Source organism: Paroedura picta, chromosome 2, assembly GCF_049243985.1.
Source record: "Paroedura picta isolate Pp20150507F chromosome 2, Ppicta_v3.0, whole genome shotgun sequence".
NCBI lineage: Eukaryota > Metazoa > Chordata > Lepidosauria > Squamata > Gekkonidae > Paroedura > Paroedura picta.
Window position 1 is genome coordinate 94,612,018 of NC_135370.1, and position 288,358 is coordinate 94,900,375.

Here is a 288,358-nt window from a genome sequence, read left to right on the forward strand (position 1 = left end):
AGGTCTGAGTTGTGTGAACCCTGGATCAGACCCAGAAGCTAATGGCTAGAATAAGCACTGTAAGTGCAATAGGTTCTTTCTATCAAAGTCCCCTTTTGTTTTCCTGCTTAGCTACAACATTCTTTGCATTGTGCAGTTTGCCAGGAACTCTGACTCAGTTGTTTTCTGTAACTGTTGACAGCGGAATCGACAATTTGACCAGCAGAGGGGGCCTTAAACATACTCCAGGCAGCAGTACGTTCAGTTCACAATTACATGGCTGAGAACAAACTTGGATGCTCTTCAAATTGGGATGCCTCAGCTGGAGGACAGTTCCAGTTCTAATGATAAGTGGAGGGGAGGGGCCAGGCAACAAGTTGGCAAGCAACTACATAAAGTTGTTTTGATTTTGCAGCTTCATTGGGAGGAAATGCTCATTACCTGGAAAAGGGAAGTCATGAGACCCATTTCAATCTTCAGGAGGACTGTTTCTTTCTATTAAATGATTGAGATTAATATATTTAGAGATTTTCTGCTGCAGTTTGCTATTGCATCCTATTGTGTTGTGTTCACAGAAACGAATGTGCCACACTTCAGGGCACCATCTTTTAAGGCTATTTTTGAATGTTTCTAGATTATCACTTGTGATACCCTTCAAATAGCCACTCAGGATCAGGTGCTGTTGATGCAAACACAGGTATGGGTAAACCTAAAGGAAGGTGAACTAACCAAACAAACGTTTCAACATCCAGCAGCATTTTAAAACATTTTTTTAAAGAATTGTATTCACACCGGAACATGTTAGGCATTGTTAGTGAGATAAATATAGAACTGTGTACAGCATTTTTAGAACTTGCTAATGCACCAGTTTAAAGATATAAAAAAATACAATTAGACACATAAAATATTTTTAAAGAGTGATAAAGAACAAAAGAATGTGACTTTTCACCAGAGCCAGTAAAGGAATGGTTGAGAAAGAAAAGGAATGTAGCTTTCCTATCACATAATAGATAGGCAGCCTTGCAGATCTCATTAAGAATTCCTCCCCCTCCCCAGCCAATGCTGCTGTTACATTTTAAGATAAAGCAATTTTGTCTTGTTAGTCATGATTTTTTTTTCATTTCAGCATAATAGACATTTTGTATTCAGAGAATTTGGAGGATAATGAAAATGACCATGTTAAAGTCTGAAAATACAGTTTTTACAGGTGAAATATGAACTGTAGTGTGTATTGAGCAGATGACCTCACATTACTGTCATAAAACTGTGAAAACTTGAACTCCTGATGAAGGTTAAAACAGAAATCTCAATGCAAGATTACAGCTGAACATCAAGAGGGCAAAAGTAATGATTGCTATGGAATTACATAGAGCTGGATTGACTGAATCAAGAAAACCATAATCCTCAGGTTGCAAGACTTGAACAAGACTGTTAACAATAGGATGTTTGGGAGGTCATTAATTCATAGGATTCCGATATGTTGGCAGTTACCTGACAGCACTTAACAAACATACACATATGTTTTCACACTTCTACAGTGCCATCTCAGGACCCTGGAGATTTGTCAGCAGTCCATGAGTATGTATTATCTAGAATTTCAATTTTCTCTATCAAAAATAAAATATAACCATTATAAATAATGTCTTTTAATTAATGTACCTTTTAATATATAACCAACCAGCAGAGGAGGTGAATTCGTGGAATTGAACTTTTCCCTCCTGATGCCATGTTTGTACTCTCTGAATTGTTGTCCCCGGGTTCTAGAGACTCAGAAATAGTGCTGAGCAAGATGGAAGTCAGTGAACATTACCTATATGCTCAGCCATTGGAAATACCTTTAAGCTTCTGGAAAAGGACTGCTGTATACTATCCGTTGTTCCTTCTAGTATATAGAGGTTTGTGGTCCTCACATTGTATGTTATTGCCATGGAAAGTACCTGTGTATAGAATGGAGATATGCATGTAATTTCCCCTCCCAGTTAATAACATTGATACCTTGGAGGAGAAAATCACATACATACCTTCATTCTATACATCAAGTCCAATGAAGGTATTACATAATTGTTTAATTCTATGTGTCCTTTGACACTTCAGTGTTTTCAGTTTGTCCAGAAAGTCACTTCAGTGTTTTCCGTTTGTCTAGAAAGTCACTGGGTAGCAAAAATGGATTATATATTGGGTACACCAAGAAAAAAATAATTTATTTAGAAGAGAGGTGCCATACAGTGGATTATGGATTCTATTCCAATCATGCTTTCTTTCCACCTCCTGTATTCTTAGATTTACCTATTCTTTGGCACCGTCAAAACCCAAGGAGAGCAGAAATTGTTGGGGTAGACCATAAAATCCTAACTTCCTGTTGATCGCCTGTACCGATGGAGCAATAAAGGTAAAGGTAAAGGTAAAGGTATCCCCTGTGCAAGCACCGAGTCATGTCTGACCCTTGGGGTGACGCCCTCTAGCGTTTTCATGGCAGACTCAATATGGGGTGGTTTGCCAGTGCCTTCCCCAGTCATTACCATTTACCCCCCAGCAAGCTGGGTACTCATTTTACCGACCTCGGAAGGATGGAAGGCTGAGTCAACCTTGAGCCGGCTGCTGGGATTGAACTCCCAGCCTTATGGGCAAAGCTTTCAGACGGCTGCTTACCACTCTGCGCCACAAGAGGCTCTAATGGAGCAATAAACCAGTCAAATAATGTTAAATAGGATAGAACCCTGAGAAAGCTGATAAGCCTCAGCCAATACAATATAGCAGCTGGCCATAAACCTGCCCCTACCATGGTCAAACCTGACTCCATACGCGGTGCAGTATTAGAGACCTGTAGAAACAATTGTGTGGAGCTGCAGAAGATTTCTCAAAAATTTGGTTTGCACTCTTTCCAAGTGAATTGTATTGGTGGTGATTGTCAGTGGTCCCCCATATAACATTTGCACCAGGGGCTTAGGCTTGTATATTTTAAGAGCTGCTGGGACATTCCTACCATCTTTGTTCCTTATCATTCTAATATAGATAACTCTGTATTTAGAAGAGCATTCACATTATTGTGCTACAATGCTCTACATTCAGCATGGGTAGAGGGAAAATATAATAAGCTTCCACTCCAGGAATGTACTTGCATATGCCAGGTTGGTAACATTGAGAACACCGAATATGTGATTTTTTATTGCTGTATTTACAACCAATTGTGTCAGGAACTGCTGCATTCCATCTTCACTGACTTAAGGGCTTCTTCAAGACAAGCCAAATTAAAGGAACTCCTTTGGGATAAAAATAAGAATTTATCCTCTACTATTGCCAAATATGCAAGACTAGATTAATAGCCCGTTGTAGTCCGAAATACAACGGGCGCTAGCATTGGGGGAGGTCAAAGAAATGAGTGAAAGAAAGGAAAGTAGATAAGAGAAAAAGGAAGCAAGAATGGGAGGAAAAAGGAGAAAGACAGGAGAGAGAGTGAAATATGGGGAGAAAGAGAGGGGGAGAAAGGCAGGGAGAGAATGACATGGAAAGAGAGAAATGGAGAGAGAGCAATGCCCCCCACCCCCAGTGACCCAAGCAGGGGCAGGGAGAGTTGGAGAGGAGGTGGCATGTTTTCTTCGAGCAGGGGTGAGGGTTGGCATTTGTTGGAGGGAGGGTAGTCCCTGCAGGCAGTTCCTAGTGGCAGGAGAAGGCGTGGCTCGCCATCTCCAAGCCTCCCTTCCCTGCATGACTTGCCCTCTCCATAGGCTGCTTGTCTTTGAGCAAAGTGGAAGCAAATTTCTCCTCCCATGTCTGGTGGTCTGTCTGTGTACCTGTCTTGTCCTGTGTGAGGTTTGTGTCTTTCTCTCTCTGTTGAACTCAGCTGTGCCTCTGTAGCTGGATGAAAATCCCTGGGCAGCCCTCTCTTTCTCCTGCCCCCACTCCTGTCCCCTGGGTCTTAAAGCCCCGCGAGTTCTGCAGTTGGTGTAAATATGTCCTGCTCTCTCGCTTTCTGCGTGCAGCTCAGCCTTGTGCCTCTGAAGCAGGGTGAGTGTGTCATGCTGTGGATCTCTGGGCACGCATCTCTGCCTCGAGGGGGGGGGAATTCTAGCAGCCCTGCCTGTCTGGGAAGTCGGACAGCAGGGGCTGGGCGTGGCTTTCCAGGAGAGTATCCCCCCCTCCGTCTCCTGGGTCTGACAGGCCATCCTCGGCAGGCATGGGGCCACGTGCTTTCTGTCGCTGCACACCTCAGGCTGGAGCCTGTGAAGCAGGGGAAATAAACGGGTATGAAAAGGGCCCTCCCTCGGCACGGAGCACACCTAGGGAGGGGGAGGTTGTGCTGAGGGAGCATGGGGAAGCTATCCCCGGGACTCTCCCCCCCCCCGGGAAGCAGCGTCGTGTCTCTCGCCGCCTCAGAGCACCGGGCAGGGAACCCCCGCCAGCTGCGCTCTGCGTGGCTGCCGGGGACTCCGTTGCCGGCGGCCTGACGCCTTGGGATGCGCTTTGCGCCTCCCGAGGCGTCAGGCCACCGGCTAAGGCTAAGGAGCAACTGCTAAGGAGCAACGGCTAAGGAGCAACTGTGAGCCGCGCTGCGCGCAGCTTGCAGTTGCTCTGGCAGGGAATCGGAAGGACCAATCGGCAGGCGCAAAGTCTGTCCGGAGGAAGGGGCCAATCGGCACCCTTCATCATCCCGGACACAGCCCGCCTTCCAAGGGCTTACTGTTTTATTTAGTCCGCGGTGCCCGTGGCGCCGCGGGCTTGTGTTAAGATTAGCAATTAAATGTAAAAGTCCCTGGCTGAATATGTACAAGGGTTAGGCTTGATCATATGAATATATGAAGTATTTTGGAATTTTTAATCTTATATTGTATTCTACTGTTTTGTATTTTGTGCTGGTCACTGTATCTGTATCTATCTGTATGTATCTGTATCTATCTGTACGTCAAGCAGATAAAAAACCTCCAACTCAGCCTGTGTTTTAAAAAAACAAACAGAAGAACAGCAATGTTCAAATATTTATTGTTTATACTTGTATACCACACGTCCTTGATGGCTCAGTTCATATCAGTTGAACACAATAAATTAAAACATCACAGCTTGGTGATCCCCGGTCCATGTGAGGTACGCCTGGTCTTGACTGGGGCCAGGGCCTTTTCAGTCCTGGCCCCTATCTGCTGTAATGAGCTCCTGGAAGAGACGAGGTCCCTGATGGGGCAATCACAGTTCTGTATGGACTGCAAGACAGAGCTCTTCTGCCAGGGGTTTGGTTGAGGCCAAGGCAGGAGGATCTTTATGTGTGCTGATGGGAACGCAGCCCAAAACTCTGGACCAGCTGGACAAGGGGGCAAAGGCAGGTGTTAACATAGGAGATAGAATAGTTCCCTGCAGGACCTTGTATACCAGTGCCTGTCTGGAAGGTTCTCTCCCCTAACACCATCCTCTGTTCCTGACCTTAAAGGAAAGATTACAACCATTTGAAGGCTGCACCTTGAATCCTCACACTGGCTAGGCATTGGGCATTGGGCTAACAGCCCATGACTGACCATATTGAATATGGCTGTCAAGTCTAGAAAGAACAGCAATGCTAACCCGCTTAGATCCAGCTGTCTCCAGCGATTGTCTGTCAGGGTGACCAGAGCTGTCTTCACCCCATGGCCAGATTGGCAGCTGGACTGGAATGGATCAAGAGGTGATGTTTCTTTCAGGAAATGTTGTAGTTCTGTGACTGCACACTTAGATGTGAAACTGGGCAGTAGCTGGCTGAGTCAAATGGCTCCAGGCCTGTCCCCCCCCCCAAAAAAAAATGTCCTAAGCATAGTTTCCTTTAATCTCTCCAGTAAAGTCTCTGTAGCTAGGGGCAGGTTAATAATATCCTGGATCTTGACACCACCAGCTTTTGCCAGCCATGAGGGACATGGATCAAGGAGGCAAGTAGTTGGTCAAACAGCTGTCAGAGTCCTGTCCACATTGGCTAAGGAGAGCAGACTGAAGTGGTCCAAAATAGGACCTTGAGATGGCCAAGGGGCTTCCAATCCCCCTCAATACCATTGAGCAGGCTTAGGACGGGAGCAGAGAGGGTGTCAAGGAACTCAGAGAGATGGCTATGCTAGTCTTCTATCAGCACATCTTTTGAGTTGCTGGAAGGCATTGGTTCCTGCAGAGCATTACAGAAATCTTGTTCCAGCAGAGAACATCCATGAGCCCTCTAAGCATGGTTCCGCTGTTTTGAGATAATTATGATAAAAATAAAATTGTGGTTAATTTCCAAGTATTCATGCCTGCAGTACTCATTATTACATTCCTTTAGTGCTTGTGAAAGACACAGTCCAGTTTGAGAAACAATTATGGCTTCATTAGCATACAATAAAGTGTTGTTGTGTTTTTTGTTAGCTCATTCATGACTTGGGCCCAGGTCACAAGATGTGGTTGCAAGGCCTATGATACCCAGGCCTGATGAGACTCCTTGAGGGTCTCTGTGCACGCTGCCCTTGAGTTCTATGAGGCAGTAAAAATGTAGGCAAAGCGTGAATCTTGGGCACCAGCATAAAGCTAGATACACATGTGATTTTTAAGCCTTTAAATCTGAAAAGATGTCACTGAGTTCTGAGTCAAGAAGGACCCTTGGGGGCTGCTCAGCAGTGTGTAGCACTCCGGAGCCTGAAAGAAACACAGGAATGATTTAATTGTTTGACATGCAGCAGCTGAAAATAATAACAGTGTATGTCAGATGGATCATGAGCAAACATAAAGGCACTATTCCTTCAGCATTAGAAACACAGAAGTACTATTTATTACTCTACTAAGAAAATTGGTTGTGATTGGTTTGGAGCTCATGCCACGATGATTGTTAAGTTCTGTTAAATCTGATATTTTTAGTTAAAATAGTTTTCGTGGACAAACCAATGTGAATCGTGTTGCAGTGACCTGTTTGTATTCCCCCAGCAATCCTACCTACAGCATTTCGGAGAAAACGAAGGAGAAAAATAAAGGTCATGGTGACAAGTTTAAACAGAAATGAGGATGTTTGTGTAAAAGAGGACCTCCAGCTCAACATTTCAAAAACGAGATCTTTTTTCTTTCCCAACATGTTCAGGAAGGATAATCAGTTCCTTGGAAATCAGTGTAAGAAGTGCTACTCTTGGTTAGTTTCCTTGCTAGACCTTTCTTGAAAGTGCTCTCTGGGGAATGTGGAGCATTATAAGGAAAACAGTTCAGATTAACATCTGTGGGATCCTAAACTATCCCGAAGGAGTTAAAAATCATACCAGTTCCTCTCCTCTCCTTGCAAGCAATAAAGTGCCTGAAAGCACTGAGCAAATGGGATGATAGAACACTGATGTCTCCATTAGCAGATCCAAATTGCACTGCCGTTGCTGAGCAGGGGTTACTGTCATTGTGGGGGGGGGGGGAGTTAATAGGAACTGTTTGCATTGGTTGTTTACCAAATCTCAGTGCAGATATTTGAGACTTCGGTAATGTGCATCTCATCTGTATTATTCACACTAAAAGCACTTGAGAATTGATATTGGCACAGTGCTGCTGTGCTGAAAATTGTTTTGATGCAAGGATGGGTAGATGTTCATACTTCTATTTAACATACAACAGAAATGAACGAGAGAGAGAGAGAGTTTACAGCTATTCTTTCCTTAGGGCAACAAACTTAATCTGAACCTGGGTTTAGTAGATTTAATGGCCAAACCAATTTTCAGTGCCATGGACCCTTGGGACAAGTGAGGGAGTAACCAAGGAAATGGCTGATATGTATGGGTCAGTGGCACAGCCTATTAGGCCATTGTGGTAGCTTCTCAAATGTATGCTTTCATAAATAGGTTACTGTTTTAAATATGCCACTGATGATTTAAGGGTTTTATTAGATAATACAATAAACACTAGTTGAGAGAGGACAAATTTCGGCTACAATTGGCTGATATTTTCTGGAAGCCCTGTACTTTTGGGATAATAGCAAGTGCTTTTCAGTACTTGTGTATTCCATAACCAGCTCTTCACAATACAAATGGAGGTTACTGAATGGCTCAATTGTATTAAGTGCACCTTTTTCAATTTCAACAAGCAAGAATTGATCACAAATGAAAAGACTGGCATCATGTATTGTCACAAGCAATGTTGTGACTACATTTTTTTCATGCAGCATTGACAACAAGCAACATTTTAGCTTTGACACATCAAAAATATGTATGCTTATCTCAGAATACAAAAAGTTTAAGGATAGTATTTTATCTAGCTACTTGAAAATGCCAACAATGACATTTTGTACAGAAAGCTAAATTCAGATTCAAATTCAAAAAACCTTTAATGGTATATAAAACATCATGAGAACAAGGGTAATTCATAATTATAATTAATTGATAAAATTACATAGTCTAGATAAACAAATAAAATAAAATAAGCAGTAACCAACAGTAGATTCCTCCAGAAAGCTAATTTTTAAACCTATTCTAAGAAGACATTTAAGGATCTAATGAAGAGAATGCATTACCATTGAAAATAGACTATAGTTTGGTATTTATTTTATTTTCCTTCAACTCTGTGAGGTGGGCTATGCTGAGCGTGTTTGACTGATCTGAGAACACCTACCAAGCCTTCATGGCAACGTAGGGATTTAGCCTGAGTCTCCCAGATCCTAGTCCAATACTCCAAATACTACATTACAATGGCTTCCAATCTGGTATAGTAGTTAGGAGTAAGACTCAGCTAGGCCCTGGCTTGGTGGAATGTTCTGCTGAAAGTGATCAGGGCCTCAGGGAACCTTAACAAGTTCCACAGGGCCTGCAAAACAGAGCTGTTCCACCAGGCCTATGATTGAGGCCCAAACAGAACATCAACACTGCTGAAATAGAGGGAACATTTGCCCTACAAAGAGCTGAACCCTCCCCCCTCCACAACTGATACAACTCATACAAATGTTTTAATGGTTTATATTCTGATTTTATTCTATGATTGAATGTTTTAAACCATGTCATCTGCCCTGTCCTATCCAGATATCTGTGATAGTTGGGGAGGAGTATGAACAAGTAGAGTTTAAGCTCCAGATCTTCAGGAAACTTGTTGGCCACTGACAATGATTATGCATGGGGTGGGTTGTCCGGGGTGGCGATAGAGGGCAGCGGAGCTAATCCCTGATTATGCATGACACTGCCACCATCCCTGCTCTGGCCCGGCACAGAGCCCCGGATGGCCTGCAGTATATGAATGTAGAAACTCCTGCATTCCCCGCGATACCGTGGATGCCATCTGTGGCCCTCCTGGGCCAGCCCTGTGTACAATGGAAGTGACGGGTCCAAATATACAATGTCCTTGCAGGGACACCGCATGTCCCTGTCAGCTCTGTGGAGCCACAGAGCTGGATGGTGCGTCCCGCCACCCCCACCTTGGTGGGAGAGTGGCATGCTGCTCCCCTGCCTATGTGTGTTGGGGGCACCATGCCCCCTACCTCCCCTGCTGTTGCTGCCACCATGCAGTGCACCGGGCTCTCCCAGCCCCAGAATGTGTATGCTTATGCTGGGGCAGTTCATGTATGCCAGGGGATTCCCTCCCCTTTGCGTACGTGGAAAGCGGTGGGGCATGCCACCCCACTGTAAGGACCCAGCAGCCCAGCATGGATGCTGCCATGCATAATCGGTCTACATGAGAAAGGATGCTAGACTGGACCGCTGGTCTGATACAGCAGGGCTCTTCTTATGTTCTTATCCATGTGTTTTTACTCTCACTTTTTCAACTCACAGCCCATGTGCCCAAAGAGAGTATCAAACGTTTTGTAATTTTTGTAGACATCCGAGACTTTCCCTCCATGTCAGTTGAAGTATAATAAGAATGTCCTGCCCTTTAATGATACATAAAAATCTGTTGTCTGTGGTAGCTACATTTTGTTCTATACAGAAGGATGTGATTTCTCCTTGTTATGAATAATGTTGTAAATTTATTGAAAGTAAAGTTTGCTAGGTACAGACTGCATACATTTAGACTTGATCTGATATTCTCTTTGCACAACATTTACATTTTTTGTGCAAACCTCGGCATGTGCTATTGAATAGGGACAACCCTATGCACACTTTCTCAGTCTGTTTTGCAGATAATTTGTGACCATATTACAAAGCTCTGTGTAGTTTCCAAACACCCATGGAATGCCTGTTTGCACACTGACTCATACACCCATTAGAGCTGTCAGATGTGCTCAGCCACATGAGCAGAGCAACAATCCTGATGTGAATCTTATATATAACTTTAGAAGCACTCACCACTGGAAAAGAAGTTCATACATGGATAACAAATTTCAGTTTGGTGGAAGCAATAGCCTACTTCAGAAGGTATTTATAAGTATGTGTTCAGAAGTGAGAAAGAACAGATTTGTCACTGAGTACCTCTGAGCTAGTACATTAGATACCTATTTCTTGTTCTTATATAACCATTCCCTTTTAGCAAACATAATGCTGAGATTTTTTTGCTGTGCCTTGAGTGCAGAATCCATTGTGCTGAAAATGTCAGGGACAAAACCAACTGTTGCTTTTATCAACTTTTGAGTGTTTTTATCATTTACAAAAAATGTGGTGAAATCAGAAATGGAGTTTTGCGCCTGAGAGGCCAAGAATCTACATGCTAACTGAAAAGACCCAGAGAATAAAATATTAGTACTACGGGCATTACAAATGCCTTAATTTTTATTTTGTTAATATATGTATGTGAAATTTTCATAGAAACAATAGGAGACTCAAGATTAATGCTGGAGAACATTGGCAGATATGTAGAATTGTGACAGTGGAACTGATTTGGAATATTGTCTCTTTTTAAAGAACCATAATTGGAGGTTTTTTTAAAAAAATGAGATTTAAAAACATAATCACATCTTTTCTGTCTCATATTCATATAACTGTGGCTGATTCTTGACATATGAATTATGTTTTACAATGTTTAGATTCTAAAATCTACCTAATAAAAGGCCTACTGCCCTCCTGCATGGTGCAAAATGATCTTTCCCCTGTACCTTTTATTTGAACTCAGTTTTCCAGTTAGAAAGGGTTATTAGGGGAAACACTTCTGCCTACTATTGCTTTGGGATGAAAGCTCCCTTAAGGCTGCCTAGCTACCCTGCATTTATTGTTTTACTTCAGTTTCCCAACAGCCTCCATATAAGGAAGGAAGAAGACTGCGGCCAGATAGTCAACAGCTTCTGACTTGGCCTTGAATCAAAATTCATTTATTATATATATATGAAGGTAGATTGTTTTACAAAATAAAGTGATAAAAAGAAAATATAGAAAAATGATCACATATCATAATTATCTATATCAAAAGATGATAATAAATAACAAAATGCATTACATTGAAAGGTTTTTGAGTCACTGTTTACAAAATACTATAAAACTTCTGTTGGGATACACACATATTCAACAACAAATTCCAAATTTTGTAATGAATCTGTTTTATTTGAATTATTAACTTTACTGTTTCTGCATACTCAATACTATGTATTTTTATGTATTATTATTTTGGCAGATAGGTAATATAATAAAAATACAGAAGTATTCTTATAGTACAAAAATATTTATCTTCAAAACCTACTCCCTTATACAAATTTATATTCAATATGCTACATTTAGAAATGATTTTTATTCTTTATTGAAACACAATTATATACCCTATTTTAGTCTCTTCCCCATTCTAAATTTGACTCCTGTTTGCGAAGTACACACTCTATGTCTCCTCAAATTTATCTGATCTATTTCTCAAATAAGTTGTTAATTTTGCTATCATTGCATATTTTTCCATTCTTCTCAGCATGGACAAATCTCTACTTTCCATTTTGCTGTATGGATAATTCAAGATACCGTCAACATGTATTTGAATACCTCTTCAAAAATTTCTGGCAAATTACTAGCAGTATACTCTTCGCTTCCATGGGAAATTTAAAGTTTAATATAATCTGCATTTCTCCATGTATTTCCTTCCAATGTCATTTTGAATTTTTACATATCCATCACAGATGGATAACAGTTCCATCTATGTCTTGATATTTCCAACATTTTCCTTTGTAATTTTTATTTGCTTTCTCAAGGACAAGTGGGTAGTTAAGACAGAGACACTCATTCATGCCAAAGAAAGGGGATAAATCTAGTGATGGGAGAATTTCCTTACCTGGTCAAACAGGGAGTTAGCTCTGAAGAGTGCAGAGATCTCTGGTCTGGTGTGGTTAGAAATTGCCTTTGGAGATTTCCCATTGATGCACAGATATCTTTTAAAGGTTCTGCATCCATTTAATCATGCATTTTTTCATTTGTTTTTCTTCTGTTTCCAGCTAGTAGTAAATGCTCTTTTCCTTTAATAATCAATTGTTCAAAATCATTCTAATCTCTTAGAGATTAGAATACCTTCAGTATTATTTATCTTCTTTAGACTTGAAACTGATTGTTCTCTCTAGCCCCTGCTGGTTCAACACACATAGAATCATAGAATCTTAGAATCATAGAATTCGAAGGAGCCATACAGGCCATCTAGTCCAACCCCCTGCTCAACGCATCCTAAAGCATCCAAGAAAAGTGTGTATCCAACCTTTGCTTGAAGACTGCCAGTGAGGGGGAGCTCACCACCTCCTTAGGCAGCCTATTCCACTGCTGAACTACTCTGACTGTGAAATTTTTTCCCTGATATCTAGCCTATATCGTTGTACTTGAAGTTTAAACCCATTACTGTGTGTCCTCTCCTCTGCAGCCAACAGAAACAGCATCCTGCCCTCCTCCAAGTGACAACCGTTCAAATACTTAAAGAGGGCTATCATGTCCCCTCTCAACCTCCTTTTCTCCAGGCTGAACATTCCCAAGTCCCTCAACCTATCTTCATAGGGCTTGGTCCCTTGGCCCCAGATCATCTTCGTCACTCTCCTCTGTACCCTTTCAATTTTATCTACATCCTTCTTGAAGTGAGGCCTCCAGAACTGCACACAGTACTCCAGGTGTGGTCTGACCAGTGCCGTATACAATGGGACTATGACATCTTGTGATTTTGATGTGATGCCCCTGTTGATACAGCCCAAAATGGCATTTGCCTTTTTTACCGCTGCATCACACTGCCTGCTCATGTTTAGTTTACAATCCACAAGTACCTCAAGGTCTCATTCACATACAGTGTTACCTAGAAGCGTATCCCCCATCCAGTAGGCATGCTTTTCATTTTTCTGACCCAGATGCAGAACTTTACACTTATCTTTATTAAATTGCATCTTGTTCTCGTTTGCCCATTTTTCCATTGTGTTCAGATCTCGTTGAACTCTGTCTCTATCTTCCGGAGTATTTGCCAGTTCTCCCAATTTGGTGTCATCTGCAAACTTGATTAGTCCCTCCACCCCCTCATCTAGATCATTAATAAATATGTTAAAAAGTTCCGGGCTGAGCACCGAGCCCTGAGGTACCCCGCTACTCACCTCTCTCCAGTCTGATGAAACACCATTGACAACAACACCTTAGGAAGCACTGCTGCTGAGTGAGTCCATGGCATCTTAATGGCATCTTACCTTACCTTACTTTGTTGTTGTTTTTTTCCTGCAAAATATTTTTCTTTGAATTATATCCTACTGACTTCAAGAAAGTATGACATATTAATCTTGTAATTTGTGAAGTTGATTATGCTATGAGGTAATTGGTTGGCTTACATGAATCTGTTTTGCTTACAGGGAAGCCTTCTTCTGTTGCAATGAGACTTCTTCTTATGGGAAACTCTTCCAGTGGAGCCTTCTGACAGACAATTTTTCCACAATTAAGATAATGGATTTATAGGATATAACCTAATGATTTGTCCAAAACTGCTAAGGCTGGAGGTTCTGTTGCATGTTCAGACCAATACTTGGTGAGGACTTGCTCTTAGTGGCACAAATATTGGTTCATCACTTTCAAAAATGTTTTCCAGTGGCCAAAAATAGTCATGCATATTTCTTCTGTGGTTGGTAGTATCCCTAAAAGCTGTACTAATAACACAATCATTTTTAAATTCTGGTTAATTATAAACATATTTGGAAAATATGGCTCACAGGAAAGGAAACAGCAATCATCTGCAAAAAAATATGTCCACACTATGAAGCAGGAGGCACTTGCCTTTACTGAAATGCATTCATGCTTTGGGAAACAAAAGGGGGCTGCAGGGTGTTAAACAGGCAAGGGGTTTCTGTTGATTTTGAGAAATAAAATCTCCATTTTGGTTTGGATCTGATTTCACTGAGTTCCAACTGCTTTGCATTACTCATTTAGCAGCTTAGTTCTTTTAGCCTTGGATATTCATCTTAACAGTATTAGAAGTGTTCTGCTAATGAAAACCCCAGAGTGATCCTTATCAAGGTAAACCACTGAACAAGTGTATTGGGGTTTGAGGTTTGTTTCAGCTGTACACCGAGGACCTCATTATTATGGCACGTCTGTCTGAAGGTAGTGTTTGAAAGAGCTAGGGATTACGCTATTGGCCAGAGAAAAGTGATGTAAAAAGATGGAGCTGTATCTGTGGAAACAAGAATAAATAACAAAGAAACTGCTGTAGCAGGAGACGCATCCTTCAAATATATGTAGCACATTCCTAGAATGGCTTTAAAGCATGGTAGCATCCCCCTGTTCTTTGCCATCTGTCTCTAGCTTTCCCCAAACAAACAGCTGAAATTATATTCCAAATATTAGTAAAGAAAATATGAATCACAGTATGGGAAGAGACCCCTGCTCTTGAACAGAGAGTGGTACATTCCTTCAATTGTAAACCTCTGCTAAATTGGCTGTTGTGTATTTAATCCCAGTCCTACCTTTCAGTGCTTGCCTTTATCACTAAGCACCTTTCCAACTGATTAGGCTTTCACAGACAGGTGTCTCTGCTTTTTTAATTTTTTTAAAGACTCTTCCAGCTGTCCTCTCATTAGACATTCGGGGAGGCTGCAGGGAGTAGAAGTGCTGAGCTGCAGAGGATGGATGGTGTCGGTGGCAACAGGACGATGTCTTACAGTCGATGGAGTTACGACAGGTATCGTGCATCACAACTGTTAACATTTCCCCTTCCTTATTTGATTGGTGAATAATGCAAGGCAGTGCTACCTGCTTAATAGCAATACTCTGTACCTTTGGCTTTAGGAAAACAGACAGGCGCTTTTCTTCATTCTTTGGTGTTAGCTTGAAGTGACATTTTGTTTGTTTACCTCTCAGTTCCCAATGACAGCCAGCTGTTCTCACCAGTCAGCTGTTACGTTGGAAGTGGGAAAGTTCCTAGAAATGTGCTTATTTTTTGGTCTTTGAATCCACAGTGTCAGTTTCCTCAGGCCAAAGTGTCAGGAAATGCTGCATGCTTGAGTTCAGCTTGTATGTGATGCTGTGAAGTTCAATGAGAAATTCAGCATTTGATAATCCATAGACAATTTGGGGGGGAGGTATTGTCTTTTCTTCTGAAAATTGCAAAATAAATAAAATGCCCATGAAGCACAGGGATGAAAAAGGCAGGCAGTGAGGCTGCTTTGAGTTGTCATTATACTACATCTGATCATTTCACTCATCCCTGCCTCCCACAACAGGAACATTGTTTTGTTACAACAACATGGGTGAACCTGGAGCTGCACAATTAGCTGCAGGGGAATCTTTATTAAGTTTTAGGATCTCTTTAAAGAAGTGCTTTGCATTTACATTCTTTTGCTAACATTATTGTTGCAAAATAACAATCTTTTAACAAATCAACTGGGGGGAAAAATGAAAAGCTAAGGACTAATTAGCACAGGTGACACAAATCCCTCTTAAGTGGTGAGCCGCAAAATAAGCCTGGTAAAGTGAAGTGAATGTCAATCACTCTGCTGCCAAAAGAAAACACCCAGCTAACATTTTACACTTTTCAGAAAAAGTCTATGACATTGGGGTTTTCCCTATGTTAGCACATCTGTCTGTGATCTTGTTCCCTTATGCCTTGTCCTATGATGTTCTTGTTGCCTTTTGATAGATGGCAAGTTTGCAACAGTTGCAATGAACTGGTGACACGGAAAAGTGACTGAAATCTTGACAATGGTTTTTTTCCAGCAACAGTGTTGAATTGGATTGGATTCATTTGTCCAGTTTCCTAACACAATAGTGCCTGATGAAAAAGAATTTATTAGTAAGGAATGCTGTGACATGGTCAGCATCTTGTGTCCTTTTGCATTCAGCAGCTGTTAGGAGTTATTTCTCAGATTCTTCTTGTTCTTTTATATTTTAGTAGGTAGCAGAAAGTATATTAAACCATGTGTGATCTCATCTCCCTAATGGTTGCTACTGCAAGGTTGAGAAATGGTGCAGAGTTGTTTCTTGCTTACTGAAACTGTCCTCCTACATACATCCTATAACCAGTGCAGTTCTAAAATAGATTGATTCTCTGTAATATTGGAAGCTTCTTTCTGCTAGCGGTTCTAACTGTAAGGGGCTCAGAACACATTTTGTTTTATGCCTTATTATTATAAGTATTATTATAAGTATTATTATGCTAATAATCAGATTGAAGCTATTTAGCTGTTCAAGTCCGCCTAAATTGATCAATCTTACAGGAATGGTCAGTTAGCAGCCAATGGACCAGATGCATGTTTCCAAATCAATTCTGTTTAGTTTCAGATGGCCTACCAAAAATATGTTCTAATGCTAGGAAACAGTGATTCTACATGTTAATATTACACAGATTTTGAATGTAGTATGTAAAAGTACTTGTTTGTATGTCACATTATGTCCAAGTGAAGGTCCTTTATAACCACAAAGCCCTCACAGCTGTAAGAGGACTCCTTTATTACAGAACCCGACCACTCCTCCCTCTTGGAGAAGACGGAGCCTATCCCCCAAGCAACAAAACAAGTTGAAGACCCTTGATCGGGATCTTAAATAGGGCTGTGCCAGACATTCTCTAATCTTGATGTTCACTTCAAAGGAGCACATTCAATGCAGCCAGACTACGGAAGAAAAACACACACTCAGGTCACCAAATATTTATGTTGTTTCTGAGCAATGGAACACTCCTCTGTTCTTGCTTCATTGCCCTTTTATTACCTGTTTCTATTAAGCTTATTATTCACTTTTCAATTACATATATTATTCACCTTGCATGACATACCCACCAGCTGAAACAGAAAAAATATTAAAAGAACTTAGGTTCTGCCTTTTCTCTCTCACCTAACTCTCCTTCACACTCCTCCCCCCCCCAATTGTAGTATTGTGTTGCTTGCATAAGCTATCCCATTAACACACCTAGCGAGCTAATATTAAGTTAGAAGAGAGGAAGAAAGAAAATGGTAGCCAGAAGAAAAACATCAAAACAACTTAAATGTATTTGTAACAAGCAGTAACAAATGCATTTGGACCATTCGTAATCCCTAATTCGGGTTTTGGCATACTTTAATTACTCTGCTGGTCTTCTCCTCAGGTCTTCTAAAAACTTTCCCATAAATATGAAGTAAAATGCCACCGAGAAAGCAGTTTAGGTTCTGCTCTCTAGTTAAATAATGCCCAGGCTATATACTGCACAGGATACACCATTTGTGATAGAACAACATTCACCTAGTCTCACATTTTTATTGTATTCAGAAAATTACCTTAGGCAGCTCAGCAGAGTGTGGTGTTGACCAATGGTGGTAAAGATACTAAAGTTGAAAAAGATGCAAATAACCAAATAACTAAGAAAACCTTTGAGGACACAAATTGTACCTCTCCAAAGGATGTTTGGGACCCAATGCAATTATCATACAGGGCCCAAAAGATCCAGTCAACAGCACTATCAGTAGAAACAATAGGGTCGTACTTCCCCATATATCTCTATCAGATATTTTACTACAAGGCCATCAAAACAATTTCAGTCCTAGATCAGGTCAGGCACTCTAATATTAACCTCCCTGAGCATCATAGGAAGGGCAGGGTAGAAAGCTGTTTAATAATAATGATAATAATGATAATAATGATAATCTTTAAGCCCTGCCTGCAGTGCGGCACACCGCGGACTAAATAATTGACTAAGGGCTGTGTGGGAGGAGTTAGGGCGGGCCCCGTCCGGGATAAAAACTCGGAGGGGCCAATCAGGAGCAGCAAAGCGGCTCCTGATTGGCCCCTCCGAGTGTCCATCTCGCTCCAAGCAGCCAACGGGGAGCCGCACAAAGCGAGGCTCCCCATTGCCTGCTTTGCCCGGCCACGGAATCACCACATCGACTGACTGGCAGCCGATGCGGTAAGTCCTCTGCGGGGCTGTGCTGCCTTCTCCCAGCCGCTGGAGCGGCCTCACCACGTCGAAGATGCGGCCATGCCGCTCCAGCGGCCGGGAGAAGCCTCCGAAAGACCTGCCGGTGGGGGGGGGGTACCTAGGTCCGCCTTCTCCCGTCCGCCCTAGCGCCCATTTTATTCCCCTTTAAAATGGGCTTTATTCCTAGTAATGATAATAATAATAGATCATGGAGTTAGAAGGGACCACCATGGTAATCTAGTCACCCCCCTGCACAATGCAAGAACTCACAACTACCTGCCTACCCATAGTGACCCCAATTTCATGTCCACCCCACCATAATTTCCTAATTCAGGAAATCCTGGTGCTGAGTTACAGTCACATGCTTTTATCATCTAGTGTAAAAATATTACTAGATCTAATGAGGTTTTATTTAACAATTGCCCCCACAAAATATAGGCAGTTTCATTTGCTATGAGATAAATAACGAGATAGGACAAGTTCAGAATACATGATTATGCTAATCTCTCTCTGTGTACCTTTTTTCTGTAATTTGGTAAGAAATGAAATAGAATCCAATGACATAGCCAGGTTAGGCTTTGCATTTGATGTGGCATCCAAAGAAAAATAATTCTTATCTACAAAGTACATAGTAAATGTGTCAGACGAGGCTACAGAAGCATCAGTCACAGGAGGGACTCCCCCACATGCAGCCAGCTGGGTGGCCTTGGGCTCACCATGGCACTGATAAAACTGTTCTGACCGAGCAGTGACATCAGGGTTCTCTCAGCCTCACCCACCTCACAGGGTGTCTGTTGTGGGGAGAGGAAAGGGAAGGCGACTGTAAGCCGCTTTGAGACTCCTTTGGGTAGAGAAAAGCGGCCTATAAGAACCAACTCTTCTTCTTCTTTTTCTCCTTCTTCCTCTTCCTCCCTAGGCTCCTGCTCCTAAGCAGATAGCACATGGCGGCTAACAACATTCATTAAATACAAGTGCATCACAACTGCCAAGCACATCTTTTCCGGTTCCAGGGGTTGTCATTGAGCAGGGGGTTGTGCTGCCCCTCGAGTTGTAGGCCATTCTCAAAACATATTAAAAGGAGGCAAGCCAAAGAGAAACAGATTGTTTTGTGAATACGCAGTCATTTCCTGAAACAATGTTCCCTTCTGGTAAGGTACAGAGGCTGCCAAAGCCAGGCACAGAAAGTAGCTGCTGTACTGCAATTGCTCTTAATTTTCTATTCCAGTAGAATTCATTCTTCAACACATACATTAAATTTGAATGGTCTAGAAGCATTTTTCACAGGTGTTTTTCTAGTGTTTGTCTGCATTGTTTAAACCAGTAACCATCAGTTTTACCTTTGATTAAATGCAGCAATTGTAACGTTATACTTGTCAATTTTGGCTGAATCTCAGTAGCAGAAAACAGTGAATGAAGACAATAGTGGCCTACACAACAGGCTCCCCATCAAGCTGAGTTCCCCACAGTCATGTACTGCAGCTGTCAAGTACTAGACACCTACACATATCATTTTTGCAGTTCCCAGCAAGATCCAAAACAGGGAATTTACTGAACTCATGATGGATAACATTTATCTTAGTGTTGTGAGGTTCGTGTCCTTAAGCTCTTCCATCTCCCACTGGAGGTACACTGTCTCATGCTCGTGGATCCTGTGGGAACACCATGTGCTCATCATATGTGGGGTATGCATACTAGTTGTAGTTCTTCTGTCACAGCCTCACCCATGGATTCATGTTGGCTCTCTGCCTTGAAGTATCCCCTCCTTCCAAGATGGGCTGCTCACTATCAACATGGTGGTCTCCAGGCAGGTGCCCATAGTTCCCTGGCTCCCCTTGTTCTTAGGCACTACCATCTCACCCTGGTCTCCGCCTGGAGTCCTTGGAGCTGTCCTTGGTGTCCATCCCTGTCACTGGAGTCAGACATGGTGATGTGAACTGTGATGACTCAAGGATCATAGATGAAGGAATCTGTGATGTCCTATTGATTACTCCCAATAAGCAGACTTCATTTGTGGAAAATCTTTTTATTGAAAGAACAGCAAATTCATCATCATGGGGTCTTTGCCAAGACTGAAAATCCTAACTAAGCTATCCCTTATCTATCCCTTGCCCAATGTCCCTCCCAGTGCCAAATGGTTTGGGTGTGAAGACTCCTTGTCTTTGCCTGGAGTTTTGCCAGTGCCCAAGGTTCCTGGGAAAGATAATATCAGGGCTCTCTCAGCCTCATCTACCTCAGAGGGTGTCTGTTGTGAGGAGAGGAAAGGGAAGGCGAATGAAAGTGCTTTGAGACTCCTTTGGGCAGAGAAAAGTGGGACATAAGAACCAACTCTTCTACTAAGGGGGAAGACGTTCTAACAGCAATGAAGTGCCTCTGGTCTCCATACACTTTATCTCTGCAAGGAGGGGCACATAGATTATGGTTTGGGATGAAGACCTTAGTGGGCGAACTGGACAATATGGAAATTATGCCAGCTCCAAGCTGCTCACCGTGCAATCCTAAACAGAGTTGCATCCTTTTGAACCAAATGACTTCAGTGGATTTAAACTGTTTTAATTCTGCTAAATATGGCATTGCTAGGCCATCACTTTGAATTGTGCCTCTAAACATGGATGACCAGTGCAGAATTTTCAGGGAGCAAATTGGTGCACAGTATTGGAATTGGGAATGAATTTACTTCTATCTATCTCACTTCTGGATGTCCACCAAGATATTCTATCTACTGTGTCAGGTAGATTACTTTTTCTTTTAATGATGGTGTAAGTACTCTTTTTAATTATTAATGTTACATTGATGGCCCCCAGTCTACCATAGGAACTTCTTAAAAGGCTGTTTTCCAACACTGCAGCCAGGCAAAACAATGTGTTCCATAATAGTGCACAACACTGGAAGCAAACTGAAGGGTAGTTTCTCTAATTGGCATAATTAGTTCAGTCTGTCTGTTTAGTCTGTCTGTGCAGGATATATGAACGCGTTATCTAAATGTTCACTGGCTAAATGCAATTCATCTGATGCTTGAATAGCATGAATGACCTTTAATTCACATATACATCGCCATCAGAGATTGGTAAGTTGTTAAGTATCACTTGAATTCACAGTATTTTGGGCTTCTCTGGATCGTGTCCAGTTCTGTCACTATATGCTTATTGAAGCACAGGTAGCTCTGGTGTTTGAATCCCTTGATAGCCTATGGCAAATAGGAATCACTTCCTGTTGACCTGGAGGGGAAGGTTGTTTATTGCCCTATGGAAAATTGCAGGAGAAGCATGAGATGAAGAAAATGACCAGTTATTCAGGTAAAAACCTCTTTTTCTGACACTCTGGCACATATTGAAAAGCGACACCATTCATTGAGTCCACATCAATACATAGTTAGATTTTGGCCAGCCATGGTTCCAAAACAATCATCTACCACTGAATTTATCTGTGTAGACAAAACAATTCCATAGCAAATGACTGCAGCAGCATCATGATAGTACAATATCCAGAGATGGAAGGGTACACATCTATTATTTTCCCTTATTCCTGGAAATCTCTCCTTGCCTTTTTCCTTCTGCTGCACTGAACGATCATATTATTTCCTTCTGTGTACAGTGCCCAAACATAATGTGAATAGAGGATCTGGTTAGTAGCCATTAAAAAGGCTGACAGCCTAGACTCCAGGATGCAATAGTCTTGCAACTTCCCATTCAAAGATAAATAACATGATGCCCACTTGTCTTGGATAGCAAGGGGGAGGAGGAAACAGATTTACAGCAATGGATCTTTGATCTTTGCTTCTATCGAAGAATGAAACAAAAATAGGCCCCAAGTGTACTGTGTATGAACAAAATGAATACTTTAAAAAGAAAATAGTGAAATATTATGGAATAAGGCATTGCTATGGATGCCTGTTTTTAAATGATTATATTTAATTTCGGGGGGTTTACAGATATGACCTTTAATGGACATTGCAGAAGGGGCTACTGTGTTTACTTAAACACAATAATAAATAAATTAATGGTCCAACTTGCATCCACATTTAAGTTAGAGTTATGACCCATAATGTTTTTGTCTGTAACTTGGCTGGAAGAGACTTTCAATCAGGGTAATTTTCCTTTCAAGTAAATACAGTAACACCGACTGTTACAAGGCTTTCAGTCATACCAGTATAAAGAAATAATCTTCAGGCCATTCGATACCTCTGTCACAATCACATCCCAGTAGAGTTATCTTTTAATGAGGACTTTGTCTTTTGGGCCCCTAGAGTACAATCAGGCAAACACCATTTCTTTTTTCAGTTTTTCCTCTGTTACATAATCTCCCAAGAACATTTCTTTAATTTAAATAGGTATTGATTCATTACGGGAATTATTTGTCCTTCTTTGGCAAAATTTTTGGAACCCTCTTGAACCTTCCTGTCAATAGATCTACTTTAAGATAAATCATTATTTTTGATCGAGAAACAGAGATCATAGTGAAAATCTGTGCCTGTTTCTATAACCCAGTGAAGTAAATAGAACCTTGACTATTACCAGGGGGATTTAGCTGCTGCCTTAATTTATACCACAAAACTCTCTTTCTGTATGAATTAACTTGCTAGAAAAAATGTCTTCCCCATCAGCACCTCCAAGCATGCTGATGAAATAACTTCTGTTAGCTGATGGGATCCCCTCTCCTAGCCTGTGTGTCTGCATCCCCAATGGCCTCTTCCTTGTCTTTTTTTATTCTACAAACCAAACAAAAGTGGACAGGTGTGTGTGTGTAGTGGGGGGGGGGGGGGGCAAAAGCATTTTATTTGAATGTCACCAGCAAAGAAAACTTGAGAACTATTAAGTTTGCTTTTCACGACTTAATCATTTCAAATGTGCAAGAGTAAAACTCCAGAACACATCAACAGACTATTTATGCATAGTGTGAAAAGGAAAAATTTGTGTTAAAAGCACAAATAAATCTTATGAGAGTAACTACTCTAGGGTTGAAACCCCTGGATTCCTGGAGATTTGGGAAATTCCTGGAGATTTGCAGACACAGCCAGGGGAGGGTGCAGAGCCGGATTTTCCTATAGGCTAACTAGGCTTCAGCCTAGGGCCTCAAGATCAAGAGGGGCCTATATTCCACATTTTTTATAAAGGTTAGTACCAATCACAACATGTTTCATTTAACATCTTTACACCGCTCCAGCAGCGCGGTATAAATAAAAGGCTAAGGGCTAAGTGGGAGGAGAGTGGGCGGGAACTGTCCATGATAAAAACTCGGAGGAACTAATCGCGGCTCCTGATTGGCTCCTCCAAGTGGACCTCCAGGGCCGAGTGGCCCTCCAGGGCCAAGTGGCCAATGGGGAGGTGCGTAAAGCGTGTCTCCCCATTGGCTACTTAGCCCATCCTACGAACAGTGAGCTGCCGACTCCCCAGTCATCCCAGGCAGCCGTCCTCACTGCTGCGGCCTCCGACTGGTGAGTTGTCTCCGCCGGGAAAAGAGCAGGGATGCCGCGTCGATGGACTTCGGCCGGGGATGGGGATGGCCACCAGGGAGGAGGGTTGCCCCATGCCGCTGCACCCAGGGAAAGCAGCAGGCGCACCTGCTTTCCAACCCCCCCCAGAAGAAAGCGTTCCCAGGGGCCGGGGAGTGGGAGCGGCGGCTCTGCGAGCCGGCAACCACACTCCCCGGGCCCTGGGAAGGCTTCCCCCCCCCACAATGGCTGTTTTTGAGCCAGCCAATTACATTATGCAGTTAAAATGATGTTGGTGATATTTTTTGTTACAGTATATTTGTGAGGTTTCTTGCTGATAAAATTCCCATCATTTATTCAGACTTGAGGTCAAATTTAGAAAAGGCTGTGATCAGCATTTGCCAATGTGATGCATATTACTATCATTATAACATAACTACTTTGGAAGACCAACCACTGATGAAGATAGACAGAAAGCTGGTTATTTAACCCAGGGTCCCGTTTTGATTGACTCTTTACGATTGTCTCTTTATTTGGATTTTTACTAATAATACAGAGAGGATTACTACATTATTTTGCTTTGTTATACCGTTTTTTTCTGAGTTCAAATTTAGAGGAAACCTGGTACTTGAGATTTCAGAAGTATCTATGTCCTTTTGTTATAGCTAGTTTTAGATTTATCTTACCAATGGATGTAGATATAGCATTTGGCAGTGTTACCCCCCACCCCCCACAACTTTTGGCATATGTTCATCATGCCTTCTAAAATTATGCCCAGAACAGGTATTGGATGCATTCATTGAAATTGTTAATTGCAGGTAACCAGATTCTACCATGGAGTCCATGGAATTTATTCAACTGGGCCAAATTTCAAGTCAGGGAATTGTTCATCACTTTCTGTTATTCCACTACTGCTTCTTAACATACACACAATGAGTTTCTGCTGTCACGAGCAGGCTGCAAATTAGAGACATACTTGTCTAGTAATCTGCAACCCAGCCACTTTGTTTCCTGTCTCTTAAGATAGCGATCCCCAACCTGTGGGCCGCGGACCACATGTGGTCCTTCGACTAATTGGAGGTGGGCCCTGAAGGACGCCTTCTTCCCCCCCTTTACTTCATCACCCCAGCCCTTTACAACACACTTCATTGTTGTGGCATGTCTGTATCTTATTTTGAAGGGATGTTTAAACATTACCATAGCGATCAGAGAGCGTTAGGGCAGTGGTTGAGAGTAGAGGAGTAAACTACCCCCCCCCACCGGGCCTCAGTAAAAGGCATTGAGTGGTCCCCAGTGAGTGGTCCCCGGCGTTGAGTGGTCCCCGGTGATAAAAAGGTTGGAGACCACTGTCTTAAGACACTTTCCTTCAACTTAAGAATCACCCTTTAATTTCTATGAATGTAGGGGAAACCCTGTAAATCTCATTAGAGTATTTCAGGCAGGTATCCTCCTAATTTCTCTTTTTAGCTAGGCAAGTGTGAGCTGAGGCTTTTCTATGGGTCCACCATGGCACCAATTCAGAAAAGGGAAAATATCTTTACTTTTATTTCAGAGGTTATGAAAAATACATAATTGAGCAAAAAATCAACTAACAATGTTTGAGCAAAGAAAAATAAATTAGTAGTACTCTTGTCCTCACATCCTTGGTCTAAAATTTACCCTATTTTGATGGTGAATGAGGATGTATGCAGAGTGCCCAAATATTTTGGATTTCTGTTCAGGCTCTGTTCATGTGTCCATCTTCTCCACCATTTTATCAACCTCCTTGAAGTATGATTCACTTCTATCTTCTTTTTCTCACTAAAAAGACAGATCTACCTAGATAGCCTGCAAGACCCTTCCCATCCACCCCAGAAGAAAATTACCAGCCACTTCCTAGAATGTTCCATAAAATCTACAGCTTTTTGGGCCTCAGGGAAGGATATTTTGTTCTTCTAGCTAACCCTATCAGTGTAAGAATTGACATCCTGCCACCCTGGAGCCTATAAACTAGATGGAAAAACTTGTTCTGCAACCTGTTGCTTCACTAGATTTAGTTTAACTTTTGAGCAATCACTGAAGGCAATTTTACTATTTACCTTGCAACCTGTATAGATTTTTATCTTGTAAACTCTGGGGGGGGGGGTTGTTTCACCATAGTGATGTCTTTGGCAGGCTGGATTATAATCCATTTTTGTAGTTGACATCATCATCATTTCTATCCTCTGTGGTGCACAAGGGAATGATGTAGTTGGCATAGCATCCAACCTTTGTTTTCATCAGCCCATTGAATCAGTCTTTCAGTGTGAGACTTGGTGACACTCACACCCACGGCCTGCTGTTATGCATTTAGGAAGTCTAACCCAAGAGTCTCTGAAGTCAGCATCTGTCATTTTTCTAACCTTGAATACTACTTTTTAGATTTAAACAACCTTACGTGTTCAGCCAGCCTAAGTATATACAGTCACACAGAAAAATGTACACGATCCGTGATTTAATTGTGGCCCATGATATACTAGCTATTTTTGCACATGTGTGATATTTATTTTGGTCACTCAAGCAGAGTGAGTGACTGAAAAGCAATGAGATCACAGTTATATAGGATTTTTCCTGGGGGCAGGGTACGGTTCCCAGGAAACCAGGAATTAGGTCACACACTAGATATTTAATTTAGAGCACGGTGGAGTGAGGTGACTGGTGCTGCTGGTGCTACTATTGCATTTGCTGGCAGTGAGGAGAGTTGGATTGCTTTGGACTTTATTGCACAAGAGTTCACTTCTGATATTTTAAATGAACTATAAATCGCCAGTGAAGCATTACTATGGCATGGAAAAAAACTGAAATAAGTTAAAAGGTGACTTGTTCCTAATATGTATGAATTTTGATCAAGGCAGTAGTATGAACCACGCATCCATCTCCAACATATAATTATACTTTTATTAGAAGCTGCTGTATCAAGATGTTATTGATGCATATTCACCTGAAGACTCTTAAGGTCAATGTGCAATCTTAAAATTTCACTGTTGAACAGTATCAGTACTCTGCATGTAGACTATAAAGTGAATCCAGGTTAAACTAAATGCACGCGTTGTACCTTCTGAAAATCTAGAAGATAATTTAGTCTCTTCCTTTTTCCCAAGATATTTCAGGAATGCAGTGAAAGTAAACTAGGTCAGCTATTCTAAGATTTGGATTACATTAGATCATAGTTTTAGATGTAAAAACATGCTAGCATCTTTTTAAACGGCTAAAATACACCTGTGGTTTCTGTTTTTTTGGCAGGTTTTGGATTCCAATATAATTTTAAGGCAGGCATAATTTATATATTTCCAGCATTTTGTTAATTAGCTTCCAGAAGAGGAGAGTTTGGAATGATCCTATAATGTAACCTATTTATTGCCTCAATGTATGTGCTCTGAAGCGCCACTCCAGGATTGAACTCTGGCTTGACTCTTTATCAATATTTTACAGCAAACGTGTCCTAACTGTGGCTCTCCAGATGTCCATGCAGGCACTCATGGTAACTGTGGTCCATGGACATCTGGAGAGCCACAGTTGGGCCAACCTTGCTTTATGGTTTCTCTATAGAAGGAGAGCCTCTTGTGGCGCAGAGTGGTAAGGCAGCCGTCTGAAAGCTTTGCCCATGAGGCTGGGAGTTCGATCCCAGCAGCCGGCTCAAGGTTGACTCAGCCTTCCAGCCTTCCGAGGTCGATAAAATGAGTACCCAGCTTGCTGGGGGGTAAACGGTAATGACTGGGGAAGGCACTGGCAAACCACCCCGTATTGAGTCTGCCATGAAAACGCTAGAGGGCGTCACCCCAAGGGTCAGACATGACTCGGTGCTTGCACAGGGGATACCTTTACCTTTATAGAAGGAGGGGTGGCTGGTAAGGACAGGAACAAACCAGCTCCTGAGCTAAAATTTGGGCTGAACTTGGGCCAGTTAGGGGCTCAGGACATGCTGTTCAGGATGGCTAGAGCAGAGCCACCTGAAACTCAACTCCTCCAAGGTGGAGGCCCTGTGGCTGCGAAGGAAGGAGGCTGACCAGGAAGTGAACTTGCCTGACTTGGCCAGGATGCAACTCAACATCTTGCCCCATGCCAGGAATCTGGGTATGATCCTTGATTCCTCTCTTTCAATGGAGGCACAGGTCTTGAGAGTAGCCTGCCTGGCATTTTTCTTTGCCAGGTAAGGCTACTAGCACCCTATCTATCCTCGGATCACCTGGTCCTGGTGATCCCTGCAACGGTTACCTCCAGGATTGAAAGTGAAACCAGAGGGTTAAATGAAGTCCCTTGCTGGGAAATCCACCTTTATTATGTTGCATCGTAAGCTTGCTAGACATGTTTGGTTTGGTCCGTATGAGGCCACCGCACAACACAAAGCAAACTGATTTGCCTTTTTTCCAATCTATGCCCATCCCCAGTGGCTGGTATCAAACTCTTAGTTCTAATGGTCTCTTTGCAGAATGACACTAAGGGTGCAGAATGACACTAAGGTATCAACACTCTGATGCACCAGGGAACTGTGTAACATGGTAACTGGAGAGATGATTTGTTTGGGGTGATGGGCAGGGAAACATGGGAGTGCTTCACTGCCCTTTATCACCTTTGTCCCATCCTGCAAAATGTGAATGGAAGGCTTTCAATGTTGTCTCCACTTAGATCTTGGTGATATGCTATACTAGCAATGTTAGAAACAATGCTGCATGACTGTGTGGATGAAAACTGTGGATGAAAATGAGACAGTCTGCTTGTCTCAACAAGTCGTATGGAGAAATGGAGGGTGATAGGAGGAGGATTGCCATTGTTACCTTTGAGTCTTTCTTCTTCTGTAAATCACCAGTGAAAATTATTGCACTGATTGTGTGTTTTCTGCACCAGGCTATAAAAAAGATTATTTATTTGGGAGCTCTGAAGCCCTCTTGATACTCCTCAAAATCATCATGTTACAAAGAGTGTTTTGGAACTTTTAAAGGGCAAATGCTGCCACCACACATATACTGTTTACCACTTGTACCACACTCTCAGTTTGAGAGATTGGTTCACCTATGTCTTTGATTTATGGCACACTCTTTAGAATCTAAAAATTCAGCTTTAGTCCACTCAAGGTGAGGGGCAACTTAAAGGAGTTCTTACCTGATTTTACAATGAGCAAAACTCTGCAAACATAGAGACAGCTGCTATCAGGACCAAACACCTATATGCAATAGTGAGTCCTCCAAGCAATGTGTGAAACTCATTTTTGAGGCAACTGGGAAAGGATAATTCAAGTTGGAATCACAGTGATCAGAGAAAGAGTTGAGTTGTTTCTCAGTGCCATCTTTCTGACCTGAAATAGTCCCAGGCAAAGAAAGGTACCTTAGGGTTCTATTAGCTCAGGAACAAGGTGTGCAGGGGAGGGGGCTTAAATCCCCTCTGCTCCCCATTTCCACCTGGAAAGATTGCAGCCCTGCCTTACCAAGAAATGTCAGCTACTTGGTGTGCCCTGAGAATATTCAGCACCCTATGGATGGTCCAGTAATAGTGTCCAAGGTGTGTGTGTGGAGGGGGCCCAGGAGGACCTTCTGTGCTCTCACCTGGCTAGCAGGCATTGTGACAGCAGCCCACAGCAGTGAAGGTAAAGGTAAGAGGGGAAAAGAGGTAACACACACACAAAAAATTGATTAGGCTTTTCTACCTCATTTTTTCATTTAATCAAATAGATGGTATGCTGGAGCAGTTTTAGCAGAGAACTTTAATTGATGTATTCTGTCACTTTCTCTGCTAGGCTTGTCTATATTAGGCAGCTTCTGAATACCGATCTGGCCTTTTAAATCTATTTAGTAATTTCATTGGGTATTGTCATTTTAAGACTGCCTGATGCCAGTCTTCCAGGCATGATTCCAGGGAAATGAAACATCTTTAACCGCACCTGTGGTTAAATAAAGCCCTAAGAGCTATTGGGGAGGAGTTAGGGTGGGCTCTGTCCATAATAAAAACTCGGAGGGGCGAATCAGGAGCCCCTCCAAGTGCCACTCAATGGCCAAGCAGCCAATGGGGAGATGCGCGAAGCGCCTTTCCATTGGCCCCTCACCAGGACAGACCAAAATTCCATTCACCCAGCCCAGTCTGGCTGCCAGTCTGCTCCTGACCACCGCAGGGAGAGGAGGTCAGCAGGGCTGCCAAGGGGGATGAGAACAGAGGCTGTGCCAGCCCTTTTTGCCCCAAGGCTGTCCTAACTGTCATGTCCAACTGCAAATTGCCTCAGAACCCTGACAGAGCTGGCGGGAGGCTGCAGAGTGCTCCCCCCCCCTTCAGGCCTGCTGTGAAGGAACCTCTGACAGGCCCTGACTGAGGGGAGGGAGGCAATTTCCTTCACAGAGCAAGGGGGAGCCTGAGGGCCTTCCTTTTGAGGGGGGGGACTTTCCCCTTCTGCCAAACAGTTGCCTGACAGGGAGGCCACAGAAAAGCCCCTTCTCACTTAAAATACTGCTCTGCCCGGAGGTTAGACACAGCCAAGCCATGTGTCTTTCTTCTTTGCAACTCTGCAGAAGAATAATTCTCTACCACAACCCTGGCCAAAGTAGCCCTTTCTGCCTGGGGAGCTGATCTTTATACTCTGCAGGTGAGCTGTAATTCCAGGAGCTCTCCAGGCCCCACCTGGAGGTTAGATACCCCTGGGTTGGAAATATTCCTGGAGGTTTGGAGGTGGGACTTCAAAATCGTACAATGCCCCAGAGTCCAGCCTTCAAAGGAGCCATTTTTGCCTGCAGTTGGTAGGGAGTGGTGCAGGGGTGTCCCTCCTGGCCTAAGGATTATGGTCAGCCTTTACCAGCAACTGTTTGTATTCTGGGGCGCAGATAGGCAGACCAGCATCAGTCCTGTGAGTCTGGAAAGTGCAGGAAGATCTAAGTAATATTTACAGCCTAAAACTGTAAATAGAGAACAAGTAAATGTCTGGAGACACATGGGAACTAAAATTACTTATTGGCCTAGCAAATAACCTTGGCCTGGCAAATTAAAAAAAAACAGTATAAAAAAACCTTACTAAGGTCAAGACTGCTGTGCACAGACAGTCTTCCTCTTAGGGTTGCCAGCTTCCCTGTGAGTCTCGCTACCCCACCTCCCTCATGTGGAGTCTGCTATGGGGAGAGAAAGGGAAGACGATTGGAAAATGCTTTGAGACACCTGAGGCCTGCTGGGTCACTGCGGCCCATTCCCAGTTCTCTCAGATCTCTCACAACCCCACATACCTCACAGGTTGACTATTGTGGAGAGACAAATGGAAAAGGTGTTTGTAAACCGCTTAGAGACTCCTTTGGGTAGTAAGCAATAGGGTACAAAAATCCATTATTCTAAGGAACAACCATGAAAGAAGCATGTGGGCACATAACATTTTATCAACAGTGAAAAAATGGAAAAGAAGGAACAGGGTGGACACCTTTGTACTGTGACTACCCCATGTGTATTAGGGCAGAGGGGCATTTCAGTGAATGTGGCCTAATTTACACAAGAAGGGAAATGATGCAGAACTGGGAAGAATTGGTTGCCATGTAATCTTCCCCTAAGAAGAGTCTCCAATCTGATTTTCCCTTCACATATCTGAGGACATGGCTCTGGAAAGCTCAGCTATAACCACTATGCCAAAATTCCCAAAAGTCAGTCCTCTCCCACACTCAACGAACATTCCAAACCACAGGTTCTTGACACCCATATCTCCATACCCATACCCTCATTTTCCACCATGCCACCACAACCTCCCACACAACACACACATTCAACCCCATGCCCTTACAGATTGGACAACTCCTCCTCTTCCTCTTCCCACTGGCAAGCTCTAGCGCCCGTTGTATTCTTGGATACAACGGGATTTGCCCCTAGTTTATATTCATAAATTAGGAACTGTACAAGCCATTAATACAAGTGAAAAATCTGTCTCTGAGAGAGCTCTCTGCTGAAAATCTCAAGCATTTTAGAGATACCTTTGTAATTTTAAAAAATGAAATGTTTTAATTGCTTTCTCTAATTGTGCTGATGGGGCACCCAAGAAAGCCTTTTTGCAGTGATGAACAATTTACACCTTTATGTGCAACCCAAAATCTGAAGGCCAAGTAAGAGTTCCTGGCAATTACTTCACAGTTTAAGTTGTGGCTAAGGAGGAATCATGCCTGATTAATGCTGACGAAGGAGTGTTTGAGTCTAATAGATTGGAAAATTGGTCACCACCCTTTCCTTCATATATAATGATTATCCAGGCAATGCTGACATGGCTCCCATCTTCTCAGGTTATCTGCTAAACACATACTGGAGCTGTGGGCTTACAAGTGCTCCGAACAAAAGCACTGACTTAGAGGTCAAACCTAATCAGAGTCATAGTCTTCTAAGGCCACTGATTTCAAAGGACTGGGAAAGATGTATGTCACTGCAAATGTATCTGAATTTAAAGGTTTGAAGAAATGAAAAGTATATCTAGGAGAAGATTTAGGTGGGTAGACGTGTTGGTCTGAAGTAGCAAAACAGAACTTGAGTCCAACAAAATTTTATTCAAAATGCACATACACACTATTGTAAGAATAAAAGAACCCTTTTCATGAGCAAGTTAAAACTGCTACAGTATGAATTAATTAATTAGTCACATAGTTGCTTTTCCTGGGCTGATTCTGCACTTACTTTTTCCCCCCTTTGTCGATCCAGCTGAATTCAGATCGATTTGAACCTGGGTCTTCCTCCCCCTCCCCCCAAATTTAAACAGAGAGTATTCTGCACTGGATTGGGAAAGCTCAGAAGCATAGCAGGAGGCTCTTTCTTTTCCTGAACCGGGGGGGGGGGGGGGTGAAGACAGCAGCCTCACAGTGAACAAGGAGGGAGAAATAAATCCAAGAGGCAAATCTCTGCTTCTGGAGTGCTGTCACTTTAAAACAGGGCAAAAATAAGAGGGAAAACTTGCAACCAGGAACCTGGAAGCCTTGGCTGTGCAGATTTTTTAAATGGTGCTTTGGTAGCAGCTACCAGGTGGTACAAGGATCCATACTTTGTTACTCACATTAAGCTGTGAAAATAAGTTTGTGGCTGCGTCCACCAACTGTGGCAGCCATTTTGTGACAGCCATTTTGTTGTTGTGCCCATGTCAGAATTCTCAATGTGCCTGCAGGCTCAAAAGGTTTGCAGAGCCATCAGTGACATTTTCAGTTTCTCAATAAGATAACCTGACATTTGCAAGCATTTCCAGAATATATTAAGGATCTTTTTCAGGCATCAGTTTAAATCCTGCACTGGTTTAAGGAAAGTTTAGAAAGTGGAAGGAGAAATATAGCCTTTGATGTTAATAAAGCTGCAAAATTGCATTTTAATTGGGAATCTCTGGGCTTGCTACAGGTTTCAAGATATATTGCCCTCTAGTGGCATACAGGCATGCTGCCTGTTGATGTGGTTCTGCTTTATCTCTGCTTGATAAAGAAATGTACTTTGCTGCCTTCAGCACTTCAACCAGTTTTCATCCCTGCTTCTCCTGTTTGCTTTAATAGTGTTAGTCCAAATGATGATGTATGGATTTGAGGAAGGGGAAAAATTGAAAGTAGAGGGGAAAATGTGATTTTAAAGATTTCATATATTAAAATAGTGTAATGGATATTAATTTGATGTATAAGATTAGGCGTCTTTCTAAAATTCCTTATTTTTCTCTCATTAAAATAATTTTATTGCATTTTTAAATGGGTTGGAAATATTCCTGGAGGTTTGGAGGTGGGACTTCAAAATCGTACAATGCCTCAGAGTCCAGCCGTCAAAGGAGCCATTTTTGCCTGCAGTTGTGCAGATGTGTCCCTCCTGGGCTATGGGTTATGGCCAGCCCTTACCAGGAATTGTTTGTATTCTGGGGTGCAGACAGGCAGTCCTGTGAGCCTGGAAAGTGCAGGAAGTTCTAAATAAATATTTATAGCCTGAAACTGTAAATGGTGAAAATGTAAATGGCTGGAGAGACATGGGAACTGAAGTGACTTTTTTTAACCTTGGCCTGGCAAATAAAGAAACAGTATAAAAACCTTACTAAGGTGAAGACTGCTGTGCACAGAGAGACTTCCTCTTAGGGTTGCCAGCTTCCATGTGTGGCTCTCTACCCCACCTCCCTCATAGAGAGTCTGCTATGGGGAGAGGAAGGGCAAACGATTAGAAAATGCTTTGAGACACCTGAGGCCTGCTGGGTCACTGCAGCCCATTCCCAGTTCCTTCAGACCTCTCACAGCCCCACAAATTCCCACAGGTTGTCTATTGTGGGGAGACGAATGGAAAAGGTATTTGTAAACCACTTTGAGACTCCCTGGGTAGTAAACAACAGGGTACAAAAATCCAATTCTTCTTCCAAGGAGCAACCATGAAAAAAGCATGTGGGCACGTAACATTTTATCAACTGTGAAAAAATGGAGACAGAAGGTGCAGGGTGGACACCTGTATACTTTGACTACCCCATGTGTATTAGGGCAGGGAGACATTTCAGTGTCTGTGGCCTAATTCACACAAGAAGGGAAATGATGCAGAAATGAAAGGAATTGGTTGCCATGTAATCTCCCACTAACAAGAGTCTCCAGTCTGATTTTCCCTTCACATATCTGAAGACATGGCTCTGGAAAACTCATCTGTCACCACTATGCCAAAATTCCCAAAGGTCAGTCCTCTCTCACCCTCCCTGGAGAGAAGGGGGGAAGGAAGCCTTCCCCATGGGCCCAAAAGTACACCCACAGCCTCGAGGAGGCCGCGGGTTTGCTTTTGGGCCCGGGAGGAGACCCCAAAAGCACACCCAGTGCCCGTTGTATTTACAAGTACAACGGGCTTTAAATCTAGTGTAGAATCTAAAACAGAAGGCCATCAGTGACATTTTCAGTTTCTCAAGATTGAAAACATTGACATTTGTTTCAAAATAGTATTCTGTTCAAAAACTGCTAATTTACCAGTGAACTGTTATAGATTTATAAAGAGCCCCCTTAAACCTTTACTCTGACTTTTTTCTTTACATCTCTAATAATACTGCTATTATCATCCTCTATCCAATTGGTTTCTTTTCCATTATTCCAGAAAGCCACAAGTCATCAACTCATTTTTTTTCACTTTCCTGCAAAAAGTCAGTAAAGAGTTTTCAATTAGCAATAAATGAACTTAAAGTCTTTTTTTTAATCAAAGAGATAAGCTTAGCCATTCTGCAGATTCCACCATTTTCATCATCCTGTAGGTATTTTTAAATTTTCCAGTTTTGGACATATAATAGGCTTGTTGCCACTACCATGCATAAAAAAAGAGTTTAATGACTATTTTCAGCTTGCTTATATATAAAATTGTCTTTAAGGTGACAAGTTTTTGTGTGTTTTTTTTTCTGCAGTGGCCTAACATGGCTACTCTACTGGAATTTACATATGATATCAGCATACATTTTGTCCTCTCAAGACCAGCTAGAAAAATCCTAAGTAGGTTGGTTCTTTCACAGCTATTCTGAAATGTAAGCTTTCACCAGCTTAGTATTCTGGGAATGCAACTGTGCCTTCCCTGAATGGAAGAATCCTCTAAAACAGACTGGCTTGGCCCTATCTATTATCTCTACATACCACTTTTTGGTATGACTGGCCAGTCAAGGCTGTTTGTAATAAAAATAATTGAACCTCTCAGCTCAGTGAGCTTGATTTCTTTTAATTTATCAACACTAAATGCACAATACCATACAAATGCATACAATTTATTTTTTCACAGATTGACCACTTGAAATTATATAAAGCATGGTGAAAAAGAGGATTTAGACTTGTCCTCCTGACTTTGTAGCTATGTTCAGTGTTGAGAAAGTGACCTGCTCTAAGTGATGCTTTTGAGAGAGGAGTATAGACTACTTACCATGTGAAGAAAGGGATATTGCTATTCTATAACTTAGGCCAGTGGTCCCCAACCTTTTTATCACTGGGGACCAGTCAATGCTTGACAATTTTACTGGGGCCGGGGGGGGGATAGTCTTTTTCCGAGGGATGCCGCCGCCGCCTGAGCCCCGGCTCCCCTTGCTTTCCCGCCGGTGTCCCTGACTTCCCGCCACCCGCTGGGGGGCACTGCCAGCAGCAGATGTGCAGTGCCACACTGAGGGGGAGCCCCAGCCATGGCACCCGCTGGAGAACATCAAAGGTGAACTGGCAGCAGAGTAGCAGGGCAGCTCCCAAGTCAGCAGCCAGGGAGGAGGACAAAGAAGAGCTGCGGCCTGGTACTAACTGATCCAAGGACCAGTACCAGTCCCCGGATCAGGGGTTGGGGACCACTGACTTAGCTTACTAGGGACCAGTTTCTCCTCACACAAGCTGATTGGCTATGAAATAGTATGATGTCCTCACACAAGATTTCTGTGATCGCACAAGTGAAAGGGAACACAATGGAGTAACAGAAAGAGGATTGCCATTCAATGAAAAAATCAAGTAAGTTTAATGGTTCAGTGAGGGAAGCTTGCACTTTTAAAAATCTGCTTGCCCTGCTGCGGAGAGCCGTCCGCCTCGGGAGCAGAGTGCAGCCGGAAGAGGGCCGCCTCTCACCCATAGTGCACTGCACGGTCTTGGGGAACCCGGTGCTAAATCATTTGTAGACTACCTGATTCTGGGTCAGGGTTTCATACGTAGCAGAGCAGCTCTCTAGCTGCGAAATATTGAAAGTCAGCCCTCGACACATGCTTTGTTAAAAAAGAAAAGAAAAAAGAATCTGCTTATTTCCCCCCTACCCTGACTTTACACTATAAAACAAATGAAATTTAATCGATGCAGCCTTAAAAATAATTTTAAAAAATAGAGCAGCAGAAAATTTCATCATATATCCAGCATCTGTTTACTAATGCTTTCCTGAATATAAGATTTTAAGGAGATACCATTATTATCAGGAAGTATTTTAAACAAATCTTACTTGGTAGATGTTTCTAGAAAGTAGGTACAAGTTCTGTAAATAAATATTACAACAATAGAGGCTGTATTCTCCTCTTAGGGATGATTCACACAACGACCTATTGTGTCGAAAATGTTTGTTTTAAAATATTTCCAATTTCATGCATAGAAAATAAAATCACTGGTGATTTTCAGTTGAATGCTAGAAGTTCAGGTCCCGTGTAAGCTTCTGTTTCTTTGGCCATCACTAAAAGTCTTTGCTGGCCTCCTTCCATCTTTTTTCATTTGACCTGTATCTAGGATTTATTAGTCACCGAGGAGTACAAATCTCTTTAAACCATGGAGTGAGAACATGGGTCAGAATCTTTTGAACTGTGGAGCTATAGATTGTGAGACTTGACCTTGTAGGCCATGTACAGATAATACAGCAATTTTACTTAAACTTGCTTTAATAATACCCCTAATGGAGTTCTCCCTATAACATTTTGCATGTTCAAGAGGCTTATTGCTCATCTTGTGACATACAGTTTGAATATGGGCTACCTATGGCAAAGGAGAGGAAGGCTTGGTACTCTACAAAAATTTGAAATCAAGATGGGAGTCCGTGGGTTGCTAAAGTCTGAGAATGATTGACAAATGTAATCTTCACTGTCCGAACAGGGTTACTGTTTTTCAGCATATCTTATGTCACGGGGTTGAGGTAAGGATATATATTGCAAGGGGTGGAAATTCTAAAATTTTAGTTATTCATGGCTTAACAATTGTCAGAATATATGTGCATTTCTTTAAAGGTCTCAGTCAATAAGTCACATGTGCTTGCTTGCCACTATATTTTTAAGACAAAAACAATAGAAGCATAAAAATATTATAATTCTCTTTATGAACACATGCTGTTGTTATGATAAAACTAGGGCATTGTCTTCTGCACATATTTCCCTTAATATGTTACCATGGGAACATCCTGCTGCAATCATGCAGACCTCTGTATTTCCATGGAAACTAGAACCGTGGTGCCACCGAGTGGAACTGTTATGTCTTTGCAAGAGCTGCAATTATCATTTGAACTTCTAAGGAGCTGAGAAGCAGTAGGCTAAACTAAATTGACAATATTGATATGGATGGCCTGTCATTTATATGAAAGACTTGGCTCTTTCCTGAAGTCACAAATTCCTAATTATTTCTGCTTTATACTCTTTGTTCATAAAGAATGTACATACCGAATCACTGCTGCTTGTTCAGGCTAAAGTAAAAAAATATTTGTTATTTCTTAGATTAGGGGTTTCTATCTCCTGTAAAGAATTACTGCTACAGTATTAGTAGGCTGAAATCAAATGGCTGAATTACACAAAGTTAATCACCTTCTATTTTTTTATTAACCTCTATCTGTATTTCTTAAGTCATGAGAATCCGTAAAGCAGTTTTATTGATTTGGGGGCACTGTTTTACATTATGTATCTTTGTAACATATTGTAATTGAGGGGTACTATTAAAGAGATTAATGGTCCTTGTGTAGGACAATTACTTTGATGGTTTATGCCTGGAGTGAAGACCCAGATGTACCACCACATGGATTATAGTTAGAAAGACTGCTGTGATCACAAAACATACAATGCAAAACCATACCAAAAAGGGAACAGAAACCCAACCTGGACAAAGTCAGGAACTCAAAAGCTGAGCTGCAAAACAATGTTGAAACAATATTAAAATTATTACAAATATTTATTAAAGTGCACCAATAATATATTAAAAACAAAGTAAAAACAATACATGTCTAACTGCAAGTTAAGAACAGACCAAATGTATAACAACCCACAGGGGTCTTCCTCAGTGGCCAATATATACTGTGCAATGCTCTTTTGTCTAAAAACAAATTCTAAAGTTTTGCTGGGTGGTCAAGAGAAATCCTGGAAAAATGAATGTTAAAGACATGTTAGAATGAGCATATATTATTTTTACAAGGAAGTCTAATTTATTTTATATGTTTGCTGTTCATAAGGATGGTGGTGACTTACTATTTGGTGTATCCCCAACCAATGTGGTCACAAGCCAGATATAGTTGTAGTGTCATACAGAGACAATGTTGCCGTAGTAGCATTTTAACATATTATTTCACATTCTCTGCTTTCAGGGTATTTTATTTATTCCTTGATTTCTAGCCTGCCACTCCCGAAATCGGCTTGTGGTGGGTAACAACATTGTCAGTTTCCCTGTATGGAAAGAGTTCTGTAGTCTGGTAATATTTGTGTCTTTAGAAATATACAAATTGAGAAGGGGGAGCACACAGATGGTGCCATGCTTAAACCTGCATCATTTCCTCTCCATCCAACCACATCCTACTGGCCAATTCTTTAAAACCAGCTCCAAAATCTAAATTTTCCAAGAGAGATTTGAATTGGAACCTCCCAACATTATCTGTTCCTTTTAGCATTCCTTGAAACACTGGTTTTAGCCAACATCCTTGCAGGACAGCATTACATGCATTCTAGTTTCTAGGAATATCAGCAATACCTATAAAACAAGTTTAGCTGGCAATATTGGTCATGTCTTTGTTTTTCACAACTGAGCAGGATAGCTGTGGCAATATCATTCCAAACAGAATCCATAGTCATGGTTCAGATATATATAGTATGTATCCAATATTTTGTTACCAGACCACTGACCACTAGAATCTGCCGCAGTAACATGTTCATTCCCAGGGTACAAACATTCCCCCTTCAGCTGCTGGTTCTGCTTCCTGCACTAGGAGTCCACAATGAACATGGCCTACTAGGAATCCCACTAGGGTGAAAATGGGGTCTATAAAGTAGCTTTGCCACAGATTTTCTGCTTGATGGAAGACTGAGATAATGATGGTGTTGGAGACGAATGCTGTGAATACCATGGACAGCCAAAGTTACCAACAAGGTAGTTTTAGAGAGGAGAAGACCAACTATGTCATTAGAAGGGAAGATATTATGATTAAAGCTCACTTACTTTGGACACATCATGCGATCAGACTCATTAGAAAAATCATTAATGCTCAACGTGGTCAGTGGCAAAAGGAAACGTGGTCGCCAAAGGATCCACTGGCTCGACACTATCAAAGCTGATACAGGGATGACCATGAACCAACTGAAAGAAGCGCTCATTGACAGAAACGAATGGCGAAAACTTTCCTATAGAATCGCTGAGGGTCAGACACAGCTGAATGGATAACATCATCATCATCAACAAAAAAGTTGCTATATGGGAAGCCATAATGGTGCATGGTGGCTTGATATGGTGGACGGCATGCTTGATACAACAATAGTTTGATGATAATTAGAAGTACTAACCTTACTCATTGGAAAAGGGTTCACTAGCTTTGCTGAGCAGAAGAAAAACCACTTGCATCAGGTTCCCCCCCCCCCAGTGTGACTCTGATAAGAGAAATTGGCTTACCAACATCTCTCCTCACATGGATAACTTTGAAATATTTACCTTCAGACTAGTAATCATATGTTGGCCTTGAATCAGTTAGATGCAATTGCTTGAAGAGGTAAAATAAGAACAACCACATACTCAGTGAACATGCAGCTTATTTTGATACAGCCTCTTGTAAAATGTTGAAGAAGCATTGGGTGGCCATCTAGTGCTTGGTGATTCAAGCTGGCTTCTGGATGCAGTACATGCTGGGCTGTAATAATTTTGCCCTGTTACCAGTCTTGCTTCTGACTGACATTATCAAACAAACAGAAATCAAACTTAAAGCAGCATATTAGCATGTCTATCTAATTATTTGATGATTTAAAAAAACTAGTTGGAATGTCATTATAAAATTTTATTTTCAATGTCAATCTGACAGAATGATGTGGGGATTCATGTTATCTTAGTAAAGATTTCATGAGGTTTAGTAACATATCCTAATTTGCAGTTTTAGGATTATTTTTCAAGTATTTGTGGTGCAGCTTCCTTATAAATAAATTCTATAATTGGCAGTTTTCAAATAAACTGACCTTAATCTTGCACAGTGATTCATTTTCTAAGATTTGTGCGTTTTCTACCAGCCCAAGTTATTCTTGATTGCTAAGGCATCCTGTATGCAATTAAATAGTGCCTAAGTATGCCATAAACAGGAGAAAGACATTTTAAAGAAAACAATGAATCTGTAATAGTTTCTTAGTCACAGAGATCATCTATTGCCAGTGAAAATTCTCCTCCTATTGTGCATTCCACCAAGTCTAGACCATTTGTAGGAATACTGTGAACAGACTAGAGCATTGCACTTAATTTTATAAGAATAAATCCAGCATCCTGTATCACATAGTAGCCAACCAGTTCCTCTGGAAGACAATAACAGGGCACAGAGGGTGTGACCTTCCCTGATATTGCCTCCTAACACTGATTCAAAGGTCTGATATTTGTCCAATCCCCCTTTTAATCTATCTATGACTGTGACCATCATCACATCCTTTGTCCACATTTTAAACCCCCACATTTTAAACCCCCACTATATGAAGAAATATTTCATTTTGCTTGTCATAAGCCCACTAAGCCCTACTTCATAGGCCTAAACAGGATTCTGATTAGATTTAGGATTGCAAGTGATCTATACATAACTCTGTTGAACCATGAAGGTCACTGAGTAACCTTGGTCACTCTCTGTCAGCTTCATCTACTTGCTGGTTATGAGAAAAAATTGGAGGTGTATGCTTCCTTTCTTCAAGGAGCTCATGTAAATAATAAAAGCAAGGAAGTGTAGTAGATTAATAAAACAACTAGTGGCAGTTCAACTCAGTCATCATCTTTTTCTCCCTTTAGTTCTGATTTTTCTTTGCAGGCAAAACTACTAGAAAAAACAGTGGAAATACATATTAGAATAAAGTTGTAGTTGACCATCTTTTCCCTCTTAATAAAACAGTAAGGGGAGTTGGGGTGGGTTCAGTCCGTGATGGGGAGGGCCAACAATTGGTCCCATGGCCCTGGACTGACAAGCGGAGGGGCCAATCGGAAGGCCTGAAGAGCCTTCCTATTGGCCCCTTACCAGGACAGACCAAAATTCCATTCAGCCAGGGGCAATCTGGAGAAATGGCTGCCAGTCTGCTCCTGACTACCAATGGGAGAGGAGGTCAGCAGGGCTGCCGAGGGGGATGAGAACAGAGGCTTGGACAGGCTGTGCCAGCCCTTTTCACCCCAAGGCTGACCTAACTGTCAAGTCCAACTGTAAATTGCCTCGGAACCCTGACAGAGCTGGCAGGAGGCTGCAGAGTGCTCCCCCTCCCCCCTCCCTTCAGGCCTGCTGGGAAGGAGCCTCTGACAGGCCCTGACTGAGGGGAGGGAGGACTTTCTAAGAGCAACGCAGGGGAGCTTGAGGGCATTCCCTTTGAGGGGGGGGACTTTCCCCTTCTGCTAAACAGTTGCCTGACAGGGAGGCCACAAAAAAGCCACTACTCACTTAAAATTCTGCTCTGGCCGGGGGTTAGACACAGCCAATCCATGTGTCTTTCTTCTTTGCAACTTTCTGCAGATTTGAGGCCACTGCACAGCGTTATTCTGCAGATGAAACTGTTTTTTTGTCTCCTGTTTCATCTGCACAACAACCCTGTGTAGTAGACCTCAAGTCTTTCAATTCAACAACAACAACCTGTGTGGGAGGCCTTATATGTTTCTTCTCTACCACAACCCCTCTTCAAAGTAGCCCTTTCTGCCTGGGGAGCTAATCTTTATACTCTGCAGGTGAGCTGTAATTCCAGGAACTCTCTAGGATCCACCTGGAGGTTAGCTACCCCTGGGTTGGAAATATTCCTGGCTAACAAAAATTGAACAAAAATTAGTCTCCATTGGCATCAATCTGAAATCCCTACTACCTCTGGAAGAAAAATGTATCTTCCGGATTATTAAACATACTAGACCATGAGCAGCAGGAACTCATACCTACCCAGCCTCGAGTCTGCTCACCAGCATTCTTTGGCATCACTATGCAGAGAAATATGTCTACATATTTGCATCTTCTTGATGTCCCACCCCTGAGAAGAGCTTTTCTCCTGGCATGAATGAATGCTTTCCCCTCAAAGGTCTTAGAGGGAAGATTCCACCAAATCCCATTCCATGTGAGACTCTGTCCATGTGGTTCTGGCTGCCCTGACTCTGTCTCACACATTTTGTTAGATTGCCCCTTATATGAGCAGTGACGGGATGACAGCTTTGTTGCTTTGCTGGGAAACAAGCCTTCTGTAAGTAAATCTATGACCTTGCAATTTTTGCTCTCTGACAAAGACCCAGAGGTAACCATTTTAGTTGGCAGAGTTTTAACTAAGATGCTTTTATAATATGCTGCCTACCTTGTATTTTATCTTTTATAGTTTATTTAATCATTTAAAGATCTGTTTTGTTATGTAACACCATGGCCTATTTTATTATTTTGTTGAAATTTTAAACCCTATTTTTATATGTCTTATGCATATTTTATGCCAATAAAAGGTTACTGACTGACTGACAAATATTCCTGGAGGTTTGGAGGTGGGAATTCAAAATCGTACAATGCCTCAGAGTCCAGCTTTCAAAGGAGCTATTTTTGCCTGCAGTTTGGAGGGAGTGGTGCAGGTGTGTCCCTCCTGGGCTATGGGCTATGGCCAGCCCTTACCAGCAACTGTTGGTATTCTGGGGCGCAGACAGGCAGACCAGCATCAGTCCTGTGAGTCTGGAAAGTGCAGGAAGATATAAATAAATACTTTCAGCCTGAAACTGTAAATAGTGAGAGGGAGAGGAAGGGAAGATGATTGGAAAATGCTTTGAGACACCTTAGGCCTGCTGGGTCACTGTGGCCTATTCCAAGTTCTCTCAGACCTCTCACAGCCCCACATACCTCACAGGTTGACTATTGTGGGGAGATGAACGGAAAAGGTATTTGTAAACTGCTTTGAGACTCCTTTGGGCAGTAAACAACAGGGTACAAAAATCCGTTCTTCTAAGGATCAACCATGAAAGAAGCATGTGGGCACATAATATTTCATCAACAGTGAAAAAAATGGAGAAGAAGGAACAAGGTGGACACCTATGTACTGTGACTACTCCATGTGTATTAGGGCAGAGGGGCATTTCGGTGTCTGTGGCCTAATTCCCACAAGAAGGGAAATGACGCAGAACTGGGGGAAATTAGTTGCCATGTAATCTTCCCCTAAGATGAGTCTCCAGTCTGATTTTCCCTTCATATATCTGAAGCCATGGCTCTGGAAAGCTCATCTGTAACCACTATGCCACAATTCCCAAAGGTCAGTCCTTTCCCACACTCAACGAACATTCCACACCACAGGTTCTTGACACCCATATCTCCACCCCCATGACCTCATTTGCCACTATGCCACCACAACCTCCCACACAACACACACATTCAACCCCATGCCCTTACAGACTGGACAACTCCTCCCCTTCCTCTTCCCACTGCCAAGCTCTAGCGCCCGTTGTATTCTTGGAGACAACGGGCTTTGCCCCTAGTTCCTCATAATTCTACTGCTTGGCAGTGGGTAGTTACGGTTAGCTGATGTTTCTAGAGTTGGGAGGAAGATTTCTGCTCTCTGGTTATTGCAACTAAAAGGACTCGAATGAGCAAGGATAGTTGGTGGTTATTTTAGGATATACTCCACTTGCTCAAAATGAGAGCTCATGCGCAAACTCTTGTAATAATGGAGTCAGTGAAGAAGACAGCTTTGAATTTGCAGCTAAGTGGAAAGAAGACTTATATAGTATTTGCTTTAGGTGAGAATATATGCAGCTTGAAAGACTAGTGCTGTGTTTCTGGGTGCCTGTCTGCTTCTTCTCCATCAATACAGATATTTGTAGAGAAAAATGCTACAAACTTCTAGTACTCTCCTCTTCCAAGAATACATATACTCTCGTGCTGCTTTAGAAAACAGGAGAACAGGAAAGAATTCTCCAGGCTCTTGGAGAATCAGAGAAGGTCACATATAGAAAGCAACTGATACAGGAAAATTCCAGAGATTGGAAGGAATGTGTGCATCCATATTATTACCACCGTTGCAGAATATAAACTTCACTTTGGCAACCAAAGGAAAAGCACTGAGGTCCTAGCTTGTCATTTTGCCTTGAATCCCAGCACAAAATAGCTGTTTACATTTTGCCCCTAGAGCAGTAGAAAGGTGTTATCATCTCTCCATAAAAGAAAACACAAACTCCTTGAATAACATTTTCAGGTACCAATGACGGAAAAGTGTACCAGATATTTCTTTATCAATCTTCCCTTAATGTACTGCTTGACACTTTTCCTTAAAATATAGTGTTTTATTTTTTCTAGCTTAATTAGGTGTTGCTAAAATTATCAATTGCTTTATTTACTGAACTGTATCGCAAATATCCCACTCACCCCCCCCCCCCCAGTTACCTTCCCAACCATAAATAGAGTGTTACAAATGTGCTGTTTTTGCCAAAGTGCTTCCAAAAGCACTTAACAAATAAAACCCTCTGACAGCATTTCCATCTCTGAGAGCTTGGTCTAACAGATTTCCAGTCAATTGGAAGATGCAGTTTAAAGGAGCTATAGACTGTTTTATGGGACAGCATGACGTAAATATCATTGATTAGTGACAACAATAGCTGTAGCTGTTTTCACCTACGCCTCTTACTAGCTAATCTTGATGTCTATAGTATCCTCTTGGGTCTGGGATTTAGGAGTAAGCTGACCTATCCAGACAGTAAGTTCTTAGTAAAATCTGGCAGAATTGAGAATAGGCTTTTTAATTGCTTCCACCTGGGAAAACACACACAATGGGGAAAATACAACTACAACCAACTTACACTGAACTAGACCTAAGTGAGGTTCCTGCCATACAACCCTTGAGGAACAAATAGAACCTAGTTTGTAAGGGATTATTTATAGGCACACATGTATATATATTGACTAGAGGCAAAGCCTGTTGTACCCAGCAATACAATGGGCACTAGGATGCACACCTGCACTGTGGTCTTCCAAGGGCAGGCTACATGGCAAAAGCTCCTGCCTACCCGTGGACTCTTGAGGCCCCACCTCCAAACCTCAAGGAACACTCCTGACCAACCTCTAGCTGGAAATCTCCTGGAACTGAACTATAGAGATCAAATCCCAAGGGGAAAATGGCTGTTTTGGAGGGGGGACTCTACAATGACATCTCCTCCAGGCTACTGGAGATGAAAGGGCTAGCTTGGGAGGGCAGAACTCTGTGGTAGAGAGGTTGCAGCATGGCAGAGGTTCGGACCTGGGGATTTGCTGGAATTGCAGGTCATTTCCAGGCTGCAGAGATCAGTCCCCCTGGAGAAAAGGGCTACTTGGGATGGGAAACTCTCTGGTTTTGGATCCCATGAAAGTTCAGGGCTGTCAGGCTCCAGGTGGAAAACAAAGAGAAATGCTATGTGGCAGAAATCGCTAATAACATTCTATAATTTAGGATAGATAGAAGACTATTTCCCCAACTCTGTGAGGCAGGCAGGGTTGAGAAATGTCCAGGAACCTTTATAGCTGAGCAGGGATTCTGTCACCCCAACCCAAGGCCAAAGATAGCCATTGTAGTATATAATAATGGATAAAGGTTTTCAAAAACAAAAAGAAAGACATCAATTAGGACATGTGTAAACAATCAGATCAGCCAGACCTCCTATAATGGAACACCATTTTTCATGTATTTCATTGCATCCTCTTTGGTGGACAATCAGGCACCAGTTCCTGTGCTGAGCCAAAATAATTATACTGAGATGTAATAATTTCATTGTCTTGTTATTCTGTTACCTCTTAAACATTGATAGTACAACTTGAAGAAACATTAGTTTAAAAACTATAGTAAGTGAGCAGTATTTGTTCTTTTAAAAGCCAAAGGCAAAACCTGAAATAAAAATCCATGCTGCATGCTTTTACAGTGTTATTATACCATTGTAAAATATATTTTAACATTTTGCTGTTTATTCCTCCTTAAGCCTGTCACTCTGAATTGATTTAAAAGAGGAGCTTCTTTAAATAAACTGTTTCTTACATATCACCTTGTCACCTTGGAATTTGACTTGTGGGAGTTAGATAGTGTTTGTCATTCTAAAATTTGTTTGCCTTTTTTGTAGAAAAGATAAGATGGAAACTGAGATTAGATTCCTCTTATCAGACAGCCCAGAGAATTAATTTTGGGATAAGTTCATAGCATCTCAACGAATGTGACTAAAATAAAAAATCTGTTTTGAAAATGCAGTAAAATTGCAGGCAGAAACGTATCTTAGAAAGTAGTAATTGGGGCAGATGATATATTTTTTCTCAACAATGTCTCTTTAGCACATTTATTTATTTAATATTATATATAAACACACACAGTGATTTAGACAACCAATAGATGCTGTAAGGTAAAAAAAAACTACAGTCCTTCTATTTTCTTGGTAGTCCATTCATCTTCTCTAAGGACTTCAGCCCCAAAATTAATGTCCATAATTCCCATAATACTGTTTCAATTTGAACAAGTACCTATGGAAACTAACTGATCAATAAGATTGTCAACTGATCTGAATGTAATGTGCCACATTGAAGGGTCGGGCCTGGCACTCTAATTTGAGAGATGACAACACCCAAGGAGAAGTGAGCACACTTCATTCTCAGAACCCAAATACCAAGACTAAGAAGAGATAAAGCTAACTTTCAGTTTGTGCCAAATGTATTTCTTTTGCTGTCTCTGACTCAGCTGATCTTGAAAACTATCTGGCCCAGTGAAGTTTAATTATCTCTTAGCAAAACCCAATATAATTACAAATTCAATTTTGAAGAAACTGGTGTCTAGACACTGTTCTACTGGTATCAGCAAAGTGAAATGTCATCTGCCCTGTCTATAAGGAGTGGACAGTTAGTGAGATAGTGAAGTACTTGCATTTTAAAATTATCATAGCATTGATGTCCTTCACGGAGGTCCTCTTCTTAGCAGTAATGAGTTGTCTTCAGTCAGCAGCTTCTAGGAAATCATTAATCTTCAGAATCCACACATAGTTCATTATTGCTTAATTTTAAATACTTTAAAAACATTCACTGGACAGAGCAGTGAAAACTGGCATATGATTGAACTTCAAACTCAGTATTACATAAAAATTGGCAGACCAAATACATTAAATTGGAAAAGAAAATCTAATGCTAAAATGGAATATTTTGATCACCGAAAATTCCATTTCACATTTGTAATAAACATGTTTAAGTTTTCTAAGTATCAAAAAGAGAACAACTTAATGGTTCTACTAAAATTGCAAATAACCAGGGCAGAGTCTCACCAAAATGGAAATCACATACAGCTATCCAGTTGAAATCAGTGGATCTGAAAAACACTTCACTGATTATAGCTGAAAGTATCTATGGAATCAGTTAATCAGTTAATTATTATGGTGGTAGTCCAGTATAAATGATCAGATTCTATCAGTATATAATATAAATTAGTCCCATGTATAAAATTTAGTGGGACCATTTCTGCACTAGGGATAAAGTTCTGATTTGCATTTTTAAAGGGTCAAGTTTTTTTCTGACTCTGCACTGAAATTCACGTTTTTGGGTGCAAGCCTGAATTATTCTCTCACTTGCTCTGCAGGAAAGAATCCCCAGAAATCTAGTTTTCACTTTTTGAAGCAAGGTCTAATGGGGTCTAAATTGGGGTTGGCCAATGCAGAAACATAGCTTTTGGGCTTTTCCAGTCTGTGGCCACCATTGTTCCCCACCTCCCTGTAGCATCACTTCTATCTCTCGCACCTGGTTTGCCATTTTCCTGAAAAATAAGCTATAAAGCATTACTGTGCTATTTTGCCTCCAAAAGGTACTCGTTCCAAAGGGACTGCATCTTCTATAGAAGCAATTTATTTATTAAAGCATTTGAATCCCATTTTTTGTTTGACAAATTCCCCACAATCTACATATTTTAATCAAATAATAGCCAATACCAACAAAAAAGTTTAAATGTAAACATAAAAATATATAAAATGTCTGCCACCTGGACATCCAAGAACAAGATCAAGTGCAGGAGGACACTGAAGCTGCATATCTTCTACAAACCCATCCAACACAGTTTGAACCAACTTCAGGAGCATGGGCATCACTTAGAGATATCATTACAAGCATCAGTCTTCTCTGGATTAAATGGCAGTTTGCTCACCCTCAGCCAGACCTTCATTACTTGCAGTCATCATATCCACAGTTTCTTTAGGACCTGATGAAACAGACAGCTACATTGCCATCATGAACACATTAACTCAGAAAGGTAAAACTATACTTAGGATGGCATGGTTGGAGTTGGAGTTGCATTCTATTGACAATACACTTCAAACTTCCAGATGATCTCTTCAAAGACATCCATGTGGATGTTATAGTGTATTAGGTGGAACTTCTTGGAACCCCAAGACCTGAGATTAGAGAGAGGAGCAGCACTCTCCAAGCATAATTTTATAGATACCTCATTGTAGGAAGAAATGGAGCCACTACAACATGGTATTTCTCAGTCCAGCTATGGTCGGTGACTTGCATACAAACCTGATGAGAAGTCCAAGAGAATTAACAGGGATGTACTCTCCTTGTTTGTTTGTAACCATAGATCCTTTACTAAAGTAACCAATGTAGTTTTAGTGCCCAAACTGAAATTCAGATTAATATGAACCAACATATCTAGACTAGCTTAGCATTTTGTTTCATACATATCATAATGGTACTCTTTAGAGCCAAAATGAATATTTGCAAATATATCTATTTTGAAAGGACTTCAGTGAAACTATCTTACTCTGGATTGTGAATGTCCTCTTAGAGGAAATGATATGTGAATGGTTCCAGTTTAGAGACTGAAAGAGAAGGGAAGAATAACTAAGCTGAAATAAATTGGTGCTTAAAACTTTCCTTTTTTCCAAAAACATCTGAGTCCTTTAAAAAAACAATGGTTGTCATGATTAACTCTGGGAAAACTTGTTGTGGTTGTTAGGTGTGAAGTCGTATCTGACCCATTGCAACCCCATGAACAATGATCCTCCAGGCCTTCCTGTCCTCTACCATTCCCCGGAGTCCATTTAAGTTTGCACCTACTGCTTCAGTGGCTCCATCCAGCCACCTCATTCTCTGTCGTCCCCTTCTTCTTTTGCCCTCGATCGCTCCCAGCATTAGGCTCTTCTCCAGGGAGTCCTTCCTTCTCATGAGGTGGCCAAAGTATTTGAGTTTCATTTTCAGGATCTGGTCTTCTAAGGAGCAGTCAGGTCTGATCTCCTCTAGGACTGCCCGGTTTGTTCGCCTTGCAGTCCAGGGGACTCGCAAGAGTCTTCTCCAGCACCAGAGTTCAAAAGAGTTCTTTGACACTCGGCCTTCCTTATGGTCCAACTTTCACAGCCATACATTGCAACTGTGAAAACTAGAAGGGAACAAAAACCCAACTTGAAACATCAAGTTAGGAACACAAGGGTTCAGCAAAAAAGAAATTAAAATAAAACACAATTATTTGTTATCTAATGCACATAAATAATAAAAACACAATTAAATACAAATTTTCATTTACAACAACCTATAAACTGTTGCAAGTACAATTTCCCATATTAGTATCAATGGTTACACAAGATATGACTGATAACCAGATGCACACATATATTAATATACTTTAGGCCACTGATTTCAACAGGGATTCTGTGCAATACATTTAGAAAACATTGATTCTCCCCAAAGAAGACTAGAAATTTGTCATCATTCCACAGGCATAGTATGACTTTTGTACTAAAAGTCTTCTTGAATTTGTGACAAAAGAATGTTCAAGTTCTAGAAACCTCAGTTCTAGAAACATGGTTGTCCTCGTGATGGTCATATCACAGCTAAAATGAAGCAGACATCTGAATGATACATTATAAAGACTTCCCATGTATTCAACTTTATTCTTCAGTCAACGAAGATATCATGAGACAAAGCTATGTTCTTGGCAAGCCTTATGAAAGTCCTCAAATTCAGCACTTGCACAGACATGACTTTTAAAAGATCCTGGCTCCTTTAAGTTTAAAAGAACAGAAAACCCTCTGACTTGCACCATCTCCAGACATTACTGTGGATTTCTTCCATGTGGCTCTCACTATAGAATGCTCAGTGTTTACACATATGGTTGTTTTCCAGTGCTTCTTTTGCCAAAAACAATCTATTAACTGAATTATCACATTGATTTCATTCCTTAGCCAGTTTTCTTTTTAAAAAAACAAGCCCATTATGAATGGTCTGCCTAAATATATAGCAAGGCTTAGATAGTTTACCAACTGGAGGAAGGGAGATAGGCTTGAAACAAAATTAAATGGATGAGGAATGAATAGGAAATACAGAATGGCTGGATCAAGCACTATTTGGATTATGGCCAGATATGAGTCTGAACTCCTTCAAGGATTGCTGTCTAGTTGTGGTGAAGGAGCTATGCCGTGCAGGGCCTTCCAAGACGGACAGGTCATAGCAGAGAGCTCTGATAAAAGGTGATCCACTGGAGAAGGAACTGGCAAACCACTCCAGTATCTTTGCCATGAAAACTCTATGGACAGTTCCAAAAGGCAAAACGATATGACACCATAAGATGAGCCCCTCAGGTCGGAAGGTGTCCAATATGCTACTGGGGATGAGCAGAAGGCTAGTATAAGTAGCACCAGAATGAATGAAGCAACTGGGCCAAAGCCAAAAGGACACTCAGTTGTGGATAGAACTGGAGGTGAAAAGACAGTCCGATACTGTAAAGACTTATAGTCCATAGGAACCTAAAACGTCAGATCCATGAATCAAGGCAAGCTGGACATGGTCAGACAAGTTGTCATTTCTATTCTGGCTGGTCGTGGTTGTTTTAAGTTATTCATTTGATTATTTTATTTTCTGAATTGTTTTTATTTATTAGTTGTTTTATGGAATAGAATTGATGGCAGCCATGGGACCAACCTGTGGCCACAGGAATATTTTAAAGGACAATTTAGACAATTTAAAATCGTTATGAGGATTTGATTCTAATTGGGCCTATGGCATAGCAGCAACAAGAAATCTTTTTGCCCTCCTCTGTGCCCTTTAACTTTCTCCTAGATGTTTTAGCATTTTAAAAGGCAGAAGCAGCAAGGACACATGTTACTGCTATAATAAAATCAGAGTCCAGTAGCACCTTTAAGACCAACAAAGATTTATTCAGGGTGTGAGCTTACGAGTACAAGCACTCTTCGTCAGACTATGATCTCCTTACATGACAGGGAATATGTTACTGCTGTGATGTGATGTGAGCCCAATCAGGATCAGGTCTTCATGGCAATTTTTAAATAGCTAAATCTCCTCTAAAATAGCACTGGTAGCCATGGGTTGTCCGTATGGTTACCATCGTGTCTAGTTTGTCCCAAAGTCTGTGCATCTTTCAATCCACTAATTTATCCTTGCATCACAAAATTGTGTTAATTCCAGTTGGCACATTTTGCATATGGTTGATCTTCATGCCTTGCTGCTTATGGATTTGCTTTGTAATGGGTGGGGGGGGGGGAGACTTGTTAGAATAGTAAGTCAAGATTCTTTCTGATTGCTTGAGCATATTGAGCTGTTTGAAAGTATAATTATAGCTATTATAGCTGTTGGGTACCATTTTAAATTATTTCCTTTTGAATCATATGCAAGCATTGTCAGTTTCTCATTCAGGCAAGTTTTTAAAATGCCATCATCATTAAATTAATTTTCTTGAATGTATAAATATAAAGTCACTGGAATCAAATTAAGAGTGTGACATTCCAGAACAGTTGCTTGTACAATTTTATTGGTCCAAGATACAACAAATGCTTGATCCAAAAACCTATGAATGGGATATATAGACCATGCTACAAAAAAAAAAAAGTGTTTTGGTCATGTCCTTTCCCATTCTTTTAAGGCTTCAATTCTTACCATCAGAAGGAATTTTTTACAAGTTCAGGGGGGTTTTGGTAGATAATTCATGGTTCCACACTGCATAGCATGATAGGATCAGGTCTTCTACAATTCATCACATTGTTTAAAACAGCATTGAACATTCTGCAGAATGCATTTTAATGACTTAGTGATTTGATTGGTTAAGCAAACAATGCAGTTCATTTCCAGGAAATATTAAGTTCTCATACTGTAAGGTGTTTTTTATGGGCATGGTACCAGCTGATGAACGTGTGATTGACATCTAACTGTAACTGAGTGGATAAACCATTAAATATACATAAACCTGCCATATGTCTGAGTTCTAAATGCAAAAAAGAAGAAAAAGGTGAAAGAAGAAGAAAAAAGAAGAAAAAGGTGAAATAAAATGGCACAAATACCTCTATTTTATGCTGTACTGGCACAAAGTAGGTGGTTAGTGGGAAAATTGCAAGTAGTACTGGTTAATGACAAGACGATTCCAGGAAGAAACAAACTCTTGTTTTTTTCTGGAACATAAAAAGCAAATAACCTTCCCTCTGAAAGTGTCTACTTATTTAGACATATTTTCAGCAAATTATACAGTCCTATCAGAATCCAGAGAAAGATTTGAAAATGCTATTATCAATTATTTGAAATGTTCACCTGTTTTCATAAAGAGCCTAAATAAGAATATATCTTCAATTTGTACTCCAAGTGCTAAATTTATTGTAATGTGCTGATATTTGTGTTATTTTTATCTATGATTAGATGATGCAACAAATAGAAATACAGAAGGCAAATCAATGGCCACTGTTTCTGCCAGTCAGAATGTATATATGAAGGATTCTGTGGTCCTAGTGCTGTTTTAATTTCAGAATGCAGTTTTGGTTTGGGGAAACTGGTGTCATGTAGCCCTTAGCTCTTTCCCTTTACAAAACTCCCAGAAACCCTTTGGGGTCTCTGACCTATAGTTGCCCTGTCTTCCTCTCCCTTCCCTTTTCTCAGGATCTGGAGCCATCTGGCCTGCTATTGTGCACATAGTTGTGTCTAATTCTCTGGGCCCTGAGGTGTCAAGTTGTAAAGTGTACTGCCTTTGAAGATAAAGACTGTTCTTTGTGATCCTGTACAAATGGTGCCAAAAGGAGGGGCTGTTTTACTGTATATCAGTTCTAAGTGTCTGCATATACCCAGCTTCAGCAACATAGAAACTTTGTGTACTGTATGAAGTTCTCCTGAATAACCCCCTAAGTTCTGAATCTGGACTTCGAGTTTGTATTTCTGGGGGAAATGTCATGACAGCTGGTGACTCCATGAGTGAACTTGTGAGCACACCACCTTCAACATCACCCAGTGCTGCACTTCTGCCATAGTTCTTAGAGATATTTTGGTGCAGGAAGATTCAAAATGGCAGTGATGAGATTGGTGGGACAATTTGTACCAATCCAACTGCGTAGGTCCTGCTACTTCTTTTTTATCTCATTTTAATTTGGGGAAGAGATTTTCACTCCAGTTTCCCCACACAGATGAAGAGAGGATGCCGGCACAAAGTTCAGGAACAGTGGCACATTGACCTTCGGGAAAACCAAATGCTCAACTGTCCAGGGGTGCCGATGTGAGAGATGTGAGCTGACTATGTCAGGAGGAAGAAACCCACTCACTTTGCAAGCTCATTAGAGGGCACGAGAGGAGTCTCTGTGCCATGACAGAGAGCTTTGGCCAGACCATCTGCTTCAGGGCCCAGTAGTTCAATGGCTGGTGGCTTGTGACTAATGGGACTTCACAAGTTACTCCCGCACTATTGCAGCTGCCATGTCCTCCTGTCCTATGTAACTACTGCTCCCAGAGGGGCCTAGTATCTGCCCGATGAGTGTCATCTCAGAGGTCATCATGGTCGTAGCTGTGAGTGGGAGTGAGGTCTAGCAGGCAAGATGCGGGATGAACAGCAGTGGAGCTCTTTTCACCCCCCTTCCTCAGCTTGTACCAATGTCTCCCTCTTGGCCTGCATGCGCTGAACTTGTTGGAAGAGCTTGCCAGCAAATAAGTTCTTCAACCTGCTTGGTGATCCTGCCCTTGATGTGCAGGTCATACATGATCACTTTCTGCCATGTGAGAGCCTTTTCAACAGCATGTACATTACTGGAACCATGTCTTCATGTCCTGTAGCTGGCTCCACAAAGGAGGCCAAGTTCTCACAAGCCATTTCGATCATAGAAGCACAGAATAATAGAGTTGTCCAACCCCCTGCATAATATAGGAACTCACAACTACCTACCCATCCACAGTGAATCCAAATTCATGCCCAAGTGATCCCTCCACCAAAAATCTCCAGAATCCAGCTTGGCCTGGAGGAAATTCACCTACCATCCCATAGCGGCAATCAGCAATTCCCTGGGTATGCAAGGAAGGGCCACTAGAGACAAACACTGGCACATCCCTTCCTGCCCATCCACTCACAATCTGCCTAAGTTCATAAAATCAGCATTTCTGTGAAATGACTATCTAGGATCTTCTTAAAGACTTCCAAAGAAGGAGAACTCCCCACCTCCCGAGGAATCTTCAAGCAAAGGTTGGATACACACTTTTCTTGGTTGCTTTAGGATGCTTAGGGCTGATCCTGCATTGAGCAGGGGGTTGGACTAGATGGCCTGTATGGCCCCTTCCAACTCTATGATTCTATGATTCTATAATCCTGTTCCACTGAGGAACCACTCTAACTGTCAGGAACTTCTTCCACATATTTAGCTGAAAATTCTTTTGAATTAATTTCAGCCCATTGGTTCTGGTCTGACCCTCTGGAGCAACAGAAAACAACTCTGCTCCATCTTCTATATGACATGGGGATGGCCAGATCCAGGGTTGCCAGTAAAGTATTTTGGGGTTATTTTTCAGCCCAGATACACACCCCGATGTAATACTATATTTTCAGTGTTCTAGTGATGCTTCATTTAAGTAGTGTTGTATCAGGAATGCAAAGCATTTTCCTTACCAAATAGCTCAGTGAAGAAAAGTTTGAATTCAGTTTTCTTTTCCTTCTAGACAAGAACCCATTAAAGTGAAGAGTTTTGCTGGCCTAAAAACACACACTTATTTACACAAGTGATTGATATTGTAGTTTAAGTGGAGGCCACTTTAATTCTTCTTGAATAGAACATTTGGGGAGAAAAAAAGTACTGCAGAAAGTTTTACTGAGTTTCATTTAGTTTTATGAACTACTTTCTCCAGCCGATGATAAAGCTATTTATCTCAACATAAGCTAGACAGTTATCAAGAAAAGATACTGTACAGTGCCATTTTTATTCAGAGAAGCTGCCATACGGATACCATCAGTTACAAGATGGAAATATGACAAAAACAGCATAAAATTGCATCATTGCTTAAACAACATCCATTGTAGATAATTGCTACACTAAAACTGAGAAATTTATAAACTTTATAAATTCCATTTATTGAAATAATGGGAGTGGGGCACAGATGCCTTTATGCAGTTGTCCCCAAACTTTTTATCACTGGGGACCGGTCAGTGCTTGATGATTTTACTGAGGCCCGGGGGCGGTGGTAGTCTTTTGCCGAGGGACGTCGCCACTGCTGCCTGAGCCCCTGCTCCGCTTGCTTTCCTACTGGCACACCTGACTTCCTGCCACCCGCTGGGGGGTGCTGCTAGCAGCAGCTGTGCAGTGCCATGCCGAGGGGGGGGGCAGCCATGGCAGCCATTGGAGAGCACCAAAGTTGAGCTGGCGGCAGGGCAGCCCCCCAGGCAGCAGCCGGGGAGGAAGATGAGGAGGAGCCGCGGCCCAGTACCGACTGATCAACGGACCGGTCCCGGTCTCTGGACAAGGGGTTGGGAACCACTGCCTTTATGGTTTGGTTGCTTTACCTGGAATACATCAAAGTTCATGCTTATCCCAGTGCCCAGTAATTATTCCTCATTTTACATTTACTAAGGAATTAGAAATGTTTTTGGATTAATTCTAATCAGTATAGATGTTAGTACTGTTTAATGGTTTAATCTCACATTGGTGCAGGAGGAAAGGGTATTAGAGGATTGTTAAGTGCTCTTGTTAATTGTATGAATTATCTTAATAGAAATAAATGTGTTTGAAGTGGAAAGTAGGAGATAAACAGGAGACTGGAGAGATCTCAGCAAGAATAACTTCATATTTCAGCAGACCTGCCCTCAGTCCATTTGGCCATCTGTGTGGACCTAACACATGTACAATTCTGTGGAGATTAGAAAGTAAAAGCTAAGGATTTATCTGCATGATTGGAAAATCTGGCAAGTCAACTGTACAACTATAGGTATGTGAGCGTCACTCAGAGGTTCAACTAAATGTACCCTCTTCTGAGTAGATTCACTGACTCTATCTAAATAGATCATCTGACCAGAATTTGTACACTGCCAAGTAAGCAAAAGAGAGGACACAGTAAGAAAACTAGAAGATGTGCGCAAGTAGGGCATTAGCCTCCTGCTAAATACAATAAATGCCTTTCACTATTGATGTATGAAAGAAAACTATGAACCCTCCAGGATGGAACCCTGAGGTTACTTCGGAATAGATGGAGCATGACAGTGACTCTCATTATTGTAAAGTACCAAGGATGGTTATTACCACACCAGGTCAGGCTCTAATCAGAAGATTTATTTATTCATTTATTTATTTATTTATTTATTATATTTTTATACCGCCCTCCCCAGAGGCTCAGGGTGGTTTACATTGAACTTATGATGTGATCCTGCAAGTATTAATAAGAGTTTGGTATCATAGTAGTATCAGAACAATTTCTTTATAAGGGTAAGCTATGAAATTAATATTTGAAATAATTTGAGAGAATGACCTACTTGACTTTGCCTGATGATGTGATCTTTAAATTATGCTATTAATTTCGATCCAAAATTTGACTTTAAATTAGTTGTTTCTATTGTTTGTCTATTGGTCTGTAGACTGTAGTGATATATTTTATTAATTTTTCATATTTTATGTTGCAGAAATAACATCTAAAATAAGAAACAACTAAACAAGACACGTAATAATATTGACAAACATAAAATACATACAATAATACATAAAATAATTGATCCTTTCTTGCTGTGTCTTCTGACCTTCTAGGATGTTTTGGGGGGTGAAAGTCGAAAGCAGGAATGCAATGAGTGGACATACACTAGTATAGTCTGAAAAATGTCCAGCAGCCTTGTGTGTGTGTAAAGTGCTGTCAAGTGTCAGCCCACTAATGGTGACCCCATAGGATTTTGAAGGCACGTGACTAAGCAGAGATTTGTCATTGCCTTCCTATGTAGAGTCTTCCTGGGTGGTCTCCCATCAAAGATCTGACAAGATCAAGCTATACTATACCATTCCATCCCCCAGTGTTCTAACTTTCAAGCTTCCCCCCAATGTTATGACTTTCCATATATCAATATTCTTTCAACAGCTTGTTCCAGCTTGCAAAATAATTTACAGCAATGAATCTAATTCATTCTTTAGGATGCTTTGGGCTGATCCTGTGTTGAGCAGGGGGTTGGACTAGATGGCCTGTATGGCCCCTTCCAACTCTATGATTCTATGATTCTATGATTGTCATATATGCACTGCAGGTCAAGTCATCCACATTCTTATTTTGCTGTCAGGAAACAGAAATGAAGTGAAGTCTTCCACAGTCTTCTTCATGGTTGGTTAGGAACTTGTACTCAATGATTTCTCCAGTTCAAATGTAATAATCTTTCAGCTAAACTAAGCTTTTCCAGGTGCATGGATACTTGACCTTTGTTTAGAACACATGTAGAATTCCATGTTTGCACAATACTTTCTTCTACTGAAGTGCATGCAGAAGACTCTGTGCTTATGGGGTCACACATGCCTTCTAGAGCCCTACAGAGCTTTCTGCTGGAACTATTATGTAGTTCTAATAACATTAATCTTGCCTAAGAGTCTAGCCATCTCAATTGCAATCACAGGTTTACAGTTTGAGTAATGTAGACAGTGGCATTAAGCCATTTGTTTTGTATAGATGCTGATCACATGGTATCAGAAACATAAGAATGTCTTGTCATCTTGTTGCTGTAAATTATCACAGCATTATGTTTCCACAACGAAAAAACATAATGTGGGCTCTAAGCACGTGTTGATCTTAATTTGCATTAGCATCCCTTCAACAGGAGACAGTTCCGATTTTTTAATATAAAGTACAAAACTTTCCCAGACAAACTTTGTAACTGTAAACCCAGAGACTATTAAGATGATCTATTACTCTACAAGATAAGATCAAAAAAAGCAGCATGTCACTATATTGCTAGTAAACTGCCTTGTTGGAAAGAGCTTGAAATACAAGTTTGTTTTTCAGGTTCTGTTTTTGAAGTTCTACAACATAGAGCTAAGTGACTTAGGAGTAGCATTTGAACAGCCGAGAGAAAAATAACCACACTGGCATAATGGCTAAAAAGGTAAAGGTATCCCCTGTGCAAGCACCGGGTCATGTCTGACTCTTGGGGTGACACCCTCTAGCGTTTTCGTGGCAGATTCAATACGGGGTGGTTTGCCAGTGCCTTCCCCAGTCATTACCGTTTACTCCCCAGCAAGCTGGGTACTCATTTTACCGACCTCGGAAGGATGGAAGGCTGAGTCAACCTTGAGCCGGCTGCTGGGATTGAATTCCCAGCCTCATGGGCTGCATGTCTGCTGCCTTACCACTCTGCACCACAAGAGGCTCTAGGCATAATGGCTAGAAAGTATAAAAAGATAAATGCACAGAGGAGAGTAATTGAGGACCACACCAATACAGTGTAGTGACAGAAACATAAAGAACACAGAGAGGGGCTTTCCGCACAAGGACCAATTTTGCTGAATGTTTGCAGTATCCAGAAACGCTAGATTTAATAGTGGAATTTTGTCATTCCGCATACCTTTAATTCTAGTGGAATATTGAAGCCCCAGTACCATTGTATTCAGGTCTCGCTGGAATTGCAACAAAGGAAGTGATATTTTTCCATGCTTCTTCCCGCCCCTGGCCATCAATCAAACAGAACAGCCAATGAACTGTTTTGTTCGTGCTTCCGAAAAGCCCCTTTCCCTATAAGAACTGTTTTTTAAAAAGCTGAAAACATCAGTAGCAACGAATATGTGTTCATTCATTGTCTCAGAAAGACCTTTTTTGCTGGTGTATTAGCTGACACTTGCAGTAGGGAGCTTTGTTTTACTCTTAAGCACTTCTGTGGACAGACTTTAGCCAGAGAAGCCTCGCTTGTTCGTTGATTACCCCAGTCTAAGGGGAAAAAATGGTGATCGCTTCTCTGGAAGTTCGGGGGCGAGAGAGGGGAGGGACATTCTTTCTACCGCTACATTGAGAACGTACACGTCTTTTGCTGATGTGTTGCAGCTTGTGCTCAGAAGTGTAGCGGTTATTTTAGGGGGAATCCACTTTTCCCGATTTCCCGAAAAGCGCTACAATGAAGCGATTATTGCGGGAGTGTTGCAGGAGTGTTGAAGATTGTATATGATGCCATGTGGAACTTTGAATTAGTAACGTTTACCAAAGGTAAGACTTCTGCTTCATTTTAGTCATGCGGAATGGCCCAGAGAATTTTTCATGCACAATAGTTCTGAAATAAAAGGGCCCTTTGCAAGTCTACACATGCTCCTTCCTTTTAATCAGCATGAACCCCCAACCCACATCCCTTTCACTGGGTTCAAATGGAAGAGATCACTGCCTTGTCCTTGCCTCTGGCTACTCACTTGCACACTCTTGAGTGGCTGAGACCAACCACCCAAAGGAAGAAGGCAAGGGACGGAAATACAGCAACTGCAACTTCCAAGAGGATAAGGGATCAAGGAACAGTAGCCACCTACTTAATAACATATATAGGGTGGAGTAACTATGCAGGTACTGTTTGCTGCTGCTGGCCACCCACTCACTCAGCCTCTGGTATTTCTCTCAACAGCAAAAGAAGATGGCCCCAGAATTCTAGGTCAGTTTGCCAGACCTTGCTGGGTGAGACCTTTGCAATATGAAGTGGTGTGCAGCTCTTTTTCATACGTGAAGCTGGTAACCTGCCATATGGTAACCTGCCATCACTAGCAACTAGTGAAAGGTTTAGGGGACTGGAACATGCAAATGGAGGAATGGCCATGGCTCAGTGGAAGAGGGTCTGATTAACATGCAAAGGATCCCAGGTTCAGTACCAAGCAACTCCATTGAAAAAGGTCAGATAGGAAGAGGTGATATTGAAGACCTCCACCAGGAATCCTAGAGTCATGGGCAGTTAGAGTAGTCAGTACTAACCTTGATGGACCAAGGGTCTGACTCATTATAAGGCAGCTTCATGGCTCGACACGATCAAAGCCAATCCAGGGATGACCATGAACTAATTGAAAGAAGCGGTCATTGAAAAAGACGAATAGAGAAAACGTTCCTATAGAATCGCTGAGGGATGGACATGACTGAATGTATAACATCCTCATCATCATCATGTGTGTTCATGTCACTTTACAGCAAAACCCCAGAAATGAAGCCATTGTGTTGGGGTAACACTCTAGCACTCCCATCTGCAAAAAAATTACCACAAACTTTGTGTGAGTCCTAGAATCTAGACATAATGATGTAATTTCTGAGGCTGAAATGAAAGTAATGTTGCTGCATTGGAATGGTGCCTATTTTCCCCTGCTGCCTATTTCCCCCCATTTTGAGTTGTTTGCGAATGCCCCTTTTCTCATTGCCATTTTCCCTCCCACCTCCCTCCATTAAAAAAAAAATCTGCCTTTTTAGATCATCTCCTCACTACCCCCCAAATTGTTTGGAATGTAATTGGAAAAAAAAAACCCTGAGCTATAACGTTATAACATCATAACACTGCTGTGTAAGACTGCAAAGCTGCTTAAAAAAAAACCCTTAGAAACAGTGTTGTAACATAATTACTCTTTTAAAAATAACGTTAGAACAAAGAGGTTTTTTAAAAATTACATTCAGGGCACTTTGGGGGAAAGGGGGAGGCAATCAACAGCGCAGAATGGTGGGATTAAGGCGTGCAACAAAAACAAAGATTCAAACAGGCACCATTTTGCATAAAACATAGTTTTGGAAAAGGAGAAGGGAGCAAAGCATGATAGGAGGCTGCCTCCATTGGACTCTGTGGGGAAAGCATGTTGCGAATTTCGGCTTGGGAAATGAGGGGAGGAAAGCCCAAATGCAGAAAGGTTGGGGCCAACTTGCAGCATTCAAAGGAATTGCAAAGCAAAGCTAAAACAGGGTACATCTCCTAATGCAGAAATGGTCCCAGAGTATATCCAGGACAGTGAGAAATTTGGTAGCCCTAGGCCAAAAAGAACACATAAGTGTCACATGGCAGAGCCTCTCTTGGTGCCACTTAATTCAGGAAATGATTGCTTGTACATTTCCTGGACACAGAAATGCAATGCAATGTCACCAGGGTTTGAAGGGTGATGTCCCATATTTTTGCCAGAAAAGTGCTAGGAGGAGCAGAGTGCAAACATTTTAGCCCTTCCAGTACTGATGAGAAATGGAAAGATGTCATGCATCAGTCCTCCCTATGGGAGGGAGGCACTTGGGACTATTAATTCATAGGGAGTAGCCACTTGAGGGCATCCTCCAAAATGTGGAGATGCTACTGTCTAGGAGGAAACAGTTGAAAGTGAAGCATCCTCTTGCCTTGGTGAAAGGAAGCCAAGGAGTTGTTAATGTGCAGTTGAACTGTAAATGCTAAAAAGAGAAGAGCAGAAATTACTTAAGTGATAAAGAAAAGGAAAGGGAGAAAATTTAACTCCGAGAAACATCAATAGCCCCTTTAATCACAGGACAGCCTGGCACTAATCCTGAATTATAAATTTTTGAAGTCATCACAATTCAGTTCTTTGAACAAGATGGGAAAACAACATGAAAAACAATGGGATAACAAGGGGGAGTATAACCTAGATTGCCTCTTTATAGTGTGTAAACCAGTAATGGTCATCCCAGATGCAGTGGCTAGCATGGGGCCACATTAAGAAAGAACACTAACCTGTGAATAGCACCCCTGAGGAAGATGGGGTGGGAGGGAGAAAAAGAAGAGTCTGAAACTATCAGGCGTATTAAATGTAGATTTAACTTACAGATGGGAGACTTGGAAAGAGCAGTTCAATCTGAATGTGGGCATTGCAATGTCAGATAAAGAGGAGGCTGTGGAAATGAAATGGTTTTTGTACTTGACTGGAAAAAGAGAGAGATAAGTGAGGCATTGTGTGAAAACATTCCCCCCACACAGCATAGCCTGGCTTCAATTACAGGCTGTTTTAATGGGCAGCAACCCCAGAATGAATGAAACAGTGGAAAGATCTATTTTTCACCCAAGATCAAGTAACAGGGGAAGCAGTTGATGAGTAATGCATCCATTTAAAGCTGCCAGCAGCCAGTGGCAATTTTGAAGATATTAAAGATTAATTGATAAGGGACTAGATAGTGTGTAGAATCCAAGACATGAGAGTACAGAAGAGGTTGCTCAGGAAAGGGGGTGACAGTAGAAAAAAACTTGATTTCCCAGGGCAGCTGTGTTGTCCAAAGACAGTATTAAAACTCTGGAAAGACAGATAGTAGAGCTCACCCACAGGAAACCAGTGAAAGCACAAAGAATTCTACAAAGTACTGGGGGAGGGAAATGTGTTCTCAGTCTATGGAAAAATGCACAATGGTGACAGATTTAAACATTTTTCATACAAATGAAAAAGCAGGAAATAGCAAGAGTGTGCACTGTGATTATGGAGAGCAACAGTGAATAGGAAGACATTCTTTAGGTAGCAAGTCAAACAAACTTCGCAACCTCAAAGTGGTGCGTGGAGATCTCCCAGAATTACGACTGATCTGCAGGCTACAGATGTCAGTTCTCCTGATCATGACTACTCTGAAGAACAGTCTATGGTGTTATAACCTGGTGAGATTCCTCTCCTCCCCAGATTCCATCAACCCCATCTCCACCCCCACATTTCTAGAAATTTCCATACCTGGAGTTGGCAAATCTAGACAGAAACAAGGCTGTGAAAGCAAAAGCCTGATTGGTGGAGAGACTTTTGCTTTTCTCACATGCTTGCTACAATTGGTTACTTTTTCTTCCTCTGCCCCAATCCCCCCCCCCCCCAGTTATCTGTTTCCTTGCACTTTTAGATAACACAGAAGTGCTCCATCCACTCAACTTTCACTGTTTACTTTTTTTGCCTGGCTCCCTTACTTTCCTCACACACAAAGATAGAATTGTTCTATGCACAGGCAAGTCTTTTTTAAAAAAAAAACACTTAATGAAGGCAAAATATATAAGACCTGCCTATGTCTTGATATCCAGCACCTCTTTACTATGTTTATTTTTCATGGCTAGAGTGAGTTTGGTGGGAAACTCAGAATGAAGCCTAAAGAACATTTTATAAGAGGCATATGAATGCTTACGAGATGGCAGCAAAGGCCATACAATGCAGCCTCTACTGCCTTTATGAACTCATGCCTGGCTCAATTTTTCCAAACAATTTGATCTCTGACATCCTTATTTAAACCACTGTCCAAAGTACCCAATTGGATATTAGCTGTGAGACCTTAGCGAGCTTCTTTGTGGAGAAAATCTTGATGGTCTGCCAGAACCTTCCTGCCAGGTATGATGCAGATAGTGAACTCGAGATCCCCTGGCGGTCCATATTGGACCATATTAATTTGCCCTTCTTGACCAATGTGGACAAGGACCTAGCATCTGTCTAGCCAGCCACACATCTTCTTAACCCATGTCCCTCATGGCTGTTGAAAGCCGATGGTGAGGAGATCTGGGTGCCTCTCCAGGAAATTATCAACTTGTTCCTAGCATCAGGGACATTCCCAGAGAAACTAAAAGAGGCCATGATCAGGCTACTTCTGAAAAAACAAGGACTGGGTCTTTTCATACTGGCCAATGACTACCCAGTATTCCTAGGTAAGGTTGCAGGAAAATTGCAACAGGCAGTTGCAGGAAAATTGCAAAATTTCTTGGAAGGCACATCAGCACTTGACCTGTTCCAATCTGGCCTCCAGCCTGGCCTCCATCCTAGCCATGGGGTAGAGATGGAGGAAAAGAAAGGAGGCACGGGGTTTTAGGAATATTTACAAGGAAGAAAAGAGAAGCCTGAAAGCCTGAGACACTTGGCACGTTTAGATCTCATATGGGAGGGGGCAAAGGAACATAATAAAATATTCCAATGGCTAAAGGAAATGATTGCAAATGTCCTATTTTTAAGTAGCACAACCAAAAAGAACCATTATATCAGAAATAAGACATAAAAGCTGTTTAAAAAAGGTAAACAGTTACATTTGCAATCACAGTCTTGCCTGAAACGCCCCCCCCCCCAAAAAAGATACTTTCTGTAATACTAGCTGAAATGAACAAATTTCATCAGCACATAACTGGGCACAGAGCAGATGTGCAAATGGGAGTATGTGGGGAAAGACAGGACTCGGGTCCTCAAAATGTATACAGTAGAATAGCAAAATGTAGAATACACATATCAACATTGTCTAAGCAGGAACCTAGTGTTACTGGGCAACCTAAGCCCAGAATACCTGACATGCAGAAGTGTCAGCAGAAGATAAAGTTGAGCCACCACTATGGTACCTTGATAAAAACTCGGCTGAGACTTACCTCGGCCGAACATTGATGAAGCTTGCTGGGAGAAGGAGGCGACTACCCAGTGGCCCTCTAGCGTGCGTGCTGCCGGAATGCAGCACGCACAGCGTCAAGGGCAAGGCAGGACCCGTGGCGGCTATTTAAGTCGCCACGTGTGTGGGTCTTGTCCTCTTCGCCAGGAACACCGCGGGAGCATCCAAGAGATGCAGGGGAAGTTTTATGCCCAGCTGGAATGGAAGTAGTTCTGGGAGGGTTGGTGGGAACGAGGTCTGTTTGGCCTCGTTCGGTGGCAGGTTTGCATGGGATGGAGCCTGTTGGCAGGGAGTCCGGTGTGCGATCGGACTCCCTGGGGTTTGGGGCCTCTCTACGAGGTGGCGCGTATACGGCTTACCCAGCTGGGAGGCCAGAGGCTCGTTTGCCAGGTGGCCTGGGGACAGCCAAATGAGGTGGACGCCCGTTGGATCCCCCACATAGGTCACTTCCCTTAGTGGTGGACTTCAGTAGGCAAGGGGATCTGCTTTCCCGGCTGGGAATGGTGCGGGTCCCCAGGGCGCCTCTGGACTCCGTGGGTTGTTGGTGCAGTCTGCTGACTGCAAGGTCAGGCTCCCTCTCCCATGCTGTGCCAACCCTCCTGTGGGGAGGTAATAAAGCTGTGGCCTTCTTCATCCCAGCATTGGTGTCGTGTCTTATTCCAGCACATAATGCCTTCCTGCAAGTCAATGTGTTTATCCCTATCAGAGGAAAAGGAGAGACAGACACACACAGATGTCATTTTCAAGCTGGCTTTGCATTTCATTTTAGTAATTAGTGGCTAATGGATTTTTTCCTATCATTTCAGACTGGCCTCTTTTAGTGACTGGCGGCTAGCAGAATTTATTTACCTATTCATACAAACGCATTTCCATTAGGTTAGCAAAGCGTGGTTGAACAGTGTTTTGAGGGAAACTGCTTTCTTCCATTTCCCAGTCCTTCATTGCACTTCTGAATCATTGTGGTGTGCTGTTTAAAATGTACACAGTGTTTCCTACAGTGCTGCTACCCCCCCCACCCCCCCCCCCGCACACACAGCTTTTCACTGCACAGTCTTCTGTGGACACTGAGTCAATCTAGAACATTTACAACAACTTTATTAATACGGACATTGACCAGTAAGATTGCAGCAAATCATTGGGGGGGGGGGAATTAGCAAATTAAAATTATGTTATGACACCCCTCTTCTAAATAAATTCCATGCACAACATCATATATCTAAAAACTACATACCTAGAACATTTTTTTAAAAATCTCCAAGGAAGATCACGAGACAAAAAAGGGTGGGAAAACAAAAGCGACAGTGTTTGAAATGATAATTTCACTTCAGACACAGCTCATTAACAGATGATAATTTGCTGTATGAAACCCCTGGGCCTGTACAGCTTTACTCAAAATTGGGCAAACAATGAACAACATCCAGTTTAGAACAGTAATGTGAAAATCTTCAGAGAGATTCAGCAGGGAATAGATCAAGAAAACATTTTCTAGAGACTAAAACTTTTAATATTACTGGCCAGAATGAAAGAAAATCCCCAAAGAAATAGCACAGATGAGAGCTGTATGCATCATATCCCAGGGGTACTGAAAGCTCAGTGAATATGCAAAGTATGCTTGTCGTATCTGGAAACTAAAGGATGCCTACAATGAACCAGGGAATGCAATGTTTGGCAGGGAGCAAATGAGCAGTTAAAGACATTCATGGAGAAGTGTACCCTTTGGAGGAAAATTGCCATCCCAAAGAAACAGTGTTCAAGCAAGCCATTCAAGAGGGAGTGTGTCAAAAGAGGTGTGTATTTGTTTACCTCAGCAAACAATTATGCAATTATTGCAGATTATTTCTCCAATATTAGAGAAATAGTTTATATACCAGATACTTCAGTAAGGATCTTACCATAGATGAGTGGAAATAATTGTGTACTCATGGGTTGTCTCTCCCACCCCCCTCCCATCCTCCAACAAGCCCCTATGTGCCTCCAATGATGTGGATTTGGAAACCTTCCTGACAAAATAAAGCATGCGACAAAGGGGGAAAGACTTATCCTGAACTCTGTTCTTTACTGCAGCCTGTCATACCATGCTGTCCAGCAAGGTCATCTGAGTTTAAGCATCTGCTTTTTAGGAGTTACCAGAGGAAAAGGAAGGCAAGGAAGCTACTCCCAAAAAGTCCTTGTGTCTGTGAATGCTGGGATTCAACCTGGAGCTCTTGGATAATGGCCACCAGTTTTTCAGGGGATATTCATTGCCAGACAACCACAAAGTTATAACAAGGCAGAATGAACAGTAGAAATGGCCAAGAAATTATTGGAACCCCCCCCCCCGAAAGGCTACAGCTGCAGTTCCAAATCTAGTACTACAAGATGACTGAAATGTTCTATCCCAAGGCAAAAACTTGAGAGTTTTTCAAATGCTTATGAGCCACTGAATTAATATGTTTTTTTAATCAACAGCTGGGAGGTTAGTGGTGACACTGTTCACATGGGTATTCTTCAATGAACAAAGGGAGGAATGGAGATAGGCCCTGTATTATTTATTTAAAAATATATATTAAAAAACCCTGCTTCTTGACTGTAACTACTAAGGCAACTGACAGGAATTAATTATACCAATAAAATGAATTAATCAATATAACATTAAATAACAAGTATCATCAATAAAAATGGTAGCCTAGGAAGAAAAAATAGGTTAATTAGTAATGGAGTAAGAAGAAAAAGAAAAAAAAACCCACATTAATCACTCATATTCAACAAACAAACCAAACACCTGGTGAATGAGAATGTTTTAATTTGGTTAACTCCTCGAGCTCCTGCCAGATAAATAGCTGTAAGTTTAGATGAAGAGGAGAGGTTCTCTGTAGGTTTGGTGTATAGATTGAGGTGGGCAAATGTCCCCATCTTCAAGAAGTGGAAAGAGGAGGGTCTAGGTAACTACCGACCTATCAGTGTCATGTCTGTAGTTGGCAAAATTTTAGAACAAATAATCAAATAGTTGGTCTTTGAGCAGCTAGATTGGATGGCTGTAATTACTAAGAGTCAGCACAGTTTTCTCAAGAACTCATCATTCAGAAATTACATCCTGTGGGTAAGTCTTGAAAAATATATAATGACACCAGGAGACCTGCAGAAAAAGAATCTACTTAAGCAAGTACTGTTCTCTTTGGCAATCAGACACTTTGAAGAAGATTACTTAAGACAAAATCTTGGGTTTTCTTTGCAGAAAGTTTACTTTGAAGGGAAAGAGTCACAGGATTTGAACATATGCAGGAAATGTGTGAAATGTTACCTTAAGTGGTAATGGTAAAGGAAATATGTATGTTTGTCTGCTCCACCCGATAAGGTTAGGTGAGTCTGTAAACCGTACTGTTGATGGATACTGCTAGAGTAAAGTCACCATTTTATGCCAGTATCTGAACACTGTCCATTGTCCTGAAGGATGATTTATTATTGTGACTGTTGTGTATGTGGATCTGCTGAGAGCAGAGGCAGGATCCAAGCAGATGTGAAACTAGCCAATGTGCTGCAGGGGTCCCCACTGCAGGATTCAATCCATTTAAATCAATCACTGTCAAGCTAGCCAATTCCATGCAGCTGTGGGAGTTTCTTTTGTTTGTCTAATGTATATAAGTTGGAGTTTTCTCGGGGGTTGTCAGTCTTGTTGTCACCTGCTACAACATGTACTCACTGGTGAGATCACTAGTAAAGAGCTCTTCATTGCCCAGTAGCCTGGCATTCTTCCTACGAACCCACATATTTTACAGTGACTTTTCTAGAAAGCTGGTAAAATTATTTGCATTGACAGTTTATATGTAGGGTGTTGATTTATTTCTACACCCCCCACTGACTTCTATCATTATCAATATCTTAAGCATTAATTTAGCTAATTATTTTTTCTGCCAGCTTTGTTATTTCTTTGTCCTGCCTATGTATCTGTATATACTCATTTTTGTAAGTGGTTTCTTTTGAGGCCTGTGAAGAAGATGAGTCTTATTGTTCTCTGTGCCTCTTGTAGGAATGAGATTGGCATACATGCTGAGAAGCGTAAAAAGGAATCACACTATGCTTGAACAGATGGAGTGTGCTGCCAGCCTCCTTTTCAGCTTCATTTTCTAATACTGTGTTCAAACAATTATGGCATTTTAGAGCACACAACAGACCTGACAGTGGGAAAGTATGGCAATGATTGCAGGCATTAGAGGAAGAACGGTGAGGAAGCACAGAGCCAGCCTACGGGTTCTTGCCCAAGGGTGTTTCTGGGAAGGAGAAACATGTGCATGAGGCAGAAGCATGAGATACACAGTAAGCATCTGGTAGAAGAAATTGGATATAAAGAAATTGGGCAAGCTAGAATTGTTTCAATGTCATTAACTCCTCAATGGCATTGAAATAATTCTGCTTTGCCCAACTTCTTTCCTCAAGGAAATACTAAATCATCTGTTCCATATAACATAGTTCTGATAAGACCTTGGAGGAGGAACTGGTCTCATGGCTTAAGTGCCACTCAGTGCTTAGCACCCACCCACTGTACTGAAGAAATAGCCTTTTCTCAAATATCCACTGACTCACCAGACTCTGAAAGCAGAGATATCCAAGAAGGGCTTCAAAGGAAGCTTTGTTGCTTAAATTATATACCTTGAATATCTCCCACTTTTTATACACATTTATAGAAGAAATGGGACCAAAATGGTAGGGACCTCACAGAAGCAGAAGAGATTAAACAAAGGTGGCAAAATTATACAGAACAACTATACAAGAGAGAGCTTAACATCCCTGATGACCACAGTGGGGTAGTTACTGACCTGGAGCCAGACATCCTGGAATGTGAAGTCAAATGGGCCTTAGGAAGTCTGAGCAACAATAAAGCTAGTGGTGGTGACAGCATTCCAGTTGAACTATTCAAAATCTTAAAAGACGATGCAGTAAAAGTGCTACACTCAATATGCCAGCAAATTTGGAAAACTCAACAATGGCCACAGGATTGGAAAAGGTTAGTTTACATTCCAATCCCAAAGAAGGGCAATGCCAAAGAATGTTCAAACTACCGCACCATTGCACTAATTTCTCATGCTAGCAAAGTTATGCTCAAAATCCTACAAGCTAGGCTCCAGCAATATGTGGACCGAGAACTTCCAGAAGTACAGGCAGGATTTCGAAGAGGCAGAGGAACTAGAGATCAAATTGCCAACATACGCTGGATCATGGAGAAAGCTAGGGAGTACCAGAAGAACGTCTACTTCTGCTTCATTGACTATGCTAAAGCCTTTGATTGTGTGGAGCACAACAAATTGTGGCAAGTTCTTAAAGAGATGGGAATACCAGAGCATCTTATTTGTCTCTTGAGAAATTTATATGCAGGTCAAGAAGCAACAGTGAGAACTGAACATGGAATCACTGACTGGTTCAAAATTGAGAAAGGAGTTCGGCAAGGCTGTATACTGTCGCCTTGCCTATTTAACTTGTATGCAGAGCACATCATGAGAAATGCGGGATTAGAGGAGTCACAAATTGGGATCAAGATTGCAGGGAGAAATATCAACAACCTCAGATATGCAGATGATACCACTCTAATGGCAGAAAGTGAAGAGGAACTAAAGAGCCTGTTGATGCGGGTGAAGGAGGAGAGTGCAAAAGTTGGCTTGAAACTCAACATCAAGAAAACAAAGATCATGGCATCTGGCCCTCTCAATTCCTGGCAAATAGATGGGGAAGAAATGGAGATAGTGACAGATTTTATTTTCCTGGGCTCCAAGATCACTGCAGATGGGGACTGCAGCAAAGAAATTAAAAGACGCTTGCTCATGGGGAGGAAAGCTATGGCAAATCTAGACAGCATCCTAAAAAGCAGAGACATCACCCTGCCAACAAAAGTGCGTTTAGTCAAGGCTATGGTATTCCCAGTTGCAATGTATGGCTGCGAAAGTTGGACCATAAGGAAGGCCGAGCGTCAAAGAATTGAAGCTTTTGAACTCTGGTGCTGGAGAAGACTCTTGCGAGTCCCTTGGACTGCAAGGCGAACAAACCAGTCAGTCCTAGAGGAGATCAGCCCTGCCTGCTTCTTAGAAGGCCAGATCCTGAAGATGAAACTCAAATACTTTGGCCACCTCATGAGAAGGAAGGACTCCCTGGAGAAGAGCCTAATGCTGGGAGCGATCGAGGGCAAAAGAAGAAGGGGACGACAGAGAATGAGGTGGCTGGATGGAGTCACTGAAGCAGTAGGTGCAAACTTAAATGGACTCCAGGGAATGGTAGAGGGCAGGAAGGCCTGGAGGATCATTGTCCATGGGGTCGCGATGGGTCAGACACAACTTCGCACATAACAACAACAACATAGAAGAAATGAGATACAGCTCTACATTATATATTGCGTGTATGTATAGAACCTGGAGGTGTGCTGAGGCAGCTGCATTGGTTGCCTATTGCTGCCCAGATCCGGTTCAAGGTTTTGGTTTTAACCTTCAAGGCTTTATGCAGTTTGGGACTCACATATCTGAGGGACCACCTATTGCCCTATGCCCCCTGCAGAGCTTTCTGCTCTGTGGATGAGAATCTACTGGTCATTCCCGGCCCTAGGGAAGCACACCTAGCCTCAACCAGGGCCAGGGCCTTCTTGGTCCTGGCCCCACCTGGTGGAATGAGATCCTGGGTGAGCTGCGGGCCGTGTGGGATCTTCCAGTTCTCTGCAGGGCCTGCAAAACGGAGCTCTCCCACCAGGTCTGTGGTTGAGGCTGGGGTCGGCGAGGTACATCTCCTCCCCCCCTGGGCTTTTGGTGTGGACATCATTGGACCTCCTTCTCCACCCCCCCCCATAGTAATAGGGGGTAGGAAGGGGATTTTCCCACCATGTTGGGATGGCTTTTAAGTCTTTTAATGGGAGTTTTAATGGGGTTTTAAGACATTGTGACCCACCACGAGTCATTTAGGGAGTGGCGGGAAATAAATCAAATAAATTAGTATGGTCATAAAGAACTGGCCTGTATAATCCAAATTCCGGTAGAAAGCCATGATCATTTCATGATGGCATGAACATGGAGTTGCTGTGCAGATTTGCATTTACTGTAGGAACTTTTTAGTTGGATTGCTGAAGTTTTAGAAATACTAGAAATACTAGAACCCTGCTTCAACAGAGTTCTGAAATGTTTAATAATATCATTTTGAGCCATCCTCCTTAGACGGCTGAGATGGATTATATTTCGCATCTATTACTGGAATAACCCTTTGTTAAGAGTTGGGGAACAGCTGTCATACAAGTAGTCCATGATTGGAACAGGAATCCAAGGTTCACTGGTTCACATCCAGCATAGGCAATTTTGTTATGGAAGCTGAAAAAAGGATCCAGAGAACTGTAAGCAGAGCATGGAATGGATTTCCCCCCCTCTCTCTCCCTCCCACCTTCAGTTGCCTGAGCCCCTTGAAATGCAGTTCCTGAGGGCAGGGGGCCTGTAGGGAATACTGTGGGAAACTGCACCTCAAGGAGGAAATCATGCTTCACTTGCCACCATACAGGCAAAAATACCTCTATTTGAGGATACCCCATACTTTTAAAGAAAAAAAGAGGTGGAGTAGTTATTTCCCTTTTCAAAAATATTAGGATAAAGTGTTGACTGTTTAAACAGTTGCTTTAAGTGAAATTTACATCCCTAATTTTAAACTGGAAATTGACAATGGTTTTCTGCCTGTGATGCATGGCTTCCTTCCCTCTCCCCCACCCCCTTGGGGTGGCAGCACCATTTTGAAAAGGCAAGTAAGTCACACTGCATTGATGGAAATCCTTCCATCTGTGGAAACACTCCAGAGGATAAAAGCCTATGGCTGCACTCTGCTACTATTTCCTACTGAACTCTCCACTATTTCTGAGCTCCAAGAGGTTCTTATGGAGAAACACACCTTTTTCCAGATTCATATCCAAACTGTTTGGGTACCACTTGTGAACCAGAACTTCTTTGCCTCTTATCTGTTTGGGTTCCCCTTCCATTATATGCAGTACATCTTTTAACATATAACAATAGAGCCCAGCACATTATCTGCTCAGCTAAATTGCTGATGAAAGAAGAGTGTCAAGAACCTAGGCCAACTCTAGGAACATTCTGGAACCTGGCACTGCCACTTAGACCCACCTGTCTCTGTCATAGAATCATAGAGTTGGAAGGGGCCATACAGGCCATCTAGTCCAACCCCCTGCTCAACGCAGGATCAGCCCAAAGCACCCTAAAGCATCCAAGAAAAGTGTGTATCCAGCCTTTGCTTGAAGACTGCCAGTGAGGGGGAGCTCACCACCTCCTTAGGCAGCCTATTCCACTGCTGAACTACTCTATGAAAAATTTTTTCCTGATATAAGCCCATATCGTTGTACTTGTAGTTTAACCCCATTACTGCGCGTCCTTTCCTCTGCAGCCAACGGAAACAGCATCCTGCCCTCCTCCAAGTGACAACCTTTCAAATACTTAAAGAGGGCTATCATGTCCCCTCTCAGCCTCCTTTTCTCCAGGCTGAACATTCCCAAGTCCCTCAACCTATCTTCATAGGGCTTGGTCCCTAGGCCCCAGATCATCTTCATCACTCTCCTCTGTACCCTTTCAATTTTATCTACATCCTTCTTGAAGTGAGGCCTCCAGAACTGCACACAGTACTCCAGGTGTGGTCTGACCAGTGCCGTATACAATGGGACTATGACATCTTGTGATTTTGATGTGATGCCCCTGTTGATAGAGGCCAAAATGGCATTTGCCTTTTTTACCGCTGCATCACACTGCCTACTCATGTGTAGCTTACAATCCACAAGTACCCCAAGGTCTCATTCACACACAGTGTTACCTAGAAGCGTATCCCCTATCCAGTAGAAATGCTTTTCATTTTTCTGACCCAGATGCAGAACTTTACACTTATCTTTATTAAATTGCATCTTGTTCTCATTTGCCCATTTTTCCATTGTGTTCAGATCTCATTGAACTCTGTCTCTATCTTCTGGAGTATTTGCCAGTCCTCCCAATTTGGTGTCATCTGCAAACTTGATGAGTAGCCCCTCCACCCCCTCATCTAGATCATTAATAAATATGTTAAAAAGTACCGGACCAAGCACCGAGCCCTGAGTTACCCCGCTACTCACCTCCCTCCAGTCTGAAGAAACACCATTGACAACAACTCATTGAGTGCGGTTCTCTAACCAATTCCTTATCCACCTAACTATCTGAAAATCCAGATTGCAGTCCTTCAATTTATCCATCAGAAAATCCACAGTTTATCGGCAGCCATCCTACTCTGAGAACAGAAGGAGAAACAGCAAGGCTCTTTTAATGCCCTACTGTGGCCAGCTGGAATTGTCTTATTTTTCTTGTTGTCCTCATTTCCTCCCCCCTTCAAATGTGAGAAGAATAAATATAAAATAAAGTAGGAAGGATGCATAGTTGGCACAGTTATGTGGCAGACTCGAGAACAATCAGTCAAAAGTATTTCAGATTTCAAATTGGTGATTTTATTATTTCAGCTTCCAAAGAAACTGAAAAGGGAGAAATAAAGTCCTGGGAAGATGAATGCTGCCTATGGTTTTCTTAAATCCATCCATCCATCCATTTATAGTTAAATTTATAACCCACCCCTATCAGCCCTGCTATATGCGGGCGGTTCACAAGAGTCAGTAGGTACAAATAATAATTTTTAAAAATTCAACAGTTAAAAACAGCCAAACAATAGGTGACATAAGACTTCCAGTTTCTGGCTCAGAATAAGATGGGGAGTTGTCTGACTTGCTACCTGGGGAGGTTCTTCAGTTGGTATGTTCAATTGTTCAAGCTATAGGCCTGGTGAAAGAACTCTGTCTTGCAGGCCCTATGGAACTTTGACAGTTCTGTTAGGGCTCTGTTGTTCTCAGAGAGCTCATTCCACCAGACTGGGGCCAGGGCCAAAAAAGCCCTGGCCCTGGTCGAGGCCAGTCAGACTTCTCTGTGGCCAGGGTCTATTAGACCATTTGCAAATGCTGAATGAAGCATCCTCCATGTATGTATTCAGATAGGCTGGGCCCAGACTACATATGGCCATGAAGTGAACCTGGAACTCCACTGGGAGCCAATGTAGCTGCCGCAAGACTGGTGTAATATGAGCCCTCCACAGTGTCTTAGTGAGAATCTGCATGGCAGCATTTTGGAGCAGTTGTAATTTTCAGATTAGGGTCAGGAGCAGTTCTGCATAGAGCGAGTTACAGTACTCTAGTCTTGAGGTCACTGTCATGTGGATCACTGTGGCCAGCTGTTCAGGGGCCAGATAGGGTGCTAGTAGCTTGGCCTGGCAAAGGTAGAAAAATGCCTTCCTAGTTGGTGTAGAGCCAGCTTGGTGTAGTGGTTAGGAGCGTGGAGTTCTAATCTGGCGAGCTGGGTTTGATTCCCCACTCCTCCACATGCAGCAAGCCGGGTGACTTTGGGCAGTGATATCATGACTTTCTCAGCCTCACAGGGTTGCCTTGTGGGGAGAGGAAAAGCAAGGCAATTATAAACTGCTTTGAGACTCCACTGGTAGAGAAAAGTAGCAAACAACAAACAACAAACCAACAACAAACAACAAACCAACAACAAACAAACAACAACAAGCAACCAGCAAACAAACAACCAGCAAACAAACAACCAAGAACCAAGAACCAACAACCAACAAAAAACAACCACCACCACCACAACAACCACCACCACCACAACAACAACCACCACCACAACAACTTCTCCTCCTCCTCCTCCTCCTCCTCCTCCTCCTCCTCCTCCTCCTCCTCCTGTAATGTGAGCTTCCATTGATAAGGAGACATAAAAACCAAGCCCAAGTTCCTGGTGGTATGTGCAGTTGACAGTTGCACTCCATCCAGTTGTGCTTCCTGATCTGGACCTTTCCTACTCATAGGACTTCCATCTCTGAGGGATTCAGCTTCAAGTGACTACCCTTGAGCCATTCCACCACCACCTCAAAATTCCTGGACAATGAGTCTGGATGGGCATCTGGCCCACCATCCATAAGGAGATAGAGCTGGTGTCATCTGCAAATTGGTGACACCTAAGCCCATAGCTCTAGCTCAGTCTGGCAAGTGGACACATAAAGATGTTAAATAATGTCGGGGAGAGAACCGCCCCCTGTGGAACACCACACTGGAGCTGGCAGAGGTCACTGATTGCAACCCTTTACCCTTGAGCTCAGAGAAAAGAGGTAACCCACTGATGAGGAGGTCACCCACATGGACGAGGCAGCAAGCAAGAAGCTCATGGTCTACCATGTCAAACGCTGCTGCAAGATCTAATGATACAAGCAGTGCTGACTTGTCTCGGTCCAGCCATCTCCAGAGATCATCTGCCAGAGCAACTAGTGCCATCTCTACCCCATGGCCTGGGCAGACTGGAATTACATTTGTCTTGTTTTAAAAAGCAGCTTACCATTGTCCTTAATTACCTGTTTTGTCAACAAGGTATTAGTATTACTTCTAGGGAGCCAAATATTAATTCTTTTGATGTAATAAACCATATCTGATATACAGTGGGTTCAGCAATAAAAAAGGATACCTGGGTTTAATTGTTTGAAAAGCAAATTTAGTGAAGCACCCATAACCGTGTCATGGCCTGCCTCACTGTATCTATGAGTTAAATTGCTGTCCATTCTAGGTAAAATTCACATTTCCCAGTAGACTTAGCATTGCTTATTCTACAACTACTTTGCACAGTCAGCACAATATCGCCATCCTATTAGAACCCAAAGTAATTAATTACTGTACTCTGCTTTGACATGAAAACTGTATACCCATCTAATCATTTTTGATATACAGAATACATTTAATGTGGGAACGGATTAAAAATAATAAGAAGGGAGTGCATTTATCAATTGAAATCAGCTCACACCGTAAAAAATCTCATTAACTTGCTGCAATGTGGGGTGAAAGGTTGAGGAAGATCCCCCCCCCCCCCCGGGCTCAGGTCTATTATTCAGAGGTCAGTAGCTTCAAACTATGCCTACACAGACCAGGTTTATCATCTGTAAGACACTGTGATAGGTTGCCACAGGCAACAAAAAAATTGGGAATGAAGCAAGGTGAGAAGCTTGTATAACATAATACACCTACTGATCCTATGACAGATCCAAACCATACATGTATAGTAAAACACATTCTTCTGACTAAGGAAAAAGTTTGGGTGTTCCTGACTGTCACATACCTGCTGTAATACCACCCTTAAACTCAAATATGATGCTGCAGTATGGAGAAGGAAGGTTTGTAAAATGTGGAGTTCTGCAGAATGGGGCTTGGCGATAATGGAATGTGGAATGCTGTTAATTTCTGTGGACTCCACTGACTTTCTTGGGCTCATTCTTGCAGACACATGAATCAACTATATATCTCACAAGGCCCAGGAAATGTTGCAGTTGTTTCTTGCGCTATGGAAATTCACTTTGCTCCAATGATGCCACCTATTATGGGAGGGGTTTTTAGTTGGCTGTTGCCCATGATGAACCCCAAGTAGTAGAGGTCAAGGAATCTGATGGTCTTTGGTTGTGTTGAATTTCATCCCTATCTCATTCACTGACCATTTGTTCACCTAAGCAGAGGACAGCATTGGATGGTAGAATTTTGAACCAAGGCAGGTCTCTGGAGCTGAAGTTTAATTGTTCCTCTATGGCAGCTCATTTGAGATAGCTAATATAATACCTCTTATGATCTCTGGGTTGAGATCTGCTTTTGATTTTGTAACTAAGAGTATGTGAAATGTGGCAGCATTCCACACCCTCTTCCAGCTTAGAATGGCAATGCAAGAGGACATTGTCCCCTGGTGACAAAGAGCATCCTTGCAGGCTCCCCCCTCCTCAGTTACACTGTGCCTTCTGTCTCACTTATAGAGGTACTGGGTGACTTCATCCGAAAATCTGGATAGCTGGGCTTATAGCTGTCACGTGTACTCCAAGGGAGGCAAGTTTCACCCACTGTTATTCAACAAGATCTGGAATCCCCCAAGCTTCTCAACGTAGCTGAGTTAAAGAGGGCAAGTGATGTTAAGGATCGGGGAGTCTCTGACACTGCATAAAAGAGGAGATCATCATACAGGTCATATTTGGAAGGCCAATCATGGGCATAACATTGTTTTGAGAGAGTAATTGAATTTTCCACCAACCCACATTTCTGTGGGTGACAAATGAAAGTAAAAAGCTGTTGTATGCCCAAGGTGCTGCAATGCTTCTTGCCCTAGTCAATAAAGATATCATCTTCAGGAAGGCTTCAACTATGCCCAGGTTCCACATCATGCACATTTAGATAGCCAGTTGCTCTGGATAACCAGTTGCATAAACTGTCAGCACTTCCATGGGAAGTAGGAGACTGACAAAATCCATTGGGATTCTGTCAAATGGGATAATTAAGAAGGGGGAGAGAGGTGCGTTGGATGGAATGCAAGAGGATGTCCATTGAAAGATGGGGCAGAAACTTTTGTCATCCTGGGCCAATTAAGGTCTGTACTAAAACAGCCCCCTCTGACCAGCAGGCCCTTCTGAGGCATCAGGGCAACAGTGGCATTCTAACGTCTCCCCATTGCATATGCTTCCTGGCTTTGCCAACACCTTGAGGACTTTTCTCTTCTGTCCGTTCATCCACTGCCACCACCTGGCCATTTTAGGAACTTCCAGCTGGAGAACCAGGGCTGAATCTGCACAGAGCTTTTATTCCAATCCCATGTTGATTCAGTCCCTGCTGTCTCCATGAATGCGATTTCCATTTTGATTTTGTCTCTGCAACAAGCATGATTGATCTGGAATTGAACTTTCCCCAGCAATATCCTAGAGTGTTTATAACCCTCAATATTTGAAAAATCGACATGAGAAAGCATGCAGATCTCTGTCTGTTCCGAACTTCCTGCTGAGCCTCCGTGGCAGAGAATCCCTGATTGGCCAAGGCTTCAGTTCAAAGGCTTCCTTGTTCCCAGGTTGCAAGCTTGCCTTAAAGGGGCTTCCCCTAACTTCTCTCGGCAGAAGCCCCAGAAGCCCTAACTTCTCTCGGTAGAGATTTGCCTCTTGGTTTTTTCCCTCCTCCTCTGCTGTCTCCAATCTTCTCTCCCCCTTTCAAGAAAAGAAAGAAAGAGTCTCCTGCTGGGCTTGGCTCCCCCCCTCTAAGCTTCCCTAACTACATGCAGAACACTTTTCTGTTTCACTGGGGAGGAAGACCTGAGTTCAAATCGACCTGGATTCAGCAGGATCCACAATGGAATAAACAAAGTAAGTGCAGATTCAGCCTAGGGCTCCCAGCTTCTTTTCCCTGTACTGCCATTCTAAAGCCTTTCTTCATGCCTGTGTCTCCTGCTAACAAGGATCTGGTTATCACAAGGACATTTTACTACACTTGCATTCCACTGGGGGATTGCCACTTGCCAATTGACTGCCCTCCTCTTCTCCTGGCCTTTCTTTTAAGATAGTGTGGTCAAAATGATGGGGGTAAACTGCTACAAGCATTAAAATTATAAAGCATTTCTTGAAAAGAAAATACCTACACATATACAGTCAGCACAACATGAGATTGAACACGGGATCCAAAGGAAAAATGTAAAACACAGTTCCTCTGACCTGCCTTCTGTACATACTGCTGGCATCTCCACAAGCTTCTGGGAGGTTACTGCTCCTTTCTTCCTTGAGGATGTGGCCTTCAGCCTTTACACTGGCTTGGATCATGACTTTAGGTGTTGGACCACGTAAATCCAGATGTATGTGTATGAGAAGTCCTGGACATTGTATTTGCATTTCTCACACTTTGCAATAGTAGGAAAAATGCCTTAAATTACTTTAAGTGATATTTGATTAGTTTAGTTTCCTCTATTTATTGGCAGTTGTAATTTTTTTAATTCACGGGTTTTTAAAATGTATTTACATATTTTTATATTTTTCTGGCTTTTAATGTATTTATGCATCATTATGCTTTTTGTTTATATTATAAGCCACCTTGAGTTCCATTAGGTAGAAAGGCAGTTTAGAAATGTCAACAACAACAGTAATAAAAGACTGCAGATCTTGATGCAGCTGTTGGTCAAACATCTCACAACATCAAATTATTACTTGAAAATGGCATGGGGCCTGTAGAATCCTCATAAACTACATGCATTAACAATGGAAATTTTTATGTAGCCATTTTCTTCCAACTCCAGCTATAATGAATCTTCTGCAACAGCAGTAGGGAAGCTATCAACCATAGTGATTGTCCTGTGCTTGACCTCCCTATCTTTGAGAGGGTTTTTTTGTACATTAGTAGTTCACCCTGAAAGCTCCCATGCAGAAATAGTTTAATAGGCTGTAATGTGACCAGTTAGAGATACTGTCGATTTCCTATGCATAATATGAAATTAACCAGAAGAAAAAATCTCTGATAAGCAGTAGGAAATGTAGCAACATACAGGTTAATGGAAGGAAGATTCAGTGTATATCCAAAATATAATTTGGATAATTTGGGTTGTATTTTATGATCTCAGTCTACTAAAATTCAGAACTGAAATTGAAGATAATGATTAGTGAACATGAAATAGGAATGTGAATTGGGTAAAGCTCTAATTAGCAGAGGATAGAAAGTACATAGAAAATCCTTCGAACTACTTTGATTACATGGTTCACCCAATTCTTGGCAGACAAGTTGTATACAATGATATTCATGTCAGCTTTAAAGTTATAAAGCAAAAAAATATATAGTAAGAAAAATAATTCAAAGGCATACAAATTAGTATATGCTTAAAATACTTTGATTTCCAAGTATCGGGCATTATTTATTGTATATCAAGATTATACTAGTAATTCTGTATTAAAGGACTAAGCTATTTAATTTGTAATTAAAGCAAACCAGTATAAATTATTTCCGTTAAATCAAGTCTAGATTATTCTGACAGCAAAGATTGTCTTCTAATGTTTTCACGTTCATTAGTGTCTCTATGCTGACAGGCAGAAGGTTTGGTTTTAATATGTGCAGGTGTTTTGAACAACTAGATAGACATATATTGTATTATTCATCATATTATCAAAAAAAAGGAAAGTATTCTTTAAATAGACGACATTTTAGAATGAATACTTAAGAAAACCAGTTCATATCCTAGTTGACTGTCTTTGTCTTTGAAGAAAAAACAGCTTTCAATATCTGAAAATTAAAGTATTAACTGTAAGTGTCCCCCACCAGTACAGTAACAATGAACTGTATCCTTAATTTAAAAAAGAAAGAAAGAAAGAAAAATACAATTTATTTCAGAAGCAGTAAGCATGCTAAAATAAGTTTGGGAATTAAACTGGTCTACATAGCTGTTTGCAGTACATTTATTCTATACTCAAATCATCTGCCTTTATTTTCTCAACACCCACCAGCTTTTTTCCTACAAATATGAAACTAATGTTACCCAAAGAGGCAGTCTCCTTATTAGTTTGGGGAAATTAGCTTTAAAGAGACAGAGCAAGAGTGGGTAGCTGGGATTCTCTGCTTTTGTAGACCAGGATTTTTCCCTTAAGAGAACTCAAATAAACTAGGCAGATGTTTAACTGGAAAGGTTTTTATTAAAAGAAAATAGAAATGAGCAGAAATACATGTACACACAATAAAAACACATTCAGGGAGGAAAGAGGGAAAGCTTTTTAAGGGAAGAGTGATAATTACCACGCTTGAAGAAGTCTGCAGAAGGAGCAAGTTGAAGAGTGAAATGGTCAGTATTTTGGTCTATGCAGGAAAGAAAAAGAAACCATCACAAAGAAGCACACACAAATCCCTATGCCTGGGAAGCAGAGTGCTTCTGATACAGGGTGAAACATGTCTTCTGGTGGGTATGACACAATTGCCAGAAAAACTATAACTGCAAATGCCTATCAGGAGGGATTATGATTTAGATTATTACAATTAAGCATTGCTTAGTTAAGGTAAATTGGTGCAAGAAAGTGAGGCTGGGTGTTGATGGGATTAGTCCAAGGGTGAGTCAATAGGGTTTGGGGAGACTCATTATCTTAAATTATGCACCATTATGGGGCATGGAGGGGGCAGTAGGCATTAGCCCTCTTATACTTCATGTCCAGGCTTGTTTCTGACAGGAATCAATTTTATGAGAGCCAGCTTGGTGTGGTGGTTAGGAGAGTGGAGCCAGGTTTGATTCCTCACTTCCCCACATGCAGCAAGCTGGGTGACCTTGGGCTCACCACAGCACTGATAAAGCTGTTCTGAAAGAGTAGTAATATCAGAACTCTCTCACCTACCTCACATAGTGTCTGTCGTGGGGAGAGAAAAGGGAAGGTGATTGTAAGCCGCTTTGGCATATAAGAACCAACTCTTCTTCATTGTGGGCCAGGCATTATGGTTTTTGAGACACAATCCTCAAAGATGGGCCAAATCTCCTTCTTGCCTTCAGCATTACTTCATTCAGTCCCACAAAAGTTTCTGCACAATCAGAGATTTGCATGAGTCATATATTAGTTATTGACTCTGAGTGTATGAGAGTTCTATTGAAGCTGCATGTTCAAGGTGTTTGACATAGCTCTCAATAAAGCCTACCACTGAATTTAAGCTTGTACCTATAGTTGTTATAGTTTGGGTGGGAAATTCCTGGGGATTTGGGATGCAGAGCTTGGGGAGGGGAGAGAGCTCAGCAGGCAATGTGATATCATAGAGTCTACCCTCTGAAGCCATTTTCTCCAGGTCTGGAGATCAGCTGTATTTCCAGAAGTCCAGGCCTACATGGAGGCCAGCAACCCTAGATGAAGCTGCTAAACACTGATGTTCTGCATGTCTCTTCTCATAAAGCAAGCATTTCAAACCTCAATTATTTGTGTGAGGAAGCGCATCAGAAGATTCAATACCTGTGGATCCTCTGGTGCAGGAGATCACAATAATAAGGAGATGGTCATGTGAAGAATGAGTCTTATTGCAGCTTATGAGAAAGTGAATATAGTAGAGAAAAGCAGAGAAAAAGTCAGAATGCCTGCCTTATTTCCTACAAGTAAGCAAGGAAAAACTCAGCCATCTGATCACAGTGAAATGACTAAGAGATCCAGGCTAACCCAGACTGGTAAGAAAAGTGAGACTTTGCCAAGGATAGGGTAGCCTTGAGAAGGAGGTGCTGAGTCTGTCTGAGGAGGAATGGAAGGAGAAGAGCACAAGGGGAAGGATAAAAATGATGCTAGGTGATGAGAAACTATAAGTAGATACACAATAATCATGGTAAATGCACAATAAATGGTAAGAATTACAAAAGTATATTTTCCTCATGGAACAAACCTGAGGAGGAGGAGCAGGTTAAATGTCCCAAGTCTCTACTCCTCCAAGCCAATTAGCAACTTCTTCCCCAGCTGCATTCATTTTAAAGGGGGAAAGTGTGATTAATAATGAATCTCCTCGCATAAGATGAAGCATGTCCTTAAAAGAACAAGGATCAGAAGGGGAAACGTAGGCAGAAGAAGGGGGGGGGGGAGAGAATGGGAGAAGTGTAAAATCCATAATGCCCGTAAGAGGAAGAAACTGTCAATGCTTCTCTCTCTCCTCATATCATCTACTTTGTTCTAGTATTACTTTTGATTTTTGTCCCTCCGAATGTAAAACTGTGTGCTGCCAATCTTCTGTGGGAGAGCTGTTCCAAATTCTCAGTTTGAAAAGCTACTTGTTCTGCACATTTTGTAAATAAAAGAGCCTCCTGCTATTAAAACAATGCAAACACTTCTACTGATTCAAAGAGCCCAAAGGTTCAGAGAGGCTGTTCTAGTGTTTGCATGTGCATTCATCAAGCAGGCTTTGGCACTTCACATTCCTCTGATATAATCACAAATCCTGAAAGTCTCTGCCTCCAAATACCTCAAGTCATTCTTCCAAAGAGGCAAGGTAAAACAGTCAGTGCAGTGCAGGCATTTATGTTAGCCTGCTGCTGAAGTATGTTAAGAAGAAAATACTTTTCTGGTGGCATTATGGCTATAGTTTGTAAGAACAGGGGAAAAGGCAGGCTTTATCAGAGCTGGTGTCAGAAGTCAGCATTGCTGGGCAGCCGCTGAAGCCTTGGGAAAGCTTGCAGTTGGGCTGCAACAGCAGGAATTGTGGCTGCCAATCCTCTCTGGTTGCTTCCACATGTTTTGCACTCACCTGCAAAATAGGAGGCGGGGTGGGAAAGGGTTGGGCTTCCACTGGACATCTTTGCACAACTGTCCACCTTTTAGGATTTCCCTGGCACCATTTAGAAATTTTCCAAACCTGCTTTAATACAATCACTTTGTACCATTTTTGGTACTATCAAAGCAAGTTCGGTGGTAGTGTGGAATGGGAAAGTGTGCATTTATGCCCCTCCCCACCATTTCCTACCTATTTCCCCTTGCACTTGCCAACCCTGTGCAACTGGTGGGCTTGTTGACTTTGAAAAATATCAGTAATAGGTATATCAGTAGAATGTTTTTTGAGTAAAAACACTAGAGCCCTATAGATATTATTGGTGGAGGTATTGGACAAGTGCTATATTGTTTGTAGCTGTAATGAGAGCAAAACAGGGAAACATCACTGGGTGAGATGATTATTTTGGGGCCACAGCAGTCGTGACACGGGACACCCTCCCTAGAAGAATTGGGCCTATCCACTCCTCTCCCTTCCTTTGGCCTACACAATGTCCTCCACTAGGTAGTGAGACAATAGCTTGGCCACAGACCCCACAAGGCATGCCAACCTCCAGGTGATAGCTGGAGATCTCCTGAGATCACTACTGATCTCCAGGTGACAGATCAGTGCACCTGGAGAAAATGGCTGCTTTGGAAAGTGGGCTCTGTGGCATTCAACCCCATTGAAGTCCCTTCCCTCCCCAAACCCTGCCCACTTTAGGCTTCATCCCCCCAAATCTCCAGGTGATTTCAACCAGGAGTTGGCAACCCCGGAGCTCATACTTGCAAGCACTGATAGCAAGTGACCACTCCTAGTGACCACTCCTTTTCAGGTGAGCAGCCACCAACGTTGGGGAAAGCAGCTGTCATCCACTTGCTGCCTTCTTCTGATTGGCAGCTGCTTCCCCCAGCATTGGTGGCTGCTGACCTGAGAAGCCACGGCTACTAGGAGCTGCAGCGGTGGCTCATTTACCTACCTTCTTGGTTGCAGCCATGCCCGGGAAGAAGGTCCATGGGCCAGCCTCTGGGCCTAAAAAATTGTTTCTGATGCAGTTCTTTGGCTGAATACACACTAGTGTTTTGCACAGAACAGTCATCATGAAGTGAGAAATCCAGAACAGACTGCTCATTTTAGTTGAAGCTTTTGTGTGTACACATACTTCTTCGAGAAATTCTTCAGTGGAGGAAAAAATTAATGTTCCTTATTTCCTTACCACAATTCTGACTTTATAAAAAAAAGAAAAAGAAAAAAGTCATTTAAAAATCTAACATGTAGTTGAACTTTGAGAAGCAGGCTTTGGTCAGGAACCAATTGCCAGCTGACATCCTTAAAAGCATCCTTAAAAGCATCCTTTGACATCCTTTGCCCAGAGATCTACCATAGCCATCCCATACTCTAACACAGGAGTTGCCACTGTGGTGCCCATGTTTGCCACTGTATCTTTCTTGGTGCCCACCAAACATTTTTTCAGAGTGGGGGAGGTTAGGTGGGGCTCTTGCTCAGTAAAGTCTCTGATTGTCTGTACAGCTCCCAAGGATGTCATTTAGGCAGCTGCTGCCACCATGGTTCTTATTCTTCCTCATTCCTCTTTCCCATTGTACTTTTTAAAATTACCTCCTTCTCTCCTGCACTTGGGTTTCATTCTGTGGTTCCGCCCGTGTGCCAGCCATTTTGTGGGTGTGCCCAACACCTGGTGCCAGAATCCCAAAGGTGTCTGCAAACTCAAGAAGTTTGGGGACCCTGCCCTAATATAAAATATCTACAGGATGGATTCAAGTGGGTAGCCATGTTGAACTGAAGCAGGAGAACAAAGTTAGAGTCCAGTGGCACCTTTAAGACCAACAGAGTGGGTGTGACAGCTCATACCTTGAATAAAATTTGTTGGTCTTAAGGGTGCCACTGGACTCTAAATTTATCTACAGGATGATTAAAGAACAGCTGAAAAGTGCCTCTTTGTCTATATCCCTGCTTTGCAAATTCTGAGGCTGAGCCTGGCTTTGAAAATTCATCTTGGCCCCAGGATCATGCCCTTTCACTTTAGAAGCTAAGCATTGCCACATGGAGAACGAATACAGGTTGGGGATAAGCTCACTGCTCTAGAGGAATAGCCTTGTACAGCAGCCAATTCAACCAAGAGCCTTAAGTAAACAGGAACTTTGTGACACCTTAGTGATTTAGTGAAATACTGCTGGTCTTTAGGGCTCCACCAGACACTTGGGGCCATTTCGCACGGCTTCAAAATAGCACAATGGTTGCTAATTGAAAACGCTACTAATTTGCCTTAACGCACGACGTCGCAGACAATCTGCAACACTCCTGAAACCAATCAGCAAAAAGCGCTTCGTTGTAGCGCTTTTAGGGGAATCCAGAAAAGTGGATTCACCCTCCAGATAGCGATACACTCCTGCAACCAATCTGCAACACTAGCGCTAAAGACCTGTGCGTTACCATTGTTGCGGGTTCTTCGAAGTCCCTCCTCCTGAGCCTGTCCTCCAAACTTCCGGCGAAGCGATCGCCATTTTTTTTTCTCCGAGCGAGCGGGGATAAACGCACCAGCGAGCCTCTTTCTGTTTAGAGGCTTCCCTGGCTTCAGTCCTTCACCTTTAGTCACTAAGCACAAACCACATAAAAGCCCGTTTGCTGAAATAAAGTCCCTTTATTTTTTACACATTAATTCAGCCGAAAATCGGGCCCGTGAGAGGGGGGGGGGATTTTTTTTTTTCACTCGAGGCAGCGTGGCAACGATCATACGATCAAACGACAGCTCACATTAGGCAGCTGGATGGGTCTCTCCGTTGCAACGAATCTACCTAGATTCGTTGCTATGGGTCTGTTTTTTTTTTTTAAAAAAAACCTTTCTTAAAGGGAAAGGGGCTGTTTGGGAGCATGCTAACGGCTGCCCATTGGCTGCTTGACGGCCAGGGGCGGGACGAGCTTGGCAATAGCGCTTCCTTTCTAGCGATTTCTGCCGAGACCGGAAGCCTGTGGGAAACACTAAAAAACGCAACTGATTCCACTACAAAGGCAGGTATGCATAACGACGAATTCCACTATTTTAAATGGCGATTTTTCATTCCGCAAACAATTTGCAACAAAGATCCCCGTGCGTAAAGGCCCTTGGTTTGGTTGAGATCAACTGTGAAACAAGTATAACTAATAACATCTGCTGGGCCACTCTTCTGGAGGAGTTGGCCCTCCACTGACCCTACACCTTACCCCCACCCCAACCGCCTCTCATGTGCTTATTCCAACCATCCTCCTATAAGGAGCTGCTTTGGGGCACAGCTGTCCCCTCCTTTCTTCTATTTTCATTTCAGGCCGAGTCGTCCCGGTCCTCCCCCCCTCCCGCCTGCAAGCGCCCAGAGCAGCGACAGCACCACATTTTGCTAGGAGGCGAGCCTGGACGCCCAGGCAGGCGAGGGAGGGAGCGAATGACCGTGCGCTGGGCATGAATCATTCATAACTGCGCTGACGGCCGGGAGGGCTGCGGAGATTGGCGGCCGAAGGGCGGGCGGCTGGCCTGGCCTGGCCTGGCCGGCGATTGAGGAACGGGCTCTGGAGCGGACCGCCTGTGGCGGCGCAGCAGCGCAGTGCAGTGCCAGCGCCTGGCCGCTACTGAGGCAACGGCGTCGCTTTTGCTCTGCTGTATACAACAAGCCGAGCTGACCCTGATTGGCTGAGGCGTCGGGCTGAGAAAGATAGCAGCAAAGAAACTGGCTGAAGGGCAACAGCGGCGGCGGCCGCACCACCGTCCTCCTTTGGCGGGAGCTGCTTCGCGTGCCGTCTTCAAGCCACCTGCCCGGCCTCCCAGCCCGCTGCAGCTGGCAAGGCCAGCGGCGGGGTGCGCCTCCGGCTCCCTTCTCCCCCCATGCCGCCGCGTGACCCTCCCAGGGACGATGCCTCCGCCGCCGTTAGTTGCACTGCTTGGATAAGCCCTCCCCATGCTGTTGCCGCCGCTGCCGTCGCCGTTTCTGAGGCCGGATAGAGGATGCTGCCCTGGCCAGTGGGGGGCTGTGACCAGGGGCTCGGCAGCCGCTTTCTTCCCTCCCCCGCTGGCCGCGGGGGCTCCCCCTGCCCTAGCTGCTAGTCCCTTGGGCCAGCGATGACTTCGAAGCACCAGGCGGACTGGATCCCTTACAGGTATGCCCGGCGGGGAGCTCCCCCTCCTCGTGGTGGCTTCCAGCGGGGCAAATAAGGCTCCGCAGAAGGCGGGGCTGACGACGGGCGGCTTGCCGGCAAAGTTTTTGGCGGGGGGGACGGGACTTAGTCAGTGCCTACTTTAATTTTTTGAGCAGGAGGCGAAAAGTGTAACGGTTCCTTAGAAGAAAGACACCGATTTTTAGGCAGAAGGTTCATGAATGAGACTGAAAGAGGCTTGGAGCCATTTACGTTTTCTTGATTTGGATGGGTTGCATGGTTTAGCAATCCTAAACAGAATCCAGTCTAGTAAATCGGGTTTACTCCCGGGAAATTGTTATTCGGATGGACCTGTTAGTGTTGCATTTTAAAGATGTAAAACATGGATAATGTTGTTTTCTTTTTAAATTAAGAGGGAGCTGCCCGAGGGCAGCTGTGCACTCTGGCCATAGCTTTGGAGACTGTCAAGAACCTTCTTCGGTTCGAAGCACGGTCAGATGGATCACTTGCTCTTTTTGACTGAGGGGAAAATTTCCCATAAACCACTCAAATCCTATGGTGGATTTCTTTTCATCTTGTTATTACCCCAGTTTCTTCGGAGTTATTAATGTGGAGTGAATGTATGCTGGGGCTGGATGAGGTCTGAGAACTTTCCTGCATGATACTATTTTGACTTCAGTCTGGACATATTGCTGTCCTATAGTTACTGCCTTGCTCTGTCTTCACATCCCCATTAGTGTGACAGCTGTTCTTCATTTCTTTATTTTTGTACATTCTCCAATTTGCAAGCTTATCTGGAGCACGTGGAGCATTTACAGCCGTTGGGAAGAAAGCATTTTAGGGGGCAGTCTTGAGGTGAATGCAAGATTCTTGATCTCTGTTGTTCCCAGTGACATGCAGTTGCCAGCTGCTCCTCTCCCCCTGGCCCTTACTACTCTACAGGGATATTTCATACAAAATTAATTATGACACTTATGTACAAGGAATTGCATGAAGCCTGTATACAACGTATTACAAGAGATGAATGCCTCTGTGTCTATTACGGCTTTCTGTTGTGTGAATAGAAAATACGCTTGGCAGTGGCTTCTTGCCAAGTGTTCCCATAACAAAATTACAAGTGTGCATCCATCATACATGACAAATTGTACACAGTTTTCAGAGCAAATATGAAGTGATGTGAGAGTTGCAATTAGTCTTGGTGAATCATTCCTGGGAAGATATTGCTACACGTATCTCTCCAGATGCAGGGCAAGAATTAATACTGTAAGCTACCCCTGCTAACAACTGACAGCAGGGATCTATTTGTTGTCATTTAAGTGGCCTTTATTGAATGAGGAAACCTTGACTCTGAGAAAGAAAAATGGATAGGTGGAGAATTAGAATGCTTTGCACAAATACAAGCACCTGGACCTTTACATCTGTTTTTTTGTTGTTGTTAAGGATTCAAATTTTTGTAACCGAGACCTTGATGAATAAATTGCTGTGGAGAAGGATGCTATAGGCTGTTGCATAAGGTACCCATTATTCCCTATAGAACAGACACGTTGTGGACCATGCAGCAGCTTGGCAATCAATGTTAACTGCTCTCCCAGATCCTGCTGCTGCCGCTTAGCTGCCATGGAGAAAGCAGAGATTGCCATGGCAGCACGGATTGCTGTTGTCTGTCATTGGCTCCTTGGTTGCCATAAGCTACCGAAGCCTCTGCTAGTTCTCTTTCGGGGGAAGTGTGTACGTCAAAAGTGTTGTCAATCTGAGCTGGATCCTCTTGTGCATCTCTGCTTACTGATGAAGCAGAGCAAGTAATAGGATGACATAAGCTGGATTGCATTGTAAATGCAGGATAGCTTGGGTGGAGGAGGAACATGTTGAGGGATGTAGATCCTTGGTTACGCAATGAATTCCGTGATAGTTAGATGGTGTAAAAGTTTGGGAGTATAGTTTTTGATTGATACAGACTAGTGATGACAGATCGATTTCTAGAAAGCTATGCATGTTTTTACCTTCTCAATTTAGAAAACTAATTTATTCTCAAATGAGATTTTTAAAAGGTATTAGAATGCTTTGGTTACAGAGGAATCATAATTTTTTAATGTTAAGATTTGCTTTTGTTAGTTAATAAAGGCCATACTAGATAGCACCTCTGTAAATTATAGGATATTTATTTTATTTTTAAAATACATATAGACTACTTCCCCCACCCTTATGTTTATATAGTGCTCAATTTTAAATTGTAAACAATTACAGTCTAAGCTATAATATTTTGAATGGTTTTAAGACAGTAGTAGCAACAGAAATGCAGTGCTAGAGACAAAATGGTTAATTCTTGAAAACAGAGTTTGCACAGGGCTGTCCTTGTTTGTTTGCAGAATGCTGACAGGGAAGCAGATAAGCAGACCACTGCTAATTAAAAGTTATAATTAAAATTAATTAATTAAAATATCTCTATATCCCTTTGGGTGAAAGTATCCCTTTTTAGGGGGAAAAGTCATTTTGGAGTTGTACAGCTGCTTATAGTATTTATTTTAGATTTTTTTAAAAGATAATTTTGAGTTGGGTCATAGAACTGTCACTGCACAGCCTATTCTGCATATGAGAAGTGAATGAGCATCACTTTTGTGCTCTGTGGAGCCTTGGGTGAATGTTACCTTGTGATATTAATCTATTTGAAGAATTTGTTTTTGGCTTTTTCTTCTGCTCTGTACATGATTTTAAAGAGTATTCAGTACTGAATAATAACATTCAAGAATCTTGGTTATGTATAGTATTTCAATTACTCATCTGTTTGCATACTGTCTTAGAGAAAGATCTTTTCTTCTGCTATATTATTTTATTTTATGTGCAACATTAAACATATGAACACATGAAGCTGACATCACAGTCAGTGTTGTGTCTGCTCAGACTCTAAGATCTCAGGCTGAGGTCTTTCACATAACCTGCTGCCTGACCCTTTTAAAACTAGAAATACTAGGATCGAACCTGGGACCTTCTGCATGCCAAGCAGATGCCTTACCACTGAGACATGAATTCACAGCCCCTCATCTTTCGAACTATTTTAGTTTATCTCCCACAGATAGAGGATGGGTTTCATATGCAAGGTGGATAAACTGACTGCCAGCATGTAGGGAAAAATAAACAATGTATCATGAAAGCAGAGATTGAAACATGCTTGGAAATTAATTCTTCTTTTATATGTCACCTTGAGATCATTTTAAATTGAAAATCTAACAAATGTGTAAAATAAATGTTGGTAATAGTCTGGTGTGTATAATACTGCTATGGTACAGATCTGGTCAGTGCCTGGTTGAAAGACTACATTATACTCCTGTATGTGCTACCTTGGGTTTTTCCTAGAGGACAAACACATATTCTTGTAAATCGGTAAGAAGATTTGCTATGGAATGTTTAAGAACGCGATATCATCACTGACTTGAATGTCTAATATTATCTTCTGTGAACTACTTTGTCAGAAAACAAAGAGTTTCCATCTTTTCTTCCTTTGTGATTCTGATGCTGTGCTGGAGAGTGACAATGGTGGTGAGGAAGGGAATAACAGTTGGGTCACACCCTTGGCAACTTCTCTCCTGATGCAAAGACTTTGTAGATGGTGTGTTAGTTATATTGCAGAGATGACAATGTTCATTTTTAAATTTTCTCTTGAAAGTGGATCTTTTGTCTTCTCTGTGCTGTTCGCATCAAAGGAATTGAGCCTTAATGATGCTTGTTACCTCTTGCTTCCCTTTGATCTCTATCACTGTCTCTCCCTATTTGAAACATATGTGCCTTCCACAATGTTATTTTGCACTTGGGGAAGAAAAAAACCCTAGTCCAATTGCTTTTCTGAGAGCTTAAGAATTATGCTAATTATAATTTCAGTGCAAATCTTTTTTCATGCAACATGAATCCCTTTTCCATTCCATTCGGTTAAAAGCTAATTTCTGAAAATAGTTCACAACTGCATCTGAAAAGGTGGTGATTGGGAGCCCAAGAAATACGCAATTAGCCTCTCTATGCTCAGAGTAGTGTTGGTTGGGCTCCTAATACCTGAATTCCCCCCCTGATATATTTTCCTTCAAACTGCATGGCAAAACTAGGCATTTTTGAACAGGACTTTATGATGGTGTAGTGGTTAGGAGTGCCAACTTCTAATCTGATGAGTTACCTGGTTGGCCTTGGGCTCGCCACAGCACTGATAAAGCAGTAATATCAGGACTCTCTCAGCCTCACCTACCTTGCAGGGTGTGGAAGAGGAAAGAGAAGGCGACTGTAAGCCACTTTGAGACCCCTTCTGGTAGCAAAAAGTGGCACATAAGAACCAACTCTTCTTGGAAATGTCCCTTTATTTCGAACAGCGGACCTCCCATCATTTCTGAACAGCAGCCCCTCCCCCCAACATAATGGTGTTTGTGGATGAGTGTTAGCCTGCTGTTCAAAAGGGGGGGGGGAAAGAAAGATCCACCAGGCTAGCCTTATCTTGTCAGACCTGAGAACTAAGCAGGATTGGCCCTGGCTCTTATTTGGATGGGAGATGCTCCATTAGCAAAAGCAGAAAGTTAGTTGTAGAAGCCGGTAGCCTTCATGGATGAACTGTTTCTTTTTGTCATGCAGATGGCAGTGACCCACATGCACATGTTTCCAGTAGACTCTGGACACTGGACTGGAATACTGCCCCTAAGTTAATACAATCTTCAAAATTAGTGTTTTACAACTGAGCTCCATGTTGAAATAAGAACAACCTAGCATAGCAGGAAGCTTGCATTTAACAGCATTTCCAAGGATCATTTTATTCTCATTGATTGATTGATTGATTGATTGATTCATTCAATAAACAAACAAACAAAAAAATAAACAAATGCTACCCTTTAGTGTGACATCTCTGCATAAACTGAATTGTAGTCTCTGTTCTTTGTACTTTGCACATCAGGTTTGTTTTTAACAAACATGCTTTGAATGAAATATCACCACTGCAGTGCCAACTGTATAGAACTCTTGCTACAAGAGTACTGAAGAGATCATTCTCTCTTTGATGCTAGAATGGCTCAACAGGTTCAGGACTTTGGATTATTTGTACTCAGAACATTTATCTCAGAATACAGCACTGAAGATAGTGCTGTTTCTCTTAACAGCAGCAGAGATGTAGCACAGCAACTTCTTAGCATGTGTGCTGAGCATGGGGAAAAGTTATATCATTGACTTAAGCATTCTCAACAAGCCCTGTGCAATCTGATTAGCAGCAGCAGGTAGTGGTGTGTGAAGCGGCATGCATATGCAGCACAGAAACTTCTTATGATGAGAGTAGATGATGCAAAGTTTAAATGTCTTAAGTTATAGTACAGTGATTCCAAACCTGTCTGCTGTTGTGACCCACAAATCCAGATTTACTTTGTATAATGGGTAGCCCAAGGCTTTTTGGTGCCATAGGTGAACTATGACTATGGCACCCATATATTCCAGCACTCCATTTTCTATATTGCCAAGCAGGTGTTTTTGAGAAACCAACAAATATACAAAGTGTGCAGTTGCCCCCACTGTAAATCTCAAGCTGGGCCAGAGGAAGAATTTGAGTATAAGAATTAGAGGAGATATGTGAAGATGGCAGATGGTGATGGAGTGGGTGACAAGGGGCTCAGTGCAGCACCGACAGAGACCCCCTGTTCACGCCTCATTCTCCTACTCTCTGTCTTTACATGGGATGCTGAACAACTCCTACCTGCTCTCCTACCTTCCTTCCCTTCTTTCAGCTACTTCTGTGAAGTTACTAATTGCCAGATGACTTTGTTTCCTTCATTATTGTCACAAAGAGGGAGAAGAAAGATGAAAATGTGAGAAGCTGGTGAGGAGCAAAGGAAGAGAAGGATGCAAAGGGCAAGAACTGCCATTAAGGAAGGCTGACCTGTGACCCACAGGCTGGGAAACAGCACCAAAGTAGACTTATTGGCTTCATCAGGATTCCTCAACACAGAGATCATAGCATACAGACAAATAGCAAATTCTCTGAAGAAGCAGCACATAAATGTTCTTGATAAATAAAAAGTAATATGGCGCTTCTTGGATTTTTGTGACATCATTAACATTGTATCTGAATTGACAACAAATACTGTCTCACGTTATTTTTGTAAAGATAAAATGGAGAAGAATATGCTGCACTGAGTTCCTTGAAGGATGAACTGATAAAGGTGTGTTAGATAGAGACCATTCTTCTACAATATTTCTGCATTAATTGAATCAAGTTTCTCTCTCTCTTGATTTAATGTGTTTATGGGATCTTAAAGTTGTAGGTAGATTCCTAAAACATTTACTTTAGAAAGAAATCTGTAATTTATAAATAGGTGTATTTGGTTGATCTTATAAAGCATAGTGGTTATTAGGAAATCTTGGAAAAAATCCGTAAAATAGCCATTTTCCATGCTACAAAACAATTGATGACTAAATATCCCAATTGATTGGGTTCACTGAGGAGAAAGAATTTGCCTGAACTAGGAGGGAGAAAAATCAGAAACACTACATATAAGTCTTCCATGTTCCTTTAAATGTTAGAACCAGTAGGATTTTTACATTTATGAGGCAACCTGAACGTTTTCTTAAATGGGGAAAACAGCAGTTTCAGGAGGCTGTTTAAAGTTGAGAAATTGTATGCATCTGTGAGGAAAGAAAAGGCTAACCCTTCCATATTGCAGCCCTAACTGAAGTCTGAGGAACAATGTGGCTGCTGTTTACCAAATTAAAAATCAGAGATCCATTCACAGATCTCTGAAAACTGTCTAGTTTGGTCAAGAAAATAACTGAATTGAAAGGGTACACATTAGACAGGAAAAAACAATGAATTAAAAGGAAAAACAGTGACTTACTGCCAAAGTAGAAAGCAGACTGAAGGGAATGTGGCATGGTATTTCCCAGTCTTAGCAGATCTCAAAAGCTGGGCAGGGGCAGTAGTTGAATGGAAGACCACCGAGGAAGATTCTGCTGAGGAAGGCAATGACAAACTACCTCTGTTTCTCACTTGCTTTGAAAGTCCCTTGCTGAGGTTTCTGTAAGTTGGTTGTGATTTTACTGTCCTTGTGTACATAAAAGGCTGAGGTCCTAAATTCAGTTGTGGGATGTACAGCATAACATAAACAGAGATACACTTTTATAAATCTATCTCTATATGACTGCAGAAGGGTTTTGCCTATTGCCCTAACAAGGTACTTTCATTCCCCACTCAGGCTCAAGCAAATAACAGAGATGCACCCCTGCTGGGTGGCTGCAACAGATGTCATTCTTTTGATGAGGGAAATCCACTCATCTCCCCAGCCCTCTGTAAAGTGGGATTCAGCATCTTTCCTTCAGTAGCCTGCATCACCTCCTGTTACCTGCCCTCAGTCAGGAGGAGTTGCCAAAACAGGGTAGGGCAGCCACAACGCTAGAGTAAATTTTACAGACTAAGAAAAGCAATGTAAAAGGTTGCTCACCTACTTGAGGTGTACAAATTTTGGGGCATCTGGTCTTTCTACTGGAGATTCAAATGACTGTATGTGTCAAGAGAATGCTACATCACACAAGCATGCACACACTCATGCACATATAGAAGGGTCAGCTCCTTTTCAAGTTTCATCCCTTCACATGTGTCAAAAAGCCCGTAACAGATCCAGGCCTTAAGTTCTGTAACATGAAGCCTACCGGAACCTGCTTAGCCATCCATAGAGATCTATTAACATGTCAGATAATTGCCATGTTTTCTCTCCTGGCTGTAAAACCAAGCCTCTCTGGACAGATTAGATAATTTTTTTCCAGCCTTGGTGTCCAAAGCTGGTTCATTTTCAGAAACTGTCCTGTTCCATCTGCCCAGTAACTCTCCTTAGCCTATCTCCTGGTAGTCGTTCTTTGATATGTTTCTTACTCTGATTTTTCTGCAAAATGATTCATGCCTGTTACAAATGTCTTTCAATGAACAGATACCCTCCTTTCCTCATTCATTTTTGTCTGTAACGTCTTCTTCTATCATGCCTCAGTAACTGCTGATGTGCTTTATTTTCCATTATTTTCTGTTCTGCCCTCCACTTTACTCATGCACCATCAATTTACATTTCTCCAAATAGTATCTTATCTAGTTCCAGTTTCAGTGTTTTGAATACAGTTTGTATACTGCCCTCTCTGCCCTGTTCTCCTGTCTTTCCAATCTTCCTTCGTGCAAAATTCTGAAACTAAGTACTAAAAGACAGTGATTGAATTGATTTCTAGGCACATTGCATTTTGCTATATAAAAAGCTATTCCAGCTGCAAGCTATTAGAGCATCAGAGGAGGTGGTGCAGTGGCCTGAACAGAAAGAAGGGGTTGGGGAAAATGTATGCATTAATGAATGAATGAGCAGGGATCCCCTGTGACTTTCTGTATATTCAAGTACATACAGAAAACCACAACCAATCCAGAAAGGCCCTTGTTCAGTGGCATTTTATATGCAAAAGGACCCAAATTCCAGCCCCAGCATTCCCAGTTGGAAACAATAGCATGTTTTTGGGTAAGGTGTTTTCCTGAGTCCTTCTGCTGTCCAAGTAGACAGAAATGAAAGGATATGATAAACTCACAGAAAGAATCCTTAGGTGTGCAGCATCCTGGGAACAAGCACTGCTGAGAAAACTGGAATAGAATTCCAAGTAGACCTGTTTAGGATTGCTCTGTAAGTCAGAAATCACACACGGGCATGATGGTTGAGAATAAATCAGATTTTTTGCATGCTTTCCAGTCAATTCAGACGTCCTGCACAAGTCCACTTAACAATTCCTGTTTCTCACATGACAGAAAGATGCTTGCACATTTAGAAATCCTTTCTGTTTTTCATGCCAGCTGTGGGAAAAGAGCTGAAATGTACAATTAGTGTGTATGAATTTAGTCTAAGGGTCTGACATGAGTCTTAACAAGAATTGACACGCTGTCATGAGTTGTTGTCTCCCAAGAGTTTTTTTCTTTTTTAAAAACTGAAGATAGTAAGTTTAAGTGTAGAAAATAAAGAAGAGAAGAAGAACTGTTTTCTGTACCCTGCTTATCACTGCCCAAAGGAGTCTCAATGTGGCTTACAATCCCTTCCCTTTCTCTTCCCACAACAGACATCCTCTGAGATAGTAAGGTAGAGAGAGCTCTGATAGAACTGTAACAAATCCAAGGTCACCCAGCTGGCTGCACATGGAAGAGGAGGAAGTCAAACCTGGATCTTGCCTTTAACCACTGCACCATGCTAAATGAACTTGCTTCATGCTGTTTGCTTTGCTTATTTTTCAAGATCCCATTCTCCAGCTCTATTGATCCAGCAGTATTTCCCCCATGCAGTCAGAAAAACAGTTTGGGGACAATTCTAAATGAAAATGCAGCCAGTGAGGAAGGATTAAGCAATCGCCCCATACTCAGCTGTTCTGTCAACTATGTTTACAGCAATCCAAGGCTACTTTTTAAAATGTTGAATAAAAGATCCATTTAATGGCATGGCATGTCGAGTCTGGCCCTAATTAGATAGTCAGCTTCAGATCTGTCTGTTCATAAGGCACTTCAGAAGGGAAGTGGCTGCAGAGTACACAATCAGCAGCTCTGATTTGAAATGATTATGCAGATTTCACGTAATATGTTAAGTCATTAAAAACCCACTAATTCAGTGGATCAACAATTCAGCCTTTCTTATTCTCTAGTGATCGATTTACATTTTTACATAGCTCATCAGCTTGCATTCAAAAAGGCGAGGAGACACTCTTTTACAATTGTATGAGTAGCTAAACTGATTGTAATTTTTATCTGGGAATGTTATGTAACAGAATCTTGTTTTGCTTTGGTAGAGAGAATTTCTAAATATTTCTGCTGTCTCTGGGAAGATCGTTTCTGCTAGATATTTTTTTTCAGTGTCAGACACATGAGCCGTCTTTCCTTATGTGTAATTTATAGTTTTTGATTAAAAGTGAACAAGCTAGATGTCCATTTATTTATTGATTTATCTGTTGAAATTCATAACATAACCAATTCTTTCTTCGGCATTCATTTTATCTTTTATGAATTTTAGGTTATAAAAATTATTATCAATCCATGATTTTCAGTTTACTCTACAGAAGAGGTTTGTTGCAATATAGGTAGATGACTGCTATAAAAGCCACCTGAATGTGCTAGGTTGTGCCATTTTAATATCCATGACCGAACTACATTGGGTATCATGTATCATTTCTTAAGATTTTGAGGAATATACAGACACACACACACACACACACACATATTAAGATGATGAAAAGACACCGTCCACAGATATTTATGGGAAAGGAGCGGGCTTGTAGCTTAGAGATGATGCTGGACCTGGGCCTCTTATTGGATAAACAAGTGGCAGCAGTGGCTAGGTGTGCTTTTCACCAGTTTTGGATGGGTGGGAAATATCTTTGCCATTGTTATGAATGCCCTGGTAATGTCTCGATTAGATTACTGCAATATGTGCTACTAGATTTAAAGCCCATTTTATCTTTAAATAAAATGGGCGCTAGAGGTTCCCTCCCCCGGGGCTGAGTTCCAAAAGCTTCTGCGCACCCAGGGCCGGCGTGGGTCGCAAAAGCAGGCATCCTCGTCCCCGGGGTGTAGTGCGGAAGGCTTCCGGCGGGCCGGGCTTCTGGTGGTCTTGCGGCCTACCTGTGTTCTGCGGTGAAGGCTCGATAGCAATCAGCGAGGCGTGGGGACGCTGGGTCGGCGGCTGCTCGGAGGCGTGCACACGGCGCCTTTGCCACGGCTCGCAGCGTGCCGGGGGAGAAGGGGCTGGTCTCCGAGGGGGTAAGGTCTTGTCTGAGTGTGTGTGGGTGGGTGGCCGGGCTCAGGGTGGTGTGTGGGGGGGTAGGGTTTAGGGGGGAAGCATGGGGGAGTTGGCGAAGGGGGAGATGTTGGGGGGGGGTAGTGAGGGAAGGGAGGGGGGTATCACCGGCGAGCGGTGTTGAGAGCGGGCGGTGGGCGAGCTTCTTCCTCGTTCGGCGGCAGGGTCCTGGAGGTTGGCGGCGGGTAGGTGGGAGGCGGAAGACGTCCTGGGACTGTGGCATAGCTGTCCGGCTCCCCGTCAAAGTGTTGAGTGCGTGCGGCTGGAAAGGAGCAGAGCCGCCATGTCTTGGTCCAGGATTGACACTCGGAGGGTGCCCCTCCGAGTTTTTATCCCGGACAAAGTCCGCCCTAACTCCTCCCAACTTGCCCTTACTCTTTTATTTATAACCGCGGAGTGGTTTACAGATGTGGAGCTGACATTGAAGGCAGTACAGAAGCTATGGTTAGCAAAGAATCCTGCGGACAGAATACTGCCTGGAGTGAGTCATAGGAACCATATGCTCCGCCTGCCAAGTCTAACCTAGCAGCCTTTCCACCATCTGGCCCTGAGCCCTAGACCTCAGAACTAGAAGCAGAGAAGTTACTCCACTTTGCTCCTTTCTTCCCCAGGCAGCAGCTCTTTCAGCCTCAAGCTGAGCATGCTTCTCTGCCATGAGAACCTATCACCCCTCTGTGTGCATGGACATGCATCTGGCCACTCCAGAGGCCTCTCCTCTTAGCCTGGGCAGAGACTGACAGACCTGCTGCGGGCCCAGCCATGACACCCGAACCCCACTATGTTATATGGAGATGCCATTTACTCTGTATGGACTCCCCCCACAACGAGGACTGGACCCTCCCAGGACATGCCCCTATTTGGGTGTTGCTGGAATTGACAGGGTGGTCTGCTTGCTAGTACGGATTGAACACAGTGCCCCAGGATGCTAGTCTGTTTCTGGAACCTGGCTCCCAATGAGCAGCAATGGCATTTACTGTCATAGTTACAGTGCTGTTGGAGGGCCACCTGAAAGGACAGTGTGCGTATACTTTGTGGGGGCTATTGCTAATGCTGGAGGCGGCTGATGTTGCTCAGTTGCTGCTATTGTTTGCCATTTGAGCCTCTTATTTACATACCCAAATATTCTCTTGAGAGACCTGGATCTGACTGGCTCTAGTAAGGCCTTCTGAAATTTACCATATCCATTTTGTAGTGCTTTTAGCTATCAGACAAACCTCATAGTGCTGGCAGGGCTTTATATCAATGGTTTTGCTCCAACAACAGGCCCAACACTCCTCATTGGGCCATGCCTGCCCACTGGGGCTAGCCACCTCTTTTAGGACTAATCCAGAACCCTGCCATCCCCCTTCCTCCAGAAGGTGAATTGGCCAACCCAGCAATTATACCTGTGAGCTGCTTTGGAATAGAAGCCAGTGTCCTTGCCATATCCTCTTGCCTGTGTCTGTTTCCTCCTGGCTGCAGTCTTGCCAGGATGAGGCCCCCACCCCTGTTGTGTTTACCAGGTCCTTGTTGCTTCCTCAGCACTCTCCTGCTGTTCCCTCCCCCATGGGTCTCCAACAGACACCACCACCTCAGGCAGGTGTAATGATTCAACTTTATTAAAGGGATCCAGGACCAATGAAGCGGTTCTTGTGGGATAGTGGCCCCTGTGCCCAATAGCCTGCTTGGTCCCTTGCTGCTAGGGGCACCTCCTCATTGGCAGTGGGAGGGAATGGTCCAAATGCTGGATGTGTCTGGGTGCATACAAGCTTGTGCTGCGGTGTGAGCGCTTGAAGATGTTTTGGCCGTGCAGTTGTGGTGTCACCTGCCAGAATAGGGGGGTGTGCTGATTGGGTGTGCTCTCAGGTGGTGTCGAGCTGCTCGCTGTCCTGTGGATGTGCCTCCAGCTTTGTGTATGGGGAGTGAATTTGAAGTTACTAAGACTGACATTGGGCTACGCCACCATTTTTGCTAGTGCAACTTTACACCTGCTTGGTGCGTGAGGGATTCCCATGCTGAAAACACTTTGGAAACCGCCTAACTGCTGCCATGTCCTCTGGAACTCCCACATCTATGCCGGCAGTAGAGTTGGTGCTATTATTTAGCTGGTATGTGCCTGCGGCATTCCTGCACTGGTGGTTCTCAGCAGTGCAGCACTTTTGGTGCCCTGCGTGTATGCAGGCATAACTCTGACATGTAGGGGTCAGCCAGGTCCCTAATGCAACGTCACTGCCTCCCCCGCCCCCCCAGGATTGCTCTGTTAGTCATGCATGCCTTTGCTGTATTCCTGTAGACATATGGGAATTAGCAGCAGTGTGTAATCATTTGCAAATCATAGCCAAACAATTAGGCCACAGATTTCAATTATGAATAACAGGAAATCTTATTTTGGCTACATAAACAGTACAATTTGGGAAATAAACATAACATTGAGAAATAGCTTCCCATTGCAAGTAACAGTGTAATTTTGACTGGTAGTATTACAATAATGTGAAATGTATCTCTTCCAGCTCTAACAAAAAATACACACAGTTATTTCAAGGAAGGTACTGAGTGTCATTTAGTGGCTTGAGATTATGCCTCAGAGTTTCTTTAGTTGGCTCTGTGCTTGCTAAAGATGATCACATTTCACCTCTCTATCCATTTTTGTTCCAAAGTTTGTTTTACACATTGCAAAGGATAGGATTGCCATTCTCCAAGTGGTGGCTAGAGATTTGGGATTACAAATGGTCTTGAGCTGATAGACATATGTTCACCTGGAGAAAATTGCCGCTTGGGTGATTGGACTCCGTATTCCATTTAAGTCCCTCCTGACCCCAAGCCCCACCCTCCTCTGGCTCCATCTTCAGAATCTGGTCTTTCCCAACCTGGAGCTGGTAACCTAGCAAAGGAAGAAGATCTCCATTATCGTTCCATTACAAAAAGAACTACTACAAGCATATCCAGTACCTGAGAAGGAGTTGCAAACTGGTTCTCCCTATGCTACCGTACATCATGAAAGACAATTTTGCCTCCTGAGAGACAGAACAAATGAAATTTGAAAGTAAAAGATAAAATTCTGAAATAACAAGAGAAAATGTTATTTTGACAGAAATAGTCTCATACAGTCATAATAGGTAGGACTAGGTAATTAACTAGGTCCTGGATTTTGAACAAAAATATTATTTTATTTTTCATTGTGAGATATATAATAGACTTTCTTTTAAACTTGAGTACATTAAAAGCTGTAGCTAATTTGCAGAAATGACAAAATATATAACATATAGTAATAATGAAATTAATATGGTTGTAAAATAATAAAATTTAATTTAAAATGCTTGAAGTATAGACTATTATATTTTATGGAAAATGTCTTAAAATTATAATGGAGGAGATGTTGGGGAGAAATATTTTCTATTCCAAACACCCAGTAATAATATAATTTCTGATTGATATAATTTTTCTTCTGTATCCTTTTAATATTATTATCTTGTTTCTAAAAATGAAATATAAAAAACAAGAGGTAGGACTATTAGCATGTTTGGATATTCAGTTAAACTTTATAGTTTTGAAACCACTAAGCTATTAAAAACAGACACCCTGTGAGATAGGTGAGGCTGAGTGAGTTCTGAGAGAACTGTGACTGGCCCAAGGTCACGTAGCTGTCTGCATGTGGAGGAGTGGGGAATCAAACCCAGTTCTCCAGATTAGAGGCTACTGCTTTAACCACTACACCAAGGGCCATTCCGCATTCGTCCAAAATAGCACAATGGTTACTAATTGAAATCGCTACAGTTTTGCCATTATGCACAACGTCGTTGACAATCTGCAACACTCCTGAAACCGATCTGCAAAAAGCGCTTCATTGTAGCGCTTTCAGGGAAATCCCAAAAAGTGGATTCACCCTCCGGAAAGTGCTACACTCCTGCAACCAATCTGCAACACTAGCGGGAAAGTTCTGTGCGTTACCATTGTTGTGGTTTCTGCAAAGTCCCTCCCCCTGGCTCTCTCCCCTGATCTTCCGGCGAAGCGATCGCCATTTTTTTTTCTCGGAGTGAGCGGAGATCAACGCACCAGCGAGCCTTCGTTATTTATTTACTTACTTACTTACTTACTTACTTACTTACTTACTTACTTGCCACTCTTGGCAAAGCTGGCTCATGGCAGGTTACAAGATAAAATGAGTAAATACAAATCCTTTAAGAACCCCCCCCCCCAAAAAAAACACAGCAATTAACAAAATACAAAACCAGCAACAAACATGATGGTAAAACAACCCCTCACCTACCCCTGATGGGAACTAGGGGGAAACTGCTGACCACCACTGTCAGAATGTCTTGGAATACCATCCTTCCTTTGTTCCTCCTGGGGGGGCCACAGATCTTCTCTTTGCCCTGGCCTCAACCATAGACCTGGTGGAAGAGCTCCATCTTACAGGCCCCGTGAAAAGCCAAAAGCTCCTGCAGGGCCCGTAGCTCCTCTGGAGTGATATGCTTTTTCAGCAACGTTTTTCTCATTCAAAATATTTCATAGGAGCTTTTTGTCAGTGCTCTCCTAAATTTCCCATTTTTGCACTGGAAAAATGTGAAACATTTCATGCTGTAAAATTTGAGAGAAAATAAGCATTTGACTCATTGTAAAGGAGAAAATATTTCATAGTCCCCCCCCTCCCAGCAACCCCCCAGATGTCTCAATTTACAGTTGGAAAAATTCAAAGTCAGTTCTCAGAGGAAAAAAAATCTTGCCCCCCAAATTGTCCCATTCTCCCCCCCCCCCAGGGTGGGGTGGGGGCGCTTCACAACATGCATGAGTATGGCTAGAAAACTGTCCAAAATTACAATCATAAGCATACTCTGGAGTAAATTCCATTGAATTCCATCAATGGGATTTACTTCAAAAGAAATGTGTTTAATAATTGAGAATTGGTCCTTTTGTTCTTTCCTACCATAATCAGTGTTATCCAGAAATGCAGAATGATATTCCATTAGTGCACGTTAGATATAATACCAAACCTTGATTTGGCCCCACGTGAATGAGCCCCATGCTTATGCCCTTCCTTGTTTGTTTCTCTCCTGTTGAAGTCATTGAGTGACTTCTAAATTAGCCCCTGCCACAATTTGCCATTACATCCCAATATCTAAAATTTTAGTTGGATCCTGTGATCTGTGGTCTTTTCTGCTTTCTCCTCCCCACAATAGTCCATTCTGAGCTCAAGAAAGTTGATCCCTAGGGTCATGGGTCATAATAACAAGATGAGTTGGAAGGGCTGCAGTTGGTTGGGAAGGAGTCCTCTACGAGCATCCCCTCTATTGATGCAGGAAGCAGGACTGATTTCACACCTTTGTCTTTTTTCACTTCACCTTTGTCTTTTTTCACTTTGTCTCTTAGTCTTTCCAGGGTCAGCAAGGGCTGTTGGGGAAAGGATATAGCAAAGATCTGTGACCTTTATCATCTTCCACTGACAGATTACCAGATCCAACTGTGTGAGTCTGCTTTCCATTCAAAGAGGAAATGGCAGAAGAATGATGCTGTACAGCAGTGGTCCCCAACCTTTTTATCACCGGGGACCACCAACGCCTTTTACTGAGGCCCGGTGGGGGGGGGGTAGTTTACTCCTCTACTCTCAACCACTGCCCTAGCGCTCTCTGATCGCTATGGTAATGTTTAAACATCCCTTCAAAATAAGATACAGACACACCACAACAATGAAGTGTGTTGTAAAGGGCTGGGGGGGATGAAGTAAAGGGCCGGGAAGGGGGGGGGAGAAGGCGTCCTTCGGGGCCCACCTCCAATTAGTCGAAGGACCACATGTGGTCTGCGGCCTACAGGTTGGGGATCACTACTGTACAGGGTTGCAGATGCCCCAGGAATGGGGAGGAGGGGCATCCTGCAACTACCAAAGATCAGCTGTACTATGGATTGCCAAGTACCTTTTGTTTATTTTGCTTTGTGCATCTAGATCTTGTTCTTTTTGCAGTACCCTGAGCTTGTGCCTTGTAAAAATAAAGTTTATTTAACACAAGAGAGTCTGCACAAGCCCTTACCTACCTGCTGCTGGATATCCCACAGAACAATACCCCTATGAAGTTGACCTTGGGACAACCCACCAGATAAAGAGGGGCTGGATTTTACCCTGAGGCGACAGCATTGACAATGAAAAGAGGGGCAAACAGAGATTAGTCATGCCCCACTCTGTGACAAAGATCACAACAGATATTTGAAGCTTTTAAAAAGGATTGGATTCAGTCTCTGTAAGAGACCTTGATCAGTTTATATACACATTCAGTCAAACCTGGAGGATAAAATCTGCAGAATTACATTTTATAGAATTTGATGCATTTATTAGTGCATCTGAAGACAACAGATCATAGGTCATTAACAGAATGGGCTGTATGCCATATAGTTACTGCTCAGTACTTCCCATATGTGGCATTTTTGCATACAGTTATTTCAACAGATTCATGTAATGGATTTATTCTAATGCAAGGTACCTTTCCCTCCTTCTCCTCCATGAAATCAGCAGACCAATATATATTTATTTCGCTATTTCCGTACTGTGACTGAAAATGTTCCTTATGAATGAATCAGCAGGCTGAGAAGTGTGTTTATACTAGGAACATATGTACAGTGTTGGTTCCTTATGAGGAATTTTTTTGTCCTGTGGAAATTCAAATGGCATTTGTACAAATAGATTAATAAAACATAGCCTACTCCTCTCCAAATTGCCACACTCCTTGTGCAAGCCTCCCCCTCCCCCTTCCCCCTCCCCACGCACGAGCGCGACCGACCAAAGGCAGGCACCCAGGTGCTGTGTGGGCATGCGCGTGAAAAATGACACGCTTCTCCTCCTCCTCTTCCCTCCTCCTCCTCCTCCTCCTGGACTCCAGTACCTGACTCCAGTGGTCACCGCCCCACACACCCCTTCCCCTGCAGGGGGGGGGGGAAGGACAAATTCGCGCACAGCCACCTCCACTCCCGGCTGCTGCCGCCACTGCTCCAGAAGCGGAAGCATACAGAGGTTGCTACTGCGCCTGTGCTGGGGAAAATCCTTGAAGTTCTCACCACCACCATCATGGAAGGGGGCAAAAAAGGCGATGTTGCCAACATGGGATTTTTGAAGGACGCCCCGGGATACATAGATATGGATGGGGCCAGGAGACGGATAAAAGGAAGGGGGGAAAGATGCTGGGGGTCGGGTCATTGGAGAACTCACTGTGGTGAAAAGAATAAGTCTCCGGCGGGTGGGTGCACGCGCGGGGGGGAGAGGCCAGAGAAGGCGAGACATTTAAAAAATGCCTTGGAACGCAGCAAAAAATCCTTTAAAGTCGGGACAGTCCCGCCAAAGACGGAATATCTGGTCACATTAGTTCTGACAGCAGTAATATCAGGGCTCTCTCAGCCTCACCCACCTCACAGGGTGTCTGTTGTTGGGAGACAAAAGGGAAGGAAATTGTAAGCCGCTTTGAGACTCTTTCTGGTAGAAAAAAGTGGCATATAAGAAGCAGCTCTTCTTGCAGTGTGCCCTGTTTGTGATGTCAGCTGCTTGTGATGTCAGGGGCATTGTGAAATACTGAGTGATCTATGTGGTATCTTGTCTGCATTCCCACACTAGACCAAGGAGTATGTGGGAGAAAGTGGTTTAGAATTCATATAGTTTTTCTAATTCAAAATACTTGTAGAATAACCAGAAAAACTATGACCAGCATGAAGCTTATAATGATTCTTTCAAATCACAAAAGTAGAGTAAGAAAGGTAGTGGTAATAAATATGATAAGTTTTACAAAATTAAGCTGTGGTATGTTTTGATTTTTTTTTGCCACATTAAAAAAGGCATTAAAACTGATATCAAAGCCACATAAACATGGACTGGTTTCGATTAATTGTGATTTATAAATGGCAAAGTGCAATTAAAAGCAAATTGCAGACTTAATTAAGATTTACACAGTGTTCATCCTAGCAATGGCTAGAGTGTGAGTAGAGCTTATAATGATTAGTGGTATGTATCACTTGCATGTAATTAGGGAACTTAACTAAGATTCTACGGTGCAACAGGCTACTCTTGCCAATTTGGAACGTAGATATTTGCCTGTGTAGCTTGTATAATGGTCAACATGGACCAATTTTACCTAATAATACAGAGCCATCAGATTTGTAATTTAAAATGACATAAAAGAAATTCTAAAATAACAATAAAATATTAAATATATAATAATATTTAACTTTCCCCCATGGTGGTATTTTACCAACTGGAGCTATTTTCTTCCTACTGCTAGCCTGTGTTTCCCCCTCATTGCTCACATGGCTGCAATTATCCTTAGTAGGGGGGAAATAACCTGTGTTAAATGGTCTTCTTTCATTGTTGGAGCTATTTGCTGCCAACCAATATGTGGTTTCAATCAGGAAAGTAATATGATGTCGGGTAAAGAATAACCACACCTTTTGCTGCCCAGTATTTATCTCCATCCTAATATAGTGGTTTTTCTGGGGTAAAAATTATGTTGGAGATTTGATTACATATCAGCAGTATAACACTAAGAATTTGAGCTTTCCTCATTTGTTTGAATAAAGTTATATTTGAATGTGAGGATTTGGAAGAAAATAAAAATCCATGGCCCAAGCAGTGTTCCACTTTATCAGCATTACGGTTTATTCCCTTTCTGAAGCAGATTTCAAACTAAGCTGATTTAGTACTCATGTGTGAAAACATCCTGAACTAGTTTGTGTGAGGATGGTTCAGTGTATGAAACCAGTGTACTTCAAAAGTTCTTTACAGGCTGCCTTTTAGAAACTGGAGTACAATCTTCAAGATTCTGTAGATATTTAATATTTGAGAGAAGGTGAGATGTTCATGGGTTTAATAGGTACAACACATAGGAATATTAAAAGTTTTAGAGGCACACAAAAGGGACTCTGAACATGTTTGGAGGCCCTTTTTAATTATATGAACAATTTGCTAGCTCTATTCAGTAGTAAAAATCTATAAAGGTAAGGTTTGCATAGCTGTCCAATTACAATACTTTAATCTAGTGTTAAATAGCAACAGCTCTTCCTTTTGAAGCTGTATTCTAAAAGGGACTTTAAAAAGCTTAATAAAAGCCAGTGATGTATTGCATTACAAATGTGTTGTGGTGCTGCTCTAGTTCTTGCCATCCTTTCATTCTGCTTTGATCATTTTAAGTAGGCTGAATACAGCTGTAGCTTTGCTGTTTCAGTAAATAAGGAAATTATGCTGTCGTATCCCTTGCAACAATTGAGTTTGATATATCGCTCCTCTACGTTTCATGTAAACAGCCCTGAGCCTCAGGGGAGGGCGGTATCTAAATGTAATAAATAAACAAACATTTTGAGGAAAAGTTGAGCATAAAAAAAGAAGTTCTGATACAGCATGATAGAATTTGCTATGTCATAGGAAATTGTGGTGGCAGTTGTGCCATAGGATCACCAATAGTCGGAATCGACTGAATGGCTAACATCATTATCATGCCACTGGAATTGCTCTTCCTTTCTGTGTATCCAGTTTGCGGGTGGCCAGGAAGGTCTATACTGTTCAAAATACAGGCATGTTCATAGAAAGGTGGCCAGTTCCCTTTTCTGTGCATCATCTTACACTTACCTACTTTCAACTTCATTTGCCGTATTGTAACCCACTCACCCAATTTATAGCAATCCTATTGGAGCACTTTACAATCGTCCTTGGTTTTCACCAAGCTGAATAATTTTGTGTCATCTGCAGATTTGGCCACACTACTCACCCCTAGTTCCATCATCTTAACACAGCCCGCCACGGGCGCCACGGACTAAATAAAAGGGTAACGGCTTGGGAGGCGGGATGTGTCCGTGATGAGGAAGGGTGCCGATTGGCCCCTTCCTCTGGACAGAGTACTGGAGGGATCAATCGGCAGGCGCGAAGCGCCTGACGATTGGTCCCTCTGAGTCCCCACCGGAGCAACTGCTAGCTGTGCGCAGCGCGGCTCGCAGTCGCTCCTTTCCCGGCGGCCTGACGCGGCGAGAGGCGCAAAGCGCCTCTCGCCGCATCAGGCCGCTGCCCAAGGGAGCCCCCGGCAGTCATGCTCTGCACGACTGCCGAGGGCTCCCATGCCTAGTGCCCGCTGTATTTATTTTACAGCGGGCTTGAATATTAGTTTATGAATAAATTAAATAGTAACAGCCCCAATATGGTTCCTTGTGGGGCCCTACTGCCTAGTTCCCTCCACTGTGAGAACTGTCCCTTGATTCCTACTCTTTGCTTCCTAGCATTTAACATTTCTAATCCATAAGAGAACCTGTTTTCTTACACTGTGACTGCTCAGTTTACTCAGAAGACTTTAGTGAGGTACCTTGAGAAAAGTTTTTTGAAAGTCTATCAGGTTATCATTATCTACATGGTTGTTAACTTTCTCAAATTACTCCAAAAGGTTGGTGAGGAGGATTTTCCTTTGCAGGAGCCATGCTGATTTCCCCTCAGCAGCTTTGTTCCTTTCTGTGCCTAATAATTCTCTTTGCACCTAATAGTGTCCCAACTATTGTTGGGATCCTAACTATCTGAGGGTATCGCAGGTATGGGATTAGGAAGAGACTGGACAAGAGAAGAGGTGGGAGATGTAATTTGCCAAACAATGGTCACCTAGAAATAGTTATATCAGGAGATCTACAGGTGCCACATGGAGGTTGGCAACCCTAATCTATCTACCTTAGTCTCATTATACTCACTAGGAAAGAGGCAACCTCAGGAGAGAAACTGACCTCTCCTTTGTACTTTATTCCAGATAGGAGCTCCTAGTAATGTTTAGAAGAAGCAACGTTGACTTTTCACTATCTAAAGGCATCTCAAATTGCCCTCCTTTTCTCTCCTCACCAGACACAAAGCATTTGCTGTATTAACATTCCAGCTAGTGAACACCAATGCTCACATTGAAATTCTTGACAAAAAGTTTTCCATTCTTACTGACCCCAGTACTAATCAGTTAGAATCTCAGTGAGGTAATTAAAATGTCTTCCAAATTACCCTCTCCCCTATCATATTTGGAAACATTATCTGAATCTTGGGATTTCCTATTTTTTGTCTGTTAACAATCAAAGTGGCTAGTTCACTGGATTCCCCTTCCAAGCCCAGGCAATTGTTTTTAAAGTCCCAAGCACTATAACTAAAATCAGAACCTGATTTCAAACTGCCTTCTATTGGTGTCACTCTTATTTGACTAGATTCTTGCTTGGGTCACTATCCTGGATACTGGTGGAGTCTATGTCTGACTGGTTTCAGAGTGCTCTGGTGTGTGTATGTACTTGACAGGTCTTTGCTATTCTTCTCTCTACATGGCTATTTAGACATTGTGGAACCCCTGCCTGAGGGTTTGAATTGGTTTGGAACCTGCTAAGATATGTAGCTATAAGCCTTTGCTTCATCCACTTGCTGTATATAAGCCACTTGCTTCTTTGTTTGCCTTCTCCTTCTTGAGTATGCATGTTGTACAGTGACTGTATTTTTAATATTTGCATCTTAACTTGGGAAGTCTGGGTTTTGCTGTTGTTGTTGAATGCCTGATAATATCATGATTTCTTGCATCAATAACGTAATCTCTGATTGCATAATAGAGATTCATTTCTTTATCAAAATGTAACATAAGGAACTTTGTCAAACTATGTCTTGGTTCATATTTGTGTTGATATTTGTCCAGATTGGGCACATTCCTTTAAGCCAGCTGTAAAATCAAAATCAACAGCTGTTCAGATCAGAGACCGCAGAATTTTTTCCTTCCTAGTGTGAAGTTGGGACCAAATTTGAAAATTTACATGGATGTACTATTTACATGGATGTACCTGCAAGGAATATTAAGAAAAGACAGCATGCCGACATTTCAATTTTGTTTGCTGCATGGCTCCTTGAATGGAGTGCTGCTAAAGGCAATGATTGTTCCTTGTTCAAATAATAACATTGGGAGTACTGAAAGAGGAGAGAGAGTCATTCCTTCCCCACTGTGCTGTATCTGATTTAGAACTGCAAGATCTTCTATACTCATCCCTATTAACAAATACTGGAATTTCAGGTGCATATTTGTTATTTACAGAATACATCATAGCTATTCAAGAAACAATCCCTGCACTTGGTATTTCAAGTGGCAAATTAATGAGATTGCTGACAGCTCATTCGCTTTGTTTTTAAGGGTTTTTGTTTCTTCTTGTGAAAGTAGATCTCTGTTGAATAAACTCCCTTTCACTCTGTGTACAAATGGCTCTGTTTTGTTAAGCTGCAATACCTTCAGGAAGCTAGCATTAATTATAGTGCGTCTTTGGATCAAACCTCATAAGACATGGAAGATCTCAGATCAGAACACCTAGCATTTTGATTGTTGTGTTATCAAAGCTCCATTGGCCTGGAGTGATGGGTGTAGAAGGGTTAACCCTTTTCCCAGATTTGACTCACCTTCTTGAAGCTCCTGCCAGCCTGGTGGAGAAAAAAATAATGGATCCCTTTTCCCTTTGGGGCTAATAGTTTTCTAAAGTTTGTATTCTTGTTTCCTTTAAATGCATGTTATTCTGTTCCTAGTTCATAAATAGTTACTTTCTAAAACCACTTGGTGGGTACCAGGAAAAGTGCTAGTGGGTGCTGTGGTGCCCACGGGCATGCATTGGGGACCACTGTTCCAACTACTCTGCCCTGTCCTGGTTCCCCGATGGTTGCCTCATGTGCATTAGAATCCAAAATGGAATTGACTGTGCCTCTAAATGGATTTGTTTTCAGTTCCAAGCAGTCTCTAACACAACTGTCCTCTAAATTCCAGTCTGTCTTCATACTACTTGCTCTGGCAGATAATTTTCAATCTTTCTATAAAAATCCCATGATTCCATAATTACTTTTGCTTAATTATGAAGCGACATGTCTGAAGAAGCTTCAGCCTTCTAATCACGGTGGCTAGATTTGTTTACCCCTGGGTGGTACAGACAGGAATGGAAGCATTGTAAGTTCAATAAATAAAACATTTGTCATATGGAGGAAGGAGATGTTAAGAAATGATCAGACCTAGGTGTCGAATATGCGAGTGAGACAACTCCCCTACCTGATGGCATCTGGTCTTACTGCAGAGGTGGAAGCATTTCTTACAAGGAGGCAAGTCTTATCACAGATGACCACTAGATTACAAGGTAGTTTATTTGCTGTTATATGTCTAAGAAATATAATGTACAGTCAGAATCAAATGGAGAGGAGGAATTATTAGCTCTATGTACATAGATTTAGGATGTGAATTAAAAAAACATTTACAATGGGGAATTCTGTTTATTTTTTTGAGTCTATAGTAGCGCAAAAGACTACCATTTAAAGGAGTGTTGAACACAGCCAAGCAAGTGTCTCGTACAAAATATTCACATCACTTCTGTCACAATATTCTGTGTGTAATACGTCATAGCTCCCAATGAAGCAATTAAATATTCTAATTTAAATTGTGCCATCAATACTCTTCTTTATGATGTTAGTGAGTAAGAACTAGCCACTGGACAATAAGTCAGAGGCGGGAAAATCCTCCACATTCTTCTCATCCAGGTCAATAGAATACAAAAACAAGTCCTGGCATCTGCTGCTAGTGCTGCTCTACTTTCCTCTTTCCCCAGGGGGACTCTTCGGCAGTTCTGGCCTAAAAGCCAAGATCATCTCTCAGACTATGCAGCTTATAACATGCTGGAGAAGATTCTGGGCCAGCTGGTTTTTCAACTGCCTCTACTTTAATAATCACTTAAATTAATGGTTCTTAAGCTTCTTGATGTGGGACCTACTTCTAGTTTTTTGGGACACTGCAGATAACTCTATACTACTCCTTTACAGAAAATGCAGCAATCTTGCCTTTGAACACTTGTTTCAATATTTAGTATTGTACTTATTAAATATACTAGTTTCAAAGCCCCTTTATAAAAAGGGGCTTTGAAAGGGGAGAAGGGGGAAGGGTAAGGGACACAGTCCCACCCACCCCCTGTCCTAGAGCCTCCCCCCGAAAAGCGGCGCCGCAGTCCTCTTTCCGAAGGCGAGTGAGAACGCGAGGTATACTCACCGGCTTCGCGCTGTTCCTGGCCGTTAAAGGCGCGGGCGTGGCCGAGGAGGCCGGGCACCATGGAGTAGACACGGGCCAGAGAGGCGCCTGCTGGCCAGCCCCCTCGCCGAGGCTTCTCAGCGGCTGTTGGCTGGCTCGGGGGACGTAGCTGCTGCTGCTGCTGGGGCTGGTGGGTCCGTCTGCGGGAAGGCAGCTCGGACTCCGTCGCTGAGGTCCGCTCGTCGCGCCGTGGGTGGAGGCGAAGGTCCGTGGGCGAGGAGACGCGGGCCCGGAGAGGCGGCGGCTGGGCAGCCCCTTCCCCGACGCCTCTCTGCTGGTTTTCTATGGGGGACGCCGCTGCTGCTGGGGCTCGGGGATCCAGCCGCAGGAAGGGCGCAAGGCACTTCCTGTTTCGTTGTTCTCCGTCGGGCGGGGTTTGTTTTCGGCGGCTCTGTGAGGCAGCGTGGGCGAGGAGACGCGGCCCCGGAGAGGCGCCTGCTGGGCAGCCCCTTGCCCTACGCTTGGTTTTCTTCGGCCTTGGGGGACGCGGCTGGTGCTGGGGCTCGGGGATCCGTCGGGCGGCGTTTTTTAAGAGGTTCTGTCGGGCGGCGGTTTTTTCTCGGCGGCTCTGTGAGGCGGCGGCCCCTGGGCAGCGAGCCCCCGACAGCCGCGCTCCGCGCGACTGCCGGGGCGCCTCTCGCCGCGTCAGGCCGCCGGGCAGGGAGCCCCCGGCAGCCGCGCAGAGCGCGGCTGCCGGGGGCTCCCTGCCCGGCGGCCTGACACATCGGAGGCGCTTTGCGCCTCCGATGCGTGAGGTCAGCGGCAAAGGAGCAACTGCGAGCCGCGCTGCGCGCGGCTCGCAGTTCCTGGGGCTGGGATTCGGAGGGACCAGTTGGCAGGCGCTGCGCGCCTGCCAATTGGTCCCTCCGATTGTCTGTCCAGAGGAAGGGTCCAACCTGGACCCTTCCTCATCACGGACACATCCCGCCCTAGAACCCCTTAGCGTTTTATTTAGTCCGTGGCGCCCGTGGCGCCACGGGCGGTGTTAAGATATTGCTACTGATTCGTCACAGCCATTTCATATATTACACAGAGGCAAACCTAGAGTTGTCATCAAGCTTTCGAGATGCTGTTGTCCCAAGTCATGGTGTTCTTTCTTTCTGGTTTTACAACCCATCTATCATGGCTCTAATCCACCTTCTGATCCACAGACACAGTTTTAGAATCCTTGACTAAATGCTGATAAATACCACCTATCAGGAACTCTTGGGTGGAGGTATGCTGGGGATATGCCATGGACCAATTCTAACCTCACTAGTTAGTTTTTCAAATGACCCAGTTCCTTGTAGCGATTCTTTTGACTGCTCCTTAAATCTCAGACTCTGTCCCAATGAGAACAGAAAAATGAAATAAAATTTCTTTAGTCACTATCTCAAAGGAGGACAATAATTATTATTAAAAATAATAATGGGGCATTTGCTGACCTACTAATATAATAGAAATATCTGGGCAAATTCTGACCTCTTTTTCATCTCTAATGTTACAAGAGGATACAAAAATTAAACAAGAATATAGGAAACTGGATATATAGCTGACTAAATCTCTGTTTCAATAAACGAAATATCAATGCTAAAGCAAGTTATCTAAAAAGCTATTGAAGTGCACTTGTGACAAAAGCAAGAAATGTGACTATAACAAGGCCTTATGATAGCAAGTTGTTGGGATTACTCAGATAATTAATGGCCAATCTGTCAGATATCCAGCAATAATGGCTTTTCCATGCTTACAATTCTGCTATTATGCACAAGCTTTTGGAAATGTTCCAAACAGCATGAGAATGTTAAAAAAAATAGTTTGCGAACATTTTGACATCTTTCTTTTTATATATGCAGAACAATGATATAACTGTAGATTTCTAAAAACACATTGTAATTTCTACGTTCCTGCAGGGAGGTTGGGAGGAAGCCTCAGAACACTTGCATGAGTAGTGGAACCTAATTAACCAGGTATTCCCTTTCCCCATGAATACTGGATAGTAAACCTTGTACTGTACCCACTTCCTTCCAAAAGTCCAACCTGCAATGACCATGACAATTCCAGATGACATGACCCTCTGCTTTGAAGTATGTGAACAGGAATAATATTCATACCTTCTGCTTGGGTACTCTGTTCTATGCAGAAGTAATGCCTGCCATGCACATGATGATTCAGCGTGTGCAGAATGGAAATGGAGTGACATCATAGTTTTCCTGGTAATAGCAATGATGCCTGCCAAATTGGCAGGTGTTGTTGGTATTCTATATTGATGTCATGAGGATATTGTAATTGTTAACTGGGTCACTTATCTAAGCAGAAGGGACATCATGTTCAGTGCTTCTTTGGCACCTGAGTGTAAGAAATAATAACCTTGTTGTTGTGAATCTGCATATTAATCAAAGCAGGATAGTAAATTAAGTATAATTTGTTTTTGGGTTTTTTTGTATGTCTGAAAGCTATTTCTTGCTAGCTAGTTATAAGGTATACATCAGAGGTAGTCAAACTGCAGCCTTCCAGATGTCCATGGACTGCAATTCCCATGAGCCCCTGCCAGCAAAAGTCCACGGACATCTGGAGGGCCGCAGTTTGGTATACATTGGTATACGCTGGTATACATGGTTGCTTGCTTTCATTTTTAACTAGAATATACTGTTTATGAATATTGTGGAATCAAGTACATACTTGAAGTAGATCACACAAACCAATGTAGATCACTTGTGAAAATAGTCTTAGAAAAACAGATCTCTTAGCAGTTGAGAAGTGCATAGTTTGCAGAATCAGGGTCCCTAGTAAATATCACATTTTTGGGAAGACTTATACTATATTTAATTCCATACCTATTGTTAGCACTGCTGATTCACTAAATAATATGAGATTGTAGGAACAATTTCCTGTTTCCACTGGAAAGGGACCTGTAATGGCAATTAGGCTTATAAGAGTGTGAAAGTGTTGCATTGAGGTGCAGCCATCTATTGGGAAGGGGCCATGACCCTGGATCATGTTATTACAAGCCATTTTTTCTGGATTTTCCAGAGACAAATGGCAGAATAGAAAGGAATATATTAATGTTGATCTTAACTCTTGGTACAAATTTTGCTGAATAGGGGTCCACACATAGGCACTGGTAGAACTATACTTTTCTTGCAACTCTGTTCCCCTGGATTCCAAGCATGCTGAGTATGATTTGCAGAACTCAAGAGATACCCCTGTAGAGTTTGTTACATAATCAAAGGACTGCCACTGTACTCACCAAGCAGACTTCTTTGATGGATGGGACTATCAGGTGGGACTCATCCTTTGATCTTAATTCCTAGACAAGAATTTAGGGTAGAAGACAGTCCTTCAGAACCTAATCCCAACAGCTTGAATTGGACATGAGAGTGGATTGGCAGGCAGTGTAATGGAGAATCGTCTCCATTGGATATAATGAATGATGGGGGCCCCTAGATGTGGACCCCTTGGACTAATCATTTTGAAATTTGGAGGGGAGTCAGGGAAGAGCCTCCTGGAGCTACCCTGAAAGGTTGGAGGCTGTACCTCAAACCATGACCCCCCAGGAAAGGTGGGACTGCTGACATTCCCATTATAATCTATGGTGCCATTGACTTCCATGGGCGCTGAAGTTGAAGTGGCCGAATCAGGCCCTTCGTGCACAAGCCTACTTGTGATCACATAAAAAGTTCAAAAGCACTATGCATCTATGATTCTATGCATAGGCATTGCAACAGAGAGAAAAATTAGTGGGCATCATGGGACCTTTAAACTGTGTCAGAATATGGAGGAAGGGAACTGGTTTCATGAATTGATTGACAGGAGGAAGTGTTATGCATATAAGGCGTGTTGCTCTCTTCCGCCTCTTTCAGTAGCAGGTGAGGAGGTTAAGACATGCAAAAATATGAGGGGCTACTATCAGGAGATGGTATGCACCTCACAAGGGATGGAAAGAGTATTTTTGGAAGAACCCTTGCACACCAGGTGAAGAGGGCTATAAACTAAAAAAAGGGGGAGTGAAACATAAATTCAGAACCTAGTGTGATGGCAAGAACTGAAGAGGAGAGATTTGAAGATGAGCCATATGGATGGGGGGGTATAGAAATCAAATAAATAAATAAATAAATAAAATAAATCTACAGGGAAAGGCACATAAGCAGAGAACTTCTAACTTACAAGGAATTTCAAAAACCAAAACTATGGGGCACACAAAGAATGGATTACAATGTCTCTACACTAATGCACAGAGTATGGGAAACAAGCAGGAGGAACTAGTAGTCCTAATAGAGGAAGGGGACTATGACCTAATAGGAATCACAGACATTTGGTGGGATAATACTCACAATTGGAATACTAGAACTGAGGAGTACAATCTATTCAAAAGGGACAGATAAGTAAAGAAGGGGGGAGGTGTAGCAATATATGTTAAGAATCTGTGTACTTGTGAAGAACTATGGGTACCTGAGAATGAAAGTTCAGTTGAATGTATTTGTGTAAATATAAAAGGAATAGTAAATGAGAATGATATTATTGTGGCAGTCTGATATAGAACACTAAGCCAGTCAGAGGACTTGGATGAGATACTCCTAGACTAAATTACACAATTCTCAAAGAGCGGGGAAACAGTGGTCATGGGTGACTTCAATTACTCGGATCTGTTGGAAGACAAACTCTGTTAAAACTACAAATTCCGTTAATTTCTTAACTTGTCTTGCCGACAGCTTCTTTTCCCAGAAAGTAGAGAGGGGATCCAGGGGGATCTGCTATTTTAGACTTGATTCTCATAAATAAGGAAGAACTGGTAGATGAGGTGAAAGTAGTGGGCACACTTGGTAGTAGTGACCATGTGATTTTGAAATTTACTATTGTGGGAAAAAGAAAATCTGTACATAGTCGGATGTATAGACTGGACTTCAGGAAAGCCGATTTTAACAGACTTAAAGGTATGTTGGGTAGAGTCCTGTGGTCAGAAAAACTTAAAGAGATGGGAGTCCAAGAGGACTGAGAGTTTCTTAAAAGTGAAATACTGAAGACTCAATCACAAACAATTCCCTTGAGAAGAAAAGATGGAAGGTGCCTAAGGAAGCCCAGGTGGCTCCATAAGCAGCTGTCAAATGATTTGAGGAATAAAAAAGAACTATTTAGGAAATAAAAGGAAGGCCTTATTTCCAAGGATGAATATATACAAATAACCAATGATTGTAGGGAAAGTGTTAGAAAAGCTAACTCTCAATATGAGCTTAGGCTAGCAAGAAGTGCTAGCAACATAGCAAAAAAAGGGCTTCTTCAGTTATATTTCAAGTAAGAAAAAGAGTAGGGACTCTGTAGGACCACTGCAAGGAAAAGAAAGTGAAATTATACCAGTCTTCTCTTGTGAGGGAAATAGTGCTCAATGTAGCAAAAACTTATCGCAACAGGGGGGGATGGGAATGGTGCCCTAGGATTACTGTGGGGACAGTCCTAGTTTCTTTAAATGAAACAAAGTCTTCTGGGCCAGATAAACTGTATCCAAGGGTACTAAAAGAACTTGCAGATGTCATCTCTGAACCTCTGTCCATGATTTTTGACACTTCTTGGAGAACAGGTGAGGTGCCAGATGATTGGAGGCAGGTAAATTTTGTCCCCATCTTCAAGAAAGGGAAAAAGGAGGATCCGGGTAACTACTGACCCATCAATTTGACATCTGTAGTTGGCAAAAATTTGGAACAAATCATTAAACAGTCAGTCCTTGAGCAGACTCAGCATGGGTTTTGCAAGAACAAATCATGTCACACCAACCTTATCTCTTTATTTGAGAAAGTAGCTACCTTATTGGATCAAAGGAATGCTGAGGACAGAATTTATCTAGATTTCAGTAAAGCTTTTGATAAGGTTCCACATGATATTCTTGTTGACAAGTTGGTAAAATGCGGTATGGATCCTAATTCTGTCAGTTGGATCAATAACTGGTTGACAAATCGTACCCAGAGGGTCCTTGTTAATGGTTCAGAATCCTCTTGGGGAACAGTGACAAGTGGAGTTCCCCAGGGATCTGTCTTGGTCCCTGTGTTGTTCAGCATATTTATAAATGATTTGGATGAGGGATTAGAGGTGGTACTTATTAAATTTGCAGTCAATACTAAACTGGGAGGGATAGAAACACAATAGAAGACAGAATCAGAATACAGGATGATCTTGATAGGCTCGAGAAGTAGGCTAAACTGCATAAAATGAAATTCAGTAGGGACAAATGTAAAGTTCTGCATTTAGGTAGGAAAAACTATATATACCAATATAGGATGGGGAAGACTTGTCTTGGCAGTAGTATGTGTGAAAAGGATCTAGGAGTCTTAGTAGACCATACATTGAACATGAGTCAGCAGTGTGACTCAGTGGCTTAAAAGGCAAATGGGATTTTGGGCTGTATCAAACTGCTCCTCCTGATCCAGCCCATTACTGCCTTTAAGCACTGGTTCAGCACATAAACAGCATTCTTAGAATTAGGCGGAAAAGAAAGGTAGAAATGGGTATCATCTGCATATTGGTGACACCACAGTCCAATAGCTAGCTAACATCAAGCAAAGAATGGCTGACTAATACCAAACAAACTTTGTGGACCTCTGTAGTGATTCCTGTTAAATAGTACAGATAGACAGCTTTTCTTGGGAAACAGCTGCCAAGTTTTTTTTTTCTCCCTATGATTACCCAGAGATTAAATTGTTAATTTTTTTGCAGTGTTTTAGATGATGAGAGCAGCAGTTTGCGACAACAGAAGCTTGACAGACAGGTGAGTTTGTAAACTATTTGTTGTCCTTTTTATGTATTTCCTTTCAATGAACAGCATTTGCTTAACTCGATTTCTTCATGCTAAGAATATCTCCTACTGATATACACAATGGAAAATTAAGTATTTTGTACTAGAAATCTCTGATGGGTTTTTTTTCTCCCTTCCACAACTGATTACACATGAAAGCCTGAAAAATCTGTGTAAGGGCTGATTTCAAAATTATCCAGCATTGTGTCAATATATCTCTTCCTACCACTAACTCTCCCCACTAACACACTCGCCTGTGTTCTGCAGTGCTCTGCAGACTAGCTTTTCCACAAGAATGATGAATGCTTCAGAGGAAATTCTGGGCACATGTGAAATATAAAGGCTGCAAACTTAACATTTTCTAAGTGGTCAAGGAGATATGAAAGCAGTCTTTTTGTCCTGAGTACTTATTTAGATTTTTTTCTCTCCCATTACAGACTAATAGATTTTATGGATTTTTTTTTTAAACTAAGTACTTTGTTTTTATCTTGCTTCAACCAAGTCACATTTTCACATAATTTCATTTTAAATTTAGCTTGTAGGGAATAGTTTTACTTAATATGGATAGTATGTGGAAATGTGACACCTATGACGGTGTTCATTTCTTTTCATTCTCTATATAGAAAAGGAAAGTTGCTGAGGAAATGGATCAACACAGAATTGTTACACAACCAGTACTGCACTGGTCATGTGTTTCCCTGTTCATTTAAAGTGGCTTAATCTAATAGACATTGCATTAATAGGTATCATATCCTTAACACTATTTCACTCTCTTATATATTTGTGAAGCATCCTCCTGGGAGGAGACTGTCTGGGGCCCTGTCCGTCCAAGGCCATCCTGATTGGCCCTCCTCCTCCTGCTTCCACCCTCCCCCCTTGCCTGCTAGAGGCCTTGTGGCTGCGGCCTCCATTGTCGCCCACAAGGAGAGAGACAGCGACAGGGCTTTGCGGCCTGCAGGTACGCTCCTGCTGGGAGGGAGCCGGGTGTGTGTGTGTGTATCCTCCCTGCGGGCCGCGAAGCCCTTTCGCCGTTGGTGGTGGGGGGGCTTTCCACTCCATTTAGCCTGCTTTGAGGGCCAAAAGGAGCCACGGCCATTCTCTCATGCCCTCCTGCCTGGGCTTTTAAAATGGGCTTTGATACTAATAATAATATAAACATGCAAACATCTGGAGGGAAAGATCTGTACAGTCATAAAATCTATTCTCTCTTGGGGCAATAACATGTCCTTAGTAACTTAGAACTGAAAAAACATTTCTTCAGTGTTTAGTGTAGATAACTTTTGTTTATAGTTTCTGCTTTGTTTTGCCTTAAATAAGTTTTGAATTTCACCCTGGAAATCTACTTTTCTCATTTATCTTACTTTGGGGTACAGTTAATATTTTGCTAGTAGATTGATTCTGAATTCTCTCAACCAGGTTTTGATGCACGCCCCTGAACAAGCATTACAGTGCAATCCTATGTGGAGTTATTCAAATCTATACCCATCCGTTTCAGTGAGCTAGACTGGCATGGCTTTGTCTAGGATTGCACTGCTAGTATCTCTGTTGGGGATAGACCCAACAGAGTTTTTCTTTGGATGGAAGGACTGCCATACTATATTTATTTGTCAACTTTAGAAAATAATAGCAAAGAAAGGGTTGTTGAAGAGCTACACTGGATTTTGAACTGTATATTTTCAAACTTAATACTGCATACAGGGCCGGATTTACATGAAAAGAGGCCCTAGGCTATTCCACTTATGTGGCCCTTTCACCTCCCATTTTAAATTACATGAGAGATAATAAAATACATAATTACTGTGATATATATTAATATGTTAAATGAAACATGATGCGATTGGTACTAACCTTTATAAAAAAAAATGTGGAATATAGGCCCCTCTTGATCTCGAGGTCCTAGACTGAAGCCTAGTTAGCCTATAGGAAAATGCAGCCCAGACTGCGTAGTTTGATACTAGTTGCTGAGAAGCTCAGGAAAACTTTAAGCTCACTGTGGCTTTTATCTGATGGGAAACCCTTTTTGTGTTTTTCTTAGCGAGCGTTGTTAGAACAGAAACAGAAAAAAAAACGCCAGGAGCCCCTGATGGTTCAGTCAAATGTGGACAGTCGCACAAGAACACGCAGAATGAAACAATCAGAAGAACAAGCACCACTAGTGGAATCTTACCTCAACATCAATAGCAACACCATTTATCATGGTATATAAGCGTTATTCATATTATGCCAATAAGTTAATTTTGATTTTAGTAAAAACAAAACAAAACACAGATTTGAAATTAATGCCACCTTCAGAAATTCGTAGTATTCAGTTATTTAAATGTTTGTCTATACTCCAACTGTCATAAACTGTCCATATGTTTTAGTCTCCTTATTGATATGGAACACGTCTACTGGAATGGTCCCTGTAATGGAAATGATCACAGATGTGACATCTGTTGTCCCGCCTTGGGGAGTGCGCCAGTAGATGGCCTGCAGTGGCAGTGGCGGCACCAGAGCTGCTCTGGTGCCCACCACCAGTCTTTCAAGGCTGGTCTTGCCCTCCAGAAAGGAGGACCAGCCTCGGAAGACACTTGGTGGCAGCAGCAGTCCCAGAGCAATGAGCAGAACTCAATGCTGGGCCTCGTTGCTCTGGTGCCAAGCTGGCAGCTGCAGAGCAGTGAGGCCCAGCACTGAACCGTGTTTGATGCTGTGCTATGGTGCTGCCCATCCTCCCTGGCCAGTGCCACCCACAGGAGAGTGGGACTGGCCTTGGGAAAGAGGGCTCACAGCCAGCAGTGGCAGAGCAGCAAGGCTCAGATCTGCTGGGTGCTGTGCTGCACTGCTGCCAGAGTCCCAAAGGAGCCCCACAGCTGCCAGCCACGAGTGGAGGGCCGCAGAACACGGTAGCCCTCCTGCCATGTGCTATCTCCTTAGGAGCAGGAGCCTAGGGAGGAAGAGGAAGAAGAATAAGAAGAGTCAGTTCTTATAGGCCATTTTTCTCTACCCGAAGGAGGCTCAAAGCGGCTTACAGTCGCCTTCCCTTTCCTCTCCCCACAACAGACACTCTGTGAGGTGGGTGAGGCTGAGAGAGCCCTGATATCACTGCTTGGTCAGAACAGCTTTATCAGTGCTTTATCAAGGCCAAGGTCACCCAGCTGACTGCATGTGATGAGTGGAGAATCAAACCTGGCTTGCCAGATTAGAAGTCAGTGCTCCTAATCACTACACCAAGCTGGCTGTGTCTGCATGTGTGTGTGTCCGTGACAGAGACAGACTGATGACTGAGATAGCAATTAAAATGTGGGCCTCTGAGTCTTACAGCATAAATTTTTAAATGGGTTTAAAAAATCATTTGCTTGACAAGGTCACAACCACTGAATGATTTCCCATCTCTTTGTAACCATTCCTTTAAACTGTAGTTGATTATAACTGTTATGGAGAGTGGTGTGGTGGTTAAACGCAGCAGCCTCTAATCTAGAGAACCAGGTTTGATTCCCTGCTCTTCCACTTGCAGGCAGCTGGGGGCCCTTGGGCTAGTCACAGTCCTGTTAGAACTGTTCTCACAGCACAGTTCTGTCAGAATCTCACTAGCCTCATTGATTGACTGTTGTGGGAAGAGGAAGCAAAGATGTTTGTAAGCTGCTCTGAGACTCCTTTGAGTACTAAAAGGTTTATAAAATTAGCTCTTCTTCCTCTTCAGCTTCTGGTTAATGCTAGTTAGATAAATAAATTTCTGATATCATAGGAAAGAAAATGGCAGGCAGTGAAGGGGCTTATCTGGTATGACTTCTGGAAGGGATTCATGGTTGTGATGATGATGATGATGTTCTCTGAATGAATATCTATCTAATGAAACACACCCATTGAAGTGCAGTATGCAAGTGATACTAGAGAAAGTGATACATCTAGGAACACCCAAGTGTGAATCTGAGTGCTACCATCCATACCATGTCACAGAACCTAGCAGTCATCATTATTGTAGTACTAATTGGTTTGATCACTTTCCTCACATTTCAGCTCTAGAATTGCATGACATAAATTGGATTAAAGTACAAGTGAACTCAATGTATTTTAGTGCCTCCCATCAAATCTCTGTGTTGTCTTGTCTAGCATATATGTCAGCCTATGTTTCCTGGCAAGCAGGTGGATGTGACACTTGGTAGTGTCATAAAAGTAATAAAGGAAGTCCTGAGAAGTCCATACCATGTCATCCTTTTTGTTTGAACAGAGTAGTTCCTTGAACTTTTTTCTGTACATATTAAGTAGTTCTTGTACATTTGGAACTATCCAAAGTTAATTAAGCCAATTTGAAAATATGCATATTATTTACTTAAGGTTCCTTCCCATGTGGATATTATTGCTATAAAAATACACCGTTTTTTGAACATTTGAGTGCATCTACTGAAATCTATTCTTTAAAGGATTAGGATACTAAATCTTGCTGTAAAAGCAAAGAGGGAGCTAATGTGGAATTCATCTTGTTCATCTGCAGAAGTAATAGCCAAGCGGCTAAATTAGGTCCCTTTGCCGTGCCAAAAATCACACTGTGAGAAGAACCTTTTATATTTTTATTGTAGCAGAAATACAGACATAGGGGCATATCCCAAATTTCCCAAATCTGTGTACAGAACAAAGGATTGCATGAGATGGAGTCACTGAAGCAGTGGTATTCTGATGCTCTGGTATTCCCATCTGTTTAAAAACTTGCCACAATTTGTTGTGCTCCACACAATCAAAGGCTTTAGCATAGTCAATAAAGCAGAAGTAGATGTTTTTCTGGAACTCCCTAGCTTTCGCCATGATCCATCATATGTTGGCAATTTGATCTCTAGTTCTTCTGCCTCTTCGAAATCCTGCCTGTACTTCTGGAAGTTCACGATCCACATATTGCTGGAGCCTAGCTTGTAGGATTTTTAGCATAACTTTGCTAGCATGAGAAATGAGTGCAATGGTGCGGTAGTTTGAACATTCTTTGGCATTGCCCTTCTTTGGGATTTAAATGTAAACTGACGTTTTCCAATCCTGTGGCCATTGTTGAGTTTTCCAAATTTCCTGGCATATTGAGTGTAGCACTTTTACTGCATTGTCTTTTAAGATTTTGAATAGTACAACTGGAATGCTGTCACCACCACTAGCTTTATTGTTGCTCAGACTTCCTAAGGCCCATTTGAATTCACATTCTAGGATGTCTGGCTCCAGGTCAGTTACTACCCCATCGTGGTTATCAGGGATGTTAAGCTCGCTCTTGTATAGTTCCTCTGTATAATTTTGCCACCTTTAAAAAATGTTTTCTGCTTCTGTGAGGTCCCTACCATTTTGTCATACCCATCTTTATCATACCCATCTTTGCATGAAAAGCTTCTCTTTATAGAACAATAATTAAGAAAATCTTATTTCACCCCCTTATCCATCAGAAGCTCCGATCTCTGAAATTGTGATAAGGTTTTAGGGGTGCAGGACGTTACTATTTTATCTTGAATAGATTTGTAGATTTGTAGAATTGATTTGTTCCAGAAATGTATGTATATGCTTCAGATGAGTTAATCAGAATCCCCCGAAAAGTGTCATTTCCTTTATAGATTCATGCTGGATAGCTGAATATATTGTGTTCTGCAATGCCAAAACAAAATCTCTTGTATTGCATTGGGGGAGGGGGGGGGGAAGGCTGAGTTAAATCATCCCTTCTTTGTTCCTAACTTCTTCATTGCATGTTTGCTAAATTTACATACAAAAAAACATCATAAGAGCAATAAAGAACAGGGAACAATTAAGAATAATCAAAAACAATTTACTAGTGGAAAGTTTTGCAGTTTCAGGGGGCAAGATGGTGCAGGACTTACTAGTCCTTGCTGATAGGAACTTAAACTATCCACTTGTCTAACACCTACTGAGCACAACTATGTACCAGCACTGGACCCAGGGTCCAGGGAGTACAGTGATAGCTATAGCACATCCTGGCCCCTCCAAGCTTGTGGGTCCTCCTGGTCCTCCTGCTCTGCAGGCAGGCCCTCTGGATCCACAAGTTAAGTTTAGCTATTGTATGACCTTATACTCTGTCAAGAGACTCCTTAATAATTTGAAGTTGGTCCTTAAATATAAAAACCGTCCCTTGAAAAAGCTGTAGGCAAAATGTGTTGGGACTTGTGTACTGAAACTGAAGAGAGACGACTTTATATAAGTCCAATTCGGATATTTTATTGCCATATTGGTTTCCCAGTACGTCTGTATTATTCTATACTTGTTTCTTCACTGGGACACACCCCTCCCAGTTCATTATTTTAGGTCAGCAGGTGGGCACCCAAGCAAGGAAAGATTGTCAGACAGAAATCTTCCACCATGGATGGGTCCAGTTGTGAGAAGAAGAAGAAGAAGAAGAAGAAGAAGAGTTGGTTCTTATATGCCGCTTTTCCCTACCCGAAGGAGGCTCAAAGCAGATTACAATCGCCTTCCCATTCCTCTCCCCACAACAGACACCCTGTGGGGTGGGTGAGGCTGAGAGAGCCCTGATATCACTGCCCGGTCAGAACAGTTTTATCAGTGCTGTGGCGAGTCCAAGGTCACCCAGCTGGTTGCATGTGGGGCAGCGCAGAATAGAACCTGGCATACCAGATTAGAAGTCCGCACTCCTAACCACTACACCAAACTGGCTCTCAAACTGAGTGCCATGGGCTAATTATGTCTCCCATACTGGAGAACACACATTCATTTTGAACGCTGGTGGGTAGGCAGGTCAGATTCACAGGAAGAGTGGAATCATCAGGCCACGTGGCGGCCTTCTGTGACCAGTACTCTAAGGTAGCGATCCCCAACCTGTGGGCTGCGGACCACATGTGGTCCTTCGACTAATTGGAGGTGGGCCCCGAAGGACGCCTTCTCTCCCCCCCCGGCCCTTTACTTCTTCCGCCCCAGCCCTTTACAACACACTTCATTGTTGTGGCGTATTTGTATCTTATATTGAAGGGATGTTTAAACATTACCATAGCAATCAGAGAGCGCTAGGGCAGTGGTTGAGAGTAGAGGAGTAAACTACCCCCCCCACCGGGCCTCAGTAAAAGGCGTTGAGTGGTCCCCGGTGAGTGGTCCCCAGCGTTGAGTGGTCCCCGGTGATAAAAAGGTTGGGGACCACTGCTCTAAGGGATTACAGTAAAGGGCTTGGGGGGCTCTCCAAGGAATGCCGTGACCATGACCTCAGTGGAGTCCTCCTCGATAGCTGCCTTGTGCTGACTGATGCCATCCACCTCCCATGATGATCCATGCAACAGTGATCCATGCAATGGTCACTTCCAGATTAGACTTCTGTAACTCGCTCTACGTGGGCCTTCCCTTGTCTTTGACTCAGAAGTTACAGCTGGTCCAAAATGCGGCTGCCAGGGTCCTCACTAGAACACCTTTGAGGGCCCACATTCAGCCGGTGTGTTGTCATCTGCACTGGTTACCTGTCTGTTTCCGAGTCAGATTCAAGGTATTGGTATTGACCTTTAAGGCTATATACGGCCTGGGTCCCATCTACCTGCAGGACCGCTTGGTTGCTTATGCCCCCCGCAGAGCACTCTGCTCTGCGGGTATGAATTTACTGGTTGTCCCGGGCCCACGGGATGTTCGCCTGGCCTCGACCCGGACCAGGGCCTTTTCAGTCCTGGCCCCAGCCTGGTGGAATGAGCTCCCAGAAGAGCTAAGGACCCTGTGTGATCTACCAGCTTTCCACAGGGCCTGCGGAGCCACGGGCTGTGTTAAGATAAGCGGCGGTGGTCACAATTCTAATCGGATTTACCCGACTTCCCCCCCCCCCCCCAAGTTCATCCTGGTGGGGAGAATAATATTCAGAAGAGGGTGGTGCCAATGCAATAGATCTAACAATGATCTCGATGTTAGAGATCTCAATATTGGAGGGGATCCTCCAATGGATTAGTGGGAGAGCTGCCCTGGCCTCAACCATATGCCTGGCGTAAGAGCTTCGTCTTGCAGGCCCTGCGGAAAGTTGGTAGATCCCGCAAGGCCCTTAGCTCTTCTGGGAACTCATTCCACCAGGTTGGGGCCAGGACTGAAAAGGCTGAACAGTGCTGAACAACTGAACAGTGCAAGCTTCCTTGGGTGGTGGTGACAGCTCCACACATTGTCCGTGAGGAGAGGGGGTCAGTCTTTTGCTCCCAGCATGGATTGCTCTCTGCTGCACAGGGAGAACAGTAGGGTGGATACACTGCAAGTGCCAGCTTAGGTCTGCCCCATGGCACATGTGGACGTTACAAATCCTGTACTCCACTATACAGAGATTAACTGACTATTGTTTGGAAGTAATCCCAAAGGTCCAGCTGAAACCTGGGACCCAATCCGCAAGCCAGTCTAAGAATGAGGGCCACCACTAGTCCTTGAGAATGGGCCCAAGAGTGTGTTTAAGGCAGATACAAACATGGTGGCTTTTGATGTAGAATGGCTCCAGGTTCCCCAATCCTCATTCCCCAGCGCTGCAGAATCAGGTTCCTCCTCCAGAAACAGCATGAGCAACTGCTACTCCTTGGGCTGCTCAAGGAATCGCTCCTCTTTGGAGTCTGGAAAAAGACTACACGTGTGATGTAGAGCAGGGGTAGTCAACCTGTGGTCCTCCAGATGTCCATGGACTACAGTTCCCATGAGCCCCTGCCAGCATTTACTGGCAGGGGCTCATGGGAATTGTAGTCTATGAATATCTGGAGGATCACAGGTTGACTACCCCTGATGTCGAGCACTCATCTGCATCCTCGCCTGCCACACCGCCCAAAGTAGAACTCACAGGACTGATGGGGGGAATAGTCAACTGTGGGGGATTCCTTCTTTTTTGGCACTGGGCGAGCCTCCGCTGGGAATGGTCCCTGTGTCGTAAGAGAAGGGGTAGGCCTCCCCACTCCACGATGCATGCCCCTTACCCACACCCTATCCCTCACCTGAGGCCAACTACACATTTGCACTCTACCATTCATCTTGTTGGGTGAAATGGAAAAGGAGTTTGATCTATGGGAGAGACAGCATTCTCAAATTCTCAGTTCAGGCCTGGCAGAGAAGTAGGTGTGAGACATATAAATCAAGATTTTTTTGGAGAGGGAATAAAGTGCCTATTACAAGCCACAACCAACCCTTGCAGAAAATCAACTAGGGGATGCCTCGAGAATTGTTGGGTGTAAAAGGGAAAACCCCAAGGCAGGGGAAAACCAAAAGGTGTGATTACTCAGATAAATGACCATGGAAGGAGGGGAAAGATCCTCTCCCAAATGCCTCCCAAATTACCCCTTGACACCTATGACTGGACTTGCTGTCAGACTACGGAATGCCAAAAGGGGCAACAAGCATGCAGGTAGAAAGGAAGGAGGACTGTGGAATGGATGTCCTCCAAAGGCAGGACCACGGTCGCAAATGTTTAAAAAGGGAGACTACTCAGGAAGACCCAACCTGGTCGGAGGAGGGAATCGCAAAAGGGGATCCCAAACTTCTTCACACCCTGACACAGCAAAATCAGTGATTTATGAGTGGCTTCAAAGTGTGTCAATGGGGCGTGAGCAGTGGAAAGAGGCACAGAAAATGAAAACTTGACTGATAATGGGGATACTTTAAGTGAGATCTGGGGGAAAGAAGGGAGGGGAAATACGTGGAAGCCAAGATACTGATTTGGCTATCCAGCCGCAGCCATCTCACATACCAGAGGAAGGTGCTGGGTTTGGAACCACAGCCCTCCACCACACATGCACCCAAGTGAAGGTGAACCTTGAGGCAAAACTACATCTCAGATTCAGAAGGTTGGGAAATAGAAACCAGGATTGATTGGCAATCCTTCAACCCACTCCCAATTAGAAAGTTACAAATGGATTTGAGATTATTCTCTCCACTGAAATGCTGAAAGCCTATATGCTGATTTGGCTGTGCAATGAAAGCCAGCCAAACTGTCATCGGATGTAAAATAAGGGAAAGCACCAAGGCACAGGAAAACCAAAAGGAAGTCTCAACCTGGGTGGTGATGGTGGGGATCACCAGAGGGGATCCTAAACTGAACACATCCTGATGTGGCAGAAACAGTAATGTCTGACTGGCTTCCATGTATGTCACAGGAATGTGAGCAGGGGAAAGAGGGCGAATATCCCTACAGTTTTCTTTCAGCTATACTATCTGACACAAGCACCTTACATTCTGCTTTGCTTGCTTGCTTCACTGTGGTTTCATAGATTTCTCATTTCTTCTCTTTCTTGTTTTTCTCTCTTGTTTTTGTTGTCTCTTCTTTTTTTGGTTGGGGTGTCCTGAATCTCTCAAGCAGTACAGGATGCTGAGCAAGAAGATGTAAAAGTGGTAGCAGACTCACAAGCTCCAAAATCAACTAAAAAAACCAAGGCAGCTACAGGAGGCTGTCAATCTGGCAACAGCAGGAAGGAGAAAAAGGGGAAACATAAAGGTTAGCTGCATGCTGCTGATTTGAAAAAAAATTATAAATCTATACTGTTTAGCACATTCATGGGATTTAAAATTATAAATTCTAACAAGTAAAACTGTAAATATACCTTATAATATACATAATCTATGTACTAATAATGACGTTGGCCAGATCTGAGTGTACTTAAATAGAAACTAGTGGCTGCTGTGAGCCTGGCCACAGCAGCAGTGAAAACTGACAGGCACTGCAAGCCCAGGCACAGCAGTGGACACTGGCAGCATGGTTTTGTGGTGGGTGATGGTGGGGGTCGGAGCCCCTTCAGGCTTTGTCCACCCCCATTAAAACCTGGTTCATCTTGGGGGATCCATATCCAGCCTGTACTGAGGCAGCTGCATTGGTTACCAGTTATGGCCCAGATCAAGTTCAGGGTTTTGGTTCTGACCTTTAAGGCTCTGCCTGTCTGAGAGACCACTTATGCTCATCACAGGGCTCTTCACTCTGTTAGTGGTCCCTGGCCCCAGAGAGATACCTGGTGGAATGAGCTCCCGGGAGTGCTGAGGGTCTTAATGGAGCTGTCAAAGTTCTGCAGGGCCTGTAATATGGAGCTCTTCCACCAGGTCTTTGGTTGGGGTTGGTTTTGTTAAGATCAAATAAGTCCACTCACGCTACGCTGTTCCATCTGGCAACCCCCTTCATGGACTGTTGTGCGGAGACTGGAGGATTTTGCTTCCTACCATCTTGTGTTGGTGATTTTTATGGTTTTAAAGGGGAGCAAACCAACTATGTCATTGGAAGCTCACTTACTTTGGACACATCATGCGATCAAACTTGCTAGAGATATCATTAATGCTTAGCATGGTCAGCAGCAAAAGGAAACATGGTCGCCAAAGGATCCACTGGCTCAACACAATGAAAGCCAATACAGGGATGACCATCAACCAACTAAAAGAAGCAGTCAGAGACAGGGGCGCATGGTGAAGACTTTCCTATAGAATCGCCAAGGGTCAGACACGACTGAATGGATGACATCATCAAAGGGGATTTTATGGGGTGTTATTATGTGATCCACCTTGAGTCCAAGGAGGAAGAGGAGAGGTCACAGATTCTATTGGGAGTGGCAGAGATGATGGGGAAGGGAGCACATGCTTCCCAGTCTTGTGAATGTGCCAGTTTATTTGCCTGCCCTTCTGTGCTGTGTTTGCTGGGTCAGGGGTGCTGCATAATCAGTGCCTCCACAGGCACTGGGGAGCAGGGACCAGAGGAGGCATAGCACACCTTCCAGTCTTGGCCAGTGGCCACCCTGCTTTGGGTGATAACACCAGCAAAGCTGATTTTGATTGCTGTGTATAAAGGTGGAACATGCCAGTGCTCCTGTACTCTTAAGAATAGGAAGAGTTGAGTATGGAGAGAGAGAGCAGCTATTAGAAGTTGTAAAAGCAGAGCATGTTGAGTTGTTCTTATCTTTTTGTAGCTGGAGTGGGTAAAGAATGCTGACAGGAAACAAGCCAGGATTAAGTTGTGACAGTGCATTAGTACATAATATGGAACCGTATTTATGACTAATTGTGATTAATCTAGCTTGACAAACCATAATTCACCACAGTTAGCATATTTGCCCACACTCAGACGATCAATGAATGTGGTTAGTTAAATTAAACCATGCTTTCTCATTAGGTTTCATTATGTCAATCAATTGAGCCATTTATTGATATTATCTTTGTAAGAAAATGCTTTCCTATCCCTTTGACCTGTAATAAAGATCGAAAGGCTTTTATTGCTTGTTGGTAGATTAAAGGGTCTAGTTTTGTGGGTTTGAAAAGGAACTTTCAGGGACATGAGACTAGACAGCTGAACTACATCAGGCAAGAATCCATTTCTGCATGCACTGTCACTGGTCTTGGAGAACTAATTTGCACATCCAGTCCAGCAACCTACATAGGATTTCTTTGTTTCTGTATGCAGTAGAATTCCACATATGCAAGTGTACATGGGAGGTAAAATAAGGAACCTTTTTCTTGTGTGCAGTGAAATCCTGTATGAGTCGATTGTATGAATGGAAAAGGTATTGTGCCTGGGAAATATCAGTATTATTTTAAAAGACTGTTAGCTCCAAGCCATCATTCACAGTTCAGTTTTATATTTTGGACACTCAAATGACAATCAAAAGGAATGTTAAATATCCCTTTTAAAACCCAAATCCAATATTTTTTGTGGCAAGTACAGAACACTTTAAATCCAATGTCCATTATGATAACCTTGGTTGTTCCTAATACTTCATTACTCAGTGATCTTCCAAGGTAGGAAATACCCATGCTGCCTGGCCTTTGTTTCAGTCCATGCGGATTCTACTAATGATATATGGATCAGGATTATCTCAACCAGGGTTTTGTGAAATATATATATATATATATCTTTAACCGTTCCTATTAAATAAAAGGGTAAGGCCACCTGGGGAGGAGTTAGGGCGGGCCCTGTGCAGGATAAAAACTTGGGAGAGTGTCCATCCAGGGCCAAGCAGCCAATGGGGAGGCGCGCAAAGCGCCTTCCTATTGGCCCCTCACCAGGACAGACCAAAATTCCATTCACCCAGCCCAGTCTGGCTGCCAGTCTGCTCCTGACCACTGCAGAGAGAGGAGGTCAGTAGGGCTTCCAAGGGGGATGAGAACAGTGGCTTGGACAGGCTGTGCCAGCCCTTTTCACCCCAAGGCTGTCCTAACTGTCATGTCCAACTGCAAATTGCCTCAGAACCCTGACAGAGCTGGCAGGAGGCTGCAGAGTGCTCCCCCTCCCCCCTCCCTTCAGGCCTGCTGCGAAGGAGCCTCTGACAGGCCCTGACTGGGGAGGGGGGCTTTCCAAGAGCAATGAAGGGGAGTCTGAGGGCCTTCCTTTTGAGGGGGGGGGACTTTCCCGTTCTGCCAAACAGTTGCCTAACAGGGAGGCTACAGAAAAACCCCTTCTCACTTAAAATACTGCTCTGCCCGGAGGTTAGACACAGCCAAGCCATTTGTCTTTTTTCTTTGCATCTCTCTACAGATTTGAGGCCACTGCACAGCATTATTCTGCAGAGGAAACTGGCTCTTTTGTCTCCTGTTTCATCTGCACAACAACCCTGTGCAGTAGGCCTCAAGTCTTTCAATTCAACAACAACCCGTGTGGGAAGCCTTAAATGTTTCTTCTCTACCACAACCCTGTCCAAAGTAGCCCTTTCTGCCTGGGGATCTGATCTTTATACTCTGCAGGTGAGCTGTACTTCCAGGAGCTCTCCAGGCCACACCTGTAGGTTGGCTACCACTGGGTTGGAAATATTCCTGGAGGTTTGGAGGTGGGACTTCAAAATCATACAATGCCTCAGAGTCTAGCCTTCAAATGAGCCATTTTTGCCTGCAGTTGGTAGGGAGTGGTGCAGGAGTGTCCTTCCTGGCCTATGGGTTATGGCCAGCCCTTACCAGCAATTGTTTGTATTCTGGGGCGCAGACAGGCAGACCAGCATCAGTCCTGTGAGTCTGGAAAGTGCAGGAAGATCTAAATAAATATTTACAGCCTGAAACTGTAAATACAGAACAAGTAAATGTCTGGAGACACATAGTAAATGAAATGACTTATTGGCCTGGCAAATAACCTTGGACTGGCAAATAAAAAAACAGTATAAAAAACCTTACTAAGGTCAAGACTGCTATGCACAGACAGTCTTCCTCTTAGGGTTGCCAGCTTCCCTGTGAGGCTCGCTACCCCACCTCCCTCATGTGGAGTCTGCTATGGGGAGAGAAAGGGAAGACGATTGGAAAATGCTTTGAGACACCTGAGGCCTGCTGGGTCACTGCAACCCATTCCCAGTTCTCTCAGATCTCTCACAACCCCGCATACCTCACAGGTTGTCTATTGTGGAGAGACGAATGGAAAAGGTGTTTGTAAACCGGTTTGAGACTCCTTTGGGTAGTAAGCAATAGGGAACAAAAATCAGTTCTTCTAAGGAGCAACCATGAAAGAACCATGTGGGCACATAACATTTTACCAACAGTGAAAACATGGGAGACAGAAGGAACAGGGTGAACACCTGTGTACTGTGACTACCCCATGTGTATTAGGGCAGAGGGGCATTTCGGTGAATGTGGCCTAATTCACACAAGAAGGGAAATGACGCAGAACTGGGAGGAATTCGTTGCCATGTAATCTTCCCCTAAGAAGAGTCTCCAGTCTGATTTTCTCTTCACATATCTGAGGACATGGCTCTGGAAAGCTCATCTGTAACCACTATGCCATAATTCCCAAAGGTCAATCTGCTCCCATACTCAACGAACATTCTACACCATAGGTTCTTGACACCCATATCTCACACCCATACCCTCATTTGCCACCATGCCACCACAACCTCCCACACAACACACACATTCAACCCCATGCCCTTACAGACTGGACAACTCCTCCCCTTCCTCTTCCCACTGCCAAGCTCTAGCACCCGTTGTATTCTTGGATACAACGGGCTTTGCCCCTAGTATATACATAAATTTGTTAAACATTTATCAGGTGATATGACCATATATAAGAGTGGTAAGGCAGCAGACACGCAGTCTGAAAGCTCTGCCCATGAGGCTGGGAGTTCGATCCCAGCAGCTGGCTCAAGGTTCTCAGCCTTCCATGCTTCTGAGGTCGGTAAAATGAGTACCCAGCTTGCTGGGGGGTAAACGGTAATGACTGGGGAAGGCACTGGCAAACCACCCCGTATTGAGTCTGCCATGAAAACGCTAGAGGGCGTCACCCCAAGGGTCATCACCCAGTGCTTGCACAGGGGGGGATACCTTTACCTATGACCATATATGGTCATGTTGTCTCATCCCCCCTCCTAAAATGGTCAATGAAGGGCCTGGAGGGCATGCGAAGGAGAGGGCCCCCTGGTGGGCATGTACACAGCTATTCTTCCTAGCTATATTTTTCACGATCCTGCCACTTCTGGGGTTTCTCAAAGTCTGAAGAATGTTTCAGGGGTTTCTCAATGGTAAAAAGGTTGAGAGAGGCTGGTCTGTGGCGTGTGTTTAAAAGTGCTGAATTTGTTAAAAACATGCCTCTGATGGGCAGGTTCACAAAGTGTCATGTCTATCATGTTCCATAAAACAGGTATCCTATATGCATACTTCATATGCTATCTAAAAACCTCCGATTACCTGGAAATATTGGTTGTCATCTAATTTATGCAAACAAATGAGATTATATTGCAGTTGGCTAGAAAACAACCACCCATTTGATTTGTGAATTTGAAAAGACTATTCATTAGCTCTAACTTTGTATACAGCAGACCATACAAATGCTCATGAATGATGTTTGTGTATCTCAGTCCGGAAAGGACTGTGTTACAAATCTGTTGGGACACAGCCAAATAGTACAGGTGTTCTCCAGTCTGGCATTTTTTCTTACTGCAGTGGTAGATCTGTGTCAAAATGGCTATAGCCCCAATTAAATAAATCTAGACCTGATTAATTAGCATTTTAAAAAAATAACCCGCCTTGATTTAGTGTGTAGATGCAGGGTTTACCTAAGCAGAACTTAAGTGAAAGACCTTGTTAGAATTCAGCAGTATTTTTTATTTCAAAAATGTGCTTTCAAAGGTGAACATCTAAATGCCAAGTAATATATATATATATCCCCCCCCAGTTCTAGAAGTTTGTTAAATAATTAAATGCACAGTGGTGCTTATAAGATGAACTTGAAGAAATCATGTTTATACTTTTGCTGGTATAAATTGTTTTAACACAGTGCTCATATAGGTTTTTGTTTATTATTTTTATTTACATGTTTAAGTATGTAGCTAATATTTACAATTTGAAACTGTTTATTTATTTATTTTTATTATTCATTCATATTTTTATACCGCCCTCCCCGAAGGCTCAGAGTGGTTTACATATAACTGAAACTATACATGAAACCATACATATAATAACATTAATATTATTAATTGATAAAGTGGGTTACAATATAACATAACAGTGTATCATAACATAAGCAGTCGTAACTCGAACAGGTCCAGGAGTCTTAGTGGGTTTCTGGGGTGAGGGGAAGGGAGGGGAGGGGCAGGGGCCCTGCAGATGTTGGTTTAATAGAGCAAGTTAAAATATATAAACTTTTATGTGGCAAAAGCTGACTCCATAAGTCTGTCAAATTTAAAAGTTATTTTGATTTGGTTACAAAAAGCATGTCCAGGGATTTTAGCTTGCATTTTAATATGGCTGGAATTTTGATACTGGTATGTCATCAGGATTACTATATGGAAAGGGGCAGTGACACATGTTGGTAGACCATTCATTAAGCTGTCTTGTCCATAATGCTATCGTGTCCATAGAAGTAAGCCCTACACTTAAGAATACTTATGGCTATGAATCAGGCTGATAATATTTTTTATATGTCTTATTTCTAAAACATTATATTGTAATTTTAGGAATGAATGGAAGAATATGTAAATATGTAAGGGAAACTGTAAAATGTTAAAGTTCAGCAGAGGACTGGGCAGATACTTATCAAGGATGCTTTAGGCTGATCCTGCACTGAGCAGGGGGTTGGATTGGATAGCCTGTATGGCTCCTTCAGACTCTGTGATTCTGTGATTGTAAATGTATACATATGCAGAATAGGCATTTGCCATTATTCCAAATGTTCCCCTTATATTTAGCATTAGGAGCTGCATATGCCTCAGAAAAGGATCCTGTGTGTTTGTTTATTTGCTAACTTTTAACTTCCTTTTCTCTTCTTCCTGTAGTAGCCTATAATATAAGAAAATAACAAACTTAATTATGATCAACAGACTAAACCTCTGGAGAGGGGAGCAGAGCAAAAGATTGCAAAGTTTTTCTTTTGATGAAAACAGTCTTTCTCCCCAGGACCTCATTTCAGAAGACAGCTTTCCCTTTTAAGTTTCCAGGAGCTGAAATGGGAAAAGCAGAGTAGGTTGTAGAAGCTCAGCCTTTAACAGCAATAGTCTTTCCCCAAGGGTAAATTGGTCCTGTATGAATATAGTTTCTCTCTCCAAGGGACAAGACTCTCTGTACTGATTGAAGAAGGTGGCATTGGCCGGATTCCTTCCTATAGAATCCCTTTTCCCCACATATTGGCTCTTTTAAATTGACTGTATATATGCACATCCAAGTACTCCATGTGAAATATATTGAATTAGGTGTCATGGGAATAAAAAGTCAATGGCATACGGTATAGTGTTCTCTCCAAGCTGATACTGTTCAAAATGACCTCACTGTGGAGGCATGCTAACTGCAAACATTAAGAGATGGAGCCTACAATCTATGCGCAGAAAGGATTGAGGAGACAGGTCCACCACACCCTCCCTTTCCTCCGGCAGCACCTTGTCACTTCCAGGAGCAGATTCTAAGGGTCAGGGGCATGTGAGGGAGCATGTAGTGCCTCTTGGTTCCTAATCCTCTATGCCAGATAGCATTTGTTTACAAGAATTCCCTTGCTCTCAGCGCCTTTTCAAGGGACACAATGGGCTGCTGACAACTTTTTACTCTAGCAATTAGGAAGGTCCAACTTAACATCTGCATGTAGATGAACAGACATTGTTTTGTGATCCTATCTTACAATAGTTGCCTGGGATATAGTAATTGAATGCGAGCTAGCTATCTTGGCACAATTTGTGCTTTTGTATTATGGAAATGCATAATATTGTAAGTTTTGGAATCAGCAGAATTCTCGTGGCTGAAAATAAACAGAACACAGAATTTATTTTCATAAACACTATAGTCTCTATTAGCTTGAACCCAGTGGAGTACCTTAAAAGCAATTTACTGCACACTAAAGCAGCACATTTCTAAATGTTTTTCCTGCATTTTGTGGTTGAAAAACTCCCATTTCATAGCATGGCTGTTCCCTTTTGTGAATAATTTGCTAATTCAGCATGAAAAACAATTGAATTATACATGAGCAGTACTCAGGATTATTGTTGAAATAACTGAATTCAGGACCTTAGATGTGTAATGCTTTTCTGAGAGGTACCAGGATTTTAAAGCTGAGATCAGATCAATCTGAGAGAGATGAGCATTGGGGAAATATTAAGCTTAATGAAGCTGTACTTTTATAAAACGAAAAACAAACGGCTGCTAGATGTTGCTAATTTGTGCAGGATGATTGCTCTTTCCATGTTCTAGAGGCCAGTGTATAGCAATTCTCTTTTTGTGCAGTGCATAACAACTATCATTTAGCAGATTTAAAGAAGGGTCATTCTGACCTCGTAATGATCATATAATAGTAATCCTGATTTCTTATTTATTTTTTAGGCATCCATTTCTGTCAGCTTGAAAATGGCATTTGCAATCATTTTCAACCACAAACATTATCATGTCTGCACTGTTTGATTATAATGACATTTCTGCTCAATGGCTGATTAAATGTGCACTTGTGTCTTTCAAATCCAGTTATTCATGGGGATAAAATGGCACATTAAATTGCCCTTCAGTCCCTGAATAAGTTGACTGTGGTGATTATGATTCTGAAATAAGTTCTTTTTCTGTGTTAGTAAGTCCTTAAAATTTAAAACAGGAAAGAACAGAGAATGACAAAACTCATACAACAAGAAAAAAAACCCTTTTAAACTACTTAAATTTTAACTAAGCAAACTGTGGCCATTTTTCTGTACAATTATAAATTTACATTTTGTAGTATTAAAGGAAACTATCAAAAAGACATAAAACCTGAGTGAGGTTTTGTTATGCAGTAGTTCTCAACTCAACGTGTATATAACCAGACTAGTACACCCTGTCATTCATTCAAATATTTATTTCCAAATTTACACATTAACCTTCTGTAACTATATGTATCTGTTCAATGGCATTGTGGGTCCAGGCTTTTGATTATTTGTCTAAACTAATGGCAAATCAGATCAGTTGTGAGAGAGCCTTCTGCCTAAGGAGCCTTCCTTCTTCCAACAGAGAAGCTGGAGGAGGCTCCTTGAGCTGGAGGATATTGCAATATATGCAACACGGACAGTATGATCAGAAACAAAGGCTATCTAAAATTTGAGAGGGGTATTGAGACTGACACCGGTGAGGCCCAGGTTTAAATCCCAATCTAGCACACTGGATGACACTTTTCACTCTCAGTGGGACTAATTTATTTAATTGATTTTTATTTATTTAGCTATTTAGATAATGCCCTTCACAGCGAGCCAGTACAGGGTGGTTTCCAGTATTTAAAATCTATAAAACATACATAATGTAGATAAATTTTATCAATAATTTCACTTAGCATAATATTAAAAACCATTAAAGCAATCATGCCAGCTGATTAACCAATTGGTTCATTCTGCAGCATATTGGTTTGCGGTTTCAAGGCGGGATGTCCGTGTAGTTGGAGGCCAGTTGATGTTTCTCCACAGTTGTCAGTCAACCTCAGTGGGTCATTGTGAGAATAAAATTGGAAGGACAGAACCATACATACTAGCCTGAACCCCTTGGAGGGAGGATGGGATAAAGTCTGATAAATACAGACAAGCTTTATTGTCACTGGAATAGATTAGATAATCAAGGAGTCTAAAACTGTATCTGACTATTTACTGTATTCAGTTTTCAAATGTGGATATAGGTAACAGAGATGAATTTGGATTGGATAAAAGTCTTTTTGCTGCCTTTTTTGTCAGCGCTAAGTAAAAGCAAGATTAAAAAAAAAAGATGCCACCTTTTACTACTAAACTATCATTCTTTTTAATTAGCTCTCCAGTGTTTCTTTGAAGCATTTTGCTGCCAAGTTTTCATTAGGGATGGAAATTATGCAGGGTTTTTAGTAATGCTTTAGAATTCTAATGTGCAGATGTAACTGTACTGCATACACTAGGCTTTTGAATGTAATAAATATTATAGAAATAAGAACAATGGGTGCTATATCCATTAAGTTGAAGCGGGTATTTTTGAAGTCTTAACTGGACAGTGGAAGCAGCTGTATACTTAAGGCACATTGTTTTCCAATGTTCTGTCATTATCATGTGGAAATTCCATTCACACCCCCCCCCTGCAAGTGCTTTAAAAATAAATGCACTCACTCAAAAAGTCTTTTTCCCACAGTCTTATCTACTCATCACTCTCAGGATCCCTCACCCATGCAGCTGTTACAGCCCATGCTGCAGCTGAAGCTGACTTCTCTACTTTTTGGCTGAGCAGGCAGCAGCCATTTTCCCTTGCAGTAAATTATCCACAAAGAGGGATTACTTCATGGATTCTTCATGTGCTCAGATCTTGCCAAGATAATATTTTAAACTGGAGTTCTGAAACATTATAATATACGGCAATAGATTTTTGCCACACTGGTTAGGATAAGAACCCTGGTCTACTGGTGAATGTTTGGCAGAATATGAACCAGAAAAAGGATGTTAGCCAGAAAAAAGTTGAAAATATCTAGAGGTGCACAAAAATCAGTTGCATCAACCATTGACATCATGGCAAGTTTAAAGAACTTTTATAAATAACTATTTTATATCAAGCTTAAAAAAAATTAAATTAAGATATCCCACTCTAGATTGATTTGCGGTGCTAAATGTCAGTCTGATGTTGTATCAGTTTATGATACATTTGATGAATAGGCTCAGTCTAAATCTTTTATGTTATACTGGATACAGTATTTTTTAAAAATTGTAAGTCCCCTTCATTTCAAGTGGTTTCTAATTAGACTATTGTATGTTCAACAATTTTCTCTTTGCCTCCTTAAAGTACAAAAGTACCTCTTTCATTGAGCATGATATGGTTTAATACCATATCATGTTACATTGTAATCACAGTGGGAGATGTGTTGGCTGCTTCAGCATGTATAGAAAATTGCTGCATAATGCTAAACCAGCTGCAGAAATTGCTGGACTCCTTCTTTTCAGATGGACATTAATAATAGTTTACAATTCTCATTGCATTAGTTTGTTGTGAACCTTATGGAATAGGAAACATATTATCAAACTCATACCAATATAACTAGTTGATTTTTATAGGACAGATCCATCTCTTTTTTTTCTCCACATGGAAAGAAAAGCAAGTGGAGAAATTTCTTACCCTGTCTACCTCCTACTGCTTCAGGCTCTCCTGGGACTCAGGTGGTAGCACTAGCCCTTGGCTAGAATGCTGCTACAGTGTTTGAGGAATAGTCATGGTGATAGTGATTGCTTTCCTCATTTTTAAGGCAACAGAATAAATGAAATCCTGTGTCCCTGAAGTTAGTGCACTTCTAAATCACAGGCTTGTGAAGACTCAGGAATCAAGCCCTTATGACTAAATTGCACATTTTACTTGAAAGCTATTTTACTTATCAAAATGAAAATGGCTGTGGGAGGGGTTGTGGCTCCAGTTAAAAGGATTGGGCTATTGGTCTTGTGAAAGACCTTTTCCTGAGATCCTGGAGAGCTGCTGCCAAGCTGAGTACTTGGTGGACCAATGGTCTGATGCAGTATAAGGCAGCTTCATGTGTATGTTCATGGTTAAAAGGTGTGACTTCATAGATGTAGCTGAAGAAAGCTCCTCATTTGCTTGATGCTAACCAAGTTCTTTTTATTAAGAGCCTCTTGTGGTGCAGGGTGGTAATGCAGCCAACATGCAGTCTGAAGCTCTGACCATGAGGCTGGGAGTTAGATCCCAGCAGCTTGCTCAAGGTTGACTCAGTCTTTCATCCTTCCGAGGTCAGTAAAATGAGTACCCAGCTTGCTGGGGGTTAAAACAGTAATGACTGGGGAAGGGAATGGCAAACCACCCCGTATTGAGTCTGCCAAGAAAACGCTAGAGGCCGTCACCCCAAGGGTCAGACATGACTCGGTGCTAGCACAGGGGATACCTTTACCTTTACCTTTAACTAAGTTCTTTATTCTTGCCACCTGATAGGAATTGATGGTCCAGCTGCTTTTCAGGACGATGTACAGGAAGTAGGGAGCCAGGTTCAGATTCTTACTGTTGGAGAGGCTTGCCAAGATGAGGATGAGGGTGAAACATTGGCTAGCAATCAGCAACAAAATAAACAGGACCTCCGAGTAACAATGCAGAAAAAAGGTAAGGGTGTGTTGAAACTTGGGTAACACTTACATGTGTGATTACAACTTAGTTAACGTGACTGTGAACTGGAGCCCCATTCATAACTTGTTCCTGAAACAGAACCCGTGCCTTTTGAAAAGCTGTTTCTCATAGTCAGGGAAACCTCAAGGTTAGCATGGAAGGCTGTAGTTCTAGGAGCAATCTGCAAAAGTCATCCCCATCCCCCCCTAAACAAATGGAAGTCACAGGACAAGGTTTAGGAAAGCAAGCCTAGCCCTAGCCCTCACTTTGTCCAGGCATGATAGGGTGACAAGTGCAAATTAAAGCAGAGTTGGGGAAAGGGCTGGAGCACTTGATCTTTCATCCTTTCTGGGATTTGCAGGTGGAAACAACACTGCACTAATTCTGAAATACAAATACATCATATCTTTTGCTCAGCAATTAGAGTAGTATTCCAGATTGTGTCTCCAGAGGATAAAACAAAGGCCTTCGGGGGACTTTTCAGTGTGAACTTGAGGATATGTAGAAATGCTGTAGAAATGTTGGGGAGCAATGGCCCATTTTTCATTATTTGCATCCATTTTAGAGATGAAACATAAGATGGAAATGCTACCGTTAGGTGTGAAATTAAGAACCACCATGCTGGTTTGGACCAATAATCTTGCTAAACCAGAATTCTGCTTAATAGTGGTGGGCTGAAAGATACCTCAGCTGGGCATGAAGAACGTTTTCATCTCGTACCTAGAAATTGGGTGTCAGGGTTGTGCTGCTTCTTTAAAAAAAAGGAGATGGAAGAATGGTAGATATAGCAAACAAATTCTGAATTCAGACTAAGAATTATCACTGCAGACCATTTTTGTAGTAGTCATATTTTTTCTGTCATTGTGTATTTCTTAGGTATTTCAAGCAGCATGAATTTTGATGAGGAAGAGGATGAGGAGGATGAGGACAGTTCATGTTCCTCCCAGTTAAACAGTAACACCCGGCCAGGTTCTGCAACAAGCAAGAAATCAAACAAGGTGAAAAGTCTTGAAGGATCATGCCTCATGGGCCATCTGGTTCACCTGAATTCCTTAGAGTTTAAGACCTCCCCGTGGATTACCCAGCTAATTTTACAGCAAGGAAGCACTTAATGATATCCTATTTTACTTTGCTTTGCTGTAACTTGGAAGCATCATTTCTTTTCTTGCTCTAATCATACAGCCAGGTAGGCAGTTTAAATCTTAGCAGTAGCTCTGATCCTTGCATCAGTAGTGCAGTGATTCCTCTCCTATAGATGTGAGGGTGGAGTGGAGATGGCTTTCCTAGGTGTAAACTGCACGGAGCTTTTATTCCAACCCCAGATCAATTCAGTCCCTGCCCTCTACACAGAATGCGATTTCCATTCGGATTTGGGGCAATTTAAAATTTCCTTCTGCAGCAAGAAGGATTGATCCGGAGTGACCCTACCTTTATTGTGCGATATCTTAGAGTGCTTTTAATGCTCAATACTTAACGGCTGTTTTGAATCTGGGCTCTCCTCCGTGGTAGAGGAGGAGAGCCCAGACTCAAAACAGCCGTTAAATATTGAGCATTAAAAGCACTCTAAGATGGTAGAGGACCCGTGATTGGCCACAGGTGGTCATGTGACAAAGTTGCCTTAAAGGAGAAGCCCCTAATTTCTCTCAACTTCTGTTGGTCCTGGATTTTTTCTCCCTCCTCTGCCTTTTTCAATCCTCTCCCCCACCCCCTCCAAGAAGAGAAAGAGGCTCCCTGCTTGGCTCCTCTCCCCCCTCCCTTCAAGAAAAGAAAGAAAGAGGCTTGGCTCCCCCCCTTCTGAACTACCCTAACCACGTGCAGAACACTTTCCTTTTTTAAGCCCATTGACTTCATATAGACTATGTTGAACTTCAAAATTATTTCAGTACTTTAAGTACAGCGGTACTTTAAGTACATGGCAGTAAGAGAAGATAGGTTGAGGGACTTGGGAATGTTCAGCCTGGAGAAAAGGAGGTTGAGAGGGGACATGATGGCCCTCTTTAAGTATTTGAAAGGTTGTCACTTGGAGGAGGGCAGGATGCTGTTTCTGTTGGCTGCAGAGGAAAGGACGCGCAGTAATGGAATTAAACTACAAGTACAACAATATAGGCTAGATATCAGGAAAAAAATTTCCACAGTCAGAGTCGTTCAGCAGTGGAATAGGCTGCCTAAGGAGGTGGTGAGCTCCCCCTCAGTGCAGTCTTCAAGCAAAGGTTGGATACACACTTTTCTTGGATGCTTTAGGATGCTTTGGGCTGATCCTGCGTTGAGCAGGGGGTTGGACTAGATGGCCTGTATGGCCCCTTCCAACTCTATGATTCCGTGATTCTGTATTTCTTTCTCTTCTAGGAGACAGCTGCAGGACCCAGCCCTTCAACAAACAGCCCTGTAATAGACGTCGATGACCTGGAGGAATTTGCTGTGAGACCTGCTCCTCAGGGTGTTACTGTCAAATGCCGAATCACAAGAGACAAGAAGGGAATGGACCGTGGAATGTACCCTACTTACTATCTCCATTTGGAAAGGGAGGATGGTAAAAAGGTCACAAACCACATTTTGTTGATTTCCTATGAGATAGCAGAAAAGCATCTGCAACAATGCAGGAACTGGGAATTTATGCTCTACTGGGTTCTCCTCCTTGAATATTTCTAATATATTAATACAAAAATTAGAGTACATTGTGTTTTGCAAGCACTGGTTGAAATTTCCCATCGTCCTGTACTAGAGTACCACAAGGGACATTATTAATAATGTATTTGATCAAAAAGGTTTGGTTGCTCAGTCCAAGGGAAAGGACCATGACTCAGTGGTAGAGCATCTGCTTGGCATGCAGAAGTTCCCTGGTTCAATACATGGCATCTGAAATTAAAGATCAGGTAATAGATGATGTAAAAGACCTTCACCTGGGACTAGCAGAACTAGCAGACCAAATATAAGGCAGCTTCATGTGTTTGTTATTCCAACCTTTATTAAAACATTTGTTTCCCACCTTTCCTTGTGATTCAAGACAGCTTATAATAATAATTAAAGACATTTTGGTAAAGCAAAAATAAAATAGCAAACCCTAAATCTCTCCTCAAGCAACATTCAATGAATAAATATATGCCTTGAGTGAATGGTGGCCTCTTATATCACTATTTTTCTTGTTTTTATTGCTAATGATACAACAGTAACAATAATAATGTATATTCTTATTCACTCTTCCCAATTCTGTGTGGTGGGCTAGATGGGCTGAGACTGACTGGCCCAAGGTCGTCCATGGCTGAACGGGGGTTTGAATCTGAGTCTCTTAGATCTAGGTCCAGCAGTCTCAAGTCTACATTATACTGGCACCATCCTTATAGCAAACATATTAAATAAGCTATCATAAACCTGAACAGTCCAAACACTTGCAGAACATTCTGGTTACTCTGTGGAATCTCGATTCGGTAGCACCAATCTCATTTGACTCATAGGTAGACATTCTTTCAGACTGTTCCCCTGGACTCTCAGGAGGGTCCTAATGAGCATCCTGGGTACTGGGTGATATTTATTTGGTCATTTGCATGCTCTGATATATTAGAAATATAAAATAATGTATTAACTTGAATCTTAGATTATGTTGTCAAAATAAATCCTTCTAATTTGTTTTGGGTGCTTAATTTAAGGTTGTATGACAAGTTAAAGTTCAAGATTATTAAAAATACACCTAAGTGTAGTGTATTCTAGCCAATTGCAAGCTGTATAACATCAGTAATGTGTGCGATGCCTAATTATTATCATATACAATTTGCAGTTAAGGCTTGATTTCTTTTTTCTTCTTTTTTCTTTTTTGGCTTTGTTGGTTTGTTGACCAAATTAATGCTTTAGTCAGTTAAAGTTTTGGGGAAAGCAAAATGGCTTTAGTTGATTCTTTGTGTTTAGGAAATTGTATTTTTGGTATCTTTAAATGGTTAGCAGTTGGACTCCCTACCTTTGTGACCTGAACTGGCATCTGTTTTCCTTTCACTTGAAGGGAACTGTTCAAGATGGAATTAAACATTTAACAAAGTGTATCAGGTTAAATTATTTAAATCATACATAATGGATTGAATAAATAAGCACATTGTTTCCTCTGCTGATTTTTTCACTCATTTTTGCTAACTCTTGCTGATCTTCTGCATTTTTGCTGTTAACATTAAACCACAACGTTTTCTGACTATCAGAGTCTTCAGAGAATGTACTGTTTTCTCAATTCCTTAGGTGTTCCTGTTAGCGGGAAGGAAGAGAAAGAAAAGCAAAACATCAAATTACCTCATTTCCATAGACCCAACAGATCTGTCACGAGGAGGAGAGAGTTTCATTGGGAAACTGAGGTAAATATTTAAGTACTGAAAGTATATGCTAAGCAGGTAAATGCTAAAATAATCCTATGAATATTTAAGCATTGTAAAATCATACCAAGAAGAAGAGGTGGTGGTGGTGGTTATATGCCACTTTTCTCTATCCAAAGGAGGCTCAAAGCGGCTTACAGTCGCCTTCCCTTTCCTCTCCCCACAACAGACACCCTGTGAGGTAGGTGAGGCTGAGAGAGCCCTGATATCACTGCTCGGTCAGAACAGCTTTATCAGTGCTGTCACCCAAGGTCACCCAGCTGGCTGCAAGTAGGGGAGTGCAGAATCGAACCCGGCTCACCAGATTAGAAGTCCCCACTCCTAACCACTACACCAAGCTGGCTCTTTACCTAGTGATATATAGGGTTGGATCTAACCTATATATGTTTGTGCTGTTGAAGAAAATTCCAGTATACAGCAGTTCACAAAGGAAGCAATAATTGTCCTTCATCTGCCTGTATGTGGATACAGATGATCTCCTGATATTAATCTGCTGTCCCTTCATATGTTGCATACATCCTTTGGGAAGCTTTAGGTGTCATTTGTTGTTGTTGTTATGTGCGAAGTCGTGTCCGACCCATCGTGATCCTCCAGGCCTTCCTGTCCTCTACCATTCCCCGGAGTCTATTTAAGTTTGCAAGGTGTCATTTAATTGAGATTAATTATCTTTAAATTGCTTTAGCTATCCTCTTGTTTATATAAGTGAAGATGGTTAAACAGTGATAACAATCCCTTCTTCTAAAGAGCTTTAGAAAGGTGAATGTCAAGGATGGGTAGAAAAGCTGCTATGTTGTAATGGAGAAATACTGGACTTGGAATGATAGGGCCTAGGTTTAAATTCATTTTCTGTTATTTTCTCCATCTCTCAGCCCAACCTGTCCTGATGTGTTATATTGAGAATAAAGTCTATTTAATGGGAAAATGTTTATTTTATTATTATAAGCCATTTCATTATGTTTATTTCCATATATTTTATTGTAATAAAAATAATATATAAAGTTTAAAAAAATAGAATGAAATAACCCATATTTGCAACTCAGAACCCCTTGGAGTAGCAGTAGCATAAATTGGTCACATAGTGATTAATTGTAGAACTTTTAATCCTGGGTAAAAGTTTCTGAATCAAATAGCCGAAAGGGCTAAGAAAACAAACCTCAGTATGTGTGTGTGTGTGTGTGTGTGTGTGTGTATACGTACATACCCATACACACATTTAAAAAACAAAACTAGAAATGAGTTTTAATTATTATTTAATTACAATAAAATAATTGCCAGTAAGCCAAACACAGACAGTAAAAAAATATGGTTTAGATATAAATCCCTTAACTAATGTGGCAGATAAACGAATTCAAAAAGAGCAATCAAATTCCATATACTTAGTTGGTTAAAGAATATGATAAAGCAACTAAACTCCAAATGTGTTCTGACTACTGCCTTTGTCAGTGGTATCAAGCTAACCCCTTGTGATGAATACAAGTCATCAGATCACATTTGGTGTTTTCTTGTTTTAGCATATTCTTTGTCCAACTGAATATGTGTCATTTTCCATACTGGTAAAGAGATTTACATTTAATAGAGCATTTTTTTGGTGTGTGTGGCTTGTTGGTAATTATTTTATTGTAATTAATGGATGATTAAAATTTATTTCAGTTATTTTAAAATTTCTATGTATTTTCAAAAGTTCATTTACTCAACCCTTTTGCCAATTTGATTTGTTTTCTATGTTGACCCCCTCCCCTTTGTTTTAAATGTTTCTCTGGTCTCAATAGTACTAGATTTAACTGAGTTTTAACTAATTTTATCAGAATTTTTTAATAAATGGGGGTCCAGTCTGGACTTCTGCCTTCCAGAATTTCCATGCTACGGGGTTTTTAAGAAGTGTTTTTGCATTTTGTGGGATGTTTAGATTTGGTGATAGTAGTGAACAAAATTTGAGTAAAAAGGTACCTTTAAGACAACAAAGGTGCCTTTGGACTCAAATTTTGTTCTGCTACTTCAGACCAACACGGCTACCCACCTGTGTCAATCGTTAAGGGACAAAGTTAGCATAACCTGTATTGGGCAATAAAATAATGTTTTGCTTTCCCTCTCTCTGATAGATCAAACCTCATGGGTACTAAGTTTACAGTTTATGATAATGGAGTAAACCCGATGAAAACAACATTGAGTTTAGAGACAAGTAATTTACGCCAGGAGCTAGCTGCCATTTGTTATGTAAGTATACTTTGTAAGCACATACTTCTGTTTAAAAACTGGCATACAAAGCATAGCTATCCTGCAAGGCCTTTATGAATTTAATGTAATAAAAGTAATTATGTTATTTGAAAAGTCTGCTATATATCCTAATCAGGGCCTGATCTGACTATGATCCCAGATTTCTACAGCTCCCCTACATCTGAAGATATATTAAATATCTGAATGATGAAAGCATAAACTGTGGTCTGATTAGCACCACTCCAGCCAGAATGCCCAGAGTGAAGGAATGGTTTCATGTTAGGATGGAAGCTTCCAGATCTTGACCAACTTCATTGAGGGAACCCAGTCTCCTAAACTAATGAAGTTGCTTTTGGATTGTACACTGTATGGCATGACCGTCTCTGTAGACACTCCTGCACAAGAAAAGTTGATTATTGTAATATAAGTAATCAATCTAGCTTCCTCTCTGATATATCATTTATGCATATTTTCCATGTAGAAATTGTTTTCCCTCAGGAAACATTCATCTAGTCCTGGCAGTTCAGATATTCTCATGAGTGTGGGTAGCATTTCAGCAGCTATTGAAGCCTGTGGCAGTTTGGGAAAATTAGTTTTATACTTTATGATCTATAATGTGGTTTATGTGCTATAATAATTTGTTCACTAAAAATCCTTTAACAAAGAAGGCTCAACTAGATGACTTCTATTATCATTCTCTTTTTAAAAATGATCGAATAGTTTCAAGAAACTCATCAAAGGGAAACTATATTGTCCCTTATTTCTATACATAGAAAATGAAGTCCTTTACCTGAGAATATCACAGACATTCAAATCTGAAAACGCCAAGTATGCATTGTGATGGTGATTACCGAACATTTTTAAGGGACTGACATTTCAATCCGTTTAACACAGTTGATCTATGATAGTGATTCCTAAACTATTATAGATTGTTTGCTCTTTCAGACAGCTGTAGTTTTCTGTCTGTAGACGGTCAAATTTTTCTTTTATTGGACCATGAGATCACTTTGGAAACCATAAAAGAAAATGACAACAACTTCTAGGAATGATGACAAATACCACTCTCCACACCTGCTTTCTAATATTTCCCCTCGTAAAACAGAATTGGATACTGATGTTTGTCAGCAAAGATACTGCTGCATTGAACCAGAACAGCACTACCTTGTTTGACAAATCTCTAAGTGACAGCGCATATATGGGCCATTACAACTTTGCTCTCCTATATGTTCAGTATTGCTATATCAGGGTTCATAAGGAGTTCAGCTGCATCCAGTTTCCCTTTAATTTATCATCCAGCATTGCTAAAAGCCTTCATTATTTTCTTTTATTGTTTCCAAAGCAATCTCATGCATGGAAATGAAAGAAAATTTAGACAATCTATAGTCAGAGGACTATAGTTGTTCAATAAGAAGTAGATTCTAGGCATAATGCACTTTTAAAAAGAACATTTAAATGAAGTATGGGTCAATAAATTGCACAAAAGCAAGGATCTGTTTCTATAATTATTGGTTAGCTGGACTTCCAGTTTTAGCAGGATACAGAGTCCAGTATGTCAAATCAGAGGCATAGAGTGCTACTGGAAAAAAACAGTAACTATGGCCATTCATTCATTCTGGCCCTAAGACAAATAACATCTGCATTAATTTGTTAATGATAGTGGAGGTTGTTGGATGAGTCATACAACTGTAGCACAAAGGCACCGTTTGGTGACGTGGCACTAGCAATATTCCTAAGAATTCTTTATCCTCACATGACCCTCTTTGTGTTCAAATTCTGAATTTCCCTAGAGCAAAGATGACATACTGAAATGAGCATTTGATGCCCAGATCACCTACTAATACCTTTGCTTATTTAGTACATTCATTTTTTGTTTGTTTGTTTATTCAGTACATTTTAATCTTGCCTTTTCTCCAAGGATTCTTCCCATCTTCAGTTTTATCCTCCAGGTAGAGTTGCCAGGTCCACTGGTCTAGATGAGGGGTCCCCCATTTCTGAATACATCTACCCCCCCCCACCAACTCCCCCTCAAAAAACTTGGAATAATGCCACATTTTAACACCATATACTGATGTCACCCAAAAGTGGTGTCAACACGTTGGGTCATAAAATCATAGAATCATAGAGTTGGAAAGCACCTTCAGGGTCATCTAGTTAAACTCCCTGCATTATGCAGTAACTCACAGCTACCTGCCTACCCATAGAGACACCAATTTCATGCCCAAGTGATCCCCCCCCCCAAAAAAAATATCTCAAGAGTCCAGCCTGGCCTGGAAGAAATTCACCTACCATCCCACAGCAATTCCCTGGGTATGCAAGGAAGGGCCACAAGAGACAAACACTAGCACATCCCTTCCTGCCCACCCATTCACAATCTGCCTAAGTTCATAAAATCAGCATTTCTGTCAGCATTTCTATCAGGCCTCTGCTTAAAAACGTCCAGAGAAGGAGAACTCACCACCTCCTGAGGATGACTATCCCACTGAGGAACTGTTCTATTAGGAACTTCTTCCAGATGTTTAGCCAAAAATTCTTTTGAATTAATTTAAACCCATTGATTCTGTTCCACCCCTCTGGTGCAACAGAAAACAACTATGTTTCATCTCATGTATGACAGCCCCTCAAGTATTTGAAGATGGTTATCTTAGTCGTTTTCTCTCTAGACTAAACAGACAAAGTTCTCTCAACCTTTCCTCATACGACTTTGTCTCCAAACCCCTCACCATCTTCATAGCCGTCCTACGGATACACTCCAGTTTCTCTACATCTTTCTTCAGTTGTGGTGCCCAAAATTGAACACAGCATTCCAAGTGAAGTCTTATCAGAGTAAAGTGGCAACATCACCTCGCATGATCTGGACACTACTCCTTTTAATTCAGCCCAAAAGTCCATTTGCCTTTTTAGCTACTAAGTCACATTGTTGACTCATGTTCAATAGTGGACGGCCACCCAGACTCCTCCCAGAACCATTCACCAGATGTTTCGATGCCATGGCTGGGTGGCTTGAGCAGAGCCGTCTGAAACTCAACCCCTCCAAGATGGAGGTCCTATGGCTAGGAAGAAAGAGGGCGGGTCAGGAAGTATATATATCCACTCTGGCTGGGACACAACTGAACATCATGCCCCTGGCCAGAAATTTGGGGGTGATCCTGGATGCCTCACTATCCATGGAGGCGCAGGTCATCAAGTGAGGCTACTAGCGCCCTACCTTTCTTCAGAACACTTGGCCATGGTGATCCGTGTAATGGTCACCTCCAGAATTGACTTCTGTAACTCACTCTACATGAGCCTGCCCTTGGCTCTGACCTGGCAATTGTAGCTGGTGCAAAATGAAGGGTCTTCACAGGAACATCTTGGAGGGCCCATATCCAGCATGTGCTGAGGCAGCTGCCTTGGTAACCGGTTGCAGTCCAGATCAGGTTTAAGGTTCTGTTTTTGACCTTTCTTTGTGGTCTGGGCCCCACATACCTGCCTTTCGCCCTATGCCCCCCCCCCCAAGAGCTTTACACTCTGTGTGTACCAACTTGTTGCTGGTCCCTGGCTCTTGGGAAGCTTGCCTGGCCTCAACCAGGGCCAGGGCCTTTTTCGTCCTGCTCCCAACCTGGTTGAATGAGCTCCCAGAAGAGCACTCTCTGTGTTCTGCAGGGCCTGTAAAATGGAGCTCTTCCATGGGGTCTATGGTTGAGGCTAGAGAATGGAAGATCAGATGGGCCCCTCCTGGAGAGACTGCACCAGGCCAGTCCATCGCTTTGTGGTGGACTGCTAGCATCCGTAAAATCCCTCCATGGTGCACTGAGAGGGAGATAGTTGTTGTGGGGGTGGGAGGATAGGTTTTTTGCCACCAGGGTTTGTATTTTATTGGGGATTAACTGTATTTATGTGTTTTTTTTTAATTGTGTAACCCGCCACAAGATGGGTGGCTAATAGTGGAAGGTAACAAATATAATAATAATAACAACAATAACAATAGTAGTAGTAGTAGTAGTAGTAGTAGTAGTAGTAGTAGTAGTACCTGGTCTACTAAGACTCCGAGATCCTTTTCACACATACTACTGCCAAGACAAGTCTCGCCCACCCTGTAGTGATGCATTTGATTTTTCCTACCTAAATGAAGAACTGTACATTTATCATTATTGAAATTCATTTTATTTTAGTTCAGGTTTCTATCTTGTCAAGATCATCTTGTATTCTGATTCTGCCTACTAGTGTGTTTGCTACCCCTCCCAGTTTAGTGTAATCTGCAAATTTAATTAGTACCCACTGTATTCCTTAATTCAAATCATTTATAAATATGTTGAACAACACGGCCCAGGAATGATCCCTGAGGCACTCCAGTTATCACTCCTCTCCAAGAAGTTGATGAACCCTTTACAAGCACCCTTTGGGTGTGATCTGTCAACCAGTTCTCAATCCACCTTGGGGGGGGGGGGGTACCACTCTGGTTTTTGGGCAAAATTCTATGGTTAGAAGCAAATCCTACATAGAATTTTGCCCAAAAGTCAGTGTCCCACTCCCAACATCTCTGTTATGCTGATATCACTGATGTGCAGGTGACGTGCAGTATGGCATGTCACTCCTGGAATTCTCCATCCCATCCCCTGCCAGCAGCACCAATAGACCTGGCAACTCTACTTCCATAACCTTGTGAGGTAGGTTAGACTGTTAAAGAATGATTGTCCCAAGCCCATGTGGTGCTTTTCATGGCAAGAGGGAACTGGAACTTGGTTGTCCCAGGTCCCAGGCCAGCATTTTAACTAATACATCACACTGGCTCAGCTGTCTTAACCACAGACTCCTAATACATTGTAACTAGTGGGTGGCTTTTGGCATTATTCAATTGGATGCATGGAGATAACTTTTTGTTGAAATGTGTCTTATGAACAGCACCAGGAACCAGCTCAGAGAATATTCAACAGATGAGTTGCGTAACTGGATAGCAGAAGACTTTTTCATATGAACATCTAGAGAGAAATTCCAAACAGAATCCACTACAACTAAATAGTTATTTTGAAACTTTCCTCAAATACATGATATTTCATAGCCCTGTGCTTTCACCCTTGGCTTTCCTTAAGAAGCATTTATTTAATTTAAATAAAGAGCTAAGATCATGAATGCCTTTTAACCTTTTGTGATTCCAATGAAATAGTGCAGCTGGTCATTAATTAATCAGCAGCTGCACCTAATGGTCAGCATCAGAACTGCAGCCCTGTTGCAAGTATTTGGAAAAAGATACTTCGGACAAGTAGTGTGAAATAGAACTATTAGCCTGGAGTAGTAAACACATTCCTTTGTTGATCTCTTAACCATTTATATGAGATTTTATTTGCTTAGTTTAGATCAGCATGTGGAGTGCAATTCTTTAATCATTTATGTACATAAGCTTCATATAAATGCAAAACCCCAAATATTAAAAGATTAATTAAAATTCAGCATAAAAATCTAGCCATAGATAGGCCATAAAGACAGATTATGGACACAGCTCATTCAAATCTGGCTTTAGTGCAATTGATGAAAACAATAAAACAACAGCCTTGATTGTTCTTGACAAGTTTTCTAATCAACTCTGTAGAGATGTTTCATATACCTAACCCCAGGCCTTCAGGAAAAGAATGATCTTAACCAAACTCTAAAAGGCCATCAATTAGGGTTTATTTGATCCTACAAAGAAAGGGACTTAGGAAAGGGACAAATCATCAGTAGGTACTGAACTGAACATATTGAAATCTGATTCAGAAGACCTTTATTGGCATACAAACTGAATGCATATACAAGTTGCCAGCAGAACGATGAGGAAGGTGGCTCCATCTTACCTCTTACTTTGTTGCTCCTCTTTCCTCTTGCTACCACAAATGAAGGGAGAGAGATGAAGATGCCTATAGCCAAGCCTTGTGGGGTATTGTAGCCTTCCCACCAGCTGTCCTGTTTTTGGCTGGTGCGAAGTGGGTTCTGCTACCTCTGATGTTAGCAGTAGGGATTTTAACCAGGATAAATGACTTTAATTTGGTTTTAGAAACAACAGAATGGCTGATACTGGCCAGGTAAATCTGTGACTGGTTTGGTCCTAACTTTGAAGGGCCATGGGGATAGATAGATAGACCCACCATCAAGAAATAATGCCTGGTAGACCTGGGTCTTTCAAATTTAAAGGGATTTTTAATAGTTGGGAAAATAATTGTCCTTTAACACGGTGGTCCCCACCACTGAGCTGCAGCCTGGTGCTGGTCCCTGAAGGCACTGGCACTGGGCCGCGGCTCCCTCTCCCTGCCCCCCCCCAGTAAGAAACTTCCCAGGCCGCAAGCAAATCGGCCACAAAAGTGTCCAAATAGCTTGCGGCTCAGCAAGCTTCTTTTTTTTGGGGGGGGGGGGAGAGGGTAGCTAGGAGTGCTAGCCCCACCCCATCCCAGGCAGGCCCGCTGAGGCCTGGCGAGGCCATGGCCGGACTTTTTGAGGTGGGGAGGAGTGCTGGCAGGGACTCAATTCCTCCCCGCACCCCACTCTAGGCAACCCTGCTGAGGCCTGGTCAGGGTTGCTCACGGTGGTGGGAGTGCGGGCAAGGCTCACTCACTTCCTCCCCCCTGACACCCCGTTGAGGTCTGGGGATGCCACGGCTAGGGCTGCTTGGGGCGGGGGCAAGCACTGGCAGGGGCTCCCTCTCGCCTTTCCCCCCAATGGGCCCTCCCGCCCAGTTCCTGCTGGCTTCCTAGCTTATTACAGGCTGGCACTTCATCCATACTTCTTCCAATAGAAGAATTATAGAATAATAGAGTTGGAAGGGACCATACTACATGAGGAATCCCTTGAAGTATACCTTCCATAGTCCTCTGAAAGATCACTGGGGCACAAGAAACACCAAAAGGTAAACTGAAGTTGGATGGGAATGCTGCCAGGGTGGGACATCCTATCTGGCTATGTGTTGGAACGGATGGCCAATCAGGGATGGGACAGCCTACCTGATTGGCAGTTAGGCAATGAGTCCCAACTTGTCCCACCACCCCTTCCCATTTTATTTATATATTCAGATGTGCTTTTGATTTTTTGAGCCTAAATATTCTTGCATATTGCTGGTTGAAAATAGGATAATTTTGTAGCAGGTTAAGGTATTTATTTATACGTTGATTTCAGAATTCATTTAATGCAATATTAAAAGTGTTTCTTTTATTTATTTAAAAACAGGAGACAAATGTTTTGGGGTTTAAAGGTCCCCGCAAAATGAGCGTCATCATCCCAGGAATGAGTATGGACCATGAAAGGGTTTCTATCAGACCACGCAATGTAAGTCACTTTCAGTGTAATCCTAAACAGAATGACATGATAAGAACATAAGAATATAAGAAAATCCTTGCAGGATTAGACCATTAGTCTATCAACAGTAACTATGGTGAAGTGATCCAATCAAGATTAAATTGTAGGTTCTACAGCTTCCTGATGTGCCATTTAGTTTTGAATTGCTTTGTCCTGTTCACTCAGTTTTAATGGAGGATTCTGTTGGCAGAACAATTAATTCTTGTGGGTTTCTCCTTGTTTTTTGAACTTCTTTCACTCCAATTTTGTTGCAATATATTAAAAATGAAGTGCAGCTGCCATGCCAGACTGCTGTATGTGGGGAGTAAAGAACTACTGAGGTTACCCAAGCTTCCTTTACATTTTTGTTCTCGGATTTATGAATCGGTTTCAATTACCTGTTCTTTTTTATTAGTAGCAGTGGTGATAGTGAAGTTTTTCACTTTGTAGACTTCCTCCTATTGTGTTGTTTAAGATAATTATAGCACAACTATAAAATTATGGTTATAATACTAACTAGGGACCAAGCCTGTTGTTTCCAAGAATACAATGGGCGCTAGAGCATGGCAGTGGGAAGAGGAAGGTGAAGAGTTGTCCAGTCTGTAAGGGCATGGAATTGAATGTGAGTGTTGTGTGGGAGGTTGTACAGAGAGTCTTGTCCCTTGGAGAGAGAAACTATATTCATACAGGACCAATTTACCCTTGGGGAAAGACTATTGCTGTTAAAGGCTGAGCTTTATAAACCTACTCTGCTCCTCCCATTTCAGCTCCTGGAAACATAAAAGGGAAAGCTGTCCTCTGAAAGGGGGTCCTGGGGAGAAGACTGTTTTCATTAAAAGAAAAACTTTGTAATCTTTTGCTCTGCTCCAGAGGTTTGGTCTGTTGGTGATAGTTAAGTGTATTATTTTCTTATATTACTAGGAGCAAAGCCCATTGTATCCAAGAATACAACGGGCGCTAGAGCTTGGCAGTGGGAAGAGGAATGGGAGGAGTTGTCCAGTCTGTAAGGGCATGGGGTTGAATGTGAGAGTTGTGTGGGATGTTGTGGTGGTGTAGTAGCAAATGAGGGCATGGGTGTGGAGATATGGGTGTCAAGAACCTGTGAAAGCTTGTCTAAGCCTTGGTTCTGGTGCAGCTTGTCCAAGCCTCAGTTCTCATACCGCTTGGCAGTCCTACTGACCTCCTCTCCCTGCGGTGGTCAGGGGCAGACTGGCAGTGATGTCTCCAGATTGCCCCTGGCTGGGCTGGGTGGGCGGGCCCTGTCAGAACTTTGGCCCTGTGCCTTCCAATTGACTAGAACTCCGGTCTGTCCTGGTGAGGGCCCAATCGGAAATGAATGTGTGAGGCCTCAAATGTAATATTTGTATCTAAAATAAAAGTGTAACCTAGGAAATAAGATAGAAAATGCAACTGAGATATTCTGAATGTGCTGTTACATATCTATGACTGTCCTGGGATGGTTATGCACTCACAGTTTTTTATTGAAGTCAGATCACTGATGCTGTTAAATCATGTTTTTAAAACATGTGTGTGTGGTTTTTTTTGCATACCATAGTAGAAGGAAGCTAACAATTATGCATTTGAGAGTGCCTTCCTCAAGTGGGAGAGTAGTTCATCCATTGTACTAGGAGCTCATTGATAGGCTGTGGTCAGCAATGTCACCTGATTGACACATGCTGCTGGCAGAGCCTCATGGGAATCATATTCATGGGCTTTCCATTCAGCCATTGGTGTAAGACAGCTCAGGGGAGGAGACAGAAAATACAGTAACATTTATACATGCCCTAAAAAGTGTCCCTCAAATCAGCCTACAGGAAAAAAGTGTAGCAAAGCAAGTTTGCAATACAGTAAGGAAACAATGCAGAATATGCCATGAGGGGTGAGTGCCATGCATAATCAAAAATACTCTTATGAGTTTTCTGTGACACAACCACCGCCACATGCAGAATTTAAAAAGCAACTGTCTTTTCTTTTGCAGACTTTTTGTGAGTTTTCTTGTTGTCTGTAACTGACCCTGGAATGTAATGCAGGTTTTAATTTTTCTCTAGTAATGTTTTCAGTTTACTTTGGAGAGTTACATTTTATGAGAGTTTTGAATGTAGGAATGGCATGAGGAAGACATTTCTATGGGGCGTGTCACTGAATTAAAGCTTGTACCCCTTGTTTTTACAGGAACATGAAACACTCCTTGCAAGGTGGCAGAACAAAAACACAGAAAGTGTCATTGAGCTGCACAACAAAACCCCAGTCTGGAACGATGACACCCAATCTTATGTTTTAAATTTCCATGGTCGTGTAACGCAGGCCTCAGTGAAAAACTTCCAAATTATTCATGATAACGATCGTAAGTGTGGTCTTCTTGGCTAAATTGGGTAGAATTGAGGCTTTTGAATATATAACACTATTCATATGAATGATTTAAAATGAGAATATTTGGTTGTTCACATTTAGTATAGTCATTTAGAGCATTCTGAAGCTGGCTGAATGCCCTACACGTTTGTGAAGGGGCCGTTATGTTTTGCCCTTTCCTTTGCCCAATTCAAGTTAGCTGGATATGAAACATTTCTCAGTTTCCAGTCTTCAGGTTCTCTGGTAACAACTATTATGAAGCGGACATGCAGAGGAGTTGTCTAATAGCAGAAATGTGGGTGGCATTCATGTGGGGAAGAATTACAACTGCCCACTTATTCCAAAAATTAGGTCTACATTGGACAGAATCAAATGTCAAATCAGTGACTGAGCAGCAGATTACTGAAAGTTCAGGCCCTACAACTTGAATCCTCAGCTGTATTTCCTCTTACAATCCGCCTTTTCCTGCTATGTAGTTTAAAAGTCCACACAGTCCTTCACTGTGGAGCATATTCCTATAGAATAGGAGTTACCACAGTGGGCAGTGAAAGGATCCAGGGGGTGGTGAGGAATTTTGTGGCAGTAAGGGGACAGTGAGGAACTTTCTGGCAATTGGGGGGTGGTGAGGAATTTTGGTGTGGAAGGGGAGAAACAGCAGCTGTGTGAAGGGAAAAACCCTGCTGCTCTTGCATCTCTGCTTTCCACCCACTCCTTCCCATGCTCTGGCACCTGATTTGGTTCCTGAGGTCATTGCAGACTTGCCTCATTGCTCCAGAGCTGTTTCCCTTGATCCACTACTAACTTCTTCCCATGCCCCCACCTTCTGTGCCACACCTGACTTCATTGACTTTTGCTTGTGGTGGTGCTGCGAGAGTGTGCCAAAGGTTAGCTTTGGAGGTGGGGGCGGGGAAGACCTGTTCTGAATAGCTGAAAGGGAGTCTGCAGGAGTTTGCCTTCATCTCCTTCCCCCCTCTCCTTGCTGTTTTCAGGGATGGCTGAATAGCCTGGGGTCCCCTGTGCAGAATTACTCAAAAATTAACTCCCACCCATTCAGGAAAACATTCCAGACTGTCAAGAACCCCAGGGTTTCACGAAACCCTGACTGAGAAAGCCTGCTCTAGTATTTTGGCTGTATTAAAAGTATAGTGTCCAGATCATGCAAGGTGATGCTACCACTTTACTCTGCTCTGGTAAGACCTCACTTGGAATAATGTGTTCAGTTTTGAGCACCTCAACTGAAGAAAGGTGTAGAGAAACTGGAACGTGTCCAGAGAAGGGCTACAAATATGGTGAGGGGTTTGGAGACCAAGTCATATGAGAAAAGGATTAGGGAGCTTGGTCTGTTTAGCCTGGAGAGAAGACGACTAAGGTGATATGATAACCATCTTTAAGTACTTGAAGGGCTGCCATATAGAAGATGGAGCACGGTTATTTTCTGTTGCCCCAGAGGGTCGGTCCATAACCAGTGGGTTTAAATTAATTTTTAAAAAATCAGCTAAACATCTGGAAGAAGATCCTAATAGTTAGAGCAATTCCCCAGTGGAGCAGGCATCCTCAAGAGGTGTTGAGTTCTCCTTTGGAAGTTTTTAAGCATAGGCTAGATAGTCATCTGACAGAAATGCTGATTTTATGAACTTAGGCAGATTGTGAGTGGGTGGGCAGGAAGGGATGTGCCAGTTTTTGTCTCTTGTGGCCCTTTCTTGCATACCCAGGAAACTGCTGATCGCCACTGTGGGATGGTAGGTGAATTTCCTCCAGGCCAGGCTGGATTATAGAGATTTTTTGGTGGAGGGATCACTTGGGCATGAAATTGGGGTCACTGTGGGTGGGCAGGTAGCTGTGAGTTCCTGCATTGTTCAAAGGGTTGGTTTAGATGACCCCATAGGTCCCTTCCAACTCTATGATTCTATACTTGTTTAATTTGTTCCAAGATTATTTCTAGTCTATCAGGTTTTTCCAAAATGTTTAGTGTCTTGGGGAAAAAAAACACATGTGAGGGACAGATATGCCCACCATAGGTAACAATGCCTCTATCATAAAGTGATGTGTCTCATAGTTCATGATGTGGAAAGTTTACACTCCATGATATGCTTCAGGAGGGAATGGTTAGTTTGATTTCCCCAAGAGAAGAAACAGGCTATCCAATCTCTAACAGTAAACACACACCAATGAATGTTATGACACAATATGCTTCATGTGCTCAAGAAAAGTTAAGTTGTGAGCCAAAACAAAAGCTGCATGGTTTAAAAAGCTGTCTTGATATGCTTTCCTGTGTTTATTTTTATTTTAGCTGACTACATAGTGATGCAATTTGGCCGTGTAGCTGAGGATATTTTCACCATGGACTACAACTACCCAATGTGTGCACTTCAAGCCTTTGCTATTGCTCTGTCCAGTTTCGACAGCAAGTTGGCTTGTGAGTGAACAGGTTATACCTGAGTCTCATTCTGCCAAAGCCGCATACCACCAGAAGATCAGAACATAAGTTCCAGATTTAATCTGGTATAATCATTGGTTTCATACTTTAACAGAGCAGGTAAAATTTGCTTTCTGAAGGACCAACCCTTTTGCTGGGGAGAAAATATTTTGAAAATTCAGAACTTTTGGAAAATATTTTTTTCTTTCTATTCTCTATTTTTCTGCAAGTGGCTTCAGAGATCTGTAAATAGAAGTCCTATCTCATGTCCTCAGTTCTGTTATGAAGATGTGCCATGATGTACTGTACCGTGGCTTAAGCGAAAACACTGTTGGGAGTGGCATGTCCTTTTCCTAAATCCACAAAAGCCAGTGCAACGCAAATCTGTTTTTAGATTCAAGAAGTATTCAGAGGCTGTAAGGAGACCTCACGATGGCATGAAATACTTCAAGAGCTTCACGTCACCCACTTTCAAAACAAAACCATGAGAAAGATGCACTTTAAGAAAAACCTGACAAAGGTAGCATTTAATCTCAATGCTGAGTGAACTTGATCTGTAATATTCTTTATGTTGGTGGGGGGAGCTGATGAATTTTTAGTTGCGATGGGGAATGGGTGGGAGAGAAGTAGAAAGCACAAATTCATGTTGCATAAGTCACTAGTATTTTGAGCTGGCATTTTATTGTTTTAATTCAAATCTCACTTTTCAAATATAAACCCACTACTATTTTTAGAAGCAACAAAAATCCATTCCTTCCAAACCAACATACATTGAAATTGTAGTTTGAATCACCACAGCAATTCAATTTAGAAAGGTTTTATTGGTCACTGGTCTAGAACCCACATTGTGCGCAGAAGATCTCTTGTTTCAACTCTTTAGTAAGAGGAATTGAGATAACAAAGTTGAGGGGAAGCATTTTATGCTTGTGAGCTGCTGTTGGTCTGAGTAGACAAAGTTGCATAGGCAGGTTGCATCTGACTCAGACATGGCATTTTTTGACTAAAGGCCTCAATATATTACAAAATCTTTAGGCCACTTGTTTAAAAAGGAGCAGAACTATTATGACATTTTCTAATTGCAACACTTTCTTGTCCTTTTGAATATAAATTCACATGTCTAACATATTAAACTTACAATGATCTAAGCATTTTTCATAGACCATAAGTTAATGTTTATTGCTGTGTGAAAGTGCCAACTATGGAGGCAATTTTGTTCTTGCTGTGGAGGCTGTGTATAAAGGGAATTTTCTTGGTTTTTTAAAAATAGTATTATTTTACTTTTTTAACTTAATAGATGAACATATTTTAAATTATAATATTTGCATATCTCTCAACCCACCCTGCCTTTTAAGCATAAACATACTGCTCTGAAAGGATGGTTCATTAATTCTGGTCTTGATTCAGAGACAATTGTGTGCAATAAAGCAGTATGTGTGACTAGTGGTGTGTAGAAGAAAGTACCAAGCAGTGGTTCCATGTTTTATAAGAGAATACAAATCCCTGGGTACATCAAGAGAAGGAGAGGATTGAGTTTCCTCATCCCAAGTGCATATTATAGGTATTACAAGGATCATTTTGAATGGCATACATGAGATGCTGTCCCTGACAACACATATGTACAGCCAGCCCTGCATATCTGGATCTGCATATATATGTGTCAACCAGAATACAGAGAGGCACTCTCCATGTAAGCAGCATACCACGTCTGTTTTCTAAACTGTACTTTGAAATCACCCTTTGTCACCCAAATCCAAATTCAGCTGCCATTCCATTATCATAATAAAAAGTGTCTCCTAGCAGTGATGTAGTAGTTACGAGTTGTGGACTCTAATCTGGAGAACCGGGTTTGATTCCCCACTCTTCCTCCACATGTAGCCAGCTGGATGACCTTGGGCCAGTCACAGTTTCTCTCAGTCCCACCTATCTCACAGGGTGTCTGTTGTGGGGAGAGGAAGGAAAGGTGATTGTAAGCTGCTTTGAGACTTCATTGGTTAAAAACCAAGTCCTTGTAGAAGAATGAGCATTTACCCAGTATTCTGTGGCAGAATATAAACACAGAAAAAGGAACCTGGGTGCATGTGCTTGTGTAAAGAAATGAAGGGAAAGGCAAGATTTATAAATGAGATCTAAGGTTTTCTTAGAATATGGATTAGTTACTGTCTCTCAAAACATTGTAGACATTCACATTTTTTTACACGGAATTTGATGGAACAACTTCAGAAACACAAATCCCTGGCAAAGGGAAATATCACTACTGAACAGGACCTTTTAAAAAACATATCATATCTTTCCCTATTTAATATTTCCCTAAGGGCTAAGTGGGCGGAGTGTGGACGTGGCCTGTCACACGTCCCAATTGGTCCCTGCCTCTGACAGGTCACGCCCACTCATAACATTGGCCCAATCATTGGGCCAAGGTTCTGACAGGACCCGCCCAGCCAGGGCCAATCTGGAAATATTACAGCTAGTCTGCCCCTGACCACTGCAGGGAGAGGAGGTCAGTACGGCTGCCAAAGGGGATGAGAACAGAGGCTTGGACAGGCTGTGCCAGCCCTTTTTCCCCGAAGGCTGTCCTAACTGTCATGTCCAACTGTAACTTCCTTCACTTTGCCTCAGAACACTGATAGAGCTGGCAGGAGCCTGGTGAGTGCTCTCCCTCCCTCCCCCCTCCCTTCAGGCCTGCTGTGAAGGAGCCTCTGACAGGCCCTGACTGAGGGGAGGGAGGCGTTTCCAATAGCAATGCAGGGGAGTCTGAGGGCATGGGTGTGGGCATTCCTTCGGGGGGGGGGGCTTTCCCCTTCTGCCAAACAGTTGGCTGACAGGGAGGGCATAGAAAAGCCCCTTCTCACTTAAAATACTGCTCACTTAAAATACTACTGTAGACACAGCCAAGCCTTGTGTATTTCTTCTTCACAACTCTCCGCAGATTTGAGGCCTACAGCACAACATTATTCTGCAGACAAAACTGGATACTTTTGCGGACATTCTTTTGTCTCCTGTTTAATCCACACAACAGCTCTGTGCAGTAGGCCTCAAGTCTTTCAATTCAACAACCTATGTTGGAGGTCTTAAATGTTTCTTCTCCACCACAACCCTGTCCAAAGTACTGCCTGGGAAGCTGATCTTTATACCCTGAAGATGAGCTGTAATTCCAGGAGCTCTCCAGGCCTCACCTGGAGGTTGGCTACCCCTGGGTTGGAAATATTCCTGGAGGTTTGGAGGTGATACTTCAAAATCATACAATGCCTCAGAGTCTGGCTTTCAAAGGAGCCATTTTTTCCTGCAGAGCTGGTCATTATAATCTAGAGATGAGCAGCCATCTAGATACTATGGTAGAGGCTTGCAGATTGCAGTTGGGGGTGTGTGCAGGTGTGTCCCTCCTGGGCTATGGGCTATAGCCAGCCTTTAGCAGCAAGTGTTTGTATTTTGGGATGCAGACAGACAGACCAGCATCAGTCCTGTGAGCCTGGAAAATGCAGGAAGATCTAAATAAAGAATATTTACGGCCTGAAACTATAAATAGAGAACAAGTAAATGGCTAAAGAGAAATGGGAACTGAAGTGACTTTTTCAACCTTGGCAGGGGGACATTTCGGTGTCTGTGGCCTAATTCACACAAGAAGGGAAATGACACAGAACTGGGAGGAATTGGTTGCCATGTAATCTCTCCCTAATAAGAGTGTCCAGTCTGATTTTCCCTTCATATATCTGAAGACATGGCTCTGGAAAACTCATCTGTAACCACTATGCCATAATTCCCAAAGGTCATTCCTCTCCCAGACTCAATGAACATTCCAAACCACAATTTCTGGACACCCATCTCTCCACACCCACACCCTCATTTTTCACCATGCCACCACAACCTCCCACACAACACACACATTCAACCCCATGCCCTTACAGACTAAACAACTCCTCCCCCTCCTCTTCCCACCACCAAGCTCTAGCGCTCGTTGTATTCTTGGATACAACAGGCTTTGCCCCTAGTACTATATCATGAGGAAAATAAGACCAAATAATTGAAGGGAATTTTTAATAAGAGGACAGCTTCTGCCATTTTGACTTTGTAGTGTTATATAATCAGATTAATCTTTCCACTTATGTTTTTCTCCCCTTTTCTACATGGATTGCTGGTGCTTTGTTTATGACTTAGAGAGGAGAGACTTAATGAATTATTATTAGCAATGCTTTTCAACTTCAGGTAATGGAAAGACTTTAGACTTGAATGCAAATTTATCCAATATTTAAAATAACATCAGAAGTTCTTTTCATTAGCCTTAAAAAATTAAACAAGAATATAATAAACAGAAAGAAAAGTTAACAGTTTAGCACCAAATAATTTCTGCTTTTAAAGGTTTACAGGACCTACTCAAGTTTAATTTGGGGTTGGGAAGAAGAGTTACAGCCAAATCCTTACCACAGGTTCTCTAACATTTAAGAAAGGGCCATCTGGGCGGTGCTGTCCTGGACTGGAACCCACAGTCCAGCTTGGACCTCCGCCGCTCCAGCTGGCCAATCTGGATGCACCCAGCGAAGCCCCTAGAGGGCCTGCCTCTAGTCGGTGTGCATGAGCCACTTGCCCACCCTCGCCGCTAGATGGTCTCTGGATGGCGAGGAGGGCAGTTCCGTGGCTCACACCCTTCCTTGACAGTGAGCCCAGCTGCCCTAGGTCCCCGCAGCTGCCCTGTCGCGTGCCTGGACATGCGCTGCGGCCTTGGAGGTGGCGCCAATGCAGTTTGTCTGGCCAAAGGCCTCAGCAACACGTCCACGCCCCGCAATCCTCCAGTCGGCCGCTAGCACTCCAGCCACTTGCCAACAGCCTACCCGCCAGCAAACGGCTCGACTGGCCTTGAGCCCAGAGGCTTCCTGGCCTCCCTCAATGCGCCACCAATCCCGTCACCCACCCAACCTCTGTGGCCATGGCCTCCGAGGCTGTGCCTCCTCTCCAGCCACCAAGGTACAGGACCTCCCCCCCATGCCTGCTCTTACTCCCGGGGGCCACTAGTACTCATTGCATTTTTGCATGCAATGGGCTTTTTGGCTAGTATTGTGATATTTTTATTATACTCTTTGAGAACTAAGAAATATCATTTCTAAAGGTAGCCCAGATCAATTACCACTCTGCTTCCTGGGCAGGATCCAGCAATCTGTCTGCAGAAGGTACTGACAGCTGCAGTTCTTGCCTGCTCTTCCCTCCCTATCAGTAGCCATTGTTGACTCTGGAAAAGTGTATCCTGTAGTTGTGGGGCCATATGGGTTGGTGGGCTGACAGAAGTGACAGGAAGAAGGGATTCCCCCCCCCCTTTCCTTCTCCTCTATATAGCCATCTACTCAGGCAGATCCTGCAAACCTAGGAATAAACTTTTGCAATGTGGGGAGAGAAAAATGGGGGAAATTCTTCTTACACACCCTGCTGACCAGTTTTAGTTTGGACTGCAGTTATGTGTTTTGATTTCCAGATCTCAAGCTCAGTAACCAACATAGATGTGTTTTCAAACAAATAATAAATTATGGTGCTGGGGGGACGGACTTATTTTTAAGAAGTTGCTAAGCATGTGTTTTCCTCTGTGTTGTCATCATTTCTCATTAGTAAACCTTGAAGGAAACAAATAATCAGAAAAATAATTTCTAGCATCTGTTCTGTTGATTGGTTGGCTCGAAGTGCATGAAATAAGATGACAACATCTTACAAGCATAAGAGGATTTATAACAAATTATTTGTTAAGAACTCTGGCAAATTGGATGATTAAAGCACTCTATACTTAAGCTCTCAGAGGAGCAACACCTAATGCTCTGCTCAGCTTACCCGGATGTCTTGCTCCGCTTGGAGAACTCTTCTTCACTGTAAGCTAAGTAGGTAGGGGGTAGGTGTGATTTTCCATCTGTGAAGGAAAATTGCTCTGCATGTGCTCAAATACAGAGTTTATTCATTTCCTATAGTAGTGGGCTAAACCTTGGCATTCAACACCAGTTCTGGGCCCAGATTCAGAAGAAGTCCTGTAACGTTATTTTGCCTATGAAAAGTAATTATGTTTATATTCACTAGTGGGATTTCTTTTTTTAAAACATGGTTACAGAAAGGTACATTTATTTACTTCCAATACTAATGAACTCACCTAATAAAAGCACACAGGTTGATGTCACATGACATCAAAATTCCACCTGGCAATTACTTTGGCAATCTGTGCGCTGTCTGGAGGAAGTACAGCATCTTCCCAGATGCCTAGACTGTGCTTTTGATGCTTCAAAAGCTGAGCTATTCAGACCATGCAAATGGACATGAAGGCACGAGAATTTGAACTATGTGCATCAAACTGGAAACGAGTTCTCTTTTCTTGCACAATAAATGGATTGCATCAGAAAGGTTTTTAGAATGTTCAACCATCTTTCAATGAACAGACTCTATGAAAGGTTCTCTAGATTCCATGGACTCCAATTCCCATGAGCCTCTGATAGCACATGCTGGCAGGGGCTCATGGGAATTGGAGTCCATGGACATCTGGAAAGCTACTGTTTGGCTACCCCTGCTATGGCATCAAATAGCTCAGCAGATGCCCTATGGTGCCCATGAACAATGTGGTGCCTACCAACACCTTTCCTGGCATTGTAAATTCAAAAGGTACAGCAGATGCATCACCCAATTCCAGCAAATAAATAGAAAATGCCTGCAATAAAGTGCTAATTCCATTTCTCATCTCAGAGAAACAGCATCTAGGCTTTTATTATCCAAGTTATTTCCAGCAACTAAAAAATATGGAGGGTATGATAAAAAATGAATAGTTGCTGTCTGCATAATAAGATATGCTGTCATAGCTTCCCAGAGATTGGACTTAAAAAAAAAAAACTTATTTGAACATAATTGGTGATAGAACTGTCTATGGGATTTTGGGCTGTATCCAACGGAGTATCGAGTCCAGATCATGGGAGGTGATGGTGCCGCTTGACTACACTCTGGTTTGGCCTCACTTGGAGTACTGTGTTCAGTTTTGGGCACCCCAGTTGAAGAGGGATGTAGACCAGTGGTCCGCAACCTTCCGGTTGCCGCGGACCACTGCTCCGGAGTGGCGGGAGAGGGCGGCCCGGGGCCCCCGCGCACGCGCGGCAGCCCCAGCACAAACGCGCATGCGCGTTTGCGCCGCCGCCATGCCGGCAGCCGCAGCTCCCTCTCCCGGCCCCTCCAGGCTGCCAGCAAATCGGCCACCAAAGCGGCCGATTAGCTTGCGGCTCGGCAAGCTTCTCTTCCCTCCCCTCCCTAAACAAGAAGCTTGCTGGGCCGCGAGCTAATCGGCCGCTTTGGCGGCCGATTTGCTCGCGGCCTGGCGAGCTTCTTGCTTCAGGGGGGGCGGGAAGAGGGAGCTGCGGCCCAGCGTCAAGGCCTTCGCGGCCCGGCACCGGGCCGCGGCCTGCGGTTTGGGGACCATTGATGTAGACAAACTGGAGCGTGTCCAGAGGAGGGCAACAAAGATGGTGAGGGGTTTGGAGACCAAGACATATCCGGAAAGGTTGGGGGAGCTTGGTCTGTTTAGCCTGGAGAGGAGACAACTAAGAGGGGATTCGATAACTGTCTTCAAGTATTTAAAAAGCTGCCATATAGATGATGGAGCAGAGTTGTTTTCGCTTGCCCCAGAGGGACAGACCAGAACAAATGGGATGAAATTAATTCAAAAGAAATTCTGTCTCAACATCCGGAAGAAGTTCCTGACAGAGCAGTTTCTCAGTGGAACAGGCTCCCTCAGGTGCTGGTGGGTTCTCCATCTTTGGAAATTTTTAAACAGAGGCTGGATAGTCATCTGACAGAGAGGCAGATTCTCTGAAGGCTCAAGGGGGTGGCAGGTTACAGTGGGTTGTGAGTGTCCTGCATAGTGCAGGGGGTTGGACTAGATGACCCATGAGGTACCTTCCAACTCTATGATTCTATGATCCACTCTCCTTTGCTCGTATCATGCAATGAGAATTTGTGAATAAGTATGTCTATTATTTTGAGCATTAGCAGTCCTGATATATCTTGTTTAATGTTAACTTCAGAGGTCTGAGAAGATGTCTGATCAGTTTTAGTTCATCTCCATGATGCATCTGTTTCTTGAACAGGTGTGCTCAGCGTAGAACAACAAGACATGAAAGTGTCGCTGCCTCTGGTAGTAAAATCACTTTGCCAGAGTACATGAGTTGGCTGTGGTAGAAATGTTTCTTATATTCTTCCTAACACTTGTCTTTTTCTTCTGACTCTGTCCAAACTCTACAAAAGTCTAAAAGGAAAGTTCTTTGAGCTATGTAGATGAACTGGGATGAAAAGAATAAATGGTTGGTTTATAAAAGCTTTTATACTTTCTCTGTTCATGACAATCTCTTATCTTTGCACAGATTTCTTTTTAAAGGTGGCATTATTCCAGCAGCAGAAATGTCAAGGTGATTGTTGTGTAAATGTCAGGGAAATGAAAGATTAGGGCACACCTAGCCGTGTCCTTCCTGCAGAATGAAAATGAAAATGAAAAGCAAATAAATTAAACCAGGCTTAGTAGATCACATTAGAAATTATATTCCATTTCTAGCCCTCCTATATTGTTCCAAAATTTATCATTAATAAAGTTTATGTGCTGTGACTTCCTGCTTATCTTTTTTCTAGAATCCTTGGTATAGTTTTGTTTTCTTGCACAGATTTTACCTTCGGGCCAATGGATTAAGTCTTATGGCAACCACCTCCAAGGAAACGAGGTGCGCATCAAGCTGGAGCATGGTAGAACAAAAAATTCAGAATAAAACCCATTGAGTGTCAAACATTTGAGAGACCTCTTGAACATGACATGTTCTGTGACCCAATCCTATCTAATCATATTTGAAAGTTTACATCCACTTTGTTCAATGGGACTTACTCCTAGATAAAACTGCAGAGCATTGCAGCCTCAAAGAATCATAAACAGAGAATAAAAGATTCCATTTCTCATGTAGAAAATTTATGCATCTTTGGAAAAATTACTGGAAACATATTTCTCTTCTGAATTTCAAAATCACCTATTCCGGTATCTTCACTTTCATTCCTGGTGCTTTACATTGTATTTAATACAGACCGTCCTTTACAATAGCTTATACATTTCAAAACCAAAAATATATATTTTGTTTTTTTCACTTCACTGTAAGTCCTTACCCTTTTCTCACAAGAATAATTGATATTTCTATAACTGTTAAAACATTCCTGACAATGACTCAGAAAGAATCAACTGGAACCTTGTGACTCCTTAAACAAATCTTTACTCTGACATAAGCTTTTTCATCAGGCAACAGGGCTGTAGTCCATGGAAGAGTATGCTGGAAGAATAAATATATCTAATTTTTAAGATGCTACAAGATGCCTATTTATTCTTGCTTCAGCAAAGTAACAGCAACTCCTCTTGAATGATACTTCAAAACTATGTCACAAAACCTTTGCATATCCATAAGTTTTTCACTGGCTTTCTTCTGTCCTCTTCCTTCTCATTGCCTCATCTTCAGTCCCTGTTTCCATAACAAATCTTATAGTTTCTCTTCATTATTTCCTCCTTCATTCATAGCTATCACACTCTCATCACCTGGTATTCCTTTAGTATTAGAAAAACGGTCATCTTGAACTAAAATGACAAAACGTGATGAAGAAATGAACTGCCTCGTTTCTCACTTCCTTATTTCTCCTCCATATTCACAGCATTTCCCAGTCGCTTGCCATCTCTCCTGACTCGTCTCGCTACTTTTTACACTTTGGTCACTTTTTCAGTATCAGGGTGAAAAACAAGCCTTAGAATTGAATTGGAAATGCAAGGGCTTCACGCAGAACAAGCGCTTATTCTTTCTCAACTTGTGTTGAAATGTCCAGCATTTCCTTATCTTTTCTTCTATTCAGAACAAAACCCCTGCCTTTAATTCAACCTGCAGAGAACCAGCTGTTATTTTAAACATTTAAATCTACCATAGGTCTGTACTAAAATCATACTTCTCAGTTATTTTACCCCCTTGTTTAAGTGATCCTTCTTAATAGACATTGATAGAATTGTCCCTATTTAGAAGTCTTGTCTAACAAGCACAAAGAGGAATTTAACCTCAACAGCCTGGCAGAAGGGAACTGGACCATCACCCCAAGAAAGGCTGGTGAAAGCAGCCTAGAAAGCAGAGCAGTAACGCTCTAAGTTTCACATAAGATCCAGAAAGCACTCCAGACATGACTGATAGAAACACTGTACATAGAAACTCCACAAGACAATCTTGTTTGGAGGTAGCAGTGTATAGTTTGTTGGTTGGTCAGTGAAGCTCTAGGCTGCCTCCCTTGAATGCTGAGGTTTTTGCCACTGCGAATGCCACCATGTATAGGTCATTCCCCTCTAATCCCCAGTCCACCCTATCTTTATGAGAAGTGTTTCTCCCTTGAAAGAAAGTTTCTTTATATAGTAGACGTGATCTTTGGCTATAAATCTTTCTGACTCCTCTGCTTCTTGTCAGACTGAAACATCAGCAAGTCATCAGGAAACTGAAGATCAACAATTTCTCACAAATTGCCTTGGAAATTCATTGATTTTTGAATCCAGATTCAGCATAATACTGCAGCAAAATGCATTCAATTCAAGTTTTGATTTGTTTCCATCTGGCCGCAAAGTTCTAATACCAGCTAAACATATTAGATTTCTACTATCCACCAGTTTGTTCAAATAACTTTTCCATTTCATCATACATTAATTTGCCCTCTCCATGTCTGAGAACACTAAATAGCTTTGTAAATAGTTCTTTTTAAGTTCTTTTGTAAATAGTTCTTGTATGCCCTCAATGCCTTCTTTCCTTACAAAAAATAGATTGATCAATGTAAGGACAGACATATCAGATGTTAGAGATTAAGTCTTAGAAGTTTTAGTCAAAGATTTGGATTTATTCCAGATAAAAGATTTAATCTCAGATAATAAAAACAAACTAAATATTAGCATTTTCTTACTGGCATATGCCACAAGATTGCTTGGTGTGTAGTAAAATGTACATCAATGTCTCTTCACTTGAAGAAAGTTTGCAAGTTTGTGCAGATTCAGCAACTCTGAACAGATGGCTAGATTTTTGATACTTACATTCCCAGATTGACTAGAGCAGGGGTAGTCAACCTGTGGTCCTCCAGATGTTCATGGACTACAATTCCCAGAAGCCCCTGCCAGCAAATGCTGGCAGAGGCTCATGGGAATTGTAGTCCATGAACAACTGGAGGACCACAGGTTGACTACCCCTGGACTAGAGGACCCTGGAGGACCCTTCCAATTCTATGATTTTATGATTCTAACTATTATTAAAAAATATATCATGAAGTCAGGTCCAGGTAGTGCCAGTCCAAAGCTGTCAACTTGATATAACTGGAGTGGGTGATATTCAATAGATCCATATATGACAGGATATTCTATGACTATTACTCTGTAAGAAGCATTATTTTACACCAAGTGCTAGCCTGAGGCTTGCCCCTCTCTTTTAGGTTTCATTTTTCGTGACCCACCCTTTTTATTTTCCTGTATAATGATCTGAAGCAGGGGTAGTCAAACTGCGGCCCTCCAGATGTCCATGGACTACAATTCCCAGGAGCCCCCTGCCAGCGTTTGCTGGCAGGGGGCTCCTGGGAATTGTAGTCCATGGACATCTGGAGGGCCGCAGTTTGACTACCCCTGATCTGAAGAAATAGTCTGTTGTGTTCTACCTTTGCATATTTGGCATGGATCTTCTATAGTTTTCCTGGTACAATTTGGATTCTGTGCAGCGTATAACAAATCCAATATTTGGGCCAGATTAGATTCTATATGCAGATGCATATGTACCTCATCCTTCACATGCCTCCTTTTCCCCTTAAAAATCAGCTGCCATGTGAAAAGTGTGCTTTCCCCTTTGCCATTTCTTCACTGCAGATTGCCTCACAGCACTCTCCTCTCCCCACCCCAAGACTTCAAATGTGTCTTTCTAAAAATACCTCCATTTCTTGTCCATGTTCCTTTGGTGCCTTGTGAAATGGCTTTTTTTTTGGAATAAAATATGGTTGGGGTGGGGGTGTTTGTTGTGGGCCAGAGCTACAGTGTGCCCAATTAGCAAAGCACTGGATACACACACCATCCTTGAATGATCAGCATTAAAAGCCAACCTTCCTGTTCTTTTGAGCTGATATTTACAGCGGGTTCCAGTTTGGAGAGGGAGATCCATTCTCCCATCTCTTAGACTACTGCGTGTACAAACCAGTTATTAAGCACAGCTTCATGGCTTTTGTCATAGGTTCTATATGCCTTCCTATATCCAGTAAAAAGAAATCACAAACAAAAGAAATATGTTGCAAAGAAAACAGAAAGCAAAGTGATCCATAGAAAACAGAAGCAAATGAATCATATATATATAGAATACACAAGTGACATATGAATGTACTTGAGGGGGATTCTGAACTAGCTATATGGACATCAATGACTGAAAGGTGGTTTCATGATAACCATGAAAAGGTTGGTGTAAGTGATTCATAAACAATACAAGGGATGTTCATTTTTTGCCCATTATAGACTGTTTATGCACTGGAGGTTTCATGCCGGGCTGCAGGCTGAAGTTTTAGACATGGCAGGTTGTCCCACCTCTTCCTGCACCCACATGGGAGAGTATTTGACCCAGTGCACCTCATCTGCTCCCGATCTGGGCTCCTGCATGGGATCTGGGGCAGTGAAGTTCCCAGTGCATAAACGGTCATAGGGAAACTAGTACTTATTTCTTTTTCCTTTCATGACTGACTATACTATGCTTTGGATTTAGTTCCTTCTCATAGCTTGTGAGTCTCCAGACCAGTGTCCTTGCATTTCTAATCTCTTCTATATTTGTTTAACAGGGGCTTTTATTGACTTGGTAAAAAACAAACACCCATATAAATACTCCTCAGAAGCAATTCAGGCAGAAGAGATTAGAAATGCAACAGATTTAAACTCAATTAACACATTTCTCTTCAGGAGGGGGAGCTAGGGATCTTTCTCTCAGTCACTTTCAAACTCTGTTCCATGGATTTCATGACCCGTAATCACAGATTCTGCAGTGAAAAGCAGTAATGGTGGATAAGCTGAGCTCCATCTTGCCAGTCTTTGGTACAGGCTTTGGCTTTACTCTAAGCCACACTTGTAGCTGGCAAATTGATGTCAAAAGGGTTTCCTGCTGCTAGGGAATTTGAAAAATGTGTTGCTTTAAACTGTTCTGAACATCTTCAAAAATTAAGAACAGGATTTTAGACAGTCAGAAAACAAATATATACCTGCAATGTAGATATATTTTTACCTTTTCGTGGATCCTATGCCATTATATGAAACGTATTTCACAAAAAAACAAATTCCAATGTACAATTTAGGTATCTGATTAATGTGCCTTAGTCATGAATATTTTACTTATTGTTTTATTATTGATAGATATGCAACTACTGCAGCTTTTGCCAAGGGTAAGATCACGAGTTGCAAAAAAAAATCACAGCAAAAAACAAGTACATTTGACAAACAGATGATTCGTTTCTAATTTTGAATACTAAGTTTGTTAAAATTTGCAGGCTTTTTTGATGTTACAAAAATTTTATCAGAGAGGACAAGAAATTGAAAGTAAATAGGGTTGTCCTTAAAGTAATTTTCCTGGCATTTGAAAACAGAGGTTTGAGAGCCAATATGGTGTAGTGGTTAGGAGTGCGGACTTCTAATCTGGCATGCCGGGTTCGATTCTGTGCTCCCCCACATGCAGCCAGCTGGGTGACCTTGGGCTCGCCATGGAATTGATAAAACTGTTCTGACCGAGCAGTGATATCAGGGCTCCCTCAGCCTCACCCACCCCACAGGGTGTCTGTTGTGGGGAGAGGAATGGGAAGGTGACTGTAAGCCGCTTTGAGCCTCCTTTGGGTAGGGAAAAGCGGCATATAAGAACCAACTCTTCTTCTTCTTCTTGAAATGCGAACTGAATTTCTTTTCAATGTTTGAAATTTCAATAAATACCACCATTTTAGAGATACAGTATACAGGGAGTGCAAAAAAGGGTTCCCCAAGGCAAACATTTTTTGTCGCAATGCCAATGTACTGCAACAAATTTAGTAGAATAACTCCGAACACTACATGAGTTTTCAGATCCATTGGTAAGCCTTCAGACTGAGTAAAAAATAGGATTATTACGATTTCCTGTTCTGACAGTATGAGACAGAGAAAACAACGGTTTGAAAGCCAGAGCCAGGCATTTGCATATTTCTCTAGCTTCAAAAATACCACAGTGATGGATTCTGATATTTCAAGACCTTCCAGAGCTGCTACCCTTATCTCCACAAACTGCAGGAAGCACAAAAAACCCCAACAACTATACTTTGTGAAGTTGCAGTATGGGAGGGAAGATTTTCATATTGGAATATTTTTTCATACACACACAAATCCCTATCCACAGAAAACTAACATCAGGGGAAAGACTAGTGTTGACCTCTTCTCCTTAACAACAAATTGTCTACTGTGTTTGCTTTAATATGATTTTAGAAATCTCCCTCCTTGTCCCACTATCCTTAGTTGAAGTAGAGGAACAGGAATAGGCTTGTTACAGTGGCAAGAGAAACCCTCCTCTCCCTTTCTCCTCCCAGAAGATGCACAGCTGGCTTTGTAAAAGTTGGCTTTCAAGGGTGTTTTATGACATTAACTACATAATAGACTTGCCTAGTCTTTCAGGATGGAGACCTGTGGCACGTTAGGAAGAGTTTGCATCCCAGACACAATTCTCCCAGACTCTTCTTTCTTCCATCTTTGCAGTTCCCCCAGTCTCACATTTTTCCTTATGTCTCCCTCTCTGCCTCTTTTATTATGTCATCTCGCTTGCAAAATTGGCACATTGATCCCTGGCCTGCTAAGCCACATGCCCAACAGAAGACAAGCCAGTGCACTCAAAGCTACTGCTGCTTTGAGGTTTCTCTCTTGCCATCTACCTCTTTCAGTCTGTAAGCGGGCCCAATACCATTAATACCCATCTGCTTTGGGGGCTGGCCAGAGGTAAAAGGTTTGCCTGTTCTTTCAGTTTCATCCTATGAGATGAATTGATGAGATGAATGCAGCCAGCCCTGCATGGGATTGCAGCAGTAACACTTTCTGCTGCTGTGGCTGTCAGTATCACTTGTAGTCAGGAAAGACTGTTTAGAAAGCCCAAGAAAAATTACCTCCTGCATAGGTAGCACGACGAGTAGGAATCTAAGGAGAACTATATCCTCAACATTTTTTTTCATCCGTCACCAGACACCAGAAGTATACTTGCTAGTTTCCCACTAATTTGACACATGCCAGAAGCCAATGTTCTTCTTCAGAGCCAGGCCTTACTCTGGCTTTAGAGAAGTTCTAAAGCAAGAAGCCATCTTGCTGCATTCTGAGCCTTTCTGGGACTCAGTGCAAAGGGAAGGATTGTTTGCTCACCCATGTCCAATTTGAGGAGGATAAGGGAGGGGAGGGGGTTGCCTCTTGCAAGGCTTTTAATTGGCTGAATTAGTGTAGCATTTGGGGAAAGATCCCCATGGGGGAAGATCCCATTTCCCCATGGGGGAAGATCCACAGGTGATGATGAACTCAAATTTTGGCTAGCAACTAAGACCAGGCAAAATTCTTGGATCCTTGTCTCCAACCTCCACTTTCTTCCTTAGCATCACAGCCTATGGCATCTACCCAGGGCAGAGTAAACCCCATAGCTAAGAGCAGAAAAGAGATACTTTCTCATTGGAAAGTAACAAAACTGAAAGATGGCAAAGTCAATAGTCCTTTTCCTGTAGGGTTTACATTTTTTAAATGTCAATTTCATCACTTCCTGTAAATATTTAACAGCAAAATTCCTGTTTTCTCAATGCTGAGGGCATTGATTATCAGTTAATTTGTGATCAGCCTATAAACACCAGTGCAAATTTCAGAATTCCAGGTTGCTAAATATAAACATTTCAGAGCTAAAACAATGCTATATACATAGAAGTCCTAGCTTGCACTTTTAAACAATTTACTGGATTATCATTGGTTTTATGCCTTTTCTCCCCAAAATACAATTCAGGCACCATACTAGCATAGTAGTATTATTGTGTTCAGTTATTCTAAAGAATCTGGCCTATCACATAGCAAGTCATCTCTGAACTATACAAAGTACACCTATTTATAATGTATACCTGTTTGCAGGATTAAACTCAATATATCTCCAATATTTTTATGTCCTTGCAAAAATGTACTGTTTTTAACTCCATCTTACTTTAAACTGTAGATACCAGAAGAAAGCAGGAGCTAGTTGAATGACATTTGCTAGCAGCCCTTCCTCCCATGGCTAACATTTTCTAATTCATCACTGTGCCTTTCTTAAAAACAACCAACAAACCAATGACAATTCAAGTAGAATTTGACGATGTTCCTGTCTCAACCTGTTGTAAATTGAGTTTTTACTTAATAGGCTAGAAATTAGGACTGAACAAATTTTTAAGCAGTTGTATCTTTGCCTAACACTTAGAATGTTATGTCCATTTGCACAAGACTGTCTTGTCCTGTTTGAGCAGCTAGGCTTTCCTTCAAACTACATGATGTTTTAGATATATCTGGGGAAATGTGCTTTTATGAAGTCAATTTTTTAAATAAAAAAAAACATTTGGTATTCTAAAGCAATGTATTTATCAGTATGTGTAATAATAACTAATTTGGTATTTTCACCTAATTACATTGCATATGTTGTAGAGATTATAGTATACGTTAATTCAGAAAATCTGTGTAGAAAAACAATTAAACTTGAATTTATTTCAAAGAATTGTGAATTTTCACTATTATTATTCATTTAATGTGTGCCGTAAAACAATGTACATTGCTAGCCATGGTTGCATCTGTGCTGTTTATTCTGGAATCGCTATTTTCCTCCACAGTGACTATGCCACCAACTGACTAACATTTTCACTGTTTCTGGTGATGATTTTATTTTGCTTAGAAGTGGAATCACAGTACCAGTCATCCATATGTGGATTTACAAAGCCTTACTGAGGCTTCCCTTGGTTTTCTGCCCCTTTATATGTCTTTATTTCCCTATGCTGCCTGTTGCTTTATAGCAGCTTTCACTTCTCAGGTGATTTACTTATTTCCTGTTCATCCATAATGTATTTCTGAAAGGATTCTTAATCAGTTCTTGTTCCTTTTGGGATGGAGGCTTCAAATACCACTTTTCTTTTTGCAACATAAGCAACATTTTATTGTTTCTTTTTTATTATCACAATTATAAATTGCAGGCATGAGAAATAAGAAATTGTTCATTGATTGCTTTGGCTGCAAGGGGAAAAGCAATAATTTACATAAGGAGAGGCAAAAGTGTGTACAGCTTTGCTGTGGAGCAAATAAACAAAAAGCCCCCACCTTCAGCTATGTCTTCATTGCCGAGGGTGAGGAAGATGAAGGAGGCCAGCTGGGCAGAAGCCTTGAAAATGATGGCTGTCTAAGGGACTGGCCCAAGCAAATGAGGAACATGGACAGATGCCAGAAAACATGCAAGTTAAGGAGAAGGGCCTAGAAGGTGGGCGGGCAATCACAAGGTGTGCTATGCCCAGCAGCCTCTCCCCTGGGGGACCAGGTGGGCTCCATACAGTTTCCTCCTATCCTCCCTCTCAACCAGTTTCCTGCTCCAGGGCTGGGTGGAGAGGCTCTGCTGGTTTCAGTTTGTCTAGGGGGTTGGATGGGCAGCAGATTTCTTCCCCAGCAGACACGGGACAGGGATAGCACTAGCAAGGAGGGCTATAGAACAGGGCTGATCCTGCATGTGCTCAGAATTCAGTCCAGGACTATCTTGTCTCCATTTCAGAAACATGCACTTCCCACACAGCAGAAAGAACAGAGAGTCCCCCCTGGGGACAATGTGGACTAGGGGTGGGGTTTAGAAGCTGTTTCTTCAGCTGGAGTTGAAATGCATCTGAATTGTCTGGAGGCAAGAGAGGAGCTCAGTCGGGCCCAATCTGATGCATTGGCCAACTCAATTCTCTTGGCTGAATCTTCCTTCTAAGAGTGAAGAGGGTTCCAGCTGACGGACTAGTCTGCATTTTGGAGCACGCTGAACCTGGCCCTTGTAATGGCATGAGGGTGTTGTGGGTTTTGGGTGTGTGTATTATTCCCATGTTGTATCCCAGAGTAAAAACAGTAGCTTTGGAAGGCAGAAAGGATGGTGGAGGGGCAGCTTCCAAAGATCACCAAGATCTTCATTAGGCAGAACACAACTACAAATTTCTTTCTGGTCAAATCACCCTTCGGAGAGAGTCGGCCTCAACAACCACAGAGGTTGGCCCACCAAAAAGAAACAAAAGCATCCTACAATGTCTCCAGCCCTCACCTGGAGGCTAGCAACCGTGGGTAGATCTTGGTCCCTTTACTGCCCCCTTAACAAAAAAATTGCCCCTCTAACAAAAAAAATGGCAACAGGCTTAAGAGAAAGGGACAATTATGAGAGGTGGGAACTTTGCTCTACAGAATTTGCTCCCTTTTTCTGAGTATAGATGATTGTAGCTCACAGTAGAACAGGTGAAACAACAGGCGGCTATATGGTTAGGTACGACTAGCTTTCCTACTGTCACACAAAGGTCGGTCTTGCCCTATTTTCCTCATCATTGCTTTTCAGAGGTCCTCCCTCTTGAAACCATTGCTCCTTTTTGACTGTTACTGCATGAGGAATTTGACTCAGCTCAGTGCTTGTCTAGTTGCAAGACTGATTCCCACTTCTCGACAGGATTGGGTACATCCTAGGGCTGGTGCAATTCAGGTTGCCAGTTGCCCTGTGGCAAAGGGACACAGATACATCCATGGTCCCTTTTTTGCCATGGGACCAAGCTGTGCATATGTCAGGGCTGAGCCATCAGGAAGCAGAAAAATCTGCAGTGTCCCCAGTCGAGCTTTCCCTGTCTTCGCACTCCCCCCCCCCCCCGCCCTGGTCATCAGTTCCTGTCTTTAGCCATATTACAATACCAGTAGAATGAAATAGCAACCCAACCCTCATCCATCGTGAGTTTGCCTGGCATCTTTCATTCTCTCCTTTTTCTTTAGTATTCAAAGTTGCACAGACAGCCAGTTTGGTGTAGTGGCTAGGAGTGCAGTCTTCTAATCTGGCATGCCAGATTCGATTCTGCACTCCCCCACATGGGCCATACTTCCCCTTTTAGAAGACCATCTTTGTTGTAGTTTAGGAAAGCTGTCACCCACGGGTCTGGGGAGTGTGAGGGTTGATGAGAACCGGGTCAGTAATATGAGAAGAAGAAGAGTTGGTTCTTATATGCCGCTTTTCTCTACCCAAAGGATGCTCAAAGCGGCTTACAGTCGCATTCCCTTTCCTCTCCCCAAAACACACACCCTGTGAGGTGGGTGAGGCTGAGCCAGCCCTGATATTACTGCTTGGTCAGAACTGCTTTATCAGTGTTGCTGTGGTGAGCTTAAGATCACCCAGATGGTTGCATGGGGAGCATGGAATCAAAACTGGCTTGCCAGATTAGAAGTCTGCACTCCTAACCACTACACCAAACTGGCTCTTATGCTCAAACAACCACTCCCTTCAATAAAACATCTTCATTACAGCTTGGCATGGTTTCAGCCCACACATCTTGTGCACCTGGGAGGTAAATTCACATTGTAATGCAGTAACATGATTGCAGCTTTTCCATTGAGTTGCATGGTTTGGGATTCAAGACCCAAAGAGACACATGATCATATTGTTGGTGGGAAAATGAAACAGTCACCGTCAGTGGGTCCCTCCAATTATAGTGGTCACACCAACTGCAAACCTAGATCTGTGCGGGTAGAGTACAGCAACACCAGAAGCCAAAAATGTGAGGAGTGGTTGGCCATTTTGCATCCAGAATTTCAGATGTGCAGTTTCCAGCAAAACAGCACTGATTAGAGCTCCGTGCCTGCATGTGTGCGCCCACCAGTGCATCGATGCCTGTGCCTCCACCCCCCCCCCCCACGGCATGGCAGTGGCTGCATCGGGCGTGACCAGCTGCTTCTGGCGCCCAACCCTAGCACTGATAGCTTTGACCTGGTTCTTCATAGGTGGGGCAACCACCTTAGATATGAGGGGCCCTCCTGGAAGGAACATGAGATGAAAACCCAGCTTTCCCTCTTTTGTGAGGAGAGGGCCCAGGAGGTGCTAAACGCCTCTCACAGAAACATTTGTTTTTTTAGGGCATAGCACAGCAGATGAAAGCTCTTGTCCACAGGCGCTTGATTTTCATTATCAAGATAAGTTTCTTGAACAAGAGCTATTTTATTGGCCAGCAAGATTTGTAACAAGTATTGACATTTAGACTTCCTTATAACCTCAATATTCATTTGGCAGATTCAGATGCAGTCTCCTGTGCCCCTTCTCAAGTATTCATGTGAAGAACTGTTTGATTGGTTGATTATTTACACGTGTGTATTGAAGCCAGGAGATCCTATGACTGTCCTATTCCTCCTTTGCATTTTCCAGGGTGTACCTCTGTTTTCAGGTACCCCAACCCTCAGCAGTGGCTTTTGGTGATGTAAGGGATATTGCAGAGTGCAGAGGCAACTTGTTCAATGAATGTGTTTTGTTTTTAAATTGAGTGTTCCTAACAGATATCTGTTAAAGGGGAAAGTATTAAGAAACATAACCATTTTTGCAACCCACCCTTTAGGTGTTTCAAATACTGCAATTATTTCTGCACCAGATTTTGCCTTTCCAGAAGTAGACCTGAATTGTGTACTTCCTCTTCCTGCTTCTTACTGGGTAGAAGAGGAGCCAGATTCTCTGAAAGGCCAGCTTCTTCCCGCCCTTCATCTCCCCCAGGCAAGGTAGGGAAGCCACCTGCTTCCTTCGCCTCCTGTGTTGGTCTCACGTTTTAGCTCTCTGCTAGAAGGAAGCACAGACAAGCTGACAGGAAGGCAGACAGTATTAGTATTTCAAAAACAGAATACCAAGGGACAGACAGAATGCAATGAATGTCTTGACTCAGTCCAGTGAGTCAAAGGTTTGTTCAGGTAGTCCAAAAACATCAGCAGGAGGAGCAGATTACAGATAGATGCAAAGTTGTGTTCACAACCCAGGCCTCCTACCCTTAAATTAATATAGGCCTCTCAGGCCTCACTCTGTCATGACTCACAGGCTTCTGCAGTCAGCAACTGTCTTGCTAACATTGTGTGGTGCCTTTTAGATTGGAGCTCTCTTCCAGCTTAATTGGCTCAGGTGAGCCAGGTGGGCTGACAAGGCAGGGAACTGCATCTGGAGGCTGGGCAGAGCAATGAGGAGCTCCTGCAGCAACTTTGGAATCTAAGCCCTCGTTTGTCTGCAGCTCTGTTCCCTCCTGCTGGTCAGAGATATCTGCTTGTTTAACATCTTGCTGGGCTAAGCTCTCATCCAGCTGAGGTTTGGGTAGAGCTGTGAGGTCTTGGCAAGGCTTTTCCTCCAAGGAGTTCTCATTAACAGGATCTGGGCTAACAGTCAGCCATCAGAGCACTCTTTGTGTTTCCCCAGCTTCCCGCTCCCCAGTGGGGCTTAGGGTTTCAGCAGCCTTCCCTTAGGGAGATGGGGGGAAAGAAGGAGGCAGCCTATCCCCAGTGGCCTTCCCTGAGCAGCCTAACCTTTGGGAGATGTGGGAGAGGGGGCAGGAAGAAGGCAGCTTCCCCACCCAGCCTGATTCTTAGGAGATGTGTGGGAGTGGGTGGGCAGGAGGCAGCCCACCCCCTGTGGCCTTTCCTGCCTGGTCCAGCCTTTGGGAATGTGGGTGGGGCAGGAAAGTGGAAGCCCACATCCCTCTTCCCATACCCTTCTTGGCCCGGCCTTTGGAAGATGTGGGTGCGGCCGGAAGGTGGTTGCCTATCCCTCCATGGCCTGAGAAGGTAGGTATAGTGGTGACTAGGGTTGTGCGTGGTGGCATCCCAATCGGCCATTCCAGCATGACACAGCCAGCACCGCACCACGGGGGGGGGGGGGGGAGGCGCAGGCACCAGCACCAGCACCAACTCGGCACACACACGCAGGCTGATTCGGATGGCGCAACACACACAACCCTAGTGGTGACTTATATGGAGGGTAGAAAGGACAGTGGTCCTCCAAAGCAGCTATTTTCTCCAGGAGAACAGAGCCTTCCTTCCCTCCCCCACTTTCTTTTTCTTTCTCTGTCTCTCTTTCATCCTGTCTTTCTCTTCCATCATCTTTCTCCCGTTTTCTTTTTTCATCCTCTTTCTCTTTCCTTTCTCACTTCCCTTCCTATCTTTCTCTTTTATCCTTTTTCTCTCACTTTTTCTCCTTCCTTCTTTATCCTTTTTTTCTTTCCTCTTTTTCTCTTCCCCTCTCCCCTTTCTTTCTTTCTTTCTTTCTTTCTTTCTTTCTTTCTTTCTTTCTTTCTTTCTTTCTTATTCTCTCTCCTTCCCTTCCATTCCTTCTTTCTTCCGTCTTTCCTACAGTCCTCTTTCTCTCTCCCTTTTCTTTTCCTTCCATCCTCCTTCCTTTTATCCTTCCTTTCTGATGTGTTCTCCTTTTTCCATGAAGATCAGTTTATTCTTATTTATTTAATTGATTTATATGCCACCGCTCCCAGAACCAGCTGGCCCTCTTATTCCTGAAGGTCTCCAGGTCCATACCCAGAGGTTGGCTACCCAGCTGGCTGCATATGGATGAGGAGTCAGGAATCAAACCCAGCTCTTGAAATTAAAGTCTTCTACTCTTTAACCACTTCACCACACTGGATCTCAAGACTGAGGGGGGGGGGGACCAGAACCCAGGAAGGTCACAGTGCAGGTCTATGTGTTAGCACCCGTTGTATTCCTGGGTGGAACGGATTTTGCCTAATTTGTAGAGAAATTTTGCCTGTATGCCAACATTTAAAGTGAAGGATAGAGCAAGTGTTTTTATTTTCTCACAGAAACATTTAAGAACCAGTTTGGTGTAAGGAGAAGAGTGTTGGGCAAGAACTGGTAGTACCATGTTCGAATTTCTACACTGCCATTAAGCTCAGTAGTAGACAAGTCTCTCAGCCCAGTCAATCTTACAGGGGTGGGGTGAGTATAGGATGAAGAAATGATAAACTCATGCAATGTCCTGAGCTCCTTGGAGAAAGGGCAGGCAAAAGCAGAGTAGACAGGTTGTGTGTCTGTAAGGCATAGACATTCCAAGATATTTTGACGCTTGCAAGTAAACAGATTGCTGGGATCAGCGGTATACAAGTTTAAATTTAAATACAATAAATAAAATAAATAAAATATAAATAGTGTCTCTATGGTGGTAAAATATAATAAACTGAATCATTAGTAATTTGCCACCCTTTATGGAACTTGAAAAAGCTATAGCCTGAACGGCACCACCTGAAACTGCCTAGCCATTCAAGTTGGAATTTTAGTGAGAAAATTCCTATTTGACTACTTTTACCTTGCAGTGAAGTTTTGCTTCAGCCCTGCATATGCTAAGCCAAAATGAAGGATGTCTGAAAGCAATTCCTGCAAAGGCTATAAAAAGCAAGGCAGTAGTACTGTTGTTGCTTGGCTAACTAGTGGGCAAGGAGCATCAACAATTGCAAACAAGCAGCAGTTGTTAAGCCCCAGTTGCAGCTGGAAAACAATGGAGGAGAAAAGCCTTTTTTCTGCAGGCAAAGATGAGAGTCTGCAAAAGTGACACACAATCCTCACTTTCCCAGCAACTCAAGTCCCCTTGTGTTTCGCTTTCGCAGCATGCCGGTTTGGTCAGGACTTTCATAATGTTGGTCTTTGGATGTACTGTTTTCATGGTCAGAATCTGCTAGCAGCTCCTCTTTGGCCAGCTCTTCTGTTTCACTGCAGCTTTCCGGGTAGAATCCTTCATTCTCTGCTATAACAGCAGGGTCATCATCTTCATAACGACAACAGTGGCATTTTTCAAAGTTCTGGCCAGCCTGACTGTGGCCAATGAATGTGGCTTGTTGGTCCTTCTCTTGTCTTGACATAAGTTCATTATTCACTGTGGCAAGAGCAGACAAAAGGGTTTCACTACATGCACACTCCTCATCATCCATAAACTCCATTCTCTCAGCAATCTCTTCAGCAGAAGGTTGGCTTGGGTCAGGGTATTCCACAAGAACAGTGTCCTGTCTGCGCTTAAAACAATCAGAATTATCATATACAGGATAGGTCTCTTCTGGATAACCTTGGGACATAAAATAAACATGTCTGAGATGGAACAATGACTCAAACATCTTATTAATCAAACTGCTGGATCCATTCAAAGAATCTGAAAATCAGAATTATATCTGAATCCTGACCTCAAATACTTGTGCTATTTATTTCAGTGCTATTTAGTTTCAAGTACATACATTTCAGAATTCAGGCAGAAGACATCATAGTTGAGTAAAATTTCACCAATAGTTACTTGACTCATGGCTGGATCTTTTTCTGTGAGTTACAACGTAGCTTTAGAATAATTTCACATGAAATGGTGAAGAAATAATGCTGGCTTCCTATGTGTTATCCTTAACATACTGGGACTTAAACTGAGAAGACGTTTCCTTTTGAATTAGACCTCCACTTCTTTTATTTTCTGCAGCTATAAGCAATGATGGCAGAAAAGATGGAGTATCCATGAAGCAAAGTAATGTATCTAATTATCAATATGGCTAAATATCTCATTACTTATATCCAGAAACTGGAAGTATGAACAAACATACCAACCTGGAAAATGCCCCGGATTTGCAAAAAAAATCTGGAGAAATATATGTATGTGTGTGTTTGTGTGAAACAAACGCCCTCAGTGGCTATTGCTAGGCAACCACAATAGTATAGCAAGCTTTCAAGACTGGGTTTCTGTTAGTAAAAGGTGTTGGGGGGGCTGTCCCTTTCCAATGCTATTTTCGCCTTTGAGGAATGACTGATTGGAGCCAAGCCCTGGTGACTCACTACCAAATAACTGGGATGACTCACCCAGGCCTGGTTGCTTTTTACTAGACCCAGGTTTAAATCCCTGCTCTACCATGGAAATTCACTGGGCCAGTCACATATTATAAACCTAGCCTACTCACAGGATTCTTGTGAAGATAAAGTAGAGGAGAGGAGGCTGATATAAAATGCATTGGGCACCCATCATGGAGAAAGGTGGCATACAAATGAAATAATAAATATAGCTGAAGATGCAGTGGCACATTAAAGCTACGTTGTTTGGCTGATGGGTGGGATGAAGCAGGGAAAGGTAGGGATATGGGAACTGCCAACAGGACAGAAAGGAGAAAAGGTGTAGGAATGTAGATAGCAATGAAAGTAAAGTGCCCCCAGAAGGCCTTGTAAGTTCCCTACCATGCAACTGGACCTGGCGTAGTTTTCCTGGGTTGATGTTATAAGGCGCAGGGGAGGAGGGAAAGCTGATGAAAGTGGGGCAAAGGAAGGTAGGCTTGGTGGTGGATGAACAGAACAGAACGAATCCAGAAAATGGAGAGGCTACGAGAGTTGCCAGTAAAGGAAAGAGGAAAAAGTGGGGATATAGGGGAAAGTGAGATACCCCTTGCAAGTCCTTATGGGTTCTTCCAGGTATTTCCCAATCCAGAGCTGGCAACCCTGAATTATAAACATATGCTACTACAATCCACAATAGGAGAACTTGATACAACCGTATGACTGAAATTGAAAGGATTTTAATTAAGTCTGCTGTTCAGGCTTTCTTGTAACATGCTCCTCTAAAAATCATAATTCTTATTTTAGAAAACTAAAAGTGTCCCTTACCTTGCCAGTCTTGCATATAAGGCGCCTCTTCAGCCTCTTTTTCTGGGGAGATACCATCTATGAGTTTACCTTCTTTTATGACCTTAGTTATTTCCCGGAGTTGCTGAAGTAGTCTTTTCTCTTGGTCAGTAGTGACATTTTGGGCCCTGCTATGGAATAGGCACCAAAAAACACATGTCAATCCTAGTGATGTTTGTCAGTAACTGAGTTTTAAAAGGATGGTTCTGTCCTAGTGAATCAATACAACCAAACAAGCCTTTGAGTGTACTGAGATAAACAAACAGAAAGACTGAATGATCCACTGTCAATATGTGCCGTGCCCATGAGTGTTGGTTGGGAGGGGGACGGGTCAAAAGAATATAAGTGTTGGCCCATGTGGATGAACCTCCAGAAGGTGGCTGGAAATCTCTTGGGATTTCAACTGATTGGGTGACACATCCATTTATTTGGAAAACACGGCTGCTTTAGAGGATAGACTCTGTGGCATTGCACCCTGCTGAGGTCCCTTGCCTCCCCAAATGCCAGCCTCTCCACAATCTCTGCCCTTATAACTCCATGTATATTCCCACCTGAAGCTGGCAAACCTAGACTCACAGCATGTATTAAGGGAAGCACTAGGGGAGCAGGACTCTTGATATTCACACTGATTATCACTTTAAACACCATCTTGCACTGCAGTGCTTAGTTGGCAGTGGGTTGCCATTCTGATCCTAGATGATCCAAGCACAAAGTACAGTGCTGGAAGAAATGCAGGAGTTTCCACTTCTCTGGATATTTTGCCTCCCTGGAAACCATTGTTTTACCCACTTGTCTAGCTGTACATTATAATGTAGTATGTTTCTTCAGGGTTTGAAAGAACAAGTCCTATATCAAATGGGAATTTAAATGACTAGATAAGTAAACAAACAATGGGAGGAGAAAGCAACACACAAGTTAGTTTATAGGAACTGTTTGGTTACTAGATTTTGGGCTATATTTTTAAAATGGTTTTATTAATCTTTGGTATGACAGATTAACTGTTGTGTCTTATCCAATTCAGACACCAAAGAGAATAGAAATTGCTTAATTTTCAGGATTTAAATGATCCTTTAAATATAGCATGTCTAGGACAGCTAAAGTATCATATGCTAGTGATCACTTGAAATCCCTCCTTGGTCATAAAGTTTATAGTGTGGTTCTTTGAGTGACTTGATGAGCATAACACAGCAGGTAGGAGTACTGAACATATGCACAAAGGCATGAATCTCCTTCATTATATTGCAACAATAGCTTTCATTTATTTAAAATATTTTAAGCCACCTTTCCACACAGCTTAAAGTTCCCAAGGCGGCAAATGATCAAAAACATTAAGTACATCATTGAAATACACAGCATAAATACAACTAAACATAACAATTACACAAAACATATAAACAGGAAAGATGGAATGCCAAATGAGACAGCTAAGTCTTCACTAGCTGCTAGAAGACAATGATAGCAGGGGACAGATATCCATCATTCTGGTTCTGATAGCCAAGAAGGGTCTATCTTGGGTTGCTACCTGTCAAGCATCAGGTGGTGAGGGCAATCAAAGCATGGTTTCCAAAGATGACCACAGTGGTCAGATAGGTTCACAGGAGAGTAGGTTTTACACAGAAATGTAAAAGTAAGGTTTTATTTAACTTTAGCTTTTATTCTTAAATGATACAAAGAGTTTAAGCAGAAATGTTTCCAGTAATATATGCAAATTCAAGATGAAAGAGCTGTTGTTTGTCATCGTGAGACTATGTGATACAGATGGTTTATAAATGAAGTAATAAATAAATTGACCAAATCTTTAAATACTCCCTAACCTTTGGTTAAACTATATTGATCCCAATGTTCAGAAAAAAGCAATCTAACTTCTGAACCAGAAAGTGGACAAGTTTCCATGATGACAATGAAAAGGCAGAGGTCAGTGGGAAGCTAAGGAATGAGGTGGCAGGTGGCTGAATTTAATATATTGACTTGAAATACCCCACCAAGTCTTCAACTGAATCCTTAGTTCGCTTTTATTTAGTGATTAATTTTATTGCACACAGTAAAAGAAACTCTTGACATGGAGCTATAATAATTACACATCGTTTTTATTATATAATAGGCCCAAAGGCATTAGTGGTTGGGAAATAAATGGGAAGAGTGACCTTTTACATATTTCCATCTATTGAAAGGGATCAAGTGACTCATAATTTTTATCACCATTTTGTCCCATGCTGATTAAATATCAGAGAAAGCGGAAAGCATTAGAACTACTTATGCAATTTTCTTTTAAATTAAAAGAGGCCAGCAGACATTCATGAAACAAAGAGACCCTGTCTGGTTTTGATCTCATGGAGATGTACGAAGAAATTCTACTTTTTTGTTTCCAGTGGCTGCTCTCCTGAGCCCTAAGCACAACAGTTGAGGTTCTAACACCTCCCCTCCTCTAAATTGCTTCTTAAAATGGTCATGCAACAGTTTTGTGGGAAGAAGGAATAGAGAGTTCTGGAGATGAAACTGTCCACAGAAAACTAAAGCCATTTTATTCTTGCAAAAATGTATTAGGGAGCTGCAAAAATGCTATTTTAGCTGGGTGGCATAACATTCATTTGAAGTTAGTGGGGCTCAACATATAATTCTGTGCACAAAATAAATGCTAAAAAATGGCTATTGAAGTTTACTATGTGAATCAGATGTATGCTTATTTTATAGACTACTGGGGCACATTCTGAGATATTCAGTAACTCCTTGATATATTTTCTACACACCATTGTGGTAGGCAACAACAACAATACTGTCAGCCTTCAAACCTTCTTTCAGTAATGGGGGCAATGTGGCATAGTGGTTAAGAATGGAGGCCTCTAAGCTGGAGAAATGGGTTTACTTCCCCCACTCCCACATGCAGCCAGCTGGGTGACGTTGGGCTAGTCACCATTCTCTCAGAGCATCCTCAGCCTCACCAACCTCAAAGGGTGTCTATTGTTGGATAGGAAGGGAATGTGATTGTAAGCTGCTTTGAGAATCCTTCGGGCAGTGAAAAGCAGAGTATAGAAACCTTGTCCCCCTCTTTCTACTGCTGCTTTCCCTCCTGTTTCTTCTTCTTTTCTCACAGAAGCCTGTGAGTCATCACAGAGTGAGGACTGAGATGCTTCTGACGACCTATATTAACTTGGGGCTGGGAAGCCTGGGTTGTAGACACAACTTTGTAGCAACTTGTGACCTGCTCCTCCTGCTGGTGTTCTTGGACTACCTCAATGAACCCTTATTTCACTGGACTGAGTCAAGACATTCATTGCTTTATGTCTGTCACTTGGCACTGGTTTTGAAATACTGATGCTATCTGCCTTCCTGTCAGCTCATCTGTGCTTCCTTCCAGCAGAGAGCTGAAACCTGAGACCAGCAAAGGAGGCAAAGGAAGCAGCTAATTTCCCTCCCTTGCCTGAGGCACATGAAGGGTAGGAAGAGCTGGGGATGGGGTAACTTACTAGCAGCAGGACCTTTCAGAGAGGCTGGCTCCTCTTCCACACAGTAAACACCAGGAGGAGAACATTTAAGCCCCACAATTGGTCCTCTTTGGGATAGTGCTTTCTCCCTATTGGTGGCTCATCCCCAGGGTCGGCCAACCAAGTAGGGAGTGAGTTGACTGAAAATTGGCCCTCATTACGAAAGTGCTCTCTCCTTATTGGTCACACAACCCCAGGGAGGGCCAATCAGATAATGATTTCTTTGCATGTAACTTGAACTTTATTATGGTTAAAGAAAAGATAAAGATTTGTTAAATTCCTGTAACAATGTTTTATAGAGCTTTAAGGGTACCACTTTATTAATGCTAAACAGAATAATTTTTTCCTGATTTCTACCTACATCAACAAGTCTACAGAACTACAAACAAGTAGAATCCCCCCTTTAAAAAGCATAAGTGTGCATTCCCATAAAGTAGAATTTATTATTTTCATTTAAACATAGAATAGCCAAAATAGAAAATCAGGTTCAGTGATAACAAAGTAGCTCTCAGTTATAAATGCACAAAGCTAGTTTTCGATATCTTAAAGGGATTTATGTTTTGATTAATATAAAAGTATCTTTTCCTTTGAAAACTTAATTTCTCTTACTTTTGTCATTTCAAAAGGGAATCACCTTATGATATAAGTACATACCTTTCACAGTTGGGTCCCACTCTGTTGATTAATTTTTCCATAGCTTCTTCAGTCTCTCTCAGCTTATCTTGGAGTTGGGCTAGCTCATAATCAGCTGCAACACAAATATGGTCCCAAAATGTATAAGTATCTCCAAAAGCTAGTGCTGTGCCATCAGCAGTAACTGCATGCACACTAATCAAAGTGGAGCCACATGAGCCCTTTGCTAGCTAAGAGAAAAGGTGTAAATATTTTACTCTTCCCAAACCAAATGAAAGGGGGAAAAGAGACTTCCCTTAGACTAGGGAAAGAACCCAGAATGCACCAAAATGTTCATAGGTGGTGCTAAGGGGTAAGAAGATATGGCAATTGGTTGGAATTAATTCAAAAGAATTTTCCACTAAACATCTGGAAGAAGTTCCTGTTAGAGCGATTCCTCAGTAGAACAGGCTTCTTCAAGAGGTGGTGAGTTCTCCTTCTTTGGAAGTTTTTAAGCAGAGGCTAGATAGTCATCTGACAGAAATGCTGATTTGATGAACTTAGACAGAATGTGAGTGGATGGGCAGGAAGGGATGTGCCATGGTTTGTCTCTTGTGGCCCTTTCTTGCATACCCAAGGAATTGCTAAACGCCACTGTGTGATGGTAAGTGAATTTCCTCCAGGCCACGCTGGATTCTGGAGATTTTTGGTAGAGGGATCACCTGGACATGGAATTAGGGCGTGTAGGCAGGTAGTTGTGAGCTCCTGCATTGTTCAGGGGGTTGGACTAGATGACTCTGGAGATCCCTTCCGACTCTATGATTCTATGAGAGCTGGTGTTGGAAGAAATGTAAGGAGACATAATGGTGCTTGCTGCATGCCTAATCTAAAATCTGAATCTATCTCAGCTATGTTATTCATAGTGCAGTATTATTCATGTTTGCATAGAAGCTGATTGAGTTCAGGCCAATGTCCGATGGACCTCCTCAAGTGGTGTGATGGCCAACAGATGGCTGCCTGATTACCATAGTTGGTGTACAAGGATATATGGAGGGAGACAGTCTTTCAAATATGTGGGTCCTAGGTCATGCAGGGCTTTGAGGTTCATCATAAGCACCTTGAATTGAACTCAGAAACAGACTGAGAGCCAGTGAAGCTAAATATAAAGCTCAGGTATATTATGCATATTATAATACCCTAAATTGTCTTATGCTGGGAAGGCTATCCATCTATTTCCAGTATGTGTACAATGGAACAGGAAGTTTATTCTAGCAGTGACCAAGATGTGAAAATACTTATTCTCTGCCACCATTGCATCAAGAGAATCTTGTTCGGCTCAGGAGCGCCCCCATCTCGAGCATTTTAGCTAGAAAATCCTCTTCAGCCAGCCTGTGCAGGCAAAGTCCCAATGTGGGGCTGTACAGCAAGACGGACGATGAACAGACATTACCAGTCCGTACATATATATTCCCATATGAATCGGTAAGATCCATTTTAATGAATCTGAAGAGGTGTGTGTGTGCACACAAACTTATACCTTGAATAAAACATTGTTGCTCTTAAAGGTGCCTCTGAAATTAAACTTAATTCTGTAAGTGACAAAGGAAATCAAAAGAAAAGATTCTGCATAGCTTGCATCAACTACCCAGGACCAAATCCAGATTGACTGGATAAAGAAGGACAAGGAATTGCACAACCTTGCAGTCTCTCTGCAGAAGACTTCAGCCTCTATGTCTTGTTTGTCACTCCAGGGCAACTGATTAGTCATTGTAGGTTGGAATAGATGGACCCCTGGTCTGATCCAGCATGCTGCTCTTATCTATTAGAACTTTATTGCTTGATTTATATGCTACTCCCTCTTGAGGTTGCCATCTTGGAGCTGTGAAAAGGCCCTTTAGAAATTAGTAATCTCCGTCAGGGCCCTGTTCTCTTTAGGGAGTTTGTTCCACCTGGCAGGAGGCAGGGCTGAAAAGGCCCTGGCTTTGGTTGAGGCCAGACATATTTCTTTGGGGCCAGGGATCTGCAGCCGTTTGTTATTGGCTGAGCATAGTGCTCTCCGGGGAATGTATTCAGAAAGGTGTTCCCCTAGATATACAGGGCCCAGACCACATAAAGCCTTGAAGGTAAGTACCAAAACCAAACTGGAATTCAACAGGGAGCCTGTGCAGCTGCTGTAAGACTGGTCTTATATGGGCTCTCCATGGCATCCATGTGAGAACCCAGGCAGTTGTGTTCTTATTGTACTCTTCCTCCAAAGAACTGAGCTTCCCTCATATTTTGCTTAGATTAAGATGAGAGAAAGTGCTCACCTAGCAAGTTTCATGGTAAAGTGAAGAACTGAACCTGGATGTCTGAGATCAACACTTCAACTACTATACCACATTGGCTCTTCATTGATCGTTCCTTTCCCAAGTGCATTAACCTGCTGTTTTCCAGTCCAATAGCTCATTAGGCCAAGTGCAGGAATTTATCACCTGCACCCAGTTAAGCAGTCCAGACTCCAGTAATGACCTCACTCTTTGGAAGGGAAGATGCAAATGTTTTGAAAAGGGCAATTCTTGCCCTCAGTTCTTTGTAACACATTCAGCAAGGCATCTTACTGAAAGGTAAGTACTGTGAATTGGCCCAGATCATTCAGTGATGTCAAGAGCAAACTATATTCAGATCTTTCACTTTGCCTCCATGTACTTTACTATCTGGTGACTGCTTTTTATGTTTAGAATGATACTAGGGGCCAAGCCCATTGCATTCAGGAATACAACAGGTGCTAGATTGGGTGGGTGTATAAAAACTCTGTGTACAGCCTCCCCCCAGGACCTGGAAAGGCTGCAGGCAGCTGTTATGGAATTCACCGGCAGAGGCAACTCTTATGCAGCAGGGATCTGCAGCCTCCAAGCCTTGGAGGGAAGTGGAAGGGGGAGGGGGTGGTCAGGAGTGGGGGACAGGAGGAGATTGGCAAGCTGCTGGACAGACAGGCAAGCCAGTTGGAGGAGGAGGCACTCAGGGGCGGGACAACCTCCGTGTGGGTGTTAAGAACTGAGTGGCTCTTAGACCATGAGATACACTCCTCCTCCAATCCCTTACCAGAAATATATTATGTGTAACAGATAATCAACATTCATTTGACTGGCATTTTTGTTGCTTGATGTTATCATGTGTACAGTATCACTTATGCGTGTGTGCATGTTTGTACACAATTGTCATCATCGTCTAAATCACACCCCCTCATATATTACAGTTCAGAATTTGTTTCCCAAATGAAAGCCAATTTTTAGGTTCATGATAAACACAAGCTTGGAACTCCTACTTACTTATTTTCCTGTTCACGTTGCCAGGTACTGAAGGAAGACATTTCCGTTCAGCTGTTGTGGTTTTCCCCTTAGAAGAAAGCTGTTAATTCAAAATGATTACAAATATGGCAGTTATGATAAAGATGTCTTGAAAAGCCATAAAGAGCAAGTGAGAGCGCCAAATGATGTGAAAAAGGAAAACTTTGAAAAACTTTAAAAGAGGTGGAAAACTATTAACCTAACTTTATAGAAACAACTGAAGTTCAAGTAACAAAAAAATCTGTCAAGAGTTGCTTGGTTCAAATGATAGTAAGTAGAAACTATGATCCCCCCCCCCCCCCCGTTATTATCCCTATCCTTATTAGAATAGAATACCCACTTTAAGATGAGTACAGTTTGTGCAATATCTTTCCTAAATCCTGGCTCATTTGCTTCCTTTTGTGTAGCAACAAAAAATATTTCCTTACTATTCAGGGTCTGACTTCATAGAATCAGAATCTGACACACACCTGTCATATACACAAAGGCTCAGCTATCGCACTTAGTTCCATGACCTGCAACTATGGCACCTGCTATGCCAAAATGAAAGAAAAAATCCCAAATCTGTTGCAAAATCATTCAATTCTGTCCCAATTTCAATCAGGTGGAAATAAATATAAACTTTATCATAACGGTGTTGGTGAAGCTAGTTCAAGATTTAAAACACTTTAAGAGATCATCTTGATGCAGCTGTTACTGTAATACTAAAGTGTTCCCTCTTACCTTAAAAAGAATGTAGAGTATATATAAAAGGATTCCAAATCCATATATTGGTATGACTTGTCCCACAAGACCTCTCCCACCGCCACCTCCTCCTCCTCCACCACTGCTGCCGCCACCTCCTCCTCCACCTCCCTTGGCCTTGGCAACTGCTTCTGCAAGATGGGACCTTGGAAAATGGGTAACTGGTGGTCTGGCCTCTGGAGACATTTGATGTTGCATTGTTGGTGGAAGCCGGCTTGTCTTTTCTAAAAATCAAGGTTAAAAGATCTATTCTGAAACAGGTATCTCTAGCTTAGGTCTTTTCCTCTAGGACATAAATATAAATCTGAATAAGATGTTCACATAATTGTAGGATTTTTTTTACTTGATTATAATATCTACATAAAGATGTAGCATTTTGAAATTTTGTCACAGGCATTGATCATCCATCAATGGACAGGACACCTGATGGGGTGCACCTGGATGGGGTGCAACTGACACCTGCACCAGCTGCCAGGAATTTGGGGGTGATCTTTGATGCATCCCTTTCAATGGAGGCTCAGTTCACAAGAGTAGCCCATACAGTGTTTTTCCACCTATGCCAGGCTCGGCTACCAGCACCCTACCTGTCCTCAGAACACCTGGCCACAGTAATCCATGCAACGGTCACTTCCAGATTAGACTTCTGTAACTCACTCTATGCAGGCCTAGCCTTGTCTTTGATCCAGAAACTGCAGCTAGTACAAAATGCAGTTACAACACGAAAAAACAGGCATTTCTAAATAAATATCCTAACAGAAAAAGAGAGAACCTGTCCCAAGCTATCAAAATCAGTTAACAATATATTTATACAATCTCTATTTTAATGATAAATGAAACAACCAGAATGGTCTCTAGATTTTGTTCCGTTTTCAAAGTAGACCTTTCATTGGTGGTTGTTTCCTCCTGTGATTTTGAAACTTATCCTAGAAGTTTTCAATATTTCAACCAACTCCAAGTTGTAATCAAAATTCTATGCATAGAATTCAGCTTGCAGGTGTGGGAGAGCTTTGTCCAGATACCACTCCCAGAGTAGTACAAAATGCAGCTGCAAGGGTCCTCACTAGAACACCCATATTCAGCCTGTGCTGTGGCAGCTACATTGGTTACTGGTCTGCTTCTGAATCAAGTTCAAGGTTTTTGTCTTGACCTTTAAGGCTGTACATGGCCTGGGTCCTATCTGAGGGACTGCTTATCTGCTTATGCCCCCCTCAGGGCTCTTTGCTCTGCAGGTATGAATCTGCTGGTTGTCCTGGGCCCTTGGGACATTCACCTGGCCACAACCTGGTGGAATGAACTCCTGAAACATCTGAGGGCCCTGACGGAGCTATCTAGGTTTCGCAGGGCCTGCAAAAGACAGCTCTTCTGCCAGGCATTTGGTTGAGGTCATGGGAGTGACCAGAGTTCTCAACTGGTGGGTCCCGCCCCATTACGATCAGCGCCTCTGGGCTTTTTCATCTAGGACCACATATGTTGGGCCTAAGCCTGGAACAGCAGAGTCAAGATTAATAAGTTATACCGCCATCTATTGTAATTGTTGTAATTGTGATTGGAGTTTTTAAGGATTTTACTGTGATTTTACTGTTTATTGTGAACCGCCACAACATGGCTGTCAAAATTGGCAGTATACATTGAATAAATAAATAACCTTAGTGTGCGACAATCATCATATAAATGAATGGCATGAATTTATCAGAACTAGCACTGGGTAATATATGTGGAAAACCCTTAAAATGGTAGATTACTAATGACATCAACCATTTGGTAAGAGAATCATTGCCAACTGAGATTGTTAATAGCTTTTCTACATAAAAAAGAGAAAAGGAAACAACAATAGAGAGGTAACGTAGGAAAAACCAACAGACCTCATGGAAGAAGAACCATCAAGCAGAAGAATCATTGACAGTTTGGAAATCTGTAGTTTCCAAAGATAAATATTTTAAAAAATTATTTAAAAAACTTGCTTCTTTGGCAGTGGCAGAGTTTTCTCGTGTGTACACATCACTTCTTTGGCTGTCAGCCATGAAGCCTAGATTACTTTGCCTTTAAGAGACAGCACTCCCATGTATTGCAGCCAATCCCAACTTGAGAATATCTGATTATTGATGTGGGACACAGCTTCTGGCACAGCCCCTGGGATGGAAATGGGTATGGAACTGATGTTTGTAGCCTCGCCCCAGGGAGCATGCCAGAAAAGGCTGGGGCAGTTGTGGGATGCTGCAGGAGGAGGCCAGGCCACCGCTGCATTGCCCAGGGAGGCCTAGGCTGTTGTGGGGCAGCATTGTAGCTGGGCAGGCCAGTACCACCCCGCCCAGCCAGGGGACATCGCAGGCCAGCGCCACCCTGAAATTGAGGAGAGGGGGGATTGATCAGGGAATCTGGGGGTAGGGAGGCCTTTGGGGGCTGGAGTGGAGGCCATGCAGCTCCTGGTAGTATGGCAGCTGCCCTTCATGCCTAAGGGGGCCAGTGCACAGGCTGCGATGCCAGTATAAACCCAGGCACTGCCCTCCAGGCTGGAGGAGGCCGAGGCCCTCTTGGGAGAAGAGGGAAGGAGGGAAGACTCTTCGTATGTGTTTGTGTGTGTGTCTGGGAGGGAGGAACAAGGGAGTAGGTCAGGGAAGGACAGGGGAGGGGGAAGTGAGGAGGGAAGGGGTTTGTGTGTGCATTTGAGGGAGGGAGAGAGGGAGGGAAAGGGGGGATGGATTAAAAAGCTCCAGAGCAGGTATGTGTCCCACATACCTGTGAGAGCCTGGGTTTTATTTTTACAAGAATTATGATTTTTTGGAAATGCTATCATGATTATTTATACAGGTGTCTCAATATGTTAAACAGATACAAACCTCCAAAATTATAAACATTTTCACATCTTGGTAACACTTTCTATAAAACTATTTGAATAAAACTTCCTGTTCCATTGTATGCATTCTGGAAAGAAATGGATAGTCTTACCAGTGTAAACCAATTTAGGGGATTATAATATACATGGTAATGAGGATATGTTAATTACTGCACAGAAGCACATTCTGTTGTGCGTCAGAATTTAGTCATGTGTGAAAGAGGCCTTATGCACCCCCCAAAAAAAAATTATGGAAGAAACTGTTTTGTGGCAGCTATTTAAGAGAAAATATTGATCTTCAAAGATTTCTAAGAGATGCATAAAAATAGCACCATTTCTTGAAGAAGAAGAAGAGTTGGTTCTTATATGCCGCTTTTCCCTACCCGAAGGAGGTTCAAAGCGGCTTACAGTCGCCTTCCCATTCCTCTCCCCACAACAGACACCCTGTGGGGTGGGTGAGGCTGAGAGAGCCCTGATATTGCTGCTCGGTCAGGACAGTTTTATCAGTGCCGTGGCGAACCCAAGGTCGCCCAGCTAGTTGCATGTGGGGGAGCGCAGATTCAAACCCGACTTGCCAGATTAGATGTCCGCACTCCTAACCACTACACCAAAAAAGTTGTTCAAGATTGTGCATACAGAACAAATATCAAGCCAAAATGTTTGATGCCATATAGATAATACACACACACACATACAAAAGGAGAGAATGGCTGGGGGGGACAGTTTGTGAAAGGACTGATATTTTGATGGGGCTAAATGATACATTGAAAACTATAGAAAAGATCAGTGCCAAATATGGGATCAACGTTTCAGACATTCTTAATGTGGTTAGGTAATTGGGTACATTCCTGTATAGTCATAATGGGGATGCCTACATCAGTTCAAAGACTTCAGACCCAAGTCAGAACTTAGCTAAGAAACTAAAAGGTCACAGCTGAGAACGAAGAAAGATTTCCAGGTATAAAGAGCCCTTTGCTAAGTTGCGGTTGAGAACTAGATAGAGTTAGTCACTGAAAGACCTTCTGGTATGTATCTGAAAGTGAGACAAAGGAAATACATGGTTAGAAAGGCAAAGGCCTCAGCGAGGGTCTTTTGCATGGATGTCTAGAAAATTGGGGGTATAGCCTATAGAATTATTTAGAATAAAAATGCTGCTGAAAGCAACATACAAAGATAGCCTAGAGAAAAGTGAGACAGGAATAGGAAGGGATTGCAAAACTCTTTGCTTCACATGTACATTGGAAAGATGTCGCTGGGACATGCTTGGAAACGAAGATGAAATCAAGTTTTCTTTCAAAGTGGGCCATCTATAATAAATATATATCTTAATGTGACAATTATTGTTATTTTATTGTTTTATATATGTTGTTACCTGCCCTGAGCATTTGGGAAGGATAGGTTATACACCATTTTTTTGCTATTATTAGCATATGGGAGTTCAGAACAATCCATAGAGAAAAATGTAAACCAGGTTCATGTTGATGTTCTTCAACCACAGCAGAAGTGAAGCAAGGCGTAGATATAGGTGCTAGCTTTTTCCTTGCTACCCCTGAGATGACCAGACTTGTTCTTCATACCAAAGTGGCCAGCGTTTCTCATTGATGTAGCATGTTTTGTAAGCTTTTACTTGTTATTTGCTGCTGTTACTGTAGTTTGCTAATGAGTTTAATAAAGCAGTTAGCTTTATAATGGCCTTATTAGAGTTCTGAAAAGAATGTGCAGCACTGTTGCCCACTCAACAAAGCGGAGCACAGCATTAGCTGGCAGGATTCCAAGGATAAAGAAGATGGCAAATTGCTTGGACATGACAATCATTTAAAAGTACCATGGAAGTCTGTATGTCTGTGGATTATTTATTTATTTGGATTTCTCTGCTGCTACTCCTGGGGCTACCAGATGGTTTGATTTGCCATGGGGGTGCTATTTTTTGAGGGGAGCCCCTAGATGTGGGTGGCCCCACCCGGCCTCAACCATAAACCTGGTAGAAGAGCTCTGTCTTGCAGCCCTGTGGAATTGAGATAGCTCAGTCAGGGCCCCGAGATCCTCCAGGAGCTCACTCCACCAGGTGGGGTCTATGACTGAAAAAGCCCTGGCCCTGGTCGAGGCTAGGTAGGTCCCTCTCGAGCCAGGGGCCACCAGCCTGTAGGTATTGGAGGAATGGAGCATCCTCCGAGGGGCAGTCAAATCCTTGCTACAGCTTACTGTGAAAAGCCAAAATTCTTGCACTAATCTGAAGATTTGTGCAAGTGAAGTAGAGTTACTCCCCAAAGTAAATTTTGGAGTTTCCAGGAATGATGTGAATCCAAAATGGTACTCATCCACACTTAGTCTATGTAGGTGTTCAAGTGGCATTGTTTAACAGATGAAAAGAATAAGTAAAAAAGTAAGGATTGGAAGCATGTGTATCCAAAATATATGGCTGTGTTTGCAGGATCAGGATGAACTGCACACGGGGAAGACAAAACATTGCAGAAACAGAAATTCATACCAACCACAATGTTCGTCTGGGCTGTACACATTCCCCCCCATTGTTCTGTATATAGGCTAAAACTAAAAAGGACAGCTGTTGACAGTGAGATGGATGACACAAATGGTGATGAAAACTGGCTGCTGATTTAAAAAAAAACACATGAAGCACAAACAATAAAAGTAATTTAAACTCTTGTTTATTTTATTTAAAATATCCAAAGCCATGAAGAATAAACAAAACAATCATTAACACAGAAAATTTAAAGAACATATAATAATGAACATGATGACCACAAGGGAATAGTGATGCTTTAGTGCTTGGCTGAAGAATTTACCAAAACATAAGTGAGAAAAACAAACGGAATGTAAACCAGTGATCCATCTAGTCCAACATCATGTCTCACATAGTGACCAATACACGTTCCTCTGGAGGATCAACAACAGAGCGTAGAGGCTGAGACTGCCTCATGCCACAGGGCTGACGGCCTCTGAACATGGTGGTTGGAAAAAAAACAATACAGTGATATAAAATAAATATAATGGTATCTGATGATGGCAGCAATACTAAAGTACTTTTTAACTCTTCCAGTGACATATCTCTAAAATTAGAAGAGAGCATCTGCAACTTACACTCTGGCAGGATAAATAAAACAAGATCATCATGTTGATTTGCTGGATCACTAAACCACAGGCATTAAAGCAAGTACATTAGCCACAAGGCTCATTCTTGCAGCAACAAAAGTACAACCACATCTCAGATAAATGAATTTGCTATCGACACACAAAAATAGTGAATCCCTTTTGGTGGCCATAAAAAAGCAGGACACTAAAAATGTAGTGTTACTCCAATCTAAATTCAATTATTTCAGTGGATTTAGATTTCAGTAGCTCTATTTAGGTTGACATTTAATCCTCATACTGCTCATGCATGCAGGCTACCTGTGTCCAATGCAACATCTAAAGTAGATTCTGTAGTGTGATATTTAATATTCATCTAAGTAGCCCTACTCTAACCAGTCGCCGTCTCAGAAATTAATACACAAACGAATAGAACATTAATACTTAATTGCCTCTTTAAAAACAGCTCCAAAGTTACATATTTCCCTGTGTCTAAAACCTAGCTGAGGATCTTCCGACGCAGCCTAGTCAACACCCAATTTATAGCTCCGTGAAGAATTGTGAATATTCGAGTTCAGAATGGTTAGTGACATTACAGCAAACACACAAAAATCAAGAAGTGGCAGACTCGTTTCCAAAAGCTTACGCCAATATAAATTTGTTCAACTTTAAGGTACCATTAAGGTTTATGATGTGCGCATATTAATTTTATAGCCGCAAAAGACCTTCGGAATTGGGGTACGGACCGAAAGACACCCCCTACCACCACCAGGCTCACAATGAAGCGTCAACTAGGAGCTTCCAGCCCTGCGGCTTCCGCAGCACACCGAAATGTAGGCGGCGGCGATGGACGGAGGCGCCGTTGAGCTGCCCACTGAGCGAAGAGCGGCCGCTTACCCTCCGTCATGGCGGGCGCGGTGGGCGCAGGGGCGGCAGTGCTGAGCTCTTGCGGCCGAGACCAGACCCGCGAGAGGAAAAGCTTGGGCAGCAGGAGAGAAACGCACAGCACCAGGCACGACGCTGCGGCCACCTTGCGAAACGTCGCGGGCACCATGATGAACCCCCCCTGCCGCCCAGGCCAAGCTCCCGCCGGCTCAGCCTACAGACACCATCAGCCGGAAATCATCGTTTCTGTCTAAAACGTCACATCCTCCCGTTCTGTAAACACGGGGTTGCGGGGGTGGAGTTAAGCCTCGGACATGGCGGTGGGATGGGAAACGGAGGTGGCGCTCCCTCGGCAGGCGCCTTCAGCAGACGCATGCGCTTTGCTGTTCCCGAAGCCGCTGCCAGGTCTGCTGCTGCCCCACACGCGGCTAAGAGTAGACAGTTGGGAGGGAAAAGGAGAAGAGGGGCGTGGACGTTGAAGTGTCCTCGGACTGTTTTCAGTTATGGGGAGGCAGAAGAAGCTTCTGAAAGAATTGGTTTTGGTCATTTCCATTCAACCGTTATAGTTTAATGTTATTGTGAAAAGCTGAGTTCCATAGAACTGGTTTCTGCGTTTTATGTAAACCGCCCTGAGTCTCAGGGGAGGACGGTACATAAATACAATATGAAAATAAATAAATAAACTAAGATGGTTAGAAAGAGGGATGGTGGCAAACTTAATATCAGTTATTTATATTGTCTATAAGAAAGAACTGCATGTTTACAAGACTGCCTGCAGTAGATTTGAATTAGAAGGAAATCATTGAGTAAAATTATGAAACACAAAAGTGACAATGGTTCTTTAGATTATTATTTTCATTTGAGAAAAAATGTGCAGACAAGGATGACTTTTCCTGAAACTGTTTATTTTTCCTTTCTTATTCCTTACAATAACCATTACAGACTCTTCCTGCTTTCCCCCCAGACTTGAGTAACTAGAAATCATTTCAACTACATTTTCTTAAGCAAAAATGTATTTATCCAAATGTTAAGATTGCTTTCAGACGATGAGAGTTATTTCAAATGGGTTGCTTTTGCCTTCTATCTTAATGGCAGCCAGGAGATACAAAGCTCATTTGTATGGGACATTTCCAGGAGGGGGGAGTCAGCGTCCCGTCTTCACAGCATCTGTCTATTGCCAGTGGTAGCCTTGCAGACAGCCGTTTTCAGCGTCCCGTGGTAGCCATTCAAACAGTAGTCCTGTTGTGTTCCTGTGACAGGACTGCAGGCTGTGCAGCCTTGCCCAACTTGATTAATGCCCCAGTCCATACCTGAGGGGAACTCTGCATCTTATATGAGTCTTTTCCAGTTTTTTTTTCTTGGTTGCCATTGGGTGAAGAGGGCCTAGAAGTTGGATACTCTGGGTCATTTGGATGTAAAAATGAGGAAAATAGTATGCTCCAATTAATTAAACAAACTGTTATAAAGCATCCTTGCTTAAATTGTACTTTGCATATCCATAATCTCTGCGCTACATTTTATGTATGCTTTACCCCTTGGGTAAAAAATGGTGTGCATATAAATGCTTTCTCACATAATCTTGCTAAAGCACATCCCTGCCTATAAATATTCATACTACTGCCAAAACATTTACAAGGTTTCCCCAAAGGTGAAATATGTGTAATGTACTTTGCCTTCTGGGTATTAATATTATCCAATACATTTTGGTTAATATGAATACACTAATTATTCTCATAACCCTTTTTAAAAGGGTCATCGTCATGATGTGATTTTTTAAAAAAAAATGTAATTACGGTAATTGGATACTTAATCTAATTAAAATTGGCTTTATCTTCAATGGGGATTTTTCTAAAGCCACAGAATGACAATTGACTTTGTGATAGTCATGTTTTTCTTTCTGCTGGAGGATGCATTTAGGACACTAGGAATTGGAGAACACAGCCTTCATATCATCTTCCACTGACTGTCTATGGAGCTAGACAAACTATGGATTTACTTATGACAGGGGAAGTATGTTAATTACGAGATAGGGATATTCTTAATTATGCTATTGATTGTCTTTTAAGTCACAGTTGATTAAAAGGGTCCAAGTAACACTGACTACAACACACAGGATTCTTCAAAAAAATCAGAGTCCAGTAGCACCTTTAAGAACGACAAAGATTTATTCAAGGCATGAGCTTTCGAGTGCAAGTGCTCTTCCTCCGACTATGAACTAACCCTCATGACAGTGGGAATATATAAGCAAAAGTTAATCCTGTTACATTAGTAAACTATGTCACAGCATCCAAATACAGCCATATGATAATTCTTTGCTAAACTAGCCAATCAGACCCCTCAAATTCATTTGTAGTTCACAAATACATATGAGAAATAAAACTGTCAATGCCAGTCATCAATGGCTTCCACCCCACCATTTACTGCTGGCCCCATCTGTCTCCATACAGGTGTGAAACATTCCTTCAAGTAGAAGCTGAGCTGGCAGCTATCTTGTCCTGGGACCAGAGAGCTGAATTCAAAATTACATTATATATTATTAACAGTCGCAAAAGCCCAGTTAAAATAAATTGTGAGGAATGTGGATACACAAGTTAAACAAGGTTAGCTTGCATAGTGAGATAAAAAACCTTTGTCCTTGTTGAGTCCAGGGTATGCCATAGTATTGAGTGTTGTAATAACTTGCATTTTTGCAGTCTCCCTTTCTAGCCAGTTCTTTAAGTTCCTTTGCAATAAAACAGCTTCTTTCAGGTCCCTTATTGAATGTCCTGGAAGGGTGTTCCCCTACAGGTTTTTCAATTTTGTGTTTTTTGATGACAAACTTGTGTCCAGTAATTCTTTGGTGGAGGGTCCTGTTTGCCCTATGTAGAGAACAGAGGGGCATTGTTGGCACTTGATGGCATGTACAAAGTTGGAAGATGGTATAAGCCTTTGATGGTGTAGGTGATGTTGTTATGTCCAATAATTGTGGCATTGGAGTGTATATGGCATCAGAGTTGGCATCTGGGTTTGTTGCAAGCTCTAGTACCGGTGTCCATGTTCACATTAGATGCTGCGTTGTTGTGAGTGAGGAGTTGTTTGAGATTTGGGGGGGGGGGGCTGTCTGTGTGAAAGAAAGAGAATTGTGTGCTTGGGAAAGAGAATTCTCATTATCCAGTAGGGATTCCTCAAAGTACAGCACAACTTAATTTTAAGGGCATATAAAAATACTGAGAAATCCAAGCAAATAGAGGTGCTGTTTCTTTAAAATGAAACTCAGGACTCAATTGCAGTTTCAACAATTAAAAACAGTTATTGAGTAATTCATGTGCAGAAACCATTGAAGGTTATCCTTAGATAATAGTATTATGTATTTATATAGCACTTTTTCTATGCTAACTGCTCCTCAGAATACACTCTGTCAGTTATCTGTATACCAGCTTGAAAGGGAAGGGTGTGCACCTGGATATTTATCAATCTTTATTTTATAGTCATTCAGACCAAAATTCAAATACACTTGTAATTGAAAACTGAAACAATTCAAAAAGAAAACAATAGTAATAGTATAAGAAATTAAAAAGTCTGACATCACAAGATAAAATCAATATTTAAAATATACTTTAAAATACCAATGACAATTGGATCTTTATAGTATTTAAGTCATCTTAAATCAAACAGAAACTTTCTGATCCACATACATGGTACGCATGGCAGCAGTGCAAAATTTAGCTGTTCAAAGAGTTATTTGCCTGTTTTCATCTTGAAGCAGTTTATTATAGCAGAACTAGAGCAGAACTAGAGCCAAAGTCTGTTGCACCAGGAATACACCTACACTGTGACCTTCCTGGGTTTTGACGCTCCTTTTCTCCCGCTGTCTTGAGATCCAGTGTAGTGAAGTGGTTAAAGAGTAGTAGGGGGTGGGCTGCCTCCTTCCCGCCTGCTCCCCCATCTCCCAAAGATCAGGCTGGGTGGGGAAAGCCATGGGGAATGGGTTGCCTCCTTCTTGCCACTTCCCCCACAACTCCCAAAGGCCAGACTGAACAGGTATGACCATGGGAGAATGCCTCCTTCCTGTTCCCATGCATCTCCCAAAGGCCAAGCTGGGCAAGAAAAAATGCTGGATCCCCCAACCCTGCTGAGGAGAGGGAGGGTGGGGAAAAGCAAAGAGACAGCTGGCTGCATGGGCATTGAGAAGTGTTGTGATCCCAGATCCTGTTAGTGAGGACTCCTTTGAGGAAAAGACTTGCCAGGAGCTCCCAACTTCACCTCAGCCTCAGCTGGAATAGAGCTTAGCCCAGCCAGATGTTCAACAAAGTACTCTGGCCAGAGGAGGGAATGGAGCTGCAAACAAACCAGGTATTTGATTCCAAAGTTGTTGCAGCAGCTTTTCATTGCTCTTCCCAGCCTCCAGCTGCAGCTTTCTGCCTTGTCAGCCAACCTGGCTCACCTGAGCCTATGCTAGCTATGTGCTAGAAGAGAGCTCCAGTTTAAAAGAGATCCCACCATGTTAACAAGATAGTTGCTGACTGCAAAACCCTGTGAGTCATCACACAATGAGGACTGAGAGGCTACCAACAGCCTTGGGAGAGACCTGGGTTGTGGGGACAATTTTGCAGCTCCCTGTGACCTGCTTCTCCTGCTGATGCCCTTGGACTGCCTGAATGAACGATTGATTCACTGGACTGAGTCAAATCATTCATTGCATTTTGTCTGTCCCTTGAAATTCACTTTTATAAATACTGATTTTCTCTGCCTTCCTGTCAGTTCATCTTTGCTTCCTTCCAGCAGAGAGCTGAAACCTGAGAACAACACAGGAGGAAAAGGAAGCAGCTGCTTTTCCACCTTTGCCTGGGGAGACAAAGCGTTAGAAGCAGCTGAGGATGGGTCAACGTACCAACAGTAGAGCCTTTCAGAGAGACTGGCTCCTCTTCCACCCAACAATCAGCAGGAAGACAAAGAGGAGTTCATTTAAGCTCTACAATTGGCCCTCATTGGGGTTGTGCTTTTTCCCCTATTGGTGTCATACCAACCCCCAAGGAGGGTTAATTAGGTAAGGAATGAGTTATCTGCCAGCCCTCATTGGGAGAGTGCTCTCTCCCTGTTGGTAGCACACACTCCAGGGAAGGCCAATCAGGGAGGGAGCGAGTTGTCTGCAAATTGGCCTTCATTGGGAAAATTAACTCCTGATATTGGTGGCACACGCCCAGGGAGGGCCAAACAGGGAGTGAGTTTTCTGCATGCAACTTGAACTTAATGGTTAAAGATTTTTAACAACAAAAATAAAACAAAATATAAGGATGAAAGTACTAAAGGTGGATGAAGCATAATTTAAAATGAAAAACTATGTGGATGATGTGGTGCTAACATTTCTGGAGCCTCAAAATTCACTGCAGTATCCAATAGAACATATAGAAAAGTCCAAATCCCTTTCAGGACATAACCTTAACAGGAAAAAGTCAGATTTCCTGAATAAATTCTTAATAAAATTCTTAATAAAATGAGAAGAGGTAAATGTTATAAATACTATTATATGTTAACTACTGATCCTATCAAGGAATAAATATAACTGGACAAAACTACAACCTTTTCAAGAATAATTAGCAGGATACCTTGAACTTGATATGAGCAGATTCATTCCAATGAAAAAATTTAAAAATCTCCTGGTTGGGCAGAATTTTAGCAATAAAAATGAACGTACTTCCAAAGTTAAACATTTTATTTCAAATGCTGCTAATACATAGAGAATAAAGCAATTTATCAGGGTGGCAAGGACAGATAAACACATTTATATGGAGATGCGAGAAACCAATACTAAACTTCAGACTACTTCAAGATGGAGAAAAAAGAGGATTGGCAGTTCCAAATATAAAGCTATATTATCGACCAGCTGACCTGGTTTTAAATTACAGATAGAATCAAGGATCCTAAACAGAACATTGTAAAATTGGAATCAGCAGGCTTAGAAAAAGGCTTACACAATCATTTTGAAATAACAATAACAATTTCATTGCAAGAAATAAACTATATAATTAAAGATGGACACTTGACAGTAAGGTTTTCAAAATGGAGTTCACTTAGTTCTTCAAACTCCCCATTGATGTCTCCAACTAAAGTTTACTGTGTTAAGGCTGCAAGGAATAAAAATGATTTTATAACCCATGGTAAATGCTCAAGGGAAATTTAAGTCCTGGCAAGACATTAAAAATGAAGGATTTAACATTCAATGGCTAATCTATTGCCAACCAGTTTCAAGATTAAAGGAAACAATAAATATGGACAGCAGAGCCTTAAGATAGAAGACCAAATGTGAAGATAAATAAGCAGAAAGATCATTTGCTACAATGGATATATAAGTTACTTCTTAGTCTAAACAGAAGAACAAGTGAAAAATGCATGATTCAATGGATGCATAAAATCAGAGAGAAAACCTGTTACAATGGGAACATTTATGGGAGAAACAAAGTCAACCAGACATTAAGAGAAAATTGGTATAAAATATTTTTAGATGGTATATCACTGCTAAGAATATTGAGAAAATGGATAAAATTTACAATGGAAAATGCTGAAAATATCAAGAAATAAATGGAAACCTTTATCACATGTGGTGGACCCACAAAAAAGTAAAACAATTCTTAAAGGAAATGCATGAATGAATGCAAAAGTTATTAACGTTTAATTGTTGGTCATAAAAGTGCCACTGGACCCAAACTTTGTTCTGCTGCTTCAGACCAACACGGCTGCCCACCAGAATCTAGCTAGAAACTGATTCAAATGTGTAGTCGTGTTGGTCTGAAGTAGCACAATAAAATTAGAGTCTAGTAGCACCTTTAAAACCAACAAAGATTTATTCAGCGTGTGAGCTTTTGACCAGTCTTTGTTAGTCTTAAAGGTGCTACTGGACTCTGATTTTATTTAGCTAGAAACTGGTTAGTGCTAATGAAGTAGAACAGGGGGAAAAAAACATCCTTCCTAGTGAGTTATGCTGGTGAAGTAAAGGGAGCAAACTGGAAGCATTTCATTATATTTAACTGAAAGGGCTGGTAAGCAAAGAGGTGAAATTTATCTAAGGTATTTATTTATATGGCTTCAGTGATTACCACCATAACATTTTACTCTCACAACCATATGAAGCAGTGACATTTTATCTCCTCTGTTTTGTAAAGCAAGATGTGAGTCATGAAGAAACAAGGAAAAAACACCATTAGCTGGAAACAGAAAGTATAATTCAGATATCCAATCTAAGAAAACTAGCCTTGACATGAAAAAATATGCATATAGTTCACACGTGTGCTTGTAAATGGAAATTAAGAATGGTATGCTTCCTGGCTAACAAAACTTAACATCCCTGTTGGTCATACTATTATCCAAAGATTTGGGTTTGGGTCCCCCCCCCCCAAAAAAAAAACCCATCTTGATAAATGTGGCTATTTGTTTTCATTCCCTGAACCCATTTTGGTTGTTTCTAAATATTCTTCCATGTGGCACTTGCAGTTCACAGAATATTATTTGCTTTTTACAGACCATCCTGAGAAATAAATATTAAGATTTGAGGAAGATATCTTACTTATTTCTCCTTGTTGCCTTTAGGGTAGTTTTCCAGAATGTAACCTAATATAGATCTGTTCTCTTAGTTTGGGATAGCTAATGTGGCTTGTTATTTTTTTTTAACATTGTAACCATTACTAATGACATTTTTTTCTATTATTGTAGACATTGGTGATATTTGTTAAGGGAGCTTAATAAAATGCGATCTGCTCTCTAAGAAACTCCTTTCTGCTCCACTGCAGCCAAGTGGGTTGTTTATAAATATGAATTTATGCTGTACAGTTCATTTAAAATCTGTAGCATGTATACCCATGGGGGTGGAGGGTTAGTGTCTTATAATGGCAATGAAGAATAAAGGTTGCCCCAAGGAGGGCTACAGGCCATACAAAAGGCTATTGGTGACATTTTCATCACCTCTAGAAAGTCCCTCAACTGCATTGTTCAGGGGTTCAAAGTAGTTGTGAAATGATATTATTATTGCTGCTGCCAATGTGTTCCAGCTCTGGGCCATTATGGTTTAAATCATGAGCACGTTAATGGTATTCACTTTGGGACTGCATGGTTCCTCTTACACTAATGCTGCATTTCTGAACTTAGAAATGGACTCTAAACACTGATTCAAAACAAAACTCTCTGTCTTTCTGTTTGCCCTCCCCCCCCCCCAAAAAACATACATACACACACAAGGGATAAACTATAATTTTGCTATTAAGGTCAATTAATGTTCCTGTATAATTTTCAAAGTTTCCCTGCTCCTTCACAATTAGATCCAAGGAATTCTCTTTGTTATTTCCCCCCCTCACAAATCAATTAATCTTCCTAGTTCAGCTACATTATCACTCTTTCAGAAGTCCTATCTTTAATTTGGAAACTTTCATGGAGATTGCCATTTCTATCTGGAAGACGCAGAAGTAAGATCATTGGCTCCAGAAGGTGGCAGCATCCATCTAGAGAATCAGCTAAAAGCAGCTCATTTTCAGATTGCTGTCCTATAATCCTTTGCCAGTGAAGCGCTGAAAAGTGTTAGAGGTCCTTTTTTTTTTTTTAGAGAGATAGACGAATGTTCAGATAATGATACTTCAATGATTGTCGAAAGCAATAATGATAGTGCTCATTACAACTTTGAATTGTGCCTACTTTTCTTATGGGTTCGTGAGATATGCTAATTCATCCAAATGGAAACTGGAGACATTCTTTAGCATTTACTCCATAAATCCATTTGTATCACATAGTAAGCAGAAGTATTACTTTTCATACTTAAAAATAAAGTATACTTAAAAGTATTTAAAATGCTTCAGAGTCTTCCAGTTGGTCAAACCTGCCATGCTGCCTGTTATTGTCATACCTTAAAATGCAACAGGATTGTTTACAGTTGCAGTTAAATGGTAATCAATATTCAGTCCCATCTCGAAGAATGAACTAGCACTTCTGGCAGTGCATGTGAAACTTTAAGAAAGTCAGCCAAATATACTGAAAACTAATAATGAATGTTGTATTCAGTCACCAGCAGCAATATGCTAAATGTGTTTCTGCGATATGCTGATGAGGTTGTTTGAAATATTCCATTTTCTTTCATGAACTGTACAAACTTAAATTTCTAATTTTCAAGTTGAGCCTGATCTCGGATTAATATTTAGAATTGCTTTTCCATGATGATGTAGACATGTGCAATTTAACCAAAAAACCCTGCACAAACAAATTATCCGTTAGAAGATACAGAGCTTATACTCTGTTTATACTCTGGCCTGTTTCTTAGATTTAATTGCTTTTTCTTTGGTGGCACCATGGACACTAATAATGGCTGTGCTGCACTTTTAGAAGCAGAAGGCCGCTCGAAGAGTTTCTCATTCCATTCCATTCCATTCAAGTGCTTATGAAAAGTTAACCATGTTTTTATCTATGCTGACTTGAAAAATCATTCTGTTGGATTTTAGTGAGACAGAAATGTATCTTTTATAGTAAACAGAACTTGTTGAGGGGAACTGCGTTTCAAAGGCAACAGTGTAATAAACAGACCTTAGGACAGTGGGGAAATAATACTCAAAAGAGAAATGCTTGATTAAAGAGCTTCTCCTGCTGTAGGGTTGTTGAGCTACTGTTATTGTGATAAACCTCCTGAAGTGTTGATCCTGTTAGCTCCTGTAGAGTAGACCAATGCATATCTGAATGGGCATGGTGACAATGGCATGCTTACAATGGTTCTCTATTATACACCATTTTATTTATTTATTGGGTTTCTAGGCTACCTACCCCGCTCCAAAATGGTCTTGGGGTGGCTTACAAGATTGCAGATAAATATCCCATACAAAATCTATTAAAATCCTACAAGCCTAGGATCATGACAGGTGGAATTCCAGTTTTCAGTGCAGCTTGGATGGGGGTGGGTGGGAATGGCCTAGGCAGAGGCTAGACAATGGGCTAGGTGTGTGTGGGGGGGCGGGGAGGACATTCAGATGGTACAGGTACAGCCCTTGGCCTCAGTCAAATGCCTTTCACATATTAGTTTTCACATATACATGTGAAAATGTGTTATGTAAGCACCTTTTAAAACCAGAATTCTTGTAATGTAATTCCATATTTAAGGAACTACAGAGTGAACTGCAGCATCCATAGACTAAAACCAGGGCAGAAATTAAGTTGAAACTCTTTTAAAGAATTTGACAAGGCTTCCGGGAAGATCAGATCTTCAGCTACAGCATTTGTAGCTTCCCCACAATATGCCCACTTGTAATATTGTTTAAAGCAGACTTTCTCAACCAGGGTTTCAGGAAACTCTAGGTTACTTGACAGCCCTGGGAGGGTTTCCTGAATGGATGGAAGTTAATTATTTTAAATATATATATTATTTGTGTTAAACATTTATTGGGTGATATGACCATGTATAGTCATATCAACACACCCACCCCTACCAAAATGGCCAATGATGGGCCTGGAGGAGGTATGAAGGGGAAGGGCCCCAGGTGGACATGTACACAGCTATGATTCCCAACCATATTCTGCACATCACACTTCTTCTGGGGTTTCTTGAAGCCTGAATAATGTCTTAGGGGTTTCTCAATGGTACAAAAGTTGAGAAAGGCTGTTTTAAAGGCTGCATAAAGGAGGCTGGGAAGCAAAGGAAAAACACTTCTGCCCCAGACTCTGAGCTGATTTTGTTTCACTTACTAGCTTGAGTGCTATTTGTCTGAATTGAGAGTGAGGCCGTTCCTCTGGGGAGCTGGGCAGAATCTTCATAACTGTCAAATTAAGTTAGGTCCTGCATTTCACCCTAAACATGTACTGATCAGTATAGCACGTGTTATGATCAGGACACAAATGGCACAAATCTAAAAGAAATAATTTGTACTTTGCAAACACATTGCAATTAAACTTGGAACTATCCACATGGGGAGTTGTGGTTAAAGGCTGGGGAAGTATCAGAATGTGCGAAGTCCTGTCTGATATCTAGCAATATTATATATGTGGCATAATTGCCAAACAATAGAGTGGGTTCCTTAGTATACAGCTGTGTGTTCCTTTGGTGGGAATTGGTTAAAAGTACCAAGACTGGGTGATAGGTTAATTTTAATAAATAACACTATGTTTAATAAATGACACTATAAAAGTTAAATGCTCTTATGGTTCAAACACTTTACATTCTGTGCATTCTGTTTGGATGCACTGCTTGTTTCAGTTTGTGGATTTCTATCTTCTCCCCTCTTACCACAGACAAAATGTTCCTAGAAACGTTTCTCCCAAAGAATCAGTGATACCTCTCACCCAGAACAGCATGAGTCTGAGTTTTCCAGGAGGAGTTGGTAATTAGCAAGAATTGTCCTCCCTTCTGTCTGTGAAAACTCACTTTGGACCCAATCTGCTGTATCTGTTCTCAACAAGCAATTTCTGTACATCAGTAAAAATAATGTTATGCCGCCTGAATGGTGTAGTGCTACATCATATCATGCCACCCAGCCCCTCCTCACCTTTTTGCTGTCTTGCCTTTGTCTACCTTCTTTTCATGCATCTTACCCTCCACATCTGCTGCTGGAAATGGCAGAAGAGAGCAACACAACTTATATGTGACTCGCTTCCGCCTGTCCATCAATCCAGGCAACCAATCCCCTTTCTCCATGTTTTAAAGATGCCCGCTAATTTTTTAAAAAATGCATACTTCTCTGTTGAAGCATCTCTGCATAGAATCATAGATGCATGGTGCTTTTTGAACGCCACCCTATATGGGATCACAAGTCCTTTGATACTTTTACAAATTAATCTAATTCCTGATTTTTTGGGGGGGAGGGAGAAAACATTAGAGAGGCATGCTTTGTGTTACAACTTTGAAAAAAAAAATCTTTTATTTCTGGCATCGCTTGCACACTCATCTGAATGTTCGTTGCTTCAGTAAGTTAGCCATTTAAAAAAAAAATTCCCATCCCCAGGAACAAGGGAGAGGGAGGTGGGTGTGATGGTGGGAAAAGGCAAGTGACTTTAGCACCTTTGAGCCTCCATACCTTCCTTCTAATGGTTGTTCTCCTGTAGCTAGCGCTAAATAGGTTGGTGAATCCACTTTTTGAGATTTTCCAACTCGCATTTTAAAATGGAGGATGTAGTGAGTTGGTTACTGACCAGATGTTGGATGTTGGCGACGTCATATGGAGGGCCCGGAATATAACTACCACATTAGGTAAGCATTTCACTACATTTAACAGGTGTGGAAATGCCCAAATAGTTCCCATTATTTCCACACATATATTCCATCTCTGTCACTAAGTTAGCCTATCCTTCAGAGGTGATGTTTAATTCTCTCTTGTTCAAAGCTAACTTTTGCTGGATCACTCAGAATTTGTTTGGACTGTGCCTCTTGAGCTGATGGAAACTGCAGGGATTCACATATATATCATAGATGTATCTGGCACAGCTTCTACTGTAAAACCCGTATATAGACTTGTCCGTTGGCTTCCCGCATCCTGTTTTCTCCCTTTTATGATATCATCTTTAAACAAGTTGCCTGGTTGACACATTTAGATGTGCAACATTATTTAGATGTAACATTTTTATGTATGCATTTATACTAGAATAAATCCAAAACCAATCCTGAAAGATGTGCAACACTGTGCTTGGACCCAAGTAACAGAATAGAAAATGTCCAGTTACTATAAAATCGCTGAATATCTTTGAATAACCGTATGAGTTTATTTGTATGAATTCAAATGACTGAGGAAAGTGATGAAAGATCAGCAGTAACAAGATGCACAAATTAGCAACCTGTTAAAAGGCACATAAGCATAATGTAAAACTGAGAATAGTAAAACACGCATGCTACATCATTTACAGTTACTGGGAAACTTTATGTCTGTGGTCTATGGGCAGAGGTTAGTTTTCATCAGTATATAATTTTTATGACTTGGAAATGTTTTCTGCAATATTTGGAAAATGCTATGCATAAATTGCAAATCTGCCTGATTTATTATAAAATGATCCCCTTTAGAAAATAAAATTTAAGTCTGTCATATACTTAACTAACAGTTGTTATACTTCCACTCGCCTTGATGCTCCCATGAGGCTATTGTCTATATATTGTGGAAGAATGCTAAAATTTTCCATTAATTTCAGAAGCTAGTCAGATTATGACATGAAGTGTACTTTTCAAAGTTACAACTCTGTTCCTGGGATCCTTAAGGACCCTTCCTGCAACAGCAAAAGCAATATCATAACACTTCTGATTCATGTGAAACTTGTGGTTCTTGAAAAACCAAAAGGAAAGCCTTTAGTGGGGAGATTTCTTTATCAGAGGAACTTTGATTTGTACTAGGGCATACTGATTATTACACTATTTATGCTAGGGTTGCCAATTCAAGTTTGGGAAATTGCTGGAGATTTTGGGTGTTGAGCCTGAGCTGGGTTTGGGAATGGGAAGGACCTCTGCAGAGCATAATGCCATAGAGCCCGCCCTCCAAAGTAGCCATTTTTCCCAGGGGAAGGGAATCTCTGTTGTTTGGAAATCAGTTGTAATTCCAGATATCCAGGCCTCGCCTACAGGCTGTCAACCCTAACATGCTGTATAATAGATTACAGAATTCATGATGGCCCAACTTTCTAGTGTGATCCAATGAGCTGTCACAATATGTCTGACCTACCCCATAGTACTGCTGTAAGCAGTTCTGTTATGTGTTATGTTCCATCAAGTTGCTTCTGACTTATGGAGACTATGAATTATTGACCTCCAAAGTGTCCCATCATGAACAGGTTGCTCAGGTCTTGGAAATATTATGAACTAAGAATTTCACTCTACAAATGAGAGTTTAGCATTCAAGCCCGATGAAGCAGGTGGAATATCTAGATTTTTATAAATATGGCAGTCCTACTACTAACTCTTTTGACTCTAAGAGCCTCTTTTGTTCTCCACATTGACATTTTCTCCAAAAATATGTTCTATAATGAACAGTAGACTGATGTTCTGCTCAGTATCCATCTATACCACCAACAGGCCATACCAATTTAGTCATGTAAATTGGCCTTTACAGGATCCCACTGCATTATGGAATAAGTTTGAAATAGAATCATAGAATCATGGAGTTGGAAGGGGCCATACAGGCCATCTAGTCCAACCCCCCGCTCAATGCAGGATCAGCCCTAAGCATCCTAAAGCATCCAAGAAAAGTGTGTATGAAACCTTTGCTTGAAGACTGCAGTGAGGGGGAGCTCACCACCTCCTTAGGCAGCCTATTCCACTGCTGAACTACTCTGACTGTGAAATTTTTTTCCTGATATCTAGCCTATATCGTTGTACTTGTAATTTAAACCCATTATACTTGTCTTTTCCTCTGCAGCCAACGGGAACAGCATCCTGCCCTCCTCCAAGTGACAACCTTTCAAATACTTAAAGAGGGCTATCATGTCCCCTCTCAATCTCCTTTTCTCCAGGCTGAACATTCCCAAGTCCCTCAACCTATCTTCATAGGGCTTGGTCCCTTGGCCCCAGATCATCCTCGTCGCTCTCCTCTGTACCCTTTCAATTTTATCTTGTCGTTCTTGAAGTGAGGCCTCCAGAACTGCACACAATACTCCAGGTGCGGTCTGACTAGTGCCGTATACAATGGGACTATGACGTCTTGTGATTTTGATGTGATGCCCCTGTTGATACAGCCCAAAATGGCATTTGCCTTTCTTACCGCTGCATCACACTGCCTGCTCATGTTTAGTTTACAGTCCACAAGTACCCCAAGATCTCGTTCACACACAGTGTTACCTGGAAGCGTATCCCCCATCCAGTAAACATGCTTTTCATTTTTCTGACCCAGATGTAGAACTTTAAGGTAAAGGTATCCCCTGTGCACCCCCTTCAAGGATCGCTGCCTTGTTGTGGCAAGGGGGCTTGCGTAGCTCAGTGAAGCTATGAGCTATGCCGTGCAGGGCCACCCAAGACGGACAGGTCATAGCTGAGAGCTCTGACAAAAGGTGATCCACTGGAGAAGGCAATGGCAAACCACTCCAGTATCTTTGCCATGAAAACTCTATGGACAGTTCCAATAGGCATAACGATATGACGCTGGAAGATGAGCCCCTCAGGTCGGAAGGTGTCCAATATGCTACTGGGGATGAGCAGACGGCTAGTACGAGTAGCGCCAGAATGAATGAAGCGGCTGGGCCAAAGCCGAAAGGACGCTCAGTTGTGGAAGTAACTGGTGGCGAAAAGACAGTCCGATGCTGTAAAGATTTTTATTCCATAGGAACCTGGAACGTCAGATCCATGAATCAAGGCAAGCTGGACGTGGTTAAACAAGAAATGAGAAGACTGAACATCGACATTTTAGGAATCAGTGAACTAAAATGGACAGGAATGGGTGAATTTAATTCAGATGACCATCAGGTATACTACTGTGGACAAGAATCTCGCAGAAGAAATGGAGTAGCATTCATAATCAATAAGAGAGTAGGAAAAGCAGTCTTGGGATACAATCCCCAAAATGACAGAATTATCTCAGTTCGAATCCAAGGCAAACCATTCAACATCACAGTGATCCAGGTCTACGCCCCAACCACTGCTGCTGAAGAGGATGAAGTTGATCAGTTCTATGAAGCCCTACAACACCTTCTAGAAGCAACGCCCAAAAATGATGTGCTTATCATCATGGGGGATTGGAATGCTAAAGTAGGAAGCCAAAAGATAACCGGGATAACAGGCAAGTTTGGCCTTGGAGTACAAAATGAAGCAGGGCACAGGCTGGTAGAATTTTGTCAAGAGAATACAATGGTCATAGCAAATACTCTTTTCCAGCAACCCAAGAGACGACTCTACACATGGACATCACCAGACGGTCAACACAGAAATCAGATTGACTATGTGCTCTGCAGCCAAAGATGGAAAAGTTCTATCCAGTCAATAAAAACAAGACCAGGAGCTGATTGTGGTTCAGATCATGAGCTTCTTGTTGCAAAATTTAGGCTTAAATTGAAGAAAGTAGGGAAAAGCACTAGGCCACTCAGGTATGAACTAAATCATATCCCTGACGAATACACAGTGGAGGTGACAAATAGATTTAAGGAATTAGATCTGATAGACAGAGTGCCTGAAGAACTATGGACTGAGGTTCGCAACATTGTACAAGAGGTAGCAACTAAAACCATCCCAAAGAAAAAGAAATGCAAGAAATCAAAATGGCTGTCTGAGGAAGCTTTACAAATAGCTAAGGAGAGAAGGGAAGTGAAAGGCAAGGGAGAAAGAGAAAGATACACCCAACTGAATGCAGAATTCCAGAGAAAAGCTAGAAGAGATAAGAATGCCTTCTTAAATGAACAGTGCAAACAAATAGAAGAAAACAATAGAATGGGGAGGACCAGAGATCTTTTCAAGAAAATTGGAGATATGAAGAGAACGTTTCATGCAAAGATGGGTATGATAAGGGACCAAAATGGTAGGGACCTCACAGAAGCAGAAGAGATCAAACAAAGGTGGCAAAATTATACAGAAGAACTATACAAGAGCGAGCTTAACATCCCTGATGACCACAATGGGGTAGTTACTGACCTGGAGCCAGACATCCTGGAATGTGAAGTCAAATGGGCCTTAGGAAGTCTGAGCAACAATAAAGCTAGTGGTAGTGACAGCATTCCAGTTGAACTATTCAAAATCTTAAAGGACGATGCAGTAAAAGTGCTACACTCAATATGCCAGCAAATTTGGAAAACTCAACAATGGCCACAGGATTGGAAAAGGTCAGTTTACATTCCAATCCCAAAGAAGGGCAATGCCAAAGAATGTTCAAACTACCGCACCATCGCACTAATTTCTCATGCTAGCAAAGTTATGCTCAAAATCCTACAAGCTAGGCTCCAGCAATATGTGGACCGAGAACTTCCAGAAGTACAGGCAGGATTTCGAAGAGGCAGAGGAACTAGAGATCAAATTGCCAACATACGCTGGATCATGGAGAAAGCTAGGGAGTACCAGAAGAACGTCTACTTCTGCTTCATTGACTATGCTAAAGCCTTTGATTGTGTGGAGCACAACAAATTGTGGCAAGTTCTTAAAGAGATGGGAATACCAGAGCATCTTATTTGTCTCTTGAGAAATTTATATGCAGGTCAAGAAGCAACAGTGAGAACTGAACATGGAATCACTGACTGGTTCAAAATTGAGAAAGGAGTTCGGCAAGGCTGTATACTGTCGCCTTGCCTATTTAACTTGTATGCAGAGCACATCATGAGAAATGCGGGATTAGAGGAGTCACAAATTGGGATCAAGATTGCAGGGAGAAATATCAACAACCTCAGATATGCAGATGATACCACTCTAATGGCAGAAAGTGAAGAGGAACTAAAGAGCCTGTTGATGCGGGTGAAGGAGGAGAGTGCCAAAGTTGGCTTGAAACTCAACATCAAGAAAACAAAGATCATGGCATCCGGCCCTCTCAATTCCTGGCAAATAGAAGGGGAAGAAATGGAGATAGTGACAGATTTTATTTTCCTGGGCTCCAAGATCACTGCAGATGGGGACTGCAGCAAAGAAATTAAAAGACGCTTGCTCCTGGGGAGGAAAGCTATGGCAAATCTAGACAGCATCCTAAAAAGCAGAGACATCACCCTGCCAACAAAAGTGCGTTTAGTCAAGGCTATGGTCTTCCCAGTTGCAATGTATGGCTGCGAAAGTTGGACCATAAGGAAGGCCGAGCGTCAAAGAATTGAGGCTTTTGAACTCTGGTGCTGGAGAAGACTCTTGCGAGTCCCTTGGACTGCAAGGCGAACAAACCAGTCAGTCCTAGAGGAGATCAGCCCTGACTGCTCTTTAGAAGGCCAGATCCTGAAGATGAAACTCAAATATTTTGGCCACCTCATGAGAAGGAAGGACTCCCTGGAGAAGAGCCTAATGCTGGGAGAGATCGAGGGCAAAAGAAGAAGGGGACGACAGAGAATGAGGTGGATGGATGGAGTCACTGAAGCAGTAGGTGCAAACTTAAATGGACTCCGGGGAATGGTGGAGGACAGGGGGGCCTGGAGGATCATTGTCCATGGGGTCGCGATGGGTCGGACACGACTTCGCACATAACAACAACAATCCCCTGTGCAAGCACCGGGTCATGTCTGACCCTTGGGGTGACGCCCTCCAGCGTTTTCATGGCAGACTCAATACGGGGTGGTTTGCCAGTGCCTTCCCCAGTCATTACCGTTTACCCCCCAGCAAGCTGGGTACTCATTTTAGCGACCTTGGAAGGATGGAAGGCTGAGTCAACCTTGAGCCGGCTGCTGGTTTTGAACTCCCAACCTCATGGGCAGACAGCTTCAGACAGCATTTCTGCTGCCTTACTACTCTGCGCCACAAGAGGCTCTTGTAGAACTTTACACTTATCTTTATTAAATTGCATCTTGTTCTCATTTGCCCATTTTTCCATTGTGTTCAGATCTCGTTGAACTCTGTCTCTATCTTCTGGAGACTCTAATATATGATTCTATATTAATGAGCATTCAAGTTGTATGTATTTGAGGATTTCAAAAGATGGGTTCTTCTGTGGCTATAAAAATGGCACATCTATGTATCATGCTCATGGGCTGAACAACAGCAGCATTCTGGACAGTTGCAGTACTTGACATCTACAAATGTGTGGTTTGAAGGGTCAGCTTGTACAATACAGTTTGAATGTCACAGGTTCTAGGGTTCCCAGCTCTGGATTGGGATATTCCTGGAGATTTGGGTGTGGAGCCTGGGGATGGAATACAGAAGGCTCAGCTATTTTTTCCCCCAGGGGAATTGATCTGTCTGGAGATCAGTTGGAATTCCAGGAGATCTCCAGGTTGCAGGTTGACAACCCACTATACACTATAATTTTGACAAAGAAGGAATTGTTTGTGCTTTTCTGTACTTCCATATACTCCAGAATTAACGTTCAGTGACTATTTTACTTTACAAGTAAAGTTTTAAAAAGTAATTTTAATTATTTCGCTTTCGCAGTTATGAACTGTCATGAAGGCATTGTTTGTAAAATTTCAATCTCTCTCCCAATGCTCTACAATCCACACTTTCTGTTTTCATGACATGATTTATTGTTAAGCAACACATTCTCCCCTGTAGAAAAAGAAGAGGGAGGGGAAAAAAAATAAACACCCAAACTCTAGTGACTATTCAAAAAATGTAATGCTTCTTATCACAAATAATTTAAAAAATGCAAGCACCCCAATTTGCAGCTAGGAGGCCCACTTGAGGGATCAGTTAAAATTTACTCCTTTATACACATGCCAGCTTTGACTTCAAAAAGACTTTATTCCCAAGGATAAACAACGCAATATTTGTGTAATATAATTAAGTGAAGGCATCTTTTAAATGTCATACCAGCTTGTGCCATGCTTTAAATTGTTATGCATCAACAGAATTTAACGAGATGGCCAAGGATCCTGCTTCCTGCGTGAATGTGATAAGCCACAAATACTGTATAGCTCTTTAATAGATTGCCAAAATAAAGTATTTTGTATGCAAATTATTCATGGAGTAGCAGAGCTAATACAGTGCCAAAATTACGCCCACTGGTCCCCTGCAATTAGCAGTTAAGTTGAAGTATCTTCAAACTGCAGAATTTCTTTCAGTGTCTCCCAATACTTAAACATCTTTTCATTTATGGAAATGCGAAAATGGGAGCTTTCATTTTCTTGTTAAGGTTTTGGGTGCTTGAGCTTTACAGCAGAGAGGTAGCAATTGGCATCTAATCTGAACAACTGCACAGAGGCTCTGCCTGAGTTAAATACAACAGCCTGGTAACTGGCAAAAGGGAGGGAGAGACCTTTTTAAAAAAAAAAATTGAGTCCTACTAGGGATACACACAGAGAAACATACACAACTTTTTTGGTGAAGAATAAAGCAAATAAATAGAAGTAGTGGGATCTCAGTTTCTGCAAAATTGTTAGCTCCTCTCTCAATCCCATTTTAGTCTCTTTGATAATTTCCCTTATATCCATTTGCTATAATTATTTATTTCATAAATGGGAGGGGGGTTAGACTTTGGGATTAGCCATGCTTTTTTTTTTAATCCTGATAGAAAGCCTTGAAAACAGTCCACACTGGAATAGACCAAGAGCCCTGGGTTATTTCAGTCACCAGCAGTGGCCAACTAGATATCCACCACAAGTGCCCAAGTGCAAAAACATAAAGACACCTAACCCCTATTGCTTGTCAATGCTTGATAAAGGTATACTGCCTCTGAATACGAAGGTTGCATTTAGTTTTCCTGCCTAATCAGCATTCTTACAGTTGTCATCTATGCATCTATCTAATCCATTAAAAAAAAAACAAGTGACAATGACAGCCATATAGTACTGTCGATAATATATATGATCTGGGGAAGTATTTGCAGAGAGGTGTTCTTCTGCTGTACTTTCTACTCCCAAGAAGGCTTTCTCTAGAATGCAACTGCTTCCTCACAGTTTCCATGGGGCTTTCATTGCTCAGTAGTCGAATCCGGATGCAAATTGAGGCCTTGATGCTGTGGGCGATGCATTGAGCCATGTTTTCCAGCTGGGCCTCAGAGAGAAGCAGTGAATTGTTTTAGAGCTTTCCATGTCACAGCTTTGCTGCAGTTCAGCATGGGTGGACATTCCCAGGGAACCTGTGGGAGCCCAGGCTCGCTGCGATGTCTGTCTGGCCCGGGAGGAGAGGGGGAGCCGGGCATGGCACTGCAGAGGCCCTTGCCTCGGGCGGACCGGCCCGCTTTTCTTCCTCGGCGCGGTGCAGACAGCCCCCGCCCGCCCGCGCTCCCCCGAGCAATGGGGACGCAACGTGCTCTCCCCGGAAGGTTCGCCGAGCCATATATTAAAGTTAATATGTTACCACCAAACTCTAGGAATATACAAATAAATTAATGTATAAATATTAGCTCAGTCCAGAAACTTGCCAAAGTTAAATCTTCACACAAAACCCTCCACTGCTAGGAATTTGACTTGAAAATTTAAAGTTATGAAGAAAACCAATATTAGAAAATACGCTATTGAGGAAACACCTGCAAATTCTCCCCTATTCCATTAAAAATATTTATTTGTGGATGAGGGGGAAAATGTTCAACATACTTAAGTATATTTGTCCTTGATTTGACCTTTTTGACACATCTGAAATCATCTATAAAACAAAGTTCACAAACTGTACATGCACAGTGAAACATACTTTGAAAAGCGTCAAAGATGAACACCTGAAATAGCTAATCATTCTATAACTGAAAAACGATTTTTGGCATGTCATTTCTAACACTGAGATAAACTTAGGCCTTGTAAAGGAGCTATGCAGGCAAGCAGGTAGGTTAGCCCCTGTTCATTTTTTGGTTGTGTTAATGCTGACTATATTTTTCATTTACAATCTAATCATCAAAAGAGTATATTACATGTCAGGAGGCTATGGCAGTGATTTAAGGAGACTATGTCAAACTGCTTGGACCTAAATGGCCTTCCTAAACTAACCTGGAGGATTTACTACCAACTAAACAAAAAAATCTAATTCTGATCACAACTATTTTATAAAATTTTGTGGAATGCTATAAACAACTGTGTACACTCCAGTGAACTCCAAAAGTTGTAATAATGGTCTTTGGATTTTTATTAAATTTTTTCTTCCAACTTCTCCATTTGATTCTCAGGTAAGACAAGAACAACAAGACCTACTATCGGAGACTCTAAGTCTTTTCTAAAATAGAAAAGTCTTCTTTTCTAAAATAAGAGGGCCTTTTTGCTGCAACATTTTCCTTCTGTATGTGGACAGACATACTATCAGGTATGCAAATTACAGATAGGTCCACTCATGTCCTTGACAGTTGCCAATTCCCATCATTATCACCATCATCATCATTATCATGGACGATGGCTTTGCAAGTGTGGCTTCCTATTATTCGGAAATTCATGGGAACACAAATCAGTCAAGAAGATGTAGAATGATAAAACAAAGATTCTTTCGGACTTCTGACTGCAAATAGATAAACACCTGAAGCATAACACCCCTGCATAATAACTCTGCAATCCCCAAGCACTTGGCTAGATATCATACTGCAGAACACCATCTACCAGTCAAATATGACTCTGACAATTAATAGTAATAATAGTAATGGTAGGAGTAATGGTAATAATAATAATACGCCCAAGAAAATCATGTTTATATCTAGTGGAAATGTATTTATTTATTTGTGATCAAGTTGCAGCTGACTTTATGGTGATCCGTAGGATTTTCAAGGCAAGACTCTTTCAGAGGTGGATTCAAATGGGTAGCCATATTGGTCTGAAGTAGCACAATAAAATCCGAGTCCAGTAGCACTTTTAAGACCAACAAAGATTTATTCAGGGCATGAGCTTTCGAGTGAAAGCACTCTTCGTCAGACTATGAACTCCTACATGACAGGGAATATATAGCAAAAATTAATTCTGTTACATTAGTAGACTGTGTCACACAACCAAATACAGCCAATGATAATTCTTTGTCAAAACAGCCAATCAATTCCCTGGAATTCAGTTGTAGTTTACAAAAACACAGGGAGAAACAAAACTGCCTGTGCCAGTGATCAAAGGCTCTCACCTTACCACATGCTGCTTGCCCCATCTGTCTCTTTCAGAGGTGGTTTGCCATAGCCTGACTCTGTGTGAGAATTCTGGTCTCCCATCCAGTGACTGACTAGGGCTGATCCTATTTACCTTCTGTGATCTGATGAGATCAAGCTGGGGTTGGCTATCCAAATCAGGAAAATAAACAGAATGGGATAAATTAGGCTTGGCTGACACATTATATATTGATTCGAGTGGTAATCATAAATGGCTAACTTTCTCTGGGTTGGGCACAGGTAAGCAGTCACATGAACTCATGAAGCTGTCTTATACTGAATCAGACTATTGGGCCATCAAAATCAGTAATCGTAGCCTATCTCCAGGATGTCAGGGAGTGGTAATTTTGTAGAGATTTGTCTAATTTGGTCTCTGCTCCTAGCTGTTGGGTAAACCCAGGCTGGGGCAGGGGCAGGTATGTGGCCTCCCAGCCCCTGAGGCCAGGCAGTATATTCCAGCCCCTCCAGATGACGTTGCCTACCTCCAGCAGCTCACAATGTTTGCCATTCTAAATAGGGAAATGTGTATTACCTCTATAGCAGTGGCCCTATACACATAGTGATGTTAATATATAAATTTGAATTCATGCAACCAGTTTGGGATTGAATTATATACCCAAGAAACTATAAGAAATTAAGTTACTTCCAACAAACATTATTAGAGAAGATTGAGAGTACAATATTGAGAATTCACTGATGAAGGAAGCAAAAATGGAATATACCCGGGAATCCGTTTTGAAATTACTTTGAACATTTTGATATTTTGAACATTAAATCACTTCGCCATTGCCAACTTGAGACTTTTTTTCTTCTATTGTATCAAGGCTGACAGGTTCCTGTTCCCCCAAACTGGCGTTTTCCAACAAGGAGTTAGCAACCCTAGGCAACTCCATACGTGGCAGCCATCACTGCACAACTGGCCCAGTCTGGCAACTGACAATGTGCAACTGCCTTCACCTGGCAATGCCTGGCACCATGTAACCAGGCCTGCACAGGAACTGCACAATTGGTGGCAGCTAGCACTGTGGAACTGAGCCCAGCTGAGCTCAATACTCAATACTCAGTCCTCCTAGAGACAGACTGCCAGGAGCCTTGAATAAAGTAAAGCAGAAAGGTGGGGGAGAGTCAGGTGGTTGGCCAACGGGTGGGAAGGAAAGCAGGAAAATAGGGAAATGCTATGGAGATGTTAAAGAACAGAAAGAGATGGAAGGGTTGCAGGGGAAAAATAGATATCTCCAGCAAGTCCTTTCAAGTCATTCATTCATTCATTCATTCATTCATTTATTCATATCTTATTATGACCTGCCCTGGGCCTCAATTATGGGGAAATTGGGCCTCAATTATGGGGAAATGGTCTATTATAAATGGTCAAATAAACAAACAGACATTATAACATTGGACAAATTATTTTCTAATGGCAATCTTGGGTCTGGTTCACATATGCATTTGCTTCTCATGAGTACTATATTTGTGATAACTGACAGCTAATAGTAGGAACTGACTCCACTGAAAAATCTTACACTTGATGAGATATGGTATTATATCTACAAAAGATGGCCAGTCTCATAGGCAAATCATCACTTGATATGGCTGTAAATAAGTAATGAGCATTCTTATTCAGTTAACTCATGAAGATCTAGCAGACCAGCACACGTTCACAAAATGTTGACTTTTTTAAACACAAGCAGCCTTTTTATGTGTGACTATTGACCATGCTCAACTTTCTGGTAATCCATACAAGGAAACAGAATAATTAAAGACCAGCACAGATAGAAGGGAAAGATACATGAAACTGGTGTCCAGTTACTCTAGAAGGCCAACAACAGAGCACAGAGGCCAAGGCCTTCCCTTGATGTTGCCTCTGGCACTGATACATCTGCTTACTGCCTTTGAATGTAGGGCTCATGTATTCACCATGGCTAGTAAATACTTGTAAGATCTATCTTCCTTTCATCTGTCAAATCCCTGTATAAAGCTGTGCCTATGGTAAACACAACAGAGCCAGTATGGTGTAGTGGTTAAAGTCAATGGACCCTAATTTGGAGAACCAGGTTTGATTCCCCAGTCCTCCATATGAAACCTCGTGGGTGACCTTGACCTAATTACAGTTCTCTCAGAACTTTCTCAACCTCACCTGCCTCACAAGGTGCCTGTTGTAAGGAGAGGAAGGGAAAGGCTGTTGTAAGCTGCTTTGAGATACCTTAAAAACCTACTCTTCTAAATCCTCTGGCAGTGAATTCTACCTTTTTATCACTCACTGAGTTAAAGACATGTTTCTTTTAGTCCATCTTGAATCCAACCTATCAGTCCAACCCATCAGCTTCATGCCCTTGAGTATTTTGGGAAAGGGAGAAAACTTGTGTCTCTCAATTTCTTCTACTCTGTGCATATAATTTTAATAAACCTGAATCATATTCTCCCTTAATTGCCTCCTTTATAAATGGAAACCTTCCAGACATTCCTCTTAGAAGAGGTGGTCTAACCCCTTTATCATATTGATTGCCCTCTTTGATACTTTTTCCAGCTCTACAATGTCCTTTTTGAAATACGGTGACTAGAACTGCACACATACTGCAAATGAGGTTATACCATGGATTTATTAGGGGCATTATATTTTTATTTTCAGTCCCTTTCCTAATGATCATAGAGTTTGCACAGTGCAGTGCACTGGGTTGGCACTTTCAGCAAGCTATCTACTCTGACCCCAAGATCTCTTTCCCTCTCAATCCCAGCCAGTTCAGACCCCATTTTTCATGTACTTCATATATTTGAACTGGGGGGGGGGGTTCTAGTTCACATCTTCCTGGATCTCTCTAGCAGTTCTTGATTTTCATCATACTGAATAATTTTGTGTCCTCTACAAACTTGGCCACTACACTGCTTACCCCTGGTTCCAGATCATTTATTGGCAAATTTAAATAGCACTGGCCCCAACCACTTACTTCTCTCCATTGTGAGAACTGTCCATTCATTCCTATTAAGAACATAAAAAGAACCCTGTTGGATCAGACAAAAGGTCATCTAGTCCAGCATTCTGTTCACGCAGTGGCCAACCAGCTACCTTTGGGAAGGCTACAAACAGGAAAACTGCAGTAGCATCATCCTGCCTATGCTCTTCAACAATTGATTTAAAGAGGCATACTACCATTAGTACTGGAGGGAGTAGATATCCATCATCATTAGTAGCTGTTGATAGCCCAGTCCTCCATGAATTTGACTACTCCACTTTAGCTTCCCAAGCTGGCAGCCATCACCACATACTGTAGCAGTGAGTTTCACAAATGTATCTATGCACCATGTAAAGAAAGACTTGCTTTTGTCTGTCCTGAGTCTCCTATCCTTCAGCTTCAGTGGATGACACTGGGTTCTTGTATTTTCAGAGAAGAAAAGCTTCTCTTCATCCACTCTCTTTATGCCATGAATCATGTTGGAAGGGATCTCCAGGATCATCTAGTCCAGTCCCCTACACAATGAAGGAACTCATAACTACCTGCCTACCCACAGTGACCTCAATTTCATACCCAAGTGATTCCCCCCACAACACACACACACACACACCAAAAATCTCCAGAATCCAGCCTGGTCTGGAGGAAATGTACCTACCATCCCACAGTGGTGATCAGCAATTCCCCGGGTATGGAAAGAAAGGCCAAAAGAGACAAACCCTGGCACATCCCTGCCTGTCCACCCACTTACAATCTGCCTAAGTTCATAAAGTCACCATTTCTGTCAGATGCCTATCTAGCCTCTGCTTAAACAGCTGCGGTACTGGCTTCTTCAGATACAAAGGGCTGCTTCGGCGGCCGAAGCGCCCGACCCTATTACCAGTCTTTGGTGAGGTAGCTTGTCAAAGCCTTTTTGCAAATTCAAGTATATGTCTACCAGTAACCATTATCTATGTGCTTTTACACTTTAGCTAAGGACTCCAGAAAATTGGTGACACAGAACTACCCTTTGCAGAAACTATACTGATTTCTCCTTAGCAATCTTGCATTAACAGTGCCGCTCCCAGTACACTTACGCCCTTCTAAACCCATTGACTTGAAGGGTATAACTCTACATAGGTCTGCTTTGTAACATGCTAAACAACCAGGAATGTGTGCATTTCTGCACAGGCATTGCTGAAGGAGATAACATCCCTGCTTTGGCCTGGAGGTCATTTATATAAATTACACATTTGGGAAATGGTATTTTTTTCTTGGTCCCCAAAGCAAGTGGTTAACTGTAAGGCCAACATTTTGCAAACACTTGCTTTTTGATCATGAACTTGAAAGTAAAGCACATTTATCCCGGATATTACAAAATTCACAAGTTTTTAGAACAAGTACATTCTGCCTAATATTCTATCACAAAGTTTGGCCCTGGTTAATGAAATATAGTTAATTTCCAACCAAATGAATTCTAGAAAGTTTCTTGCTCCATCATAATGAAACATGCACACATGAAACCCCCAAATTCTTAATTGTCAAGTACACCTGAGCTCTCGTGAGCACTGGATTGATTCAATTGGTCAGAATCTAGCACTGACAGGTTGTCCCTGACTTTGTAGGGAAGGGAAAAAAAATAGCAACCAATGAAAATCAATCTTGTGATGCTCCACTGCTTTAAATACCAGTAGAGCAAACAAACAGCCCTAAACAATATAGCAGAAACCATATATCAATTACGCTAAATGCTCAAGCATTTTTACTTCACAGCCTGCAACATCCAAATGTAGTATTCTCACCCACTGCAATGAGATGATAATGGTCCTGTATTGTTCTAAGACATCTGGCAGGGAGATAAGGGCTGCCTGCTCTAAGATGATAATAGAAATGGGCAGACTTAACATTGTGATTTGAAAATTTCTTGGGTCTCAGAAGAATGTTCTATTAAGCCCACTGACCCCAATTGAATATTAATTAGCTAATTAACGGATTTATTGTTCCACGCAATTTCTGGAGAGGCAATTTTTTTTTCAAGTGCCATTATTTTTTAAATTATTTTTTGCATTGTGTATAATTGAATCTTTGCAGCTGCCAGCATCTTCTGCATGATTTGGCAAAAAACAGAAAGAAAAAGCACTTATAATTTTTTTTCAAAAAAGAAACCAACCACCACAAATGTTTCCAGTCCTTTCTGTTAATGTTGGGTGGGGGGTGGGGGAGGCAGAAAAGGAAATTGATTTATGTGGTATTTTATATTTTAAAAAAACAGTAAAATGACTGCCCCCCCAAAAAATGATTTACTGTTTAGGTTTTTATGTTAGCCCAAGTTATTTATGGAGAACATTCTGAGTAAAGAAAGACAAGTCAGTTTTTTTCTGATTACATGGTTTTAGTTTATCTTAACTGCTCCTGCCATAACTTGCTGTAACTTTTTGTTTAATTGTATTTAGTAATTTCTGTATTAAGGGTTATTGATGTCTAACTACTTTGCTTGACCAACAGGAGATGCTGTTTTGTGAGAAGACTTTTCTGGCATTCTATTGCTGCTGTTCCAATCCTATGTCCCAGGAGAACACACGACACATGATCCACAATTGCCATTTATCTGAAAAGATAAATGTTTTGCAGTATGCATGCCTGAAAGCCATATTTTTTTGTGAGCATTAGTTTGCATAAAGTAAAGTGTTTCAATTTTTATGTCTCTGGAAAAAACCCTCTGCTGTAACAGACAGCAAGATGTCAAGGCGGTATACTTTCTGAGTACTCAAACTACTTCATAAACATTATTTCAGCATTACAAGGTGAATCAGTCACATCATCCATGGCCAGTAAATGGGGGTCTGAGGTGGACAGGATTGCCAGCTTCCTGATGGAGCTTGGAGATCTCTCCATAGCATAACTGATCTCCAGACAATCAACCAGATCTCTTGGAGAAAATACCTAGTTTGGAGGGTGCACTCTAGGCACTGTACACTGATGTGACCTCTTCCCTCCCCAAACCCCAAATCTCCAAGAATTTCCCATCTGAGCCCTAGAGGTGCAGATAGTAATGGTTTGCTAAGGTCATGTAAGGAATTCTAAGAGATGCAGGATTTAAAGTTCAGAGCTTCCTGGTCAACAGCTATCCTACACTGGCACTCCGATTTTAAAAAAATTGACTTTATTATGAAAGACAGGTCAGATCATGATTTTTATTGGATCACCTTGTGGGAATATGGGGTACATCTCCATTGAGGTACACCTGAAACAGAAAACTTTACTTCTGCCAATTTTAAGCAGTTTTTAAAAAGGATGTGTTGCACAAGCACTTTGCCTTAACCAGGGAAGGCATGTGTTAGTTTAAAATTCCCAGGTTTTGTGACCAAATATATGAAGACAGTGGTAATTTCCTCCCATTTTCCAACTAGCACTGGGCCTACATATAATATTATCCAATAATAGAATTGACCTTCCACTGTAATATAATTGCTTGGATCATTTTATAATGAAACAATTTAAATAACTTTTTTTCTGGGATAAAGGGAAGCCTCTCCATTGCTAGAAACTGGAAAACAAAATGTTTGATTGAGGTCATCTTGACATCCATTAGTGTGATAAATGAAGTGGAATTCAAGGTTGTTCTATTATCAAGGTTCATTTTCGTTTGCTCAGATCTGCCCCCCCACACACACTTTCTTGCTCTCTTCCCCATTTTTTAAACAACATTGCCTCAGACTCAAGGCTGATTACGGTAATTATATTTTCTATTCATAATAATACAAATAATTCGAAGAGTTTTTCACAATGTTTCAATGTCAGCCCTTAGATAAATGCCCAATCTTTCATAGTTTTTTTTAAAATGCATGCAGAAGGTTAGTTAGTAGACACAATAACAGTCTAGCTGTCAGAAAACCCTGGATTTACGTGGCCAGGAACTCTATTCAATTGTTTGGAGCTCTGCATGGCAACCAGGCCAACTGGGATACTAGATAATTTATAACTACTCCCCAATACAAGAAGAACAATTATGTTATGTGCTGTATAAAATGACCATTATTTAGCTCAATTTTAAAAATTATTTGAACAAAATGCATATTCTTTCTGGGCCTATTTTTCCCCAGCTTCTAATTAGATACCCGAGGAATACAGGATGTGTAAATTTTCACAAGAAAATATATTTATGGAATTTTAATTTGTTTCTCACATACCTCAGCCATAAAATCTTCTACCCTCTCCCCAAAGGTTTTTAATCTGAAAAGGGAAACAATGTAAAAAGGAAATGCAGTTGCCTTAGATAGAACAACAGCAAATGTTGTGGTGATAGTAATTGCTGGCTGAGATTTCTACCATGAAAGAAATCCCCTTCCCCCTCCAAAAGTTTAACCCTGAGCTGTTCATGGTGGGAGCCAGTGCATAGAGAATTCGGTTGAAGAGATCTGGATTCAAGTCCTATCTCTGCTATAAATTCCTATGCCTTGTTGGCATTAGCATCCCATATAATTTCTTTCCACCAAGTTTTGTTTTCTGTTTGTTGTTGTTTTCCAAGTAGTCAGTGAGGTCCAAGGAAGTATTGTAATTCTGAGTACACGATGAATCAGCACATGGTCAGATCCCATCTGCCGGATCCAGTCAGTTTAAAACAAAATTCCACAGTTCTGCAGGGCCTGCAAGAGGGAGCTCTTTGGCATTTGCGAAGTCAACTGACTCAGAACACCTGCTGGTCCCCCCAGACGGTCCCCCCATGACTGAAATAATTAACCTCCCAATGTTACTGTTAATTGTTATTTATATTAAAAATGTGGTATTGTAATCTTTTGATTTTTTACTGAAAGTTGCTTTGATGTTACAGTCTGTATAACGTTCCATGTAAGTTATAGAATGTTCAATGTAAACTGCCCAGAGCTGCAAAGAAATGGGTGGTATAGAAATCTAAATAAATAAATAAAACTGACCAATAGAATGCAGTAGTAGGAAGATCCTTTTGTTCCTTGTTTGTATATAAGTTGAAGTTTTGTGGGGTTTCCCTAGTTCAGTTTTTGCCTCTTGTATCATCTAGCTGGGGTCACAATAAAGAGCTGAAATGAACTCCCAGTGTGTTGGTCTCTGAACCCAGGAATCTAACAGTCATTTATTCTGTTCAGTCTATATATTCATTACATTTGTATCCTGTCTTTTCAGCAGAGAGTATTCTGGGTGGCTCACATGGCAGTGATCCCATTTTTTCCTCACATCTCTATAAAATAGGTTGGATTGAAAGTATGTGACCAATCTAGAGACTACCAGCATAGGGGAGTGGTTAGAATGTTAGACAACTATCTGAGAGATGAAACTCAGGGCCATTCTGCACAACGGGCAATGTTGCTAAATCTGTGCACTATTGAAAAGCACTGCAATCAATAGCGGCAGGTCTCAGTAACACACACAGCCATTTCTATCGAAAAAAAGGCTCTCCCACTAGCGCTGTTCTCGTAAAGCACAAGTTTCCGGTCTCGCCAAAATCGCAACAAAGGAGGCGATATTTTTCTGTGCTTCCTCCCGCCCCTGGCTGTCAATCAAACAGAACAACCAATTAACTCTCTCACCGAGTCTTGAGCCCAGTTCAGGACCATGTCCAAGATCACTACCCCTCTGGTTGGCTCTGTGACCACCTGTTCCAGAGCAGAGTCATTTATAATGGCTAGGAATCTCATTTCTACAGCATGACTCATGCACATGTTTACTCCATCAATTAGAGGGTAGTTGAAATCTCTCAAGATAATAACATTATCTGCTTTAGTCACCTCCCTTATTTCCTTCTGTATATCAAGATCACCTTAAGGGTTTGATCAAGGAGACAATAATGCACCTCCACTTTAAAATAATCTTTTGGGACCTGTGTTTCCATCCAGATTGCTTCTGTTGGGGAGTTTCCCCCAATGTTTTATTATGTATTGGATTTTATGTCCTAATATATTGGATTTTATATAAAATGCAGCAGCTCTCCCAACACATATTTCTCTATCCTTTATATAGAATCCAAGAATAACTGTTTCCCATAGATTTTTCCCAATTCCACTAAATTTCTGAGATATCAACTATATTTAAATCGTCATTGAGTACTCCAGTTTTCCATATTGGCTCCGAGACTTATAGCATTGGTATACAGACATTTATGGGTTTCCACCTCCTTGCTTCCCTCAAACTCTTAGTCATCATATATTCTACCATATCCTCTACATCCTTCCCTCACTCCCATGTACTTTTTTGCTCCTATCATCAACATTATCATCATCATCATCATCATCATTATTGTTATTATTATTATTATTTAGATTTGTATAACCACCGCTCTCGGAGAGCTGACTCATGGCAGTTTACAACATTTCATACAAATCAATACATTAAACCATTAAAATTCCCCATTAAAACCCTCACAACAATACACAATAACAACAATTGCAATACAATGTTAAAATACTGTTCCCATACATGATCTCTGGATGGTCCAAGAAAAAACAGGCAGATGGGTAATGGGACATGAAAGGATCAATCTGGGAATCTGGGCCAGTCTGATCCTGGCCTCTGTCCCTTGGGAGAGGGAACCCGATCTTAGTCCCCGGGCTACCACCCAGCCTCAGACATATGCCTGGCAGAAGAGCTCTGTTTTGCAGGCCCTGCGGAACTCAGAGAGCTCCGACAGCACTTGCAGCTCTTCAGGGAGCTCATTCCACCAGGTAGGAGTCAGGACTGAAAAGCCCTGGCCCTTGTCGAGGCTAGGCGTGCCTCCCAGGGTCCTGGGATCATCAGCAAATTCTTACCTGCAGAGTGGAGTGCCCTGCAGGGGGCATAAGGAGGTAGGCAGTCCCTCAAGTATGCAAAACCTTGAACCTGATCCCGAAACAGACTGGTAACCAGTGCAGCTGCTTCAGCAGAGGCTAAACATGGGTATTCCAAGATGATTTAGTGAGGACCCATGCGGCTGTGTTCTGTACCAGCTGTAACTTCCGGGTCAGGGACAATTGTAGGCCCACATAAAGTGAGTTACAGAAGTCTAACCTAGAAGTGACTGTTGCATGGATCACAGTGGCCAGGTGTTCCAGGGTCAGGTAGGGTGCTAGTAGCCTTGCTTGGCATAGATGGAAAAATGCTGTCTGGGCTACCTTGGTCACCTGTGCCTCCATAGAATGTGAGCCATCCAGAATCACTCTCAAATTCCTGGCCTGGGACACAGATGATAGTTGTATCCCGTCCAGGCAGGGAAGGCATGCTTCCTGTTTCTGCTCCCGTAGACCCAGCCAACAGACCTCCATCTTGGAGGCTTCTCCTGATCCATCCAGCCACTGCTTCCAAACAGCTAGCAAAACTTTCTGGGGGGAGATCCGGTCGGTTATCCATCAAGAGATAGAGCTGGGTATCATCAGCATACTGATGACACGCAAGCCCATAACTCCATAACAGCTGGGCCAGAGGGTGCATATAGATGTTAAATAATGTATGGGAGAGCACCACTCCCTGTGCACCTCACATGGGAGTGTAAAGGAGTCGGATAACCCTCTGTGACCTATTCTCTAGAAAGGAGGTTAGCCACTTAAGAGCTACCCCTGTGTCAGTGAGGCAGTGTACCAAAGCTCATGGTCAACCACATCAAATGCATCTGATAGGGCTAATAACATGAAAATAGCTAACCCGCCCCAGTCTAGCTGGCACCAGAGGTCATCTGTCAGGGCAACCAACATGGTCTCCTCCCCATGGCCAGGATGGAAGCCAGACTGGTATGAATCTAGGGTTGAAGTTTCCTCCAAAAATGCTAGGAGCTGGTTCACGGCGGCCCTCTCAACTATCTTACCCGCAAGATGCGATACCGGGCGGTAGCTGGCGGGGTCCTGCAGATCCAGCGATGGCTTTTCAGAAGAGGGTGAACCACTGCCACCTTGAGTTGCTGAGGGAATTCTCCTGATGTAAGGGAGAGGTTAATAATCTCCCGCAGGGGATCACCTATCTGCGGGTTGCTGGTCTTAAGCAATCATGACAGATAGGGATCAAGGGGACAAGTGGTTGCCCTCCCTGACCCTAGCAATTTGTCCACTTCTGGTAAGGAAAGCTGCCTGAAGCCATTGAACCTAATCCCCCATGACGGCCATGGAAAGGATAAGGATAAGATGAAGGCAGCAGAAGAGGAAGAACCAACATGAGATGGGTTGACTCAGTCAAGGAAGTCCTGGCCCCCATTTTGCAAGACCTGAGGAGGGCTGTTAACAATTTTGAAGCTCATTAATTCATAGCATCACCACAAGAGACACATATGCTTAGGATTGCACTGTGTGAAGTATCTCCTTGCCAGAAAGGTCAGAATATCTGAGATGAGTTATATTCATATTTAGCCAACAGGGTGTGTGTGTCACGGATTGGCCAAACATTCAATTGCTTCTTTAATATTAATAGCCCTGTTGGAAAACTGAAGGAACAGCCTGTCTTGTGCCTAACATATGCTACTAGTGTTTTTTTCCTTGTAGGACTTGTGTTCAAATGTTCTTTTACTGCACTGTGGATTTCTTCTAGCACAGTTCTGTTGAGAGTCAAATCAAATACATCAGTGGGACATCAATGAACAGAACAGCCCAGCACTTTTAAAAATAAATAGCAATTGCCAGGGGAGTCAAATCTGAGCTATGGCACAGTAAGAAGTGATTGAAGCATTCTGCTATATAGTTTGCTAATCAAAACTGACCCACACATATATGTTGTTATTAGTTCTGGATGGGACTTTCTTTCTTTCTTTCTTTCTTTCTTTCTTTCTTTCTTTCTTTCTTTCTTTCTTTCTTTCTTTCTTTCTTTCTTTCTTTCTTTCTTTCTTTCTTTCTTTCTTCTCATCTAGGGCTAATGATGGTCCAATCAGTGAGGCCTCAGGAGGGAAAGGTTAAATCCCTCTCACTCCTACATCATTATCCTGATCTGAATTGGATTCCATACAGCTGCTGTTTTCCTTTTGAAAGTCCATTCCTGAATAAGCAGTGTCAATCTGATTTGGCCCTTAATTATGCAAGAAAATAGAATGTCTTCCTGATTAGTTCATGCAGTACATATAATCTGTAGACTAGCAGCTCTATCCTCTCTCTCTCTCTCTCTCTCTCTCTCTCTCTCTGTCCTTTGCTTCCTTAGGGTATCATTCCATAGATGTTACATGCAGTTCCAATTCCCCCTTTGCTGAATTTCAGACAATGGCAAAACTCCATCACTGACCACATGTCAAGTTTTGCGTTACTTTGATTATCACAGACAAAAGTTCATTGTGGTGAAGATGGAGGATCCCTACTTTAGAAAATTGCTTTCATTGTAGTGTCCTCTAATGATGCCACAAGGTTATCAAAGGTCTCTAAAAGAAATTGATATGGTACAGCCACCTACTTTGCCCAAATTTTGGTTCAGTAGCTAACTAAAGAGTTAGAAGTGGATTGAAATAGTGTGGGAATAGGGAACATGAAAAGTAGGGACACAGTTTGTATTTGATTTTAGAAACACAGGATTTCAATTGAAAGATTACAAAAGGGCACATACAGAAAAAGAAAGCAGGCAGGGTATCCCATGCCCCTGCCTAGCCTCAGCCTCTGCCACTAGTGCCCCAGCTGCCTACTACTTCTTCCCTTGAGCTGTTATACTTTTACCATAACCTGATTATTTGAAATATAGCACCATATCACCTGACCCAGATGCTCCACTATGTCACTTCTCCCTGCCATATTCCTGGGTTTGTAATAATTACAATGTACATGCATTCTACGTGGATATAAATCTTGGTTCTTATCCAGAGTCTGATGGAGCATACGTATAGCACCCATTCAGCAGTCATTCACTTGGCTGCCCATCAATTACCAGGTTCAGTACAAAGAACTTCAACATTTATGTCAAGGCTGTCTTGTCAGAGCAGCCCAGAACTTCATACTTCATGGCCTTCAGGTCCTACAGAATTTGAAAGATTCACTCTTGATCTGGTATTTTGTTCTGAGTAGGATGAATGTGATTTAACATTGAAAGAACTGATGATGGTTCCTTTTGTTGGAAAAGACTATGTCTGGTGTACAAAGAAAGAACAGAAGAAAAGCCTGTAGGAAGCAGCAAGAAGACAATTAGGTAGGATAATGAAGACAGTACCTTCTCACTCCTGTCATTCATTCCTTGTTTGTCTCCAAATTGCTACTCTTAGGAAAGTTTCTTCTTTCTCCCCAGAAGTGCTTCATTCAATCTTATTCTCTTTCTCAGATAGAGATGATGTTAGGAATCTCTTTGTCTCCCCTCTTTCCTATCAAGTATGTTAGTTCCTAAATAAACCTTTATCTACTCTTTAATTAGGTGGGCACTGTTGCTGTGTTAATTACTCTGCCAATAATGGTTATGGGTACAGATTAAGCACATCTCTGATTAAAGATGGAAAGATTGCCAGAGACTCTTGGTATGAACAGGCAAGAAAAAAAAAGATGGTGACCTCCTATGGTGCACAGCATGGTCACTGGATAGATGGGCTCACAGAGAGCAACTATCCAATTCAGAGAGAATCAATTAAGACTCATCTCATCCAAAAGGCTTGTGGGTTGTTCAGCCAATGATGCAGAGCATCAGACTCCATGGAACACCAAGAATGACCATGCAAGAGGTGCTATTATCACTAGTTTATCAGACAGACAGGTATTAAGAGACATTAAGATGCCAACCATTTGGTCTGAAAAAACTGCATGTGAAATCCTCCTTAAAGAGCCACCTCCAGAAAGAGTTACCTTCTGAAAGGTTTGTTTATCATGAGAATGTCATGAGAACAATGTGACAAAATGTTGAAATTATCTGAGCAATTGAAAAGTGCAGGAAAAGAAATTGTAGATGAGGATATATTTGTTTTAATTTTAATCAGTTCACCAGAATCATAATGAAAATACAGTGTCTTGAATTTAATGTAAGAATGATTTGTCCCTCCAAAGCATTATCAATCAATTTGAGGAGGAATATGATGCATGGGAATTAAGGAGACCAAAGACTAGCCAAATGGATTTGAATATAAATAACTGCTGTCTGAAGGTGTCTTCTCCGCAGCAGCTGCTGGACAAAAATGGTGCAACCATTTATGATGCCCCTGACAGTTCCAAGAATGCAGCTCACCTCTATGGCCACCTGAACTGATCCGAAACCATATAGGGATTTAAAGGCATCAGCACCTTGAATTGCTGTGCAATGCTGGCAATGGGAGAGAGGGTTCTGGACAGGAATACGGATGGCATGACGCTAGCTGTTCACCACATTTTTTCCAGTAAAAAATGGAAATGGAATACAGCAGTTCTAGGAATTGCCAGAAACTCTATGGTAAAACCAGAGTTTCTAGCAATCCCTATTCTACTTCCAATTTTCGAACCTAAATTTGCTTTTGCTCCTTTGACATTTAGGATTTTTGTTTTTCTTGGTAACTCATGGAAAGTAAGTTGTGAAACAAACCTTCATTTTCTAGGCCAATCTGTGTAAGGAGGCATACATCATGAGGGGGAAATATTATATATTTCACATACCTTTTTAAAATCTGGGTGCACATATATTTTGTTCACTCTTATTCTAGAAAATAGGTAATACTGCTTAGACATCGTGAGAGTCATTTAATTTTCATATAAGTAGTTTACTAAAACAGCAATCCCTGTTGTATTTGAAACACTAAGAATAATTTTTAGACTGTTTTTCACTTCATCTAACATTTGAGAGTGCAAGGTTTTTAAAAAGCCTCCTTGCCTAAAAAGGACATTTCAGTCTAATATTTATCTATGTTTCCTGTAATTTCAATATCATCATCATGCTCTTTTCCTCCCCCCAGCATATGAGTATCATTATTCAAAAGAGACCTTTCCTTTTACAATCTATCTCCTCTCTTCACCATTTCAAGCGATAGATTCATTATTCTCTGCCTGTAATGTTAGAGTAATTTCCATGGCATCAGATTGTAATGATACAAATACTAAGTGGATGGGTAAAAGGGAAAGGAGGAACAAAGCCCATGTTCAAACAGGAATTGTTCGGTAATTAGCGTTAATGGGAAGAGAAATGCAGCATACTTAATTCAGGGAAGAAAACAAGAAAGTTTGTTTTATTTTTAATCATTTTTAAAGATTTCATCAGATTTTGAACTGTCTCCTTGGAGGGGTTAAATAATGATGTGTGTGAGTGTTTTGTAAAGATAAAAGAAGGAATATAAAAGAAGGTAGAAAGTATTTAATGTTGACAACAGTCCCAAATTAAGTGCTGGCTAATGATGAAATTCTAGCTTAATTTAAGCACAGGTTGACTGGCTTTATAATGGAATAAAATGGAGTCCCCCCAAAAGCTTTGTTTAGCTTAGTATCTAAATATGAGTCTAACGTCATAGGGCAAGTCTTTGGAAAATCTAATTTGTTGTGCCTCTGCTGAAATATACAGGGATACTAGTTATTGTTATATATTGATCTATCAAAGTACCCTATATACTTGCATGTAAGCCGACCTGCATATAAACCAAGGCACCTAATTTTACCACAAAATCTGGGCAAATTTATTGACTCGCATATAAGCCGAGGTTGGGAAACGCTCCATCATCACAGGCTCTCCCATCTTGCTTTCCTCCCCCCCCTCCAAATACAGAAAAGTCAAGAGGATGAATAGCTGTTGGTTTTTGTACCCCACTTTTTACTAAGCAAAAGAGTCTCAAAGTGACAAACAATTCCCTTCCTCTCTTGATGCCAGACACCCTGAGAAAGCTCTGACAGAACTGCTCTGTGAGAACCGCTCTGGCAGGAGAACCTAACAGTGCTCCTAGGCCAGCAGACCAGAGCAGAACAACAGTACCCGAAGTTGGCAACCTACTACAACAAGTACAACAGCTACCAAACTGGGAGCCTGGACAACTCTAACTACAATTGCAGTGCCCCCCCAGAACAAAACACTGAAATAAAGAACAGTAAAACTGAACACTGAAAGAAAGTACTTTAAAAATCAACTTTAAAAAGAAACACAACCCCAAAAAGAAAAGGCAAACAATGCTGCCCCTTAGATAAAAGAAGAAACACTATAGGAGAAACAGTAAATCCCAGAGCACCCCCAAAACCTACCCCACCCTACCCACAGAAACCAAAATAACAGTTTAGAAGAAGTCATTAAGAAGAGGAAGAAGTGAAGGCAAAAGGAATAAAAAGATCAGACTCCCTCAGTCAAATCATTGATGTCCTACAAGCTGCCAGAGCAAGCTCAGCTTGCAGTACACATTTGCAAAAGGCAGTGCAACAATTGGCTGGCTGGAGCAGGCTTTTATTTCAATTACCATATATACCCACGTATAAGCTAAGGAGGCCTTTTTCATTGTGAAAAAGAGTGCTGAAAAACTAGGCTTATATGTGAGTATATAGGGTATTTGTATTTTACATTTCTTTGAGGGTTGCCATGCCACTGTCTGGGAACCAGTGGGAATCCAGGAATGAATCTGCACGGAGCTTTTATTCCAATCCCAGGTCGATTCAGTCCCTGCCGTCTACACTGAATGCAATTTCCATTTTGATTTGGGGCAATTTAAATTTTTTAATCTGCAACAAGCATGATTTGGAGTGACCCAATTTTCCCCCATGATATCCTGGAGTGGATATAACCCTCGATATTAGAAAAATTGGCATGAGTAAAGGTGCAGCTCCCTGCTTTTCCTGAAGTAACTTGCTGCCTTGAGCCTCCAACACTGTAGAAAAGCCCTGATTGGCCAGGGCATCAATTCAAAGGCTTCTTCATTCTGAGGTTGTAAAGCTTCCCTTAAAGGGGAAGGTGTAACTTCTTTCAGCAGAGGCTCCAGAAGCCCTGACTTCTCTTGGCAGGGATTTTACTCTTCGATTTATTCCCCCTCCTCTACTGTCTCCAATCCTCTCTCTCCCCCTACCCCATTCAAGAAAAGAAACCAAGAGGCTCCTGCTGTACTTGGTTCCCCCTTTCTGAGCTTCCCTAATCACGTGCAGAACACTTTTCTGTTTCAATGGGGGAGGACAAAGGAAGACCTGAATTCAAATCAACCTGAATTCAGCAGGATCCACAATGGAAATAAACAAAGTAAGTGCAGAATCAGCCCAGGATGACCAAGAATAGGGGTGGGGGTGGGGGGTGGGGGGAGGAATAGCATGATATCACTCCAGGGAAAAAAGCAACAGTTATCTCTAGGAATTTGCAGAAATTAGGGCATTTCTGCATGCCTCCCAGCCCCTCCTCACCTTTCCTGTCTTGCTCTTCTCTGCTGCCATTTTACACTTCTCCCCCTCCACAAGTGCTGCTGGTAATGGTGAAAGACAGTGACGTGATTTATGCAGGATTCTCTTCCGCCTGTCACTCAAGCCAGACAGCCAATCCCATTTCTCCATGCTTTGAAGGGCTCCTGTGATGCCTGCTAATTTTTTTAAAATTGAAACGCTTAATCATAGATGCATAGTGCTTTATTGCCACCGCTTATGGAATGACGACGCTTGTTTCTTTTAAAAATAAATCTTGTTCCTGACTGGGGGGAGCTTAGAGAGGCATGCTTTGTGCTACAACTTTGGGGAATTTTTTTTTGCCTTTGCCTGCATGATTGAACAACTAATTGTTGCTCCAGGCAGTTCATCATGAGTCTTCCTCCAGACCTGCTCTATCCATCTCAGCTCATTTGAGGGCTGATTCGAGACACAGGCAGAGAAGGCATTGGGAGGCAACGACATTGATGGCCAGCTATATCAGTCATCAACTAGATCATCCAGCAAGTTGCTGGAGACATTGGGTCCTGCAGGGCATTTAGGAATCCTGCTCAATACATAAGTATCCATGGGTGGGCCTCTACTTTTACCAGTACAGGGAGGAGGTGAGGTATGGAGCCAGCCGTTCAGGGCAAAGAAATCTGACTATGGAATGGGATTGAATGCTATCAGATCCACCCCAGTGCCAAAGACCAAATCCAAGTTATGACCTGCTTGATGGGTAGGGCCAGTAACAAACTATGAGAGCCCTAGTGTCACCATGGATGACACCAGGTCTGGGTTCCAACTGAAAGTGGGTTCATCTGCATGAACACTGGAGTTCCCCAGGACAAGAAAGCTGGGGTACTGCAATGTCCAGGCCACCACTGCCTCCAGCACACCCAACAGGGTTTCTGTCTCCATCTTGTCAAGATTAAGCTTCAGTTTATTAGTCCGCATGCATCCCAAAACTGAATCAGCCCTCAAATCAGCTGAGATGGATGGAGCAGGTCTGGAGGAAGACTCAAGATGAAGCAGCAAGGACATACTATAGGACACTTATGAAAGCCCATGAAATGGCAGCGAAGGCTGCAAAAAGGGATTTCTATGCAGCCTCCATTGCATCCACAAGCTCACACCCAGCTCAACTGTTTTGGGTAAATCAGTCCCTTACTCCCCTCAAAGAAGGGTGCTCAAATGATAGTCAATTAGCCATAAGCTGTGAGGCTATTTCATGGATAAAATCTTGTCTCCCCGCTGCAACCTTCCAACAACAGTTAATACAGTAAAAGAACTGGAGGCTTCTGGGCCAACCCCAGGGGAAGGGTTTGAGAGCTTTGGGGAGCTCAAACCAATGTGGAAAAGTTGCTAGCTTCAATGAGGTTGACCATCTGCCCCCTCGAGCCTGACCCCTCATGGCTTTTTAAATCAGGAAATGAGAGAATTGAGAGACCTCTCTGGGAAATAATAAATCTGTCCCTGTTCTCAGGGATGTTCTTAGGAGGCTGAAGGAGGTGGTGGCTCAACCCCTATTGAAGAAACCATTTTTGGATTTGCAGGACCTTTCCAGTTATTGCCCCATCTCACACTTAGTGTATCTGGGAAAGCTGGTTAACAGGTAGCTGTGGACCAACCAAAAGCATACCCAAATGAAGTATCGGTTTTGGACTCATTTCTAACCTGCCCATGGGTTGGAAATGGCTCTGGTTGCTCTAACAGATGACCTCTAAAGGCAATTGAATTGAGACAGATTGGCATTGCTGGTGCTTCTAGACCACACAACAGCATTTCATCTTCTAGATCATGAGCTTCTCACTCCCAGCCTCAGTAATGTGGGGATACAGGCATCAGTCCTGCAATAGCTGGTCTCCTTTCTCCAAGGTCGGGGACAGAGGGTCGCTATTAGGGAAGAACAATGCACCACTGCCAACTTCAGTGTAGAGTACCATGGGGCATGATCCTTTCCCCTATACTATTCAACATCTTTATGCAATGTACTCCCAGCTTGCCCGGGGCTTCGGACTTGGGTGTCATCAGTATGTTAATGATTTGCCTGCTGAACACTCCGCCCAATTTATTGGACAGGTGTCTAAGAGCTGTGTTGAAGTAGCTCCAGCAAAGCCACCTGAAGCTCAGCCTCCTGAAGATGGAGGTCCTGTTGCTTGGAAGGAAGATACCAGAGGAGGAAGCGTGCTTCCCCTGTACAGACTGTCAGGATTTTGGGGGTGACCCTTGACACCTCCTTTACCATGATCCACAGCCCCCAAGAAGTGCACCTGGTTTGCACCTGGCATGGCCCTGGCTCCATCCTGGTGGAATGAGTTGCCAGTGGAGATCTGGGACTTCTCATAACTGTCAAAGTTCCAGAGGGTCTGCAAACAGCACTCTTCCACCAGGCATATGGTTGAGGCTGTCACTCATTTACATCTGAACTGTGTTCCCCTTCTCCCCCCCCCCCCCATTATATTTGTCGGATTTCATCTATTCCTCAGGTTCTAACTGCAGCAATTTTTTTCTTTTAATTGACTGTGTTAAATAAAATTAATTTTATATGTTATGTACTGAATTTTAATTGTTGTTAGGCACCCCAAGACTACTGTTAGAGAAGGGCAGCCTAAAAAGTAAACACACAAACAAACACACAGACACACATACACACACATACATGCTGATCATGGCAGTTCAGAGATTCACCTGTTTATAAGAAAGTGCCTGTGTGCATTGTAGAAATGACACTGGGGACCTGTACTTGGATAAATGTGGAATACAAATTTCACATTTACCTATATATGCATTGAATGTTCTATGAGAATCTGTTAATGTATGTATTAAGAAATGCAGGTGCACACTGTACACGGATAGTACATGTGTTTCCCCTGACATGTGAACACTAAAGTGTTGCGAGGTCAGAATCCTGTGTCCACTGAAATTTCCTCATTTATGCAACTGTGCAAAGTATATGTCTTGCATTCAGTTATTCCAAAATAGCCTACAAAATCTTCAAAGAAGAATAAGAGTTGACTTTTATATGCTGTTTTTCTCAACTAGAGGAGTCTCAATGCGGCTTACAGTCGCCTTCCCTTTCCTCTCCCCACAACAGGCACCCTGTGAGGTAAGTGAGGCTGAGAGAGCCCTGATATCACTGCTCGGTCAGTACTGTGATGAGCCCAAGGTTGCCCAGCTGGCTGCATGTGGAGGCATGGGGACTCAAACCTGGTCCACCAGATTAGAAGCTGCCGCTGCCGCTCTTAATCACTACCCCAAGCTGGCTCTCCATTTGCGTCTTATAATATGATTTTGCAAATGCCCAGGGGAATGACAGCAGTGATCTTTTACAGCCAATTAGGACCTCTGTGGTCAAAGGCAGTAGATTTCTGAATCACAGATACTGGGGGAAACCCATACAAGGGAAGACTACTGCTTCTCTGCTCATCTTGAAAATTTTCCAGAGGCAGCTGTCTGGTCACAGAGGAAACAGAATGGCCATTGAAATAGATCTGCAGGGCTCTTGTACTGTTACATTGGGATTAAATTAGATATTTATTTCCATAGGTATACACTGTTATAAGTCTACTTGATGAGGATAGAGGGAAAGAGCCAAATGCTGGTTAACTATCTGTTAGAGCTAATGGAGTTTTCCTTAGCACAGTTTCCTCCAGCCCTTTGCAGGTATATTTGAATATGAGGATCCAATTTCTCTCTCCAAGAATGGAATGGAGGAGGAGACAAAAAAGGAGGAATAAAAGTGGTGCTGAAACTCTTCCACAGTCTGGCAGCCTCTTCTGATCAATCGTGTCAATAGGTCTATTGTACAAGCAAGGAAGTCCTATTAAGAAATATGAAACTGTGTGTACCTTGTCCCCCTGAGCAAAAGAAATATATCTCTTGTAATTGTCTTCTACTGAAGAACCTGGTAATTGTACACTTGTTCACTTTATGTAGGGCTAAGATTTACAGGATAAAAATGGGAGAGAAGCTAGAGTGCAGATTAAAGCAACTGGATACTGCTGGATTTATATTCCATTTGGGATGATAATGAGGTGGTTAATATAGAGATACAAGACAGTAATAAACCACAGACTTTTACGGATCTCTCTGTGAATCTGAATCATTATTTGGTGACCAGGAGATCAATGATATACAAGAGTCCATCCCGTTTTCTTTCTTCTCACTGTTTCCAGGTAAAACAGGCTCCGCAATCTCAGAATTTCTTTCTGTCTGTCACAAGAGACTGTGTAGGCAATAAAAGCAATAAATCTATCCCTGACTCCCAGGGAATGCATATATTGAATTGAGCTTTATTAATGGTTCATAGATCAGATAATCTCACTTCAAAATATTCCTTTTAAATAGGTAACTCTTCTCTGACATATAGGTTGCATTAATTTTTTTATTAGGAAAAGAAAAATGTCTTTAAATCAACTTTAAAACCCTTTTAAGAAAAGAGGGTGACTCAAGATAGATCTCAGTATATGTGTTTAGTAATGTTTAACTAGAAGAAGGAATAATAGTTATTAACTCAGATTGAACAGCTTGAAAGCTACAATTAAAGCATGAATTCTAATAATCTTAAAATTGTCCTATCAGAAAACAAACCAGCTTGTAGGGTTATTATATAAGTGCTACACTATATACAACAGTTACACTTGGCATGTGAATAGATTTCTACATTAAAGGTTTACAGTTTTTGAAGTCAAATATTGCAAATTGTGCTTCCAAAATCAAATGTTCAGATGTGGATATGCTGCTTCAGTTCCTCCAAGTTATTTCAGTTTTTAAAACATTGAAAATTTTCAAGGACAGCAAAGGTAGAGAGCAAGTATATGTTTCCACTGAACAGATTATACACAGCATATTTAGCATATTTATTTAAACAGTCTTAGACCAGAGCAATAATAAAACAATGGTACAGGGTAAAAGCCGTAATGACTTAGAACAGCCCGGAACAGGCATTAAGCAAACCATTGTACCACCCAAAATAGTGGGACGAATTTCAGACACTGGAAACATAACATGTTCATTATTTTATTTACCATTTAATTTATAGCCTGCCTTAAGAAAGTCATCCTCCCAATATAAAACCCCCTCTTCTAAAATAAAACATCAAGATAGTAAAAATTCCCCTTCCCCCTCTACAAACAACCACCAGGGGTCTGCTTGATGACGTGGCAGAGCCTGAGGGGGATCCAGTGATCCTAAGAACCAAGCCGCAGATGGCCTTAAAGGTCACTGGAGAAGCAGGCTGGTTTATTCCACCACCCCCACATATCATCCACAGGGTGACCTCAGGCTAGTCACAGTTCTTGCAGAGCTCTCTCAGCCTCATTTATATCACAGGAGGCCTGTGGTGGGCAAAGGAATGTTGTCTATAAATTATTATGAAATGTCCAGGCTGCCCCTCCTTACACAGCAGGCTCAAGGAAGCTTACCTCATAAAATTGTACAAAGATTAAAATCATGAAACAGAACTCACTAACCTACCTATTTATGATTTATTGATTTGTTTATTTATTTAGAGATCACACAGCAGAATTGTACATAAGAAGCAAACCGTCATCTATAACATGCAGCCTAGGAGGTACAAGGGCCATGCTGACAATTCAGGCAACTCTCCCCTCAACACTATCATCTGAGTTTTCAATCTACTCAAACACAGCTGGGAAGAGTGCAGAGAGATCTATCACATCTCTCCTGAGGCCAGGGCAGGTGACCTTAAGCCATTTGGAAAGAAAAAGTGATGTGCCACAAACCAACTCTTGTTTGCATTTTGCTGGCCATCTGGGGAACATGATTGGGCCTCCCTTATCTATCTTAGTGTGCCGGGGTGATGAAGATCTGGCCTCAGGAAAACAGGTCTACCTGTTAGAGGACTCTAGGCCTGGAGCCCTGCCCTCCGGAGAGGAGGCTACCTGACAGAAGTGGGGTTTTTTGAGGTGTGTGTGTGGGGTGGGGGTGGTTAGTTTTAATTAATAGACTTGGTCACCATAGAACAGGAAACAAAAAACCTAATTGGAATAGTTAGGGCCTAAAAGGTTGAATGTCTGTGTGAACTGGACAACAAGTTACAAAAATATGTGAACATTTATATTACACAACTTAATACTTTCAAGTTAAAAACACACAAAAAGTCTATTGTTGAAAAGTTATCCTGTGCACTGTACGATCTTTGGTCTTAGATCTGATACATTTTGACCCTCACTGGGTCTTCCTCAGAGGTCTAATTTTGACACACATATGATAAAAAACATAAAGCAGTCAGTAAAATAAATAACTTATGAGAACATGTAAACAAATAAGAGAATGGGATCATTGTTATATGTTCAAACAACTCAAATCAATAATGAAAGAGACTACCAATATAATTATCACGTATTTTTAGGGTGACAAAATCAATGGGTCTAATGGAAAATGTCCACTTATTAGTTTATAGTTTTCTGTAAGAAATGAAAATGTGAAAAAACTGGAATAATTTGTTTATGAATTAAGGAGGGGAGGGAAAAGAAGTGGAATGAAAATTACCTTCTTTCAGGCTGCCAAGAAATTCTGTTGTGTGCCCATGAAATCAGTGCATGTACAAAGGCAGGTGAGGTGGTTAACTGATGGGAGAGGTGGGGTGAGAGAATTTAATATTATAGGAAGACGATGCGACAGTGCTGGCAGAAAGTTAGAGCTGGCCTGTTAGGACCAGTTGAAACCAGAGAGGTCAGAGGGAGTAAAGAATAGACTTCTATCTGTGCACCTATAAATGGACATCTTTCCAAGTACAATCAAGGTAGCAAAAAAAGAAAGAACAATATTTTATATATAAATACACATCCAATCAATCTCCTGATTTAAACCTGGTTCCAGAGTCCTGCAAGTAAACATACAGAAAGTTTCCTTTTCTGGGAAGATGTCATGTTCAGTAGATGTTGAAATCTTCTCAATGCCATAAAACCAACGAGCTTTGGTGGTCTACTGAGTTGTCCTGAAGTGCTGGACCATAGGCATTGAGCCCCTGTGATTTCTGATGCAACTTAAATGCTCAAAACTTTTGTATTTACTCTCAACTATATATATCATAGAATCATAGAGTTGGAAGGGGCCATACAGGCCATCTAGTCCAACCCCCTGCTCAACGCAGGATCAGCCCTAAGCATCCTAAAGCATCCAAGAAAAGTGTGTATCCAACCTTTGCTTGAAGACTGCCAGTGAGGGGGAGCTCACCACCTCCTTAGGCAGCCTATTCCACTGCTGAACTACTCTGACTGTGAAATTTTTTTCCTGATATCTAGCATATAACATTGTAGTTTAAACCCAGTACTACATGTCCTTTCCTCTGCAGCCAATGGGAACAGCATCCTGCCCTCCTCCAAGTGACAACCTTTCAAATATTTAAAGAGGGCTATCATGTCCCCTCTCAACCTCCTTTTCTCCAGGCTGAACATTCCCAAGTCCCTCAATCTATCTTCATAGGGCTTGGTCCCTTGGCCTCAGATCATCTTCGTCGCTCTCCTCTGTACCCTTTCAATTTTATCTACGTCCTTCTTGAAGTGAGGCCTCCAGAACTGCACACAGTACTCCAGGTGTGGTCTGACTAGTGCCGTATACAATGGGACTATGACGTCTTGTGATTTTGATGTGATGCCTCTGTTGATACAGCCGAAAATGGCATTCACCTTTTTTACCGCTGCATCACACTGCCTGCTCATGTTTAGTTTACAATCCACAAGTACCCCAAGGTCTCGTTCACACACAGAGTTACCTAGAAGCGTATCCCCCATCCAGTAGGCATGCTTTTCATTTTTCTGACCCAGATGCAGAACTTTACACTTATCTTTATTAAATTGAATCTTGTTCTCATTTGCCCATTTTTCCATTGTGTTCAGATCTCGTTAAACTCTGTCTCTATCTTCCGGAGTATTTGCCAGTCCTCCCAATTTGGTGTCATCTGCAAACTTCACCCCCTCCACCCCCCCCCCATCTGTTTGGTGTCATCTGCAAACTTCACCCCCTCCACCCCCCCCCATCTAGATCATTAATAAATATGTTTAAAAGTACCGGGCGGAGCACCGAGCCCTGAGGTAGCCCGCTACTCACCTCTCTCCAGTCTGATGAAACACCATTGACAACAACTCTTTGAGTGCGGTTCTCTAACCCAGTGGTCCCCAACCTTTTTATCACTGGGGACCACTCAACGCCGGGGACCACTCACCGGGGACCACTCAACGCCTTTTACTGAGGCCCGGTGGGGGGGGGAGTTTACTCCTCTACTCTCAACCACTGCCCTAACGCTCTCTGATCGCTATGGTAATGTTTAAACATCCCTTCAAAATAAGATACAGACAAGCCACAACAATGACGTGTGTTGTAAAGGGCTGGGGGGGATGAAGTAAAGGGCCGGGGGGGGGGGAAAGAAGGCGTCCTTCCCACCTTCAATTAGTCGAAGGACCACATGTAGTCCATGGCCCACAGGTTGGGGATCGCTCCTCTAACCAATTCCCTATCCACCTAACTATCTGAAAATCCAGATTGCAGTCCTTCAACTTATCCATCAGAACATCATGGAGAACCTTATCAAAAGCTTTACTAAAATCCAAGTAAATGACATCAGCCAAATTTCCATGATCCAGCAAACCTGTTACTTGGTCAAAAGTAACATAGAATCATAGGGTTGGAAGGGACCTCCTGGGTCATCTAGTCCAATCCCATGCACTATGCAGGACACTCACATCCCTATTGCTCATCTACTGTAACCTGCCACCCCCTTGAGCCTTCACAGAATCAGCCTCTCTGTCAGATGGCTATCCAGTCTCTGTTTAAACATTTCCAAAGATTGAGAACCCACCACCTCCTGAAGAAGCCTGTTCCACTGAGAAAACCGCTCTGTCAGGAACTTCTTCCTGATGTTTAAATGGAATTTCTTTTGAATTAATTTCATCCCATTGGATCTAGTCCATCCCTCCGGGGCAAGACAGAACAACTCTGCTCCATCTTCTAAATCAGTAGTCCCCAACCTTTTTATCACTGGGGACCGGTCAACGCTTGACAATTTTACTGAGGCCTGTCTTTACTAGAGGACCTGTCATCGGATGGCGCTGGAGGGGCGGGCTTGGCTGGAGGCCACTACGCCTCCTCTGATTGGGCAAACAGACAAGAAGGATGGGGGAGCAAGCTGGCCTCTGTTTCTTTTCACCGTGGTTTCACCATGGTTGCTGAAGGCAGCGGGCAGGAACCTCGTTGCCACAGAGTTGTGTGGGCTGCCCTGGGAATAAGGCGCTCCTGAAAGTGAGATGAGGGAGTCCTTGTCAGAGCAGGAATGGAGAAGGGGAGCTTTGTGACCTGGACGTCTGCCAACTTGGGTCAATGTTGGTGGGCTGAAGCACCTAACTTCTTAGACAGAGCTGCATCCCAGTACCGACTGATCTACGGACCAGTACCGACTCCCAGACCAGGGGTTGGGGATCACTGCTCTACATGGCAACCTTTTAAATACTTGAAGATGGTTGTCAGATCCCCTCTCGGTTGTCTCCTCTCCAGGCTAAACAGACCATGCTCCCCCAACCTTTCCTCATACATCTCGGTCTCCAAACCCCTCACCATCTGTGTTGATCTCCGCTAGACATGCTCCAGTTTGTCTACATCCCTCTTCAACTGGGGTGCCTAAAACTGAACACAGTACTCCAAGTGAGGCCGAACCAGAGCAGAGTAAAGCGGTACCATCACCTCCCGTGATCTGGACACAATACTCCATTTGATATGTTTCACATATATATATACACACACGTACATAGTGTATTGATTGATGGAGAAAGTTTAATCATAATTGCAACTCTTAAAGTTATACTTTTTCAGGATACTGAAAGGAAAAAAACACTTGGTAACCCTTTCCCACTCACTGCTGGTCCCGTGTGGGAGAATCTACTATGAACAAGCATTTCCTTGAGGGTTTTCTGTGGTTTATAGGCAAACAAAGGGATTGAATTACATCTCGGAATGTTAGAAAGAAGGTACCTTTATTTAATAATAATATTATTGCTGTTATTTATTATTTATTGTATGTTAACACAACCACCATTTTATCTGTACTATTGTTTTTAAGATGACCCAGGAGGTCCCTTCCATCATTCTATGATTCTATGATCTGAGCCTCCATGTATAATGAGGCATCAAAGGTCATGCTCAAATTCCTGACCAGGGGTGCAGATGTCAATTGCACTCCCTCCAGGCTAGGTAATTGCATTTCCAAACAACTGGCAAACGTTTCTGGGGGTAGATCCAGCCAGCTGTCCGTGAGAAGAGAGAACTGTGCATCATCCGCAAACTGGTGACCCCCCCCCCTTAATTACAGACCAACTTGATCACATTGTTGTTGTTAGGTGCGAAGTCGTGTCCGACCCATCGCGACCCCATGGACAATGATCCTCCAGGCCTTCCTGTCCTCTACCATTCCCCGGAGTCCATTTAAGTTTGCACCTACTGCTTCAGTGACTCCTTCCAGCCACCTCATTCTCTGTCGTCCCCTTCTTCTTTTGCCCTCGATCGCTCCCAGCATTAGGCTCTTCTCCAGGGAGTCCTTCCTTCTCATGAGGTGGCCAAAGTATTTGAGTTTCATATTCAGGATCTGGCCTTCTAAGGAGCAGTCAGGGCTGATCTCCTCTAGGACTGACCGGTTTGTTCGCCTTGCAGTCCAAGGGACTCGCAAGAGTCTTCTCCAGTACCATAGTTCAAAAGCCTCAATTCTTTGACGCTTGGCCTTCCTTATGGTCCAACTTTCGCAACCATACATTGCAACCGGGAATACCATTGACTAAACACACTTTTGTTGGCAGGGTGATGTGTCTGCTTTTTAGGATGCTGTCTAGATTTGCCATAGTTTTCCTCCCCAGGAGCAAGCGTCTTTTAATTTCTTTGCTGCAGTTCCCATCTGCAGTGATCTTGGAGCCCAGGAAAATAAAATCTGTCACTATCTCCATTTCTTCCCCATCTATTTGCCAGGAATTGAGAGGGCCGGATGCCATGATCTTTGTTTTCTTGATGTTGAGTTTCAAACCAACTTTTGCACTTTCCTCCTTCACCCGCATCAACAGGCTCTTTAGTTCCTCTTCACTTTCTGCCATTAGAGTGGTATCATCTGCATATCTGAGGTTGTTGATATTTCTCCCTGCAATCTTGATCCCAATTTGTGACTCCTCTAATCCCGCCTTTCTCATGATGTGCTCCGCATAAAAGTTAAATAGGCAAGGCGACAGTATGCAGCATTGCCGAACTCCTTTCTCAATTTTGAACCAATCAGTGATTTCATGTTCAGTTCTCACTGTTGCTTCTTGACCTGCATATACATTTCTCAAATAAGATGCTCCGGTATTGCCATCTCTTTAAGAATTTGCCACAATTTGTTGTGCTCCACACAATCAAAGGCTTTAGCATAGTCAATGAAGCAGAAGTAGATGTTCTTCTGGAACTCCCTAGCTTTCTCCATGATCCAGCATATGTTGGCAATTTGATCTCTAGTTCCTCTGCCTCTTCGAAATCCTGCCTGTACTTCTGGAAGTTCTCGGTCCACATATTGCTGGAGCCTAGCTTGTAGGATTTTGAGCATAATTTTGCTAGCATGAGAAATGAGTGCAATGGTGCAGTAGTTTGAACATTCTTTGGCATTGCCCTTCTTTGGGATTGGAATGTAAACTGACCTTTTCCAATCCTGTGGCCATTGTTGAGTTTTCCAAATTTGTTGGCATATTGAGTGTAGCACTTTTACTGCATCGTCCTTTAAGATTTTGGATAGTTCAACTGGAATGCTGTCACTACCACTAGCTTTATTGTTGCTCAGACTTCCTAAGGCCCATTTGACTTCACATTCCAGGATGTCTGGCTCCAGGTCAGTAACTACCCCATTGTGGTCATCAGGGATGTTAAGCTCGCTCTTGTATAGTTCTTCTGTATAATTTTGCCACCTTTGTTTGATCTCTTCTGCTTCTGTGAGGTCCCTACCATTTTGGTCCCTTATCATACCCATCTTTGCATGAAACGTTCTCTTCATATCTCCAATTTTCTTGAAAAGATCTCTGGTCCTCCCCATTCTATTGTTTTCTTCTATTTGTTTGCACTGTTCATTTAAGAAGGCATTCTTATCTCTTCTAGCTTTTCTCTGGAATTCTGCATTCAGTTGGGTGTATCTTTCTCTTTCTCCCTTGCCTTTCACTTCCCTTCTCTCCTTAGCTATTTGTAAAGCTTCCTCAGACAGCCATTTTGATTTCTTGCATTTCTTTTTCTTTGGGATGGTTTTAGTTGCTACCTCTTGTACAATGTCGCGAACCTCAGTCCATAGTTCTTCAGGCACTCTGTCTATCAGATCTAATTCCTTAAATCTATTTGTCACCTCCACTGTGTATTCGTCAGGGATATGATTTAGTTCATACCTGAGTGGCCTAGTGCTTTTCCCTTCTTTCTTCAATTTAAGCCTAAATTTTGCAACAAGAAGCTGATGATCTGAACCACAATCAGCTCCTGGTCTTGTTTTTATTGACTGTATAGAACTTCTCCATCTTTGGCTGCAGAGCACATAGTCATCTGATTTCTGTGTTGACCGTTGGGTGATGTCCATGTGTAGAGTCGTCTCTTGGGTTGTTGGAAAAGAGTGTTTGCTATGACCATTGTATTCTCTTGACAAAATTCTACCAGCCTGTGCCCTGCTTCATTTTGTACTCCAAGGCCAAACTTGCCTGTTATCCTGGTTATCTTTTGGCTTCCTACTTTAGCATTCCAATCCCTCATGATGATAAGCACATCATTTTTTGGCATTGCTTCTAGAAGGTGTTGTAGGGATTCATAGAACTGATCAACTTCATCCTCTTCAGCAGATGTGGTTGGGGCATAGACCTGGATCACTGTGATGTTGAATGGTTTGCCTTGGATTTGAACTGAGATGATTCTGTCATTTTGGGGACTGTATCCCAACACTGCTTTTCGTACTCTCTTATTGATTATGAAGGCTACTCCATTTCTTCTGCGAGATTCTTGCCCACAGTAGTATACCTGGTGGTCATCTGAATTAAATTCACCCATTCCTGTCCATTTTAGTTCACTGATTCCTAAAATGTCAATGTTCAGTTTTGTCATTTCTTGTTTAACCATGTCCACCTTGCCTTGATTCATGGATCTGACGTTCCAGGTTCCTATGGAATAAAAATCTTTACAGCATAGGACTTTCTTTTCACCACCAGTTACTTCCACAACTGAGAGTCCTTTCGGCTTTGGCCCAGTCCCTTCATTCATTCTGGCGCTACTCGTACTAGCCATCTGCTCATCCCCAGTAGCATATTGGACACCTTCCGACCTGAGGGGCTCATCTTCTGGCGTCATATCGTTTTGCCTTTTGGAACTGTCCATAGAGTTTTCATGGCAAAGATACTGGAGTGGTTTGCCATTTCCTTCTCCAGTGGATCACCTTTTGTCAGAGCTCTCAGCTATGACCTGTCCGTCTTGAGTGGCCCTGCACGGCATAGCTCATAGCTTCACTGAGCTACACAAGCCCCCTTGCCACAGCAAGGCAGCGATCCTTGAAGGGGGAAGGGGCACATATAGATGTTAAATAAAGTAGGGGAGAGTATCACCCCACAAGGGAGTGCTAAGGGGCCAACAGCTCCTCCCTCACTGCAACCCTCTGCAACCTGTTCTCAAGAAAGTTCAACCACTTTAAGACTATTCCCCTTGGGTTGGGGGCGTTCAATGTGTGTAGCCCTTGTTGCCTTGACTTTTATGTATGGGGTTCTACAATTTCCCTTGAGTGGAGGGGTGGAGAGTGATTAATTGAGACTAATTTTCAGGTGCTTAGTGAAGTTGTTGAGATATCCAATGAAGCTAGAGAGGTACTGATAAACACTGAACCCAAAAATAATACTGGATATGACAAAACTATCAGATGTGACACTGACAGAGGTGAGGTTGAGTTGGATAATAATAGGGATAAGGTGCCTGAAGAGATTGTGGAGATGAGTGTAGATAAGGATGTTAATTTGGAAAAGTTTGTTGGGTTAGAAAATGAGATTAAATCAACTGAGTTGGTTGAGATGAAGGATAGTTGATGTGGAGAAAATGTTATTTAAAGATAGTTGTAATGACGGATTGTTAGTGAAGTTTCCTGAGACATCACCAGCATGCCTAGGAGTACATGGAGGTGAGGTAGTGATGCATAAGTGTAAATTTTGTGAGTATAGAACTGGTAAGATTCAGTCTATGTCCATTCATCAAGGTAAATGTAAAAGTAAGCCTATGAGAGAAGTACAAGGTGCTTTTGGATGAGAAGATTATGAGTTGTGATTTATGATGAAGAGTGGACTATCACAAGATAGAAGGTATAGACATCCTGTAGAAAGAAAAAAGGAAATAATTGAACTGATTAAGGTGAGCCTAAGTGAGGGCATATTGGACTCCTGCAGGGGTTATGAGAACAATGTTCAAAACAATTTAAAAATGGATTCCTAGGTATAGTCCATTTTGATATCTTCATCAGTGATATTCTCAATATTGTTAGTAACTCAGTCTTCTCTAAATGCATTATTTTGGGTGATGAAGTCATAGAAAATAACGTAGTCTCTGGTAATATTTTGCTTTGTATATTTAAATCCCCAAATGGTCATACAATATCCAAATTTGTAGGGGTCTACTAATATTAATATCACAATGTGTAATTACTCTTCAGCAGTCACTGTCAAATTCATGATATTTGGCATGATCAGGGCACAAAGAAGGTAGAATTTTGCAATGGAGTTGGAGTATATGAACCATGAATACAAGTATTACAAGAATGAAAATCCCCCCCCCCGCACACACACGCAAACGTTCCAAAACTGCTTCTTGGGAACAGTGGAATACAGCTAGAGGGAGGGGTTGTAGCTTGAGGGAAGTTCAGTGGAAATCTCCTCCATGCACTTACATCTTTTGTAAACTCTTCTGTGAATGGAGCATGTACTCTTGTTGGAGTCTGCATGTGGGATACTTTCTTCCTTTTATTATGTTTTTAAAATATATATAACACTGTTCCAAAATACCCTGATGTGGTGCACAAAGTGAAGGTGACCTTGCTGGAGATTGCAAAATCAGTCCTCTGAAGAAGCTTTTGGGGTGCTCAGTGACCGTGTTATGGCAGGGTTTCTTGAAATACCCATTGTTAGAACTAGCAAATGTTGTATAACTTTGCAGATCAAGTGATATTGACCACCTTTTTTTTCTAGCAGCCATTATACCCTTTGCATCTTAAAAAAGCAACTACTTCTCTAATACAAGACTGTTTCTGTTACAGGAACTTTTCTGATTCCGGTTCTTCTATGATATCATCATCATTTAGGTACAAATGTGTTTGGATGCAATAGGTGTCATTTTGTTACTGCAAAGTTCTGAAATTATCATTTACTAATGTTTGACATAAAAAAACTTGTTAAATCTTACTCACAGAATCATAGCGTATCTTCTCTTTTACATTTACATGTTCTTGGACTAGATCTCTATAACCAGCTAGTGAGACTAGAGCAAAAAATATTTATACTGATTGAAAGAGCTGAAAAATGATGAAACTGAAGGCACAAATCACATCTCCTTGGCAAAATGCCTACTGGCTTCATAGGTTCTCAGCTTCATTTCTGTTTCTTGTCTGGTGATTTTTTTCTCACTAGAGCTAGTTAGAGTGTTAATGGAGATAGATAGTACTCACAATAGCCTGTTTTTTTCTTCAGTGCAGAAAACTCAGATGTGCTCCTATCTGTTATAATTTCCACATTGATTTCAATGCATGAATGTTATCTATGAAGCATTATTTTGAATGTGCATTAAAACAAACAGGGACCACCATACATACAAAAAAATGTTTCTTCTTCTGCTTACACTTCAGACACCATGGTTGTTCTAGTAGAACTAACTATATACAAACATGTAGCCATGTAGACTAGGGATACACAATTTGGTTTTTAAAAATATTTAGGAACTGAGTAATGATATTCAGAATAGTTATTAATAATTCTGAATGCATAGTTCTAGATATATTCATAATAATTTATAATATTTGACATTCCAATGACTCCTAGAAAAAGCGGGCTAGGCTGAGCACAATATTTTGGACAATGGTCTTGTTTTTGGACAGTGGTCTCATTCGCCATGTAACATCTGCTCCGTTTCATACGACCACCAATTGCAGGTGGAGTGGATGGTCTGGACAATGAAGGATGCTTTTTGGCACACTGTGAAAGGGGACTGGAACCAGTGGCTTGTGAACTTCCTCCTTGTGCAATACATGATGCCTTGTGTGGCGACAGGCCACAGCCTAGGTGAACTGTTGCTACATTGGTGTCCAATGACCCTATTGCATAGATTACAACCAGACATAGTGGTGACACGGCCTGGCGACTGGGTGCCATGGGGTGGGCTGTTGCAAATGTTAATGGCCTTGGATTACGTATATATCTGGAATTATGGGCTTGGTCCATCATGGTACCGGGTGCAGGTTGTCGAGGCAACTGGCCCAGTTTCATATCAGGTCAGCATGCAAAACAGCCAAGTTATCTGGTGGCATGTTGATCAGATACATGTTGCTGGCCCTGGATGGCCCATCAGTGACTCCTGTGGGGATCCTTGGTGGGAGGTGACAGTAGATCCTGGGGAGATCAGATCAGAACCTCACGGAAGCCCAGCCTGTGTGCAGGACTGGAATAGCCAGATGATACAGTGGATGTTAATGGTCCAGCTGTGACTGAGTCACTCTCATCAGCTTGTTTTCCACTAGAGGTGACTGTACAGCAATCGGTAGGAGAAAGGACATGCTCCAGGTATCTCCAGGACTACATGAAATAAGGGGGGAGGGGTGTAGTGTATTTGGTTATGAAAGAGTTGTGTTGCTCTGTATTCCTATGAGCAGGAAATTTGGGCAGGAAAATGGGAAATCTATAGAAAAAAATCTATAGAGCTGGCATTCCCTGCTCCTTGCCTTTTGTTCGGTGTATACCTGGTGGTTGTTATTAAAAGAGTTGCAGTTATCATGGTGTGCCTCATTCTTTATACCAGGGGTAATCAACCTGTGGTCCTCCAGATGTTCACAGACTACAATTCCCATGAGCCCCTGGCAGCAAACGCTGGCAGGGGCTCATGGGAACTGTAGTCCATGAACATCTGGAGGACCACAGGTTGACTACCCCTGCTTTATATAATTCATGAGCCTCCTCCGGAAGCCCCAGCTGGTCCAAAATGCAGCATCCCAGGTCCCTATTGGGACCCAGTGGAGCACAAATTACACCTGTTCTCTCCCAGCTGCACTGGCTCCAGATGGAGACCCAATCAGATACAAGGCTTATTTGAGGGACTGCTTGCTTGCTTATTGCCCCAACAGAGCCCTTCTCTTTGTGGGAACTTCCTTAGACGCTAAGATGACTAAATTGAGGCTATTGTACTTTGGGCACATTATAAGAAGACAACAATGCTAGGAAAAGTTGAAGGTAGTAGAAAGAGAGGAAGACCCAACATGAGAAAGAATGATTCAGTAAAGGAAGCCATGTGTGTATGTGTGTAAGATCTAAAGAAGACTGTTAATAATTCAGTGTTGCTGTAAATCAGAAGCAACTTGGTTGCACTTAACACACACATGTATGTGGATCTCCTGTACTGTTGTTTCAGATTAACTACTATTGTTACAGCTTCTATTGACTCTATAAGGTTTGTGTATTCAAGCCATTTTGAATGACTAGATCCCTAAGGGGCTGCCCCTCATTTGTTACCTGATAACACTGGCTCCATGTGGAAGGTGCTATGGTAGCCAGTTATTTCCTAGCTGACCCTTTCTTCTCATTGTACTTTACAGGAGGCAATAAGGCCCCAAACTTAAATTCTATAACCTAGATTCTTTCCTCCCTTTCAGACTGCAGAATGGCTTGATTTCATAGGGATGGAGATATATGAGGAGTTATATGATATGGGGGGAGGGGGAGTGAGATCAAATGTTAGAGGAAATGATTCAGAAATGCTGAAATAGAAACGAAAGGCTGAAATAATCTATCAATACTTTATGCAGAGGTATGAGATTTTTTTTTTAAGCCCAGCTTTTATTGAGAACTCTTTTTCTTCTCTGGCAAACTGTTTGTGTAAAATCTCTGGAGAAACTTCATTTTTTATTTATATATCTATATATACGAGTCCTAATAATTTGAACTTCTCCAAACAATCACCTGTAAATTATAATCTTCCCAAGCAGCTATATAAACCACAAATCAGTCCCAAAGTGCTGAAATTATATGTGAAAAGGTCTATTTATATCACTCCAGACACGAGAAGGAATTTGTACAGTTTTATAAGAAAGAAAATTTCTTATTAACATGTAGAGCTAATTGGATAATAAAAAGAGAAAAGCCCTTTAAAAGACCTGGGATGACTGGAGAGTTAATCTATCGAACTCTTGAGCAGAATGATTTACAGGGGTGGTGATACTTCTGTCTTTTCAGACTGTTCATGCTGTGGATTTATGAACTGTACAATGTCGCACAAAACTCCTAAACCTTTCTTATTACCCCATCTCTCTCTCTCTCTCTCTCTCACTCACTCACAAATACATGTACATGAACATACTCACTTATATACAACAATAACAATAGTAAGAACAGCATACCGTGAGGTAAGTCATCTCTGTTACCAGCTATTATTTTTGGTGGTTTACTGTGTCACCATTAATATAGATCTAATATATATGATTATTGTTAAACACAGGGAAAAGGGAGAATTTGTACTTACCACATCCTGACCTTATCAAGGCACCCAGACAGAAATATAAGTATCTTGGAAATTTGGGGATATGGATCCAGTTTGTAATTATAGTTGATATTGAATAATGACAATGGTGTTATCCGTTCAGTCGTGTCTGACCCTCGGTGATTCTATAGGATAGTCTTTGCCATGCACCCCTGTCTCTGACTGCTTCTTTTAGTTGGTTCATGGTCATTCCTGTATCGGCTTTGATTGTGTTGAGCCAGTGGATCCTTTCGTGACCATGTTTCCATTTGCCGCAAACCATGCCGAGCATTAATAATTTTTCTAGCGAGTTTGATTGCATGATGTGTCCAAAGTAAGTGAGCTTTAGCCGTAATATTTTCCCTTCTAATTACATAGTTGGTTTGCTCCTCTCTAAAACTATCTTGTTGGTAACTTTGGCTGTCCATGGTATTCACAGCATTCGTCTCCAACATCATAATTTGAAAGCATCTATTCTCCCTCCTGTCTTCCTTCTTCAGGATCCAGCTTTCGCATCCATAGGTTGTTATAGGGAAGACAACGGCGTTGACTAGCCGGCACTTTGTATTAAGGCTGATATCCTTACTCTTCCATGTTCGGTTCATGCCTAACATTGCATTCCGGCCCAGTGTTATTTGCCGTTTGATTTCACAGCTGCATCCACCACTTTGACTGATCATAGAGACAAGAAAGATGAAATCATCAATACATTCAATGTTCTCGTTATCAATCGTGACTTAGGTGCTACTGCCAGTAGTTGTTTTGGTCTTTTTGATATTCAGGTATAGTCCCATTTTTTCACTTTCTTCTTTTACTCTCTTTATCAGTGTCTTCAGATCACGCTCCGATTCAGCAAGGAGTATTGTATCATCTGCATAGTGATTATTGATTGATAATCGGAATTTTGACTCTGATTGTAGATTCTTCCAGATTAAGCTTCTGCATAAAGGTTGAAAAGGAAGGGTGATTAGATACACTCTTGTCTCACTCCTTGGCTGACCTTGAAACAATCAGTGTCTCCATATATTGCTCATAGTGTGGCCTCCTGGTTGGTGTACAATGAACTGATGAGGTGGGTTAAGTGGGACGACACTCCCAATTCATGTAAGGCATCCCATAGCTTCTTGTGATCAACACAGTCAAATGCTTTAGAATAGTGGTCCCCAACCTTCTTGTAGTTGGGGACCGCCTCCGAGTGTGGGAGAGAGCCGGCGGCCCGGCCGCCGCCGCCGCACGTAAACATGCACGTGCAGTAACTGCGCATATGCATTTTCGCCACTAGGTGGCACTAACGCGCACGCGCAGAGCTGCCGCGCATGCACATTTTCACCAGCAGTGGGCGCAAACATGCATGCGTGGCAGCTCCGCGTGTGCGCATTTGCGTCGCTGGTGTGCCAGCGGCCACGCCTGCCTCTTTCCCCCCCTCTTGCTGCGAGGGGGGAGGCAGGCGCAGCCGCTAGCGGCCCGGTACCATGGCCTTCGCGGCCCGATACCGGGCCGCAGACCGGGGGTTGAGGACCCCTGCTTTAGAACAATCAATAAAGCATAGATAGGTTGCCTTTTAATATTCGTATGTTTTTTCATGAATCCAGCGCAAATTTGCAATGTGGTCTCGAGTGCTGCGACCATGTCGAAAACCAGCCTGGACATCTGGTAGCTGAGCATCAGTGGTTGATTTGAGATAATTCTGGATGATCTTCAATAAGATTTTACTTGTGTGGGAGATCAGGGTTATAGTTCGATAGTTTGAGCAGATGCGAGCATCACCTTTCTTTAATAATGGAATAAAAACGGACCTTTTCCAGTATATTGGCCATGTGCCAGTTTCCCAGACTTTTTGGCATAATGCTGTGATTGCTGCTGGTGGAACAGATCTGAGTAGTTCCACTGGAATGTTAACTGTGCCATGAGCCTTATTATTTGAGAGCTGTTTCAGAGCCCAGATCACTTATTCTTCCAGTATAGGCAGTTCCAATTCGTGTTGGGTGTTTTGGGCTGGTGACTGAGGCACCTTGGTGTTTGCATATAATTCTTCTGCATATTGTTGCCATCAATCCTTGATGCTGGTTTAGTCAGTCAAGTCTGTTCCATTCTTGTCTTTGATGGTCACTTTACGGGCAGTGAAGGTGCTCTGGACTTGTTTCATCTGAGCAAAGAGGCTTCTGGTGTGGCCTCTAGTATACTCCTCTTCCAGTCGCTTGCATCGTTGCCCTCAATACGCTTCCTTATCTTGTCTAGCAGCACATTGAAAATCTGCATTTAGCCTCCTGAATTAATCTCACATGCCAGCAGCTTTTGCTGCTCTTTGTTTTTCAGCCATTTTGATGGTATCAGATGTTAACCATTTGCATCATCTTTCCGGCTTTTTGTACGGTATATTTTCTAAAACAGCTTCAATGATATTGGACTGAAATTCTTGCCACAATTCCTCAGGTAGCTTCTCAGTAGTATCAAGCAGTTCAAATTTGTTCTTCACTTCTATGGCATATGTTGGTGGAATCTTGGTTCCATCAAACTTCTTTGGGGGTACATTTTTCTTGATATTACATAATCTGACTCTAAGGTATTGATATTGAATAGTCTTGCTAATATTAAGAAAAAAGAAAGCAACCATAAAGCACAGTACTAGAGAATAGTTTGTTCGTGGCACTTTTATCATCGGTTCAAGCCATACATTAGAAAGTGTTAATTGTTCAAAAGTTATGAGACCTCATAGCCTGCTTTAAACTTGGCAACTGATTCAATTATTAGAGAGTTTTTGTTTCCTAGTAAAAAGATGATTAGAGCCTCTTGTGGTGCAGAATGGTAAGGCAGCAGAAATGCTAGCTGAAGCTGTCTGCCCATGAGGCTGGGAGTTCAATCCCAGCAGCCGGCTCAAGGTTGACTCAGCCTTCCATCCTTCCGAGGTTGGTAAAATGAGTACCCAGCTTGCTGGGAGGTAAACAGTAATGACTGGGGAAGGCACTGGCAAACCACCCCGTATTGAGTCTGCCATGAAAACACTGGAGGGCGTCACCCCAAGGGTCAGACATAGCCTGGTGCTTGCACAGGGGATACCTTTACCTTTAAGAAGATGATCTTAGTCTCATCATCAGCTCCATGTTGTTTAGACAAAAGTGGACCGATAAGCTTCCTACAAATAATGGTGTGGAGTGGACAATAGAAAAACACAGCCAGACCACAGGGACATGTTTTTTTTTTCAGAGTAGGGCATTTTTGACATTCTTCCTTGGAGAATGGCAGAAGAGAGAGCATTAAATGCTTGCCAAACTTTGGTTCTCCAGATGTCCATGGTATACATGGCCAATTGGCAGGAGCTCAAAGTAATGGTAGTCCATGCACATCTAGAAAGCCAAAGTCTAACTACCCCTACCCTATGGCATTATATCCTGTTGAGGTCCCTCCCCTCTTTAAACTCCATCCTTCCCAGGCTCCATCCCCAAAATCTCTAGGTATTCCCCACCTGGAATGGTAACCCTACTCACATAGTAAGCTAAATTGTGGCTCAGCTGGGAAAATGAGGAGCTAAAAATATGATGATCCTATAGCTTTATTAGTATGGTAATTAATGTAACACTGCATAGCTCAACACACTTACTTACAATTTTTGTCTATAATAAAAATAATCATCGCAGATCTGTGCATTAATCAAGGAAAAACATGTTTAAAACTATTAATCCCATCGACCTCTAAACAATGGGGAAAGTTACCTTAGCTCTGGAAACATGAAGTCTTTCCTATTAAAATAGGAAGTCTTCTCCAAGGTTTGAAAATATGCTGTTAGTCTGCCCTTCAGATATTTTTATTATTATTATCATCGGTGCTGTATTATTAGACGCAACATCAGCTGCTTCAGTTTAATTTCCCCTGACTGTCTGCCCCTTTCACAAATAAATAAATAAATTTCAAAGATCAGCAGGGTCAAGTTTACTGCTGATAACTTTCATTTTTATAAAACCTAGTCAACAAGAACCATAAGGGATCGACGGTTATGTGGAAAATCAAGTCAATGAAGTCGGTTGCCTCCTTGAAATGAGAACTGGAGGAATGACTGTCAGTTGACTGCTTGTACTGAAAGACAAAACAAGCCTCCCAATAGGCAAGCTTCAATTTTTACTGCAAACGTTTTGTAATCTATTAACCTTCAAGCCCGAGAAAGGCCAAACTCTTCTGGACAAAATTTGCTCACCTGTATTTATTTGCTTTGCCACCTCTCTTATTGTCTGGCAAAACATGAAAAGTGGTAATGCTGTCTGCATGTAAAAATGGAGTGTGCAATTAGCCATTGTGTCAGTGAGACCCTGTTGACTTAAAAGAATGCTGTACGTGAAAGAGTATACTTACTATCTATTATTTAATCCAGGCTCACCCATTCAGTCTGCCACTCTGAAATTTAATTAAGAACAAAACCAGGTGCCCTAGTTCCAAACAGGGTCCCCATAGGGGATAAAATGAATAAAACCCCATTATCGTACAGCATCATCGAATTCTAGGCCAGGTTGTACTTGGCCAAAGGAAATAGAGGAACAGTAGCCACCCTGTGGTTGCTCTCTCCTCTCAAAGGCTGTGATGGAAAGATGAAGACAAGAATGAGAAAACAGACTGACAATTCGTGTTTGTTAGAATTAAGTTTCTGACTTTGCTGTGGTTTGAACTAGCCCAGCTGGAGACTACTGTACCACCTTTCCCTGACTACTCTCTCTTGTTTCTTTTTTAGTTTCTAACTTGTTGATGTAATTTCTCCTGTCGTCTCTCATTTTCTGTTAATTCAAACCTACAGGACATTCATTATCCTTTAGATAATCTGCCATTCCTAAGAATTTATATCCAAATGACCAGGAATGTCATAAACCTGTCCAACTATATACAAATAAGGTCTTATGGCTTTCAGTCTTTTCTAGAAGATACTTTCAACAGATTCCTTCATTTGATAAACCATAGTCATTATATTCCACAGAGCTACACAAAAAAACCTGATAGGCAGTAAAATGTAATGTAACTCCATTGCCACATGAACAACAGTGCACCATGGAGTTCAATGTTAAAAAGTGAGGATTATAGGAATGGGCACAAACTGGGAAAATGCAGTTCAATAATGGTTCATGGTATTATGGGTTTACAAACCATGGACCATTATGAACTTTTCAATACAAGACAAATTGTTTCCATTCATGAGATCAATGATGTGGTAGAATGCCCAGCAGCATCAGACACCAAATTCATAGGCAGTCTCTGGATGGATTTCCCATACTTTTGCTCCAAGACTGGCAAAGATTGGATTTACGGGGTCTGAGTTATGGCCTCCTAAAAAAGGTGCTCCCAAGAATGTGCTTCCTGGGGAATTGACAGATGCACATTCCGGAGTATATAGAATAGAAAGCTAGAGACACAACATTTGCTGACCCTCCTCTACCTGTCCTCAAAGTTTGGTGAGTATTGGACTAACAGTGCCTGAGTTATGCTCCCCCAAGGAAGGTACCTCTATACTCCGTTGTTTCCAATGGAGAGGAAAAAACAGCAAACCCCTCCCCTCCCCTCCCTGAGGACTATAGAAGCTCAGGAGAACAGGATTAAAGTCCCTATGAATCTCTGTAGTAGAAACTGAAGGTGGGGGACATCTTTCCAAATTCAGCAAAACCAGTGCAATGTACCCAGTAGAACCAGTACCACTGTGGCACTGCAAATCCAACAGGACCAGGAAAGTGCTTTGGAGGGAAATGTCAGGAACAGGTTCAACAATAATTAGAATAGATGCTCTGTAAGTTATACACACCAAACAAACAGGGAACCTCACCCTGGCCCCTGTTCCTCTAAAGGCTCTTTGACTTGGGGGCAGACTACATTTCTGTTATGAGTCCTCCCCCCACCCCCCAGATCTTTCTAGTTTTCTTCCTGGAAAAGACAGATGCAGTTACTGGAGTCAATGTGATGGCTCAGGAACAAGTCAGTGACACCAAACTCACAGAGAAACTTCCCCAGCCAGACACCGGAAGTAAGGAAAACATCACCACTATGTTCACAGCCCCACAAGTCTCCAAAGGTAGGTTCTGAATGACAGAAAGCAGACTTGACAAGACATGTATTTATTTATTTCCTGATTTATCTACTGGGGCACTGCACAACCCCCCTTCCCTCCCACAACTATTCCCAAACTTTCCAAAAACAGGCAAAGATCAGTTCAAATCCTGAAACTTTTCTCTCACTTGATATGCAGATCTGTTAAATATTTCATATTAGCAAGGTATAATTTTGCTCCTGGAAGTACATTTTTTCTTCATTGTTTTTTGAATATACATAAAGAAGAATAGCTAACAACATATAGTACAAAAATGTTGTATGGATTTGACATTTGTTAAATAAGCTCAGTGAATATGCGGAATTAAAAATATATGTGCATATTTTTTTCGAAATAACATACCAGAAATAAAAGAGCGGCTGTCTGTTTGGAAACTTGTTTTATAATGCAGCATGAATAACCAGCTGATAAAACAAGTTTTCCCCCTCCCCTGCTTTGTACAGCCAATGGCTAACAGCCAGCAAACTTTATTGTCCTTGAAATGTCATGATTTTGAGCATGCACAGAATTCTTAACTGCCCAAATTACTGCAATGCAATCCTTTTTATTCTATGGCAACAATATGATGCTGGGCTCAAAGACTGCCTAGTTAAGAAGATTATGTATTTTGTTTTTCTGTTTTGTTAGGGTGCCAAGTTTTGTATTTTGGCATCTTCTACAGAATAAAATGTCTTGTGAAATATTCTCTCAAAGCAGAGAAGTTACCTCAGAGGAGCTCACAAATTCAGGGCTTTTAAATGCTTTCTCATTTAGTCAGAAGTTCAGACGCAGTTTTCCTTCAAAAGCTTCCAAATTCTGTTTCTTTGTCTACACTGACAGTAAAAAAAAATGTCCTTCATAAGTTTTATTACTTTTGTGCCATTAATTGCTTTCTTTCTTGTTTAATGTAGTGGATGTTTATGTAGATGAGACTAAGCCAGACATAGTACAAGCAGGTGGCAGGAAGGCTTTCCCACAGAGTTCTGCCAGTGGGACTAAATTCTGGTCCACAGCTTCCATACTAATCATATTGCTGGGCCATTCTTGAAGCAAGTGAAATAACAGTGCCAAATTATAGTGTACTGTTGTAAAGAGGACAAATGTACAGGCTGCTAAATTCAGCAAGTATTTGCAAGGCTTCTGCAGAAATGGAATTGAATGCAAATTTGAGAAGAAAATCAACAAATCTGAGAACATGTTTGCACTATTTCTTGGACTCTCCCATGAGAGGGTGACTGGGAATATAAGAACACTGAATTGTGAGGAATACTTTCCTTATGTGATGTTTGAGCATCTACATGTAACCTGTGAATGGAATTTGAAGGCTTTGTTTTTAAAATCATAAAGGATTTTAACAATCTGAACTCCAAGCTGGCCTATCCCTGGCACAAGCTTCAGAGACAAGCCAGCTTTCTACCCCTTTCCTCCCTGATGTGTGGCATACTCATAGTCCTGCTCGCTACAGCAGGATTCACTATAATCTTTTCTCTGGGTTGCACACTGGCAATCAAGACAAGTGCTGTTGGTCAGTACCACAGTTGCTCAAGGACTGAGGTGACAGCTTGTCCTGGAGGGGGTTGCAGTCCACCTGAAGGAGCAAGGTTCATAGAACAAGGGTGCTGGATGCTGACCTGTGGCTAGAAGCTCAGGTTTCCTCTGTAGTATGTACCATTTTTGGCTGGTATGCCAGCTATGGCCATTACTCAAAACGCATGCTAGACTATGGAAATCCCATGCTCTGAATACATCCAGCCTTGGTTACCACAATGCACCTTTGAAAACCATCCAAGCGATTCAAAATGTTGGTGACAGAGTGCTGTCAGGGATTGAAAGACTGGGACTAACTGCCTTTCTGTCTCCAGGCACAATTCAGAGTGTTGGTCCTTTCTTTTTAGGCCCTAAATAATTTGAGGTTAGGATACTTGGAGGACCCCTTCCTCCAGTATTATCCAGCCCATTAAAGATCTGCCTCAGAACCCCTGCCAAGCCCTTCAGAGATGAGGTGGGTGGCAACCAGAGATAGAGCATTTTCAGCAGCAGCATCTCACCTGCAGAATGCCCTTTGCCTAGCCTACTTTTGTAGTTGTTTCTATTTACCCAGGCTTTAATTAAGGGTGGATCATTTAACACAATTTTTATATTGTCCCTTTAGCATGGGAACTGTTCCATTTGTTTTAAGCTGCTCAATAATGTATGTTTTTATGCTTTTATGTTGAGAGTCATCTGGCAAGCATCACAGCAGAGAGGGCACTCAAGCTCAGGTCTCCCAAGACCAGTATTCAACAGCAATATACAACGGATGAACTTTTCATCTTGAGTAGTTAAGTGAGAGGTGCGTGGGAATATCTGTTTCTGTAGCTGTGTGCATTTTTTCCAATTAAATCATTCTCAACTCAAATTAGGTATATATCATACATGGTCAAATTCTCATAAGGAATCATCCTCCGCAGCTGCTGTTTTAAAGCATCTTCACATATACAAGAGCTCAAATCTGAAATCCACTTTTTTGAAAGTCGAGTTTAAAAATTCCTTATAAAATCTACTCATTCCAAAGGCAGAAAAATATACATTAAATGGAACATTACCGAAGAAAATCTCATTGTGAAAGTTGAAATGAGAAAACTCGCTTGCAGTATCTTACAATTATGAATTCCCTCTGCAATTTTATTATAGGTATCTGTTAAAATATATTATGAGGCAAATTACCAAAGGCACTGTAGTGTGTTACAATTACATTGCAATGTGTTCTACAGAGAGAAGCCATTTTGATACCTGTAGTAGTGTAAAACCAAACCAATTTTATGACAAATGAAGTTGTAGTATTGTCAAAAATAATGAGAAAAATGAAAGAAATTAAACACCCAGCCCTTCTCCAACATCAATTAAATTTCACTGTCTTTAGAATTTATGTCAGACTCTGAATGCTAATTTGAAAGGATTCTTTTTGTTAAATAATAGACTTGTTGAAAAAAATGTAAGGAATCTGGTTATAATGGGACAGGTTATTCTGCTGGCACAATATTTATTTGTGTACTGCAGAAACTAATCAAGCTTTAACCTCATATCTCAGGTAACTGGAGATGATGCCCCAATCACCTCACCACTAATAGAACTGTCAACAGCTTCGTTTTCATGCTATTAATGCCAGAAAATTCACCTAACAATCATGCAGCATCCTGATCCTCTATTTGACTTTGCTGCCTTGTTTTCCTGCCAGGCACCTTAGATCATTGTTAGTTTGGGGCAGGCCAATTATGAAGAGAACTCTGACCCCTGCCAGTTTGACCCTTGCCAGTTTTCTGAGGATACCAAGTTATCTCAGGAGATGCAACAGTGGCTTAAAAGAACAAGTTGTGACTGAGTAGGGGTCATTGGTACATAGGTAAACTACAGGCCACCATCTGCAGTATGTGGCCATGTAAATGGCCTGCTGCACAAGGCTGTTTGTTATAAGCATTACTGTATGACTGCATGTGTGAAGTGCTCTTAATGATAAAATTTCTGTATAAATACTAAATATTATTACTCATCTGGGCTAAATCTGTACACAATGGTGTAGTGGTTAAGAGTGATGGCTTCTACTCTGGTGAACTAGGTTTGATTCCCTGCTCTTCCACTTGCAGCCAGCTGGGTGACCTTGGGCCAGTCACAGTCCTTTTAGAAGCTGTTCTCACAGAGCAGTTCTCTCAGAACTTTCTCAGCCTCACCTACCTCACAGGGTGGCTGTTGTGGGGAGAAGAAGGGATGGCATTTGTAAGCCACTTTGAGACTCCTTTGGAGGAGGAATAAAAACCAACTTCTTCTAATGCACTTTCAATGCACTTTAGAAGTAGTTTTTCCTGTTCTGCATGGAAAAATACAGTTGCAAAAGCACACTGAATGTGTATTATTCTACATATGCAAAATGAGCACCAGTGCCATGGGTCCTGAAATATGTTGCTTGTTGGTGCTAAAATTCATGCAGGCTTCTAAGCCTTTTGGTTTGGACTCATTCAGATTTCCAACTTTCTAGTTTGGACTCTTAAACCTCATGTGGCCCTGTTCTGTTCTTGTTTGTTTCATTTTGCATGTTTCTGAGCCATGGAAATGAGTTAATGTCACCAAGGGAATCATTCCACCTTGCTAGTGCAGAGATCTCTACAATTACTGGCCCTTAGGAAGGCCACTATTATAAAATTAGAGATTCCTATTCTCTGCCCTGTTTATTTAAAACATTTGTTGGGTGCCTTTCCAAAAGCTCAAAGAGGCTTACAATGTCTAAAGTACCTGTTAAAACAACAAAATGAAAATCCTAATAACAACAAACACCCCATAAGCCCTGTAACAGAAGTTAACAGCATCCAGGGACTTCTAGTTCAATTCACAGCCAGAAAGCCAGATGAAGTAGGAACATATTTACCCTTCCTAAATCAGACAAAAGAGCTTCAAACCCATTTCTCAATGGAAAGATAATTCTTCACCCATTGGGACACTTTTGTAAGGGCATTGCTCTAAAAACCTTTATTGATGAAACACTGAATTGATGAAAGCCAGAATTGCGCCTAGTAGCATATCAGGCTGATGACAGGACATGGGTGGAATATGTTGAGGCTTCACAGTATTCATAAGGAACCAAGCAGCTGTTGAAGGCAAGAGGAAAAGAGAAAGTCTGAACATGAGACCCAACAGTAGATGTATTGATTCAATAGCCTTCTGTTTGCAAGACTTTAGCAATGCTATTAATGATAGGACACGTTGGAGGTCATTTATTCATAGGGCTGCCACAGGGTATGAATTTACTGGTTGTCCCCCAGGATGTACACCTGGCCTCGGCCAGGGCCAGGGCTTTTTCAGCCCTGGCCCCACCTGGTGGAATGAGCTCCTGGAAGAGCTAAGGGCCCTTTTGGAGTTGTCAGCTTTCTGCAGGCATGCAAGACAGAGCTCTTCTGCCAAGCGTACGGTTGAGGCCAGAGCAGTACCCAGTGTCACCATCTGAGGATCTCTAAGTTGAGGACAACTAGGTTGGTATTTTATTTTCCGCCATCTTGTTCTGTTATTATTCTATTATGTTATAATGTATTAATGGAGTATTTTAGGGGATTTTATTGTATTTTACAGATTTTGTAAACCACCATGAGACATTTGAGAATGGTAATATATAAATATAAACCTAAATAAATAAATAAACTAACTAACTAGAGGCGACTTGATGGCACCTAACATACTTGCTACACATCGAAGCTGTTTTTAAGTGCAGTTCTATGAAAAAGGCAATGTAGCAGTTAAATCTGGAAGTTGTGTATCAAGATTCCCATCTGTCCATACATGGGTGGAGTGCATGCAATAAATGCAACTAGTAAAATGTACCTCTGGACACTGCAGCCATTTTATTATAGCAATGCTGATTCTAAAAGCTCTCCTAAACTCTTTCGCTTCTGCAGTGGGGGAGGGGAGGGCAACCAGTACCTTCTGTGACTCAAACGTAATCCTGCAGCATCTGAATTGTTTGGATTAGGCTACATTAAGGCATGCAGGGCCAACTGCTGACATGCAATAAAAAGTGTTCGGCCAATACTGAAACAGGGAGCATGAGAGAGAGAAAGGGGAGAAGTGTCCCTAAAGCTTCTTTTTCATGCTTATGTAAAACACACATGGACATACACTTGCATGAACACACACACCTTACTGGCTAGCAAAAGGAACCAGTGTACTGTAGTGGTCAGAGTCTTAGAGTAGGATCTGGCAGGCCTAGGTCTGAATCCCTGTTCTGCTATGGAAGTCTGCTGGTTGACCTTAGACCTGTCACACATTTTTAACCTAAGCTACCTCACAGAGTTACTGTGAATATAAAATGGAGGACAGGCAAAAGCTCCTTTGAATCATCAATGGGGAGAAAGGCAAGGGACAAATAAAATGAAAAATAAAAGGGTGTGAAGATGTCATATGTGTCGTATTATCTGACAATCACTCTCAGAAAGGCTGTTGAATAATTGCTGGGCATGGATTATTCTGCCTATATGTACACATTTGGCCTAGTACAGAGTTGGCCACCCACTATGTACTTGGGAGCCTGCACAAGCTGCTCCCTGCACAGGTGATCAGACTTCACAGTAAATTTTGTGACATCTAGCAATAAAGTCCTCAAAATTATGAAGCACATATCCCTGGGAATAATATTTCAACAATTCTACTGTTAATTATGCCAATAAAGGTATTCTGATCTGATATTCAAAATTATTAATAGGTATATACTTCTACTTGCTTCCAGACAAATACAGGTGCAAATTCCATTCTCATAGCCAATTCTGTTCCTGAACCTTCTGTCATTATTGCTGACATTGAAATTATTGAATCTCATCAAGACAGGCAGAGCATCCTATTTCTCAACCTTTTCTCAACATGCTTCCCTTCCGGCACGTGATCCTTCTTGTCTTTCTAGTAATTCCCCCATTTCTTAGCCTCTCCCTTCCCCAGACTAGACATGTTAGCCTGATGACAGCCAACTTGTCTTCCTCCATTGTATCCTTACTTCCTCCCTCCTTTCCAAAATTCCTTCCCTCTTTATTACATTGTTACTTTGGATCTCTTTTTGAACAACCCTTTGCCTCACCCCTCTGGGTTGGTTTTTGTGAACCAGCCACCTGAGAGGAACATAATTTAGGTTATAAGTAACTATAATTGGATTTCAGTTTAAAGTAGTACAACTAGACACAAGGATTGTGCCAATGTGAATAGTTTTAGTGGACTGACAGAAGCAAAATCACTCTATATTATTGCCATATGAATAGTTTCATCACATTGTTTTGACTACCACCATTTTGCTTTCTTTCTTCCTATTCTGTATACTGGATACAGTAATAAAGGTGCTGATTAAGTATCTGTCTCCCATTTTGTTTTCCCTTGGAGACTTACTGCAGCTAACTGAGAACTATGTATAAAACAGTCTCAAAACATCCCTTACCCCTGAACTCATATTCCTAGTTCTACATATTTAGAGGACTCTCTTCATTTGCCTGCCCAGACATAGGTTTGGACAACATATCTTTGGCCTAAAAGAACTCCCAGTCTCTCCGACCCTGCAGTTCATTGTGCTATTCCATGGCTTTAAATGCAGTGATTGTGCATCATAACCTGCTTTGCTTGAACATACTATTATACGTTGAATGATAAATGACAGAGAAAATCCAATCCCAGCATGAAGGACCTTGGCATTATGCACGTGGTATCTGTTATGTGCTGATTGCATTGGCCAGGTAAGCTGCCAACAGACAGGGTATGTGTGTTGTTGTTGTTTTGTGTTTTGGTGGGAGAGGGGAAGATTAATTGTTTCAGAGAATTTGATTGTTTGCAACTCACATTACAAAGGCTAGCTACAATTGCACTGACTGACCCAGTCCAATTTGGTACAGAAGGCACAGATGTGTAAATCAGGATCTTTTCCAGATTATCTTTCATAAACTGCCATACTCAACATTGTCAGCACCAGACAGGATGCTTCTATTTGTTACAAAGCCATTAGGCACAATAAATGGCATACAGTTTGTGTGAGAACATGTTGGACGGTCAGCAACTCAGGTGGGGAATAGTATATTTAAGTTCTGTGGTTTGGAATTTAGAAGCTGATATTTCCCTTCCCAACACACACATGTGCCGGAGCCCTTTCAGACATCTGCAGGGCTGTCCCTCTGTCAGAGAGCTGTTTTGTCACTGATATTTAACATGCACGGCTAGTTCAGCACAATTTGGGAGGGATATGGAAATGTTTCATTTGTGTGTTAATTCCCTGCTAGGAAAAATTTGTTGAAAGCCAAGCAGGGCTTTGCTCTTCTCAGCTACTTTTCATTAGCTAGTCTTCTTGCTCTAGTCATCCCTATTTGTAAGGAAGAGTCCTTATTTTCTGCCCCCCCCTTATATTTTCTCTTTTAGGGAGACAGGAGAAGAAGAAGAAGAGTTGGCTTTTATACCCTGCTTTTCACTAGCTAAAGGAGGCTCAAAGTGGCTTACACTCGCCTTCCCTTCCTCTCCCCACAACAGATACCTTGTGAGATAGGTGGGGCTGAGAGAGCTCTGACAGACCTACTCTCTGAGAATAGCTCTACCAGGACTGTGAATGAAATGGCGGAGTTTTAGTTAATAAAATCTCTGAATGGGGGAAGACACAACTTAGCTTAAGTATGGAGGAATACTAACCGTGTAGTATGCTGGTTGTTGTTTCATATGCTGTTGTGGTGATATTCATTTTGAACTGTTGATGATATATGGGATGAGAATTATGTTTTTCTAGTACCTCTTTAACCATCAGAACAGACACTTTTTTTTTTTTTGCTATTAAATCAGTGCGGGACAGACTGTTACAAAATAGATGAAAGCAGCATTTTTGCAAATAGAAAAGAGCCTTCAGCAATAAGTAATCCTGGTGTGTGCATGATTCCTGGTTACAAATACACTGCAGTGTCCCTATTTTCATCTACAACATTGGGAGGGTATATCTCTCCCAAAATTCAGGCTTTTCTTATAAATGGAGCTCTTTTACATGCTTTATTGTGAAAGTTGTAGCTATAAAATGCATGCTTGAAGTATCACAATAAATGAAAACAAATTAAACACTTGCATGGTATCAATTTACACATGTTTATCGTAAAACATTACCAGTTTTTATTAATGCATTTTTCTTTGAGATTGCTTCCAGTCACTAACAAATATGCCTATTCTTGAGAAAAGTCTCTGCCACTGTTCCTCCCCATGATCCCAAAACGGTAGCCAGTGTGTGCATCAATATAGCATGCCAAATCTTTTTAGCCACTCCATGGAAGACAGTGTCTTCCAAGATACTTTCTTATTGTTTTTACACTTTCTTGCCACACTAATTTTGAAACCGGAAAATTTTTTCTAGCTAACCCTCTTGAGCAAATTATGTAATACCTTTATTTTGGTTTCAGAATTGTCATGGCATGCTGCAATCAACTTTATTCATGAACATGAAGATCATTAGATCAGACCTAGGCCTAGTCTGCACACATAGGATAATGCACTTTCAATGTGCTTTGGCAGCTGGATTTTCCTGTGCAGAACAGGAAAATCTACTTCTAAAGTGCATTGAAAGTGCATTATCTATTGTGTGCAGACTAGGCCCTGGTCTACCTAGTTCACCATCCGATAACACCCAGTGACCAACCAGAGCTGATTCTGCACTTACTTGGTTTTTTCCATTGTGGATCCTCCTGAATTCAGATCAATTTGAACTCGGATCTTCCTCTATTCCCCCCCCCATTGAAACAGAAAGTGTTTTGCGCTGAGGGGTGCCAATTGCAGCAGGAGTCTCTTTCTTTTCTTGAATGGGGGGGGGGAGAGGATTGGAGACAGAGGGAAATAACGAGGCAAATCTATGCTGAGAGAAGTTAGGACTTCTGGAGCACAGTCACTTTAAGGCAGTGGTTCTCAACCTTTCTAATGCCGTGATCCTTTAATACAGTTCCTCATGTTGTGGTGACCCCCAACCATAAAATTATGCAAGTGTTCTTTCACAGAAATTAAACCAAAACAGACCAATGGGGTGAAGATCCATTGTTTATGATGGTATATAAATTGTTTTTTTTCTCAGTTCAGTTCTGCCTCTTGTCCCACCATTCTGATCTCGCTGTTTTCTACTGCTCCAGACAGATGAACGTTCTATCTTGATCTACCCCGCAAGGCTGTTGTGTAGATGCCCCCCCCGGCCAAGCAGCTTGCCCTTCCGTGACCCCTGTGAAAGGGTTGTTCGACCCCCAAAGGGGTCCTGACCCCCAGGTTGAAAACCACTGCTTTAAGGGAAGCCTTGCAACTGGGAATCAGGACGTTTGAACTGACACCAGACCGAACATTTTGTTTTTCTCTATATTCCGTCCTAATCATGGCCTCCTGTACAGAGAATATATTTTGCATCAAAACATGCTAGAGTTTTATAAAATTATGTAAGGGACGGAAAGAGACAAAGAGAAAACGAAATGGTCTCAACTTCCAGTCTTTGCTTTATGAACAGCATCAGTAACAGAAAGTAAATAGGTAAATTAGCTGAGTACTGCACATTGGATAACCCAATTTTGAACATAGCAGCATACATTTAATGAGAATATTACTGCTTATGTAAAGGCTTTTCACCAGTATTCCCTGAATAGGGTAGCCTTTATTGAGCTTTGAAGACATGTCCATAGTCTTCCACCTCAATTTTTCTTTGGCCAATGAAGAGAACTTGAGGGCTACTTTGCAGGCCCTTGAATCCTTGCTATTTGAGTCATTAATTCTGTTTCCTTAGATGACCTTTCCCCTGCACAACCCCAATTCACCTAGAAATCTGCAGCTGCAGTAGTATGTTTCTTTGCTCTATCTTCCTCTCTTGAAACAAGGTGGAGAGAGCTATTCTGACCACCAAAACATGTCCAAGGAATATAATAACTTTCAAAGAATAAAATGCTCCTAGTGTTAGTTGCAGCAAGCAATAAATCCATGTGAATGGTTTACTGAAAAGCACATGGAATGGTAATGTTGCTTTATGGACTTCCTCCTTAGTGTCCACACTACAAATGTGCAGATGGTTCATTCACTGTGTATGAGCTTTTCGCAGCCAAATTTCTGTTGCTTTGTTTGCTTTGGACTTCCTCATATGCATTAGAGCTGATCTTACTCTTGATTTTTAAAACTTCTAAGGCAATTTCCTCCAGTATTTAATATAAATATTATTTAAACATAATTCCTGATTTTGGAAGCAAAGGGTTTAAAGAAATAGAGAGAGAGAGAGAGAGAGAGGTTAAACCTGTTTTAGTGGGTAGAGAATGGCTGCTTTTAAGATGAATATTTTGTTAAGATGCTTATATTTGTTCTAAATTTTACCAATGCAAAGGGAGGAAAAAAACTTTTCAACAGAAAAGACTGATGCTGGTTTTTTATCTGAGCAAAAGTCCTAAAAAGGGGGCATGATATTTTAACACAGTGAGTGGGAAAAGAAGATATTGATGTGAGGCCAGTTTTTTCTTTTTTTAAATATTCTTATGTATCGTGGTTAGTTCCATTAAAAGTGAGCAATTATTTAGTGATATTCTTTTGAACTAATTATGGTGGACACTAAAACCTCAAACTAGCTAAACATATTTGGAACCATTTAGATGATTTCATTGTACCTGGCCACAGCTGGATAGTGGTATGTCTACCTACATGGAGATATTTATTTATTGGATTTATAACCCACTACTGTTGGAACAGGCTCGCAGTGGTTAACAACAATAATCCAACAATAAAACCCATTAAAACCCCAATCGACAATATTACAACCCTAAACAGATGACAAAACTTCATATGGGGTGGCTTGCAGAAGTCAATAGTAAAGTATATATAAATTCTTTCATCCTAGCTATTTAGCAAGCCAGTCTTAATTTTTATTTTAGATTTTTATAGGTGACATTGGTGATAGAAGAGGGAATAATTTATGCCAACAGCATGAGCTGGTTTAATTAATTAGAAAAATTTATTTAATTTATTAAATTATTTTAATTAATTAGAAGAATAATGTAGTTCTTGCAATGGAACATATTTTACAGGATGGGAGAATAACTTATAAGGCATAGATAGTTTCAATTAAAAATGTACATGACCTTTGCAAATATAACTTATTCCTAGTAATGTTTTTATGCTGCTGTTTGTGCCATTACATGCAAGGAGAGGTGAGTTTGTGCTGAATGTTGAATTATCTTAAGGGAAAAAAGCACTTTCTGTGTGATTATAAATGCAATATACACCAGGTTTATCACCTTTTAAATTCATTTCCGGTGTTTGAAGCCCATGTGACTTTCTAACATTAACTTCCAGCAGTTCAGCTGGGCTGAGTTGGTTCTTATATGCTGCTTTTCTCTACCCAAAGGAGTCTCAAAGCGGCTTACATTCGCCCTCTCTTTCCTCTCCCCACAACAGACACCCTATGAGGTAGGTGGGACTGAGAGAGCCCTGATATCACTGCTCGGTAATAGCAGCTTTATCAGTGCTGTGGTGAGCCCAAGGTCATCCAGCTGGCTGCATGTGGGAGAGCACAGAATCTAACCCAGCTCACCAAATTAGAAGTCTGCACTCCTAACCACTACACCAAGCCACTTCTAGGGGAAAGGCAAGGTTGGTTTGAGGTATCTTGCTACCCCAGTGTGAGGCTTCCATCAAATTTCCCAATAAGCAGACACTTGGGTTGAAAGATATCTTTTTAATCAGGAAATAATATATCAGGACTTCTCCAACTTCGGCTATTTCTAAAGGATGCCTACTAAAGCATCCCCGTATCATGAACCCACACTCTCTCCCCTATTCCACATTTAGCTCCCAAATCCCCAGTTGATGCATCCCCTGCCATTGCTCCCCAACAGGTCTTCAGACATAGTAGGCCAGTGATGTCTCCCTGCCCCAAGGTCATGAGATAACTCCTCCCACTTCTAGAGACCAGAATCCAAATGTACAGCCACAGCTCCTCCAGTTGGAATTACAGAGGCACATAGGTGCCTCTGTCCAAGCCCCACAACATGGACCTTGATGCGAATATACTAAGCACAGCAATGCTACAAATGAAGCTATACAAAGTGGAGGCATAATAGTCATGGCAAAAGTGTGTAGTTATATATATAAATTCAGCACCCAAGCACCTTCTTCTTATGCTGCCTCACTGGAAGCAGCTGTTTTATGCTTCAGCTGTGCCTGAGGGCAGAGCATACCTTCTTCCATGCTGCCTCTGCCAGTGTGGAACCCAAGCAGCTGGGTGTCAGATTTGCCATGTAAGAAGCCCCAGCCCAGCTACTACACGAGAGGTTGATATTTGCTTGTTTGTTTATGTTTCTCAAAAAGACTCAGGGCATATATTTTATCCAAAACCCCAAAGGAAGAACAGCAGTCACTGAAACAGCCCAATCAGCAATAGACTCAGCAAAGAGGCTGGAGCCTCCACCCTCAGGTGGAGTGGGGCTCCCCTTCTGCCAAGGTCAAACATCAGCAAGCCAGTAGTGGGACTTACCAGTAGAAAGAATAAGGCCTAGACCACATTACTGGCATCACACAGGAAGTTACATAATCACCTAAGCAACTTCCAGGTGATGCTCTGGTATTAGGGCAAAGATTCTGTGGTAGAAGCCAGTTTTACTATACAGTTTTTGCCCAAATAGCATAGTGTTGCCCCAAAGCTGCTGGCATGATGACATCACTTCCTGCTTCAGCAATATGGCCTGGGCCTTCTTTCTACTGGTAAGTCCCTCACCTTTCCGTGCTGGTTGTGAGAAGGGACCTGGCAGTCCTAGCTGGAACAGGTCATTTTGGAGATGAAATGAAAGTAAAGGGTTTATCCTGGTGTAGAGGATGGAATGAGGAATGGAAGGACCCTACTAAAGCTTCTTGCTGTTGGGAAAGAACACAATAAGGAGCCTGTGCTTGGCTTGAGAAAAGGTGAGTATGTGGGTGAAAACAAGTCCATGGTGCTAGTTCCATCATCCCTTGCTCAGTCTAAAATACAATTTCTGAAGTCTGTCCATCTTGCCACTTCTTCTCCCACCATGTATTCTCCTGAATTCTAGGGGTGGAGGATAGTGAAGAGACCTATTGTCTTATGAATCTGAAGCATGAGTACAATAATGTCTTAGTTCATTGGTGCCACATATTTTATATGGCTCAGTAATGGCACTCATCTACGCAAAGTGCACCAAGTCTCTGTTCAATTTCAATTTCCCATCTATGGAGTCTGAAACAACCAGCATTTTTACAGAACTGTCACCATTCCTAGTTAAGTTTTTTACAGTGCCATCAGAAATGGAGTTCCGCCCTCCTAAGCCCATTAACTTCAATTGACTCAGAAGGATGAAGCTCTGCTTGGGATGACACTATTGCAGAGCAATCCTAAGCAGGTCTACTCAGGATCCATCTCAAGCAAGTCTATTCAGTGTTGCTTACTTGCAGGAAAATGATAACATTGAACTCCCAGAGACTCTTTTCAACATGAACTACGGTTGACAGTAATGGCTATTGAATCATTACATTCATGTATCTCCAAAATTCTCTTCTGAGCTGCTTTGTGGATTTGGATGTGAAAGAACAAGCACCTGGATTCATGCTGAAGTGACATGCAAAGTCATTTACTCACTGCTAGAATAACTCCACAGTGTGAAGCCACTCCTCTGTCAGCCATAATGTCATATATTGCTGAGAAGAGAAACCACATCTAGAGTTATTATACCCTAGATTTTTTTAAAAAGCAAACTGTTTGTACAGGAAACTTTTGTAGATTGATAGGGTCACTTTAGCACTAGAGATAGCTGTTGAAGAACAAAGCAGCCAGAGGAACTGTAGTCTCCATGTAGTGTTTAAATATTTAATGCTTTCATATGTGTGCAAATTCTGTTTGGTTTAGGCCATCTTGTGTAAGTCTGATGAGATATGCTCCTGCTGTCTGTTGAAGTAGGTCATCTCCTCATTAACCTTCTTCTCTAAATGAAGGACAATTGTTAATTGTTTGAAAAAATGTGTTGATAATATTTGTCTTTAAAATATTTACTTAATCTGGCTTCCACTTACCCTCAAGAATTTTTCTGAATTCCAGAGCAAGTTATGTTGAACTTCTGGCACCATCTTTGAAAATTCATTCTTTGAGACTTCCAGTGAAAATGTGCATTGCTATCACATAACTAGCTGTAGTATGACAAAAAAGTCTAGCAGTTACAACTTTGCCTTATCCATGTCTAAACCATTCTGCCAGGAGTGTAACATATCATGTTTCTAACAAAGTATCTTGTCTCAGAAACTTCACTCAGAAGCCTTATTCTATTAATGAGGTTTTTTCATACCAGCAGCACATGTTAGAATCATAGAGTTGGAAGGGGCCATACAGGCCATCTAGTCCAACCCCCTGCTCAACGCAGGATCAGCCCAGAGCATCCTAAAGCAATGTTGAAGCAGAGTTGGATTTTATACCCTGCTAAGGAGTCTTATATTGATTCTGCATGGGGTGGAAAGGCTGGTCAGGTGCTCCTAAGGCAGAAGGGCTAATCCCCACTGCCATACAAAGTCATTACTGGCCCAGCCTCAGCCCAGGCCTGGAGCACTTTAGGGCCTCTGTTACCCCGGGGCATGAGAACACAGATGTCTCTGCATTCCCTTTTTTGCCCCAGGTGCTATTAGGGCCTATCCTAGCACAAACTCATGCAGCTGGGGAAGAATCGGGCCTTCCAGGCCCGGCTCCTCCCCTGCTTGGGAGTCCTAAAAAATGCCCCAGATGGCTCTGCGGGACTTCATGGTGGCAGAGAGCTGACAGGGGAATTAAAAAAAAATAATTTTAATTTGTTTAGATAATCATGCAATCCCACTTTCATGAAAATAACCCCCATCTGGGTCATTTTTTATGATCCTGTAGACTTCATGTAAAGTTCCCTCCTCCTCCACATTGTTGTCTCATAACTAACCTCTGAAGGTAGATTCAACTGAGATAAAGTGGTGGCCTCAAGATCACATAATGACCTCCATGACTGCATAGAGTTCAAATCTAACAACTGTATCACACTCTGAACTCTCTTTGAAACCCTTTCAAACATAGGCACTGACATCAATATAGCAACCAATCCTCATGAGACAAGTATGCTAGCAAATGAGTTATTGAACCAGTGCTGAATGGAATTTTTGCCTGAGTGCAAGAGGTATGCTTAAAATATGTTGCTTCAAATACAGAAGGCAGTAAAATTTCCGACTTTCTCAAATGATTGTGTGATATATATGCATGGACTTTTCTAAATTCTGGCAATACTCCTATGAGGTCTCTGTCACTTGAGTGCAAACCATGACTTCCCAGATTTGTAATGCAGATGCTTCAAGAATTAACATAGATTACTAACATGTGGCTTTCAGAGACTGAATATATTAAATGTACCTTCACAATTCTGTTTGTCTAAATCCTACATAGCTCTGTATTATAGCAGAGGAACACGGGGTGGTGGTGGTAGTTTTTATTTTCTTCCCCCCTTTCATTAATGGAAGCTTGTTTCATTATAAAGGGCAATAACAGAAATAACAGACATTTGATAATGATCTGAAAGATCTCAAGTTTGTTGATTAGACAAAATAAAAACATTTATATGCTCTATGACAAGAATTAAGCTAAAATGATGACAGAACCAAGGAAAATAGGTCATGTCGAAGTAAGAAATGTTAAAAAAAATAAAAACTGTTTGAGGTAAATTAAAGCAGGAACAAAATAAAAGCTATAGATGGGATGAATGAAGAGTTGGTAGCAATAAAAAGAAATCTTGACAGTTCTGAAATACAGAGAAATGACAAATGTCAGCCAGGTACTGTAAGCCAACATTTGATCTAAGCAGTTTTACTGAATTTAATGTGAGGAAATGTGAGTAGACATCATTGTAGCAGAAAGTGAAACTAGGTTTAAGTTAAATACCAAAGTCAGTGTAGCATCAACGGAGTCATAATATCAATGTGTACATCAGAGACGCTACACCAAATGGAACCAGAGGGCATTAGACACAATCTGGTAAAGAAGAGGGGCTTTCTTGTTCTTTGGTCATAATTTCATATGAATTCTAGAGGCAAAGCCTCTATGATTAAACATTCCAAGGGCAGGGGCTTTTCCTGACTGTCCTGTGTCCCAAAGGGGGCTGTTTCTGGGCCCCCTTCAAAAGGCATGCAGAGGCTGTGCCAGGAGGTGGCTCACTTCCCCCTCTCATGTCCTCCAAACTGAAAGGGGCCAGGGCAACTTACTGAGAGCAGGGCATGCTCTGAGGCCAGCTCCTCTTCCACCCAGCAAATTTCTGAAACTGGCAGGAATTTGGACTCAGAGAGCTGATCCCTTTTTAGCCTTTCCTGGCTGAGGGCCCTCCTGATTGGGGCTAAGCTATCCTGGCTGAGGGCTATGACTTAATCATTCCCAGGGCAGGGGCCATGGCTTAGTCATGAGTAAACATTCCCAGGACAGAGGTTATTGCAGGACTTCCAAATGGACCTTGCCTACAAATATATTAAAATACTAGATATTAAGCCTGCTGTGGCCAAAATACAGCGGGCCCTAGCATGGTGGGTGAGTGAAGGGATGGGGCAAAGGAAGGAGAAAAAGGAGAAAGAGAGACAGAAAGACAGAAAGAAAGGGAGGAAGATAGAGACAGAAGAAGAGGGAGAGAAACAGGTAGCCAGAAAGAGGCAGATGGAAGAGAGGGAGGAAGGGAGGGACAAAGGGAATGCTGGGAGGAAGGGAAGGACAAAGGGAATGCTGGGAGGAAGGGAGGAACAGAGTAAGGTAGGTGGCCTTGGGGCCTTCTGCTGGGCCCAGGAGCAGTCTCGGTTGCCCCAGGGCCTGGCAGAAGGCTCGGGACAGCGGGAGTGGGCTTTGTGGCCTTCTGCCTGGCGCAAGGGCAGGCTCGGCTGCCCCAGGGCCCGGCAGAAGGCTCCGTGGGTGAGGGGAAGCCGGCTGGAGGACTCACTGCTGGGGAAGGCTTCTTCCTCTGAGCGGCGACTCTCCAGCCAGGCCAGGCGAGGCTGGGCCAACCAGCCAATGGGGAGCCGCACTTTGCACGGCTCCCCATTGGCTGCTTGGCCCCCGAGTGACACTCAGAGGGCCCAATCAGGAGCCGCTTCACGGCTCCTGATTGGGCCCTCTGAGTTTTTATCACGGACAGGGCCCGACCTAACTCCTCCCCACTTGCCCTTACTCCTTTATTCCTCCCGCTCCTCTGGAGTGGGGGGGGGGGGAGGTTTAAAGATATTTGAGCAAGTTCTGTTCTAGCCCCATATAAAGCCAGACTATAAGGTAGTGAGGGCAAATCCCCAGAAAAACGTTGACCCTTAGGTCACCTCTCTGCTTTAATGTCCACCCCTAGCAGTATCTAAGAGGACTTTTCTGGGAATATGTCGTTGTTCTTTAGCGTGTTCAAAAAGCATGTGTAGAAATTTAGCCAACAAATACAAATGCTCATCAGGTAAAAGATCTATTTTAGATCTATGTAGCATACATATCTTCAGCATTGAAAATGAGGGGATGGGCTGATATTTAACATTTGCCATGGCCTTCACCCATTAAGGCAAGAGTAATACATAAAATGCTAAGGAGCCAAATAGCCATTGCTAACTTCCATGAGTTGGACCAAGATTCTCCAACCATTTTGCAGTCAAACATGACATCAGTAAACTAACATTACTCAGTTCTCTAAGGAGCCTGGCATGGGAGAGGAGCTTCAGCATACCATCAGTATATTTAAATAGGACTGGGAACCCTCACCCAACACAGGGAAGACATAAAATCTACTTTGGCCCTGACTTGACATAAATTGTTTAATCTCTCCTGGTAAGCCTTAGCTGAACATACATAGTTTGTCCTGTTCACATAGCAATTCTCTGGCAGTCTCAAATCCTTAATATCTTTGACTGCCATGTTCTTCTCTCACGTTCCACACCAACTGCCCTTTTCTAATTGGCCACTCCCAGATAACTAAAACTGCACTGGTTTACACAGCTATGGATAATTGATGAGAACACTGCTACAATGTGGTCTCACTAAGCTTCTACACAGCGTAGTATCTGTGGCCTTTTGTGGATCACTTTTTTTCTTCATTCACAATATTTTTATTTTGTCATTTGAAATAGAACAGAAAGGAAAGAAGGAGAAAGAGGTTACATGTTATAGATCTGTAGACTATTTTTTAATATAATCTGTGTAATAATGCTGTGTGGACTACTTTTAAGGCCTTGGAACAATGGGTGATCTTGAATGGCAAGCTATAGCAACATACAATAGCCGTTTAAAAAGAACCACCCATTTAATTTAGGATTCAATATGGTCAACTCAGTGTCACTTTTTACCATTATGGAGCCCAAACTGTTTGATGGTGACCTGGAAAGTCTTCTTTTACAGAATAGCAAAGCATGGGTTGGCTCATTTGGCAGAATCACCACCGGCACTTTATCTGTTGATGGACTTTCTTTTAGAGGTCTTCCATCTGAATACTTCCCAGACGTTGCTCTTCTCAGTTTGAGATCTGAGCTCAGCAGGGAGAGGCTGAATAGAAAAAAAAAAGCTTTCCACATTTGGTTCATCAGCATTCTTCTTTCTTGCCCCTCCCTACTCTTACAAGAATTTGCCAGTGAAAAGACAGATACTTACTTTGGCAGTAGATAAATCTCGTAAAACCTTAATGTACATGTTGACGATGAGCATGGAAGTAGTGTATAAATGCATCAGGAATCTGTTGGTATTAGAAATGTCTGCTGTTGTGCCCATATGTCTACTTATTTCCATACTAAAGACATTTACTGTATACATTTGCCACAAGGGAAAACTGCCGTCTACTATTCAGCGGTATTACTGGAAGAACAGTATTGTATTTGTATTCGGCAGTGTCTTCCACTTCCAGTACATGCACAGATCTTCATTCGTAGCCCTTATCACTGAAAGACTTCTTCAGACTATCCTTCACCACCCAGCCAATTAGCGAATACTTCTCATTATGGTCCCTCCTGTCTGCAATATGTAACTTGCTCCACCGTGGTAAAGAGACTGCGTATCGCTCTCAGCAAAGTGAATGATTGTTAACGGCATGGAGGCTGGATAAAGCTTACAAATGAACAGCTCAGAGTTGAGCTGCAAATGCAGCAGCTTTTTGTAATTCAAATTAAGCTAATAGCAGGGTAACAAATTGCTGTTAATATTAGATTAACTTCTTTGGGAAGATATGAATTCAGAAGAGTTAAGATTGCCTGGAGCTTGGTTGGCCAATAAAAAGAATGCAATTGAGGAAACGGATAGCAGCAGCTATCTGAAATACAGATGTACCAGTAAGGAGAGAAGGGAAACGGAGTCAGAACTGGAAGCTCAATTACAGCAACATTAAGAATTCAGTGGAAGGAAACAAGTTTGGTTTTTCAACAAACATCTTTGACTTTTACATCTGCACTCATTCATTTTACAGTCCCTAATGCAGGGGTGTACTTTTAGTCTTGCATGATCTTTTTTTTTTTTTTTTTTGTACTCTGATGTTGAACTATGTGCTTTAACTTTACAAAGCAAAAGGGTTTCTTAACAATATCTGGATTTATACACAATGTGCAAACTGTATCATAAGAAGTTAAGGGGTATCTTGTAGGATCAGACCAAGGGCTACCTAGTACAACAGTCTTTGGAGATAATTAACCACTTTCACTGACAATTGTCTAGTAGTGCCTTGGTGGACCACAGTTTACCTTTGATCCATCATTTTACTGTCTCCTGCCTTTTGTGCATTGTATTCACAGTTTTTGTGATTCCCACTTTACACATGGACAATTGAGACACAAAGATGTGATATTTGCAAGACACTCTATGGCAAAGATGAAATTTGGCCCTGGTCTATTAGATAAAAATTCAACCTACTGGATTACACTGACTAAGAGAAAAAACTCATCTTATTTGGACTTTAGAAGTGAAATATCACTTTCACGTAAAATAAGTATGCTGGTGGAAAATATGACCATTTCTGCATGGAGGCATAAAATGTGTGCTGCCTCATGCTTGCAAATGCATAATAGCAGACTGCACATTTGCACACTTCCACACATTTTCCTGCCATAGTTGCGGCTTTCTGCCTCACAACAAGGTGGTGAAGCCAGAAGCATGGACAACCTGAAGTTTCCCCCCAGCTCCTCGGGTTGTCAATCAATGCAAGCCACCAATCCCTTCACAGTGGTGGTTTTGGGGACTCAAACTTCTGTCCCCCTCCTGAGTCCCAAAATTAATTTAAAAATACTTCCACTTCCACATTGCTATGGGATTATACCACAACAATAAAATATTTCTTTAGATCTCTTTTTTAGATTCTTTGTGTAATGGTCTGCCTTTATGTTCAGGTAGATTTGTGATAGGCTGACCATGGTAATTGGAGCCCAATAGCTGTGTGTTCTCAATAAAGATTTAAAACACAGAGCATGGATGCTAAGAGAAGGGCTGCCTCATCACACACACACCTTGTTTCCCTGTACATACCCCACCACTAGAAAACACAAACAGGAATGTGTTTTATTGTGTTGCTGCCTGATCCCAATATTACAATGCACACTGAAGAGAAGATTTTACTTGAACTGAAGGCATATCGCTTTGTGATCCAGAAATGGAGAGGGAAGGGTGGGCGCAAGGGTGGGCAAAATGCTACTGAGACTGTTGCACATTTCTCCTTTCCGATGGACTTGCCTGTGTTTGTGCCCTGATTTGCAGCATGACAAGAAAGGAGAAACAGGATTTTATGACTTCCCTCATCGCAGAACAAACCGGACAAAAGCTTGCATCAACTCCTGCACAGCCATGGGTTGTTGCTGATGTCATGAGGAAGCAACACTAAAACCTGCAAGCGATGAGAGGCTGTGCATTGGCAAATTCCTTGTGCAGAAATGATCTATTTATGGCTAGTTAGTGCAACTGATAATGTCAGAACCCTAGACATATGCTATTGTCTCTGACTGTGTCCATCAAAACATCTTTAAAAATGTGAAGTTATATAAATACATCTGTGCATCTGGGTTACATTTGGGAGATGGACTGTGCATTTACACATTTTGGGTTATAGGGACTATCACCTACCCTTGGCTCACATTTTGTTTCCAGGCCAAATTCAGGGTGCTAGTATTGATCTTTAAAGCCCTATATGGTATGGAACTAGCATACTTTAAGGATTACCTACTCCTATATGAACCTACCCAGTCACTATTCATGTTCATATTAAGTTGTTCCTTCTTTTGGAGTTAGATTTGTGACAACCCAGGGAAAGGCTTTCTTCATTATTGCACCAAAATTATGGAACTCCCTTCTCAAGAATATTAGTATATTGTATCTGGCTTTTTGGAACTCAAAAGAGTCTCAAAGTAACTTACAATCACCTACTATTCCTCTCCCCACACCAGATGTCCTGCGAGGTAGGTGTGGCTGAGAGAGCTTCAAAACAGCTGTGACTGGCCCAAGATCACACAGCTGGCTGCATGTGGAGGAGTGGGGAATTGAACCCGGTTCTTCAGATTCGAGGCCACAATAACTCTCAGGGCTACTTATTATGAGTGTTGATACCTTGTATTTATTTATATTAAAATATTTGTACCATGCCTTTCAAAGATGCAAAGGATCCACTGGCTTCTGGGGAGTTGGCACAAATGATTTTCTTCTGCTAAGTTCCCTGTGATGGAGAACATCTTCCTCCTCTGATAGAGAAGGACTCCCTGCATTGGAGGAAACATTCTTCATTGAAGGAAAATTTTCTCCAATGGAAGAAGTCCTGGCAGAACAGATTAGTAATTGTATTCAGCCCAGGCACACCAGTAATCCTGTTTACTAACCTCAATTTTCTGGTACTCTTTCTTGATAAATCACCTTCCTAATTTTACTTTGGGTGCTGAGAGCTGTCTTTTATATGTTGGGTGCTTTTTTCCCAGGTTTCAGTGACCTCCTCCAGCTCACTAGCATTTCAGGAAGCAATTTTAAGCAGGTCTACCCAGGAGTAAGTAGAAGAAGAAGTGTTGGTTCTTATATGCCGCTTTTCTCTACCTGAAGG

The 288,358-nt window shown here is 42.0% G+C and overlaps 2 protein-coding genes across 6 annotated transcripts; one reads left to right on the plus strand and one right to left on the minus strand.

Annotated features, from left to right (window-relative positions):
- The first annotated feature begins 14,628 nt into the window (after nt 1–14,628).
- TUB (TUB bipartite transcription factor) lies at nt 14,629–169,283 on the plus strand. Of its 4 annotated transcripts, none has more exons than XM_077321703.1 (12): nt 14,630–14,940; nt 119,620–119,671; nt 121,734–121,896; nt 129,951–130,088; nt 141,911–142,075; nt 142,955–143,076; nt 144,425–144,616; nt 146,297–146,409; nt 148,527–148,641; nt 155,812–155,910; nt 158,092–158,263; nt 160,559–169,283. In XM_077321703.1, the coding sequence occupies exons 1-12, from the start codon at nt 14,885–14,887 to the stop codon at nt 160,690–160,692; spliced, it is 1,521 nt and encodes a 506-aa protein (XP_077177818.1). In that variant the 5' UTR covers nt 14,630–14,884; the 3' UTR covers nt 160,693–169,283. The 4 variants fall into 4 exon arrangements, with proteins under 4 accessions (XP_077177822.1, XP_077177818.1, XP_077177820.1 ...); XM_077321705.1 differs by having other exon boundaries at nt 14,636–14,940; nt 129,954–130,088; XM_077321706.1 differs by lacking the exon at nt 14,630–14,940 and adding an exon at nt 87,418–88,103.
- A 14,233-nt stretch (nt 169,284–183,516) lies between these two features.
- Nucleotides 183,517–201,722, minus strand: RIC3 (RIC3 acetylcholine receptor chaperone). 2 transcript variants are annotated; one of them, XM_077321708.1, is made up of 6 exons: nt 201,362–201,722; nt 194,524–194,768; nt 193,783–193,861; nt 190,514–190,607; nt 186,360–186,508; nt 183,517–184,797 (listed from the first exon to the last, which is right to left on the minus strand). In XM_077321708.1, exons 1-6 carry the CDS (start codon nt 201,516–201,518, stop codon nt 184,301–184,303), a joined length of 1,221 nt encoding a protein of 406 aa, XP_077177823.1. In that variant the 5' UTR covers nt 201,519–201,722; the 3' UTR covers nt 183,517–184,300. The 2 variants fall into 2 exon arrangements, with proteins under 2 accessions (XP_077177823.1, XP_077177824.1); XM_077321709.1 differs by having other exon boundaries at nt 183,517–184,611; nt 201,362–201,721.
- Nucleotides 201,723–288,358: the final 86,636 nt, after the last annotated feature.

Excerpts from the sequence above, each read along its gene's own strand:
- TUB (XM_077321703.1), top strand. The coding sequence starts at position 14,885 with ATGGATGGTGTCGGTGGCAACAGGACGATGTCTTACAGTCGATGGAGT. Across the intron at positions 14,941-119,619 it reads AGTCGATGGAGTTACGACAG|TGTTTTAGATGATGAGAGCA; the intron begins GTATCGTGCATC and ends ATTTTTTTGCAG. Across the intron at positions 158,264-160,558 it reads AATTATTCATGATAACGATC|CTGACTACATAGTGATGCAA; the intron begins GTAAGTGTGGTC and ends TTTTTATTTTAG.
- RIC3 (XM_077321708.1), bottom strand. The coding sequence starts at position 201,518 with ATGGTGCCCGCGACGTTTCGCAAGGTGGCCGCAGCGTCGTGCCTGGTG. Across the intron at positions 194,769-201,361 it reads CGCGCCCGCCATGACGGAGG|AAAAGACAAGCCGGCTTCCA; the intron begins GTAAGCGGCCGC and ends CTTGATTTTTAG. Across the intron at positions 184,798-186,359 it reads TTATATGCAAGACTGGCAAG|GTTATCCAGAAGAGACCTAT; the intron begins GTAAGGGACACT and ends TTATGTCCCAAG.